Source organism: Canis lupus, chromosome 24 (assembly GCF_011100685.1).
Source record: "Canis lupus familiaris isolate Mischka breed German Shepherd chromosome 24, alternate assembly UU_Cfam_GSD_1.0, whole genome shotgun sequence".
Lineage (NCBI taxonomy): Eukaryota > Metazoa > Chordata > Mammalia > Carnivora > Canidae > Canis > Canis lupus.
This window is the reverse complement of record NC_049245.1, coordinates 29,956,337-30,180,875: the sequence shown is the minus strand read 5'-3', so window position 1 is coordinate 30,180,875 and position 224,539 is coordinate 29,956,337. Positions and strand designations below refer to the sequence as shown.

At 42.5% G+C, this 224,539-nt stretch overlaps 1 protein-coding gene across 6 annotated transcripts; it reads left to right on the top strand.

Annotated features, from left to right (window-relative positions):
* The first annotated feature begins 6,026 nt into the window (after window positions 1–6,026).
* CHD6 (chromodomain helicase DNA binding protein 6) lies at window positions 6,027–209,868 on the top strand. Of its 6 annotated transcripts, none has more exons than XM_038572336.1 (38): window positions 6,037–6,133; window positions 60,670–60,725; window positions 71,442–71,545; window positions 72,637–73,157; window positions 92,128–92,275; window positions 94,072–94,221; window positions 107,338–107,400; window positions 108,260–108,318; window positions 108,975–109,092; window positions 113,743–113,829; window positions 114,021–114,155; window positions 118,121–118,242; window positions 119,442–119,685; window positions 121,089–121,265; window positions 121,879–122,022; window positions 125,398–125,653; window positions 126,448–126,658; window positions 136,013–136,208; window positions 151,508–151,672; window positions 152,977–153,156; window positions 154,149–154,259; window positions 156,216–156,418; window positions 157,091–157,290; window positions 157,994–158,153; window positions 163,301–163,390; window positions 165,727–165,830; window positions 171,041–171,170; window positions 172,959–173,019; window positions 186,353–186,413; window positions 187,123–187,339; window positions 188,687–188,895; window positions 189,954–191,525; window positions 194,752–194,903; window positions 195,289–195,495; window positions 196,763–197,215; window positions 198,810–199,001; window positions 199,979–200,098; window positions 206,495–209,868. In XM_038572336.1, the coding sequence occupies exons 3-38, from the start codon at window positions 71,519–71,521 to the stop codon at window positions 207,389–207,391; spliced, it is 8,142 nt and encodes a 2,713-aa protein (XP_038428264.1). In that variant the 5' UTR covers window positions 6,037–6,133; window positions 60,670–60,725; window positions 71,442–71,518; the 3' UTR covers window positions 207,392–209,868. The 6 variants fall into 6 exon arrangements, with proteins under 6 accessions (XP_038428266.1, XP_038428261.1, XP_038428265.1 ...); XM_038572334.1 differs by lacking the exon at window positions 71,442–71,545 and adding an exon at window positions 14,521–14,571 and having other exon boundaries at window positions 6,072–6,133; XM_038572335.1 differs by lacking the exon at window positions 6,037–6,133 and adding an exon at window positions 14,552–14,571.
* Window positions 209,869–224,539: the final 14,671 nt, after the last annotated feature.

Below are 224,539 nucleotides of genomic sequence, written 5' to 3'. Positions count from 1 at the left end.
ATGTTCTTTTTTTTTTTTTTTTCCTAACTTATGTTCTATGGAATATTATTTCTGTGGGACTTTGTACTAGAGACTGCTAGTTGAGTCTCTCAACTCTTTAGTGAGGGAACTTCATTTTTTAAAAAAGATTTTATTTATTGATGAGATAGAGAGCACACGAGAGAGCAAGTGCATGGGCACAAGCAGCAGGGAAGGGCAGAGAGAGAGGGAGAAGTGGTCTCCCCTTTCGATCCCAGGACTCTGAGGTCATGACCTGAGCCGAAGGCAGACACTTAACAAACTGAACCACCCAGGCACCCCAAGAACCTCAATTTTTAACATGGCACATAGGCAAGCAAAATAAAATCCATATTTTCCAACCTCCTTTGCAGCTCCATTTGGCCATGTGACCAAGTAGTGGCCAATGAGATGTAAGCAGAAATGATGTGTAATATTTCCAGAAAGGTTGTTTCAGGGACATGACTGAGCTCCATTTTTTTCCTTTTGCCTTTCCTTTCTTCCTTCCAAGGAAATGTGGACTGTTGCTCCAGCAGACATCTTGGACCTTGGAAACGAAAGGAAAGATGGCGGAGCAAAAATATTAAAGTTTGGATTCCTGACATACCATAGAACTGCTATGCCATTCTTGAACTGCCTGCTTCTCATATTTCTTTTATGCAGAACAAAAATAAATTTTAATTTTATTATGCCTTTTTTTCTGTTATGTGTAGCCAAATCTAATCCTAATACCAGTTTTATTTATTTATTTGAAGATTATATTTATTCATGAGAGACACAGAGAGAGAGAGAGAGAGAGAGAAAGAGAGGCAGAGACACAGGCAGAGGGAGAAGCAGGCTCCACGCAGGGAGCCCGATGTGAGACTTGATCCTGGGTCTCCAGGATCACGCCCTGGGCTGAAGGCGGCGCTAAACCGCAGAGCCACCCAGGCTGCCCCTAATACCAGTTTTAATAGGCATTTAATGAAAAGAGGGTTTTGTGGTCAAATAATTTTGAAAATCATTAAAGTTTAACAGATTTCATTAATACAAGACCTCTCAGTTTTTAATATGCTAATGAGGAATGGCAACCTTCAAGATGCACCAGAGTATACACAACTTCCCAAACCAACTTGACTCTTTTTTTTTTTTTTAACTTTTTATTGTTAAAAAAATAGGCTCCATCCCCAATATGGGACTCAAACTCACAACCTCCAAATCAAGAATTGCATGCTCTACCAGCCGAGCCAGCCAGGTGCCTCTGAAATCTCTTGATTGGATCATCTCATGGGATGAATGACTGAGGGGCAATGGGAAATGTTGCTTTAAAAGTTTACATTTTTGGGGTAGCCCGGGTGGCTCAGCAGTTTAGGGCCTACCTTCAGCCCAAGGCCCCGGTGGCTCAGTGGTTTAGCGCCTGCCTTCAGCCCCGATGTGAGTCCCACATCGGGCTCCCTGCATGGAGCCTGCTTCTCCCTCTGCCTCTTTCTCTCTCTGTGTCTCTCATGAATAAATAAATAAAATGTTTTTAAAAAATTTACATTTTTGCTTCTTTCCAATGCATCCTTCTTCTAGGCTGATCTTTCTTAAACATAAATTTGATGATATCATATAACTGTTTAAAATCCTTGAACAGCCCGGGTGGCTCAGTGGTCGAGCGATGCCTTCAGCTCAGGGCATGATCCCGGAGTCTCTGGATCAAGTCCCACATTGACCTCCCTGAAGGGAGCCTGCTTCTCCCTCTGCTTGTGTCTCTGCCTCTCTCTTTCTTTCATGAATAAATAAATAAAATCTTAAAATTAAATAAAGTAAAATAAAATCCTTGAACAATTCCTGTAGGACAAAGTTCAAACTCCTTTATGTAATAAATAAGACCTTTTGTAATCTGGCTCTTGCCTTCTCTCTAGCCTCACCCTAGCAATCTCCTTTACACATCATGAACCATTTGCACTGTTGAGACCTGCACATGTTCTACCCATCTCCTGGACTCTGCATATGCTATCCCACTGTGAGTGGAACACTTTCTACCTGCCGCCTTGACTGGTATTCTATCCTTTAAGACCAGGCTGTTGTATTAACTCATTCACATCCATTCGTGCTTTGAGCAATTCCTACTTACATATCAGGCAACACACTGTACTTGGGTTCCAAAGCTAAATAAACATAATCCCTGCCCTAGAGGGACATCAAATCAAATGCAGTTAGACAAATACTGTATTAGTCAGAGTCTGCTAATGGCTGTAACAGACAATCCTCCCATTTCAGTGACTTGGCATTAAGACAGTTCTTTTCTCATTTACAGCACAGTCCAATTCGGGTAAGCACAGGGGTTCTGCTCCATGCAGTCAGGGACCCAGGTTCATTCCATTGCCACTTTTGGGGGCCTCGAAGTCCTCCACTGGGTATTTTGCATCTGGCCAGCAGATGAGAAAGGAGGAGTTTCGAGGCTCACACAAGAGGTTTTGGGGGATGCCTAGAAATGAGATCTGTCACTTCCGTCCAGTTTCCATTATCCAGAACTTAATCACATGGGCCTACCTGATTACAGAGAAATGTGGTTTTGCTATGAACCTCGGATGAATACATAATGGGCTGGTGAAATTAGCCTTTTCTGTAACACAGATATATAACAAGATATATAACAAGAACAGATATATAACAAGAACAATAAAGAAGCTCATGGTCTAATGGAGGAGACGGACAAGTCAACAGAGGCAGGAAGGCAGGAAAGAACATGGTCAGGCAGGATGTAACCTGTGTTTATGGAGTTACTACCAGAAAAGTTCTAGGACTGCTGGAAGTTCCGCTTCAGAGCTCCTAAGAATTGCTCTTCTGGAGCTGTCTGTAAATACCATGTGGTACAGATAGTTGTGCATCATCGCTGTCACCTCTATAACAGACTTTCAGGGCCTCTTAGTGTCAACCATCTCTTGTCCAGTCAGCCACTGTGATGTCCAGCTCTGCATGGGCTCCATTCGACTTCACGAGCTGTATCCTGACAAATCTTTGCCTCATGACCCTGCTGTAAGCCCCCTAGCACTGAGTTTTGGGACACCACAAAGCCCCACCTCTCACTTATGCATGAACTGAAGTGAATCTTTACCCAATGGGAGATGGAACTTCCTTCCTTTTCCTCTCCCATATAGGCTGTCCTAAGCCTCATGTCATGTGGCTTCTCAGAGGATAATCCTTTGAGCTGAAGCTATCAGCCACACATAGTGAGGTCAGATGAGTAACCATCCTGGTATCAGTTCTTCTTACTTCCCTACCTTCCTCCTTTTGCCTCCCATTCTGTCCTGTAGAATCAAGCTCTGTGTCCTAGAGAACTCAGGCCAAGACATCCCAATGAATGCATACTGCTAAAAGCCACTTAGCAATCAGTTTCCCCTCTAGTGCCTATTTGCAGGTCCCTGGATGCTGCAGATGTGGTTCCCCCCACCTTTTAAAAAAAAAAGATTTATTTATTTATTTATTTATTTAAGGAATCTCTACACCCAATGTGGGACTCAAACTCATGGCCCCAAGATCAAGAGTTGCATGCTCTACTGACTGAGCCAGCCAGGTGCCCCACTGCATAAGTGTTTTAAGGGTCAGATTCCACTAACCCTGTTCAGTTCTGCAGACATGACTCTGTGAAGGTCAAGCCCGCTGCCTCTCCTGAGTGTAGCCTCCAGGCCTTTGCTTGTACCTGTACATTTGTTTGTGGATCAGTTGTGTACTCCTATTGATTTCTTGTTTGGTAACATAACATCTGTATCTCTATGTTTGACTTCCTATGTGCTACAGACTTTTCTCAAGTTTAAGAACAGGAATTACTGTCTGATGAGTTTGCCTCCCTCCCGCTCCCACACCTCTCATTAATGTCTCTTTCTTCTGTGCCTTGGCACATGCATGCTGCTCCCTCGGTCTGGAGTTCCATTCCTTACCCAACTTGTTTATGTTATTTCATCTTTTGAGAGCGAAGGACATGATTTTACAAAGGGAGGGCCACTTGACTCCCATGTAGGACTCAACAAGTCTGTCTCTGATATAACTCTGCGCCCAGCCCTTTCCCAGGAACTAAAGGGCACAGACCTGAGCCCCATCAGCACTCTTGAGAGTTTTACATCCTTGATCCTGGGTTGGACTGAAGGGGTTGTGGCCATCAATTGCCTGGACCTGCCTCAGCCTCTGCAGCAGCTGGTTCAGGAGGGCAAGCATGCTGTCCCTGTGAGGCAGGGGGAACAAGTAGCTCTCTCCATACTCACTCACCAACAGCTTGGCAGGATTGAAGATCCTCAGGATCAATGTGTAAATCTCCATCTTAATCCAAACTAGATTATGAGCTCCCGGACGACAGGGATATTGTCTGCCTTTGTGTTTACAACAATACCTGGAACACAGTTGGTGCTTAATAGTTTTGTTGTTGTTGTTGTTTTTAAGGAAGGAAGAAAGAGAAGGAAGGAAGAACCATGAGGTATCTTGGACAGCCTTGAGTCAAATGAGAGAAAAGTGGACAAGTGAGGTAGACAGGGGGCAGGGGGCTGCTATCTCTGTATTTTCAAACTGGAGAAATCTCTGCAAGAAAGTCAAGAAGTGGTCCTCGGAAAGGAGTCGGGGTCACAGGACAAAAACCACAGGAACACTGGGGCTTCAAAGAAACTAAAAATATCTTCTCTCCCAGGGTACTGTAAGGTTTGGCTACATCATTACAGCTACTCCTGACAAAGTTGAGCCATGTTCATCTTCAATGTATCCAACAAACTGCTCTTGGAATCCCCAGGACTCAGATCATTCCTACTTTGAGGTAAAATGAGCCTCTACAGTCAGAATCCAGCCATTTTAATTTTATTTTTGTAAGTGAGTGCTAGAGAAGCACCCATAATAGGGGGAAGCAGGGAGTGAGGGGGACAGGTTGACTCACCCCCCGGGGAGAAGGCCAGTAACGGGATGGCATAGGTATTGGGCCTGGCAGTTGGATAACACTCCCTCCCTTGCTCCAAACATTTTCTTTATGGCATTTTCACTACTTGCCCCTTGTATTTACTTATTTGTTGTCTGTCTTTCCCCTTAGCATGCCTATTCCACGAAAGCCGGGCCTCTGTCCTATTGACCGGTATCCCCTGTCTTAGATCAATGCCTGGCGTTTAGTGGATTTTTCAAAAATTAGCTGCTAGCGAACGAATTAAAGAATATTAAACAATTAGTTGAATCTCTGCCATATGCTGGGCCCTGTCCTTGAGGATGCTACAGGGATGGTGGGGGAGATAGGCCTGAACATAAACGTACGGTAGCTCAGCACCTGATTTTTGGGAGGTAGACCCAAGGCACCACCGCAGGATCCCCGCGGCTGAAAACTCCCGGGGAGAGGAGGGGGGGGGCTTGGGAAGGATCCTCGGAGTCCCGTCGTGTGCCCGGAGCGCCAGGAAGGCAGGCGGAGCGGCAGCCGATGTGGCTGGAGGCACAGACTGAAGCTCCTCCGGCTCTTCGCGCGGCTCCTCGGCATCCTGGCCCGACCTGCGGAGCCCTTGCCTCTCCTGGCTGCCGTCTGCGGGACCTCGGCCCAAGCGGATGCCCCCCCCCCCCCCCCCCCCCGTCGCGGGACCCCGGGCACATCCTCTCGCGCCCCGGGAGACGCCGGCCCCGGGTCCTCCGGCCCGCTAGCCCGCCACCTGCGAGACCTCCCTCCACCTGCGGGCTGAGCCCCCCGCACGCCCGCGCGCGCCCCGGGTCCCCGCCCCCTGCCTGCGGTCTGCGGCGTGCAGGACCCCGCCCCGCCCCCTCGGCCCGCAGGACCCCGGCCCCGCCCCGCCCCCGTGGCCCCGCCGCTCGGTCCCGGGGGGCGGGGCCGCGCGCCGCGGCGTCTCGGAGGCTGGGGGCGCGAGGCAGGGGGCGGGGCGGCCCCGGCGCCGGCCAATCAGCGCCGCGATCACATCCATGCAAATACGAGCACAATGGAGCGAGCCCATCACTCGCCCCTGCAAGCAAGCTTGAAATGGGCTTCCGCCTGAGCGGCGGCCGGGGTGGCCAATGAGCGTGTGTTTTGGGCTGGCGAAGCCCAATGGCGCGGCAGGGGAGGCGGGCCCGAGCTGGGTTAGGGTGTCCTTGCAGGGTGTCTGAGCTAAACTTCACCAAATAATAGCTGTTTGTATTTTGGCTGCTGCAGGAGCCATTTTAGGTAAGTTCTTCTCTTAACTTTTTATTTTCCTCCCCGGCCTCCGCTGGCCGGCCTCGCCCGCGGGCCCGCGGCCCCGCCCCGCCGGCCCGGGCCGGGGTGCCCCTATGAATGGAGCCGGGATGCGGGGCGGCTGCGGCGGCGCCGAGGCCCGGCCGGGGTCCGAGCGGGGCCGGCGGCGGGCGGCCTGGCGGAGGGCAGGCGGCGGCCTGAGGCCTGGGACGAGCAGCCGGCCTCCGCCGCGCCCCGAGCCCGCTCGCGCTCAGGCCGCGCTCGGGCCGGGAGGCCGTCCTTGGGAGTGCGCCGCTGCGGGCCGCGCGGAGGGGCGGGGGTCCGGGCAGCCCCCGGCCCGGGGCCCGGCGGGCAGGGGCGGGGCGTGCGGAGGGCCTCCCCCTCCCCCTCCCCCTCCCCGCCCCTCCCCGCCCCCGCCCCCCCGGGGCGGGCCGAGGGGGACCCCCGGGGGCGCGGCGGGGGCGACCGCTGCTGCGCCGCCGCCCCCGCGGAGAAGTTGCTCCCTCGGCGTCCTGCGTCTGTTTGCAGGGGTGGAGGGGGTGGGGGGGTGGGCTGGTGCCAGGCCGCTGCTCCGGGCGGGGGCGGGGGCGGGGGCGGGGGCCGGGGCCCCGGCGCGTCCTCGCAGCGCGCTCCCCCTCCGCCCCCTTCTTACGCACTAGCGCGCACTCGCCCCGAGACTCGGAGCCCTACGGGGTGTCCAGCAACCCCGCAGCCAAGTTTTGTGCATTTATTAACATTGCATGCTTGGGCTTTCTTTCTTTCTTTCTTTCTTTTTTTTAATTCTTAAAAAAAAAAAAAAAAAGAAAAAAAAAAAAAAGAAGGAATCCTCTGTCCCCTCTAGGGTATTTATTTCCTTCCCCGTTGAGAAGTAACGGAGTCTTTTACTCCCAAATTTCCGGGGACGTTCTTCTCAGATGTGCAGAGGGGTTGGCAGCTACTCGGTCTTTAAAACGACGCTCTTAGGAAATCCCCCTCGCTCGTGAGATGATTGAAATTTGAGTTTGTTTGCAGCTTCAGTTTTTATTTGATCCAATTAAAAATACATAAGCAAGCACTCATATTTGTGTACATAAAGTCTTCCTAGTTCCAGTTAGGACTGATGTGATGTGGTTGTGTGTGTGTGTGTGTGTGTGTGTGTGTTTCCGGTAGTGTGGGATCTAATAAGGCAATATAATTCAATTTTCGACTTGTAGGCCCGTGTTCTCCAAATTAGGGTTTTATGGACCACTAGTAATCTGGCCAAGGTTTCTAGTGAATCCTTGGCTTCTCCGGGCATCTCTGGAGCTGTCGTATATACCTTATTCCCCAACCCTCCCAAACCTGCTCGTTTCTGGTGTCACAGATCCACGAACAGAGAAGATACACATATTAATATTTTTATGATTTTTAAGAGCGTCTGCAGTAGTGTCTGAGATTCAAGTTACTGTTTCTCAGATGGCCTATCGGAATGCAGTCCTGTTAATCCCCAAGTTTTGACATAATTTGATGAGGATAGGCTTGTGGTACTTTACAAAAGTGCTGGTAGGGACCCCAGTACTGTGTTCCCAAGGGTGATTGTGAGCTGCCTTTCCTACTGGAGGTCTGTAGCCACTGTGCACTATACAGTAGTTTGTGGATCCGCCAAATTGGCAGATAAGATTGGCAACCTCAGGCGAATAGTTTCTGTGAACTTCGTGGCTCTCTGGCGGTACAAAGAAGGTTTGAGGTCTATGTATGAAAAAACGATTAGACATGAATCTTCAAGTAACATGGTTTATGCCAACCAGAACAGGTGGTTTCATATAAGCAATGCGTGACTGTAACCAAAGGCCTGGGAAAATGGGGAGTGGTAAATGATTAATTTTGGACTTCTTTCTGTCCCAGGACAGATCTCTTAGATGAATTGAGATGGATTATTTAGACTTTTATCTTCATTCACCGACTACTACTAAGAACTAACCTTTACATTTTTCCCCCCCTTTTTGCTAACTTTGGGATCTCCTTTATAGTAACCAGACTAGGATACTGTTCTTTTGCTGTAGTCTGGCCATGGGCGAAATAATTCTAGATGTGTTGTGAAATTAATTATGTCTCTTAGTGATATTACAGTCTGCCTGGAGTCACATCTTTTACACTGCAGTTATTTCTTTGCTTTTTACATTTAGCTTTTCTGTTGTTACAGCATGCAGTCATTCAGTGTGATGTCTTTTGCCACAACTTTTAATATTCCCTATCATTAAAATTATTTTATAATTTATTGATATAGTTAGAAGTTCCCTGAACTCATCACTATATTCGTGCCAACCACACAAGAAGTTGAAAGACCAGTTTGGAGTGAAATGGGAGAGCCACAAGTAACACTGTATTTCTGGAAGATCCTTTGGCAGTTAGTTTCTTATATTTATTGGTTTACTTTTCTTATAACTGTTTCAAAATACCAAAGAAGATCTCAAGCAGAATCATACCTCTATAGAAACCAGATATCATTGGTGATTTTTGCCATTATGTTACAGAAAACTTACCAGAAACAAGAGACCTTGGGCCACTGTGTCTTAGAGATCTCTTTGATTTATAGAAGTTTGAAACAAGTCTTTTGGTTTTCTTGGAAGCACGGCTTTGCCCCAAGTAGAGGTTGTGGTTATGTCTTCCTGTGTTAAACCGTGAGGAAAAAGGGCTCCATACTCTCAGGCTTGATTCTCACTGTAAGGGGCCTATGTTTTTCCATTTTCACGGAAAGACTTTTTTGTCTTGGTAGTGGCCAAAAGGAGTCAAACATATTCTGAATCCTTCTGAACAGGTTTGGGGATTCAAGGATTCTCTTGCAAAAATATTGTGACAATGACTGTATCTAAATCAGCTGAGGAGACTGTGTTCTTACTCTAGTCCATCCCCTTTGTCCCCCACCCAGTACAGCAAGGTTAGAAGTAGTTTTATTTTTAATAAAGATTTGGTGGTTCACTTTATACTTCCATTATTCCTACAAAGCTTTAGTTTAATTCAGGTGAAAAGCTGCAGTGAATTCCATGGGACTGCCTGCATTCTCCTGTTCCAGGTTATTATATTGAAAACTCTTTGAAATACATAAAATAATAGCTAGGGCTTAGATATCTGTTTCCTAGAGAACAGGTCTGGTTTTTTTTTTTTCCTTCAGTAGAATGTGACATGCTTGTGAGATAAGCAAAAAGAACTAGCACTGAATGAATACCTGGTGTGTGTCCAGCACTCAGCTGGGCCCTGGGGCTGCAGGGATGAAAAAAAAGTATCCCATTTTCATGGTCATTCTTATGAGATTGGATCGAAGCTCAGAGAGGTGAAGTAGTTTATTTAAGGACATCAAGCTAGTAAAAGTTGGAGTCAGAATTTGAACCTAGATCATCTGGATTTAAAGGACATATATTCTTTCACCAACAACCTTCCAAAGATTTCTTTAAAAAAACTGGAGTATGCAGTCATGTTTTAGTGGTATGGGGCTAAGTTAACTAACATAAGTTGTTCTACACATTTGTCTATTTTTACTTCTTCATTTCCAGAATTTGTCACTGAAGAGGCAAATTAGAATACAGTAAGGGCACCCCTAACCCCCCTTGTCTCCACAGTGTAGGAGAGGTCCTTGTTAGGGCACTTAAGAGTTCAGCCTAGCCTGGTACTAATAAACATGAAATGCAGAGGGAGAATGCAGTCACTTTTTCCTTGCCAAAATGTTCTTTTCTTTAGTTCATTTTGTGGAGGCGTTGATACCCTCTTGAGAAATTCTGTTACTTCCATAAAAGTCCTGAAGGTAGTAAAATGGAGTTATTTTAAAATATCCATCCCTGTTCCCATTTCTGAACTAAATTATTTGCATAAAATCCAGAGAAAAATGTTTTCTTTTTGCTTGTAGTACCTATATGCTTTGATTTTTAGAGTTTGTAATAGTGATTCTTTACGTCCTCCTACGCTTATTCTTTTTGTCTGTTTGCCATCATTGAGACCTTTAGAATCTTTGATAATGTATATGACATTAATAGTTCCTATTTTGAGAAATCATTTTTTAAGTTGATGAACCTTTTTCCTTTATAGTCATCATGGAGGACTTAAAATTTTTTAGCAGGGGAGAAAACCTGATATTTCAATAGATTTCTTTTTTTTTTTTCAATAGATTTCTATGATGCTTTTATCCACTAGCTGTTTCAGAAGAAGTTAGGTACTAAGACAGTATTTGAAAATTTCAGAAAGACTAGGAAGCAGAATTTTAAGATAACTTTAGGACATGAAATGTAAGTTGGGTTTGAATTTTCTAAGTAAGTAAAGGGAAAGTTTTATTTTTCTCCTTTATTAATTAAAGATTGTTATAGGGAGTATTCATTAATCTAATTTTATGGATCAAATATATTATTTTATCAGTAAATTTTAAATATATATATATATTTTAATTTTAAATATATTTTGAAATTTCTTGTACATTATGTGACCAAGGTATTTTGTTTTTGGAATATCTATACTTTTTTTTTTTTTAAGAGTTATTTATTTAAGAGAGAGCAAGGGAGCGCCTATATACGCATGGGGGGGCTTGAGGCCTGAGAGGGAGAGAATCACAAGTAGGCGTCCTGCTGAGCAAGGAGCCCAAGCATCTCCATCTCAGGACCCTGAAATCATACCCTGAGCTGGAATCAAAAGTTGGTCACTCAACCAACTGAGCCACCCAGGCACCCCTGGAATCTAAATACTTTTTAGTTGTAAGATTGTTTGCATATAAAAGGTCAGGCTTCAAGTTAAAAGGAGTTCTAACTACTGTGGTAACCTTAGCCTTACTTTAGTTTCTACCTGTTCAGGTTGAGGCTTTTTATCCTGAGATTCATGGACCCTTATGGAGCTGTTCTGTGAACTCCCCAAAATAGTATATGAAATTTTTGTGTGAAGTTTTATGGGAAGTGACTCCATTCTTTTATGCTTCTCAAAGGGATCTGTGACTCCCATCCTCCTTTCCTCTACCCCTCATGTCTTCCCATCCTCCCTTCTCCCCCACCATCTCTTCCCACCCACATGCAAAAGCAGTATTAAAGATTATTGATGGGCATCCCGGGGTGGCTCAGTGGTTTAGTGCCACCTCCAGCCCAGGGCATGATCCTGGAGACCTGGGATCAAGTCCCGCATCGGGCTCCCTGCATGGAGCCTGCTTCTCCCTCTGCCTGTGTCTCTGTCTCTCTCTCTCTGTCTCTCATGAATAAATAAATAAAATCTTAAAAAAAAAAAAAAGATTATTGATTTAGGTCATTTCAAAAAGTTGTATGAGCAAAGTCTTTTCCTGGAGACAGATTTGTTGGGCCTTTTTTTTTTTTTTTTTTTTTAATTTTATTTATTTATGATAGTCACACAGAGAGAGAGAGAGAGGCAGAGACACAGGCAGAGGGAGAAGCAGGCTCCGTGCATTGGGAGCCCGACGTGGGATTCGATCCCGGGTCTCCAGGATCGCGCCCTGGGCCAAAGGCAGGCGCTAAACCGCTGCGCCACCCAGGGATCCCTGTTGGGCCTTTTTTGTGCTTTAGGAGGTGATGTAGTCTCAGTCTGGACCAGTTAGCCTGGGCTTGGTGAAGTACTCCAGGCAGCATCCAGACAAGGGTTATGCCCAGAATTCTCCCCTGCCTTATTTTTATGCTTGGGAAACTGTTCCACACCCTTGCTCCTATAGCCTGATAAAAGAGCAGCTTCTGCAGATGGGACTGGAGGGGTGGCCATGGCTAAAGCTCCTGACATTTTCTTGCTTTGAATACCACTTACTCATTCTGTTGCTGCTTCATTCAGTATGTTTAGGAGGAAAAGGTTTTTCCCTAACATTATAAAAGAAACATTTAAAAAAAACCCTTCATTTTTATATTCCCTAGACTTTGTATATACCTTGAAACTCTTTTGTTAATGTCAATTTCAAATGGAATTTTTCTTAATGTCTGGTTGAGCGTGTGAGCTTGTTTTTACAGATAATATGCCTATATGTAGAGTTATATTAAACCAGTTGTTACCATAGGAAAAAGGATCAAAAGTTAAAATTCTCAAAGCCTTATTTTATCATTTGCTTAAGTAAAAGTCAAGCAAATTAGTAAAACAGAATTCTAGAGTGACAAAATTCTAAAAGTAGTCTCTAGGAAGTGGCCAAACTTGAGAGATCCTGGAAAGTTCATTTGTTGGGCCAGACCAGAAGATGAATAGAAGAAAAATCCATTTCTTTGGTTTGATATGTAAATGGAGGAAAACACTATAAGCTTGAGGCAGTTTGGTTAAGGGCATTGACGTCCCATGAAGGGATTCTGTTTGGTTTGTTCCTTCCCCTAAGTGTACATGAGCAAAGAAGCGTGCTTGGACTGTTTACTTTGGGTTCAAGGAAACCATCAGTATTCTAAGAAATTCTTTGAAAGATTATGTCCGGTAAGCTAGTACATATAAAGCATAGGTTTTATTTACTGAAAGAAATTTTGTATAATTTAACACAAAGACTTTATTAATGTTCATTTGTATATTTTGGCCTAACAGCTCTTGTAAAGTTAGCAGTCTAAATTCAACTGTAGATTAGCTTGAAGAAGTCAAGGCACCATCCTTGTTGACCATGTGGCGGAATCAGAGATAACTGTAAAAATGTGAAATAAGCCCTTTTAGGTCAGGGTTGCTCATAGTATGCAGATCTGTGCAGGTCTACAGATTGTTTGTTACCTGTCTGTGGTGAGATAAGTACAGAACTTGAAGAATGTAGATGTATTTACAGTACTTTTTAGAAAATTGATTTGTCTGTTGAGTAATAATAAAAAATGTAAGTTTATGTATAGTCTTTGTTTTTAAAAAAGTTTTTTCCTGGGCAATTCATTTTTCTGGTATTTTATAGAAGTATTATTCCATGATGGATTGGGAGAAAACAAAAACTAGTGGGGTATTTTGTTTTGTTTTGTATTTAAGTAATCTCTACACCCAATGTGGGGCTCAGACCTACAATCCCAAGATCAAGAGTTGCACGCTTGGGGCACCTGAGTGGCTCAGTTGATTAAGCATCTACCTTCCGCCTGGGTCTGTGTTCCAGTCATGGTCCTGGAGTCCTGGGATTGAAACATCCCCCACCCCCATCCCCCGGATTGGGTGCTTCTCCCTCTCCCCCAACTTGTGTTCTCTTGCTCGTTCACTCACTCTCAAATAAATAAATAAATAAACAAAAGAAACAAATAAATAAAACATTTAAAAAAAAGAGTCACACTCTGTTGACTGAACCAGTCAGGCATCCTCAAAAAGTAGTTCTTAACCATAGGCAGCACTACATAAGGTGATATGTAAAATCACCATTATCTTGCAGCTTGTTTAAAATGCACATTTTGAGGCCTCATTCCAGACCGACTGAAATAAATTACCTGGGATGGGGACCCAGTATTCTTTGTTTTAGCAAGCTATACTGATAAATTTTGTGCACATTTAAATTTAAGAAACATTGTTCTAGATTAACATTGTCCAATAGAAGTCTGTGCTATGATGAAAAATGCCTTATCTATGTGCAGTACCTACTAGTCACACATGTGGCTTTTGAACCCTTCAAAGGTGGCTAGTATGACCGAGGAACAGAATTTTAAATTTTATTTAATATTAGTTAATTTAAATTTAAATAGTCACATAGTGGTATTGGCATTTGACACCACAGGTCTAGATCCTCTAGAGTCCCCCTTTCGGGGAGGTGGGGGGAGTGGAGTTTTTCCCCCTTCATTTAGAAAATACAGGATAGGACAAGACTATCCTATAGTTTTAAATGAGATGGAGCAAATCATAGAATAAAAGTTGGCAAGTTGGCACTTATTTGCCCATTTATATTTACCTATTTTTATCTAAAAGTTGATATTAAGAAAATAGTAGGGTCAGGAAACAAATTTATATCTATGTCACAAAAGGTTTTGCAAACAGCAAGGTAGCTGTTTTAGTGAGGCCTTGTGACCCTTCATGGCTGTGACTAACTGCCTGATGTCTTGCAGTATGACTTCTGAAGCTTTTGTCTTTCCTATAAAGATTTAAGCTTTTAAGTGCAATACTGTAGCTTTCCAGTTTTCAGTAGAGAGCACTAGTTGTTGGGAGTTCTCATTACTTTAGACTGGGTAATGGAGATTTTTCCTATGTAAATTATTATTGGTTTATCACCTTACTTAGAGGATGGTTTTTCATTTTATAAAGGTAATCTTTGTTTTTAATAATATTCAGCAAGGTTCCCTTGAAAAATTGAGCCTTATCTTCTGTCCTCTTCCAATATATTTAAAAACTGATTTGTTAAAAGGATTTCTTTTACTCATTAAGGATTGTATATGCTTCCCTGCCTCCATCCCCATCTACTTGTACTTCATATTTAAATTCCTAAAAATCAAAGATGGCCTTGGCTCTACTATATTGATCAATATCCTTTGCAGGATTGAAGATTATTCTGTGATTGACAAGTAGAAGGAAACATGGCTATAAAAGTAAGTGACGATGCACATGTAGAATCATAGCCTTTTAAAATGTTGTCCAGACATGGTGAGTCTTTTCTAATTGTACCATAGTTTTATTAAATATATTTGCCAGGTTTTAGGTTTCCAGGTAGGAGATTGTTAGTCATATAGGCAGTGACTCTTGAAGCATGAGAGACAGTAGAGGTGTCCCATGTTGTTTATACAGTTAGAATGGGTAGCTTCCTTAAAGATCATGGATAGGACTGCAGGAATAGGAAAATTAATATAGCAGTGTTGGTTGGCTTTGTTTATGGCATGAATTAGTGTATTGTCTTCCATTGGTGTTCATTAGAGACCAGCACTGTTTCCCATTTTGTTGTAGGGACAGTCTTATATTCTCAGAGAGAGTGAGGATGTACTGGTAGCTTGTCTGGCAGGGACTTCTGTTTAGCTGAAAATGATACAAGTATCACTGATGGAGAGAGGAGCTATTTTGTAACATGTTGCTTTGCAGCTCTTTTTTTTTTTTTTTTTAATCTGTCCAAGGAGTTTCAAGTTCTTGATCTCTAGGTATGTATTTGGATTACTGCTTTGGAGTCTTTTTATGTATTTATTTTTTTTAGGAGAGAGAGAGTATATGGGTGGGGGCAGGGGAGAAGGGGCAGAGGGAGAGGGTGAAAGAGAATCTCAAGATCTCAAGCAGGCTCCATGCCCAGTGCAAAGCTGGACACAGGCTCAGCTCACGACCCTGAGATCATGACATCATGACGTCGGTTGAAATTAAGAGTTGGACGCTTAACCGACTGAGCCACCCAGGCACCCCTGATTTGGAGTCTTAAGGAATTGAAAAGCCTAGTCTGTTGGTACTGAGATCTGATAGTTGACAGATCCCAAGTTTAACAATGTTTGTTGGTTCCTTGCTTCAAGTTTGTTCCCATCTTTGTCACTGGTTCCCAGAGCTGGGACTGGAATGTTGTAAGAAATGTTACTAAAAGACTGATTTCATAAGCCATGGCCAAATACCAGTCTCCTTATTTACACATAATAGTCCTACTCTGTCCATCCTTATCTGCTCTAATGCAGCATTTCATGCCAGCAGGGCTCTCCCTAGGTACTGACTTTCCCTATGTTCAGTCTTGAACTAAGCTTTGTTGTTACCATTATAGCTGTGGCTGTGGCAGTTATTTCTAGTTTAAGCGTTATCAGGGCTTACATAATTCAGCATCTCAACTAGATTCTTCTCAACCAAAGCCTCTTTCTGGCTTTTTAGGATTGAAGAAGAGTAGTGTTGGAAGGGACTTTGTAGGCCACCTAGTCCAATTTCATCATCTTATGGATGATAGAATGGATTTATACTCATGTAAATATTTTGTGAGACCATAGAGCTGATCTATGGCCAAGGTAGGCTTAGAATTCAGATCTCATTTTACTAACTAGATCTCTTTCCCTGATTGATGGTTAAGGTCCTGAAAACCCCTGTGGGAGAATTCCCTTAAGAACTTACAGGGATAGGGGATCCCTGGGTGGCTCGGCGGTTTAGCGCCTGCCTTTGGCCTACGGTGCGATCCTGGAGTCCAGGGATCGAGTCCCATGTAGGGCTCCCGGCATGGAGCCTGCTTCTCTCTGCCTCTCTCTCTCTATGTCTATCATGAATAAATAAATAAATCTTAAAAAAAAAAAAAACTTACAGGGATAATATGGGGAAGTTATGTTCTGAGATTAGAAATGAATCTCTGAAAGGCTGAATAATTTTTTTAATGTTTTCAAAGTAAAGATATCAGTGGAATTTTACATGTTTTAAATGAATAAAGATGTGTGGTACTATTTTGGAAACTCTTGTTTACTATATCTTGTTTACTAGAAACATTTTGGCATATCCCTCCCTTTTATATCTTTTTTTTTTAAATAATAAATTTATTTTTTATTGGTGTTCAGTTTGCCAACATACAGAATAACACCCAGGGCTCATCCGGTCAATTGCCCACCTCAGTGCCCGCCACCCCCTTTTATATCTTTGTAAAAGGCCTGTGGTACTATTTTGGTAACTCTTGCTTACTGTTTTTTAGGTTGGAGGTGGGCAGTAAAGCAGTTTACTGAGCGATACAGTATAAAGTTCCCAAAGAGGGAGGAGACCCGAGAGGGTTGTCTTCTTCTTTACTATTTTTTTGCTTCCTAGAAACTTTTTGGCATATTTCTCCATTATATATTGTGAAATTCGTTGTAAATTTACCTTTGGGTTATTGCAAATAACATGGATGATTTTTTTTTTTTCCCCAGATCTCCATACTTGTTCAGCTTTTTAACTTAGGGTTATTAGAATAGGTTTTTCCCAGACCCCTCAGTTGTGATAATAATAGCAGCTGCCAATAATTGAGCACTTACTATGCTCCAGGTGAGGTGTTAGGCTCTTTCATAGTGTGGTAGTTGTTAGGGCTGCACACTGATACTCTATTTTTCTTTTCTTCTGGGTTCGTGGTAGGATAGCACTTACCCCTCACCTTGAAATTGTGCATGGCTGTGTGACTTGCTTTGAATATTGAAATCTGAGTGCAAGTGATGTGAGGCACTTCTAGGCAAACACTCCTTTTTTTTCTGAAGGGGATCTGAAGTGGTTGTGTAGTGTAAGCAGTAAGTCTATGCTTTAAACCACTGAGTTTTTGTGTGTGTGTGTGTGTGTGTGTGTCTGTTTTAAGATTTTATTTATTTATTTGAGACAGAGAGAAAGAGAAAGCAGGAGTAGGCAGGAGGGGCAGAGGGAGAAGCAGGCTGCTTGCTGAGCAGAGCTTGATCCCACAACCCTGGGGTCATAACCTGAGCCACCTAGGCACCCCACCACTGAGTTATTTTATTTTATTTTTTTAACCACTGAGTTTTTTAAATGGAGTTTTAACTGTAGCATAAACCAACCCATCCTCTTGAATATAAATATACATGGATTCTTATCATTGACCCTTTTTTTTTTTTTAAGATTTTATTTATTTATTCATGAGAGATACACAGAGAAAGAGGCAGAGACACAGGCAGAGGGAGAAGCAGGCTCCATGCAAGGAGCCTGATGTGGGACTTGATCCTGGGACCCCGGGATCACACCCTGAGTTAAAGCAGACGCTCAACCACTGAGCCACCCAGGTGTCCTTCTAATCATTGATCCTTACGGCTAAGTGCTAATATTAGCCCATTTTGCAGTTGAGGAAATGGAGACAAAGGAATTAAATTTACTTATCTAACAGAACTGGCAGCCCAGGCACTTTGAGCCCTATATTCTTTTCTTCTTTTTTAAAGATTTACTTACTTGTTTGAGAAAGGGAAGGAGAGCATATGAACAGGCCAGGGAGAGAGGGAGAGAGAGAGAATCATCTAGCAGACTCCCCTGTAAGCATGATGCCCAACGTGGGGCATAATCCAGAACCCTGAGATCATAACCTGAACTGAAATCATGAGTCAAATGCTTAACCACCTGAGCCACCCACGCGCCCCAAGCACTACATTCTTTTTTTTTTTTTAATTTTATTTATTCATTCATGACAGACACAGAGAGAGAGAGAGAGAGAGAGAGAGAGAGAGGCAGAGACACAGGCAGAGGGAGAAGCAGGCTCCATGAGAGAGAGAGAGAGAGAGAGAGAGGCAGAGACACAGGCAGAGGGAGAAGCAGGCTCCATGCAGGGAACCTGACGTGGGGACTCAATCCCAGGTCTCCTGGATCACACCCTGGGCTGAAGGCGGCGCTAAACCGCTGGGCCATGGGGGCTGCCCAGCACTACATTCTTAAGCATTACTTAAGTTTGCTGCTACCGTGTATGCTGTACCAACTCAGTACCCATAACATCATGCCAGAGCTTATGTTTACTTCTTTGTTCCATGCCTTCTTACTGATGCCCCTGAAGTTCCATTCCAGGTCCAAGGGTCTCTCACCAGCATTTCTCTTTCCCAGTGTTGTACTGCAGAAACCTCCATTCCTTTCTGTTGTCTGTTACTTACTTTTACTACCTTCTGGAATTCCATCTTTCCTGTGAGGGTGATAGTTCCTTGCATTAGATATCCTTGCATCTCTAAAATTTTCAGAGTAAATTTCTCAGAAGGCCACAGTTGGCTTTATGAGTAGGCTGCCCAGCAATCACTGAGGCTTTGCAGTGTAGTTAAGTGCATGGATTCTGCAGCCAGACCACCTGTTTGAGTCCCAGCTCTGCCACTTACCGGCCATGTGAACCTCTCTCTTCCTCAGTCTCCTTGTGTGTACAGTGTACAGTATTATAATAATAATACCTATCTCATATAGTTCTTTTGGAGATTGAGTTAATTTATGTAAAGCCTTGGAACAATGCCTGGCACAATTGTAAGCATGATATAAGTGTTGGGTATTATGATTTTGAAGAATCAGGCATCACAGGCCAAGATGAGTGAAGATAACTCATTACTGAACTTAATCTTTCTGATGGTAAGATATTAAAGGTTTAATACCACAATTTAAATTTTCCTCTTGTTTAACAGGGATTGCTGAGCAACTCTACAAGGCACTAAGCTGGGGGGGTGGGGGGTGACCTAGAATTTGCCCTCAAAGAATTTATAGTATAAAGGGGGGAGATAAGATATACATAAATACCGGTATACAAATAATTGTGTTGTTGCCAGGTAGCCCATAAAAAGTGTCCTTTGGGAATTTAGAAAAGGGGGAAGTGGGAATCAGAGAAGACTCTGAGTTGGGGCACTTACTAGGGTTGGAAAAGGCGTCAGGATTTGGATGTGGAGACTGGGTGTGGTAGGGAGGAAACTGCCAGGTGAAAGGAAGCATTAGATCAGAGGCCCATAATAAACATGTTCATTCATCCATTCAGCAAAAATATAGTGAACATTTATTTTTAAAATTTTATTTATTTATTCATGAGAAACACAGAGGGAGAGAGGCAGAGACATAGGCAGAGGGAGAAGCAGGTTTGCTGTGAGGAGCCTGATGGTGGGACTTGATCCCAGGACCCTGAGATCATGACCTGAGCCAAAGGCAGATGCTCAACCACTGAGTCACCCAGGTGCCCCTATAGTGAACATTTGCTATGCGCTAGGCATTAATGTCAGCCCTAGGGATGCAGCAATAAACAAAACAGTTCCTGCTCTTATGGAGCTTGCATTGTAGTATTTGAATATACGGAACCATAATGTATCAAGTGGTGATAAGGACTAAGAAGAGTTGTAAGGAGACAGAATAGATTTATATAGAACAGTAGATTCATTTCTAATGTCTTTCTTAAGGTATCTTTTAAGGAAACCCAAAGCCAAGCTAAATGGCTTTTTTGTGTGTACCGGGCCATATTTGTGCTATTTTCCATGCTCACAGTTCTCTGCTCTTCTTTCTTGGCTGTCTAGACATTTTCCTTCCTTTGAGACTTGAGTTCAAGTCCCAGTGTCTTGTCTTCATGGGTCTATCCCCCTCTGTATCTGCCAGAAGCACTCTTTTCTGGAGTCAGTTTTGGCCTATGGAACTAATTTGGCGTTTCCTATTGAATTACGTTTGTCTTTTCTCATATTTTTTGTCATTTATTCCACAAGTATGTGATGCCCATTTATTTAGTAAACAATTTATTGGACTTTCATTTTGTTTCAGCCATGACGAGGCACTGGGAACTTGAAGATAAATGTACATGGTCTGTGCCCTTGAGGAATGCACAGTCTGTTGGGAGGGAGAGAAATGTAAACTGCTACTACAAACATCATGATAAATGTCAAATTAGGGCTGTGTCCAAAGTTTTGTTGGAATGCAAGAAGAGGGAGCCAGGGGAGTTAAGAGTTTTGAAAGGAAGAAACTTTTACATTGGCTCTTGAAAGTTGATTTGTATTTTAATAGAGACTGGGATGGGTGTCTGTGAGTTTGGAGAACCTTTTATGCATGGGATGAATCCTGTGGGGGGGGGGGGCGCAGAAGGAAATGGTAAGTTCATTGAAGCTGGAGAGTAGTGCAGAGTTGTGGATTTGGGATGGGTGGTAGGCCTGGAGGGATAGATTGGAGACGTTGAATGGCTTTGAAAATGATGTAAGGAGTTGAGATTTGTGTGGGCAGTGAGGAATCATCAGAGGTTTTATGGCCAGAGAATAGATTGTATTTGGTACTTGGGCAGCCAGAGGTTGGTTTAGATCAGTGCTGCTTAAATTTTCCTGCGTATGAGAATTACCTGGAGAGCTGTAGAAAAACCAGTGCCTAGGTCACACAGTAAAATCCTTTTCTGGAGAAGGGATCCAGATAATGGGTTTTTGATAACTTCCCAGGTGATTCCAGTGTACCCCCCAAGTTTGAGAACCTGTGGTTTGAGAGGCCTGATGACAGGTCAGTAAATGAGGCTGTTGCAGTGGCCTGGCTAGGAGAGAAGTCTTTGAATTGAGGCATTGCGAACATGGAGACTAGGGAGGACTGAGCTAACCATTGTTATTTTCCTTCACTTTTCTCTGTATTTGTTTTCAACAAAATTGTGACCCCCAGGGGTGCAAGGTCTAGTCTTTGTAGTTTGAATTCCTCAGAGATATGTACATAGTAGGTTCTCAATAAATATTTGCCTTGATTAAAGTTCATTTTCTTTTGTTCAGCTACTCAGAGTTGAGTACTTAAGGGCATTTTTATTTCATTTGCTTATTTCCTTTTTGATATTAAATAGAAATTCCTTTAGGGATGTGACTGGATGGAAATGAAACTTTTTCGTCTGTTTTACTTCCTCAGAATTCCAATTCAAGATTTTGGAAGTTAAAATTCACTAATTAAAACAATAAATATGCATATGAATTTGGCTTATCCATATGATCTTTCCTTTTTAGTGCAAATGAGCAAGTTTGCTTTTAACTCTTGGCATTTGTGTAAAACCCATCAGTGGTGATATACCGTTTAAAGTAAAGAATCCTGAGAAAGTATCTAGAATCTTAAAAGTACTTTTTAGAAAGTTTTATTTATTTAGGTAGTCTCTACATCCATCATGGGTCTTGAACGCACAACCCTGAGATCAAGAGTTGCACGCTCCACCAAGCCAGCCAGGTGCCCTGAGATTCTTAAAGTATTGTTAAGGTTTATGTTCCACAACATGTGGATAGTGAACCTTAACACTAGATTCTGTTAATGTATGTAACTCAGGAAATTTTCCATGTGGTATAGAGTCTGACTTGCCTTGTATACTTGAAATATATTTGTCTCTGAATGGGGATAGTATTTAAAAAATGCTGTGAATCATTTTTTAAAAAGATTTTATTTATTCATTCATAGAGACACAGAGAGAGAGAGAGGCAGAGACACAGGCAGAGGGAGAAACAGGCTCCATGCAGGGAGCCCGATGTGGGACTCGATCCCAGGTCTCCAGGATCACGCCCTGGGCTGCAGGCAGCGCCAAACCGCTGCGCCACTGGGGCTGCCCTCTGTGAATCATTTTTATATCAACTCTCCATTCTCTATTCTAAGAGAAGCGAATTGGAACACACAGAAATTAAAAAACTTTTTTATACTTGATGCCATTTATACCTCCCCTCTGTCATTTGGCATCTTGAAAAACATCAAACCTACAGAAAGTTGTAGCAATGATATCATTAAACACCCATCCTCCTTTACCTAGATTCACCAGTTACTGTTTTGCCAATTTTTTGATTACTTGCTAGCTTGTGCTTGTGCTCCGTCTTTGTAGCCTGATCCTTTGAGAGTTACTTGCAGACAGACATTATAACAGTTCACCCTAAATATTTTGCATCTTAATCCTGGGAGAAAGGGTGCACATAATTATAATATAATTACATCATTCAGGACACTTGACATAAACCTGATATATAGTCCATTATCTAAATATTAAGATTCACGTATTCTCTAGCTTTTTAATTTTTCCTGCTCTTGAATTCAGTTAAGGACCATGCACTGTATTAATAAGTTGTCATGCGTCCTTACATTGCAGTATCAACTGGTGTGACCCAGTAGTCTCAGGATTTCAGGAACGGAAATGAAAACCTCTGTAAGGGTCATGCAGCCCAGCTTCCCATCCTTCTTCCCTGCTTGCCTCCTCCACGCTCTCCCTGGCTGGCTGGGAGTGACCGCCCGAGACTCATGGCAGAGTTCTGAAGTGGGACCTCATACCTGGTGCAGAACTGCTTGTGCACATCTTTCTTTTTTTTTGTGCACATCTATCTGAGGCTAGGAGAGGTTTTATCCTGGACAGGGTAATTTTTTGTTTTAGGGTTAAAGCCATTCCAAGTTGCCCAGGTGCTTCACTAAGAAAATGTAGTTTAAAAAAGAAAGGGAAAATGTGATAGTGTAAATGAGACTTTGAGAAAAGATTTTCATAGGTGACTCAACATCATCTGAAACATAAGTTATCTTTCTACTGTTTCTTGAGGACCACTCCTCATGACCTTGTCTTTATATAGTTCATGGGGCGGGCTTTCTTTTCTTTCTTTCTTTGTTTCTTTTCTTTCTTTGTTTCTTTCTTTTCTTCTTTCATTTATTTATTCATGAGAGACAGAGAGAGGCAGAGACATAGGCAGAGGGAGAAGCAGGCTCCCTGCAAGGAGCCTGATGCGGGACTCCATCCCGGAATCCTGGGATCATGCTCTGAGCCAAAGGCAGATGCTCAGCCACTGAGCCACCCATGCGTCCCTCTTTTTTTTTTTTTTTTTTTTTTTTTTAAGCTATTAGAACCTCCCTGCCCCCCTTTAAATATTGCAATGGTTGTGTGTTTTTGTCTTTTCACTCCTCCCTAGGCAGACTTCATTCCTTTTGCTTCAACTCTTCATGATCCTAAGATCTGTTTCCATTCTCGTCCTCTTTGCTTCAAACTCTCATTTCCAGCCTTGGCTTTTAGCAGCTTCAGCTGCATGTCCCACCTCAAAACTGAACTCAGTATCTTTTTGGGTAAACCTGAGCACGAATTTGAATATTGGTGGGGAGATGAGAATGAGATGGTTTTTGGCTAGGGAATTAGGAACTTTAGGCTTGTGCCCCTTATTAGCCCTTCTCCCCCTACTGCACTCTACCATCCCCAATCCCTCAAGGGAAACAGGTGAGCCAAAGGCAGGCCTTGCTAACACTGCCATTTCTGGCTCAGTGTGGAGTCTTGGGAATTAGGCTTCATAAAATGAATTCATTTAATCCATTGTTTTTCAGGTTTTTTTTTCCATTATCACTCCCCTAAGAAGGCCTTTTAGACAATTTCTTTTTTAACATTAAAGCCCTCCTACCCATGAAATTTTAATACCACAAGTATATAGTGTATCCTGTGTATATACTATATTTATGTTTGTATCACACATGAACAATTAAGAGATTATAACCTTCAAGAACCACTTTTTGTCCCCTTGGAGTGAGATTGCTCCATTGAAAATACATGTTTTAACCTAGACTGGAGGCAGTCTAATGTCTAGAAACAAAGCAGGCCAAAGAGTCTGCCGTTGTCCACAGAGAATTTGCCTTAGGGTCACATCTCACTGCTGAAACTAGAGTTTCCTGATCTTGTTGTGACCACAACTCACAGTAATAACAACACAGTATATTAATTCAAAGGTTTTAATACTCAGTATATATTCTTACTACTTGTGATGCACTGTATCTACTGTATTCTTTTAAAAATAGTTCCATTAAGATAATTACATACCATAAAGTTACGTTTTTATTCTGTAAAAAAATTTTTTTAAAGATTTATTTATTTATTTTAGAGAGGGGGAGAGTGCAAGTAGGGGAGCGAGGAGGAGAAGAGGGAGAGGGACAAGCAGAATCTGAGTTGAGTGCAGAGCCCAACGCAGGGCTTGAGCTCATGACCTGAGATCATGACCTGAGCTGAAATCAAGAGTCAGATGCTTGGGGCAGCCCGGGTGGCTCAGCAGTTTAGTGCCACCTTCAGCCCGGGGCATGATCCTGGAGACCTGGGATCAAGTCCCACACCGGGCTCCCTGCATGGAGCCTGCTTCTCCCTCTGCCTGTGTCTCTGCCTCTCTATCTCTTTGTGTCTCTCATGAATAAATAAATAAAATCTTAAAAAAAAAAAAAAAAGTCAGATGCTTAACTGACATAGCCACCCCGGTGTTCCTGTTTTGTAAAATTTTTAATTTAAAAAGAAATGCTAGTTGTGATCCACTGACTCGAAGAAGCATGACAGCCAGCAGGAAGAGTAATGCCAAGGCGTAGCTTGTCTAGAGACTACCATATGTCCACCAGAGAGGTGAGAAGAAAGGCAGACAGAGTCCTAACCACTGTGCTTATTGTAGACATTGGACTTTGTTTCAGTAAATGCCCTTGAACTGACCAGACTGGCAGTTTTACTCCTTGGTATTGGATGAAGACTGGGAAGCATATGGCAGAGGAGGGCTGTAGTGAGTTTTTTAAGCCCACAGGTAAAAATGCTCTGGTGGCAACCATGGCTTGCCTCCTAAGCAGGTGAAATGGGCAACTTTATTCTTTGGTTTGTGGTGCTAGCACTGCCCTGCCCCCCTTAAAGGAAGGAAGAGAGGCCCAATGGGGGAGAGAGGATGAGGGGGAGAAAGTTGATCTAACATTAGGTAGTAGAGCCTGAAATTCTTGAAACCCTCATTATTTAGTGGGTTTATCCATAAGAATATTTGACAGAGTGACTATAAGGATCTGTGTATTTGATTAATTTGTTGTCATTAATCTGTGAAAAGAGTATAGAGCACCGAGGAAATGAAATAGGAAGCTATCAGTTTTTATTAGAATGGAAGAGGAGAGGGTGTAAAGAATGACATGTAGCTTTGCTCTGTTGGGGGGTATTTATGGTCAGAGGGAAACCCTGCGTATAGATACGCAGTATCAGCTGTGCAAACATGGAAGCAAGTGCTAGAAAGGCCAAGAAAGCAGGTTTTGCCTGTCTAATTTTGGCCCCAGTGCCAAGCAAGGCAGGAATATGGTGGGACCAAATAAAGCCGAGGCATTACATCCCAGAGAGTAGAATAATTAGAGCAAACTCTTATTGAGTGCTTATATGCTAGATACTAAGCATTTTATATTTATTCTCTCATTTAATCCTTTAAAACAGGGACACTTGGGTGGCTCAGCAGTGGAGCGTCTGCCTTTGGCTCAGGGTGTGATCCTGGGATGGGGATCAAGTCCCAAATTGGGCTCCCTGCTGGGAGCCTGCTTCTCCCTCTGCCTATGTCTCTGCCTCTGTCTCTCTCTCTCTGTGTCTCTCATGAATAAATAAATACAATCTTTAAAAAAAAATCTTTTAAAAACAGTGTGAAGTTATAGGTAACCAACCTATTACTTTCCTCATTTTACCGATGAGGAAACTGAGGCACAGGGAGGTAAAGAAACTAGTTCAGGGTCACATGGTTACTTGTTCTTACATGTAATAGAAATGCTCAGGGCACTGGAGACCCTGCCTTGAAGTGAGTGAACCCACCACTTCTGGGGCCGTGACTGCTGTGCCATACCTCTTTTCAGGAGCATAGCCTACCTGGTGGATCTCATGATCTTTACTTAAGTCATTTTGTCTCCAGGTTGCCACCCTGAAGTTCACTCTTAGAGGCTGGTGACCACAATACTAAAAATAACATTGTCCTAGACAATATTTATAGTTTTTTCACTCCCTCTGGGTACAGACTGTGCCTTATCTGGGAAATACCACTTATTTTAGGGCTTGTCCAGTGGTAGTCATATTTCAGGTCAGTTCAGCAGACATTTACATGCTTCTTAAGGGCGCTGCCATGCAGTCAGTGCTGGGGGTGATCATGGTATAGTAGGGAAAGACAAAAACCAATATTTGAATTGCAGTGAAACTAAGGAGAACAGACAAAGGAACATTGAGGAGGGTAAGGAGGTTAGGAAGAACTACCCAGAGGAGTTAACATCTAAGTTGAGTTTTGAAGGATAAAGAGGAGTTTGCTCGGTAGGTAGACAATTGTAGAATAATTAAGTGAAAATTGCTGGAGAGATGGACAGAAGCTCCCTTCTGATATTATTGCCAGTGTGTCTAGATTCTTAATGCAGTAGAAAGAACTTTGTAAAATTCCCTTTTTTCCCCTAATGTCTTGAAATGTCTTTGGGATCCTAGGCGTTAGCAGTAGTGCAGTCAGTATATCTAGGGATTATGCTTTGGGCCTTTTAAAAGAGGGAAAGCTGCTATCCCATGTAGCACCTGCAGGCATGCTGCAACTTTGGACAGAAGCAAGTGTCCTTGTATGAAGGGATGATGATGTTTCCAATACCCTAGCTCTAACCAAAGCTTTTTTGTTTTGTTTTGTTTTTAAGATTTTTGATTTATTTATTCACGAGAGACACACAGAGAGAGGCAGAGACATAGGCAGAGGGAGAAGCAGGCTCTCAATTCCTGGACCCCATGATCAGGCCCTAGCTAAAGGCAGATGCTCAACCGCTAAGCTACCCAGGCGTCCCTCTAACTAAGACTGATTGCAATTGCTTGGTGAGCTTTTTCTTCTCTTTCTCTTTTAAAGAGTTATTTATTTTAGAGAGAGAGAGAGAGAGAGAGAGAGCACGTTTGTGCACTTGTGTGCACGGGTAGGGAGGGGCAGAGGGAGAGGGTGGGAGAAACTCAAGCCAGTTCCTTGCTGTGTGCAAAACCCAACGCTGCAGGGCTCTATCCCAGGATGAAGAGATCACAGCCTGAGCCAAAACTGAGAGAGGGATGCTTAACTGACTGCACCACCCAGGCGTCCCAAGACTTTTCTTCTCTTATGTGAAAATTGTTGATTAATTGTTGTTATTCAGAAGGTATTTAGTTATTCAGTCACAAATGTTTCTTGTGAGCACTGAGTTTTTGAGGTGGAGGGTAGATAAGGACAATACATAGAATTTGAGTGTTTGAAGTATAACATGTATTCAGTAATGTGTACAGATCTCAAATGTACTGCCTGATGGATTTTTTACATGTGAATATACCTGTGTAATTATAACATTCAGATCAAGATAGAGAACATTCCTAGCGCCCCAGAAGTTTCTCTCAGGTCACTTTTCTGATAATACTCATATCCACCCCTTCATCCCTCCCCAGCATTATTGTGATATATTTTGCCAAAGATTAGTTTTACCTCTTCTTCAACTTTAAGTGGAATCATAGAAGATGTCCTGTTTTGTATCTGGCTTCTTTCACTCAACCTTATGATTGTGAGATTCACCCACCTTATCGGGGACCATTGATTATTTACTGGTCACCCTGCCAGGAAGAGGCCTGGAGTAATCACATGTGATTGCTGGCATTCATTTATTCAGTGGACATTTCCAAGTGCTACATAGCAGGTGCTTTGCAAGGGCTTGGTGAGCAAAGATAAGTAAGTGCTTGCCACCAAGGGACTTTCAGTCTAGTGAAGGGGATGGGCACTTACATACATAATTATGAGAGTGAGGAATTGATCACCTATTGGGGGTGAAAATGGTTTTTGAAAGACTTTATAGAGAAGATGAAATTTCATCTGATAAAGAATTACTTGAAGTTTTCCAGGCAGTCAAAAGGTGATAGCACAGGTATGGATGTATGAAGCAGCATGGTGTCTTCAGAGTCCTTTGATTCTAGATTGATCCAGAGGTTAAAGAATGCCAAAAATACCACTTTGGGAAGAAATTTTTAGGAAACCTTTGGTGTATAACCTCCATCTTAGGCTGGGACCATGGGAGATGACCACTCTAGGGAATGGTTGTAATTGTGTTGTCATGGAGAAAGCAGGGAATGGAAGTGAAATTTGGTGATTGCTGTAGCTAAGGAGAAACTTCCGGCACTGCTTTACTGTTGATGTTAAGGAAGACTTTTATAAGGGTAGGTGAAACTGGGACGCCTGGCTGGCTCAGCGGTTGAGCATCTGCCTTTGGCTCAGGGTGTGATCCCAGGATCTGGGATCCAGGATTGAGCCCCGCATTGGGCTCCTTGCATGGAGCCTGCTTCTCCCTCTGCCTAGGTTCTGCTTCTCTCTCTTTATGCGTCTCTCATGAATAAATAAATTTTAAAAATCTTTTTTAAAAAAAGGATAGGTGAAACTACAAAGATGCTTATTATTAATGTGGTATTTTTTCAATAATTGAGATGACTAGAAATGTCTCAAAGCCATCAAAAATTCCCTGAGGTAGGTGGGGCACCTGGGTGGTTCAGTTGGTTAAGCATCCAATCCTTGGTTCTGGGTCAGGTCATGATCTCATGGGTTCTCACTGAGATTAAGGCCAGAGATAGAGGCTGGAGATCGAGGCCTCTGTGCTCTGTGCTCTAGGGGGAGTCTGCTTGAAGAAGCCCTCCCTCTGCTCCTCTTCCTCACCCTCAAGTGCTCTGCTTTAATAAATAAATATTTAAAAAAAAATTACCTGAGGGTGGATTTAGATGCAATGTCTCCTCCCTCAATCACAGGGTTTTATAGAAAAATGTGTTCCATTTGTGTTCCCTGTAGTATTGGTTTGCTGGGGCTACCCTAACAAAATCCTGCAGACTGAGTGGCTTTCACAGAAATTAATTTTCTCATGATTTTTAAGGCTAGCAGTCCAAGATTAAGGTGGTTGGTTTGGTTTCTTCTGAAGGCCCTCCATGGCTTGTAGTCCTCCTTCTTACCATGTCCCCATGTGGGTTTTTCTCTGTGCTGTGTCCTAATTTTGTCTTAAAAAGGACACCAGCCATATTGGATTAGAGCCCACTCCAGGGACTGCATTATAACTTAATTACTACTTTAAAGGCCCTATCTTCAAATATAGTCACATTCTGAGGTAATGGGAGTTAGTTAGGGCTTCAGCCTATGAATTTGGTGTGTGGAGGGAGTTACACAATTCAGTTCATAATACCAATGTTTCAGAACTGGCCATAATATTGTTGGGCTGTGCAAGGGTTATCACTTGAGAAAAGTAGGATAAGGGGAGGGTGCACAGGACAGCGCCAAGAAAAGCAGGTTGTAGACCGGTCTGGTGTAACCCCTGGGAGGGCTAGACTTGCTCTTCAATGGCTATCTCTTGAGTTCATAGTGGCTCATCTGCACACACAGACCCGTGAGCCTTGGTTACTATGTCTACCACCATTAAGACTGTGGTATTTTATCAATTAATAAAGAGTGAAAATGGAGACTGGAAAGAAAAGAACATAAACTGTGAAGGCCAGGTGGATATCATAAGGAAGATAGTTTTGTGACTTTTACAACTTTTTTTTTTTTAATTTTTTTTATTTTTATTTATGATAGTCACAGAGAGAGAGAGAGAGGCAGAGACACAGGCAGAGGGAGAAGCAGGCTCCATGCACCGGGAGCCCGACGTGGGATTCGATCCCAGGTCTCCAGGATCGCGCCCTGGGCCAAAGGCAGGCACCAAACCGCTGCGCCACCCAGGGATCCCTACAACTCTTTTTTAATTTAGATTTTACACATTTATTTGAGAGAGAAGGTGCATGCAAGTATGAGTGGGGGCGGAGGGGGGGCAGAGGGAGAGGTAATAGCAGACTCCCTACTGAGCACAGAGCTGGTCCTGGGTGTCTATCCAGGACCCTGTGACCATAACCTGAGCTAAAGGCAGACACTTAACTCACTGAACCACCCAAGCACCCTATAACTTTCATAACTCTTAATAACCTGTTCATGTACCCTGTGCAGAACAAATCCTATCCCTCTGATCTGCCATCTAACCCTTTTCTTTGATTGGGCTGGCGTTAAACAGCCTTGGCATTCTCCTTATCAAAACATTTGAATACCAAAGAGCTGTTTCTAAATCAGATCACCTCACTCTTCCTCCTCCTTGGGAACAGGAAATTGTTGTCTGTAGAAGGATTTTGAATTTTCTCTTGTGTTGGCCACTGAGAGGCTGGTGGGTGGGGATTTTTTGTTTTGTTACTGAAGCCTCTTAAAAGTGCTTTTATTTTATTTATTTTTTTTAAAAGGTTTTTTTTTTCTTTTTTTTTTTTTTTTAATTTTTATTTATTTACTTATGATAGTCAGAGAGAGAGAGAGAGGCAGAGACACAGGCAGAGGGAGAAGCAGGCTCCATGCATCGGGAGCCTGATATGGGATTCGATCCCGGGTCTCCAGGATCACGCCCTGGGCCAAAGGCAGGCGCCAAACCGCTGCGCCACCCAGGGATCCCTTAAAAGTGCTTTTAGAGAGTCACACCTTAAATTTGTTTGTTTGGAGGCAGAACTCTTATTAGAACTGCTTTTGTTGTTAATCTGCATTGAAATTCTCTGGTGGCAGATGAGGCTTTTTTTCTTTTCTTTTCTTTTTTTTTTTTTTGCAGATGAGGCTTGTTATATGTACCTGATAACTGAAAGTTTTTGATTTTCAAGGTAATAGTGTTTATTATAATGAGATTATAATGGTCTATGTCCTAGAGTTGCTGTTTAAAGACCTTTTTCCAGAATTAGATCTTTAAAGTTTCTAGGCTGTTTTTTTTTTTTTTTAAGATTTTATTTATTTATTCATGAGAGAGAGAGAGAGAGAGAGAGAGAGAGAGGCAGAGACATAAGCAGAGGGAGAGGCAGGCTCCCTATGAGGAGCCTGATATGGGACTTGATCCTAGGACCCTGGTATCACAACCTGAGCCAAAGGCAGATACTCAACCATTGAACCGCCTAGGTGTCCCAAAGTTTTTAGGCTATTAAGAGAACTCATGCAGAGTTGAATGAGATGTGTTCGCTTACACCCACTCCTATTAGACCTAGCCTAATGTGAGGCAGAGATCTTGGAAGTCATGGCATGCCCCAGGTGTTTTGATGCTGCATCCCTGTTAGTACCAGTGAGGTTCCATTGTCTTTTTGCTATCCCTTAGTGGTGGGCTGGTGGACCATGAATCCCAAGTTGCCAGGATAGTCTGTGTCAGAAGTAAGCTTTTAAAAATCTTTGAACAACAGTCAAAGATAGTGTGCATTGTGGTTCTAATTTCTGTTTATATTAATAGGACATTTGTGTTGTCTTTGACTTGCTTGGCTGTTTACTGAGGAATGAAGTTCTTTTAACAGATATTATGGAGTCATTGTTAAATCCCTTAGCAAGGAGTAAGTTCATTGTTTGAAATGGGTCATAGTTCCAGAGTGTACCCAGCATTTTACTTACTTTTTTAAGAAACTAGACTGTTTTTCTCAAAACTTTCTTTAGGCCAGTAAACTATATATCTTATACTCCTAGCAAGTTTAATGTTTTAAGTTTCCAGATTTTTGTATCTTGTTTTCATTCTCTTTTCTACAATTTCATTTCACTCTAATCTTAGATTTGACTCTGTCCATTCTTTTTTCTTTTTGTGGTTTGTGACATTTTTCTTTTTTACAAACTGTGTTGATAATACTATTCTAGAAAAGTGTTTTTTAACCATAAAGTTGCTGACAGCACTCAGAAGCTTAGGTCATAGAAAATCTGGGATCACTGGACAGGTAGCAGACTAATTTGAAATTCTATGTACCTTGGTAGAGTGTTGTACATGTTTAATTGGCATCTTCCATCTGTGGAAATCCTTGAGCAGTTGCTGCCATTTTTTTTAGAAATGTTTTGATTTTCTTAAGAGGTCTTTTTTTTTACCCCTTTTTAGTTGGAAATACTTCAACAAAACAATACAGATGTTTTCCAACTTCCTAAAGGAGAGATAGAATCCATAGGTTGCATTGCATTGGGGATTGGGAGCTCCCAGTGTAGCCTGTCAGTACTCCTAGAGAATTTTTTTGGTCCTTTTGTTTTAGTAAGGTCCTTTTAATCACAGGGAACAGAAATGTAGGCCATTAGGATAGTAAAGTGTGGAATAGTGTAGTAGATTGAGTCATTTGCTCTACTTATTCACCCTTCTGTAGTACTATTTTACTTTTATACCCTTGCCATAACTTCATAGATGGAATTATATCCCTATCCCTTGATTTTAGTTTTGGCTGTATGGCTTGCTTTCACCCAATGGTATATTAGTAGACATGAGAGCACAGGTTTGCAGCATGCTTGTGTTGATAGGCTTGCCCTCTCATGCCTTTGCCATTACCAAGAGAAGAACCCTGAATAGCTGTAGCCTCTTCTTCTTCTTATTTTTTTTTAAATTATTATTATAGATTTATTTATTCATTCATTCAGAGAGAGTGAAGAGAGAGGCAGAGACACAGGCGGAGGGAGAAGCAGGCTCCATGCAGGGAGCCCGATGTGGGACTCGATCCCAGGTCTCCAGGATCACATCCCAGGCTGCAGGCGGCGCTAAACCGCTGCGCCACCGGGGCTGCCCAGCTGTAGCCTCTTCAGCGTAGACCTCAAAGTGAGACAGTAGAGCAGGGCCACCCAACAGACCTGTACTTTATTTTATTTATTTTATTTTAAATATTTAATTTATTTATTCATAGAGACAGAGAGAGAGAGAGGCAGAGACACAGGCAGAGGGAGAAGCAAGCTCCATGCAGGGAGCCTGATGTGGGACTCGATCCAGGGTCTCCAGGATCACGCTCTGGGCTGCAGGCGGCGCTAAACCGCTGCATCACCGGGGCTGCCCCAGACCTATAATTTAAAGCAGAGTCAACCCAGCTCAGATGCCCAAGGTAAAGTTAAATGCTTATTGTTATATGCTACCAAGATTTTGTGGTCTGTTGTTATGCAGCATTATTTTGGCAATAGATGACTAATATAGACATCCTGCTGATTCAGAACAACTCCTAGGCCTTTAGTGACCATTTCTCTTGGATGGTCTCTCCTAGTACTTTACCATTTATAGGATTCCTGGTGAATCTGCCCCACCCTTCTCTTCCACCCATTGGTTTCTTCATTCTACCTTATTCTCCTTTACTGTATAGTTTCTGTTTTCTTGTATCTTATGTTCTCTCTTAATTTTTCTGTGACCAAGGTCCTTTATGGCTCTTCCAGGGTCTCAGTCTCATGATGTCTCAGCTTCTACTCTAATTGCTTAATACCTTATTTTTCAAGAACATTCCATTTTATATTTGAGGGAAAATTAATTTTGCCTTTTAGGGTTTTCCCTCCCACCCCAGACATGTCATGACCTCAGTTGTTGGTTTCTTTAGGAATTGGCTGCCCTTGGGATAAGGGTCTGCCTCTGCACCAATTAGATGTGTCTGCGGGTTTGTTGGGAGTAGGAATGTGTCTGAAATATGTGAGTGCCTGGTACTTGCCTTACTAATAGAGGCTGTGAATGTATAGAAGACTTAGTGATAAGATAAATCTTACACAGTGTTATATGTATGTCATCTGGGGATTTTAGTGAGTGTGAAAGCTTGTCAGTTTCTGGGCTTATCAGTTCACCGGAGGGGAAGCTTTTAACTTCGCTCTTGAAGGCTTTTAATTTTCTGGGGCTGCATTCCATTTTTTGGTTTCTTAGTTCTAAGATATCAACCTTACAGCCTGAATCCTCAGAATGAATCCTTTTCAAGGGAAAAATGTGAGAAAAGAGATCATCTACTGGAAGAAAAGCTGACTCATGCAAACCCTTCCAGAGTTGAGAAGCAAATAAGTCCACTTATTTTGAAGTTCTGAATTTGCTGGCTCTTGAAGCTTTCTTAGAGATTCTTTTTACATTGATAGTTATGTCAAGTGCAAATAAAGACAATTTTATTTCTTTCTGTTTAATCTGTATATCCTCTTTTTCTTGTCTTATTGCACTGGCTAGGACACTGGTATGATGTTGAATAGATGTGATGAGATTAGACATCCTTACTTTGTTCCTGAGTTTAGGGAAAATTATACAGTTCCATTAACTGTTTTTCATCAATGCCTTTTGTGGGTTTGAGGAAGTTCCCTAGTTTGCTGAGAGTTTTTATCATAAATGGATGTCAGATACTTTTTGTGTATCTATTGAGATGATCCTGTATGTTTTTATCTTTAGTCTGTTGATACCGTGAATTACATTAATTGATTTTTGAATGTTGAATCCCTTTGGTCATACCCAGGGTAAATCCCACTTGGTCTTGATTTTTTTTTTTGTTTTTTTTTTTTTTTAATTTTATTTATTTATGATAGTCACAGAGAGAGAGAGAGAGAGAGAGACGCAGAGGGAGAAGCAGGCTCCATGCACCGGGAGCCCGATGTGGGATTCGATCCCGGATCTCCAGGATCGCACCCTGGGCCAAAGGCAGGCGCCAAACCGCTGCGCCACCCAGGGATCCCTTTTGTTTTTTTTTTAAAGATTTTATTTATTTATTCATGAGGGACACAGACAGAGAGAGAGAGGCAGAGACACAGGCAGAGGGAGAAGCAGGCTCCATGCAGGGAGCCTGATGTGGGACTCGATCCCAGGTCTCCAGGATCACGCCCTGGGTTGAAGGTGGCACTAAACCACTGAGCCACCCGGGCCACCCCTGGTCTTGATGTTTTATCTCTTTCATCTATTTGCTGTATTCAGTTTGTTCTAGTATTTTGTTAAGGATTTTAGTGCCTATTTTGATCTTTGTGTTTGCCTGTGGTTTCTTGTATTACTAAATTTGGTGTCAGGAAAATGAGATAGCCTGGGTTCCCTTCTCATGTGTTTCCTGGAAGAATGTATGTAAAATTGGTATAATTTCTTCTTAAATTTTTTTTTTTTTTTTTTTCTCTTCTTAAATATTTGATAAAGTTCACCATTGAAGTTGTCTGGGCCTGGAGTTTTCTTTGTTGGAAGGTTTTTTTGTTTTTATTTTGTTTTAAGATTTTATTTTATTTTTCACACACACACAGAGAGAGAGAGAGAGAGAGAGAGAGAGAGAGAACTAGCAGGGTGGAGGGACAGAGGGAGAAGGAAAGGCAGATTCCGCCCCCCCCCCCCCCCCCCCCCAGCAGGGAACCCAATGTAAGGCTCAATCTCAGGGTCTGAGATCATGACCTGAGCCCAAGGCAGATGCTTAACTGACTGAGCCACCCAGGTGCCCCTGTTGGAAGATTTTAACTATAAATTCAACATCTTTAATAGATGAAAGGCTGCTTAGGTTCTCTTTTTCTTATTAAGTGAGTTTTGCTAGTTTTTGTCTTTTGCGGTACTTACCTGATTCATCTAAGTTATGCAAATATACATGCATAAAGTTAATATTATTATCCTTTGTTTTCTTTTTTCTTTTTTCTTTTTTTCTCTTTTCTTTTCTTTTTTTCTTCTTTTTTTCTTTTCTATTACAGAGAGAGAGAGGCAGAGAGGGAGGAAGAGAAAATCTGAAGCAGGCTCCTTGCCCAGCACAGAGCCTGGACACTGGGCTTGATCTTACAATCCTGAGATCATGACCTGAGCTGAAATCAAGAGTTAGACTTAACCAACTGAGCCCTTAGTCATCCCAAAAATTACTATCCTTTTAATGTGTGTAGGCTTCCTAGAGATGTCTCCTTTTTGAGGCTTGATATTGGTAATTTGTGTCTTTTTTCTTTTCTCTTGATTATTCTGGTTAGAGTTCATCAATTTAAAACATCTGGCTTTTGGTTTTATTAATTTCTCTCTTTTTTCCTTTTTTTTTTTTGGTTCTCCATTTCATTGATTTTTATTTTCTATTATTTCTTTCCTTTTACTTGCTTTGGGTTTACTTTGGTCTCCCTTTTTTGTTTCTTAAAGTAGAAGCTTAATTTATCAGAGGGCTTTTTCTTCTTTTATAATATTTTTTTAATGCTATAAATGTACCTCTAGGCACTGCTTCAGCTGCATTCCATGAATTTTCATATCTTATGTTTTGATGTTAATTCATTTCAAAATATTTTCTAATTTCCCTTGTTAGTTCCTTTTTGACCCGGGGTGGTCTACAAATGTGTTTTATTTCCAAATATTTGTGGGCTCTCCAGGTATCTTCTTGTTAATGATTTCAAATTTAATTACTTTATGGTCAGAGAATATACTTCGCTGTAATTTCACTTTTAAAGTTGTTGAGATTTGTTCTGTGGCCAAGAATATATACTGTATTGGTGAATATCCTGTGTGCCCTTGAAAAGAATGTATATTCTGCTCTTACAGGGTGGAGTGTTCTGTAAATGTTAATTAGGTCAAGTTGGTTGATAGCATTATCTGTATCTTCTGTATGCTTACAAGTTTTTTGTCTACTCGTTTTATGGATTACTAAAAGAGGGGTGTTAATTTTCCAACTATAATACATATAATTGTATGTTATATATTTATTCATTATATGTTATATATATTTCCTTTGAGTTCTCAGTTTTTGCTTCATGTGTTTTGAAGTTCTTTTGTCAGAGGCATACAAATTAAGGATTGTTATGTTTTCTTGATGAATTAACCCCTTTGCCATTATGTGAATGGCTTTCTTTGTCTCTTTTAATATCCCTTCTGAAGTCTCCTTGATATTAATGCAGTATCTCTGGCTTTCTTTTGATTAATACTTGCACGAAATGTCTTTTTCCATCATTTTACTTTTAACCTATCTAGTCTTTCTTTTTTTTTTTTTTTTAAGATTTTATTTATTTATTAATGAGAGACACACACAGAGAGAGGCAGAGACACAAGCAGAGACACAGGCAGAGGGAGAAGCAGGCTATGCAGGGAGCCTGATGTGGGACTAGATCCGGGGTCCGGGATCATGCCCTGGACTGAAGGCGGCGCTAAACTGCTGAGCCACCCCGGCTGCCCTAACCTATCTAGTCTTTAAAGTGGGTTCTGGGGTACCTGTGTGACTCATTTGGTTAAGCATCCAACTCTTGATTTTGGCTCAGGTCATGATCTCAAGGTTGTAAGACTGAGCCCCATGTGGCCTCTGAACTCAGCAGGGAGTCTTCTTGAGATTCTTTCTCTCACTCTGCCCCTCCCGGAACTCTCTTTCTCTCTCTCTCTCTTTCAACTTCATAAATAAATAAATCTTTTTAAAAAGTGAGTTTCTTATGGAAAGCATATAACTGGGTCTTCTGTTAATCTGTGCCTTTTAATTGGGGCGTTTAAAACATTTACATTTAACATCATTATTAATATGTTTAGAATTAAATCTGTCATCTTGCTAGTTGATTTTTGTCTCATTTGACCTGTTCCCTCTTTCTTATTTTTATTCCTCCTTTCAGAGTGAGGGTTTTTAAAATTTCATTTTATCTTTACTATTGGTGTATTAGTTATACCTCTTTTAAAAAAATTAATGGTAACCTTAGGGTTTACAATATTCATCATGGTCTGCCTTCACATAAAATGCTAATTCACATTTCACTTATGGCATAGGATCCTCACAACACAGTATACTTGTAGTTTTCTCCTTCCATCCAGTGTAATATTGTTATACATTTTACTTTTACATATTTTATAAATCCACAATACGCTGTTCGTGTTTTTCCTTTGACATTTATCTTTTAGAATGATTAAAAATATGGAAAAGTGGCTTTAAAAAATAACTATTTATTTTATTTTTTTAAAAGATTTATTTATTTAATGGGGGAGGGTGGAGAGAGAGGGAGAGAATATTAAGCAAACTCCCTCCCGAGCACAGAGCTGATGTGGGGCTCCATCCCAAGACCCTGAGATCATGACCTGTGCCAAAACCAAGAGTCAGACGCTCAACCAACTGAGCCACCCAGGTGTCCCTGGAAAAGGGCCTTTTGTATTGACTTCCCTTTTTATCATTTCTGGAACCGTTAACTTTGTTTTGTATTTCCTCATTTTTGCTTGGTATCATATGCCTTCTACTTGAAGAACTTCCTTCACCATGTCTCATAGGGCAAGTGTGTAGACATTGGATTACCTCAGCTTTTGTTTGTCAGAAAAGCCTTTTTTTTTTTCTTTTTCTTTTTTCTTTTTTCTTTTTTTTTTTGCCTTCATTTTTGAAAGATACTTTTGCTGACTATAGAATCCTGGATCATGAAGGCCTCTCCCTGTTTAATACTTACAAGATTTCACTTTAGGAGCACCTGGCTAGCTCAGTCAGAAGAGCTTGCAACTCCTGATCTTGGGGTTATGAGTTTGAGCCTTACATTGGATGTAGAGATTACTAAAAAAAAATAAATAAACTTAAAAATACAGTTTAAAGGTTTCACACCATTATCTTCTGGTTGTATACATTCTGATGAGTGGTCTGCTGAAAATGTAATTTTCTTCCTCAGAAGGTAATGTCTTTTTCTTCTGGTTGTATTTAAGATTTTCACTTTGACTTTTAGCAGTTTAACTATAAAGCATCCTGCTGTGTGTTTTTTGTTATATTTACTTAGTTTATGTTTGTTTAGTAGGGTTCTCTAAGCTGCTTAGATCAGTGGTTTGATGACATTAATTTTGGAAAGTTCTTAGCCATTTTTTCTTCAGATGTCATTTCTGCCTTATTCTTTTCCTCCCTTTTCTGGGACTCCAGTTACATGTATGTGATATCATTTGATTATACCTCAAAGCTTTTCAGTGTTCTTTCTGTTGTGCACATACCCTCTATACACTTCTTTTTTTCTGTATTTCAGTTTGAGTGATTTCTAGTGATTTATTTCTGAGTTCATTGATTCCTTCCTTGATTATGTTGTTAGGGTAAGCTGAACAAAGGAATTTTTCATCTCTAGTAACAAAAATAGCATTTCTTTTTGACTGTTCTGTACACAAGCTTTCTACTCAAATTTATTGTTCATATTATCTACTAAATTCTTTTCTTTTAAAAGATTTTATTTATTTCTTTGACAGAGAGAGAGCACTAGAACAAGTATAAGCAGGGGGAACAGCAGAGAGAGAGGGAGAAGCAGACTCTCCATTGACCAGGGAGCCCAATGTGGGGCTCGATCCCAGAACCCCAGGATCATGACCTGAGCTGAAGGCAGATGCCCAACTGACTGAGCCACCAGGCGCTCCTGTAGAACTTTTTCTTTAACTTATTAATCATTGTTTTTTTAAATTCCCTTAGTTACAGCATTTGGGTCATCTCTGGTTCTCTTGATTGCTTTGTCTCCTCCTTCCTTCCCTCCTTGCTTTTTGTGTATCTTGTAATTTTTGATCAACTGCTGGACATTAGTGCAGAACAGTTAAGAGACCGAGGTGGACATTAAATGTTGTTGAGACTGCTGTTACATTAGGGGTGAGTTTTGGGGGAGAGAAGCTGAACATTTGTGTATATATAATATTCAGGACCTGTTATAGAACTAGGAACTAGGAACCTAATTTTATTTTTTCAGTTACTTTAGAATTTCACATTTGTATATCTTGTTCCTTTTATAGCATCCATAGGAGTTACTTTGTCTAGACTTACCCTTGTAATTGCTTTCTCCTTTATTTTGGCTCACACTGTATTTGAAATTCTTCTTACTTCTGTTGTCTTCTATACCAAATGACATTTGTTAGCAAGTTTGTCTTTTCTCACTAGACTGTAAGTTCTTAAAAGTAGGTAGAATGTCTTATATTCGGATCTCTATCATCTTTTAACAACATTTTAGATGCAAGTCTTTGTTGTTGTTGTTGTTGTTTGTTTTTTTGTTTTTTTGGTTATTGAGGGGTGCCTGGGTGGCCCAGCCCGTTAAGTGTCTGTCTCTTGGTTTCAGCTGAGGTCATAATCTCAGGATAATGAGATTGAGCCCTACATTGGGCTCCAAGCTCAAAATGGATTCTGTTTGAGATAGATCTTTTCCCTCTCCCTCTTCGCTCATCTACTCACATGCATACACACACTCTCTCTCTCAAATAAAATAAATAAAATCTAAGAAAAATGAAAATAATGCAATAAATGCTAGTTGCTGCTTTCCAATTTAATTATTATTAACAATGCATGTTAGATAGGCAAATCTAATCTAAGTTTTTAGAAGCTAAGTTCTTTCAGTAGGAGGACTTTTAATATTGTAAAACCATCTGTCTCAGCATGAATAAATATAACCACTTCTATATTAATTAAGGAGATAACCTTTGGTATGAGTGTTTACAGTAGAAAGGGAGTAGAACTAGAGTAGTTTCTACCATACTAGCAATATACTGTCGTACCTTCTCTCTTATCCTAGGGACAATGTGCATACCTTCTCTCTTACTCCTAGGGGAATAAAAGCAATGCAGAAATAGATTTCCCAGATCAGCCTTCCCTGGGACCAAAGGTACTTTATCTTATAGCACATTTTCAATTTTATATAAAAACTGTATTCATCTTTAGGTATTATTTATTGTTTGTTTTTACAGTGTCTTCTTTTTTACCATTGTTGATCAAATGGTGTTCAAATATATAAAGCCCAGAGGGAATCACAGAAAGGTGATGATAGCTTCTTGAGAGTTATTAAAAATATTTGGCAGACAGCTATTGGGAAAATATTAAGGCTGGTATGGTACCGTATTCTGGATTCACAATTTTTCTTACCTCACAAGAAGGGATACAAAGCACAGTTGTGGATCAAAGAGGATTATTCTTTGGGTACCCTTGGTGCCTATATCACTGAGCACCCCCCCCCCTTTTTTTAAAGATTTTATTTATTTATTCATAGACAGAGAGAGAGGCAGAGACACAGGCAGAGGGAGAAGCAGGCATCATACAGAGAGCCCGACGCGGGACTCGATCCAGGGTCTCCAGGATCACGCCCTGGGCTGCAGGTGGCGCTAAACCGCTGCGCCACCGGGGCTGCCACTGAGCCCCCCCCCCCTTTTTTTTATGATAGTCACTCAGAGAGAGAGAGAGAGAGAGAGAGAGGCAGAGACACAGGCAGAGGGAGAAGCAGGCTCCATGCACCGGGAGCCTGACGTGGGATTCGATCCCGGGTCTCCAGGATCGAGCCCTGGGCCAAAGGCAGGCGCCAAACTGCTGCGCCACCCAGGGATCCCTGAGCCCCTTTATTAGGTTAGTAGTTACATTTGGACAGTATCCTCTTCTTCTTCTTCTTTTTTTTTTTTTTTTAAGATTTTATTTATTTATTCGTGATAGACCTAGAGGGAGAGAGAGAGGCAGAGATATAGGCAGAGGGAGAAGCAGGCTCCATGCTGGGAGCCTAATACAGGACTCAATCCCGGGACTCCAGGATCGCGCCCTGGGCCAAAGGCAGGTGCTGAACCGCTGAGCCACCCAGGGATCCCCTAGTATCCTCTTCTAGTGAATGCAGTATCTTACTATATGTAAGACAAGGATAATTATTCATGTATTTTTAAGTTTTGGAAACAGGTGATTAATTTGGCCCACAGATCTGGTATAATTAGGTAATATTTTAACTACTCTGATAGCAAATATATAGTGATGTTAGCATAGCACAAACAATATTAGAAGGAATGGGAGTGGGGAGGGGATTGGAAAAAATGGGGTTGAAATAACTTTTTTAATCACAATGAGTTTTTTTATTGTACCAAATATTCTTGAATTTGGAAAACAATATTTATTTATATGAATGTTGGAGAAACTGAAACGTATAAAGAGAATAACTGCCAACAAATACCCCATTAAAAAATACTGACCCTGAACAGTGCCAAGAATTAGGGGCCCTGACCCCTGAGGAATTAAAAATCCATATCTAGCTTTTGACTTCCAAAGACTTAACCAGTAATAACCTACAGTTGACTGGAAGCCTTACTAGTAACAATTAACAGGTTTTGTATGTTACATGTGTTACATACTGTAGTCTTACAATGAAGTGAGAGAAAAAAATGTTACTAAAAAAATACTAAAGAAAATACATTTACAGTACTGTGCTGTATTGAGAAAGATACGTGTGTGTGTGTGTGTGTGTGTGTGTGTGTTGTTCAAAGGTCAACTATATGTATGTTTTGGTAGTCAGTTTCCTTGGACAACTTTTCTCAGAGTGAAGAGGCTGAAGAGTTCAGTTTGATATCAAGACATCTTGACACCTTGGCAATGAAGCATTGCCTAATGGAAAGCACACCTCCATGGGAATGTTGTAGAATTTCTGCTGACAAAAGAAGTCTACCCAAAGTACCTCACATATTGTCTTTAGAGGCCACTTCTGTCAGCTTTTTTTGGTGTTTGTTTTACATACAGGCTTTCTGCAAGTTTTCATGCCTCATGGATGGATGGTGGCCAAAGTTGGATTTGGTTATGAATTCCTGTTCTTTCTTTCCCTTAACCTTTAAAAAATGTTTTATTATGGAAAATTTCAAATGTGCACAAAAGTAGAGAGAATAATACAATTTTTTTTACAACATTCTCATATGATTCTTATACTGTGTCCCTTCTCACTTTCTTTTTGACCTGTTTTAAAGAATATCCCAGACAACCTGTTATTTCATTTATAATTATTTTAGTGTTTATATCTATTGGTTATGGATTTTACAGAAAAGCACATTATTGTACCCCACAAATTCCTTAAAATCTAATTCCTTAGTATCATCTAAAATTTTTTTTTTTAATTTGTATTTATTTATGATAGTCACAGAGAAAGAGAGAGGCGCAGAGACACAGGCAGAGGGAGAAGCAGGCTCCATGCACCAGGAGCCCGATGTGGGATTCGATCCCGGGTCTCCAGGATCGCGCCCTGGGCCAAAGGCAGGCGCCAAACCACTGCGCCACCCAGGGATCCCTCCTTAGTATCATCTAATACTGCATCTCTTCTCTTGATTTTTCTCAAAAATGTCTCTTTACAGTTAACTCTTTGAATCAGGTCTACATAAAGTCCACCTAATGCATTTCATTTATATAGTTCTTTAATCTTTTTAAATCTATAATATACTTTTTTGGGGGGCCTTAGGCCATTTATTTATCAAAGAAACTAGGTTGTTCCCCTCTCCCACATTATGGATTTTGCTGATTGTGTCCTTGTGTTGTATAACATGTTATTTTTACCTGTAAACAGGTAGTTAGATTTGGAGGCTTAACTATTTTTATACTCATTTGTATTTTTTTCTAATTTCTTTTTAATTTTTTAAATTTATGATAGTCACAGAGAGAGAGAGAGAGAGAGAGGCAGAGACATAGGCAGAGGGAGAAGCAGGCTCCATGCACCGGGAGCCTGATGTGGGATTCGATCCCGGGTCTCCAGGATCGCACCCTGGGCCAAAGGCAGGCACTAAACCACTGCGCCACCCAGGGATCCCTCATTTGTACTTTTTATTATCCATACATGATGTATTAAACTTCCTTTCACATTAGAAGAAGACCATAATGTTTGATTGTCTTACTTTGTATACTGAGATTAATTGGTAGGCTCCTGTTGACCTAACTCTTTGTTTGTCAAGTATATTTTCCCATTTGACAAACAAAATCCTTGGGGTGACATTGTGACAACCTGCAGATCTCTAGGTCTCTTTACCTTCCAGCTGAGGGTCATGATTTAACTTTTATTGGTGATTATGGCCTGAGTCATTTATTTCACTACTGTTAACATTTTAAGAAGACTTGAGAAACTTGTAGAAAAGAAAAGGAGAATTTTTTATTAAGAACTTTAAAAAAATCTGCAAGCAAACTTTGAGGTGTCTGGAAAATTAATTTCTGCAAGGTATTTTTTTTCTCTGATTATGGCTAGTAAAGGACATGTTGTGTAGAAAAGAATGTTTAAAAGTTGCGTGTTTAGCTAAATTTACGCCCCTATATTTGTTTTTGAATAAGTTGTCCTTAAAAAGTTTTATGGGAACAGATTTTGAGTTAGACTCCTGCTTTTGGATTATTATGCATTTGTGAAATATTTTTATCTACATTGGGTTTGCTCCAAGAATAATAAAATTCTAAGATTACGTTGGGGATTATGGGTCATGATTCCATATGGGTCACTTGAATCCATGTAGGTAATTTCTTCTTACTGTTGTGGTTACATATTATTTTTGGTAAACCTACCTAGAAGACTGTTCTTTAATATCCGTAGAAATAGTTGACATTATAAAGTACTTCCTGTGTGCCAGACACTGTACTTTGTAATTTACATGTACTGATTTATGTAATCGTCACATGATTATCATCCCTGTTTTTCATATGAGGAAACTGAGGCAGAGAGATTAAGTGGTTTGCCCTGGTCATACAACTAATGAATGACAAGGGCCAGGATTTGGACCTAGACTGTTTGATTGTAGAATTTATCCTCTGCTATAGCAGAAGGACAGAGTGGATTAGGTAGTTTCTCTATCACTAGAAAAATACCTCAAGTGTACTGTCCTTTACTAGTCCTGGAGGATAATTATTTGTATTCCTATGTAAATAATCTACATATATGTGTATTTAGTTTGTGTGTGTGTATATATATAAAGAGACACATTAAATGAGAACAAATATGTAGTTTTCCCTTTAGGAAGAAGGTCTTTCTGACTCTAAGACCTTTTTTGAATCTCTTACCTTTATTTATTTGTTTAAAGATCTCAATATTAATTTGACAGAGAGAGCATGCACAAGCAGAGGGAGAGGGAGAAGCAGGCTGCCAGCTGAACAGAGAGCCCGACAAGGGGCTCCATCCCAGGACTGTGGGATCATGACCTGGGCCAAAGGCAGACGCTTAACTGACTGAGCCACCCAGGAACCCTTGAATGTCTTAACTTTAGATGGAGATGGAAACAGCCCCCTGACTCCAGTATTATCATCTAGGGTAGAGGGACTTATAAGGTCAGAATAAATGGCAAGGTCACAAGGGAAACCTAGCAGACAGCTTTAGGTCACAGTCAGATTCACACAGGATACTACTCTGGCCTTTGGACCCTTTTTGCCTCAAAGTACTAGTTGCTTGCTCTCTAATCATCCATCCAGATCTTACTACACATTTCAGGTTATTTTTGGAGCAGAAACCCATATAGCTAGTGTTCAGTACCATAGAAACAATTTTTTAAATTCTCCAAATCAAAATAAAGAGCTGTCTTAAGTCTCTATTAAAGAATCAATAGTCAGGAGGCACCATGTAGACTGTATTGTCCCAAGTTTATCTTTGCTCTTTGCTAAGTGATTTTTTTCTTAAATTAAGGTAATATGTATCATATTTTAACACATTTCAATAATTCTCTTCACCTCTTTTGCTGCCCGTCATTCTGTTTTTAATTTAACAAGTGAATGCTATTTCAGATGGGAACAATGAATAATTTGACCAGTTGTGTTTTTTTTTTTTTACAAGAAAATCTCTACTTTTCTTTATGTTTTTACCTTTGAATTGTGTTTTGTATTAGTCTAGTAAGAGGTTACTCTAGATAAGAAAATGTCTAGGTCCTCAAGAATCTGAATGTTGTAAAAATCTGATGGTTTGAACAGTTGGTTTTATCATTGATAGGAATGTGTTACACAGAACTAATGGGAAAGCTTCCTCAGGTCGGGAGCCAAAAGAGATGGATTATCTAATGTCCTTTTAGTCTGTGTTTGAAGCTCCAAGCAGTTTTGTACCAGTGGTAAAATTTAATAGGAAAGACCTCAGGGATTGATTCTCGAGGTATAAGAGAGAGGACCGACTTAAAGACAACATGTTTCTTAATTTTACTTATCTATTGCAGATTCAAATGTTGACACTGTATATAATTTTGGATATCATAATTTTGGTAATCATTGCATCACTAATTTTTCCCAAATTTAGAGAATTTCTTCAAGTACTTAGCATGTTTTTGTAAGGATGTTCATGCCTTCTAACAGAAACATTTGCTGAATCATCTTCTTGACTTTAATGTAGCCCTTCCTTTTTAGTAAGTTTTTCTTGGGGAAAGTAAAAAAGAATTTATTAACAGCTTTCTTATTCCCTAAAGAGTGGAAAACTCAGTAAAATAGAGAACATAGTAATATTTTTGCAGGATTCATTTTCCATAGTTTTTTTTTTTTCCCTTGGTATGTAGTTCTTCTATGTACAGAGGTCATAGAAGTATAGGCTTGTAGAGCATAGGATCCTTACAAAACGAATTTGAAAATCTCAGGTCAAACAATTTGAAGAAACAGTTCTTCACTTTCATTGATGACCGTCTGGCATATCTTCTCTTGTTGGTTCCTGAGTTAGGTGGCCACCCCATTGGGGATACGATAAACCATAAATGAGAGGGAGACATTTGAGAAATGGTTGAATTTGGTGTAATGGAATTTCAAGATGAATATTATGTTTGGCATAAAGAATCGTCCTTGCATGGCCTTCTGGCTGATTGGGTCAGTTCCAATATGGTGCTAAACTATAGGAAGTTAGCCTCTAATGTCTGGCCTGTATAAGTGGACCTTTGCCTTGGCACTAGATCATTGAATAGGTTAGTCAGAGGCAGAGCAGTAGAGTTGGTTTCCCTTGATATGTAGGATATGACCAGCAGCAACTGCATACATGAAGAAAGCTTGAGGTTTCTTTCCACAGTTATTAATGTTTGTATACAGGTATTTTTTTACTGACCATTTTGTAAACTCTTTTTCTTGGTTCTCATAATTTTTAAGTTGTTTTTTGGGCTTCCAAGAGAAACAGTCACATCATCAACTAATAATTCTATGTCTTTCTGTTAAATGTATGCATCTTATAGTTTTCCCCCATATTCTTTATAATGTCCAGAGTGGCTCTTGATGGATGGCATCTTTGTCTTCCTGACTTCTTAATACTACTACTGCCTTGGATGTTTCACCATAAGATTTGACTTTTTCAGATGGATATTTATAAGGGATAATAACTACTTCAATCAGATAAAGTATCTGAGTTCCACTTTCGACTTGCAAATTAAAGGAAGTACAGAACATAGAAAACTCAGGAGATAGCAGAAAATATATGGGCTATTAATATTAAATATCTGGGAATATATGGGGTATTAATATTAAATATCTGGGAATATTAAATATCCTAAGGAAGAAAAAAAAAAAACGATAGGATGATTTTATTATCCTCAAGTATAGGTAGGACCTGTGCTGGCACATTAAAGCTTCCAGATCATCTTTGAGAATGAAAAGATAGTGATGCCCTGGCCATGTAACTGGGTCAGAACACACCACCAGATGTCTCTGTATACTTTTACTGGCAACCACGATCACATGTAGGAGCAAGAACAAACAAAAGCACTGTACTCTTCAACCTGAAAAGACAGGACTCCCTGCCTCCTGAGATGTTCCTCCAGTGCCCTCTACTGACCAAGCTTAACATCATGCTCTGTCAAGGAGAAATGAATGCTTCAAGAGCTCTGTTACCACAGAGCAGGTACTGAAGGGTGAATTTGGAGTTGAGAGGCAATACATTGATAATTAGCACCAAAGCCAGACACAATTACTATATAATTCCATTTATATAAGATAGAGAAACATGAAAACTATAGAAACATGAAAACTGTTAGAAGTCAATCTAATGGTTAATCTTGGAGAAAAGTAGTAGTGACCAGAAAAGAGTATGGATAGGCCTTTCGTAGTACTAATAATGTTCTTTTTCTGACATGAATGCTAGTTATGTAGGTGTGTTCAGTTTGTGCAGAGTAGAATTTTTTTTTTAGTACATATTCTACTTCCACGGAAGTTAAAATGTGATTTAGTTTTATTCCAAAAGTAAAAGCTTAAAAATAAGATCCAGTCTAGAATAGGGGAAATACAAAGTAATCCTGGGTCTCTCCCCTTTTCTTATTTTTAAAAACTGGTTTGAGGGTTGGGTATCTTTTAAGGTTGTGTGTGTGTGCGTGTGTGTGTGAGTGTGTGCTTTTCAAGATTTTATTTATTTATTCATGAAAGAGAGAAAGAGGCAGAGACAGAGGCAGAGGGAGAAGTAGGCTCTCCACAGAGAGCCTGATATGGGACTCTATCCCGGGATCCAGGCTTAGGCCCTGAGCCAAGGGCAGATGCTCAACCACCGAGCCACCCAGGCGTCCCTCTTTTAAGGTTTCATTTATTTATCTGACAGAGAGCACGAGTAAGGGAGGGGCAGAGGGAGGAGCAGACGACCCTCTGAGCAGAACCTGATGGGGGTCTGGATCCCAGGACCCTAGGATCATGACGTGAGCCCAAGGAATACACTTAACCAGACGAGCCACCCAGGTGTCCCAAGGGTTGTACATCTTAAAGTTGAAAAACAGGTGCCTATTTCATTCAGCAAAAATATTCATTACCAGACTACCTTTCTTTTCATTTGAGATCAAATTGTTAATAACTGAGGCCACCTGTAGAGCAGCTTTCACTTCCTTTTGTTGCCATTCTTACCAAATCTTTGAACAGCAGCTTCTTAGTTTTTTTTATGGCATTTCAGATACAGTGTAAAGTAAAATACCTACTGTTTTCTATAAGCATTTTCTTTGCTTTTATCTTCCTCATGACATGCCCTTCCTCTTGTAGCCACTGACAAATCAGCAGATCCCTTTTTTCCTGGCTGAGAGATTTGGAAGCCCACCGTGGTTACTTCCATGTAGGAGTTAATGATAATGGGAACCATAGATGGTTGGTTCAGGAATTGGTGGTTATAGGACAGACTCAGTGTGTGGCTTTTAAAAGCTCTAAAAGAAGCAGTGTAGTACAATAGTTTGTTCAGGAGTAATAACTGAGTGTAGAATGGGAGGAAGCCATCAAATTGGGAATCAAACCCAGATCCAGGAGGCAGATATGGAATCTTTTTTTTTAAGATTTTTATTTATTTCTTTATTCATAGAGATGCAGAGAGAGAGAGAGAGAGAGAGAGAGAGAGGCAGAGACACAGGCAGAGGGAGAAGCAGGCTCCATGCAGAGAGCCCGATGCGGGACTCGATCCCGGGTCTCCAGGATCATGCCCTGGGATGCAGGCGGTGCTAAACCGCTGCGCCACCGCCACCGGGGCTGCCCTGGAATCTAGATAGGAATCACATTCCCAGAAAGCAAAGGTTGCTGAGAAACTCTGGCAATTCACTGTGGATAGAATTCAGGGTGAATTTTAAAGTGGAGCCAGCTGTTTATAAAAGCCCAGTTGTTTTGAAATCAAATTAAAGTGAATAATAGTAATAGAATTGGAATTACCACCTTTTCTGTATAGAGTTTGATATCTCCACATTGATAGGATAGGAGGTTGTTTTTAAGCTTTGAGTGGCTGGTAGTACTCTTATCTAGTGAGGGTTTGGCTAGGGTAAGAGTCACCACAGACATGTAACACAAAAGGCTAAGAACCTAGGATAATTCTCTTGCAAAAATTGTTTCCTTGTATTTTTTAACCTTGAGTTATTTGAGGGTTAAGGGAATAAAATAGTAAGAATAGTGAAACTAGCCAGTGGGCCTTTCATTTGTAAATTTAGTACATGTACTTATCCAGCCTATATATAGGTATTTACTGTATCATAGGCCCTGTCCTAGACATTTAGGACTCAAAGATGAATCTAATGCAGTCCCTGGGTCCTATGGAAGGTTATTATTTTGTATTCCTTTCTTTGAGGGCTGTCTTTATTATACTGTCTGTGACATACAGCTTTGTCACCAACTCCTTTAGGATTCTATAGAGCCTTTAAGATCTGATACTTGAATTTCATATCCAGGCAAATGAGTATCCTGACTTTTATTTTACTTCATTGTATTACTAGTCTGGTCTTACACTATGTCACTAATAAAGCGCTTCATTTGCAAATTTAGCATCTTAAGGAAAGGGTAGCCATGATTGAAGGTATGAATCTCATTGTGCACATATACTCCAGAGTGGTGGTTTGGAAATTTTCTCACCTCCACACTGGTCATCTGTATGGAGAACAGTTTGAAATCACATCACTACAGCTAGTTCTTAGTGCTGATGATGGAAGAGAGCATTGGAATGGGTAATACAAAAATAATGTAATATATGCACAAGATTATGGGTATTAAGCTTATATTTCAAAACGGTTGTCTTTTGATCTGGGAATTGATACTGTTTGCCAAGTAAACTAACAGGCTCTTCTCTGTGGTTTTCTTGCTCATTCTGTCATGATTCTGACATCTCAGACCAGTCCTCCTAAAATAGTCCTGTTGAGTTTTACTTACAGGTAAGTAATTACTTAGGTGTTAGTTGTTAGAAGTCAGTAGTTTTAATAGTTTGTTGGTTTGCTAATGTGACTACATCTAAACCAATTTGTAGTTAGGTGAACCACACATAATGTAGATGGTTTTAACAGAGTTTAGTCAGTTTGCTTAAATTTGCCTAAGGTGGCTTCTTGACTGTTCTGCTTATTGTTCACAGTTTCTGCCCTCAGTGACATACTGCCAGATTCAGAGAACCAGGGCATTTTATTTTATTTTATTTTATTAATTATTTTATGAAAGATTTTATTTATTTGTGAGAGACAGAGAGGGGCAGAGGCATAGGCAGAGGGAGAAGCTGGGAGCTTGATGCAGGATATCCCAGGATGCCAGATCACAACCTGAGCCTGAGCTGAAAGCAGATGCTCAACCACTGAGCCCCCCAGGCTGATAAAATGTCCTGAACCAGGGCATTTTATTGGCAAGAGAGCCCTGTTGCCAGCCACCTTCCTCGTCATTCGGCCAGTGTTGTCTGTGCTTGCTTTTGTAATAACTTTTTACATATGTGTTAATAATATAGCATCCTGCTTTCCATAACAGCTCCACCCACCCACCCCCCTGCCCTGCCCCCACTGCAGACTGGTTCTGCATTTATCACAGCACTCTTCTCTTGAGAATTTGAGGAAGGGGGAATTGAGGATGGGAGAAGACTGGAGAACTGTTTCTTTCATCTTTTAAAATCCTTCTCGATTTCTATTAAATTCTTAGACCTTAAGGGAAGGGCAGGAAGTGCCAGAGTTGAACAGCTTTTAGGGGCTGAAGTTGCTGTGGACTCCATCGGGTGCAGCCTCCTCCTTGTTGTACAGCCAACGATTTCATGTAGGATGTGCAAGTTAGGTGTCAGAATTTTTACCTTAAAACTGGAATGTAAGGAAATTTGTGTCAGATTCAGAATCCATTACTTGTCTTTACACAACAGAAAAAAGGTCTTTGGAAACATTTTGGCACTTTATTTTACTTGAATACAGCAGAGTGGTAGAAGTAGGGGGAAAGCCCATCTTTTTAGTGTTAGGAATTCGAAAAATGTAGGTGATTGGATGTTTACAGATATGTTTGCACTTGCGCTGGCTCTTTTGTTCCTGTAAAATAAAGTGTTGAGCCTGGATGATCATAAAAATGTGATTTTCCTTTATTAATTATCCCAAAGTAAAAACTCTGCTGAGGACTGTTTGTATTACAGTCTGTTTGCATTAATTCTGTTAACCTGTTTACTTTGTTTCCCCCACTGTCTTGGATAGCTGTCAGATAGACTTTATTCCTTCCTATAAATTACTCCAAAACAATTTTGTGTAACAATTCAGAATTCAGATGGAAGACATTATGAAAGTAGATAAAGAATTCCTTGCAGTTATATATCCCTGAAGATTTTATCTGTTTATCATGAATTACTTCATGAAATATTTTGTTCCCTTGTATGTGGGTCCATCCATCTTCTCTAAAAATGTGTTTAACAGGTCTTCTTGAAAGATAGTTTTATCAAGCTGTTTTAATTGCTTCCTCTTCAACTCGTGGATGGATCAAAACTGTCCTCTGCTGCAGTCTGCTTCCCCCCCCGCCCCCACACACGGGCTTTCCTTTTTTTCCTTTTCTAGACTGTTGTACTTTATCTATAGAATATCCGTCTAACCTCTGCCCACTCTCTGAGTACCCCAAATAGAACATCTCCAACTCCCGACCTCTCACTTGTGCTGTTTTCCTTTGCCTTTCATTTGCTCAAGGCAGCTCCATGTAGTGCTGAGAGCTGAATTGGAACCCAGGAAATCCAATTCTCGTGCTTTGGAATAATTGTGAGCCTTTGGGCAATCAGACTCCTTTGACCCTTAGTTTCCTTATCCTAAAAAAAAAGGATTGCGTTGCCTGAGCTTTAAGTTCCCTCCCTGTTCCTTCAAACTTAGCCTATCCAAAATAAAACTCATCCATCTCCTCTCCCGAAAGGTGTTTTTTTGTCCCTGTTCTGCAAATGAAGAAACTGAGACCCAGGGAGATTGAATAAATTGCACACATCATACAATCTTTGTGTTCAGAACTTTAGATATCTTCATTCCTATCCATGGGTATTACTGTTCCCCACAAAAAGGCATTAAAGTGTAACAAGTCAAGGTCTTATGTTGCTTGTGGAGGCCTCTTGAGAGTGAACATGGAGTATTATTTGTTAAGCCCTTTGTCCTCCCCCATAAGATTATAGATTGAATTTTCAGGGCTCTGAACTTTGAGCTCTATTGTTAGAAGATTTGTTTCTTCAATCTTGAGTTCACTGATTTGATCGTTCCTGAGCTGGGTCAGTTGACATGATGGCATGTGGTCTAATGATAAACAAAAAAGTACAGCCAGGTTTTACTTTGCGGTGTGATATTTAATATAGTTCTGGTTGTACCTGGCTTTCTTCTACTACTTACTGCCCTTAATAGTGATTCTTATCAAGCAAGTTGATTTTTATCATCAGATTAGGAATTAAAATGTTTTTTTCTGATTGAAAAGAGCATTTTGAGATAAGTCAGTGATTCATAGAAAAACACAGGTTTTAAAATGAGGTACTTATTGGAATGCCTGGGTGGCTCAGTCAGGTAAGTGTCCTACACTTGGTTTTGGCTCAGGTCGTGCTTGTGGAATCGAGCCCTACATCAGGCTACATGGTCAGGGTGGAGTTTGCTGGAGATCCTCCCTCCCTTCCCTCCACCCCCTCCCCCAATGTGTGCACAGGTGCACTCTCTCTAAAAGAAATAAAATCTTTGAAAAAAAAAAATGAGGTATTTACTATCTGTACGGAAAAAAATTACACAAATTTTTCTTAGCACAATATACTTCATGGTTTCACTGTGAATTAGATATTGATTTAATAAATAATGATGATAATAAGCATATTGGGAAGCTAATACTTCCATCTTCTATAACAGGATATTATCTGTTTTTGTAAATAAAGTTTTTTAGAACACAGCCAGACCCATTCATTTGCATATTGTCTGTGGCTATTTTCATGCTACAATTGAATTGTTGCAACAGAGATCATATGGCCTGTAGAGCCTAAAATATTTATTATCTGTCCATTATAAAAATATTTACCACCTCCTATTACAGGAAGAAGCCAATAGAATAGACCTGAGCCAAAACCAAGAGTGGAACACTTAACCCACTGAGCCACCCAGGCACCTGTAGACTGTTGAATTCTTGAGCTAAGTACTTGGATTACTTGGCAAAAGAATGAATGAAGAATACTGAGAAATTTGATTGGACTCAGAGAACAGAATAAACAGAAAAGGAAAAAAGACAGAGCCCACTAGTTACGATGAAGAAAACAGGAGCTCAAAGCATTTTCTGAGCTTTCCCATTTATTCACTCACTCATCTTGTAGGTAATCATTCAGAAGCCCAAGTATCAATCTTGATAGGACAGAACGGAGTTCCTTCCCAGAGGATACGTAACCACTTAACAGCTGATGGCATGCGCAGACAGGGAAAATGGGAAGAGATGATATCATGGTGATACAGCTACTATAATTTACTGCTTTTCACAAGATGTTTTCAGTGTTTAGGGAAGTTAGGTTAGACAGCCCCAAGAACATGACACCAGAATAGAGTTTTGAAGGATGAGACCGGAGAGGAAGGACAGTGGAAGGATTTTCCAGATGGAGATGGAGACATAGCTTGAACAAAGATCTGTCGAACAGTGCTGGTTTCAGAACCCGCAAGTGCTCAGGATAGCTGGATGAATGCGGGAAGGTGATATCAGAGCAAGAGATGACCAGGGGCCAGATTGCTTATGCAGGGCCCTGTATTGTGAGGAATTTGTATTTCTTTCTGAAGACACTACAGAGATACAATTTCATTTTCTTTACACTTTAGGAAGACATACTCTTGGTACAATGAGGGATGAGATGAGGGTAGGAGGCATGAAGAATAAAGGCACTTGGGAGGCTATTTCAAGTTTAAAAAAAAAAAGACCAGAAAGAGTAGGAATAAATTAAAGTGGACTGGAGAAGAGCCAGGGGATTCAGGAATTTTGAAGGAGTTGAGGATGACTGAATTCTTGGCTGGGTGGCAGATAGTGGGACATTAGCCTCTGATGGGGGGACATTGGAGCAAGTATCTATGTGTGTAAAGGTGGTATGGAATTTGATTTTGAAAGAATTGTGGATTTTTGGTGCAATCTGTGGAACACCTAATTGGAACTGGCCAAAATATGGTTGGCTGTGTCCACTTGGAGGTCTAGAGGAGGGCTTGGATTTGGGAATGTACAGTGGTCATGGTGTAGAGAGATGAAGTTTGGCAACTGAGTAGAGAACTCAGCAAGTCCTGGGGGTAGTAACAGTGTACAAACCCTGGGGACACTGACATTTAATAGGCCTTATAATAGGAGATGCCAGGGAGGGCACTGAGCTTTGGAAGCCTGCAATCAGAGGAAAATCAGCAGAGGATGCCCTCCAAGATGCCAGTGGGATGAGAATTAAGAGGAGGAAAAGGTCCATGATTTAAAATGCTGCAAGGAAAATAGAATAGAGTCTAAAAATACCTAGGGAATCATTGTTAAGAGCAGTTAGGAAGTAACATGGGAAGAGAAAATATAGGTGTGGCAGGGATTTGTTAGTATAGTTACTATTCTAGGATCAAGTTTAACTTGTTTCTTTGTTGAGCAGAGAACATAGAGAGAGGTTTAGTAATAAGGAGTGGAAATGATTCTTCCATTCAGCACATGTTTACTGTTATAAGCCAGGTCCGTTCCATACTCAGAGTACAGCATGAACAAAAGAAGGCTCACGTTTGTGTACATGTGTGCACGTGTTGCACAGGTAATAAATGTATAATCAACGTGTAATATCAGGTAGTAATAAGTGCCAGAAAGAAAACTAAAGTAGGAGCATAGAGAATGGGGACAGGCTGGGGGCAGAGGTATGTTTTCTGTGGAGTGGTTAGGAAGGACATCACTGACGAGGTGACATTTGAGGAGAGAGACCTGAGTGAAATGAGGAAGGGCTAAACTGCACAGTAATCCAGAGTCTGAGCTCAGATTGAGAAGTGGGAGAGGAGAGAGGATGGATCCCAAGTATTGATGGAAGGGTTAATTGTCTTCAAGAGAGAGCCACCTTCCTCCGACGCTGGAGGGAAGCGTGGGATAAGCAACACCAGTGGCTGCCATGTAGCTAACGTTTCCCATGTGACACACACTGGAGATTCTCATCCCTTTTAATTCTCCTGAAACCCTGTGAGATAAGCATTGTCACCATTTTGCAGGAAGAGGTTTTACCTGGCTAATCATTATTAGAGCCTGGATTTACACTGCTTTTTGGCACTTCACACTTTTGCTGTCATCGTCCTGTAGATTGCCACAAGCCTAGTGACAGACAGATAAAAATTTGTGCGGTTTGTGGAGGGTGCCAGAGTGGGGAAGTGAGAAATTGAGGGCTGCCTTACCTGCTGTGGACCCTCTCTGTGGTCCAGAATGTTTGTCAGGAGTCTTGGTAAGGGGTGCTTGGTGGGGGATGTAAGGAAGGTGGCACTACCCAAGCCCCGCCTGCCTTTGTCATTAACTCTTCCCCAAGTGAGTTGTTACTCCCTGTGTTCAGTTCCTTGCTCTTCTAAAATCCCCACTGAGCAGTAGCATGGGATTGCCTTATTTGCACCTGCGGTTGTCAAAGTGGTTCTTAAGAACCAGTCTCAGGGGGATGGATCCCTGGGTGGTGCAGCGGTTTGGCGCCTGCCTTTGGCCCAGGGCGCGATCCTGGAGACCCGGGATCGAATCTCCACATCGGGCTCCCGGTGCATGGAGCCTGCTTCTCCCTCTGCCTGTGTCTCTGCCTCTCTCTCTCTCTCTCTCTCTCTCTCTCTCTGTATGACTATCATAAATTAAAAAAAAAAAAAAAAAAAAGAACCAGTCTCAGGGCTGAGGGTGGGCGCAATTAGGTTATAAAAATACATATTCACTGTGGAAACTCTGAGGTGTACCTGATTGTTAAAGTTGCTTCCCATGTCCTGTTTGCCCCAAAGGGCCTGAGAGTTCAAGGGCTGGAGCCTGTTAAGAGCAAAGGTCCTGTTCTTCCTGCCATCAGATGTGTCTTCTGCTGTCCTTGTGAATGTGCCCTTGTTTGTGTTTGTGAAAACACATGCTCTTGAAATAAAATAGACCCCTGGGACTGAGCAGGGATTGTTTAGAAGGCAGAATTCTCAAAGCATAGTAAATATAAATAATTTCTGAATGAATGGTAGAATAGTGTGTACCTGATGTTTTATTTTTATGTTTTAAGTGTCCAAAACAGAGCACAGGGGAACTGGAAATGGCACAGGCACCGTTGCAGAATTTTTGAACTGGAGAGAGAGATAGTAATAAAAAAAAGTAACTTTCAAAATGTTACATTGGGGGATCCCTGGGTGGCTCAGTGGTTTAGCGCCTGCCTTTGGCCCAGGGCGTGATCCTGGAGTCCTGGGATCAAGTCCCGCGTGGGGCTCCCTGCATGGAGCCTGCTTCTCCCTCTGCTGTGTCTCTGCCTCTCTCTCTCTCTCTCTTCTCTCTCTCTCTCTCTGTGTATGTCTCTCATGAATAAATAAATAAAATCTTAAAAAAAAATGTTACATTGAAACCTGGCACCCATTTTTCTTAATAGAAGCATTGTCAGGTGGGTGAGTGAGTGTAAGAAGGAATAGTAATTTTTATATTGTTTGCTTTTTACATTATTAGCAGCTTGTCTCCTGAAGGTAATTTTTTTCCCCTGAAGGTAATTAAATGCTACATTCATACATAAGCACTGAAATGCAGTGAGGAGAGCAGGCATCCTGTCAGTTTTCATTTAATTCATAAATCATACATATTATTTTTCCCCCTGTTGACAAATTTCCTGGTTTGCCCACACAGTTAGGTATTGCAGAATATGTCTGTATTATCTTTCTAATTAAGTTGTGGGACTCTGAAGTTACTTTGTTCTTTATTGAGCCCAAAGGATCTAATCACAACTTTAAAAAAAATTTTTATTCTTTCTTTCTTTATTTACTTACTTACTTATTCATGAGAGACAGAGAGAGAGGCAGAGACACACAGGCAGAGGGAGAAGCAGGCTCCATGCAGGGAGCCCAATGTGGGACTTGATCCCAGGACCCCAGGATCATGCCCTGAGCCCAAGGCAGGTGCACAACCACTGAGCCACCTAGGTGTCCCTAATCACAACTTTTGAGTGATGGCAGCACTGCAACAGAAGTACATGCTTTGGGTTATATTTGTTCATCCATTCCTGCTATGTAAAATTCAGCTTTGCAAAAAGATTGCATAGTTTTAGTTTTATATATATATACATATATATATATATATATATATATATATTTTAAGATTTTATTTATTTATTCATGAGAGACACAGAGAGATTGAGAGGCAGAGACAGAGGCAGAGGGAGAAGCAGGCTCCATGCAGTGAGCCCGATGTGGGACTTGATCCCGAGTCTCCAGGATCACACCCTGGGCTGAAGGCGGCACTAAACCGCTGAGCCACCCAGGCTGCCCTAGTTTTATATTTTTTAAACAAGTACCATAAAAGAGAGGTAAAAAAGTAGAGGTAACTTGAGAGAGTGCTTTGTAAATTATTAGATACTATTTGGAGAAATAAAAGTAGATAAATGCTTATTGAACGCCTACTGCTGTTGTTGATGACATCTGCCATTTTGTAGGGTGCTGGTGCGTGGTGATCCACAGAGTGCTGTAAGTGATTTCACAGTAATAATGTGAGGTTTGTCAAAGCTCACATCTAGTGAACTAGAGCAGTTATTCTTAGAGTAACATCATTCCCACTCAGATCTCACACACACGTTCTCTCTTTCAGAGGATGGGGTGGGGTTACCTATGCAGCATGAATATCAGTAAAGGTACTGGCAATAGTATCTTGCCTGTGAACAAATTGGTGGTGGGGAGATTTGGTTTAGAGTCAGTCACCACCTCTTTTTCTTCAAGCTTTCTTTTTGCTGGGTAATCAAAATCAAGCCACATTTGGGTGAGCCCACCTCTTCCCCAGTCTTTCCAGCTTGTGTTTCTCTTCCTTCTCTGATGTGTGCAGGTCCTGTGATGACACAGGCCCTAGGGCTGGTAGGCCTGTGACCCTTGTGGCCACCTCCATTTCCTGGGCTTTACTGGGATGTTCACACTTCCCACCTCTTCCTTGAGCTTCCTCCATGCCCAGCTCTATTTCCTGTTGGCTTATTTCTTGGGATGTATTCCTTAAAGTAGAATTGGCAGATAAAAGGACTCAACAGTTTATAGATCTAGTGGCACCTTGCCTGAATACTCTTCAGAAAGGTTGAAACAATTAGGGAAGTGCTATTAGCAATGGTAAGTTGGACCTGTTTTTCCCACATTCCTGGCAGTGCTGTGGCCCTGCAAATTTATTTGCATGCTAGTTTGTTGTACTTAATCAGAAGTTGTGCTTTGATGGCTCTGCTGCATTATACTTATTCTTTAGATATTAAAAGGTAATTTGTATTGACATTGGTAGGATTTTCTGTATTTTTTTAAATGATTGATTTTCCTTTTGTTGAGCAGAATTTTGAGTACATGTGTCTAATCAATAATTAGACACATGTACTTTTTTATTACCTGGAATTTATTTTTCCACCTTTTTCTTCATTTCAAAATTTGTAGCCATTTGTGATGGCTGAGAATCTTTGTTTTCTAGGGTCTGATCATTTGAAGTTGACAGATAAAGGAGATAAATTTGTACTAACATTACCTAGAACTGACTCCACTAGGATGAAGGTTAGGGATAAAATTCTCTTAACTGCCCTGATTCAGAGCACTTATTACTACTGTGGAATTCACGGGTTTCTTTCTTTTTTTTTTTATTTTATTTTATTTTATTTTATTTTATTTTATTTTATTTTATTTTATTTTATTTTATTTTATTTTATTTTATTTTATTTTATTTTATTTTATTTTTTTTACGGGTTTCTTTTGAAGTGAATCCTTGTTGTATCAAATGCTGATCCTCGCAGCAGTTCTTAGAATCATCATTTACTAATTTGACTTACCCTTCTCTTGATTTGGCCAATTCTTCTGTACCTTCCTTTGTTTCCCGGTGAGTCTGACCGCTTTGCAGTGTGTTAGCTCTTTGGATGCTATGCTGTTTGTAAGTAAAGTGCTGATAGCATTTTATGGTTCTTCTTACAGAAAACCCCTCAGACTCTGGGAGAAAAACACCAAGTGGACAGATATTAAACCGATAAATTATAATTGTGGCCCCAAGAATCACAAATCCTTCCTTTTTCTCAGTTGCATCAAACTCATCATGAACTAACTTAAAGAACAATCTGTCACATTTTAATCTTCAAGTTCTGCTTACTGCCTGCACATCACATTCATTTGGATATAAGAAATAATTCTGAACATAAGGATAACAATGTGCTCCTGGAATGGTTTCCTGAGGGAGCGATGTTCTGTAGCTTTGTGGGCTGTCCAGGAAATCAAAAGTGCACAGTAAACATGAGACCTGGAAGCTGAAATTCTGGGATCCCTCCCTGGTTCATACATGAGAGCTGTAGACCTCAGATAGTACTACTAGTTAGTAATTCAGGCAGCCCCAAATTCCAGATTCCTTAGGCTAGGGTTTTTTCTGGTTCCTAGGATGCCTCAAAGTGTTTCTGAGCCTCCAGTGCTGGGCTCTAACTGCTGTGCTACTCAAAAGTCATTTATGAGAAAAAGTTCAGTGTCGTCATGAGCATTATGGTTAGGTGGAGATGGGGCTTAAATATGGGTACAGTAAAATCAGTCACTTAAAACTCATACTAAATACTGGAATGGAGCTTATTTTGTCAAGTAACATATGCACATAGTTTAAAACACCAAATAATAAAAGGAGGCATGTGATGAAATGCAAGAATGACCTGTCCTGTCTCCTACAAGATTCCCTCTCTGGCCTTCAGGAAAACTACTTCTAACTCCCTTTTTTAATTGTATATATTCCTATTTCTCGATTTATCAGTTGTGACATGATTTATTGATTTCCTTCCAGGAGAAATGAGGACTTTGTTTGTTTTTGCCCCCTCTCTTTCTTTTCTTTTTTATTTCTTAAGATTTTATTTATTTATTCATGAGAGACACAGAGAGAGAGAGAGAGGCAGTGACACAGGCAGAAGGAGAAGCAGGCTCCATGCAGGGAGCCTGATGCGAGACTCGATCCCCGATATGGGACTCGATCCTCTTCTCCAGGATCAGGCCCTGGGCTGAAGGCAGCGCTAAACCGCCGAGCCACCTGGACTGCCCTGCCCTCTCTCTTTCAACTCCCCTCAGTATAGTCACATCGTTATTTAAGATTCTTCTTTTAGTTTCCTTTGTAATTTAATATGCCAGCATCTTTTATAACTTATTTTATCTACAAAGATAGTATCTTTTTGATTCTACCCAGCTGAAGCAATAAATTAGGGTTAGGTAAGATTAGGTAGGGTTAGGACCATGCTCTGGGGGTGGGGGGCGTTGACCCATTACACAGGTTATTGTGTTCTATGTTCTGTAGAAGCAGCCTCTACTCTGTGTTTGCCTCATGTGTCACAGTTAATCCTGAGACCACCTTAAATGTTTTATTTTGAATTTTACTATAATTTTTGCCTTTTCTTTATGTTTTACAGAGATAAGTATCTTCCTTCAATAGATGATAATGAAAATACAAAAGAAAGAGAAGCAGGTAAGTGATCACATATCTTTTTTTTTTTTAATATTTTTTAAGATTTATTTATTTATGATAGACATAGAGAGAGAGAAAGAGAGAGAGGCAGAGACACAGGAGGAGGGAGAAGCAGGCTCCATGCCGGGAGCCCGACGTGGGACTCGATCTGGGACTCCAGGATCACGCCCTGGGCCAAAGGCAGGTGCTAAACCACTGAGCCACCCAGGGATCCCCATATCTTTTAAGTGAATGCATCCAGCGTACACTGCCTGGTGCTTCTTTATTAGGAGCAGTTACTGGCAGTTAGGACTTACCTCTTAGCCTCTGGGGGTTAGCCTGCTGGTGCTTTTTCCCATTCTCCACATGGTCACTGAGTGCTCTTGTGCTCAGGTCCGCTCCATATAGAAATAAGTATAATGAAAACTGTAAGTCAAAATGTTATTCAAAATTAGATATGTGGAAGAGAAATTTTTCTTCCCTTGGAACAGCTTTCCAAGTTTTTATAGAGATATGGTCAATTCTTTATAGTTTATGCATTTATTATTTTGGATGTTAGGTTAATCTAAAAGCATTCTCATTCAGAAAATTCATACTCCTTATGATCTGTGGAAGTTCCTCCTAGACAAAATAGTGAACTAATTAGAAGGATGCGAACATCAACTATTGGGCATTTGGTTTCTTGAAGGGGAGGAGAATTGATAAAAACATTTGACCTGTGTGACCCATCCTGCCAAAATCTTTTCCTTAGTTGGTCCTTCTGTGTACCCGGTGGTTCCATATTCAAAGGAACCCAGAGACCCCACCCAGTATGGCTCAAGGACGAGAGAATGGGGACTTGCCTCTGTCTCTTCAAAACAGGCTATCTCTGATGGGCTGGTTTTCCTTTTATAGAATTGAGTGACAGTCTGGTAACTGGGAAGGTCTGAACCCCTGCCTTTCCCTGAGTGAGACTCTGTGCAATGAGGTTGGGTAGAATCAGCCACTTTGCTCTCTGCTTCTAGGAAGCACTGACTAGTCAGAAACAGGGTGACCTAGGGATATGGTTACAAGGATTATTCTCTGTTCTGTCCCAGTGGATATGTCCTTGTGAAACCAAACCAAAACAAATTGAGGAAATAATTGACTTATCTGCTGCCAATTCTTAACAGGAAGAGCGATGACTACTCTCCACACACTGATTTCTCTTCCTATCCTGACTCTCTAGTGTCATCAGCTGGTAGACAAACACTACAGAGAATGCAATTCTATCTGCCAGGAATTTATCCTATGGAGATACTCAGACAAGTGTTATCTGGATGAACAAAGGTTTCACTGCAGCTTTCTTTATAGCAGCAAAAATGGAAAGGAACCTACATGTCCATCAAAAAGGGGACTTTTTAAATCATGGCACATCTACCTGTTAGAATATTAAAATCTCTGTTAAAAAGAACACATTAGGGCAGCCCTGGTGGCACAGTGGTTTAGCGCCACCTGCAGCCCAGGGTGTGATCCTGGAGACCCAGGATCGAGTCCCGCGTCTGGCTCCCTGCATGGAGCCTGCTTCTCCCTCTGCCTGTGTCTCTGCCTCTCTCTCTCTCTGTCTCTATGAATAAATAAATAAATAAAATCTTAAAAAAAACCACACACATTAGGGCACCTGGGTGGCTCAGGCGAAGCATCTGCCTTTGGCTCAGGTCATGATCTCAGAGTCCTGGAATCCAGCCCTGCATAGGGCTCCCAGCTCAATGGGGAGCCTGCTTCTTCTTCTTCCTCTGCCTTTGCCCCTCCCCCCTGCTCATGCTCGCTCTCTCTCTCTCTAAAATAAAATAAATCTTAAAAAAAAAAAATTAAAAAGAGAACACATTACTGAAGAAAACCCCAAGCCTTCAAAACTATCATTTACAAAACATGGGCAGATCTATATTTCTTAAAACATTCTGCATATTTAATGTTCTAAACATTCTTTAAGATAAGCTTTTATTTCAGTAAAAATACTCCTTTTTTAAAAAAAGTAATCTCTGCATCCAGCATGGGGCTTGACCTCACTACCCCTAGTTCAAGAGTCACATGCTCCTCCAACTGAGCCAGCCAGGCACCTCTTTCACTAAGAAGCTCTTTACCCAAATTACACCAACATAAATTCATGTTTCTTTCTCTTGAGATTTTACTGGTTCATATTACCAGTCTGTCGGCCAGCTGTTGTATAGTCTTCATTAGCTGAGTTTTGTTCAGATAGTAATACTGATGAATAGGGTGGGGTTTCTACTTAGAAGTTAGTATTAGCTATGGTAGAGGAGTAAGTTAATTAAGTGGAGTCACTTTCAGAAGGAATTGATCCTGCTTCTCTTCTAGGTACAGTTGATAGACCATAATGATGACTGAACTGCCTGGCATGGAAATAGAAACTTAGGTTCATGCCAAAGGAATCCATAGGTACCAGGATTGATCATATATATAGTGTTTATTGCCTGACAGAGACTTTGGTAGAATAGGATTGGAATGACCACTTCCCCATCTAACTTTGGACAAGTTCAGCCTGTTTTTCTATCACTTGAATGGGAGTAATCGTGCATGCCTCACAAGGTGTTGGATTAAATGGGGTAGCTCATCAAATGCTTGGCATTCAGTGTGTCAGTGGCAAGGAAATCATCCAGTAGAATAAGAAAATTAACCATCAGACTTTGTCCTTTTCCTTACTGTGTTTCTAAAAGGTGTTAGAAGTAACAGCAAATAAAATGTCTGCTCTTTAAAAACTCTCATTCCTGTGAATTCATTTTTCTCTTCTCTGGAGGAAAATGATATGTAAAATACATTCCAATCTTAAAAAATCCACATTTCCTTGTCCAAAGTTTTATCAAGGTAAATTAAACTGAGATGAAAGATTCTACAAGTTAATCAGAACTTTGTAATAAATAATCATACTTCTTATTAACCAGAAAGGGCATAACAGGAGTAGTGTACCAAGGACAAAGGGTTTAGAGATTGACTTTGTATTGCCTAAAGAAGTGATGCAAGAAAAATAGACTTTAATAAAACTTTAAAAAATAAGTCACTTGGGTGCTATAGTCTTTTATCTATATTAAAGAATAAACTTCTGCTAAGAAATATATATACATCTTAATCCCTCAGAACACTAAGCAATGTTAGGTAGAAAAACATTTTGCCAGAGGAATAAAATGTGAACTCCAGTCACTGAAAACCATTGTAGCACTACTGATGTATCGAACAGCTAGAACTGTTCCTTTGTAAGGGGACGAAATCTGGTGTTAGTGGTAACAAACCCATAGTAAGTAAATACTGGTTTTTATTCATCCCAATTCCTTGCATGGTACTGAGAGAAATGGAAAATGTAGTTAATATTATTTGATATATTTTATGGGTAAGAGGTTTTTGGTACATATATCCGCTGTAGAGGATAGTTTATGAGCACAAGTACAATAGGAATAGGTAATACTATGAGTAGGATTAAAATTTGGAGCTTGACCAGAAGGTTAACCGAGACTTGCAGTAATCAGGAGAGAACCTGCTCTCCAAACTCCACGACCAAAAATCAGATCAGTAGAGCCCCTCTTTCTAAGACTTCTAGAAAATGAAAAGGTGGGGCAGGAAGAGTTTTCTTCAGATAAACGCTGGGAATCTCAAAGACCTTCGTATTGTTAGACCAGGTTTCCTTCTCTAGAGTGAATATGGATATAATTTATTTACTAAACAAATATTTGTTGAGTTTTTCCAGCAGTTATTCATCAAGAAATATTTGAGGGTCTGCTTTAGGCCAGCTACAAAATTGACTAAAAGTTAGGTTTTTTTTCTTAAGAAAGTTTAGTCTGGTTACAAACAGGCAGTTGCAGTAGGGGAATGGCATATACCTCAAAAGAGCCAGGCTTCTCTGCATTGCAGGTCGAAGAGTGACGCTCTGGAACTGGGGAGTATGGAGGTTTGGGGCATGTCAGTCCCACCAAAGACTCTCAGAGTGTTTTAAAAAGATGTTGTCTTCTGAGTAGAGCCAAGTTTTAGTCAAGTTGTTTCAGAGGACCCAGGAGTAAAGTTTGGGAGGGCAGAGAGTAATATGTGGGTGGGTTTGGAAAGGTGAAGCATATGATAGTAAAGGAGAGTGGAAAGCCCTGGAGTGTGGAGTGCTACATTTTGGGTGGTGACCAAAATAAACTAACATAAGAAGCATGGTGGATTGGGATGCCCAGGTGACCTGAGCCAGGCGATTTTGGCTCAGGTCATTGGTCTCTGGGTTAGGGGATCAAGCCCTGCATTGGGCTCTGCACTCAGCAGGGAGTCTGCTTGAGATTCGTTCTTTGCCTCTGCCTCTCCCCTCACTTGTACTTTCCCTCTAAATAAATAAATAAAATCATAATGAAAAAAAAAGTGGCATGATGCATTTAGCTGGGCACCACATTCCCAAAAGAAGTGGTCTCAGCTGTGCTCTATTGGGGATAGGTGAGAACTCCCATCCCTAGGATGGCATGTACCACCAGTATAGACCACCAAATAATGACCCACAACTCAGAATAGTGAAAGAGAGAATAGCAAAATTGATCATATGGATGAATAAATAATTCGTATCTTAGACTTTTCAGCATCACACTGCAGAAGATCTTAAGATAAGGGCTAATGCCAGTCAGATCTTCCATTTGGCAGTCACTGGAGGGCCTTTTCAACATACCTGAAGATGGAGTGTTAGTAAATTGCTTAATACAACCAAGATTTTAAACACCCTCATCCTGGATTCATGTTTCAAAAGGACTTAAAGTGGACCTTACCCAAATTCTCCCTCCTCCAAAGAAAAAGAAATCTGAGCATTGAATGCTTTTCTCCATCTTTTGACATACATTGACAGATATTCTATTGTTGTCCTAAGTCATTCTGTGTTCTGAAATATACTTGAGAAGGCAGAGCACGGTGACCAGGATAGTAAAAGAACACTGACTCATTTCATACGAAGTATGATGGATGAAACTAGGATTATGTAGCCTAAATAAGGGAACCTTTAAAAGCATCCTGTGGAGGAAAAGATGAAATGTATCTGTTGCTGGACCTGTGGATGCGAATGGTCACATGGGACGCATTATTAGAAGGCAGGCAAGGTACTTACTAAGTATTGTTTTCTCTCTTTCCTTCTTACTCTTTTCTGTCTGCATTTAAATTTCATAATCTACCTGCCCCCAGTTTTTGTTACTGCCTGGAATTAACAAGATTTAGATTGACTTTGCAGATTTGGAGAAGCTAAAATCTTTGAGACTCTTGAAATATCATAAGAAAAAGTGTCATCCCCCCTCTCCTCGCCCCCCAGGTTTTAAACGCAAAAATACAGTAATAGAGATGGGGACTGGAATGACAGATTCTAGGACTTGGCAAGAGGGAGTGTGAAGTTTGCACATCTGTGCACCACCCTTCAGTCCTTAACTTACCACCTCCCCAGCAGTATTTGATGCCTGTCTTGGAGTGTAGTACTCTTTATCTTCTGGCTTCTGTGATATCACACATTCTGACTTTTTCCCCACGACATCACTGACCTGATTGCTCCTTTTCACCCTCTCTGTAGGTTCTTCCTCTGGGGACCCTTAAATATCAGTGCGTGTCAGGGTTTGGTCCTGTTCTTCTCTCTTTGTCCATTCTTCCTGGACAGCCTGATTCATTCTTGTAGAAATGTCTTTTGGAAAGTATATCTGAGAGCCTCTTGGACACCTCCTCTTGCAGTAGCCTTAGATGCCTGAAACTGACCTCTCCTCCTCCTGGTGCTAACCAGCTGTGGCTATGTGAGGAGCCACATCTGGGTCAGAATGCCTGCTCTGTCACCCAGAGCACAGGACTCCTGGGTAAAGAGGGATTGAATATTCTAAGTGGAAGAGAACACACACACATACACACTCATACACGCACACACACACACACACACACACACACACACACACATAGTTGGTCATTGTTTCTCAGTCTTGCTCACCCAGCATAGCCTGCTTGCCAAATGACTGGGCCCAGTACAATGGCAGTAATAAAGGCAAAGAAATGTGGGTTTTTGCCTTTAGTATATCCCATGGTCAGATAACCGTAGAAATATTCTTTCAGAAGGAAGTGAAGGTGAAAGAATAAGACAATCCTGATTTTAATTGGAAACTAACTTTTGCCACCTGAAGATGTCTGCAAACTGACTCATAGTAGTGGTTCTTATTTTCTATTTTATCATTTGGACTTCAAAAAAATCTCAAATTTAGATAAACTTTTCTGTTCATTTTTATGTTGAGCTAATTTCTTGATACTGTCTAAACATAAAACTTTTTTTTTTAAGATTTTATTTAAGAGAAAGCGTGAGAGAGAGAGAGAGCACGAGCATGGGGGAGGAAGAGTGAGGGAGAAGCAGACTCCCCGCTGAGCAGGGAGCTCGACCAGGGGACATGATCCTAGGACCCTGGGATCACAACCTGAGACCTGAGCTGAAAGCAGACACTTAACCGACTGAGCTGTGCAGGTGCCCAACATAGAACATTTTCATCTTCCTGCTGGAGAAGATGGAAGATTCTGAGGCAGATAGCCGCAGAAGCTGGCTGAACCTTGCCGAGATACACAGAAGTACTTCTGGATGGAGGGCATGCAGGGGGCCTTTCCAACTTGAGTGCAAAGAGCACTCTCTTTGCCCAGCACTCGGTCCCATGTGATTGTGGTGCTGGTGCCTCTCATATTCTGCCTTTGAATCCTGAATCATGATAATTTGGAGGAGTATGAATTGTCTGCCAAAACAGCTTTTCCTGTTCATTATTAAAGCCTTTAAAATTTTTCTATTACATATATGTGAAAATATTTTAATTACAAATATTACAAAAGTAATATCCTGGTTATTGAAAATGTAGGTGTCTATTTAGAAAAATTAAACATCCAAATTTCCATAGCCTCAAATGATTACTGTTAACGTTTTGCCGATATTTTTCCATTCTTTATACACAGGAATTTGTTGTCATTTGTATTTACATGTACAATTTTGTAGACTTTTTCTGTTTTTCAAATTGAAAATACTAATTTCATTCAATAACTGTATGATTGAGTTTTACCATAAGCCATAAAGATATTGGGGAGTACTTCAGTCACTGCCTTGTGAAGCTTACATTCTTGTGAGAGACGGATGAAAACAAGTAACTTTCAGAAAGTTATAAAGAAAGAATGGATGTTATCCACAGTCCTATTACTCACACATAATGATGGTTAATATCTATGTATCCTAAATTTATTTTTAAAAGTTAGTGTTGAGAAATAGCATTTTGGGGGCATCTGAGTCGGCTCAGTGGTTGAGCATCTGCCTTTGGCTAGGTCATGATCTCGGGGTCCTGGGATTGAGTCCTGCATCAGGCTCTCCAAAGGGAGCCTGCTTCTCCCTCTGCCTGTGTCTCTGCCTCTCTTTCTGTCTCTGGTGAATAAATAAATAAACTCTTAAAAAAATAGCATTTTTAAAAAACAAAAATGGGATTAGATCATAGATTTCCCCCCCTACTTCCCACATAGTATGGATTTTTTAAATGTCAACTAAAACTTTGTAATTAATAATGTGTAATATAATAAAATAATATAACAGTGGCTGCATAATACTGTTCCATATAATGGATGTGCTGTTAATTTATACATTATTCTTTATAAAGATTGACAAATAAGTGATTTATAGTTTTTCCTCCCTTTTAAAAATTCTGTATGTTACTCAGCTTTTGGAGAACCTAAATATTTCCTTAATTTCTGTTATAAAAGAAATCATTCAGTTTATTATTATTTATTTTATTTTTTTAATCATTCAGTTTAAAAGCATACCCATAATTAAAATATTGGTATTGTTGCTATACTTCCCTGAAGAAGGCTTTTTAATAGTTGATGGAGCTGTCAGCAATGTCTGAGAGGACCATTTTTGCCCTATCCTTATATTGGATTTTTAAAAATTGAGATATAATTCACATCCCTTAAATTCTATTACACGTTTAAATTGTGCAATTCAGTGATTTTTAGTACAGTCACAATATTGTATAAAGATCACCACTATTTGATTTCAGAACATTTTCATCACCCCCAAAAGAAACCATATGCCCATTAGCAGACACTCCTCATTTCCTCTTCCCTCAGGGCCTGGCATCCACTAATTTACTTCTTGTCTCTATGGATATGCCTATTCTGGGCATTTCATATAAATGGAATTATACAATAAGTAGTCTTTTGTACCTGGCTTCTTTCACTTAGCATAATGTCTTTAAGGTCTATACATGTTGTACCATGGGTGATCTTATTTAGAGTCTATTTTGACTTTCAAGTACTTGAGTGATTCTTGGGAGGATAACCCAGATTTGTCCTTGGACCTGTGTTTGGGAACCATTGACATAGGCCATAATCTCTCAATTAGTTATTAAATCCTTTACAAATGACCCAGATCCAGTTATCTGGATTCATAACTTTAAGTGTCTTTTCCAGGAATATTGTAGGTTGCTAATTTTGAGTCAAAGAAGTGGGTTTTATTCCTAACTGCAGTTTATGAGCTGGCATTTTTGGATGTCTTTTTTATCAGTTGGCCTCTCCATTTCATCCTCTGTTCTAGGTTCTCTGTATTTAGTAAATTGTCAGTGTAATGTAAAATATTGTTGGTGCTGTGGTCCATCATTGCCAATCTGTTCCCTTTAGGGCCATTTTCAAAGTGGTGATTTACTGTCCTTCTTGGTAGAATCTGAAAACAGTTTATTGAGGCTCTTTGCTGCTTCTTTACTGACCTTGAGACACATGTAAGAAATATTTTTTGTCATAGTTTTTAATCCTCAACAGATATCTTTTCAAGACCCCAAAAAGGTGCCTTAAAAATAAAAGTATTTCTGGTAGATTATTGGCTTTGGAGATTTAATGTTTTTTAATTACTAATATCTGCCTCTTAGGATATTTCTTCCTTTTTAGCATTGACTAATTGTGCAGCATTTCTTGGGGTTCCCTTCTTCCTGTAGGATGTCCCCGCTCTGCAACTCCCTAGGAATATAACCTTTTTTTTTTTTAATTTTTTTTTAAGATTTTATTTATTTGACAGCACAAGTAGGCAGAGTGGCAAGTAGAGGCAAAGGGAGAAGGAGAAGCAGGCTCCCCGCTGAGCAGGGAGCCCAATGCGGGACTTGATCCCAGGACCCTGGGATCATGACCTCAACCAAAGGCAGACCTTAGCAGACTGAGCCCCCAGGTGCCCCGAAATATAACCTTTTGACTAACTTATTTCATCTCTTTGACCTGACTATCTTATCTGTAAAATGAGGGGTAGAGCAGATGACTATTTGTGATTCCTCAGAGTGGAATTGCTGAGATGTCAGGTAGTTACATGTTTACGTTTATAAAGAACTATGTGATCTTCTCCCAAAGTGGTTATATAGGCCAAGTCCATTTAACGTTTCTAACCAAGTCCAGTCATACTGGTCTGGTGGCCTAGCAATCGTTATGGTTTCCTGGGATGTATGTCATAAAGTGCTCAGTGAAGTGAGCACTAGCTTTTGGCCAGAAGGTCCAGATCCAGGTTCCGCCATTCACTGAATGTATGTCTGTGGGTACATCACCTAACATCAGTAATCTTCTATTTCTTCATATACAAAATACATGTCTTTACACTAATATTTCAGCATTCTTGTAAAGATTAGAGATATCATGAAGCATGCTTTGCATAATTCCAAGTATATCTATGTGATATATATCCAATAAGTGTTAGGTGTTGCTGTTGTTACTGTGTAATGATTGAATATTGAGTTTCCACCACCTACATCCATCTACCTTAACTTTGGAGGGCCCTAGCTTTCAAAAGATAGACCTTGAAATGAGGTATGAGTTGAAAAGTGGGTCCCACTTTGTCTACAGTGAGCTGCCTTGGTGGAATTAGGTTTTGAATATGTTGTCTTTAAAATTCTCTTTAATAAACTAACTTGTATTTGTTGTTTTTTTAGTGTGTCCACCCTTGCATGCTAAGCAAAAACTTGTTTCCTGAGGGTCAAGTGTCTCTGGCACAGAATTGAGTAATATCCCAGGGATGGCTGTATGCTCTCAGGTTCCAAGCTTCAACTGGGTACCTATTACTGCAGTCTCAGATTTCTTGTTGCCTGTTTTTTCTTTTTTACTTCTTTTTTTTCTTTTTATTGTGGTAAAAAGTATAACACAAAATTTGCCATCTTGACCGATGTCTTGTATTTTAAATTCCTTTTAAGTTTGCTTAGTATCTCTTTTTCCTAAACCATCCCAAGTACTAAATCAGCAGTGAGATAGTCAAGCTGAATTGTCTTGTCTTTTTTTTTTTCTTTTTTTTTTAAAGTAGGGAGTGCTGCCAGAATGACCAATTCTTTCTGAACTTAGGCTTGTTTATGACACTGGACTTTATTTATGATAAAGATCCAAAAAAATCCTTTTTTTCTTTCATCTTTTTCTCCTGGGATTCTCAGTGTTATGTTTGGGAGTATTAGACTAGGGAAGGGATCTGGAAAACACAGAAGGGGAAACATGCAGCTGAATTTTGCACTCCATCACTCCAGGGTGGGCCACGAAGTCTGAGCACAGATGGGTTACTCGAACTCTGGAAGGAAGCCATACCACCTAGGCAAGGGCCTGTGCCTTCTACCCCACACCAGGCCTCTTGTTAGGGGAGCAAACTAGTCACACATGGAGCTGTTCTAAGCCATCATGCAAAGATGATTTTGACCGGCTTCCTGGAAAGCCTGCTTGTCCCTCCCATGCTCTCTTTAAATTATTTCTTTGTTCCCAACCCAGGAGAGTGTGCTGTTGCCTGAAACCGGCACCCATGTTATCGGATTATTGCCAACCTTAGCTTGGTTATGAAATGACAGATGTACTCTGTGATACCAGACCCGAAGGTATGAGATGTGACTTCTGTTTCCAAAGGGATATTTCCTGAAAGTGGTCACCTTGGGAAGTTGCACCTTTATTTAATGGTGCTCAGAACAGCTTCAGAATTTCCTTTTTAGGGATGTCTGGGTGGCTCAGTGGTTGAATGTCTGCCTTTGGCTCAGGTACTGATCCAGGAGTCCTGGGATCAAGTCCTGCATTGGGTTCCCTGCACGGAGCCTGCTTCTCCCTCTGCCTATGTCTCTGCCTTTCTGTGCCTCTCATGAATAAATAAATAAAATCTTTTAAAAAAAAATTTCCTTTTTAGGAAGATGCCTTCAGCTTCTGTGACACATTCTTTCTAATGGCATCTATTACAATGAAACTTTGTCCTACATGGGTGGTTTTTATGGGTTTTTTTGTTTTGTTTTGTTTGTTTTTGGTTTTGGTTTTGTTTTGTTTGCAAGTGGCCAAAGGTTATTTGGTGTGCTGAGTCTAGGGGCTAAGGTGATCGATCTTATGAAGGAACTCTACTTGTAGTTAAAAATAAAAGATGTAGTTTTGAATGATACGGGTTTTCCTATTGAACATCAAACCTGCTGAATGTTGATGCATCTTGAAGATAGGTAAGAGCAAGAAATTAGGGAAATCAGCACCAACTGAGTTCACCCCCCTGCATCCTTGTCATCCAGTGATACCAGCTTCATTTATAAGCACGTGTAAACAGAACTTGTGTGTACTCACACGAGTAGTGCTGTTCTGGGTCAGAACAGTGTGCCTAGGATCTAAAGGTATTTGGTGGGACATTGTTGTTGCTGGTTCTAGATGTGGGATCCTAAGGTGTTTCAGATTTGGGCAGGTAACATGGAAATCCTTAAGGATGTTTTCGTTCGTTTGTTTGTTTTACATATGAATTTTTTATATGCTAACAGCGGCTTAGTGCGTCTCCACAAGGGCAAAGGCAAACACAAACTGTCTCCCCAAGACTCTAGCACATGAGAAACTTACCCATGGTAGGAATACAGTAAATGTTGAACAGATCCATGCATTTGAACTTCCTAATGCTCTCTAGAATTAAGCACACAGCAGGAAGTAATATGCTTGTCTCTCTCTTTTACAGTTGTCAAATTTAAAAGTTCTGAATCACTCCCCAATGTCTGATGCCTCTGTCAATTTTGACTACAAATCCCCCTCCCCCTTCGAGCACAGCACTGATCAGGAGGAGAAAATTGAAGATGTTGCCAGTCACTGTCTGTCTCAGAAGGACCTGTATGCTGCTGAAGAGGAAGCTGAGACTCTTTTCCCTAGGAAGATGACATCCCATAATGGGATGGAGGACAGTGGAGGGGGAGGCACTGGGGTGAAGAAGAAAAGGAAGAAAAAGGATCCGGGAGAGCAAGATGGTGCAGCAAAGGGAAGCAAGGACAGGGAGCCCAAGCCAAAGAGGAAGCGAGAACCTAGAGAGCCAAAGGAACCCCGGAAGGCCAAGGAGCCCAAGAGGGCCAAGGAGCCCAAGGAGCCCAAGCAGAAGGATGGAGCCAAGAAAGCACGGAAGCCCCGGGAGGCCTCGGGCACCAAGGAGGCCAAAGAGAAGAGGAGCGGTGCTGACACTGCAGCCAGGACAAAGTCCAAGAAGGCCAGGTGCGTCCGTTTCCTCCCTCTGTGACCACTTGGCCCTGCCTACACTGAATGGGTTGCTTTTGGCCTTACTCCAGCCCCTGGACATAACTCCACTACTTTCATCCAAAATGAACCACTTTTTTACCTCTTAATGAGAGAAAGATAACTTTAATACTGGCGCTGCCATTTCTTGCCATTCCTTTTGGATTAAGGAGAATTAAGATATGTTTGTACACACAAGGTGTAAGGGAAGGGATGTTAGAGGTGTGGCACAGGGAAGGCAGTGGTTTTGGGGATAGCAGCTATCAGGACGGTGCCTGGTCCTGGGAACCTGTGTGCAGGCTGTCTAGGAGAGCCATGGGTATGCCAGATAGAAGGGGACTGCCTAGCTATCGTCGGCCGTGAGCTCTCTAGTGCGGGACGGCTCCTCATCTGTTTCTCTCATTCAGCATCTAACACGGTGCCTGACACATCAACAGGTGCTCAGGAAGTGATGAGTAAATGAGACCAGCAGAGACTACAGTAGAAAGCCCCAAGGGAATGAGCACAGATTCACTGCAGAGTGGGTGACATTAAGGGTCTTAACTAGAGATTCTATCAGGATCCAAATGTAGTCTTCACTCAGGAAACTCATTATTTGTCATTGGAAAATACTGGAATTGTATTGAAATGGAATTGTATTGAAATGGAATGTTTTTCTTTTTGTCTCTTTCTAAATTCTTTGTGCAGAACATTAGATTTAAACTTTCTGAAAAAAATGCAGAACAAAAAATATATAACCTCTATATAGTTAAAAGGAACTTAAGGAATTTAAGTTTCTAAAATCTAAGTGCAGGGGCAGAAGATAGAAAGGAGCACCCATGAAAACACAGAGATTGTTGTGAATGCGGACATAAAGTATAAGACCATCAGACCTGTATAGGGTCAGGTATGGAGGAAGTAAATTTTAAAGAGAAGAAAGCATTTTGGATGGTTTATGCTATGACTCAGAATTTACTATATAGTTCAGTTCATTTTCAAAAGGATTTTGTTGGGACCGGGTGGATAATTTCATAATCCAAGTTAAAACTGCCTTATAATACTCATTCCCTTCTGCCTGGCAAGGGATTTCGTCTTTTGTCTATCATAGAGGCTTGGAGTCGGGGGTGATCCTAGGAATGTAGTTTACAGATAGTAGACTTAAAGTACCTTCTAGAAGGTCAAGAGAGGTAGGTAAAAATCAGGATTCTCACTAAAAAGAAACTTAGAAGCTCTGTTTCTCAGTGAACCTAATGAGTATACTCAGATCTCTGATGTGTGTGTGACATAGCAGAGTGAGTCTCTGTCTTTTGCTATAACTTTCATCTCCAAGTTACTTTGGAAAAGCTGAAGTGGTTCTTTAGGGTGATAACACATGTGAGGGAGATGTGAACTAGTGCGGTGACTTTCAGAAAACAAAGAAGAATTCCTGAGGATAGTGTTTTAGAATTAGGGTAATTGGAGGAGATTTTCACAGATCTACTAAGGATTTTGGTTTGTTTGTAGAAGGCATTAGAAAGCCATAGGTACCTGAGCTCACTAGCACTGGTCTCTGGTGCTTATCTGCTTACAACAATTCATGTTTACTTTGTGTGAGGTATGAAACAAGGAGATGAGTGTACAGACATTGCCATAAATTCCATTTGGGGGCCACAAGGAGGCATTCCACAAAAATACTTTAGGTGTCCATATATATATACAGCAATACTAAGGGAACTTGCCTGTGATCTAAATAGGCTGTATACAAGATAAGTGAGCTGGAGAAGTGCTTCGTAGTGTTTTCAAGGGCTGCTAACTTCTGGCAGCAGAAGACACCCTTTGAGAGGATCCTGGCAGATGGGGCAATGGGGGCAAGTTATGTGAGACTTTCTCTCTTGATTTGGGGCCTATGCAAAATTGACTTGTAACGTGATAGAATTCTGTGTAGCTTGGTAGGATATTGCACTGGTGGCCTTTCATTTCTTGTCCTTTATATATTTATCAAATTGCTTTTGATTCTTTTAATTAAAGATCCCACTAGTCAACAGAAGCAGTTTTAGTTATAAAAGGACATTAATTGAAAAAAAATGTTGGCAATTCAGTCTGTGTTTTGTGCTCCCTGATATTATTCTCTTACAGATTGGCTCAAGTACATGTTTTGATTTGAGCAGTTATTGATTAGACCCGGACATTTGGTGGTTGCGGGTCATTCACTGAATACTTGGATTATCATGGGAGCTCCACAGTTGATTTAAGAGCTTCCAGTCTTTTCCATCTTTTGTCCATCTTGCCAGCTTCCACTGGCTAATCTTTCTGAAGCACTATTATTATCTTGTTTCTGCTTGTAGTTGGAAAAGGTAGTGAATCAAATGCCTTCATTTTCTCTCTTCCTTCCAGATCAGTTTGGAAATAGTCAACAGAGATTGGAGATGCAGTGATCAGCTTTATTATTATAAACTGGATTGAAGACCCTCCACCAGCTTGTGGCTGGAATTGGGCTGCTTGTTACTCCCTCAGTTGAGTTTATCCCTCAGAACTGCAGGCACTGTAGCCTAGAGAACACACTTTTTTCTCTTTATGGCATTTATGGGTGGAGTATGTTCTGTTCCTTTTTCCAGCCTCTCTATTCTGCTAGGTCTCTGATCATAGAAGGAGGAGTTTGAAGAAGGGCTGAAAATCTGGCGCCAATATTATTCTCTCCTTGGGAGTAAAACGTGGGGACCGGGAAATGAGATTTCCTCTAACAATCTGTACCTGATTTGAAACTTCTGACTGTTCCTCCTGCTTTCAAGACAAAATCCAGACTCCTTTCTCTGATATTTAAACCCTTTGGGGTCTGACCCCTCCCCCACTTCCGTCTCTGACAATAGACCTCACCAGCTAGCCTGATCTCACTGGCTCTTAAAGACACTCAACTTGTTTCTCCTGGATTGCTTTTGCTGTTCTTCCCAACATGATTCCCTGTCCTTCTTCTAGTATCCCAAGTCCTTTCCATTTCCAGGTCTGAGTACAAGTCCCAGTTCTCCCTAGAGCTTCCCCAGACCAGTATGCTGGCATATCCCCTCTTCCATAGAACTTGGAGCCTTGCTCTGCATAGTAAATCAGAGACTTTTTTCCCTGGGAGACCTGAAGGAGAGCTAGTCTGACCTGTTGTACTGCAACTAGGATAAAGGAGACCCACTGAGAAGTGACTTGTGTACAGGGTTGTGTCGTAAACTCAGACCTCCTGATCCCCAGTGCTCATCCCATCAAGTGCCGCCCTCAGTGCCCATCACCCAGTCACCCCCACCCCCCGCCCACCTCCCTTTCCACCACCCCTTGTTCATTTCCCAGAGTTAGGAGTCTCTCATGTTGTCTCCTTCACTGATATTTCCCACTCATTTTCTCTCCTTTTCCCTTTAATCCCTTTCACTATTTTTTATATTCCCCGAATGAATGAGACCATATAATGTTTGTCCTTCTCTGATTGACTTACTTCACTCAGCATAATACCCCCCAGTTCTATCCAAATCGAAGCAAATGGTGGGTATTCATCGTTTCTAATGGCTGAGTAATATTCCATTGTATACATACACCACAGCTCCTTTATCTATTCGTCTTTCAGTGGAAACCGAGGCTCCTTCCACAGGTTTGGCTGTTGTGGACATTGCTGCTATAAACATTGGGGTGCAGGTGTTCTGACATTTCACTGCATCTGTATCTTTGGGGTAAACCAGCAGTGCAATTGCTGGGTTGTAGGGCAGTTCTGTTTTTAACTCTTTGAGGAACCTCCACACAGTTTTCCAGAGTGGCTGCACCAGTTCACATTCCCACCAACAGTGCAAGAGGGTTCCCCTTTCTCCATATCCTCTCCAACATTTGTTGTTTCCTGCCTTGTTAATTTTCCCCATTCTCACTGGTGTGAGGTGGTATCTCATTGTGGTTTTGATTTGTATTTCCGTGATGCCAAGTGATGTGGAGCATTTTCTCATGTGCTTGTTGGCCATGTCGTCTTTGGTGAAATTTCTGTTCAGGTCTTTTGCCTATTTCATGATTGGATTGTTTGTTTCTTTGCTGTTGAGTTTAATAAGTTTTTTATAGATCTTGGATACTAGTTCTTTATCTGATAGGTCATTTGCAAATATCTTCTCCCATTCTGTAGGTTGTCTTTTAGTTTTGTTGACTGTTTCTTTTGCTGTGCAGAAGCTTTTTATTTGATTAAGTCCCAGTAGTTCATTTTTGTTTTTGTTTCCCTTGCCTTCATAGATGAATCTTGCAAGAAGTTGCTGTGACCAAGTTCAAAAAGGATGTTGCCTGTGTTCTCTAGGATTTTTTTTTTTTAATTTTTATTTATTTATGATAGAGAGAGAGAGAGAGAGGCAGAGACATAGGCAGAAGGAGAAGCAGGCTCCATGCACCGGGAGCCCGACATGGGATTCGATCCCGGCTCTCCAGGATCGCGCCCTGGGCCAAAGGCAGGCGCCAAACCGCTGCGCCACCCAGGGATCCCTCTCTAGGATTTTGATGGATAGAACTCTACTCCAGTAACTCCCATTGTTTGGGTTTTTTTTTTTTTTCCATTGTTAAATAATAGGTGGTGTCTCAATTTTAACTAAAGAAATGAACATTTTAAAAATAACTTGTCTAAAGCACAAAGCCATTGGGAAGCACTGTTAGGATTTGGCTCCAGGCTTCCACTTTTTTCTCCAACAGCTTTGCACATGTTTATGCCTCACTAGGGAATGTCGGGAATGTAAAGTGGTGGGGAGATTCCAGTGTCAGAGAAATTGTTTGCTTATTTGTAGGAAATGACCCTTCTGTAGAGTTTCAGTTTGCACACTCCATGGTGTTTTCTAATCCTTGAACGATTGTTAAGATGACTCCAGCTTTTCCCTGCACTGTTTCTCTTGCACTTGGAGTAGCAACCAGATAACTGAACATGTTTCCTCTTCTAAACAGGTGACAGAGCCTAACAGATTATCCTTTTCAAGGATGATATCAATAGTGATGAATATTCATTTACTGCAGAGGGGATAAAAGTCCAAAATGCTTTGAAAAGTATGAGAAGCTTTTTTTTTTTTTTTTTAACTACTATCTCTTCCTTTCCCTTCAAATGATCTCAAGAGTGTGAGCTTAATTCACTTCTTTACTGTATAAAACTTAAGCAAGAAAGCTCTCCCAGGAAGCCAAGGTAGGCTGTCATTTCCCTGACACTGGAATGTAAATTTCATTTAGTATAGATTAATTACTATTATAGTTTTTTTTTAAAGATTTTATTTATTTATTCATGAGAGACACAGAGAGAGAGAGAGAGAGGCAGAGTCCCAGGCAGAGGGAGAAGCAGGCTCCATGCAGGGAGCATGACGTGGGACTCGATCCCAGGTCTCCAGGATTAGGCTCGGGATTGAAGGTGGCGCTAAGCTGCTGAGCCACAGGGGCTGCCCAACTTTTATGGTTTTTAAATCACAGTACCTCTTCCCAAAGAGGAAGGGGCCACTGGCATAAGAAGACGTGTAGACAAAGGTACACATGCACGTGTGTATCCAAACATATACATAGACCTATCCATATGTAGACACACAGCGCCTGTATAGCTGCAGCAAGGCAATAGGAAAGGTAGGCAGTTGCCAAGTCAGATCCTGGGGGATCAACATTATATAATGTGTTCGGGCTTTGGGAAAATGCTTTGGTATTAGAAAAGCACCTTGGCATTTCCTTAGGGAGGCCAAAGAAATTTCTTACTGAGGAACTTTAGAAGATGTAATGGATTCTGTCCTCAGCAACAGTTTTGGGATCAGATGCTTCTGTGTTGCCTTTGAATTTCATATTTCTCTTTCTTGAAATAGCCTTCAGTAAAAGTTAGCTTCATGGCATTAAAGCACAGCTTGGTGAGCAGGAAAGACAACCCATTCTAGTATACGTGAGGTCGTCTGGTGTTCTTAACTCTGCATCTAGGGAGGAGTACCTAAGGAGTAAGTAGGTTGATAGCCCTTTAGGCTATACTATCTTAAATTGAGAGCTGAGCATTTTGATTGAGCTGGAAGTTGTTTTTGTAAGCCGGGGTCTTGAGTGTTGGAGTTCATTTTGTTGAAGGCAGAGCATAGGCTTTGGAATTTCCACACATGTCAGAATAGTTTATATTCTCTTTCTTAAAAGTCAAGAAACTGATCAGTGAGCTGGCTTAAGTGGAGGAACATCTACTTGGATCTGTGATGCTCAGACTTTCCTGTGCCTAAGGAATCACCTGCCTGGACAGCTTGTTAGAAAAGTAGATTACCAGACTACATCCCTAGAGAGGACGATTTATTTATTTATTTATTTATTTATTTATTTATTTATTTATTCATTCATTCATTCATTCATTCATTCATACCTACATACATACATACATACATACATACATACCTAGGAATCTACAATTCAAAAGCCTGCCAGATAGTTAGTGCATACTTGGTTCTTAGGCCATCCTTTGAGAAATAAATGAAAGATCATTGGAATAGTAGAGCATATTTACGTTTTTGTGTTTAACATCTGCTGGTAATGGGAAATCAAAAGAGATGAATGATGTGATGAGCCCTATGAAGTAATGAGAAATAGATGTATTGGTTTCTGCCCTGGTTCCTGGCACAGAGCTCCTGAAACTCTTGTACATTCCTGAGTGATAGGAATACCAATCTCATTTCTTATTCTAGTATTTGGTCTTTGACCTGTTCCTGACATGGGACTCCTGAAACCACTATAATGTTCTCATTGATAAGAATACCAGCAGCATCACTTGTTCTAATATTTGTCTCTGATCCTGTTTCTGACACACGACACCTAAGCCCTTGCAAACTCCTAGGTGATGAGAATGCTAGAAGCATCTTTTGTTCAGTGAGGTGACTCTGGGTGGGCTCCTGGATGGCGACTGGTCACAAGAAAGACCAAGCATGATTAGAAGCTTGAAGTTTTGAGCCCCACTCCTCATTATCCAGAGAGGGGGAAGGGGCTGGAAATGGGATTGATAATTGATCATGCCTATGTAAGGAAGCCTCCATAAAATCCCAATAGTAGGAGGTTTGGAGAACCTTCAGGTGAGTAAATACTCCCATGTGCTGGAGGGTGGTACACCTCAACTCTACAGGGGCAGAAGTCCCTATGCAAAGGATCCTCCCACACTTCACTCTGTGTATCTCTTTATCTGGCTGTACATCTTTTGTCATATCCTTTAACAAACTGGTAAATATGTTTCCCTGAATTCTGTGAGCTGCTGAAGCTAATTAATGGAATTAATTGGGGGTGGGGGGTGGGGGTGGAGGTCGTCATTGGAACCTCCAGTGTTGGTCAGAAGAACAGGTGAATCTGGGCTTGTGAATGGCATCTGAAGAGAGCAGGTGGGGGTGATGACGTGGCACTGAGTCCCCAACCTGTGGGATCTGATGCTATTTCCAGGTAGACAGGGTCAGAATAGAGTTGAATTCTCCAACACCCTGCTGGTACCTGAGAAGTGCTTGTTGAATGAGTTGGTTTTGTTTTGTTTTGTTTTCCAAACATACCCTAAGTTTTGGGCCTCAGCTTTTATCTGCATTTGTTTTGGCTTGTCAACCTAGAATAGGATATTTTTTCTCCCAAATCCAGGATGCTTAGTAACATCCTGGAAGAAAGGTTTTCTCTTTTCTGGTTTTCTTCTTTGACGGTTGCTTCCGGAAAGTTAAGCCCAGACCTTCCCATTATATAAACCTTAGAACTGTGAGTTGGCTGATACCATGATGCAGGGAGCACAGTAAAATTCAGTCGGTCCAGCTCTGTCTGGATTGCTTGAAGGTCAATCACTTGTCTTTGTTGAGAGTGCAGATCTTTGCGGAGCCTCCAGATGAGGAGCTAAGACAGGAATGTGTGTTGACCATATTCTGTCGGGGAACTTGTTTTTTATATTCTGACCACTTATTAGAAGAAAGAAGACACATGTGAAGACATATGAGTTCTGAGTAGAGACCTGTGCTTGGGACCCACTGGGCTTTCTGTGTTATAGGGAGGAAATGTGAATGACAATGGCAGAGACCCACCACTGAAACTTTGGACTAAGTCTCCATTCCTATCTCTCAAGGAGCACCTGGAGTGCTTATTACTCTGTAATCCCCAGGGCTTTTTAAGTTAAGATTGGGTACATAGTCGGCTTTTACCGAATCTGAAAGGAAACAGTTACTGAATAACAATGTGATGAATACCTGCTTCTTTATTTCTTCAGTATATTTTTAGTGTCTCCTCTGTGCCTTGCTTTATTTATGAGTATTTTTGGTGGGAGTGGGATAGTAGAGGAAGGAAAGTGTCATAGAAGTATCATCTGGATCGCAGAGGAATTTTACGAGTTAGACAAACAGTCTTGCAAGTGTTCAAAAACAAGTGAAAGAACCTAGTATAACTATATACAGAATAGCTGAAAGGATTTGGCGGATTAAGAGTGTTTCAGTTGTGGTCCAGGGAGTCCCTTGGAAGTGGTGAGTATTGAGCCAGGTATTAAAGGAATTAGTAGATAAGAAAAGACTTGGAGCAAAAGGACCAAAAGACATTTAAATAAATGTTGGGGTAGGAGGTGGCTTCCAGGTTTTTTTTTTCCCCCTGCATTTACTTTTATTTGCATTTGTTTTTTGCTGAAATTATTCCCAGGCCATAAGTTTTTGATATCTGGGATATCTTTTTCTTCTGGGCAACCTCCTTTTCTGGTTTAGGAGCAGTCTGCTCTTTTTCAGTAAGGTCATCTCAGTGTCCAGGGAGAGAGCTCATGTATGAGTTAATCTGACCATGAACTGTGTAATCTGCATCTTGGGGGCATTATTCACCTGGATGTGCTCAATGGCCAGAAAATCTACATCTAAACCCTTAAGTCAGCATTATTCTCAGTATTTTTAAGCAGGTACAGTAAAAATTCACTCTTTTTGGCCACTGATCCTGTGTGCAGCCCCACTCTTTGGTCTGGGCACACCTACCAACTCTGCCCTTGTAGCACTAGAATGATAAACATTGATTTCAGACAGCAACATCCTTCAGATACTGGCAGCTTTTCAGATGTGCATAACCTTGATGGCCTGGGCAGTTTCATGTGGATTCTTAAAGTGAACATGAAAGTGTGAACCTATTGATTTGCATCAGTTTGTAGGGTTTTCTGGGTCTGGTGAATAGTTAACCACTTTTAGAGATCACTGTAGGCTGCTTATGGGAAGAGGAGGAGTGGTGGCTCCTAGGAGAATTCATTTGGAGGGGCAGGGTCAGGGGGATGGTCTGCTTCTAGTTTTAAGATGGTCGCTGAGCATATTTTTATTTTTACTTCCTAACCAAATAATAATGAAATGACAGGAAGGACAGAGGGGAATAAATCTTTAAAGATGAGATGTTGTGAATTTCTGGGCTAGGAAAGCCAGTGTTTCATTTTGGTGTATAAATGCTGTGAGGGAATCCCATCCCAGCTCAGAGTACATGCAGGAGCTCTTTGTAGCAGAGATAGAAATACTTCTTCACAATGGACTTGGCCGCCCTGGAGAAGGGATGGGAGGCAGGCCAGAAATGTAGGTGATTGATGAAGGGACTGTCTATAGAATGAGTGTCATATGACTTGTCAGCTTCAGCTAAAATCAGGTAATTACTCTAAAGATACTGAGCAGTTTGCCCTGAGTGTTAGTCTGGGGCTTCCATCAATGGGAAGGGGACTTAGAGCTAGTTGCTTTACCTTTCCCTGTCAGTACCCTAAAAGGGGGCAAGAGGGTCAGCTACTTATGTGTAGAGTTCTAGGCCAGGCCTCTCATTCAAGGGTGAGGCTTGGTCTCACCATCCATCTGTATTATCGACCTCATTCATCTATTTAAATTTTCAAAAAAATATTTTATTTATTTATTTATTTGACACAGAGAGAGACAGCACAAGTACAGGGAGTGGCAAAGGGAGAGGGAGAAGCAGGCTCTGCAGGGAGCCTGAATTGGGGCTTGATCTCAGGACCCTGAGACCTGAACTGAAGGCAGACACTTAACTGACTGAGCCACCCAGGCGCCCTTCCGTCCCATTCATTTTAAACAGGAGCAATCCACCAAAGATCATTAAGACTGTAGAGGCAAATTTTAAACAGCAAAGGAGGAAAAAGGAATGAGTAGAACAATTGTCTTCAGAAGAAAGACCAGGGAAAAAACTTGTAAAGGTGTTAAGTTTGCATCCTCAGATTCAAGATGATATTTTGTCTGCAAAACAAGGATGAATTATGAAACGGGAGCAGTCAGAAAATGAGAATTACTGAAAATTTAAACTAAAATAATTCAACAAAAATATTGAGTAGAGGGAAGAGAAGGGGAGATATGTAATATCCGAATTAATCGACTTTCATATCAGGATGTCACCAATTGTTGCTTGATGTTGATAAATAAAGAACTAGAGGCATACTGGAATTAGGGTGCTATCATTCAAATGCACTTCTCTCTGGAAAGTGGGGTTTGGTGTGAGTAGGGGTGGGTTGTCAGTTGAACACCTACAATTTTTGAAATTTTATTTCTATTTGCTTTTATAACTTTTAGTAAGATTACTTATTAAAACTGTACTTTTTCATCTTCTAAATATGTAATGTTTTTGTTTCAGTTTTTACTAGGATAATGTCACAAACTAATATAATCTTTTTTTAAATTTTATTTATTTGATTGAAAGAGAGAGTGAGAGCGCAAGAGCACAGCAGGGGGAGGAATAGGCAGGGGGAGAGGGAGAAGCAGGCTCCCTGCTGAGTGGGGAGCCTAATGTGGGGCTAGATTGCAGGACCCTGGGATCACGACCTGAGCAAAAGGCAGACACTTAACCACTGAACCATCCAGGTGCCCCTAATCTATGTCTTTGATGGTGCTGATGATACAGTTAAAGAGACTGAGGACAGGGTAGATTTGCTTCTGATTTTCGTCTACAGATGACTACATCCATACCAAAACAATTAGTTCTATGTATGTTTTTCTTTTTCATTTAGCCAGGATTTTTGTCATCTCTGCTTACCTCAATTCTCTGTGTATAGACTGAACCAACATGGGCATTAAGTAAAAGTTGAATTAAGAGTGCAGAGGAGCTCTTTGGGTGCCATATCCATTTTTTTAGTATTGTACTTCTGGCAAGAAGATCAGGGCCATGGCAAAGCCCAGACTGGAAACTTCTCCAAAGGGTTGTTCCTGGAGTAGACATAGTTCCGGGCTTTTCTCCTCAGCCACGTGCACGTCTGTGGAGGTGGTAACTGGCATTACATGTGCTGTTTTCAGTTCTGAATTTGGGAATTACGGTAACTCACTGTGCCAATAACTGATTTTTCCTGTTGAATTTGATGAGTATTTTATAAGGTTTAATTTAAAAATGGGATGATGCTGTTACTTTGAAATAATGGGATTTGATAGATAAAAAAAATTTTATTATCCGGAGTCTTTGGGGGCAGAGTAATAAACGACTTCTAGTAGAACAGTGTTGTGACACACACCCAGATCTTTCTCTTCTTACTCAGATCCAGCACTCAGTTTCTAACTCTCAGTTCTACCAAAGAAACGTGGATTTTGGGGACTGGAGATGAAGCTGGGAGGAAAGTTTGAGAGAGTCCTGTCTATCTATTGCTTTCATGAATTTTCTATATGTAGCTACTGTAATGTAATTTCCTACTCGGAAGACCCCTAAATTCCTTATTTTCCTAATACAAACTGCACAAAGTAAAGATGTAGAAAAGCTTCTTGGCTGGTGAAGGTGTATAGAGGACAGCAGGAAAGCTCTGGGATGAGGCCTGCTAATCAGCTGTTAGTTCCCTGAGCCAGTCGTCTTCAATGCTTCTGTTTATATACTGCAAGTGTCTTGTGTGTCATAAATACATAATAGATGCTTTCTCTAAATTTAGTAGATAACATGTTTTATTGTAAAATCAAGTTTGACTTTTGTTACTAAAAATAAGTGCTTTGAGCCTCCAAAATCTTGTCTACCATTTTTCTTTCTGTCCTTGCACGTTAGTTTGTTTCAACTCTGAAAGCTAGAAAAGAAGATTATAAAAATGAAATGGCTTTGATCCAGCCCCAAGTGCCACTAAATCGTGAGAGCATTAGGTCTTTGTATTATACAGAATTCCCTTGGTTATAAGTGACATAAACCCAACTTGAATTAAGTAAAAAAAAATAATAGTAACAAAGGGTTCACTGGCTTAAGGAATCAGAACCAGGAAGTGTAGTTGAGGATTCCGCCAGTGTTCTTTATCTCCATCCCTCCCCCTGCATCTTTCTGGGAGTCAGCTTCATCTTTTGCAACTGCTTTTCTTCCTAAGGCTAAACATTGGCTGTCTGCAGCTGTGGGCTCACAGCTTAACAACCTTTTGTAGGAGGAAAAAGATTCACTTTCCTACCCAATCCCCCCCCTCCAATTTTTTTTTTTTTAAGGAAAGACTCCCAAGTTGGCCTGGCTAGGTTATGTGTCCACCCCTGGATCAATCACTGTGGTACAAGGAATAGGATCCATAGCCCAGCCTGACCTTCTGCCCACTTGTGTAGTCTGGAAGGTCCATATTGGCTATCAGCAAAAAGATGCTGAACAAACACAGTATCCAGCTCGGTCATGGAATAGTTATGTATCAAAGCAAACACTATATTTGTTTTTTCTTGAGCCATTTGAGAATAAGGTGCATATATCATGACTTTTTATCCCTAAATAATCCCGTGTCTCTTCCTAAGAGTAAGGCCATTTTCTTATAACCATTGTCTAGTTAACTGCTTTTGTTCACTTGCAACTAATAAGCAGTCTGTGGGGAGACACTTTAAGATCATGCAAAAATCTTGCTCATTTTCAAGTTGTTCTCCCTAGATTTAACATTCCTTGATGGTACTGGACTATACTATGTTTCTTATAGTGGTTACAAAATGATTTTCCAACTCCACATTTCCTCTGCATTTACCATTTGGGTTCTGTAGTAAGCAAGAGCTCTCCCTTCTCCCTTATTTATTCATCATTTATCTATCTCTCCGTGATTGGTATGGATTCCTATTGTTCTCAGCGTCTATAATTCATTACTGGCCTTAGTTGCTTTGGTGCTCAGATGGTCCCAGTTTTGACCAACAAGAAAGAGCTCCTCAAGTTGACTCCTGTGTCTTTTTGCCATTCTGCCTTCAGTTTTTTGGAGCACTCCCTTACTTTCTGACATAGTAAGAATGTTTCAGACTCATCTTCTATCTTCCCTACCTTAACCTTAGAATCAGTCATTTCTCTAAGGAACTTTGGTATTAGAAACCAAGATCTGAGTGCTGGGTCTGCACATTGCTAATCAGGCATCTTTACTTTTTGGCTCTTTGAGTTGTCAGAGCAAGGGAAAACACACATAGAAATGCATATATATATATATATATATATACACACACACACGTGTATATGCACATATGCACATAATACATATATGCCCACACATATAATATATTCATAATACACTTATATGCATGTGTTCATATATATACTTATTTTAGAAAACCTGAGTCTATGCTGGTGCTTCTGATGTAGGTCCACTATTATCATCTCCTGTTATCTTTTTTTATTTTTTTTTATCTTTTCATATTTACATCTTCCTCCTCCCTCAGTGAGAATCCCGGCTCCTCACATCAACACATTTACTCATTTGCTTAATCTGTATCACATCTAAAATGGTTTCAAAATTACTTCACCTATATGCCTACCAAAAAGTTTAGGATTTTTTCACTGCTCCTAAGGCTGAAAGTATATAAGCTAATATAGTTGACCCTTAAACAACATAGGTTTGAATTGCATGGGTCTACTTATATGCAGATTTTTCCCAGTAAATATAATACAGTACTGTAAATTTCTTTAAAATTTTATTAGTAACATTTTCTATAGCTCACTTTGTTGTAAGAGTACAGTATATAATACATATAACATAGAGAATATGTGTTAATTGCAGTAAAGCTTCTGGTCAGCAGTAGGCTACTAGTAGAAGCAGTAGGCTTCTAGTAAAAACTAGTTTTTAAGGAGTCAAATATTACACAAGGATTTTTCAATGTATGGGGAGTCGGTACTCCTAACCCCTGTATTGCTAAGGGGTCAACTATTGTGTTCATAAATTAATGAGATTTTCCTCCTCCATTCAATGTGGAGGAAGGGAGAGGACACTTGGATTAATTTGTTTAAGCTTGTTTTCATCTTTAATTTTTTATTTTTTAATATGTAGAACTTAAACATGCTTCCAAAAGTTAAATCTTTATCAAAAGGTACTTTCAGAGAAGTATTATGCATTTTTTGTATCCCTTCCAATCCATTCCCTCCACCTATCCCTTATGGATAACCATTGTTTTTTAGTTTATCCTTCCTTTGATTCTTTTTATTTGTTTAAATAATTTAATTAATTTATTTTTTAGAGGGAGAGAGGAAGAATTTTTTTTTCTTTATTTTAAGATTTATTTATTTGAGAGGGAGAGAGCTTGTGAACATGGTAGGGAGGGACAGAGGGAGAGCCTTAAGCAGACTCTCTGTTGAGTGTGGAGCCTGGCAAGGTGCTTGGTCCCAGGACCCAGAGATCATTACTTGACCTGAAATCAAGGGTCAGCTGCTTAACTGACAGAACCATCCAGGCGCCCTAGGAGAGAGAGAATCTTAAGCAGGCTCCACTCCCGACTCCGGGCTCCATCTCACAACCCTGAGATCATGACCTGAGCTGAAATTGAGTCAGACACTTAACCAACCAGGCCACCCAGGTGCCCTTCTTTTAAAAATACAAATAGGTATATTCATGTTTTCTTATTTTCCCTTTATTCTTCCACAGAACATAGCATGATACACCCTTTTGCACTTAGCTTTTCATACTTGGTAGTGTATCTTAGAAATCATCCCACATCAGTGTGAAGGTTCTTAATTGTTTTTATAGCTGTATAGTACTCCCCTGTAGGTATCTGAATTTGTTCACTTTGTTTCATCATGTAGATAGTTTTTCTTAATTTGCAATTACCAAATGATGCTGCAGTGACTAACCTTACTTGTATATATTTTCATATTGTTGGAGGTGTATCTTTAGAGTATATTCCTATAAATGGAATTGCTAGATCAAGGGGTGTATACATACATAGTTTTGTTACATGTTATTTGACTACTGTTTTTTGTGGGTTTTTTTTTTTTTTTGAGATTTTATTTTTTTATTCATGAGAGACACAGAGAGAGGCAGAGACATAGGCAGAGGGAGAAGCAGGCTCCCTGCAGGGATCCTGATTCAGGACTAGATCCCAGGACCCAGGGATGATGACCTGAACCAATGGCAGGTGTTGAACCACTGAGCCACCCAAGTGTCCCTTGACCACTATTTTTGAAGAACCTGGGGCTTCACAGAGCAAAAAAGCATCCATGGACCAAATCCATCTATAGAAAGAGCAGTTTGGAGGTTGTCTTCATTTGATAAAACTCTCAATCATAAAGTTTACAAAAGTTATTCCAAAGAAGGAGAAAACACATCTCACCTAATCTTCCTAGAGAATGAATTTGGTGATATTTTCTTGTGTCCTATCTGAAAATCCCATTTATAAGCTTACAAAGAATCTTTTCTTCCTGATATTTGTCTTTATCAGAGGAACTCTAAGAAGAATTTTTGGACCTCAAACTTGATTCTGTTGCCAAAGATAACCTACAGAAAATCACTTTGAAAATTTCCCAGCTAGAGTATCTTCTTACTTACCCACATAGGCAAGCAGATTTTACCAGTCATTTTCCTATTTTACCAACATATATTTGAGAAGATGTTCCCTCTGCTCCACACTGGCCCCAGCTTCTGGCCAGGAAAATCTTGTAGTGTTCTAGGCTTTACTTTGAAAGTGCCTCAGTGACTCTCCCTTATACTCATTGCTTAATGTGATTCTGAAAAATGGAAGACAAAGAATATATATATACACACATACACACACACACATATATACATATATACACACACATGTATATATTATATATTATGTCTTGTAGTAAAGATTCATATATAGAGGAGGTTCTGGTTCTTTAATTATGACGAACTTGGTTCAGGTTTGACTTGGAGTGTGAGTTGAGTAGTTCTGAGTGTATATATATAAATATACATATAATGAAGATTAAACATATGGACAAAGTTTTCTAATATAGTGAAGTTATATTTAGTAGATGGATAAATTAATTTCAGTTGTTGGGAGAAAGGATTTCAGATTTCATAGAAGATTAAATGGAGCCCTGAGCATGTGATTATTATGGTGATTCTTAGTATATTAGTCAGCTATCTTTAAATTTGTGTCCAAAAAATTAAGCACAAACCTTCTTCTGTTAAGAGATCCTATTTAAAAAAACCGTCAACAGCTATAGATTTGTAGATTTATTTTTCTGTATTTGGGTCATTGGAATATTTGATTGTTAATTCTTTTGGTCATTATTTTGAGATTCAAATAACATTAAAGGAGATTTGAAGTTTTTACATTCATTAAAAGGGAGACTGAGGTTAAAAAAAATAGGAGAGAACATGATATGGTGTTAAAAGCAACAGACTGTGAGTCAGATGAGCTGAGTGTGGGCCTCTGCTCCTGTTCTGCTGCTGACTTTGAGACCTTTGCTGCTTTTAAAACTACTTCTTCATCTGGAATATGAGTTTCATCTGTCTGCCCTGAATCCCTGGTGGGATTCTGGTTGTTAACAGTGAAATGATACATAGAACATGCAAGTGCTTTATAGAATATAAATTGCTATACGGTTTTCTTAGTGAGGAGCTGTAAAATATGAGATAAATATTCCTACAAAAATTTAGCATCTTTATAAACTGTTTCACCGTGTCTCCTGTCCTCAACTGATAAGTAGAACCTTTGCTTTTTCCTCTGTATTTGAGAATACAAGTCCCTTATTAAAATTATAGTCCTCTAAAATGGCAAGATCCCTTGAATCTCATTTCCTCAGGTTGGACCAAAATAATTTTCATAAAGAACTTCCTTGATAGGTAGGCAAGCCAGTCTTCAGCCCAAAGAATCAAGGATATGCTGTTTGTGTTGACCTGATTGAAGGTCCATGAGTAGTGAAGTGTGTTCAAGAGAGAGGCAGGCCAGTTTCAGCAGTTAGCGCTGGTTGGTATTCCTAACAAAAGTTCATCATGCTGGGTCTCCCTTCTCTAAATAAGGTCATCTGTTTTCCTCTCTTTCTGTACACCTTCCGATAACTCACCTGTTAGAAAATGCTAGTAATTTTGGCTCTTTGCTCATCTTCCATATTCTGTCCCTTGTTCAGACTTACTGGTTGCATATCTGCTGGATTTTTTTTTAAGATTTTATTTATTCATTCATGAAAGACACAGAGAGAGAGAGAGAGAGAGAGAGGCAGAGACATAGGCAGAGGGAAAAGCACGCTCCATGCAGGAAGCCCAACATGGGACTCAATCCCAGGACTCCAGTATCACGTCCTGAGCCAAAGGCATATGTTCAACTGCTGAGCCACCTGGGCGTCCCTATCTGCTGGAGGTTTTTTTTGTTTTGTTTGTTTTGTTTTGTTTTGTTTTTCTGCTGGAGTTTTAAATGATTTTCACCTTTGAGTTTTCATTGATTGTATTTAGCCTGGGTCTTCGTTCCCTCCCATCTGGGCTTGCCATCTGGCCTTTGTCACACAGAATGAAGTCAAAACTGTATGGCTTGGTGTATACCAATTTCTTTGTGGCTCCATTACTTAGTGCTTCTGTCCACTTACCTTGTCATCCAACCATGCAGACTATCCTTTAATAAATGTGCACTTAATGTACTTCCATTCCCCAAGAATGCCAGGGTGGTTGAGCTTGCCTTGGGTTCAGATCCTTTCTTCACCATTTACTAGCCATATTACCCTGAAAATCTAACTGACCCTCACTGTGCCTCCTAATAAAATGAGGATAGTAATCCTATCTGCCTTATAAGATTGATGTGAAGACTAAATGAGGTAATCCATGTGAGAGACTTGGAGAGCTAAGCCTGTATGTAGTATGTGTTATATAACTAGTAGCTATAATGATTATTACTACTACTGTTATAATTACTATTCCATGTACATCCCTGCTTAGTTGTATTTTCCCAAATCTCCCCAGTGGTGAGTGATCTTGATGCATCCATCTATTCAGTAAGTATTTATTGGATATCTACTACGTATAAGGCATAAAATTACTTACTGTGAGGAATGCAAACTTTAATCAAGTACATAGTATCCTCTAGGAACTTAGAATCTAGTAGGAGAGATCAGAGAAGTGTAAAGTACTCATCCACTCGAAAATGTTTATGGAACAGCTACATAGGATCCAGGCACTGTGGTTCCAAGACTGACATTATAATTAGTGCCTAACTTTGGCGAAAGATCAGAGTTTGAGTACCATAAGCAAAGCACAGCTGAGGTGCTTTGGGAACATAGAAAAGAGACTTTATCAGCTAGGAGAGTCAAGAAAAGCTTCTTAGAGATGTTGCCATCTTAGCAGATGGATAGCCTTTGCCTATCTTCACCTGTCTCAGGAGGCATTAGACTACTACCCTGGCTATGGCTCTAGGTGGCCTGTAAGGTTTTCATAACTATAACCTTGTCAAGGGCAGGGACAGTATTGTTTTCATTTTTGAGTTCCTAGTACTTACTCCAAGTCTTATATAGAATATTTTCAGTAGAGGATGGTGACAGATTATGGAGATGTCTCTTCTCATGTAACTTAAAAGGGAGATTGAAATTTATTGATTCTTAATATCTAGCAATTAAACTTACTAGACAGGACATTTATGTAAACCAAAGTAAGGTTTTTGGAGATGTTAATATTATTTTATTTCTTACCACATTAATCATAGCCATAGTAGCCATGATAGGAACGTAAAAAAGTGAATTCTGCATCAAGCCATGTAGATATTTCTTCCCATATTTCTGTGTAGTTCTGGGAAGAGTCTTGTAGATTCCCCATTAAAGCCTACCCTAGGACAAGAATTCCAGGATGTGCTATCATAACTTTGATCATGTGAGAACTCTTAGTTTTTAAAACTGCCCAAGAGTTTTAATTCTGAATTTCTCCTTGTAGCAAGGAGCAAGGACCAACCCCAGTGGAGAGAAAGAAGAAAGGAAAGAGGAAAAGTGAAACCACAGTGGAGAGTTTAGAGCTGGATCAGGGCCTGCCGAACTCATCCCTGCGGAGTCCTGAGGAGTCCACTGAGTCTGCAGACAGCCAGGTACAGCTGTGACCGGGAGCCCTGCTGGAAGTTATGGCTGACACGGGTCCTGTTGCCTTGCCCTTCTCTCTCCATCTCTAGCCCACACTCCTTATGTACAGCCCTGGGCTGGCCTTTCACTGTTGGGTGGGTGAGCACCAAAGATCACAGGCTTTTTCCCCTAGCATCCTAATCCTTACACTAATGATCTCCCAAGGTTTTTTAGTGGTGTTTGCTTCCTTCTTGGGAAATAGCATGATATTAGGCTGCAGAAAGAATGAATATGGAAAATGGAATTGTGGGGCACTCTGGGTAAGGCTTGGGGGGCCTGACTTGCCATGTAGGTAATGCTTTTAGGGCTCAGAGTGCTGAGCCAGTTTGCATAAGGACATTTTCATAATCCCAGATGCTGGAAAAGTCAGGGATGTATGTATTCATTTTGCCAAAATAGCTAAGGAAGTATGGCCAAATATGGAAACAAGGAGTTTCTCACCTGAGTGAGATTTCTAGAACTATTCCTAAGTGAGCCCATGACATTGGTAGGGATTTTTTCCTAAGTTGAGGCAACCTGTCTTGGATAGGAGTTCTGATATTTGAAAGTGTTATTTCCTCTGATAGTCACAACAGTTTCTCTGGGCTATGCTGCTGCAAAGGGATCATGTAAAATCATCTAACTGCTGTACTTTCACGTATCCTCTGAACCCTCAGAGATTCCTAGGAAGGGTGTTATTGTAGGAAGGTGTTAACTTCTAATGTCACAGTGGTAATAAGCAGTAGTGTCTAGGTGTCAGAGCAGAGACACCCCCCTCACTGCCTTTGAACTCAGGCTAGTGACTGTCAGGTGTCCTGATGGGCAGAGCAGGAGGTATGTCCGACTGATGGGAGTTAGCTGGGGTTTGAGTGTTTCCAGGATGATGATCTATACATGGGGTTGGGGAGCAGGTTTTCATATGTGATCCCTCATGTAAAATTAAATGTCATAGAGGTGACCTAGGGAAGAAATGGTGGGAACACAGAGGTCCAGAACGTATGTTTTTTAAAAATAAGTGAGGTAGTGTTTGGCTTTTGTTTTTGCTTCTTAAGGTTGAAGTATTGGAGAAAGAACCAGCTGGTGAATGGTTCCCAGAAGTGTTTCTGCTGCTTGGATATGATGTATACATGGGATGAACCATGTGCTTTCCTGTTTGAGGAAAGCCACTGGGCTGGTTTGTTGTAGAATGTTGTCTTTCTAAAAGGTCACAAGTTACTTAATTATAGATGAGTCCTCAGATGGTGACTCATGAATCTTGTTTTGTCACACTTAAAGATGTCTCCTTGCATTTCAAGGAGTGGTATGAGATTCTCAAAGTAAGTCCTATAAAACTAGTATGACTTAGTATTTTAAGAATATATGGTAAGTATGGTGAATTTGACCAAAACCAAAACAATTGTCATATTACCCCAAAATCAGAGCTTCCATCTGGAAGAGATCTGAAAGATACTGGAGTTTATTTCCTATCCCTGTTGTACTAGAATAGAAGCTGATTCCAGAAGGGAGAAAAAAAGTCACTGTCATTGATGAACAAAACATCTCACTGGATTCTGAGACTATACCTTCTTCTCAGGGCATCTTGGCAATTTGGATCTCCTCCCTCAGCTAGATTTCATTTTGAGTGAATTTAATTCTTAAAAGAGTTGTGTTTTAGGAAGATTTCTTTTGTAAAATAGGAAAGGCCTCCCGTCCATGTTAATGAGTGTAGATGAGTATATTCTTTCTCATGCAAGCTTTTGCATTTGACTCACACAGCATCTCTCTGATGGGTGTGTTTGCCCTGCAGAAACGACGCTCTGGACGGCAGGTGAAGCGCAGAAAATACAACGAGGATCTGGACTTCAAAGTGGTGGACGATGATGGGGAAACAATCGCTGTTCTTGGAGCTGGCCGAACATCTGCCCTCTCGGCATCTACGCTGGCTTGGCAGGCAGAGGTACAGTCTTTGGATTAGGGTGCCGGCCTAAGTCATTTTGGCCTGCTTGACACACCTGTTCTGTGGCTCTTTGCTGAAGCTGAATTAGGTCATTATAGCCGCTGCTTATAATCTTCATTTGGCTTCCTCTTCCACTTAGGATGAAGTTCATCTCCTGCCATGCCCAGCAGGATTCTCCCATGGCATCACATTTGTTTGGCATAGCAGCGACCCTCTCCCTGCTCCCTGGCCTTGAGTTAGCAGATCTCTCCCACCTCTTGGCCTTCACCCATATTGTCCCTTTCCTTGTTATGCTCTTCTCCACATGCATTACATGGCTTGGTTCTCCATCTTTTAAGCTAAGATGATTTCTCCCCAGAGGTCTTTCCTGACTTTTTTGTTTAAAGTAGATCCCTGCTTCCTGATCCTAGTGATTCTGAATTTCACTCCTTATTTGTTTCCTTCATAGCATTGTAATACAACTAATAATTGTGCTCTGATTTCTGATTTCATTTTCTTTGTCTCTCTCATTAGAATATAGAAGTCTGATACATACTAAATAGCCATTCAGTGAATGAAATCACATGCAGTAGTAATTACAGTTGGAACTTGGCATCAATAAATGTGTATTAACAGTCCTTGCAAGACCAGGTCCTAGGATACAAGGATAAGTGTCAAGGCATGGTTCCTGGCTCTAAGGAGAGGAGGTATATGGCTGTGTAACACTGTGATTAGTGTAGCCTTAGAAGAATGTGCTAGAGGGGTGCCTGGCTGGCTCAGTCTCAGTAGATCATGTGACTTGACCTTGAGGTTGTGGTTTAAGCACCACGTTGGGTGTAGGGATTAGTTAAAAATAAAATCTTATAAAGGAAGGGGGCCTTCTCAGTGACTCAGTCGGTTAAGTGTCTTACTCTTGATTTTGTCTTAGGTTATGATCTTAGGGTTGTGAGATGGAGCCCTTTGTTGGGATCCACACTGGGTGTGGGGCCTGCTTAAGATTCCCTCTCTCCTTCTCTGTCTACCCCTCTCCCACTGCTCATGTGCTCTTTTTCTCTCTGGAAAAAAAAAAAAAAAAAAAAGAAGAATGTGCTAGATACAGTGGCTACACAGAAGGGGGAGTGGATAGGAAGAGAGGAGGTCAGGATTTTAGGAGAGGCATTTCCAACATGAACTAGGCATGATAGACAGACAAGCTCAGCTGGGTATTGGGGGTGATCTGAAGAGTGGTGGGAGATGAGCCCCTGAGTGGTAGGAAGAGTCACATTTTGCAATCCCTAGATATTAAAGTATTTGGTCTTTATAGTAAAGATCAAATAATGGGGGTGGTGTGGGGGCACCGAGTGAGGGTTTAAGCAGAGAAGCAAGATGGCCCTCTTTGTGCTTTAGGGATTTCCATTGGCAGCAGTTTCAAGGGGAAAGAGGGACCTGATATCCAGATGCTAGAAGGAAGAGAGGTAAATGTTGAAAAGGTCTGTGCCAAGGAGCTGACAGAGAAGACATTAGAAGGAAAAGAAGATAGAGGCTGTGCATATAGGAGGAGCATCATTGGCAGCAGCACATTCTGGGACACAGCCTGGCTGTTGTTACGGAGTCACTGTCGCTGACTTGGCAGAGTTCACGCTCTGCGTGCACAGCAGAGCACAAATACCTGTCCTTCCTCCCGGGTGCTAGGACAGCTTACTGCAGTGAGAATACTTTATCTGTTTAAACCACCTTGCCTCCAGCTTAAAGCATCCTCACATAATTTCGCATATCCTTTCATCCTGAGTTTGCATGGAAAGTAGCTAGGAGCAGGGGTCATGGTCAAGGAACGTCACGGAAGCATCCTGGTCCTGGGATAACCTGGCAGCAGCTGACCAGTGACTAGCATGTAAGAGTTGGTTTCAGGTCTCTCTGCCAGGAGTTATCCAGGCAATGAACACAACACTTCAGGTCTCTCTGCCAGGAGTTATCCAGGCAATGAACACAACATTTAATAGGAATAGTGATTTGATGTTCTGTCAATGCAGTACTCTTCAAGCAGAGAGTCAAGGGTAGTCCTTGCAAGACTGCTATGAGGCGATAGGATTCTATTATTCCAGAGCGGTTGTCCCTTCCTTGGAGAGGTTATGGTGGGTTTGATAGTTAAAACACTACGGGGGAATTTATTTTCTCCTAGTAGCTATTTAGCCCACCATTAACTATATTTCAGCTGCTGTTATGACTTCTTCCGTGGTACCTGAAGGGCAGTGTTAGCTCATCTGATAGAAATAATTCAGGAAATTCTACATATCTTAACAAGGCTCTTTTTATTCTCTTCAGGGAACAACAAAAAGAGAGCTAATCTGTGGTAAAACATAAGATAGAATCTGAATTTGCATTAATTATGCCTTAAAAGTTGTTACTAAGGCCAAAAGAAGCCTGATATGGGGTTTGGCAAGCTTGGCGATCTGGCTATCTGGCCCCTGCGCCCCAGGCGGGGGCCTAGCTGGCAGGACAGCTAGGACAGCCTGCAGGGGGCCGAGCAGGTTTCAAAGGCAGTGCTTAGCAGAGCCCTACTAGCTGCTGCTGCACGGTTGCACTTGCATCTGGTTTACATTTGGGACTTCCTGGTGAGGTTTGAACAAAGATTTCCCAGGCTGATGCAGAGTTTGAAAGCCATGAATCTCATCTAGGATTCTAGACAATCCTCAGCGCCCCGTGGCACAGAAAATCAGTTGAGGAAGTTAAGGCTTTTTCTTGTGTCCTTCTCTCGAGGCCCTTCGGCTGGGTGTCTGCCTGCTTGCTGGCTTCGGCTCAGGGCAGAGAAGGGTGTGGAGTCAACACCAAAAAGGCCTGCTGCTCCCCCTTGCGTTTCTGTGCACTGTCTTATTAGCATGCTGTGTCTGATGCTGTGGCTCCTGGCCCCTGGCCCAGCCCCAGAGTGCAGCCTCAGCATTAGTTACCTAGTGGAGAGTTGCTAAAAACATCTCTACACATGATTTACTGTAGCCCAGGACTGGCAGGGTAGCACCACCCTGCTTTGGAGTATAGAGGACAGTCTCCTGATTGGGATATGGGATTCTGGGACAGGAAGTAGGTGTCCATCCTGACTGTGATTCTGCTTTCTTATTCTTTGTCAAATGGATGTTGGTGCCTGGAACAGAGACAAACTTTTGTAGTAGTTGTAAATTTCCAGTATATAGATTTTTACAAGGCTGTCTCAGTTCCTGCCTCCTGTGGTTTGTGCAGTTTGTATGATTTTGCCTTTTAAAACAGAGGACTTTAATTTTAATTAAATTCCCTGTGCCCTCCTGTGCCTCATTCTGTGTCTCTGCAGTCAGCACCTTCTGTTTCGTCTGGCTTTGTGCTATGCCCGGCAGGCTGAGCCAGGTTGTTTCCTTCCCCAGGAATCCCCTTAGTTCCCCTGAGCTATGGGTGGACTGCTCTGCACTCTAGGGTGATTGCTTCTTAACTCCTATATTAAGTCAAAATTCCTGCCTGATTTTTTTTTCCTAAGTAGTCTCCATGCCCAGCATGGAGCCCAACATGGGATTTGAACTCATGACCCTGAGATTAAGACCTGAGCTGAGATCATAGTTGGATGCCTAACTGACCAGGTGCCTCTCACCTCGCCTGATTTTTTAAAAAATGTGGCTGCAGACTACCTATTTACCCTCATTTATTTCTCTTCCTCATTCAATGTAATGCTTTTGTTCTACCAAGACTGTTTACTTAGTATTCTTAGTATACTTAGTACAGTATATGCATCCTGTTTTCCTGTGGACTCATTCTTTAATCCTTGGGTTCACTTCAGCTTTCCTTCCTTCTTGTCTTCTTATAAACCACCATTCCTTAGGTCCCCACTAAAACCTCACCTTTCTGTGAAATCCAAGTTGTTCTTGCTTTCTGCATGCTTGTGGACTTAGAATTACTGTCTTACCAATTAGAATTAACCCTGAGACATTTCTAAGAAAAATGTTTTATGTTGCTTTCCCTGCATGAACATAAGCCCCGAAGACTGACCATCTTGTTTGATGCTACTTTTGTGCCCTCCATGGCACTAAGTCAATATTTGATTAGTTGAAAAGTGATTTGCTTCCTGCTAGAGCCTCTCCTTTTTGCCCACCTAAATAGAAATAAATCAGGTGGTTGGTTGAGGTTGGGGGCAACTTGGGTTGAAAATTTTTGAAATGTTCCCTAAGAAAAAAAAGTTTAAATTATATGAATCTCTGACATGAAAGAGAATGAATTAAAATGGCCTTCTTTGAAGGATAATTTGAGAAAATTCCAAGTAGCTGAGAACAGATGGTTGTTATGGAAGTGTGTTTGGCAAGCAGATTTAGTTTATATCTGTGTGTATCTGTATACACTGAGTGTTTATACACACACGATCGTGCTTATGCACAATCTCTGTTTAGTAAAGTCCTGATTTTCTAGTTTCCTTCCTACTTTGATGTGTATTTTGGACATGCTATTTCCTTTTCCTTTTATTAGATAGGGTAAAACCTGCTCTCAGTATTTTCATGATAACCACTGATTTTTTTTTTTAAGGAGTTAGTGTTCATCCTCCTTTCTTTAACCAGTACGAAAAGATAACTTGAAATTTTATTTCAAATTCCTTAATTTTTACTTGGGAATCTTCTACGGTGAAGAATGTTTGAAGCCCCCCATCCTTTTATTACTTAAAGTTCTGTCCTTTCTTGTTCATGTGTTAACTTTTCCTTGGATTTGGCTGGTCCTAATTAAAAACTCCGAATAGCCTTCTGAATCCTACCACTACAAACCATCTTTTTCTATTCTTCATGGTAAATGAATAAGAATGTTTGAAATAATTTGATAGTGAGGAAGAGATAATTGTTCCTTTTAGCATGTTTGTACATGTATGAATGCTCCCTGGCTAGTCTGGATTGTACATGCTTGGGAGTGAGTGGGTACGAAAGGTAGTCAGCAATTATGAAAGTTTGATGCTGGTTAACAGAGATCTAACTTGGTGCCCTATCTTCTGTGTTCCCATAACACTTGCTTTATGCTATTATAATAATGTATTGCAAAATCTTGTAACAATGCTTATTGAGCATTGTTAAGTCAAAAATGCTTATTGAGTATCTACTACATGCCAAGGACTATTTCATGCTGGAGATAATCTCAGGGAACAAAAGAGACAAAAATCCCCACTCTCACAGAGGGAGCCACAACAAATGGAGAGGAAGCCTGCAAAACCATGCAAGTGCTCTCTCCCTCACATTTGCTGCATTTTGAATCTCGTAGGATAGGAGGCCAAAGAGTGAAGCTCAGAGCTTCCAAAAGGTGGAAATAACTAGGGAGAGGCTGGGAATAAACCAAAAAATAATAAAATTTGTGCAGTTTTTCATAGTAGTAAGTGCTATGAACAAAAATCAGAAGAGGAGTAATATGGAATTGATGAAATGAGGGTTGCACTTATAAATAGAGGTGTCTGTTTTGGCCTCACAAAGGTAACATTTGAGCAATTGAAGAAAGTAAAGGAGCAAGGGAGTCATGAGCGAGAGAAAGATCTTTGATTTCACTCTGAGTTAATAGAGAAGCCTTTTAAGCAGTTTAAGCCAAAAGAGGGACATAATAAAAAGGGCCATTCTGAAAGTTGTATTACAATTAGACTAGTTGAGCAGGAGTGGAAGCAGGGAGACTAGTTAGCAGGCTTTTGGGAATTATCTGGGTGAGAAATGAAGATGGTTTTAGACCAAGGTAGAAGAGGTGGTGAGAAACTGATGGATTCTGGACATATTTTGAAAATAGAGCCTACATGATTTCTTGGCTAATCAGACGTGGTATGTGGAAAGAAAAGGAGTCAAGGATTACTCCAAGATTTTTGGTTTGAACACCAAGAAGGATAGAGTTCCCTGTCACTCAGTTGGAGAAAACTGCAGGATAAGAGGAGTTTACTTGTAGGCATTAAGTATAAAATAGTTCTGAGGTAATCAAGTGAGGATGGCAAGTCACAAGTAGATCTATGAGTCTGTGAATTAAGAGGAGGTTCTGAGCTGGATACATAAACTTGGCTGGTGTTACCATGTAGCCCATATTTAAAGCCATGAGACTGGACAAAATCACCAGGAAAATGAGTATAGCTAGAAAAGAGTAACAAGTAGGCCCTAGGAAGCTCCAGAAATTAGAGTTGATGGTGGAGGATTCCTACTTCATGGAAGATACATTAGGTCATAGCAGCGTAACACTCACTGCAACTAAAAAAAAGATATATTGCAAAGAATATTTTAAAAGACATCTGATATCTGGGGAAGCAACAAGAATTAGATGAACTAAAATTCCAGACAGCATAGAGCTATTCCTAGATGAGCCGACAATTCCAGAGACTGTTTCTTCTCTGGAAATATTCCTCAGTTCTGGGCATGGGTTGACGATCAGGCTTGGCACAAACACACTATTCTGGGTTGAAGAGAAACCATCTGACCCTGCTGGTAGTAGATTATAGGGCTGTTGAAATGATTGGAAACTAGAGGAATTCCCCAAAGCAAGGGGCTTTCCCTGGGAGACTTGTTGAATTCTGAGGTAGTCCAAGAAGTTAGTAGCTCACCCAGAAGAAGGCAGATTAAAATCTCACAGTCTCGTGGCACCTTGAGGGAAAATCTCACTAAAGGGATGGGCCTACTGTAGAAAGTGTAGAAAAGTGGATTCTCCCTTAAGAGAGATTTTTAACATGCTTCGTATTGGAGACTTCAGGGATCAAGAGTAAAAAGACCTACCAGACTCCATTGGTCACCTTGGACATTCATGGTCAAGAAACAGGGTAAAACAAGAGATGGACTAAATTTTAATGGTAACCCAGGCCTGACCCAATTCAGTCTCATGTTTGTCTAAGAGAAAATAGGAAGTAGTTGTGGAAAATATTGTTTGGAGCTGCTATGGTTCCTTTATTCACAAGTTCTACCCTAAGTAAAAAACTACCAGACATTTTAAAAGACTGGAAAAAATGGGACTAATAAGGCAAGAGAACACACACATATATATATATAATACAAGCAGACCTTAGACGATCCAGATATTGGAGTTAGCAGAAAAGAACTTTAGAAAATAACTATGGTTGAGGCTCCAGGGTGGCTCAGTCAGTTCAGTGTCTGCTTTCGGCTCAGGTTATGATCATGTGGTCCCAAGATTGAGTCCCGTGTTGGGCTCCCTGCTCAGTGGGGAGTCTGCTTCTCCTTCTCCCTCGTCCTCTGCCCTTCTCCCTGTTTGTGCTGTCTCTCGTTCTCTCAAATAAATAAATTTTTGGGCAGCCTCGTGGTGCAGCGGTTTAGCGCCGCCTGCAGCCTGAGGTGTGATCCTGGAGACCCAGGATTGAGTCCCACGTCGGGCTCCCTGCATGGAGCCTGCTTCTCCCTCTGCCTGTGTCTCTGCCTCTCTCTCTCTCTCTCTCTCTCTCTCTCTGTGTGTGTCTATGAATAAATAAATAAAATCTTTAAAAAAATAAAAAATAATAAAAATACATTTTAAAAAAAATCTCTAAAAATATAACTATGTTATGTGAAAGAAAATAAAAGAAGATGGGCAAAAAAAAGGTTTAAGGTGAAGAATTTGATTAGAGAAATGAATCTGTAAAGAGAATCAGATCAACTGTCTAGAACTGAAAATTCCAGTTGTAAAAATTAGAACACAGCGGATGACCTTAAAAAGCAGATTAGATACATCAGAAGATAATATTTGTGAGTTTGAAAACAATCAATAGAAAATTTCTAACCTGAAGCCTAGAGAGAAAAAAGAATGCAAAGAACAGAGCATTAGAAACAATTGGGGTGCAGTGGAAAGGTGTAATTGGTTAGTGGTATATCTGATTAGAGTCATAGGCATGGGGGAGAGCTGGGGGTAGAGGAGTGCTTGAGGATAAAATTAGTGGCCAGGAAACCCTTCCCCCCCATAAAATGATGGGGGATATCAACCAATGGATTCAACATCAGTTAGCTCCCATACTGGAAAAATACAAAAATGAAAACCGTACGCAGGCATATCTGAAACTATAGAAAACCAGACTGAAAAACCAGTAGATAAAAACAGTACCAATACTGTATTAAATGGTATGATATTGAGTACTTTACCCTTGACTTTTTGAAATAAAAAAAATTCCACTATTATCATTATATTCAGAAATGCACTGGAGGTCCTGGCTACTGCAGTAAGGAACATGAAATAAAAAGTTTAAAGATCGGAAAGAAAGAAGTAAGATTCATTATTTGTAGATGACATGATTGTGTATAGAAAATTCAACAGGGCAGCCCGGGAGGCTCAGCAGTTTAGCGCTGCCTTTAGCCCAGGGCGTGATCCTAGAGACCTGGGATCGAGTCCCACATCCAGGCTTCCTGCAAGGAGCCTGCTTCTCCCTCTGCCTGTGTCTCTGTTTCTCTCTCTCTCTCATGAATAAATAAATAAAATCTTAAAAAAAAATTCAACAGAATTGGGGACACCTGGGTAGCTCAGTGGTTGAGCATCAACCTTCAGCTCAGGTTGTGATCCCGGGGTCCTGGGATAGAGTCCCATATTGGGCTCCCCACTGGGAGCCTGCTTCTTCCTTTGCCTGTGTCTCTGCCTCACTCTCTGTGTTTCTCATGAATAAATAAATAAAATCTTAAAAAAGAGAAAGAAATTTCAACAGAATTGACCATTAGAATCAAGAAAATGGAGATTTAGCTAAATTGTTGGATACAAAAACAATATACAAAACCATCTGTTTTATTTCTATAAACTAGCAACATGAAATCAGGAAAGGAAAACTAAATTGCCATTTGTAACATCATCAAAAATATTAGATATCCTGGAATAACTCAAAAGATACACAGACTCTCTCTATAGAAAGACATTGCTGAAAGAAATTAAAGGAGGCCTAAATAAATGGAACCTTATATGATATACATATATTGAATACGGTTGAGATGTCTGTAATTCAGTCCCAGTCAAAATCTAAGCAGGGTGTTTTTTGATAGAAATTGATAATAGAGGGGCAGCCCCGGTGGCGCAGCTGTTTGACACCGCCTGCAGCCTGGGGTGTGATCCTGGAGACCCGGGATTGAGTCCCACATCGGGCTCCTTGCATGGAGACTGCTTCTCCCTCTGCCTGTGTCTCTGCCTCTCTCTCTGTCTATGAATAAATAAATAAAATCTTAAAAAAAAATTGATAATAGAAACACCAAAGACCTGGAATAACCAAGGGAATCTTTAAAAAGAACTAAGTTGTAATGCGGACTTGTAGTCAAGCTATAATAATGAAGACATAGCATTGTCCTAAGAACAAGTAGATCAGTGGAACAAAATAGAGGTGTACTGCTCAGTAGAGCTCCTACTAGCCATCTGTGGCTTATTAAGCACTTGAAATATGGCTAGTCTGAATTCAGATGTGTCTTAAGTGTGAAGTACACATTGGATTTTAAAGACTTAGTATGAAGAAAGAATATAAAGTATTTCATTAATAATTTTACATTGGTTATATGTTGAAATGATAAAGTTTTAGATATATCAGCTTAAGTATATTTATTAAAATTAATCTCATCTGTTTGTTTTTACTTTCTTAATGTGGCTACAAGAAAATTTTAAATTATGTGGCTTAATGAATGACTTTGGGGAGGGTGGAAGATTCTTTAAACAGGACATAAGAATACGTAAGAGAAAAGATTGATTAAGTGGATTTATGTAGAACTTCTGTTCATCAAAAGACACATTTACAGAATTGAAAGGCAGACCATAGATTGGTAAATAATATTTGTATTCTCTATAACTGGCAGAACTCTTATTCAGAAATGTGTCAAGAACTCTTGCAAATTAAAAAAAAAAAAACAAAGGATAATTCTTAAAATAGGAAAATGACTTGAGTAGGAGCTTCATAGAGAAGTTAAGCACATTGCCAAGAGGCATAAAAAAGGTACTTGACATCCTTAGTTATCAGGGAGATAGGAGTTAGAGAGATAATACTACAATATCCACAAGAGTAGCTATCAAGTCAGCTGGAACTCCTCCTATATACATTGCTGGTGGGTGTAAAAATTGTTACAATTACTTTGGAAAAAATTTTGACAATATTCTTTAAAACTAAACATATAACCTACCTCATGACCTAGTAATTTCACTTTTATGTATATATCTAAGATAAATGAGTGTATTTGTCGACCAAAAGGCATACAATTTATATGAACATTGGAAGCAACCTGAATATTCCTCAGCAGTAGAATGGATAGATAAATAAATGGTAGTGTGTTTATACAACAAAATAGTATGCTACAGAAGAATGAACCATATACTATATAATTCCATTTACATGAAGTTTAGTAATAGGCAGAACTAATCAGTGGTAGTAGAAGTCTGAATAGTGGTTACTTTCAATGGGGGCACGAGTCTTCTTGAACGATGGAAATGTTATGTAACTTGATCTAGGTGGTATTTATACAAGTGTATATGTAAAAATCCATCAGTTGTACATAGAAGATCTCTACATATAAATGCCTACCTTAATAACTTTTAAAGTGTTTTGTTAACATATATGGCAGTTCCTTGCTGATGAAGACTCTAGCACATCTATTTCTATAAGACTAGTGAATAAACATAAAAGATATTCAATAAAGAAATGTGGAAGAAATTTAGGAAGGAAGTGAAGTAGGAAGTTAGGAAGTTAGTTCATTAATCTACTTTCTCTTAACCTAGCAATGTTCCTTTGCTCACGACACACTTGCCATAGAGCTCCGTTGGCTCCAAGATTGGGAGCTTGAGAAAGTACACCTAGCTCTAGCCATTTGCTGTTAAACGGTATTAGATAGGTCCGAGTATCTGGAGAAGAGGAAGGCTTTTTAATTAAATGACATAGATTAAGAATAACAACTGTTTCCAATATCTGACCCCGGTGAGTTTGATGCTTTATTTCGTCATGTGTCTCCTCTCTTTCCCTCTTGCTGTGTTTAGCATTCAGCAAATATTTCTTGTCACCAGGCCTTTTCAAGGCATTAGCTACTGGGCCTTTTCAAGGCATTAGCATCAGACCTCTCTCAGGCATCCTACTTCTCCCTCTGCCTATGTCTCTACCTCTCTCTGTGTGTCTCTCATAAATAAATAAGATCTTAAAAAAAAAAAAAAAAGAATCAACAGAACAGGGGCAGCTGGGTGGCTCAGTTGGCTAAGTATCTGACTCTTGATTTTGGCTCAGGTCATGATTTCAAGGTCATGAGATTGAGCCCTGTGTTGGGCTCCTCACTGAGCTAGAGCCTGTTTGGGATTCTCTCTCTCTCTCTCTCTCTCCCCTTCTGCTCCTCTCCCCACTCCCATCCTCCCACTGTCATCCCCTCCTTGTGTACGTTTGCATGTACATGCTCACGCTCTCAAAAAAAAAAAAAAAAAAAGTCAAAATAAATACTTGAGCAGAAAAACAAAAGCTTAGCTTGTCTTCCCATCCCTTCTTCCTACTAGGCACAGTTCACTTGTCTTCTTGTTGAGCAGTGGGAAAAGACTCTTGTCACTTTGGATTAACTTTGGCATGGCACCTAGCACACTGCCATGTGTCTAGGGGAATGTAATAAATATTTGTAACCTTTGGGAGCATCTGTCAATGCCTGCTGATCTCCATACTTCTTTTTTACCATCTGCCTTCCTCATCTTTTTTTTTTTTTTTTTCCTTTCCTCTATTATTTCTTTGGGGGAAAGCTTTATTTAAGATCTTAGGTGGGGGGCGGGGGGGGAATACCTGGGTGGCTTAGCAGTTTGGCACCTTCCTTCAGCCCAGGGCATGATTCTGGAGTCCCTGGGTCGAGTCCCACATCGGGCTTTGTGCATGGAGCCTACTTCTCCATCTGCCTGTGTCTCTGCCCACCCCGCCCTCCCCGTCTCATGAATAAATAAATAAAATCTTTAAAAAAAAAAATCTTAGAGGGGGATCCCTGGGTGGCTCAGCGGTTTAGCGCCTGCCTTGGCCCAGGGTGTGATCCTGGAGTCCTGGGGATGGTTCCTGCATCAGACTCCCTGCATGGAGCCTGCTTCTCCCTCTGCCTGTGTATCTGCCTCCTCTCTCTCTCTCTCTCTCTCTCTCTCTCTCTCTCTCTTTCTCTCTTTCCCTCTCTCTCTCATGAATAAATAAATAAAATCTTTTTTTTTTTTTAAAAAAGATCTTAGAAAATATGTTTTCTATAATGGTATGGCTCTGAGACAGTTGAGCCCTAGAGTGGGTAGGACTGAAGACAGTGATATGTAGCCTAAGCCATCCTTTTGGAAAGTTCTGATCAGGATCCCAAGTTATTTTGGGGGGCTATCATGATGAGTGTTCTTCTCATCTACTGTTCTACTAGATCTGACAAGGTCATGTAGTGCGTACGAAACCTCTGAAATAGAACAGCTCAAATAAAGTCCTAAAAAGAATGTCAAACACAAGAGTGCTCTGACTCAGCACACCCTTTTTAAGTTTGTCATTATTTAATCAAATACTCTGTAGAAAGAGATTTCATGCAGCTCAGGAGCCTAGAAAAATTGATGTATATCTGGAGTAGAAAGGAAGAAATTAATTTGTTTTCAGTTAGGATTTATAGTCAAAGGATGATCAGTGAAACAACCATTTCCAGGCACAGAGGGGAAAGATGGTATCATTTAGTAGAGAATAATTATACCTTGCATTTGCACAGTGCTTACTGTTCCAAAAATATTTTCACATACCATTTTATCCTCCCAGTAACCCAGTGAGATAAGTATTTTTTTAACTACTATTTTAATAGATACGGAAACTAAGAGGTGTTAATTGCCTTATCCAAAGTCAGTAGCTGGTAGGTGTTAGAATTAGGACTCTCTAATTCCAAGGGCCCCAGACTCCTTAATGTTACACCTTTCTGAAGATTTTATGCAGCAGCATGTAGGCAGGTTTGGCAGGAAAGGGAAGTCCTAGGACCAATTTTAGTGATACTAAAGACAGATCTGAAATTAAGAATATGAAAAGCGGAGTTAACTTCTCTGTTCATGTGAAAGCAGGGGGAAAGTGTTAGCGTTGTGCCCAGAGGTTAGAATGTTTGTGGTCTTTTGATTACTCTGTAGACTGATAGGAGGAAGGCCTCAGCACTCACAGGTATACTTCTGGACAAGGTAGTACCTGCTGTAGTATTTCTTACAGAATTATTTCTTGGTCTCTGGGGTGCCAATAATTTTCTGTCTTTTTCACTTTTCTGTCTCTAGGAGCCTCCAGAAGATGATGCAAACATCATTGAGAAGATCCTGGCATCTAAGACCGTCCAGGAGGTTGGTGGCTTATGTATCATTTTTCCTATCACCAGCACAGGTTTTGCCCTCTGTGAAGAGATATTTGGCTAGAGAACCTGGAACGGACTGGCTGGAGTGAGAGCTAGGCAAGAACATTGGCAAGGCAACGCTTATTTTTACCCTCCTGGAAGATTTTAGGTCATAAAATTCTTAAGTATTTGAGAGTAGAGCCCCAAATAGTGTTTTTCCTCCATAGTGATCCTAGCAAAAGTTATTTGCCCCCTTAGCTGCTGTAGCCCGGGTGAGATTTTCAGGGGGCCAAAAAGAAGACATGGAAAGAGTCCTACTGAAAACCTTTGGGGAAATTTTTCTTTAGACATGTCAGGGCCATTGTAGGGATACTTTAGAGAACCTGCCAGGGGTGAAGGATATGTGTGCCCTGGTGAAAACACAATTTTATCTTCAAGTATTTATGATAGCAAACTTCCTTGCTTTGAGAGGGAACACCGCCGATGTTTCAGGATGGGGGGGGGGCATGACAAAGACCCATGTTTTTACTTTCACAGCCGGCTCTGATCCTGACACCTGCTCAGAGCCCTGAGGCTGGTTTGCTGATAAGCTGATTACTGTCCTAGCCTGGACCCTGCAAGGACACCAGGAGGATCAGTTTCTTTCTTTCTTTCTTTCTTTTTTTTTTTTTTTAACCTTCTAGCTGGCTGTGGATTCGTCATTTGGGAAAGCCGCTCAATAGCTGTCAGGAAAAGAACTGGGAAAGCGAAAACATCCTCTAGAATTTTGTACTAAAACCAGGCAGGGATGTTGATTTACCTGTTTTCTTGTGCTGCCTAAGGGTGATCTGAGGGGACGTGGGCTGTTAACTGCTTGCTCTTGGTTACAGGTTCACCCAGGAGAGCCCCCATTTGACTTGGAGCTATTCTACGTTAAGTATAGAAATTTGTACGTCTTTTTTATGTATTATTTGTATTTGCATTTTATATGAATGAAATTTCCTTTCCCTCATCACATCATCTTCTGTACTTTCCAAGAATGGCCCCTGAGACCTGACCCATAGATGTTAATTGACTCAAGTTCACATTAGGCAGTAGTGCTCACCTTTGGCTGCACAGTCACTGGGGAAGCCCTTGCTCCCCTCAGGACCAGCTGACTTAGAACCCTGAGAGGAGGTCCCAAGGACCAGCTGACTTAGAACCCTGAGAGGAGGTCCCAAGGATCAGTGCTTTCTAAAAACGCCCTATACCATTCTTATTGCACCCAGGGTAGAAACCACTGTCCTATAGGTTGCACTCTCTCTCTTTTTCTTTCTTTCTCTGCAATGTGCCCACTTTCACTAATGTGTATTGATGATAATAGCCCTCCCTCTGCTGTGAGGCAGTTCCTGTAGAAGATGCAAAGGGACCAGTTGTTTGGAGTGGCTGCATTGTTTTGTTGTCTATTTTTGCCCTTACCACAAGGCCTTTCTCAGCCCAATCTCTAGCAGTTTCACAATAAACCACTACTTCTGGATTAGATGGTCACTTTGTTTACTGAAACACTTTAAAGCTCAGTGATTTGATAGTTTGCACTTGTCTCATAATTTATGTGTCTTTGGATAGTTCCTACTTACATTGTAAATGGGCCACAATGGAAGAGCTGGAAAAGGATCCTCGCATCGCCCAGAAGATCAAGCGATTTAGGAATAAGCAAGCCCAGATGAAGCACATTTTTACTGAGGTGAAGCACTGTTTACCAACTAACTTGACCACTGCTTTTCTTACAGTACTAAATGCTGAGTAAAGTCGAAGTCCTGTTCAGATTCGTGGCTCAAGTCACATTGCTAAATGTGTACTGATTTGCAGCAAAACCAGTCCAGATTTAAGTCAAAGGGAAAAAATTATCCACCAAGTTAGAGGGATTGAACCTTACAAACTGACAACTCATAAGAATGTGCATCTTGATCAGAATATCTATAAATAGCTAGGGCAAGAGAAATGTGCCCCAAACTTTTATTCCTTCCCCCCTTCCTGCCCCCCTGCAGTCCTTAAAACAGAAATCCAAAAAGATGTAAACTTTGAGTGTAAAAAATAAAAACAAAACTAAAATATTAGAGAGTAAATAAATAAGTAAATTTATATAAACTTGGTTATTTCTAAGTATGGTACCTACAGTGAGAGGAAAGATTGATGGGTTTGGATGTTAAATCTATAGTATCTATATATTAGAAAATACTACTAAACAAATCTTAAAGTAAATAATTAGGAAATATGTGCATTACATACATACATGTATCTCCTAAATATATGTATGTATGTATATGTGTGTATGTGTGTGTGTATGTGTATGTGTGTCTTCTCCAGTATGGGAACCTTCCTGTTAATACACACACACACACACACGACAAATAATTTTAATGATAAATGCTTATTAACCATATAAAAATGTGGTCAATTTCAGTAGTAATCAAAAAAACTGAATTAAAATAGTAATTTTCTAGTTTTTATTTACCAAATATTTGAAGGTTTTAAAAATAAGTAATCCTCACTGCTGGTAAGGGTGTAGGAAGAGACAGTCTTGTATCTAGTGGGTGGGAACATAACCTAGAATCACCTGTCAGTAGAGCAGTATGGCAGCAGATGTGAAATATCTCAAAATTTTCACATCCTTTGTCCCAGCAATTCTAATTCTGTTATGTATTCTAAGGAAACTGTTGAGTTTTTGTGCAGACTTAGCTATGATATCCAGTCATTTATATTGGTGAAAAATTGCAAACAAACACAGATAATAGACATTTGTTAAATTCTGTGTATGTACCATAGAACAGAATACTGTTCTACTCTAGTAAAAACGATATGGAAGGACAGTTGTTAATGACATAGAAGGTTTAGTGCCATAGACTATTGTTAGTTGAAAATGTCAGGCTCTTAGAAGTGTGAGGGGCATTTCCATTTTGGGGAGTGGAGGAGAAAACAGGTACCATATAATATAATGCATAGAAAATATCTTGACTCTACATGAAAACGCTGATGTCATTTTCTCTGGTTAATTATGGTGACTTGTTTTTTCTTTTCTATACAGTATGTAGTTTTAAATCTTACACAGATACCTTTGAAGAAAAGAAGCCATAAAAATTATTCTTAAAATGTAGTTGCAAGCACTAGTCCTCAAGAGTACAGTCAGGAGCCCCAAATTACAGTACATGGCTACAGTACTTGACCAACTCATTCTTTGTGATGTGCTCCTTTTCCTCAAGTGACAAAAAGTTATTTCAGGATAATGTCAGTAAGCATTCTTCTCATTCCAGGGTGGGGTCTTTCGTCTGTAGCCTTAGCATTTGACCCCATCCCTTCCCAGGACTGTTTTAAAGAATGTGAACACGGTTTCTCATGGCATTGTTCTTGTCATAGGGAACTGGGGAAAGAAGAAGACAAGTAGGGGATCCCTGGGTGGCGCAGCTGTTTGGCGCCTGCCTTTGGCCCAGGGCGCAATCCTGGAGACCCGGGATCGAATCCCACATCGGGCTCTCGGTGCATGGAGCCTGCTTCTCCCTCTCCCTGTGTCTCTGCCCCTCTCTCTCTCTCTCTCTCTCTCTCTCTCTCATAAATAAAAAAAAAAAAAAAAAAAAAGAAGAAGAAGAAGAAGAAGACAAGTAGAATTGGAAAACCGTTTTGAGGCACCACTGGATACTCTTTCTCTGTTCTTAGAATATTTTATTTGTACCTCTATTTTAGCAAGTATGTGCAGTGTAGTAACTTGTTTACATGTCTCTTCCATTTTAAGCTCTATGAGACAGACGGGGACATGTCCTCCTTGTATTTCTATCCCTGGTACCAGGCTCAGGGTCAGTGCTACGTAGTTATTTGGCTGCCCCCTGGTGAGGGAGGGAGTTTGCCTTAAGCTCTTCTCCTGCTCCAGACCCTCCAGTGCCTCACATTTTCTTGAAATAAAGTCCACAGTCCCTAATATAGCCTACAAAGCCCCATGTGCCTGTTTTCTGCTTTATTCCCAAGGGAGTGATTTTTACTGGGTTGGGAATAGAGAGCTGAAACTATGTTAAAATATATAGAAAAAAAATGTACCAGGAGCCCATAACTCTTGTGGGAAGGAAAGGCTTTTGAAAAGATTGGAGAACATCCTGAGATGGAGGAGGAGGAAGGGTAGAGAGTAGTTCCTATAATACTGTCTTCAGTCTTGACCTGTTCAACATTTTTATTAATGACTTGGATAAATAATATACTTATGAGATCAATGATAACTTAGTTTTGGATAGAGTGGCTTCATATCGATTATTTCCAGCTGCTTTATGAGGTAGCCAAGGGCACCTGTGAAATAGAGTCAAGCTCAAGAGACAGAGGCTTCCCGCACTCTGCAGGGGTAGACGTGTTCTGACTCCACCCAGACTCCTGAAAACCAAACCCGATCTTGGGAGATTAGATGACAAAATCAAAGTTCAGGTTTACTGCACAGGGTAGGATGAATGAAATATAATGGCAGTAAATATATATATAATATCACATGTATTTTTAAAAATCTTCAAAGTAGAGAAAATGACTAGCAGTTCTAGGGAGGAAAGGTAGTGCCCGTTAAATGACAGGTTTCCTGGTGGTCAGCAGGAGGGTGTGCAGCTGCTTAAGAAGTCACAATAGGGATGCCTGGGTGGCTCAGCAGTTGAGCATCTGCCTTTGACTCGGAACATGATCCCGGCGTGTGGGATCGAGTCCCAGTCGGGCTCCAGCAGAGAGCCTGCTTCTCCCTCTGCCTGTGTCTCTGCCCTTCTCCCTGTCTGTCATGAATAAATAAGTAAAATCTTAAAAAAAAAAAAAAAAAAAAAAGTCACAGTAATCTTAGAACATTCCTGACTGTTCTGTTCACTTGAGTATCAGGGTTCAGGGTAGACCTGAAAGCAGCTGCAGGACGACTGTAACACCAGTAAAGGAAGCACAGCTGAGTGGCTGTCAGCAGATGTGGAAACTAGGCTGCATAGTGCTAGGATCCGGGGCTCTGGAGCCAACTTACCAGGCTGCAGGTTCTGCTCACGCTATTGCCCCCCCCCCACACACACACACTAAATTAGGTCACCTTGGGCCACTTGCATAAGCTCCTTCAGACCCAGTATCCTCAATGTAAAGCCTAGTAGCATCAGCCTCACAGAACACCTGTGAGGATTAAATGACTGGGTTTACAGGAGTGCTTAGCACAGTGCCTGGCCCATGGCCACTGTTCATAAGTGCTAGCGCTCTGCATAGTGAAGGGACCTGGAAACTTGGACTCCTAAGAACAGCTGAACGCCTTGAGTAGTTTCACCCAGATCAGATGGAGTTTTTTAAAGAGGCAGGATAGCAGAAGAATGAACTTAGTTACTGCTGCTATGGGGGAAGCAGGAACACCAGTGATCCCCAGCTATAGGAAAGAAACTAGATTATATTTAATAGTAATAAAGATCATGATGCTACCACTGAGTAGACAGAGGTAAAACTGTCTTGGCAGTGCCAGATCTTAGAGGCAGTAAATTCCCAAATAGAGAATAATGGAATCTGAGGGAGGGTTGCCAGGGATGTTATAAAAAGTATTCTTGTGTTGAAGATGAAACTAGATAGCCCCCAAAGTGCCTTCCAGCCACAGAGACAATAAGAACATTCTGGTAGTCCAGGAGGAGGGCATCTGGGTAAGAAAGACCTGGGTAAGCATTCCAGTTCATACAGCTCTGTGGGCTTTGGTCACATTACTTATTTAACTTCTCTGAGTCAGTTTCCTCATCTGTAAAGTAGTTATGGCAACTAGTTCATAAAGTAGTTTTGAGACTTAAAGCACTTAGCTAGCATTACTCCAGACATAGGTTAAATATTTCCAAGGAATACTTACTGTTTCGTAAGTACATTTTTTGGGGAAGCATAATGTACATGAAGGTAAATTCTAAGAGTGCAGGTCAGTGAATTTTTACAAAATAAACACACCTGTGTAGCTGCCACTTAGATCAGGAGATAGAACATTATTGGACCCCCAAAAACTCCCCTCATGCCTCATTCCAGTGTTTGCTACTATTTTTGCTATAAAGAAGAAAAAGCAACTTATTCTCAGTTTCCAAGGGTTATCTTTGGGATGAGAAGCAGTAAGAAAAAGGGAATCCTTGGCTGATTTTTGTGCAGTACTATAAAGACCATTAGGAGAGTGACTCTGGCCATGGTGTAACCTATAAATTCAGTCACAGAGAGCAGGATTTGGGGACAGTGAAGAAAGTCTGTGCTGTGACTTTTATTCTCAAGCTACCCCTTCCATTCTGTGTTTCTTGATATGCCCAGAGTGGGAAGTCACTTACAGATGAAACCTAGGATGTTGGTTTTGAGGGAAGAGGGATGCTTTCTCATTCTTCTCCTTTGTTTGTACTAGCCTGATGAAGACTTGTTCAACCCAGACTACGTAGAAGTTGATCGCGTCCTGGAGGTGGCCCACACCAAAGATGCAGAAACAGGAGAGGTGGGTGTTCCATCATTTTGACTCGCCTATGGAGCCTTCCCTTCTTACTACATATTTTGCTTGTTTTGTTAACATGTGGTCTATTTTAATGGCATTGATCTGTGATAGGGTGGGTTTTTCAGAGGTTGGCCAGAGTATGATCAACCCCTTTAATCTAGTTGAACATAAATTCCTCTCCTATCTCTCACCAGGAAGTGACGCATTACTTGGTGAAGTGGTGCTCTCTGCCTTATGAAGAAAGCACATGGGAGCTGGAGGAAGATGTAGATCCTGCAAAAGTTAAAGAATTCGAGTCTCTTCAAGTTCTCCCTGAAATTAAGCATGTGGTAATGTATCCATATCCCAGTTTGGCACATGTTGTAACATGTAACTTTATGAACTAGCAGTCCTGGATGTCTGTGGGGCTGTGCTCAGAAGTGCTATTTGGGGGTGTCTTAACCTTTGGGTACTCTCCATTGAACTTGCAGTTTGGGTGTTTTTCTACCCAAATCATATTTTGCTAGCACTCTGTCACCATTAGGTCCTGTTTTGATGTGTGTGACACTTATGAACCTTAAATACAAGCTTAGATTTCTTGGTATGTGGTGCTGTGTGGAGTCTATAATTTAGAACATGTAAGAAATACCTGACTTGGGAAAGAAGCTCAATAAATTCTTAGGGTCTTTCTTGTTTCCTATTACCTCTTGTTCCATCAGTGATCTTTTTTCTTTGTTTTTATCCTTTGCTTTTCTCAATTGGAATGTTCTTAAGGGGAAGAACTATCTTTTATCTATAGATACCTGGGCTTCACAGAGGGAACATAAGTTTTCAAAATACACTTATTTAATCAGTTTGTTTTTCTGATTCTGAATTAATCCCACCCAGCTGCATAAATGTCGCAGGGAACCCTACAAGTAGTTGTATATGGAATGTCAATAATTAAAAGGATATAGACTACAAAAAAAAAATAATAAAATAAAAGGATGTAGACTTAGGATAGAGCCTGATTAAGATGTGACTCGGGAAGAGAATCAGAGTTGTTGAATATGGCTGTAGACTGGAATGGTAAGTTTCTATTTTTAAAAAGTCACCACTTTTATATGAAAAACCCTTATCCAACTCCTTATCATTACTTATCGTTGTTATTATGTCCCAGGAAAGTAGGCTTAGGATATAAGAGCTTGACATTGAACTTAGATCTCTGTCAGAGTCCACTCAAAAGCGGTGTTTAGTTTTTGTTTTTTGGCATATGAAATGTCTGGAGGAATCTTGAGGTGCAGAACTGTGATTAGAAATCTATATAGTTTTTAATGGTTTTTTGTCCACTTGACTGATTAATAAATTTCTCTTTCAGTCCTCTCCTACAACTATTGTCTGTTGTTAATTCATCATTGTTCAACATCTTGCCATTGGCTGACTCTTGAGTGACATATAATAAGAGAGTGCACACCCAGCCCCCAGGAGCTCACAGATTAATGGAAGAGGCATGTGCGTGCATGGACATACATGGCACCAGACTGATGGGGACATGTGGCACAATGCAGGAACAAACCAGTGTGGGGCAGAGAGAGGAGGGCATTTCCATTCTGAAGCTAATTGTATGTTATCTCAAAGTAATCAGGATTCTCTCTCTGAGGATAGAATCTCTCTGAGGATTCTATTCTCAGGCTGAGGATACTCTCTCAGCCTGAATCCCACTTATTTCCTCAGACTGACTACATGCATTTGGCAAGAATATGAATTCTCAAGTGTTTTCAGGCAGTTTTACTTTTCCTTTACTATTTTGCTATTGCGATGCTGCTGTTTTCATCTCTCAGTGAACCATGGTATTATTTCACACTTGTCTCTTTGTTTCTCAGTTATTTGTTCTCTCATTTAAAATGCACATTTTGAAATTTTATCTCAAAACTTCTAACTTAGAATGGTAGCTGATCATATAACTAAAGCTATCTTTTTAAGGACCAGCTCCAAACAGGAGTTTACCTGAATAATTTTTTTTTAAGGTATCTTACTCGGGCTTTGAAGTTGACACAAATAGGACATCCTATACTTGAAAACTTTTTGATAAAAATTGGTTACGTATAGGTAAAATATGGAATTTTTAGAAAACAAGAGGTGACATTGTCCATGACGATTGTGCAAAGTTGGAGCAGTCTTTCAATAGGCAGGACCCACCGTGGAGACTCAGAGTCCCTTCTCCTCCTTTGAGTTAGCTAAGTAGCCACTGAAGGTTGTGGGGCCCTGGTGTCAGTGGTTTCCTGTAGTCTGTACCCCTTAGGAGACAACCAGCTGATTTCAGGTCTTGTGCTCAGATGGCTGAAATTTCTGGCCAGTAGGTGATGTTAAACTAAACCCTTTAGCCCTGGGGAAAGGGAAACCCAGGGGAGAGACTGGATAGGAGAGTGATGCCTCTGCTTTTGGAGTGCCACCAAGGCAGCAAAGTAAAAATCTGCAGTGAAATTCCATCCTCTGGTACTTACAGTGCTGAGAGTGAGTCACTTAAATCACTGGAGGAACATTCCAGAAAGTCTCCCCACAGTATCTAGTGCAGTAGGGGAGCATGCCCGATTAAAGGGGTACATAGACTTTAGGGGAACCACACTGGTTCCTGTGAGTTAAGAAGAACATAATTTCTTTAAGGGAACAGAACAAGAGGGGTTTTATAGGAATACCTTGCTTAAAAGATTTTCTTTAAAATCATTGTTTTCTTACATAAAAAAAATTATTTTCTCCCTTATTTTAAAAGCACCTGTATCTCTACCTTAGTAATAATACACTAGTATTACTAATACACTAATACACTTAGTATAATACACTAGTATTACATTTCAGCTGGGTCCTATTTTAAAGGGCTTAGCCTAACTGTGGCTGTAGTAATTTTATAGAAAGCTGTGATGTGTATTTTTCTGAAAGGTCATGGACAGATTGCACTTACCTCCAAATATCAATGATGTAATTGGGGATATATTGTTAATTTCACGTGCAAATTGCTTAATTTTAGTTAATAAGGAATTCTAGTTATAAACGGTATTGTACTCCAGAGCAGAATTACCAAAGACTAAAACTGTTTAGAAAAGTTACAGTCTCAAAATTCTCATTTGTAATTATAGCTATAGCTAGGAATTTTTAAGACTATAAACTGTTAATTTGGGGGCTCAGTTTGTCTATAAACAAAATAACCAAGTCTATGTCCAAATAATATAAAATCTAAATAATTAAAATTTTTGGATGGGAAGTCTCCACACCTAAAGATTTAAGCTTTCTTCTGATTGGGGCACCAGCGTTGCTTGGTCGGTTAAGTGTCTACCTTTGGCTCAGGTCAGGATCCCAGGGTCTTGGGATCGAGCCCCACATTGGGCTCCTTGTTCCATGGGGAGCCTGTTTCTCCCTCTGCCTGCTGTGCTCTCTCTCTGTGTCAAATAAATGAAGAAAATCTTTAAAAGAAATTTTCCCCTGGTTAATTGAAATTTCAATGAGATTTTTAAGAGAACTTGACAAATTGATTCTAAAGTTATACAGAATAGTGAATAAGATAGAATAGCTGAGACATTTTTTGAAAAATAACTCCCTAATCAGATAAAAGGCTTTAATAATTTAAAAATTGGGTTTTATTGCAGTACTAGACAGTACAATGGAACAAAACGAAGAATCTAGATGGAGCTCTGTGGATATATTGAAATTTAGTATGTGATGAATATGGCATTTCATATAAATAAAGATGATTATATTTAGAAATCAGTATTTCATATGGAAAAATAAAGTAATAAGACTGCTATTATGTTTATGGGATGTTTAAGGAATTTGCATTTTTGATTTTATAGGCTTTTTGCCTTATACTGACTCTAGGAACTAATCAGTGAAATATTTGACCTACCATACTTTCCTGAACTGATGCCATACGCACAAAGAAAATACGAAGAGAAATTATGTATAGAAACCAAAAACACCTGACTACTTTTGGTTTGTAGGGAGATGGAAGTGTAAGTGAGAGTGACATCTAGGAGTCTGGGTAAAACAGTATAATACTAAACAAGACTGTAGGTGAATCTGTTTCTTTTCTTCATTAATTACTTGCAAATTTTATAGGGATGTTCTAAGTTTAATCTGGTGAAATCTAGAAAAGATAGGGGCTTGCCTTATATCGGGGGTGGGGGGTATGTGTGTGTACACACCTAAAGCAGCTAGAAGCTAGCTTTAGGACAGTGCTTTGAGACTTGCCACCTTCCCATTATTATCCTGTGTCCCTATTCATGTTATCCATCCTCAAACATCATTCTCTGTGTATTTTATTCTCTTGCCTTCCTCCTACTAGGAGCGGCCTGCTTCAGATTCCTGGCAGAAACTGGAGAAGTCGCGAGAGTATAAGAACAGTAACCAGCTCCGGGAGTACCAGCTGGAGGGGATGAACTGGCTTCTTTTTAACTGGTATAACAGGTGAGGAACCAGAACCAGTGCTATCTTCACGGACTTATCCTCCCAGGTGTTTGTACCTGGGGGTAGATTGTCGCCTTTGCCTGTTTAGAGCAGCAGTAGCTAGCAAGGTGGTAAGAGAGTGCAACCTGGCCGTGTGTTTAGGGTAGTAATCTTTGTATATGTATATGAGGCATGCCAAGACTCCACATTCCAACCACAAGGAATGGTTTTAGACATTGTTGACTTTGTGCTGCTTTTTTCTTTGCCATTCTTGCCAAAAGGTTAGGCCCAACCTAGAGGAAGCAAAATCCAAAAGATCATTATCTCTGAGTCTTTAGAAAAAAATTGGGTCTAAAAGGAAATGGATCTGGATTATAGCCCCAACTCTGCTACTTGTTTGTGAGCCCTAGATATTATAGACTTGAGCTGTACCACTCAGTTTTGGACTCTTCCATGTTTCAGTTCCCATCACAATCTACATGAAACAGATGAACTTTGAAATTTTTGTAATGTTCTACTGTGTACCCTAGTATGGATTCTAAAGATAGCATACCGTAGTGGAGAACACACAAGATGGGACCCTTGTAACCTGTGTCCTAGAAGCCTGTGCCACTTATTCACACAGCCCCTTGGAGCACTGCTCACCTGAGTTTTCCAGTGCATTCTGTTCAGTGAGGAGTGAGATTGAGGGGGGCCACACCCTCCGAGTGTCAGCTCTGTGCAGTTTGGAGTTCTGGGCCACTAAAGAGACCAACATTTTTACTCTATAAGAAATTTATTTCTTAGAGAAATAAATTGTGAGTTAAAAGTTTATCCTCTGACACAAAAAATGGACAAGGAAAATCACAATGACTTCTCTTTTTATTTTTGCATTGACTTCCATGAAGTTTGTCAGATAAAGAAATTGGCTTAGTTTTAAAGCAAATTTTTTTCCTCATTGTATCTATTACTTTAATTTTTAGTATTTTCAGTTTATATTCTATGGACCTCTTTCCTATATTTTCTCCCAAGTTGCCCTAATTCCTTTTTGGAAGTAGGTAGGGTATAAAGCATAAGACTAAAAATGTGCCTCAGTTGCATCTGTGGAAAATGCTGAGAAGGCCCTTCACTGATGACCTTTCAAGTCCAGGTGTGCTTCTAAAGTATCTTTTTAGTTATACCCAACCTCTACCTCTTTCCTATATTGATGATGAATTATCTGTATTTCTTAATCTCTGCAGAAAAAATTGTATTTTGGCTGATGAGATGGGCCTCGGGAAAACCATCCAGTCTATCACATTCCTCTCAGAGATATTCCTCCGGGGAATCCACGGCCCATTCCTCATCATCGCCCCACTCTCTACCATCACAAACTGGGAGCGGGAGTTCAGGACATGGACAGAGATGAATGCCATTGTGTACCATGGCAGCCAGATCAGCAGGCAGATGATCCAGCAGTATGAGATGGTATACAGAGATGCACAGGTGAGTCTTACACAGGTCTCAGACCTGGTGCCAGCTTGATGTCATCATTTCAAACAGCCTTCCTGTCACTTGTCTTCAGGAGTTTTAATGCCCTGAACCTTGAGTTACTGTTGACTGACTTTGTAGAGTCTTACGTTTATTGAGGCAGACTTCTTGCTCCCCCTTGGCAGTTTAGTTTGTGATAAGCATAGGATTTGTAGGGCATGCTTTCCACTCTCTAAAAAATTCCAGAGGCTCTTTTTAGGATACTGAAAGCTTGGCTTCATAGTTGGCTTATGAAGTTGCTTCTACATGCAGAAGATTTTTTATCTGACTTGTTATATGCTCAGTGAAAAAAAGCGAGTGGAAGAATTAGTATACAGAGGATGGATTCCTAGCCAGGGAGTTTTGGAGGAGATGTTAACACATTTAACAGGGAAGGATAAAGAGAAGACAGGATTCAAATTGTTAAAAGCACACTAATTGGGGGACATGGGGGGGGGTGGTTTGTTACTTATAGTCACTTTACTGAGTCTGCTGGTTTGTCCGGGCCACTGGTTTTTATTATCAAGCAAGGTGAAAATTAAATGAATCTAATCAGAGGAAAGTCAGTGTTCTCCCCCACGGATTTCATTAACAGCAAAAGGAGACACTTAGAAGAAATTTAAGACATGCTCTAACATGGTATGCGGCTCTGCTCTTTAAATGTTTTGGTAACACTAAGATAGGTAAAAGACAAAGATGTGTCCTGCCCAGTGCCTCTTATCCCAGGCCAGTCAGGAACATTACATTGAAACCTGGGCTGGAACCCCAGTTACAAGGTAAAATTAACTATATCTGAATAGGAGCAAGGGAGATCTCCTTGGGTATTCAGGCTCTGCGTTGTTGAGACCAGCCCTGGCTGGGTGTGTGTGAATCAATACCATGGCAATTTTTTTTTTTAAGATTTTATTTATTTATTCATGAGAGACGGAGAGAGAGACAGAGAGGCAGAGGGAGAAGCAGGCTCCATGCAGGGAGCCCGACGCGGGACTCGATCCCGGGTCTCCAGGATCAGGCCCTGGGCTGAAGGCAGCGCTAAACCGCCGAGCCACCAGGGCTGCCCCTTACCATGGCAATTAATAAATAATAAATAAAAAGCTTCCTTGCAGTGTCTTCCATATTTACTCACAAGTCTGGCCATTGTGAGAGCCCGTGTCTCTTACTTGTGTTTCATCGATGCAATGAGGTCTCTCTCTCGTCTAAATAGCTGGTTCATCCTTATATATTCTCTTTCCGCAAACAAGGAAGTACAGTGCTTACTGGCTTCTCTTACCTAGGCTCTAGCATTTTACAGTCCTGCGTCCTCTGCTTCTATTGGGAGCACATTAGCTGAATTCTGTAGTCATGACATAAAGCTTCACCTTCCATTGTGTCACCCTCAGGGAAACCCCCTTTCAGGAGTCTTCAAGTTCCATGTTGTCATCACAACGTTTGAGATGATCCTGGCAGACTGCCCGGAGCTGAAAAAGATTCACTGGAGCTGTGTGATCATTGATGAAGCCCACAGATTGAAGAACAGGAACTGCAAACTTCTGGAGGGTCTAAAGCTCATGGCCCTGGTGAGAGCTAGCAAGCTCATTACATTAACACAGGTTCCATCTATTCAGTATGGAAGCATTCTGTAGCCATTCTGCATTGTAGCTAACTTGTGCAGAGTCTGTTTATTCTTTTTTTTTTTTTTTTTTTTTTTTTTTTTGCCTTCTATACCTGTGATAGTGTAGGAATCAGAAGGGTTTTTTTGTTACAAACTGGGTCAACAATTGGACCTTTGCCACAAATAGATTCCCAAGAGGACCCAGGGTAGCCTTAAATAGCATGAAATTTGTGACCTGGATATGTAAGGTGTTTCGGCTTGTTTCTAAGACCTTGAATGATCCGGTACCAAGGATGATAGCCTTGGCCCAATGCCCAGTATGTAGAGGGTAGTAATAATGAATGAATGTTGCTTTTACTAACGTGAAATTGCTGCTGGAATCAATGATGTAAAAGGAATGTTTATCTTTTTATTGACTATACCGACCATGAAATGGTGACATCCTATCTTTTCATTAAAACAAAACCTAATTGCCCCAAAGTGAGTACAGAATGCCCTGGCTTGATCCCTCCCACCCCCCAAAGCATACTGTTTTGGTGGCTCAAATATTGCTCATTTTGTACTGTTAATTTGTGCAGGAACACAAAGTGCTGCTCACTGGGACACCCTTGCAGAACTCTGTGGAAGAGCTCTTCAGCTTGCTGAATTTTCTGGAGCCATCACAGTTTCCTTCAGAGACTGCTTTCTTGGAGGAATTTGGAGATTTGAAAACAGAGGAACAGGTAAATAAGGGCCTGAAGGATTGACGATAATGTGGTGATTACCTTCACCATCAAGGAGAGAACAAGCCATTGTAGGGATAGGCATTAGCAAGACCTCACATCTCTGCTAAAAAGAGCGTTACCTCCTTTATTTAATTTGTTTTTTATGTTGGGGAGGGTAAACTGATCATTAGAAGTTCTTACTACTCTGGAGGATAAATGAATCAACATCCAAAATACCCTGTATTAGCATATCAGGCCTCTTGCCTTCATTGATCTCACATGTGAGTTCAGTGATTTTGTTTCACCCTGAACTCCGGAGCGTGGTGCCTTCTTCTGCTTTCCTCATCCTTCATCTTTCCTCCTACATCCTGCAACATGTTCCCAAGCTCATCTTCCTGAGTATAACAAACTACACAGGTAGTGAGGAAAAGAAGGCAGTCATATACTAGAAGAGTTGGTAAGTCCAATTTTGTCCAAATCAACCAGATTGGTTTTCAGAGATCTAGTCCTGAATCCATCTTATTGGACTAAAAGCTAAATCAGAACAGCCAACATTAATAAGTATCTATTATATGCGATGGGTAGAAATCCTGACTAGAAATTATGGAAGTAAGCCAGACAAGTTGAAATGCTATAAGAGGAACAAGTAATAGAACTGGAGATTTTAGAAGAGAAAAGGTCACTTCTGGGAATTGGGAAAGCCTTTGTGGACAGAGAGCAATTTGGAATGGGACTTTGAAAGGTGGGTATATTTTCTGTTGTGGAGAGAGAAAAGATGGTGACTGGTTTGCACAGGAGAAAAAAAACACCTGGCATAATCAGCCATGGAATTTATTCGGTTGTAGGGAATCATCTGGTTGAGCTGGAAACTGTGTCGATGAATTGTGGAGCATGAGGCCAGAGAGGGTGAGGGTTATATCATGGGAAGGTCTTGAAAGATGGCTTGAAGTATTTGAGAGGTATTAGGGAAGCAATGCAAAGATTTAATTGCAGGGATGACATAATTAGTTATGCTAAATTAACCTAGCAATGGTGTGAGAGTGGGTTGGGGCAGAGAATTGGGGAACTGAGAAGGTTTGGGAATTTCACTAACAGATGTCAGGAGTACATTCTGTGGTTCCAGTCTGTTTCTACTTCTGTGGCAAGTCAGACTTTGAGGGCAGTGAATAATCCAGCTTCATTCTACTTCTCTACGTTTGCAGTATCTGTTGATCTTTCAAAAGCCAGCTCCCAACCCTCTCTCCATTTTTGGACCATTAGCAATGTGTCCTCTTCTCCCGTTGCACTTATTTTGTGGTATGCATTTTTTCTTCTTCCTAGACAATGACCTCCTTGAGGACAAGGCCCACCTCTTCTCCAGGTTGTGTTTGTTGTATTGACCAGCACAGTGTCTGGCATATAGTATACTCTAAATGATTCAAGGTATGAACCAAGTGAAGGGCAAAGCTGAACCCAGCATGTGGCAGATTGACATTTGTCCATATCTTTAATAATTATCTACGTGTGTCTTTCCCTTTGGGATCTTATATAGTAATTCCTAATCCACTTGGGGGATAGATTCCTAAGTACCGTGGTCGATAAAATCAAGGTCCCAGAAATGGGTTAGATTTAAGGTTGCGGTTAGTTAGGAGAAAACTTTAAAAAGGGCATCAAATGTCTATATTTTAAATCACAGAAAAAAAAAGTTCCAAAATGTATCAGCTTCCAAATGAAGCATGTTCATCATTGTTTAAAATCTGTTCTGTTGACTCTGCTAAATCACTGTCTGTAAGTCATTTTGTATTTTTTTTCAGGAGCATTGATTCTGCACACAACTTTTTTATGCAGAATGTACCCCTTTTAATACATTTTTTTAAAAAAGATTTATTTGAGAGACAAAGATAGCGAGAAAAAGCACAAGCAAAGGGGAGGGACAGAAGGATAGGGAGAGCAGGCTCCCGGCTGAGCAGGGAGTCTGACATGGGGCTCAGTCCCAGGACCTCAAGATCATGACCTGAGCCAAAGGCAGACACTTAACCATCTAAGCCACCCGGATGTACCCTAAAACATTTTTGAACAGCCCTTTATAACTTAAAACTCAGTCTTTTGCACTTGCCCTTCCTTATTTTATTTGTCCACCAGGATTAATCTTACAGGTCTCATGTTTTAGCTCAGGGTTAAGTCAGGCGCCTTGGTTTTTGAATCCCTTGTCTGTCATTGTCTTCTTGGGAGAGGAAGCAAGTCACCTTGCCAGTGCAGTCAGGTGAATAGAGATGTGCTGTCCAGGTCTGAGCTGTTAGGAGAACAGACAAATCATAGCAAAGACTACTACTGTCAGTTCAAAGTGCCCCTGAGATGACAGCTCATGTGATGGCATGAGAGACCTCATCTTACAGCATCAATTCCCTACATGCTGCTACACCAACATGTTTGCTGCTGTTACTTAGAAGCTGTAGGAGGGGTCTGCTTCCAGAGTGCTTCTACTTCTTCTTTTTTTATTTTTTAAACCTAAAATATGATTGACCTGTAAATTTAGTGTCAGGTGTGCATGATAATAATTCGATACATGTACATATTATGAAATGATCACCGTAATAAGTCTAGTTAACATTTGTCACATATGTAGCCACCGTTTTTTCTCTAGTAATGAGAACTTTTAAGATCTCGTCTCCTAGCTGCTTTCAGTTACACAGTATTATTAACTGTAGTCATTGTGGTCTAAATTACATTCCTGGGACTTATTTTGTAACGGAAAGTTACTACCCCCTTTGAGCCCCCTTCACACATTTTGTCCACCCCTCAACTGCCTCTACTTTTTACTTTGTTCTCTCAGCATTAAGTGTAATGTGTCACTTGTCCCTCCTATAGCTAAAGTTGTCCTCAGGTTATGGCTGCACAGTGTGGGCGGGATTGAGAGGCGTTTGTTTTCTCCATCCTAGAGAGTAGGTACTGTCTTTTATATCTTTCTCCCTTTATCTCTTGTAAGGTTGCCACCTAGGTTCTCAGTGACTGTTTGGGAATTAAAACCAGGCGCCCCCCACCCTTTTTTTAAAGATTTATTTATTTATTTATTCATGAGAGACACACAGAGAGAGGTAGAGACATAGGCAGAAGCAAGCTCCATGTGGAGAGCCTGATGTGGGACTTGATCCCAGGACCCCGGGTCACACCCTGAGCCGAAGGCAGATGCTCAACCACTGAGCCCCCAGGTGTCCCAAAACTGGATCCCTTTTTTTCTTGAGGTCCAATTATAAACTCCCCATGTTTAGGGATCAGTCATGATCTTTCATTGCATCTACTACCACCATACTATGATTAGATGCCCAGGAGAGTGTGGTAAAAGTTGGAATACCTCAGTAATCAACCATTAAAATCTGATATGGGCAGGTGAACAGGTCTCATTTCCCTGGACAGGTGAAGAAACTGCAATCTATCCTAAAACCCATGATGCTTCGGCGGCTGAAAGATGATGTGGAAAAGAACCTTGCTCCCAAGCAAGAGACGATCATTGAAGTAGAGCTGACCAATATCCAGAAAAAGTACTACCGTGCCATCCTGGAGAAGAACTTTTCCTTCCTGACCAAGGGTGCAAATCAGCACAACATGCCCAATCTCATCAACACCATGATGGAGCTGAGAAAGTGCTGTAACCATCCCTACTTGATCAATGGTGAGTCGGGGAAGCAGGGAGCAGCTCAGGACTGCCAGTGGGCCTCTGCCAGAAGCTAATGATAACCAGCAGTCCTATGTTTTGAGTTCCATTAAATGCTAGGATATATGTATGCTTTTCTATGATGTATGGGGCTCAGAGTGGTTGGTGGATCTGGGTAAGCCATCTGGTAGTGAGTGCACAAAGCTAATTTCTCTACCAACTCTCTGCCATCAGAGGATGGACAGCACTCATCAATCTGCTATCCTGTATTTACTTGCAGTCCAGCACATACTGTGCACTTTGGGACAGGGAATTGTATTACTTAGCTGAATAAATGATCGTGATGCAATCAAATTAAAACTCTGCAGATAAATTAACAGTTAATTATACTAACTAGAGAACACATCAGAAGCTTTTTTTTTAACAATAAAACTTTCTGATAAAATTCTACATCAAATTGTAGCTTGAATTTGCTTACAGCTAGTTTTTATGATATCAATAGGTTTGTCCTTTTGTCACCTTTCTGTAGAGGTTTCTTTACTTGTATGATTCAGCTTGGTATCTCCAGTTCTTTCTCTACTTGGTAAGGTTTCCCAGGAAAGCAAAAGCACCTGTGTTCTCTGCAAAATGGCCCTGGTGCCACTGCAGAACCCTCTGCCGAAGGCACAAAGTATGCACACAGAGCATCGCCTCACTGGACTGTTGGTCTGGATCTAGAAATTCATTTCATTTCTTATAGGATCTGTAGAGCAAAAAGCAGTTTTTACCCTCAGAGTTTGTTCAAGGAATAGTTTTGTTCCATTCCTTTTCAGGGGCAGAGGAGAAAATTCTGGAAGATTTCCGAAAAACTCACAGCCCTGATGCCCCTGACTTTCAGCTGCAGGCCATGATTCAAGCAGCAGGGAAGCTGGTGCTGATTGATAAACTGCTCCCTAAGCTGATTGCAGGTGGTCACAAAGTACTCATCTTCTCCCAGATGGTGCGATGTCTCGATATCCTAGAAGATTATCTCATCCAGAGAAGGTGAGAACTTCTTTCAAAGCTGTGCATCAGATGCTGCAGGCAGTTCCTTTTTTTGGGTACCTTTTGATTCATTTAAAAATGATGTTTTAACAACAACAAAGCATTCAAACATGGAGAAAAGTAATCTCTTCCTAAAGATTGAAATTCAGAGTTAAATCCTGTGACCAAGTAGGCCCAATTTTAACTGCCTAAAGGGAATTTCACGGCCTCTGATATGGAGCCCTTGTTTTACTTAAAAGGTTAAGAAAATAATGCATTTACTTTTTTTTTTCTCCCTTAATAATGATGAGAGAAATACTACCTGGAAAGCATCACTGTATCAAGTTGCTAAAAGAGTGTAAGTTGACAGCTCACAAAAAAATTGGGTGTACTTTATGTCCTTTCTCAGCAAACCCTCTAAGGTTTTATGATACACTAGCTGTGGCATTCCAATCTATTTTCTTGTTCATACTCCTATAATTCCTTGAGCCTAAGTTCCATCACTCACACAGGTAAACAGTCTGTGGTGTTATGTTATATGGGTTGTTTTGATTCTGTGTGGACACTACATTTGTCACTTTATATAGTGGACTTTACGTTCCCAGTCACTGGGATACATCAATGATCCAATGATGATAAATGGATTTTTAAGAATTTGTACAATGATAAAAGACTTTTCAAGGTCATAGAAACTATTAGTTTAGGCATTGCTAAGTTTAAAGGAAAGCTTTGGTTTCATAAAGTAATCACAGCAAATCACAGTTGTCTTAAATATTCTGATCTTGAAAATCCTGTTAGGTGTTATAACATGTAATTGATAGAAGAAGTGTTAACAGAACTGACACATTCAGCAGTGGGATACGCTGACATTTAATGTGACATAAATCGTTCTCCAGAATCAAATTAGACCATAAAAGAATTCCTCAGAGTCCTACAGTGGAGGTCTTTAGGTAGAGAATTCTTGAGATGTGTATTATTTTTTTCTTTGGGAAGGTATGAGTAAATCAAAACTAACGCAATTTCATATTTTATAAATTTACTATAGATTAGGAACCCATTGCCAAAAACTTGTTTCTTATAAATATATTATCTAACTCTTCAAAATATATACAACTACTGACTCGCAGTTTGTTTTTTAAAATAACCTCCCCTGCAAAATGGGTAACAGTGTAATAAACAGACTTTTACCAAATACAGATGTCTCATAGCTCCCTTTTATGCTCTTTGTCCTTATCATCTATTGCTCATTTTGTTTTCAAATTATTTAAGTATTAAATTTCCTTTGAAAAGTCAGATATATATGACCTTACCACTGGCTCCAAGCTCCCACTCATACACAAGATGGAATATCTTTTCTATTTTGTGCACACAAACATTTAGTTTTGTCATCCATTTGTTAATATTCTACATTCTATTTTGTAGTTCACCTTTTTATTTAATATATCATGAGTTTTTTAAAAATTCATTTTCTGCAGTCTGATTTTGATGACACCATATGTTCCCAGTTTTTCAGGATTTTAAGGAACCCTGTAGCTGTCCCTTTAGGGTCATTGTGAATGTTTCCAGTTATTTCCCTAGGCTAAGTTCTGATGTACACTTTTAAAAGCACTTGATACATATTTCCAAAATACCTCTGGAAAGATATTGTTAGCTTTATGCCTTTCAACAATGTACGAGAATGCTTTCTCTCCCCTTGCTTTTTTCCCCCATACCCCACTTAATCTTAGCTAATTCAGTGAGCCAAAATTATGGTCTCTTAAGTTGTATTTCTGAATAATAATGAGAGTAAATATTTTTCCATATATATTAGCTATTTGCAGTTTTGCGTGTGTGAACTGCTTATTCGTGTTCTTCCATTTTCTGTTGCTCTTTGCCTTTTTATTATAAGAATTACTTGTTTACTTAAGAATATAGCATACTATTCCCTAGTATTGTTTTTTACTTTTTGTTTATGGGTATGATTTTTTTGTTTGTTTATCTTACTTTTAGAAGTTTCAAGTTTTCTAGTAGTCAAAACTCGCATTTTAAAACAGCTTTAAATAAACTTAAATGCTTATTTGTGCTTAAATTTAAGGTTAAATGCTTAAACTAATAGGCTTAAAAAGGCTTCCCCTATCTCTCAACCACACACTCAAATAAATATTCTTAAGTATTTTCTTTACGTTTTTTTGGTGTGATTTCTTCACCCCAGCTGCATCAAACAGGATTCTTCTGGCCTTAATATCATCATTAATTTTCTCTTTTTAATTTAGTTTTTATTCCAGCAAAGTTATACATGTACATATTTTAAAGAGCCAAATTATTTTGTTAGACTTTCAAAAAAGTACCTTTCCCAATAGCACCCTTCCCACCCAGCCCCAGAAACTATTACTGTAAACTCTTTATACTGTTTCTTTTGGTATTTATAGCTATACCTAAATAATGTTAGTACTTGTAATTTCTTGATAATTTTTAGTTTGGGGTATTACCTTTTCCCACTATGGAAGATAAGCATTTGTTTTCTCTCATTGCCCCTCCTCCCCACATGACTCCTGCAAACGCTAAGTGACAGCCCAGCCATCTAGTATGCTGCTTACAATTTTTTTCTTGCACAATTTTTTTTCCCCCTGAAACTAAAAATTATTTTTTTATTTGATTGCCTGTCATTGTTTCCCTATGAAAACTTTGGTTCCAAAATTCACCTCGATTGTGTAAGTCTCCTCTTGTGTTCAAGCGTGTCCACTCCATCTGCTCAGAGCCACCTCTGGTAGGACCACCCATGGTGACCCTCTCCGGCCTGGTGCTCTTCCCTCCTGCTAACATACCACCACCTGTGCTCTCCTGCCTTCCCACTGACAAGTTTCTTTCCTTCCCTCTTGAATGAAATCTCCTCCTTGGTGGATCCCATGTATGGCCTCAGGGAACTTCTGAGGGAGGATGGATGATAAGTGAATGTTGATACTCCCTGGAATATCTTCAGTTGACTCTTCCTTGAGTAACACTTTGGCTGGGTTTGGGATTCTAGGTTAGAAGTAATTTCCCCACAGAATTTTGAGGGTTTGGTCCACTGTCTTCTAGCTTCCATTGTTGCTTCTTAGAAGTCCAAAGCCCTTGTGCTTCCTGGTCTGTGTATGTGACATGTTTTTTTCTATTCAGAAGCTTTGACTTTTCCTCTTTGTCCCAGTGCTCTGGAATCATACACTGAACTGTCCTTTGTATGGGATCCGTTGAACTGGCTACTGATCAGGTCTTTCTCAATCTGAGATCTGTGTTCCTTCAGTTCTGGGGAATTTGTATTTTATCTTCCACTTTTTTCTCTTTGTGGACTCCTGTTATTTATATGTCAGACCTTCTAGACCGGTCACTTGATTTTCTTTCCACTCTGTCTTACTATCTTTTACTACACCTTTGGTGGGATTCTTTCTTCTACTCTGTCCTCCCACCCCTAGGTTTTCATTTTTTCATTATGTAATTGTATTTTCAATTTCCTAGAATATTTTGTTCTCTAAAATACCAATTTTCATAGCATTCAACTGGTTGTTTCAGAGGTGCATTGCCTGCCTTTTTGAGATGAATCATCATAGAGGGATTTTGTTTTATTCTTTAATCTTCCTACAGTGTCTGTTTTCTCCAAGTCAGATTTTTTTTTTTCTTTTTGTTTGTTTGTCTCCTTTTCATGTTAGAACTCTAGGTTGGCCTTTTTTTTTTTTTTTTTTTCCTTCTCCTTTCAGCACTTTTAAATGTTATTCCACTGTGTCCTGGCCCACGGTTTCTGATAAGAAGGTCTGTGGTCATTTAGGTTCCTGTTCCCTTGTATGTAATGTGGTGTTTTACCAAGATTGTCTTTTGATTTTTAACAGTTTGTGATGTGTGGCATTCATCCTGTGTGGATTTCATTGAGCTTCTTAAATTTGTAAATGTTTATCTTTCATCCAACTTTGAAGTGCTTGGCCAGTTCTCCTTCAGTTTCTTTTTTTTCCTTTTGCCATTCTTTTGTTTCTTTGTGAGACTGCAATCACCTGTATGTTTGACCTTCTCGTATTGTTCCACAGTCCATAGGCTCTATTCTTTTATTTGTTTCAGTCTGTTTTTTCTTCTTTTATCTGTCTTCTGATTCTTTTCTCTGTCAGTTTCCGTTGTGCTAATTACTACACCCATCCAGTGCTTTCTTTTAGAGATTGTACTTTAGTTGTAAGCTTTCCATGTGATTCTTAACTTTTGTGTTCCTTTGCTGTGATTTCCTATCTTTACTATATACATTCTTTCCCTGAGCATAATTGTAATAGCTGCTTTAATTATAACATGTTAGACTTGACACCTTAATAATGGGTCATGTTTCTCCTTTTTCTTCACACAAGTTTGTTGCATAATTTTGGTGTTTCCCCCTGAACATTGCGAATACTTTGTTGTGGAGATGCAAGATTCTGCTCTGGTACTGTGAAGATGGCGAGTTTGATCTGGAGGCAGTTCACTAGGGGAGACCCAGAATGTACATCCTGTCAGTGTCTCTGGTTGGCAGCAGCTGCAGTCTCAGCTGAGCTGCCTTAAGCCTCCTCAAGTATGTGTAAGTTGGAGAGATCAGCCAGTCTAGCTAGTGTTTGGTAGTCTGTAGCCAGAATTTGGGGTTCACTGTCTGTGTCTCTACTTTCAGTAGATCCCTTCTCACCCTCTGGCAGTACTCATTGCCCTAGATTCCTTCCTCTGGTGCCTCTGGTCCAAAAGATAGTGGCTTTTTATCAAGTTTGTAGCTGCCTTGCTCCTCTGCCACCATAATGGTGGCTTTGCCTTTGGCCAAAACTACAAATTTCTGTTTCTCTCCAGAATCTGCCTCCTTTCCTCAACTTTCCAGTTGTCCTCTGATTGGTTTTCCTGTTTACTTGTGGGTTTTTGTTTTGTTTGTTTTGTTTTTTTTTTTGTATATTGTCCATTTTATGGTTGTTACTTGCTGGAGGGTTGATGTGTTAGGACCTTCCCACTCCATTCCAGAAGCAGAGACTCTGTGCTTCAGATCATAGGCTCTCCTATATGTGAACACTGTCCATTCAGCAGGAACGTCCCAATGTCTATATTTCAAGGTGTCTTTCTTCTCTCTTCTGCCTATAAGATGGGAACTTGATTGTACTGGGAGCCAATTGTGGTGAAGGGATGGAGAGAACTAGGGAATTCTCAGTCTCTAGCTCTTCCCTTTTATCAGTATAGTACCTCTAACTGTGGGGTAGAGCGAGTTACAGGTCTTCTGTTTACCCTCTGGCTGGAGTGGGTGATCTATAGGCTGATACTTTCACAAATATTCAGCTGTTCCTCTGTTTTAGACTCTTTGCTTCCCCATTTTCAGGATTACCTGGTGCCACCAGTGCCCGATCCCTTTGGATATTCTGCAATATTGAATTAAGTTCTTTCTTTTCTTTTTTCTTTTCTTTTCTTTTCTTTTCTTTTCTTTTCTTTTCTTTTCTTTTCTTTTCTTTTCTTTTCTTTTCTTTCTTCTTTCTTTCTTTCTTTCTTTCTTTCTTTCTTTCTTTCTTTCTTTCTTTCTTTCTTTCCTTCCTTTCTTCCTTTCTTCCTTTCTTCCTTTCTTTTTCTTTCTTTCTTTTGTAGGCTCCATGCCCTGCGTGTGGAGCCCAACATAAGGCTTAAACTCAAGACCCTGATATCAAGACCTGAGCTGAGATCAACAGTTGGACGATTAACTGACTGAGCCACCCAAACACTCCTGAATTCAGTTATTTCTCACTTGAGAATCTTTAACTGAATTTCTTTGATTTTTTTTTTTTAACATTTCAAATCTTTAGTCTTTCTGTAATTTTGGTAAATGGTGGAGATCTAATTTACTTCCAAATGTGTCTAATTTTTTATCATTATAGTACATCTTTTCCTCCAGTCATATAAAATATTGTCCATAAAATATACTGAGATACTATCTATGCAGGGTGTGTGTCTTACCTTTGTATTCTTTGTATTTCTACTCCTTTACTCAGGTATTATTGTAGGTAAATTTCAGAGTTACTCTTTTTTCATCTATCCCCAACTACAGGGATCCCTGGGTGGCGCAGCGGTTTGGCGCCTGCCTTTGGCCCAAGGCGCGATCCTGGAGACCCCGGATCGAATCCCACGTCGGGCTCCCGGTGCATGGAGCCTGCTTCTCCCTCTGCCTATGTCTCTGCCTTTCTCTCTCTCTCTCTCTCTGTGTGTGACTATCATAAAATAAATAAAAATTAAAAAAAAAATTTAGTTATCCCCAACTACAGAAAAAAAATATATGTGTATGTGTATACACACATACGCATATTTGTATTTCTACATCTATCCATTTGCTGGGATTTGGTTGGCTTTTACACATTTAGTAGAACAGGATTGATATCTTTTCAGTACTAAAGAACCTGATACTCTGCACATATTCAGGTCTTTTATATACACTGTTGTTTTCAATAAATATTTATGAGGTACCTGCCTTGTGTTAGAACCTCTGTAGGTGTTAGGGCATGGTGAACAAACCAACATGGCACCTAGAGTCATGTTGCCAAGTCCTGCATGTTTCTTACTTTGAGCCTAATCTGTATTCTATATGTGTATAACTATTGTGAATGGGATTTTCTTTTTTTCATTCCTTGTTTTCCAGCTAGTTATTGCTGAGAGATGAGAAAGTTTTTCATTTCCCTTCAGGCCTTCTGAGGTCAGCATTTCCTGTTGTGCCAAAAATGCATCACCGCCCCCTCCTCCCCAAAACAAAGCACACAGGTTTTCCAGACTGCCACCTGCTTCTTGTTGAAATTTGACAGTGACTGAGAATTACAGTTTGATGAGCCGCATAAACTCCCAGGGACTTTGTTCAAAATACAGTTGACGCAGAGGGTTAATTGCTACACTGATGTGTGTTATGGAAAATTTTTTGATGTCTGATTTCTTCATTCAGACTTACTAGCCCTCAAGATCTTCTTTGTTCTCGAGCCTCGATGCCTCTCCAGCTGTCAGTTTGGTTTTGTTCCCGTTTAATTTCATGCCATATTCTCATACTGGGGTAAGGGCATAGCCAAGGGATCTGGCTCAGAAGGGAGTGGGTGAGGAACAGTTTAAGAGAAGTCACATAATGGGATAGATTTTTAGCTTTGTGTTCTTTGAGAGCACTCCCTCAAAACTGAATGAATAATAGAAATGAGAATTAATGTTCCAATCATCCTGCATAATTTCTAAAGCTGTTGTTATGTCATAGCTTGCAGAACACTATAATTGTATGGGAATTTTTCCCCTGGGTGGTGGTTGAGTTATAGCATTGCTATTTATTGGTTTCTCCTTGTCCTTAAAGCTGTGCTTAATTCCCTGCCTCCCTCAATCCATGGGCATCTAGCTCCTCTCTGATAGCTGGGGAATCCTTGGTACCTTCAGCATTAATCGTCCTCATGCGATGGAGGGGGTGACAACTCCTGTTTAATTGGATCTCAACCTTGTCTTCTGACTCCAAATCCTGTGCTTCTTCCATTGCATCAACCATATGCCCAGAATTCTGAGTACTGGTATCAAAACCATGTCAGTACCTATAGTTTCTTCTGCCAATTTCCACTAGAGTTATCAGGTCTAATTTACCAGTGTTTCTTATTTTATCCTTTAATTTTCTCTTTTAAGTTTTTCAGGCAGTCTTTCCATCCTCCTGCATTGAAATGTAGGATACATTATGAAGGCCATATAGCAAACTGGTTAAGAATGTGGACTTTGAGTTAAAAGGATCTCAGTTCAGCTCACTCACCTGCTCAATGACTGAGGGGAATTTCATTGTTTTTGTTTTTGAAGTTTCCTCAGATATACAGAGGGGATGATAATAAAACCAGCCCTTAGGATTGTCATGAGACGTAAATGGGATGGTACATATCAAGTTATTATTCCTGTGACTATTAAAAATAGTAATGACCATTATACCTAACTGCCTTATGGTTTTGTAGAATCCAGACATACAACCCTTTGCTTTTATCTTAGACACAAGCTCTTCCTACTCTACCTTTATTAAGTCACCACCTCCTGTTTTATTTGCTACCATAGTACCACATATTATACTGACGTCCATTACATTAAAAAAGAAGAAAAAGGGGAAATCTACACCTGTAATTCCAGGTGTTGATGCACTGTGGCTTTGTGGAAGGAAGACGTATTTTCAGACTTGGTTCTTTGCTTCATATGTGTCCCTTAGAGGCCTGTGTTGGTCTGGTTTCTCTATATGGATTTTCCTTTTCCTCAAGGAAGTTAGGATTATGTTGCTCGCTCTGTTTTCTAGAGCCATCCCCACACAGAGTCGTCTACCCTAGAGTGTCTATCCTTATTCTCTTACTGGTTATTCATCTGATGTTTTAGAAATCTGATTTCCCAAACTGTGGGCTACCGATAAGGTTTTTGTTAGGATTCATGTTCTTTAGGTGCAGGGTGACTTAGTCCTTTTGTTATTTTCCTTTTCGTTCTGCTTTACCAGCCAGTTTCTGCTTGTTGTTCAGGATTGGGCCTTGGGTAACATCCCCTTGTGAATTTATTCATCATCAGGGTACGTAAGAAAAGAGTAAGGTATCAGCAGCTGTCCATATTGCTACTTTATTGATTCTGTATTAATCACATGATTCCATCACGAAGATGCCTTCTGTGTATTTAAATTGGATGGACAGATAGTAACACACTCCCATAGCAGTTTCAGTTTTGTTCTCCTTCCTTTTATCCTCTTCCCCATTATGCTTTCCGCCCCTGTTTCCACACAGGTGTTTGCCTTCTTAATGATAGCCAGCTGTACTTCCTTATTTTCTCTCCCTCTAAGAAGTCCTCAGTTGTCATCCCCTGCCCCCAACACAGCTCATATCCTTCTTGTGGATATGTGTGGAAGTGTGCTGCCCAGGAGAACTGACGGGCTGAAGATGACCAGCCCAGACGCACAAGGACTGCCTGTTGGTACAGTCTGCTTACCATTCTCAAGTTACCCCAAAGCAGCTACACACTGATTTGAACTTTGATTCCTTATTAAGAGCACTACATAAAGTAGACAGTTGAGGCTTTTATGTGTTTTTCCTGGTCTTCTTAGTAGATTCAGTGCAAATAAAAACTGGGAAATACTGGAGAATAAGTTGTTCAGGCTGTGGGGGTTGTTATTTTATGTTTACAGTTCTTCTAGACCTTAGTTTGTGGCTGATATTTTTGTTTTGGTTTGGTTTTTGTTTGCCTGTTTTGGGGGGGTACGTTTTGCAGCGCAGTCTCTGGCGTCTGCCCTGCTGCCTATGTGGGCGGGAGGGATTCCTTGCAGACTACTCTCATTTGGTCTACATTTAGAAGTGAGGGATTTAAGGCCGTGGGTCAACAGCTTCCTGCGTTGTTTGCTGTTCTTCATTGAAGTATGATTAACACCTGGGCTTTCGTTCATTTGGGTCCCCTCAGATACACCTATGAGCGAATTGATGGGCGAGTACGGGGAAACCTGCGCCAGGCAGCCATCGACCGGTTCTGTAAGCCAGACTCAGACCGCTTTGTCTTTCTTCTGTGCACCAGAGCGGGAGGCCTGGGCATCAATCTCACAGCCGCCGATACCTGCATCATATTTGATTCAGACTGGAACCCACAAAATGACTTGCAGGTAACCACTAGGATGATTGCTGTTTGCCTTAGCTGCCCCTGCATCTAAGAACATCATGATGGGGCCCGGCTTGCTGTAGAGTGTCTGCTGTGTTCATGCTGTCGTATCAGCTGGACAGCAGGCTTAGGGCCTTGGGCAGGGGTGAACGGAATAAAAAGTCAATGTCGACCTTTCCCACTAATCAGGAGTGGTTCTTTCTTTTTGCTTTAAACCGAATGGTTTTTCCCAGTGGTGGCCTCCAAATATAGAACTACTGTTTATTTTTATTATCTGACATAAAGAAAAATATTAAGCTTAACTAGTTCTCTAGTTTTTGATAATATAGAGTGATTCAGGCATTTTCACTGGTTGGTTTCTTAGATGGTCATATGTCCTGTACAGTAAAGGAGACAGGTAACCCAGAATTCCATTGTGTGGCCAGGTCATAGGCACTCCCTAGTTCATTTGCTGTCAACTTAGTACTGCATATTAGAGTTTATATGTGCTCAATTGAGTGAATTTGCAGACATTTTTTTTAGTTTTAACTAAAAAATTAAATAATTGGTGGCTTTAAAAGATTATCATAAAGATTAGAGTTAATATAGTTTTAAAAAATAAGCATAAATAAACAGGAAAATGACAGAGCTAACAGTTCATTGGGTCAGAGTCCTTCATCTGCCCTGTTTGAAAGTAAAAAAAATGACATTCTGGCCACATTGGACAGTGTGTCAGCCAGAAAAGATCTGACGTGTCAAGAATCCCATTTCTAGATTTACATCCATTTTCACAAATGATAAACTTCACCCTAATCATATATTGTATCATGGGATATTTGTTAATACTAGGATTGTGAGTATGCAGTGGGGAAGGTGGTAGTGGCTCAAAACCTTTTTCATGATACAGATGATTGATAAAAGAAGTTTAGAGGCTTCTGTGTCACAAAATTGAAGGATATCCCCTCAAGGGACACTGTAAGGGATACCAGAAAAGGAGCTCAGCTGGGGGGCTTTTGGGCTGCTGCCTGATCTACTGCTTCACACATTCTGCTTTGCCTTTTTCATTTAATGAGTTTCCAAATAAGATTTTGTTTGAAGAAAACAGTCTACTAGTTGGAAAAATGGCACTCTAAATTATTAAATTGGTGACAATTGACTAAAGTTCAGGGGAAAAAATCATTTGTAAAACAAACTGTGTGGCACTGTGTTCAGTGTACAGCTTCAGAGAAAACCAGTGGACACGACTAGTTCCCCATCAGGCCTTTCTACTGGTGAAGGGATATTTGGATCAAAGGTGAGTTGCTACATATAATGAATAACCACTTTTTAAAAGAATAATGTACTTGATACTGACATAAAAATAAGCAAAAACTAATATTTGATTAGGTAACTAGCGAGAACCTAATTAGGATAGTGATATAGATCAGGTGGTGGGAAGTTATTGCCTATTGGTTGTCTGGCTTGAAGTAGTTTTATTGGAATACAGTCATACCCATTGTATACATATTACCTCTAGTGCTGCCATGTTACAGTGGCATAGTTGAGTATCACAACAGAGACCATATTTACTATTATAATAGAAGTTTGCTGACTCTGATACAGATGAACCCTTAAGTCCTTGCCACCTGTAAAGTTCTCTGCTCCTTTGCAGTGCTCACCTGACTGAGCCTTGTTACCTGGGAGAATGATGGTATGAGAAGCTGAAATTGGGTGGGTAATTTGAGGGCATGATAGCTAGGCATGTCTGGGGGGAATTTCCAGGGTGAGGGGATTGGAAGCATGGGGCTGGCATTTGGAGGCAGGTCATGGTCAAGGCAAGGATTTGGGGATGCCATGCTTCATCTAGGTGAAATCCTGGACATTACCAATTGCAAATAGGTGCCAATGCCAAGAGCTGGAACTAGCAAGAATGAGAGTGGTGGAGCCTGGTAGGGAAGATGAAGTCATCTGAGGTGATCGATTTGTATGCCTAGCAGCCAGAGGGGGTGGGTGGGGCTGTCCAGAATTGGGGTCTCAGGAGAAGGGAGAGGCTTTGGAAAAGCTGTTTTTAATATCTACTGCTGGGGAGCTGGCAAGAGATGAATAAAAGGAATAGCAGCAAAGTCAGATGGAAATTGGATCACGTGAGGCTTTTAGTCTGCTGGGTCAATTTCTGAACTTAATCTAATGCTCAGTCTCAGTGGAGAAACAGACCACCAGCACTCCGGGCCATCCAGGGTGGGACCTTGAACCAAGAATGTGGCAGAAGGTAAATGAGTGAGGGTGTCAGTGGTGACAGCAGCCCCAGGTGCAAGTTAGAGTTAGAATTCCTCAACTCTTGGGCTCCCAGACTGGCCACCGAATCTTCTGGTCTGGTCCTACTGCTGTCTGCTCTATTGTTGTTGTTGTTGTAAAAGTTTTGTACTTAGAGGGAACTGTCCTATATTTTTAAAATATTGGCCAGACTGGGTAGAAATTAAAGAATTGGGAAGAGTGATGTTAGGGCAAGGAAGCCTGATCAGTGCAGTCTTTGTGGGGAGTGGGATCGGTTGTGAAGAAGACATGAGTGAAAGGGAAGTCTAGTTCTGAGTTGCCCACAGAGATGGAGCAAGGTTGTGTACTTAGTTGGTGTAGGGAGGAGCCCAGGGGCTGGAGGCTTCCTGCAGAATGGTACACACTCAATATACATGCTCTCTCTTCCACATGCCCTTGTACTATGTGCCATAAATATGATGTAGGGGACAGAGTCTGGGTACTGGAACCTTGAGACCTTCATGTTGTTCCCAAGACTACTGCTAAGTTCCGCTGTGAACATCAGTGCAATGCATTCCTAAGCCTAACAGTAGGAAACAATGAGACTGTCTGTTCCCTGGTACTATCCTTGCTAGTTACATCATGTTGACCTACACATATTCATTCACACAAGGGTACATAATCTCATATTTTTTGTAAAATGAATGAAAGCTTTCAGTCATCTCTAGTTCTTTATGGTTATGGAAGAACCACAATTCCTGCTCTGATAGATGATTGTATTTCTTTTGGAAGATGGCCTTGGCACAGAACATTTATCTGTGTGTGGATTGAAATGTGTCCTGCCTGATACAAATGTCAGGGCCACAGAAAAGAGAATCTCATAAACAGGGCCTTATGCCTTACCCTACTGGGATTTCATCCTGGCTTCAGAGGTCTGAGTTCAGATGATAGAACATGTGAGTATTCACTCTGGTCTCGTAAAATGTGGAAAGATCTGGTGCAGTCCATGGTTATCCCCAGGCAAACTAGCATGGGAAAGCAGTGCCAATGCTGGGACACTGTTTCTTGACTGATCGAAGGAAGACCCTCTCAGAGCCTTGAAAGGGAAGCCTACCTGACTAGAAGAGGCCTGAGGCCCTGAGGCAGGTCGTGGACAAACCAGCTTCTGTAGCTGGAGAACATAGCTCCTTTCTCTGAGAAGTCAGCTAAAAGTCAAGGAGCACTGTTACCTTTTCTGGTGCTTTTTCATTATTATTATTAAACACTCATTCATCTTTTTCTTCTGATCACATTGGTGGGGTTTTCTGTGCTTTAGGGGTAAAATTAGGCTTAGGAATTGCTAGAGATGTTTTTTTTAAATCTAGGTCTTCATGAAACAAATGACATCAAGTGTCATATGCTGTTTCCTCTGGTCTTACTAGAGCCTGAGGAGTTCAGTACATTCTATCTTCCCACAGGCCTAGATCTTAACCAATTAAGGAATAGACACAGAAGTACTATGGCGGATCAAAAGGTGAGCTTTCAGGGTGCCTGGGTAGCTCAGTCAGTTAAACATCTAACTCTTGATTTCAGCTCAGGTCCTGATCTCAGTGTGGTAAGATTGAGCCCTGCATCAGGCTCTGTGCTCAGTACAGAGTCTGCTTGAGATTCTCTCTTTCTCTCTCTCATAATAAATAAAATCTGAGGGGGGAAAAGAAGATGAGCTTTAGTAAATTGTATAGGTGGATTAGATGATATAGCTTGACCTGTAGCCAGAATGAGGCTCCCTCAGACTCCTGTCCTTGCATACCCTCATCCCAAGGCGAACCTTCCCGCAGAGAACTGCTGGCAGGCATAGAGTTGAGGAGAGAAAAAAGCAGCGCTGAAGAATTGCACCTGTGTCAGAGGTGAACCAACTCGAGGTCCCTTTAACAGGCAGATCTTCCCTAGAGGTATCAGGTGAATGCACATCCTCTCTCAAACCTTGAACATGTCTGTTTAGATTCAGTGCATATAAGGAAATCGAGTGTGAATTCCCATGTTCTCACCTTCACTCAGGAGGCACAGCCGGGATCCAGTCCTGGCACATCAGGGTTCCTGGAGCACTGAGGTGAAGAAACGGCAAAGGGTACTCAGAGTAGCCTGAGAATGAAAACAAGCAGTGAAAAGCGGGTTTCTTTCCTTCTGGTTTACAGGAAGTCAGCAGTGCTGCTAGCTCTGAGGGCAGAGGTGGGCCTGAGGAAGTAGCAGGGTACCACAGGTCTCACAGAGTCCACCAGCACCTGGCTTTCTCATTGCCCTGTGACACCTCAGATGCTCCTCCGGGAACTTTTTGCTCTTTCAGACCAGATTTCCTGAGGGTTGGATAGGCCTTGGGGTAACCGTGGTGGAGCTGCATGGGTACTTGTCGCTCTTGTTGATAAGGTCCCTAAAGGGAAGGTTCAGAAAGCATGAGAGCAGGGCTGCTGGCAGTGGGCATCGCCACAAGGGAATGCCACAACTGCCTGTCCACAGCATTTGGGAAGGGAGAGGGAATCCAGCCTGAGGAACAAGAGTCCCTTCCATGGTCCTGCTCTAGGGGCCTGATGCACTATTACAAAAGAGAGAGTTTCTGGTCCCCTTGGCCTCTTCCTCCACTGCCACACATTGCTGGCACCAACTCTGTTAGCAGTATGTAGGCCTGGAACTCAAAGGGCTAAATTCTACTGGCTTTACTTTTCTTTGCTGGAAGAAAGTTGAGAGTTTGTGAACGTTCTGTTACGTGGTCCATTCTTTCAGTATTTGCTGAATACTGGGATGTGCCAGGCACTGTTCAAAGGGTTGGAGACACAGCAGTGAGCAAGACTAGTGGTTAGTGCTCTTCGTCAAAGTTTCATTTTAGTGGGGTGACAAGGGAAACTGAATGAGGTACAGACTGCATCCTTGTTACAGAGAAGTAAAACAGACTCAGAGGATGAGAATGGTGTCAGTTTGCCCTGTCCTAGAGAGTGATCTAGGAAGGCTTCTTAAGAAGATGACATCTGGAGCAGAGACCTAGGTGAGGGGCAGGATCTCAAATCTGTGATCAGAAGGAAGAATGTTTCAGACCAAGGGAACAGAAGGTGGGAATGAGCACAGGTGGTGCTCCTGAGACAGGTGGAATAAGGCACTTACTGTACAGCAGCGGCCACAAATAAAGTGAGCCAAGTTTTTGAGTATGCTCCTGTGTCTCCTTCCAGTTGCTGCTCTCTTTCACTCCCCACCTCTTTTTTGGCTCCCCCAAAGGACCCTTTCCCCATGCTGCCAACTTTTCTCTCCTTCCTATATTCAGCTGGCTCTTGACTGACTTACTGAAACATTGATTGAGCCCCACACAGCAGGCCAGGCCCTGGGGAAACAACAGCGCTCAGGACTTTGGTTTGGGTGACTAACTGAGCTACACAGTAGACATGGAATGGGCAGGTGTCTGCTATTTCCCAAAAATGTTTACATTTTAAGAGGGGATGATACCTTTTCCAAAGGAATAAATCTGGAGCCAGAAACTTCCTATTCCAAAGCAGGCCTGCAAAGGAAATAGTTAAGGGAGGGCAGTGTCCAGTACGCCCTGATTCCTCCTGCAGGAAGAGCCCCTAAGTCCTCTTTTGCGTGAGTAGTTGGCCTTGTGAAAGCAGACTTTTTAGAGTGCCAGAAGAGATGTAAAATTGCTGTGCCTGAAATCAAATACTTGGGCAAAGAAATAGGCTAGGAAGCTATGCCAGTGCGTTAGGTGTGGTTGGGCTCAGCTGTGACTATAGGCATTTGTTTTTGCTTATCACTGAGGACCAAGTAGCATTGTAAAGTATTAAAGAAAATGTACTTTTTAAATACAGGTAATGGGGACACCTGGGTGCCTCAGTAGTTAAGCTTCTGCCTTCAGCTCAGGGTGTGATCCCGGAATTCCAGGATTGAGTCCCGCAATGGGCTCCCTACGAGGAGCCTGCTTCTCCCGCTGCCTAGGTCTCTGTGTCTCTAATGAATAAATAAAATCTTTAAAAATAAATAAAATCTAGGTAATGATTCAAAAAAGTAGATATAGGTCAAGAAAGAAGTTAACATTATGCTTGGTTCTTTGTACCAACTATTTAATTTTTATGTAATTGTAAAGATGTGGTACAAGATTGTGCCAAATTCTAGATCTGAAACTGACACGAGGGCTGGTATCAATTGGAAATCTGTCACTGTTCAATTCAGCTACTCCCCAGGACTTCTTCCCATTGTAGTCATTGGGATCTGCGCCTGGTTGTTTGTTTGTTTTTAATTTTCTGAACGTCACTACTTGTTTCTTGTAGGCCTATCTTTGTTCACCTCAAATGTATTAAAGTAAGCAACAAACTGAGCCTGCATATCATGCAGGAGAGCATGTGAGCTCTGGAATTTTCCCATGGTGCTCCCTGCCCCCTCCTCATGGCCTACTCTGGAGGTTCTGTATTTGTGCCTTTGCTGAGGATTTCATTTGGACATTTGGACTTCATCTCAGTCACTGCCCTAGTTCTGAGTGTTTCTCTGTTTACCACGTTGTTTTGTGTGAGTTCTCATTAGGGAAATAAGGACTGTCATTGAGATTTAACTGTAACAGGATGAGTATCTTACATGTGACAGGACTTCATCCTGTTGTCTTTCAGGTAAACCATCTTGGGAGAGCATGTAGCTATCTTCTGGTGTCATTTAGCTGCTTGTGACCATGCCCCATGCCCTGCCGCCACCCCACCCCCACCACCCCCATCCTGAGACAGGTTGGTTTTTCTCCATTAACAAGAATCCTGGAGACAGGTAGTCCAAGGTCAGGTGGCTTTATAGTGTCCTCTGAGTCCCGGATTCCTTCTCTCTTTCTGTTCCACCATCCTCAGGGAATATGGTTTACATCCTCTTTGTTCCAAGATGGATACTTCGTACCTTAGGCAGGAAAGATAAGGAAGGAAGGTATGATGCATTTTTCAGGAGAGCAGAACTTTTCCAGATATCCCAATAGACTTCTGCATCTCCTCAATCAGGCTGTATTCCCTTGTCATCCCTGGGAGGCTAGAGGTGGTTGCAGGTGGACACATTGCTGCCCTCTACAAGTATCCGGGTTCTGGGATTGAGGAATAAGGGAAATATGGATACCAGGAAGGTAATTAGCGGTGTCTGCAGTTCTCCTGTATTGAACTTTTGCTCAATACATTTCTAAATTCCCTCCTCTTATAATTTACCTTCAACATCAGATGAGCCAGAGAAAGAAAATCAGTGTCAGTACTTGTGGCCACATATTATTCATGCTATGCAGGTTTCATAAACCATATTAGTTACCTTGATCACTTCCTTTGTTTGCTGATTATCCATCAAATCTTCTTCCTCAATAGATCTGCCACTAAAGATACCAAAAATAGATGTGGCAACTAACTGTAATAGCCAAAGGCCCAACAACTGAGTTGTCTAGCAATAGAAGACTGACTAAGCCATGGTATTTTCAACTTGATAAAAGAATGAGGAATGTCTCTATATACTGCTATGGAATCATCTCTTGAGTATATTGTTGGGTGGGGGGAAAAAGATAAGGTGGAAAAAGTATGCATAGTATGCTAGCATTCATCTAAAAAAGCTGTGTGGGTCTTGCTTCTTCCTGCCCTGCCCCCCAAATGAAAGATAAAACAAACAAACAAAAAAAAACACTTTATTTTTAAATTGTTACCTGTAGGGGGAGCGAGGGAACAGGATGGAAGTGACAGAGATAGAAGCTACTTTTTTCAAACATGCCTTTTTGTATATTTGACTTTGGAACCGCCCTAAGTATTTTATAACATTATAAAACAAAATTAATCTTTAAAAACTTTTTATTCTCCGAGGTGCCTGGGTGGCTTAGTCAGCTAAGCATTCTGACTCTTCACTTGATCTTAGCCAAAAGGCCAACAAGCAATAAGCATTCTGACTCTTGATCTCAGCTCAGGTCTTTGATCTCACAGTCGTGAGTTCAGACCCTGCATTGGGCTCCACACAGGCATGGACCCTACTTAAAATAAAAAAAGAAAGAAAGAAAGAAAAGAAGAAGAAGAATGTTAAAAAGCTTTTTATTCTAAAATAATTTTAAACTTTAGGGCAACTCCGGTGGCCCAGTGGTTTAGGGCCGCCTTCAGCCCGGGGTGTGATCCTGGAGATCCGGGTGTGATCCTCGAGTCCCATGTCAGATTCCCTGCGTGGAGCCTGCTTCTCCCTCTCTCTCTCTGTCATGAATAAATAAATAAAATCTTTTATAAAAAATTTAAACTTTAAAAAAGTTGCAGAATAGTGCAGATTTCTAGGACTCTTCACCCAGTTTTCCTTAATGTTAACATTTCATATAACCGTAGTCTAATTGAAACCAAGACATTAACATTGACACAATCTATAGACCATATTCATATTCCTCCAATTTCCTGCAAATGTTCTCTTTCTGATCAGGGATCCAATGCATGTTCTCAGATTTCCTTTACAAGTCCTGATTCCTTGCCTCCTTCAATTTGCAGCAGCACCTGTCTTTCCTTGACTTTCATGACCTTGACACTTTTGAAGGATACTGACCAGCTAATCTCTCAGTTTGTGTCTGCCTGAGGTTTTCTCATGATCAGATTTGAGGTTACGAATTTTTGGCAAGAATATCCTAGAAGTGATGTTATGTCTTCCTCACTGCATCGTTTTGGGGGTACATGGTGTTAATACATCTTCTTGTGATGTTAACCCTTGATTACTTGGTCGAGGTGGTGTCTGCCAGGTTTCTTCACTGTAAAGGAACTATTTTTATCTTAAACTTAATCAGTATCTTGGGAAGAGATATCTTAGGACTCTATAAATACCCTGTTTCTCACCATACTTTCACCTGTTAATTTTAGTATCAATTAGTAGTTCTTGCCTTCAACAATTACTACCATGGGGTTTGGTTCCTCATAACTTTCTTTTTCAGTCATTTCTTCCACACTTATTAATTGGAATTCTACTGTAAAGAATAGCTGTCCTTTATCCCCATTTGTTTTTTATGCCAGTATAGACTCATTTTATTTTTGGGCTATAGTCTCTTACTCTCATTATTTATTTTGTTGTTCATACTTGGTCATTAGGAGATCCCTCAGGTTGTCTCCTGTGTCCTTTTGACATGCTCCCATCAGGTTATTTATTTGCTTATTTATATTTTCTTGGTTGAATAAATTTTTTAATTTAATTCAATTAATATATAATGTATTAGTTTTAGAGGTAGAAGTCAATGATTCATCAGTCTTATATGTTACCCAGTGCTCCTTACATCACATGCCCTCCTTAATGTCCATCACTTCCTTACTTTCTGGTACCACAAGATGTTCGGGTTCATGTTGCATTTTTCCTGCCACAGCCATAGAACTGACAGTTCCTCCAAGGATCCCTGGTTCCTTTTATTTTTTTAATTTTTTTTTTTATTTTTTAAAGATTTTATGTATTTATTTCAGAGAGAGAGTATGAGCCAGGTGGGGGGAGCAGGACAGAGGGAGAGGGAGAAGCAAACTCCCCAAAGAGCAGGGAGCCCAAAGTGTTGCCAACCCCAGGACTCTAGGATCATGACTTAAACTGACTGAGCCACCCATAAGCCCTGCTGGTTCCTTTTATTCAAGAATGCCATTTAGTTAAGTGTCCAACCCGGGCCATGATCTCAGGGTCCTGGGATCAAGCCCTTGACTAAGGGCATGGGTGATTCCCTCTCAGCGGAGTCTGCTTGTCTCCCTTTTCCTTTATCCCTCCCCCTGCTCACTCTCTCTGTCTCTCTATCTCTCTCAAATAAATAAATCTTTAAAAAAAAAAGAATGGCACTTAGCCACCAAGATCTGGCTACTAGGAGTGCCCAATGCTTCTAGAGTATTATTGCTTCTAGACTCTCTAAGCAGACAGAACTAGGAAACATATGTATGCATGTATATTGACACAAGCACTCAAACCACACATCTGTACTTTCCCATACTGTCCACCCACAGTGAGTTCCTGATTCCAATCCAACAACATAGGATTCACTCCGGCCTTCCCCTCTTCCTTCTTTTTAACTCCTTTCTCTGGCTGTGAGAAGTTTTATGATAACACAGTATATTTACTCGTATGTTCAATCCTAGTATGTACATAAAGTAGTTGCAGAATTCCTGACCCATATTCTGTGAAACAAATTTACCAGCATATAATATTGAACTGTAGTAGTGGGTTGGTTTTTTGTTTGTCATTAGTCTTTCGGTATATAATCAAAATACCATTGTCAAAAGTTACTTGGTTTGGTTTTCTTCTTTCTTAACTCCCTTCATTGTGATTAAGTTAATGTGGGGCCAGGGGTCATTGGTAGTCAATCCCTAAAATGCAGAAGCAAAATAAAACCATTAAATATAGCCATATATCAAGTGGATAGTGTAACCCCAAGAGAGAAATTATTTCAAATGTTTGTATTTAATATTTTTGACATTTTCATTTTGATATAATTTTAGTTTGCAATTTCAGTATAGCCTTTATCCAGATTCACCAACTTTTATTTTATTTTATTTTTTTAATTTTATTTGACACACAGAGCACAAGCAGGGGGGAACGGCAGAGGAGGAGGGAGGCTCCCCACTGAGCAGGGAGCCTGATTTGGGGCTCAATCCCAGGACCCGATGATCATGATCATGACCTGAGCCAAAGGCACATGCTTAACCAACTGTCACCCAGGCTCCCCAAGATTCACCAACTCTTTACATTTTGCCCCCATTTACTTTATCATTTTACCTTCTAGCTCCCCTACCTCTCTGAGTATATACATAGACTTAAACACATGTGTGCACACACCATTTTTTGTCTGAACCATTCAGAATAAGTTGCCCCCAGCACTTCAGTGTGTAGTTCCTCAGTGCAAGGACATTCTCTTCTATAACCACAGTTTAGTTCTCAGAATCAGGAGATAAGAAAACGGCCTTCAATCCACAGTCTGTATTCAGATTTAGCTTTTATTTCAGTGTCCTTTTATGGCCACTCTACCCCTGGTCTGAGATCCATCCAGTTCAGGAGCACCCATCACCTTACTGACCATATCTCTTTAGTCTTCCTAGAGTTGGAAGAGTTCCTCTTTCTTTTTCTTTTATAACCTTATGTTTTTAAGGACTGCGGGCCAGTTCTTATACAGATTATCCCTCAATTTGTGTTTGTATTTCCTCAGGATTGGATTCAGGCTTAGTAATACCACTGAAGTGATATGTCCTTCTCAGTATATCACATCAGAAGGAACGTAATATCTGTGTGATAATATGTGCTTGGATATCTTCGTTAAGGGGTATCTGCCAGATGTCTTCACTATAAAGTTGCTGCTTTCCCTTTAAAATTAATAAGCAGTTTTGGAAAGATACTTTGAGACCGTGTAAATAAATATCCTATTCCTCATCAAAGTTTCACCCACTGGTTTTAGTTTCCATTGATTAATTTACCTGAATCAGTCAGCACTGTGATGGTTGGCAAGGGGTGATTTTCTAAGCTTTGTTACTCAAACTCTGTTAGTCACACTCTACTATAAGAAAGAGTGTTCCTTTTTCTCCCATTTATTTATGTCATTATGTACTCATGAGTTCTTTTTTTGCGTTCAGTGGGTTATATTCTACTACTGTATTTATTTTGCTATTTGTAGCATCCTGGACATAGCCAGTGGTAAACCTCTGCAAGTTGGAAGTGTTATTTGGGTATGTCTCCATATTTCTTTGTGCTCTTCCTTACATTCTGACACAATAATATGTTTGGTGCTCACCCTGTACTTTTTCTGCCTTCAGGCCTGGGATTAACTATTTCTCTACCATGTCTTGGTTTTATCTTAGTGGAAAATATATTTAGAAACTAAGATCTGAGAGTGAGTTACAGCCTTTGCTACTGCGATGCCATTGCTTCTATATGCCTGTTCAGTGGACATACCTAGAATACATACATGCAGAGAATATAGATGCACATAGATGCATAATATGCATTCATATGTGTATATGGACACATGTAGTAAACAAAAATACACATATATCTGTATCTATTTCTATACCTGTATATATGTGTATGTTTATATACACATAAGCACATAACCTAACCATGAGTTCATACTGGAACCTGCAAATCCATTCTAATACCATACAGTTATTCTAGTTTTTTTTCTTTATATATTTGTAACTTACTTCTTCAACAGTGAAATCCCTAACTCCTGTTTTCCTCAGTATATTTACCCATTTCTTCAGTTCTATATTACATAGAAAGTAATTTCAGAATTCCTAAGCTTACCACTGGGAAAGAAAAAGAAACCTACCTGCTGCTGTGTATTTAAAACAGTATGATTTGAGTGTACATACTTAGTGGAATATAAACCCTGAGAGGAGGAAAACAAAAATCTTGCAGTTTTTAGTAATTATGTTCTGGAAAAGATTATAATGATTACAGTTTTTCTCAGGCTATTACATAAATTGGGGGATAAATCAAATGAATAATGATATTGGTGTGGTTGAGAATTCAGCTTTTCGACATGCTTAGAAAGATACAGATGTGTGGTTGGTAAAGTTAAAATGCTGTACTTTTAAGTTTGAATTACAAATAATAGTATGATCTCATGATGTATTTTGTCCAGTATATGCTTTGTCCTTTATATGTACGTGGTTGAATATACCGTACACACACACACTTCTAAGTAGACCTAGAAACAATGACCTACCTAATAGCAACGAGCACCCCTAAAGCATCCATACTCCTACTGAAAGAAAAAGGACTCCCAGGAAATAAAATGACTGCATCCAGGTCAGGGCAGGAAATAGACAGTAGGAACGTGGAACATATCATACCAGGATGCAAACATAAAGACAGACATATCTGTATCTCTTTTCTTTCTGTGTATGTATATGTGTACTCAGACCCCCTGTAACCATGAGTTCATACAGATATTTCCAAATCCATTTGAACACCAGAGTTTATTCTCATCTTGTTCCTTTCTGAATTTGACTGGATCATGTCAAAAGAATTCAGGAGCCAACGTGAAATTTCCCAAAGGAAAAAGAACAACAGCAGTGGGATAAAACATAGCACATACATTTAAATGCATAACCTCATTGTGTTCTTTAAAAAGTAAAAAGAAAACTCTTCATTGGTCACTTGGAGGATGTTATTTTGGAAACTGGTTAAATAAAGAGAAAGAAAGGGCCCCTGGGTGGCTTAGTCAGTTATGCATCCTGCTCATGATTTCAGCTTAGGTCTTGATCTCATGGCTCATAGGAAGGATTGAGCCCCATGCTGGGCTCTGCACTCAGTAGGAGTCTGGTTAGATATTCTCTCCCTCTGCCCCTTTCTCTGCTTGTGTACTCTCTCACTCTGTCTCTAAAATAAATAAATAAACATTTATTTTTTTTTAAGATTTTATTTATTAAAAAAATATTTTATTTATTTATTCGTGAGACACACACAAGAAAGAGAGGCAGAGACATTAGCAGAGGCAGAGGGAGAGAAGCAGGATCCATGCAAGAAGCCCAATGTGGGACTCGATCCTGGGTCTCCAGGATCACGCCCTGAGCTAAAGGCAGATGCTTAACCACTGAGCCACCCAGGCATCCCATAAATAAACATTTTAAAGATAAAAAAAAAAAAAGAAAGAATCAAGCATTTAGCTTGTGTTTTCTACAGGAATTGAGCATCAGAGTAACCAAAAAATTGGTGAGGAATTGTAACCTCTAATGAAATAGTGGATCTAGCAAATGATTATCACTCTGAAGAAAGATAACCAGACATCATGTGCCTCCTGATGGAAATTCAAAAACCACCAAGAAACACACTTGCCAAAAATCAAATCTTAACCTGATCAAGTCTCAAGATACAGCTCCCAGTTTAGAGGAAATACAGGGAACAGAGGAACTTGTTCAATGACATAGCCAGAATGCTGATGGCAGTGTGGATTATGAGAAACTAGAGGACAGAAACCTGGTCTCTCCAACAAAAAAAGTTGCATTGAGTGGCATTTAGGTGGCTCCATCGGTTGAGCTCTGACTCTTGATTTCAACTCAGGTCGTGATCTCAGGGTCATGAGATCAAGTCCTCCCTCGGGCTCTGCACTCAGAGTTTTCTTTTCCTTCTCTCTCCCTACCCTCTCTTTCATGCGCTTATACACACTCTGTCAAATAAATAAAAATACTTTTTTAAAAGGTTGTATTTGAAAAAGGGAGAAGTCAAAAGCAAGGAGTATCTGTAGATTGAAAGAGAATTGAGACAGATCAACCCGCTACAACATATGGGCCCTATTTACATCTATCTATCTATCTATCTATCTATCTATCTATCTATCTATCTATCTATTTTAGTCAGAGAGAGAGAGAGGCAGAGACACAGGCAGAGGGAGAAGCAGGCTCCATGCACCAGGAGCCCGACGTGGGATTCGATCCTGGGTCTCCAGGATCGCGCCCTGGGCCAAAGGCAGGCACTAAACCGCTGCGCCACCCAGGGATCCCCCTATTTATATCCTAATCCAAAGAAGCAAACTTAATATGCCTATGAGATAAGTAGGGAAATTGGGACACTGGCAAGATGGTTTATACTAAGTGTTCATATTTTGAAGTGTGGCAGTGGCAACGACAAGAGTCCTTGTCTTTTGAATTATATATTGAAATACATGAAGATGAAACTATAGGATGCCTAGGATTTGCCTCATAAGTCTTAGAGGATGGGGGCATAGTAGAGATGAGAAAGGATTGTGCATAAGAGGTCATTCTCCTTTTCTCTACTTTTGTCTATGCGTGAAAACTTCTTTCTAGTAAAATGAAAAAGTGAAAAAACTGGTGTTGCCAGCTCTGAGGGATTTGCCCAGAGAGCAGGACAGCATCCGAGGAATGAGTGGCAACACTCAGACCATAAGCTGGGGAGGGTAGGAAGCTGTGTCCTTCTTATCACTTTATCCCAGCATATGGTAGTCACTCAATAAATAATGGTATGAAGAAGTGAGTGAGTTTGAAGGGGCAGATCTGGGTGAATTTTGTTCCAAAAGTGATCCCATGACTTATTAACTGTGAGAGCTGGCCACTTACACCACATGGTATTTGAACACTTCCCTGTTTCTTGAGCTGCTGCCATTGTATCTGGTGACATGATGTATACGACCTTCCTTTCTAGGCTCAGGCCCGATGTCATCGGATAGGCCAGAGTAAGGCCGTGAAGGTATATCGTCTTATTACTCGGAACTCCTATGAGCGGGAAATGTTTGACAAAGCCAGCCTAAAGCTGGGTCTGGACAAGGCTGTTCTTCAGGACATAAACCGAAAGGGCAGCACCAATGGAGTGAGTATGACAGTGCCTGCCCGGGGTCCTCAAGGAGCACTCATCACACAGCCTGGGCCCCTCTAGAGTCTTCCTTCCTACAGCTGCTTTAAGATTCACTTTCACTAAATTGAGTCAGGTTGTATGTCTTTTTTTCTGAGTCCTTCCCCACAGCAGAGGATAATTCAGGGTCAGGTGTCTGCATTTTACAGATGCATAAAGGGAATCTAGGCACAGTTATGGGGTAGAATTGCCCAGCGTGCAATAATGTTTCAGTAAGCTGAGTTTTTAACCATGCTTATTAGAAGTCAGTAGATCTTAACACTTAACACTCTAAACATCTATTGTCACCATGACTTATCTCATACTCCATACTTTGAGCTTCCCGAGGTATAATGGAACCTATTTTATCTGTATCACCCATGGCCCCTAACAGTCCTTGGCATATTAAAGATGTTCAGTGCATGATGGTCAGTAAAAAAAAAAATGAATAATTAACAGCTTGCAGTATGGTAGTTAATAAAAAGTCTTTTTCCCCCTCCACAGGGATGAAAAATTGCAGCTAAGATTCCTAAACCATATTAAATTATAGGCCAACAAACCAGAGTATCTCCTTAATCTCTGGACTCAGGGCATCAAAGGTTGGGAATTAAAACCTTCTAAATGAGTTGTCTTCAGTCCAGATGTTCTATATCCTCTTAGCTATGCATATGTTGCTAAGTATAATACTTCAAGTTACCAGTGCTGGGAGTCATGGAATTCCCTTTTGTGATGGATAGAAAGAGAACCAGATTCTTAATTAGAACCAGGAAAGAGTGTTTTGAACTCCTATTTCCTGTTTTCAACAAGCAGTTGAGAAGATCTCACTTGGCACAGGATCCTTTCTTTAGTTGAGAAATGACATCATTTCCAATACTCATGTATTTATTTAATAACGAATAAATCATCATTCTTTAGCTCATTTAGTACATCTGGAGGTTTTTAAAAAGATACAGACTCAAACTAAAACATTAAATGGTGCATAGTTTCAATGGTTTGTGACATTCAATAGTAACCAACGTCCTGAGGAATGTTGAGGCCATCAGGTCTTGTGCTGACTTTTATTCCAGAGCTCCGTATAGAGGATTACCTGCCGGCCCTCTCCATAGTTTTTTTGAGCATCTTTATCTGGGCTTTAATTTTCTAAAACTTGTGGCCCATATCTTTATTCTTCTGACATGTGCAGTTAGTGGAGGAAGCGTACACTGAATCATGAGGGCAGGTTTGAGGCTCTTTTTCTCCTGTGCATTTTCCACTTTGTGAGTAGCCTTTGGTGACCTGTCCAGGTACAACAACTCTCAAAGATGGAGGTAGAAGACTTGCTCCGGAAAGGTGCTTATGGAGCCTTAATGGATGAGGAAGATGAAGGCTCCAAGTTCTGTGAAGAAGACATAGACCAGATTCTCCAGAGAAGAACTCACACCATTACCATCCAGTCCGAAGGGAAAGGGTCTACTTTTGCCAAGGTATGGCACTTTTTCTCCAGAGTCTGTGTTGGAGTGGGAGCAGAAAGAAAACTATTCTTTGATCTTCGTTGGCCAAGCTTTGTTTTCTCTGAATGCACACTGTTGAGATTGTCTGTACATTTTTTTGTGTGTGAGACTAAAAATGCAGGTTCTTAGGGGGATTCTGAGTAATGAACCAGAAGCTGTATAGAAAAGAAACATCACTCCTGTCATTTGATAGCTGATCTTCAGCAGACAAGACAGACACTTTAGTTTATACTTTGCGCCATTCACTGTTCACAAAGACTGCTCTGACACTTTTGAATGGTCATCTGGATTTCCTTGTAGAGCACTACTGTCCAGATCCTGAAATTCCAATGAGCATTCCATTCCTCAAACTGAAGCAAGTGTTTTTGCTCATATCATGAGAAAAGACATGTTAGTCTAGATTCCCAGCTGCTAGTCTAGATGCCTCTTTCCTCTACCCTTCAGCTTACTGGATTTCAAATTCCAGCTCACTCTCCAGTGTTTCTGACCACAGGCTCTGGATGCACTGTGGCCTGTTTGATTGACTCACATAGGACTTCTTCAGTAGGACATCCTGTGCTTTGTGGGTGCTACCCAACTTAGTGCCTTTCCTATAGTATACATGTGTGAAGATGGTGAACTGAAAGAAAAATCCCATCTAGGAAAATTGGAAGAAGCAACCCTTTTGTAGGGAACTAGACATCAAGTGACACATTGCCACTGGAAAGCAGAGGCTTTCCTTCTGCTTCCAGTTTTCAGTTCCAAAAAATGATCTATACATTGAAATTGTAATTTCCTTACCCAAGCTTTCGAAAAGAACAGTCTTGAGATTTTCACATTCACTTGGGAGGCTCTGTTAGGGGTTTCAGTTTCAAATGCAGTTGGAGGACATACTTGAGATTCTGATATATTTGAAATAAGTCAGGTGGTATTATCAGTTTGTACTGTGTTCAAGTGTACTTTATTGACTTTCATCATCTCCACAGGCTAGCTTTGTGGCTTCAGGAAACAGGACAGATATTTCCTTAGATGACCCAAACTTTTGGCAGAAATGGGCTAAAATAGCTGAACTGGACACTGAAGCAAAGAATGAAAAGGTATAGTACTGAGAATGTTGTGTTCCATGGCAATTTCTCTGTGTCTCATAGGATCATAAATTACTGCACAGCTCAAGTCATTATTCACTCCAGAGCTTTAGTCCTAAAATGAGCTGCTATATGTAACATACTTAAAGTATGCCTGACATATAGAGCTCAATAAATGTTCATGGTTACAATTTCAAAATGACCTAATGGGACAAGCAGTCTGCTAGACACCTGGGAAATTTGACAAAGGCATTTAGAACTGGAACTGGCCACACACAGGTCAAGTTCAGCCCTCTGACCCAAGCCACCGTCCCATCCTTGCCATGTGACTATTTTGCATCTGCTTCAACACTTCTATGAAAGAGACTTTGCCTGTGACAGATACTCCAGAGGAACAAAGAAGGGTTTGTTGGCCTCTCCTCCATTCTTTAAGTATCTCGAGTTTTCCTACTACTTCTTTCTTTTTTTTTTAATCTTTATTTTTATTTATTAATGATAGTCACACACAGAGAGAGAGAGAGAGGCAGAGACACAGGCAGAGGGAGAAGCAGGCTCCATGCACCGGGAGCCCGACGTGGGATTCGATCCCGGGTCTCCAGGACCGCGCCCTGGGCCAAAGGCAGGCGCTAAACCGCTGTGCCACCCAGGGATCCCCGAGTTTTCCTACTTCTGAACATGAGAAAGAGAATAGCCCTGGAAGGCATCCAGAGTCTGACATCAGTTCACCTATGACTATGCCTCTGATCAAGGCAGTTGCCCCACTGAGATAAGTGAGCAGGACATGTGACAAAAGGAGGTGACGTTTTCCCCTCAACAGGGTTGGCAATAATTGTGAATACACCTGCCTAGCCTACAAGGAGACACCCCTTCTGTGTTCATCTTGTCTCCCCTTTCCTCCATCTCTGGCCCTGTCACTTCACTCCAGGATGCACACACGTCACTTTCTACTTGTCCTCTCTGGTGGCTGTCGAACTTCCTTGGACCCACAAGCCCAGGAGACAGTCCCTGCTCGTATCTAGCTGATTCAGTAACCAGCACCCAGCCTTAACTCTTCTGTGGGATCACCAGAACACTCAGTCCAACCTCTTTCTTAAGTATGTAGTCTGAAGTCCCTTGAGTAACCTGTTAAGTAACTCCTGTTTTACAAGGTCACAGTCAAGAAGTTACTGTGTGTGTGGGATAGTGGGCAAGAGTGGAGAGAAAAAGCTCTTGTTCTAGAGATATTTATAAACCAGGGGCGTGCAAGGTGGGGAGCAAGGTAGCAGGGTACGCCACAGCGTATCTGGGCTATACAGACAAGTATTTAGGAGCTTAACTGAGCTTTGGGAAGAAATATGGGGGAAGGAAGGAAGGATAAAGAACAGGAGGTAGTGGGGATTGGGAAAGAGGCAATGGTTTTGGCACAGCTGCTGCCAGAATGAGCTGAGGATCCTGGGCTGGGGATTTTGTCTTCAATGAAAGACAAAAGGTTAGGAGTTAGTGCCCATGGAAAGCAGAGAGTGAAATAGCAAGAAATGTGTGTGTCTTCAGAAAGTGACTGAACAGATGGATGTGTCCAACTCCTTCTGCCTCTAGAGCACAGGCTGCCTCTGCATGCCGGGCAGAACAGCTGGAGAGTATCACTCCAGCCTTTCTTGGCAAGAGCAGACCACTACTCTGGGCACTGGGAGGTCTTACTTGCCATACCTGCTCTGCTAGCAGAACTGCAGAAAGAGCAGATGGTGGTGGACAGCAGTGGGGGCTTTGGGGAACATGCCATTTCTAGTGAGTCTCCAAGAATCCCCTCTGCTTGTCATAGACATGGCAGGTGTACTGGGAAGAGCCTTTCCTGCTGGAGGATGAGGCCACGTGTGGCTCTCTGCTGGATGTGTCCTCAGGACCCAGGACCAGCCACAAGATGAGCATGTTTATTGTGATGGGGGTAGAGCAAAGGGAGACTCTCTCTTCACCCGATGTTTCTGTTTCTAGGAGAGCTTAGTGATTGACCGGCCTCGAGTGAGGAAGCAGACCAAACACTACAATTCCTTTGAGGAGGATGAGCTCATGGAGTTCTCAGAGCTAGATAGTGACTCGGATGAAAGGCCCACGAGATCTAGACGCCTCAATGACAAAACCAGGCGCTACCTCCGAGCTGAGTGCTTCCGGGTGGAGAAGAACCTGCTCATCTTTGGGTGGGTATTGATTTTGCCTGTGTGTTGTTTTCCAGTCCCTAAGATTCATCCAGTTTGTCTCTCCAGTCACCTCTAAGAATTCCAGGCTGATGGAGGATCTGTTAGAGTAGGAGAGAACTGTGCTTTTTGCCCATGGCCCCCCTCAGTCATTGTACGCTCTGCTGCCATATTGTAGACGTGCCATGATTTTCTCATGTGCTTGTCACAGCAAATCTCTGTTACTAATTTGCTGCCTGGTACTGATTTCCTGCTTTCCCCCCTCCAAGGACGTATAAGGAGTCCGCACAACAGATGTTAGAGTGAGGGCATGATTCGTGCAGGGCTCTGGTTCTGGTAGAAGTAGAAGGTTTAGCTTCTGGGAGCTCACTATTGCTTTTGATTATTGCAGCTGGACTCTCTTAATTCCAAATCTATTCCCTGCTCCAAATAGTTTCATCCCTCCCTTGTTAACATTTGAGTGACTATATGAAGCTCTTGATGTCCAGGTCACCTTAATGACTTGTGGTGTGCTACTGCATGTGGTCCTTGAAGGCCTTTCAGGGCACAGCCCTTGAAGTGATTAGTAGACCCAACAGATGACGAGAAGCACTGTTGGCTCCTGTTTGTCCCGCAGTGTTGAGGGCATGCATGGCCCTTCCTCCCTCCAACGCCCTTCTGTATTTCTACTCTCAGCTGGGGCCGGTGGAAGGACATCCTGACTCATGGGCGATTCAAGTGGCATCTGAATGAGAAGGACATGGAGATGATTTGCCGGGCCCTGCTGGTATACTGTGTCAAGCATTACAAGGGGGACGAGAAGATCAAGAGTTTCATTTGGGAATTGATCACACCTACCAAAGATGGGCAGGCCCAGACCCTCCAGAACCACTCAGGTGAGCAGTGACAGGGCCATGCCTGAGAAGTGGGAGCCCCCGTGTGCTCCCATCCCTCTCCCTTGTTGCCCCAGGTTGCTGTGCTTTGGGAGATTCCTCTTTCTCAGGTATATCTGAAAATGACAGCTGCGGGAGAGGAAGAGGATTCCTTCAGTTCTCCCTCAGACTCATCCAGTATTACTTAAAATGTTTTGTGGAAGTACCATCGGGCCCTCCTGAGGTTTCCCATGTGCGAGGCCTGTTCGCTGACCTGAGCATCACAGGGCTTCCTCCTCTGAGCTGGGGTCACACCATGTGCTCTGTGGTGTTTCTCTTACATTTCACCATTCTGTCCCAGTCCTGTCTGTGCCTTTTCTTGTGCTGTGCTTCTCCTTCCCTGTGCTCGGCCATCGCTCACCTTCACATTTCAGATCTAGTGTGCCTTTTTTCCTGGCCAGATTGAAAGTTCCCTGGGGGGCACAGGTGATATTCTTGATCCACATGGGTAAATTCTCACTGCCTGACTGAGCAGTCCTAGAGTTTACTGAGCTGGGGGCCAGGCATATCTCCCCACTACTAGCACTGCTTGGTGGGCCGAGGAGTGGGGTCTGTCATCCAGGGCTACCACACACAGCCCAGCTGCCTCTCTGCAACCCCAGCCCAGCTCTGTTCTGTCCCCTGTGTTTAAGCTGCCCAGGCTCATCTACCTGCCTTTCTGTTTCAGGGTTGTCAGCTCCAGTCCCCAGAGGGAGGAAGGGAAAGAAGACCAAGAACCAGCTGCTGCTCCCAGAGTTAAAGAATGCAGATTGGCTGGCCACCTGCAACCCCGAGGTGGTCTTACATGATGATGGCTATAAGAAACACCTCAAACAGCACTGCAACAAGTGAGTGTGTCCCTCCCCAACCCTGGTGGCAGCTCCACATGGACTGTCTGGACTCCTGGGATCCCCATGGGGCTATGGGAGACCACTCAATGCTCCTATACCACCACGCAAAGTCTGGAAAAGCAGAATGTGTGGTCTAAGCTGGGTCAGGATCCCTTCACATAAAGCTTGTCTTACTCCTTTAGCAACATCTCCTCTCCCCCAGAACCTGGATTCTCTACTAATACAGCCTGTACCCCTGAGGGTTTTTCTGACCCAACTCTCTAAATCCAGGCAGAACACTGGTGATTTCATTATTCTCTCTCCTTCTGCCCCTGAGGTCACACTAGGGAGAGCAGGAGACAGACCTTAGTGGCCACTGCTCTTGGCCTCCCCCCTCTCCCATGCCAAGTTGCTGCTGCTGCTTCTCATTGGCTGTTGCTGCTCAGGGCCTCCAATTGTTTGACACACATGCATTTGAGATGTATCCATTATATCTCTAGGCCCTGGGCTAACACCAGGCACGGGGAGGAGTGCAAAGGAAACAGTGACAAAAGATGAAACTGCTCTTGTGCAGTTTAGTTTGGGGAGGTGGGGCACCCAACCACCAAGCAGTGACAAGCTGCACCTGGATACTTGCATCACCTGGTATAGGGGATCCTTTAGAACTTAGAGGGCCCTCGGAGACCCCCTAATCCAGCTTCGCAGGCCTTGTGAGGGTGATCTCCCTGACGCTCCCACCCAGCAGTGAGCAGGCCTGTGCTGCCACAGCTCTGGTTATAACCATAGGATTTAAGCGATAAATAAGAGCTTATTAACTTCTAAATTAGTATGTTTTGATAAGGTTTTCTTTCTTCCCTGTGTCATCAACCTAATGGTCCTGTGGTTGCGGTTGGGTTATGTTCTTTGTCTTTTATGAATGAAGCCTGATCCTTTCCCTTTGTCTCTCTAAACCTTTGGACGGAGGCCTCATGCCCACACTATAATAAAAACTGCACAGAGGTACAGCCTCTTTGGGACAGTAGTTCTCAAGTTGAGAATATAAGGGCACATGGTTGATGGTAGACCTGCCTGCGGCAAGACTCGGTAGCATGCTCCATGTGACTGACTTTGAGTCACCATGGAGGGGACACACAGAGGGGGCAGCCTTGGTAAGAGGACTTGTAGGAGACCTTGCACGGCAAGCTAACTGAGGATTCTCTTGTACATTAAGCATCCATCTTTCTTGAACAAGTGACATGTAGTAAAAAATGATGTTTGGGGAGAAAAACAATCTGGCAACAGCAAGATGGAGTGGGCCAACCTAAGGCTGAATGACCATCTTGGAGAGTTCTGTCATAATTTAAGTATTGATCATGAGGACCTAGCGGAGAGTGCTAACCATAGAATTGGGGAGAAAGGTCAGCTGTGAAAGATGTGACAAAGGAATAATGAATACATAACATGTGATAAGGAATACATAAGCAGCTAACTCCAGGATTGTGAGCTTCACTGGCTGGGAAGCTAACAGTGCTTGGTCCAGGACAGAGTTAGAATCCTTACATCTACTGAACGAGGAAGAGCAAAACGAAGGACTCGGGTTTTGCCCTGCTAACTTAGAGCAGTAGCATTTGGCTGTTCATTCACAACTGCATACATGGGTGTGGAGACCTGAAAATAGGCTGAGCTGGAGAGGTTGGTATAGAAGTTCCCCTGACACCTACACAGATGATCACAGATAATGACCAGAACCGTTTTTTGACCTTTGAGGAATATCTTAACATTTCTGACCACCACCTCCAAGACTTTCCTGAGAGCATGCCTGACCCTGGGAATTGAAGAATGCAGTAGGTGTACCTGGCTGGCTCTGTTGGCGGAATGTGCCACCTTGATCTCGGGGTTGTGAGTTTGAGCCCCACGTTGGGTGTAAATTGCTTAAAAAACAGAATACAGTAAAGTGTTTCTCTGAGTTTAGAGAAGCTATTGTTTATTATCCTGATCTAATAGAAACTACTGTCCTCTTGGGCAGCCCCAATGGCCCAGAGGTTTAGCGCCTCCTTCGGCCCAGGGTATGATCCTAGAGACCCAGGATCAAGTCCCACATCGAGCTCCCTGCATGGAGCCTGCTTCTCCCTCTGCCTGTGTCTCTGCCTCTCTCTTCTCTGTTTCTGTCATGAATAAATAAATAAAATCTTTAAAAAGAAGAAAGAAGAAAGAAAGAAAGAAAGAAAGAAAGAAAGAAAGAAAGAAAGAAAGAAAGAAAGAAAGAAAGAAAGAAAGAAAGAAGGAAAGAAAGAAGAAGAAAGAAGGAAGAAAGAAGAAAGAAGGAAGGAAAGAAGGAAAGAAAAAGAAAGAAAAAAAAAGAAAAGAAACTACTGTCCTCTTTAGTTCTGGCTCAGCAAGAGCCAGAGACTCTAAGCCAGCAGAGACTCTGCAGCTCTTCCCACTCAGTATGGAAGTTCTGTGGGCAGTACCCTGACAGAGAATCTTGAGCCTTCCTACTGATGGGAGCTTACCATTTCTCAGCAAGGCTCATTTAATTACCAGATGATTCTAATTAATTATCCTTCTGTATATTGAATCTAAAATCTGCTTCCTTGAAACCTCAACCCATTGATCTTGGGTCCTGGTTTTGCCCTGAGGCACACTGAAGAACAGGCAGACTTTTCAGCAAAACTGGACTGTGAGCTTTTAGAATTGTAGGCTCTGTGAGCAATTGTACTGCCACTTCAATATCAGGTATGGGTTAAGACAGGCTGTGAGATCGGGACTGCCTGGATTTAAATCCTGGCCCTCTTACTATGAGCAGGTGCATTACTTGACCTCTTTATGTCTTTCTTTCATATAGAAAGTAAAGATGATATTAGTCCCATCTCTTAACACTGCTATTTGGATTAAGGGAGCTAACACATGCTGCCAGTAGTAAGCACTCAAAGTGTTGTTTGGTAGTGGTAGTAGTATTATTTAGGGACAGGAAATTGTCAAAAGAACTTTAAAAAATTAAAAAACAACTGCCTCAGAATCAAGCAATGAGTCAGGAGAGTGGTCATCCATTTGGGAGTGGGAGTAGTGACTAGAAGAGGACCCAAGGAGCCTTCTGCTGACATGTTCTGCTTCCTTATCTGGGTCCTGGGTTCACAGATGTACTCAGTGTGTGGAAATTCATCAGGCTGTATGTATATCTAAAGTACACTTTCTGGGGATCCCTGGGTGGCTCAGCGGTTTAGCACCTGCCTTCAGCCCAGAGCATGATCCTGGAGACCCGGGACCGAGTCCCGCGTGGGGCTCCCTGCATGGAGCCTCCTTCTCCCTCTGCCTGTGTCTCTGCCTCTCTCTCTCTCTGTCTCTCGTGAATAAATAAATAAAATCTTAAAATAAATAAAGTACACTTTCTGAAGTATAGTTCATATCAACAAAATGTGGGGTTTTAGGGTTTTTTTCCAAGAAAGCAATCAAGGAAAGAGCAATAATGCCACCCAAATATTAATGGGTTTTGTTTGACTAAAGTAAGGGTATTACATACCTGCTCCATTTCTCCTTCCCTTTGAGTTTAGATGTCAACTGGGATTATCCTCTCATTCAGGGTGGGTTGCCCATCTGTCCCCTGAATTGACTGGCTTCTCATTTGGAGAAAAGTAAATACTATTCACTTTAAATTCTATTCCCTTCTGTTGTAGATATTACCAAATACCAACATATCTCTGTTTAGAGAAATAGAGACAGCTCTTTCATTTTCAGAAAAGCCTTCCTGCAGTTGGGCTAGATCTAAGCAGGTAGGAATACCATACCTAAGACCTCCTCATTCCAGTTCCTACTAAGGAGGTCAGCAGCTATTGTCAGCAAGATAGAAGGATTAGTGGCTTTTATAAATTCTTAGAGTTCTTATTGTCTGAGCTTTAAAAAAAAATAAATCTCAAAATTATTTGAGTTGATTGACAGCTGAGGTAAGAAATGGCATACCGGAAAAATAAGCATGTTCTTTCCATTCTTAAAATTCTAATTTTGTGTGTTGCCACCTACTACTTGAGCCCACGGTGGCACTTTATGTATTTTTTAAAAATTATCAAAAATAACCTTTCCTCCCACCTCTGATTCCCATTTCCCCCTCCAGAGGCAGCCACTGCTAACCTGGTTCTTCCAGGGATATTCTGGGCATGGACCAGCTTAGGTGAATGTATAGCCTCCCTAAAATAACATACATTTTATATACTGTTTGTGCTCTGTGCTCTATTTCTCTCTTTTTAAAATAACTTATATGGAGATCAGTTCCTGTTTATGTAAATGGACCTTTATTTTTAATAGCTGGCCTTTACTCTTGCCTAGTTTTTAACAAGTTACAAGTCCTTCTCTGTATATGAGGCTAATCGAATATGAAGCATCTCCTTGGATAACTTCTCTATGCCTACCCTTACCTTCACCCTGTTTCTGAGTGCATTTAGCCTTCCTCACCCTCACTCACGCCCCACCCCCACCCCCACCCCCGGTCATCTTCTGTACTGTAATTCCTTCCTGGTTGGCCTCTTTTCACAATTAAGATGCTATAGGCTTTTCAGGAACAGGGCTAAATGGCTTAATTATGTGCCTCACAGTACCCAGCACGGTTGCCCAACAAATACTTGCTTAATTGCCTTGTCTCAAACAGTTTGGTGCCTGTCCTTGGACCTTGAGTGTGCTCTCTGCAGAATCCAGGGAACTGAGCACCTCAGGAGAGAAGATGTGATTATGCTTGGGCAGTATTGCCATGAAAAAGACTTGTAAATATACATTTTAACTACATGCAAGTGAAACTAAAAACAGCACCATTGAACATGACCTACTCTTCAGTAAATTAGTAAACTGGTAACCAGCTTCTTGGAGGGCAGCACTGCCTGAGAGCTCATTGTTGAGGGGTGGGGTACTGACTACTCTTACAGACCAGAACAGATAAGTGTTTCTGCTGCTGTCCAGTGCTTACAGGGTGACCTAACAGATGACTAGTGAGATACATTTTTCTGTGTAAAATGGGGATAATCACAGTAGCATCTGTTATTAGTACCTTGGGTTTTGTTTTTCTAGTGCTTTCAGATATTATTTCACATCACTAATGACATAGGAATTCCCAGAATTTCCTTGTGTCCACTTGGGGGTGACAGCCTATAGGCAGCTCATGGGTTCTGACACATTTGCATTAATGTGTTTACCTTTCACAGGGTACTTTTGCGAGTCCGGATGCTCTACTACCTAAAAGCTGAAATACTGGGAGAGGCAGCTGAGAAAGCATTTGAAGGAACCCCTGCCAGGTAAACCAAGTCATCCATAGCTCTCAGTGCTAATGAGCTGCCATAAGGTACTTGTTCGTGGAGATGGACAAAGCTGCCTGTGCTTTGAGAGGCCTATGTTTGCACCCAGCCTAGGGTCAATTACCTACATGGTGGAACAGGCAGGTCTCTATCATGTAAAATAAAGGAGAAATCTTTCTCCACAGCACAGTTTTCGGTGAGGTTTTGAGTTAGTTTGCTTTTCTTAATGGTTTTGTAATATTGGTTGGAATAGTCATTTCTCTGCCTTAACTAGTCATTCTGGGATGAGTATTCACACTCTGAGTCATTGTGGGTTGAATAGTCATACTTTGATACGTTTGGTCCAACAGGTATGCACTAGGCATTTTGCTCAAAATCCCACTCTTGGCCGTAGTGCTCTTCCACATTTGAGCAGTTCTCTGTATTTGTTAATCATACTGATAATACCTGATACCCTGTTTGATTGTTTGCACCTTAGTTTTGTAAACTAGTGTTTCCAAAACTATAGAATCCTATGGGAATCTCCCAAGATTTCAGCGAATGAGGCCACCATGCTCCCACCTACCACTTGATGAAGCCAGACAGCCTCCTTCACCTTCCCCAGACGCGCTGTTTGCTCTGGCCCTTTTTGATGCCCATCATTCCCAGAGAAAACCAGAAGGAGTGATATTTCATCTTTGCTTTGGGATTACCTGTGGCCAAGGTTTCTTCTTCCTTTTTTTTTCCCGTTAAGCAGTCCTAATGGCTTTAGTGGTCATGAAGGCACTGGAAAAGAGAGAATATACTTTCTGTAGTTACTATAGTCATTTTTAATAGGTATTGGGAGCTTGAGTGCTCTGGTAAAAAGATTCAGTTCATGAGTCATAGAAATGCAGCAGAATTCAACATGATCATTTCTGTCAGGTGTTACCTGGCAGAAATAATCTACCTCAGCTTCCTCATCCCACTATCAGATGCTTTCTTAGACCATGTAGATGGAAGGAGACCATGTAGATGGAAGGAGCTAGGTATAGCACAGAGAGTCCATTACCCACCCCCTTTCCTCCTTTCCTCTGCTCTCCTCAATCCTGGCTGTTATGGGTCCTTACTTTGCCATGAGGAATGAATAACAGTTCATCCCAGAAAAGTCACTTGGCTCATGGCACCACTCTGGCAGAGCAGTGGGCCCTACAACAAGAGCCAGATCGAGCACTGCCTAGAAAGGTAGGGCCATGGACCACCATGGCCCTGAGGAGGAACAGTTAGCTGTGTGTCACAAGAAGAGCTTGATGGAAGAAGAAATTTGAGATGCTATAGAGGAGCCATCTCAGAAAGCGGGTAGGTGGGAGAGAGGAACCATCAGGTGAATTTTTCTCCCCCAGACCCAAAGCCTTAAAGAGTAAGGACTATGCTCAGGCAAATGAAGACCGGGAGCTAAGGGTCCATGTGAGCTTTCAGAACATGGACAGAATTCATTCAGTGAGGGGCTAATGGCACAGGCCTACTCGGCCTGTATGTCTGCTCCCTAGGGCAAATTATGTTCATCCCTTTGGCCAGGAGCAGGGTAATTGGTGTTCTGTTTGGTTTGTTTTTTAAGATTATTTATTTATCTATTCATGAGAGACACAGAGAAAGAGGCAGAGATACAGGCAGAGAGAGAAGCAGGCTCCCCACAGGTAGCCCCATGTGGGACTTGATCCCAGGATCACACCATGAGCCAAAGGCAGATGTTCAACCACTGAGCCACCCAGGTGCTCCTGGTGATCAGTTTTGACCCAGCAGACCACTCACTGCCAGACGGTGCCACCTAATATGGGACCTATCCTCTGAAAGACTGTCTTCATATCCTGGAATGTACCAATGCTGACTGCCTTATTCTCAAACAGTGCTTGAGATCTCTCTACATGTTGAACCAAGATGATTCGGGCACTTTTCAGCATTTGATTGTGTATGAATTTGACAATATGAAGATTGTTCTACCTGCAGTTGACCAATATATTGATGACGTTTGCTGTGGTTCTCAACTGGAGATGGCTATCTACATTATATATGTGGATCCCAAGGCCCCAACCCTAGACTGACTGATGTGTTCTCCAAGAGGTGCTTCAGGATTCTGTGTCAGTCAGTCTAAGTTGAAGCCTGGAAATCAAGTACATATGTGGAAATAGCTCACTGGGTGGGCGTGATGGAAAGTCCTGGTGAAGAAACCTTGGCCCGCCACCTTCTGAATCCTTGTAACTTCAGCCTCTTAGCACACAACCAGGAATGTTGCTGAATACCAGGGGTCAGCCAGTAGCTCTTGCATTGTTTTCTGTCTACGTTGAAGGAACTCTGAGTCCATGCCCTTCCTTCCACAGGGAACTAGAAGTGCCTCTGCCTGACATTGACTACGTGGAGATCCCAGTGGATTGGTGGGACGCTGAGGCTGATAAATCCCTTCTGATAGGCGTGTTCAAACATGGTGTGTATTTCAGTGAGTGCTCTCCCTTTCCTGAGAAACTCTATAGCCTGCTGCACATCTTTGGTAGGAAGTAGAGCCTCACCTCTGTCCTCTCAGATAAATGTGTGAGTCATGAAAATATGGTGAATGTTAATATCAGGACCTTTACAAGGGCTGTTGTGGTTCACTGTCAGTCCTTGGACTGCCTCACTCTCCTTCACTTTAGAACCCCAGCATCTGGCCTAGTGCCTGGCACATAATAGGCACACAGCATTTCTTGAGTGAAGGAATGAATAAATGGGAAAATGTTAGGTTTTAGCATTTCATATGTATGTAGAATTCTAACATCATTTCAGGTTATCTACACATTCCTAGTGTGTATCATTTTGCCCCATTGGTATAAAAATTTAAGAATACAAGATGGTGTTCTTTTTTTAAAATGTGGTAACCAAGAGTCCAGAGGACTGAGAGAGGTTTTGAGCTTGGAGAAACTGAAATAAATGTCCCCTTTCTTCACTTCCACCACTGTCTAAGTACTTGCCCTTGCCCTCAGCCAGCAGTCAAGGTGAATGATGGAAGCACCACATGATAGTCGCCGCATTGTGCCTGGTAGATACCTTTCCTATTAAGGTATCCTTTCCGGTTAGTTAACTGAAATCTTACATTGGAGAGCAGGATTTAAAGTGGAGAGAGCTGGTCATATCTGGCTTTTACTTGTCAGCTCTGCCACTTACTAAATGTAAGACCTTGAACAATAAATTTCTCTGACCAGTTTCCTCATCTGTACCATAGGGATAGTATCGAAACAGCTTACCTGGAGGGTTGTTTGAAGATTCAATGAGACCATGTATGTAGACTGCCTAGGGCATGGCTCAGCAGTAGATAGAAGCGTAGGAGATGTTTAGTGCTCTTCTGCTATTATTTGCTTTCTCGCTTTGGAAAGTTAACTTTCTCAGACATCCCTAATCAGTAGAATTCCCAAATCAGTAGAATTCAACATTTGGAGGCCAACCAATCACATTTACTTAACAACTATGCCTATGTATATTTTAATGAGGAATCCCCTCAAACTTGGAAGGGCTACCGAGAGCCCTTTGTCAGACCACTTGGGTTAGGATGAGTAGTGCTGTCCTTGAGAGCTACCTGTGATGATGGAAGGGTGTCCTGTCTCTGCACTGTCCACTGTGGAGTCCAATGGCCACATGTGACTATTGAACACTTGTGATATGGCTGGTACAACTGAGCAACTATATTTTTAATTTTATATAATTTTTAATTAATTGAAATTTAAATAACCACATGTGGTACCTCTTTTGGACAGTGCAGGGCTGGAACTCAGCTCTGAAGTGGGAAGAAGAAACATGTGACCTCTCTTTTAAGCACAAGCAACCACAGTTCACCCAAAGCTTGGTTTCATTTAATTTGGGAAAGAACCTAAAGACAAATTGCCAGAGACAGCCAGATTCAGAGCATCTGAACATGTGTGCAAGAAAATCCATTGATCCTGTGTCTCATTTCAGTGGTAGTTTTACACTGACCACATCATTGGTGGAGAGAACGTGATGTGGAAAAGGGACAAGATGAGAAGTCCCAGCAATAGGGCAGATAGAATCTACATGCTTCTGCTCCGTCCCTCCTCTGACTCAGCACAAAAGCCTGAGTGGGTTAGGACAATAATGTGAAACTACCTAGCTGCACATGAAACAGATAAAGGAAAATCCCCAAATGAAGAGGTCACTTAAAGCCAGAGCTGAAAGCTCACTGGTGGGACAGCAAACCAGAGGGATAGACTGGGTTTTTAATGACTGCACAGAAAAAGGAAACAAGCCCCTCCAAGAAAGGAGGGCAAGAAAAGGCTCTTTGACTAGCCCAGGGAAGCAGAGATAGAAGAACATACTCCTGAGAAATAGATGGAGACATGGAAGAGAAGAAGAAGTGGAAGATAGAATGCAGTTGCCACGGAAGGAGTAAAGCAGGGTATGCCAGGCAAGTGCTAACCACAGCCAAAAACCAAACATCTTAAGACCTGGTATGGTGAAATCAATATCTTACAAAAGGTCTCTAAGGAAAGAAGGATGGTTTGGGATAAAGAGGGTCTTCACACAACGATGATAGGTATAATTCATGAGGAAGATGTGGCTAACAGTCTAGCCTCACAGTACGTTAGAGGACAGGACTCTCAGGGAGTTCAAGACCTTTTCTCTCCAGGGAAAAGCAAGTTATTACCGGCACCATATCTACTTGCTTTTTCATCCTTGATCAAAGTTTAGGTAGTGGGATTAATCAATTGATCTCTCTTCGTTTTATATTAGGAATGTTCAAGGGTCAACCAGATGTGTCTGAGGTCACTTCCATATCTAAAACTCTTCTGCTCTATGAAGCAGTTTAGGAGGGTATAAGTTAATGATTCCTGAGTGTTTCCTGAGCACACCGTGAGGTCTTTAATCCCATGAGATACCCCCAGATTGCTAGTTGAGGTGAACTCAGTACTAGTCATATTCAGGGCTGAGGGCATGTGCATGATGCCTGAAGTGGCTGATTATAGCATACGATGACTTTAAACATACTGTAAAGATGGGACAACCCGGCCTCTGTACCCAGTGCTAGGGGACTGGATCTAAACCACACATGTACACATGACTTACCCTTGCACAAAACCAGCCATGTTTAGTTGGATGGTAACATTGGATCTACCCAGACTGCATTGGATAAATGCCTGTAGTTGGCTTCATGGGCTCATCCTCCTTGGGGTCTTCCAGAATCCAAAACATCCTCCCCCGGACTAGATGCTGCCCATCAGACATTCCATGAGCATAAGCTTAGACCTATCCTCATCTAGGTAACACACCTGACCGCCCCTATATAACTTAGCCCCACAACAGATCTTGCCAGGTGACGGCTCCCAGATACCTAGCAGCTGGTAGAGATGTGACATTTTCAGGAAGCGAAGCTATCTGGTATTCAATTTCCAGGAATTTGTGTCAGGAAGCCCTCTGCCTCACATCCATCCCATGGAGGCCTAAGTATGAGCTGTGACACTGCCACCATTTTCTTTGTTAAGAAACACAGCCATCTGTTGTCTGAAATTTTAGGGCTCCTTCAGTCTAACCCAGATATAGCCTGCTACAGCCCTACTTAGATCAGAAGGATATACCCGTGGTTCCACCTCTCAGCTGACCTCTGTGCAAGAATTACCTGTACCTATGGTTATTTATAGCAGGAGGGGCTCTGTAGCAAACCTGTTCTGAATGAGGTTCTCAATGGCTCTCAGTTGCATTGACTGACTACGGCCCTCTAGGGCAGCCTAGATTTCTGTAATTTTCATTAAGATAAGAGTTTAGTATTTTTGTTTATATTCTTAGAAAGGAGCTTTTAGACCAAAGAGGTAAGCAGCCCACACCCTTCAAAGGCTGTCATCTACTATGTATTTATTGGCATTGCTCTTAGAGCACTGACAACTCTATAGGGCAGTTGGTGGGGTTTCCTAGGGGACTGAATCAGTCACTCTTCCTTGCTTCCAGCTTCATAGCTCACTGAGAAATAGGAATGCAGAATCTGTCTAGACTCTGGATCCACACAAGATAAGAGAAAGTCTGCGGAGTAGAAGCAAAGCCAGGTAGTAGGCTGCTGAATTCGCCTGGCCTGCTTTATGCCCTTGTCAAACACAGAGCACCTGAAGGCAGGACACTCTCCCAGGAGTAAAAGGCTGGTGGAGAAGGCTTTCAACTTCTCACCTATCAGATGAAGCACCCCTCTTTTCATGGGGAGCAGCAGTTAGAGATAGTGGCAGGAATTTCCTCAAGGCATCAGGAGAGTTGAGAACATTTCCGTTTTGCCATAAGTTGTGGTAGAATTCGGGAAGAGGGTGTAGATCTTTCTATAACGATTATTGAAAGAGAATCTGGGCAAAACTGACTTATCTTTTGTCAAGCATGTATGGTGTTGGGCCCCACACTAGCTACTGAATGTGTAATGATGAGATAAAACAGACCCAGATTCTTTTCCTAAGGAGCCCACAATCTCATGAGACAGACTGAACAGTAATCAAATAATCACCCTAAGAAATAGTGAATAAAGAAGAGCATAAGGCATCGCAGTTTCTCCTGCCATGTGCCTCATGCGGACAGCACCTGTCATTGAGATGACAGAAGAGTCATTTTGGATTAAAAGATAAAGTACCTGCAGCTCCTCAGAGAGAGAGAGAGAGAGAGAGAGAATACCAGGTGCTGCCTACAGAGTGGAGAATAGAACTGCATCCACAGCGATGTGGAGCAAAACGCCACACAGAAGTGAAATACCCAGCAAAGTAACATCCAGTCTGTTCTTCACACCCGTGGTGGTTCTCGTTTTAGGTGCAGCATTTCCATCACTTGTGATGGGCTCTCTGTACATACTGGAAATGGACTTCGTTTCCTGGGAGCAACATGGAAAGGGTTTTGACGATCTTGAAAGCGCTTCCCCCAAGATAGTTTGCTCTAACAATAAGATTTGGATCTTTTCTGTGACCAAATACTAGCTCATTATCAGGTTATATTAGACTCAATAAAATAATAACAGATTCTCATGCCTGGCATTATCAAAGTAAAAGTGATGTTATTTCATTGTTTTGGCTCCCTTTCAGGGGTCTTTTCTGAGTCAAATATGTTCATTCTCTGTTTGACTTTGGGGATGTGGTAGGGGTAATTCCAAAGCCCTGGCCAGTGGATTTGGATTTCACACCAAATGGGTGAATATGGAGGCAGTAGATTGTTTTTAATCTGATTAACAACCACAGTAGATCTCCTTGTATTTTATCCCCTGCATCCATCACTTAGTTCAGTTTCTGTTTCTAAGACATGGGATAAAATTGGACTATCAGAAACAAGGCCCATTCAGAAGGTAACAAGGTGTCCAGAAGTGGAGGATGAAGAAAAGTTGCAAAACCAACTTGCCTGATTCCCTTTGCTATCCAAAAGAAGTAAACAAGTGAGCATTGCATCTGTACCTTGTGTCTCTTCATGGACACAGAATATTTACGTAAGCTTTTATTTTTGGTCAAACAGTACTCAGAGGCATATACTTTAGCTCAAGGATCTTCCTCTGATAGGAATTCTTAGAGGATTCAATTATTCTTAAATAGTGTTCTTGTTTTATTTTTCACTTAATAAGGGAAACAAAACGATTGTACAGTGTCTGGGATAGATTTTGTGAATTCTAACATGACTTCTAACATTTCTTATTACCCCTATCAGGGTATGAGAGGTACAATGCCATGCGAGCTGACCCAGCACTTTGCTTCCTGGAGAAAGTCGGGATGCCAGATGAGAAGTCCCTTTCTGCAGAACAAGGTGTTACGGATGGGACCTCAGACATTCCTGAAAGGTGAGCCATCTGTGATATGACATGTTATGCCATGAATCTGACCCCCTCCATGTATATCCAGCATTCTCACTGTCTCTTCCTCAAACCTAGCATCTTCCCTAAATCTTGCCATGCTGGAACTACTTTCTAAAATTACTGCATTGGTTATATCCTATTCTGCCTCAGGCCTTTTCTTTGACTTCTAAACCAAATACCAAATACCAGTTTTGTTCTTTTGAACCAAATACCAGTTTTGTTCTTCATGGGTTCCTCAAACTGCCCACCATCCTACTCTACTCGTCCCTTGTCTGGTTAGAGGATTCTTGAAGAATTCAGACCCTTCATACCTGGCAGAAAGCTAAGAGGCACTGCAAGAACAGGCTTCCTGACCTTGAAATGCCTCAGATGAAATTCTGGCATTATTTAAGAATGTGTTGTCCATGAGTAAGGTGAATTAGGAGCCACTGCTCGATGGCTGTGGCATTTAGGCCTTATTTATGGATTGTGTGCAAAAATATGGAGGTATCTCCTTTGGCTGAATTTTACTTACTGTTGGCACAACCCCCAAATCTGTAAATTTATTGGAAAGCTAAATAAACAACTAGAAACTGTGGTGCTCTAAAAATATATATATACATTATAATCATATATATTTACATATATAAATAAATATTAAATGTTATATTAATATTATGTATATCTTATATGATAATATATATATAAGGAATACATAATGTGTATCTCTTAGCTTGTATTTGGTAAGCTTTGAACTGATCTTCCCCCTAAAGTAGCAGATACTGCTCTCCATTGCCTAGGGCTGTGGTCAGGCCTAACCAGGAGCTCCTAACTACCAGGAGCTTCTGACTACTTGCTAAGGCCAAGAAAAGAGTGAGATACATTTTCCATCTGTCTTTAAGCCGTGATAAACACTTGAGCTACTATAAAGTTCTCTGCTCCAAAGAGAAATTTCCTCCGGGCAGATAATAAAGACTCACTTGGAGAAATGTTAGCAGAAGCCCAAGTGCATGGTGATGCTACTGGTAGATGTAGGGGAAAACACTACGTGGGTAAGGTACCTGAATATAGATGAAGTTTACATTTATGTGGGGCATCTGTTCTTCCTATAGTTAAGCAGTGAGAGATAGTTAAGGTAGGAGAGATTCTACTGCCTCCAGGACCTGAGCTGCAATGATAAGAATATTTGAGACAGGAGCACTTCAAAGTCAGTTTGAGGACAAATCATGAAAAAGATAGGCATCAGCAATAGTTAAGCCCACAGAAAGTGTTAGGCAGCTAAGCTTGAGGTAGGTGTCTGCAGGGAAAGGGTAAAATCCCCTCCCTTACTGGCAATAGCAGCTCTGCTTTCTCCTGAGGAAGGGACTGCCACCAAATGAAGCATTCTGCCTAAAGCTTCACTCCACTCTTGGGGGAAGGGGTTGGGAATGCTTCAGGACTGGCTGGGTTTGCAAAGGCCTCAGTCTCTGGAGTCTGTTCTTTTATCAAAGGCCCATGTTCAGGTAACTCTCAATGGGCAGTAATGACCTTGCCCATGACAGTATCACTGTCAGACAGCTGTCCTCTGAACTTATCTGAGTAGATCATGTGTCTCTTGCTGAAGTCTTGATTGAGTGGAGGTCCTTGCCTGTAGAAGTTATAACACTGGTAGAAACCAAGATTTTGGGGCCTGTGGGAAAAAGGATCCTAATTTTCCTTCTGGTTAGTGCTTGGGAGGGTGCTTCTTGCAAGCATTCTGGTTGCAAAATAGTTCCTAGGTGATGTGTGGTAACTTTTTATTTTGCTTTTATTTAGAGGCAATATGGATAAAGAAGACAACACCGAAGACAAGTTAGATGGCCTGCAGAAGCAAATGGTAAGTCACATGTGCTGTGTCGAGAAAAATCCCCCTCTTGGCAGTCAAGCTTGAGCTTGATTGCGATGCTGCAGTTGCATTGCATTTTCCCCAGCGTTTTATTATAAAATTGTCAACATACAGACTGCATTGCACTTTTATTCTAGTCAAAATTTTGATTTTGGTATAATTGCAGATTTTAGATGCAATTGTAAGATAAAACAGAGTGATCCCCTGTGCCTTTTATCCTATTTCCTCCCATGGGAACATTTTGCAAAATGATAGTACAGTATCACAACCAAGATACTAACATTGTTAGAGTCAAGATACAGGATGTTTCTGTGACCACAGAGATTCATCATGTTGCCCTTTATAGCCACATCCACTTTCCCCCTTCACCTCCTTTTTTTTTTTTTAAGATTTTTTATTTATTTATTTATAAGAATACACAGAGAGGGGAGAGAGAGAGAGAGACAGGCAGGCAGAGACACAGGCAGAGAGAGAAGCAGGCTCCATGCAGGGAGTCCAACATGGGACTCGATCCTAGGTCTCCAGGATCACGCCCTGGGCTGAGGCGGCACTAAACTGCTGAGCCACCCGGGCTGCCCTTCACCTCCTTTTTAATCGGAGGCAACCACTAACCTATTCTCCACTTTTATAATTTGTTATTTTGATTATCTCTTAAGATTATGTAGTAATAATTTAAGAATATATATTATTAAATGGAATCATAACAACAAGGGGCCCTTAGGGATTAGCATTTGTCACTCAGCATAATTCCCTATAGAGTGTTTCAGTCTGTTTTCTGTAACAGTAATGCCCTCCTTTTCATTGCCGCGTAGCAGTCCTTGGTGTGGATGTCCAAGTTTGACCGTTCCATCCATGTGCAGGATATGTGCATTGTCTCCAGTTTTCGACTATTACAAATACCTCTGTAAACACTTGTGTACAGATTTTGCGTGACCACACATTCCCATTTCTGTGAGATAAATGTCCCTGAGTACAACTGCTGGGTCATACAGTTGCTACATGTTTTACTTTTTTTGAAAAACTGCCAAGCTATTTCCACTGTGGCTATACCCCGTCATCATTCCCACCAGCTGCATAGGAGTGATCCACTTTCTCCTCATCTTTTGTTAGCTCCTGGTTATGATCTTAATCGAGCCATTCTGATATGTATTTAGTGATACCTAGTTGTGGTTTTATGTTACACTTTCCTAATAGCTAATGATGTTTAAACATCTTTTTATGGGTTTAATTGCCATCTGTAAGCCTCTCCAGTGAAGCGTTTCCTCATGTCTTTTACCCATTTTCTAATTGCATTGTTTCTTTGTTTTCCTGTTGCTATTTGAAAGTTCTTTAAATATTCCAGATACCAGACTTTTGTCAGATATGTGGTTGGCAAGTATATTCTTCCACCTATAGTTTATCTTTTTATCCTATTAACATTATCTTTCACAGAACAACTGTTTTTAATTTTGTAAAAGTTCAAGTACTAATTTTTCTTTTTATGGGTCATGCTTTTGGTTTTAAGTGTAAGAACTCTGCCTATCTGTGGATATCAACAGTTTTCTTCTGTGTTTTCTACTAAAAGTTTTTTAGTTTAACATGTAAGTCTGTGGTCCATTTTGTTAGTTTTCATGTAAATGGAGAGAATTAGATTAAGGTTCTTTTTTTAACCTGTTGCTGTCCAATTGCTCTAGAACCATTTGTTTTAAAAAGTTCTCTTTTCTACATTGAATTACTTTTGCACCCTTGTCAAAATATCAATTGAGCGTATTTGTGTAGATCTATTTATGGGTTCTTTACTCTGTTCCTTTTTTCTGTTTGTCTACTCCTCTGCCAGTAGCATGTAATATCAATTAATGTAGCTATATCACAAATCTTAAAGTTGGGTAGACTGATTCCTCCCACTTTTTCAAAAATGTTTTAGCTTTTGTTCCTCTGCCTTTCCATATAAATTTTAGAATACTTTTATCTATATCTACAACAGTTCTTGCTGGGATCTTCTAGGAATTGCATTAAATCCATATATCATTTTGAGGAGAATTGACCTTTACTATATTGAACCTTACTACATATCTCTCTATTTATTTCGATTTTGATATCTGATTTCTTTCATCACTATTTTATAGTTTTTCAGCACACAGTTTTTTGTTTTTTTTTTAAGATTTTATTTATTTATTCATAAGACTGGCAGAAACACAAGCAGAGGGAGAAGCAGGCTCCCCATGGGGAGCCTGATGCAGAACTTGATCCCAGGACCCTGGGATCACAACCTGAGCCAAAGGCAGATGCTCAACCACTGAGCCACCCAGGTGTCCCCAGCACATAATTTCTGTACATGTTTGTAGATTCATATCTAAGTATTTCATTTTCTTTGGTGTGATTGTAAATGGGGTTCTATTTCTGCTTTATCTTATATCCTGCAAACTTGCTCAGTGCAATTTCAATTTAAGGTATTTTGAGATTTTCTATATCAACAACCCTGTCATCTGCAAAGATGGGTAGTGTTATATCTTCTTTTCTAATCTGTATGCCTTGTATTTCTCTTTCTTGCCATATTGCACTGTCTAAAACTTCCAGGACTGTGTTGAATGAATGCTGAGAGCAGACATTCTTGCCTTGTTCCTGATCTTAGGAGGAAGACATTCAGTCTTTCATCATTAAATATAATGTTAGGTCTGAGTTTTTTGTAGGTGTTTATCGAAGATGCAACATTCCCCTGTATCCCTGTTTTCTGAGAATTTTTATCATGAATTGATGTTGAATTTTGTCAAATGCATTTTTTGCATCAATTGTTATGATCATGTGGTATTTCTTATTTAGCCTATTAATATGGTAGATTACATTGATTTTCAAATATTGAATCAGCTTTGCATCCCTGGATAAACTGGGATAAAATCCACTCAGTCATGATGTATAATTCTTATTGAATTCTATTTGTTAATATTGTGTTAAGGATTTTTATATCTATATTCATGAGGGATATTGGTCTATCTATAGTTGCCTTTCAGTACTGTCTTTGTCTGCTTTTGATATTAGGGTAATGTTAGCTATATAAATAAATTGGATATTCCATCCAACTATTTTCTGATAGAGATTGTCTAGAAGTGGTATTAATTTTTTTAATGTTTAGTAGAATTCTCCAGTGAAACCAGCCTGGAGATTCCTTTTTGAGATAGTTTTTAAATTATGAAACCAATTCTCGATTTTATATTGAGTAAATTGTGATAAGTTTGTGTTTTTCAAGGAATTTGGTCTATTTCATCTCAGTTGTCAGATTTGTGTGTTGAGTTGTTCCATTGTATCGTCTTATCCTCTTGATGATCACAGAATTGTAGTGCCGTTCCTGTTTCCTTCTGGTGCTGGTCATTTGTATCTTCTCTCTCTCTCTCTCTCTCTCTCTCTCTCTCTCTCTCTTTTTTAATCTGTCTTACTAGAGATTTGTCTACTTTATCTTCTTGAATAATCACCTCTTTGTTTCAATTCATCATCTTCTCTTTTAAATTTCATTGATTTAGGGGCGCTTGAATGGCTCAGTCAGTTGAGCATTTGCCTTCAGCTTGGGGTCCTCGAAGCAAGTCCCACGTTGGGCTTCCTGCTCGAGGAACCTGCTTTTCCCTCTTCCTCTACCTCTTCCCCCTGCTCATGCTATCTTGCTCTGTCTCGCAAATAAATAAAATCTTAAAAATTAATAAATTTCATGGATTTCTACACTTTATTATTCCCTCCCTTCTGCTTGCCCTGGTTTTATTTTCCTTTTCTTTTTCTAGATTTTTGGAGTGGAGCTTAAGTTACCATTTTGAGACTTTCCTGCTTGTTTAGTAGATACATTCAGTGCTGTAAATTTCCCTCTCATCAGTACTTTAGCTACGTCCCACAAATTTTGCTATGTTGTATTATCATTTTCATTCAATTTAATGTATTCTTTAAAAATGTCTCTTAAGACTTCCTCTTTAATCCATGGATCATTAGACATGTATTATTTCGTTTCCAAGTATTTGGAGATTTTTCTATTATCTTTCTGTTTTGTCTTTCTAGTTTGATTCTGTTGTGTTCAGAGAACAAACTATTATTTCAGTTGTTTTAAATTTGTTATGGTTTGCTTTGTGGCCTAGGACGTGGTCTGTCTTGATGTATGCTCCATGGGCACTTGAAAAGCAGTGTGTATTGTGCTGTTGTTGGGTACAATTAGGTTGACATAATCGCATAAATGATCATGTTGGTTCATAATGTTGAGTTCTTCTGTATCCTTGCTTATTTTCTGTCTGGTTGTTTCATTAGTTGTTGAGAGAGGAGTATTAAAGTCTCCAATAGGGATCCCTGTGTGGCGCAGCGGTTTGGCGCCTGCCTTTGGCCCAGGGCGCGATCCTGGAGACCCGGGATCGAATCCCACGTCGGGCTCCCGGTGCATGGAGCCTGCTTCTCCCTCTGCCTGTGTCTCTGCCTCTCTCTCTCTCTCTCTCTCTCTGTGTGTGTGTGTGTGTGACTATCATAAAAAAAATAAAATAAAATAAAAAAATAAAGTCTCCAATAAAATTATCAATTGGTCTGTTTCTCCTTTCATTTGTATCAGTTTTTGCTTCACATATATATTTTGCAGCTCTGTTGTTTGGTGCATACACATTTAGGTATGTTCTTAGGTAGATTGACTCTGCTATCGTTATGTAATGTCCATCTTTACCTCTGATGGTTTGCTCTGTTCTGAAGCACACTTTATCTCACATTAATATAGCTACTTCTGATTTCCTTCTGTTAATGTTTGCATCTTAGAACTTTTTTTATTCTTTTACTCTCAGCCTTCTTTTATTGTTATACTTGAAGTAAGTTTTATAAAGACAGCATAAAGTTGGGTCACAGTTTTTAATGCATTATGCCAATCTCTGGTATTGAGTTGGTGCATTCAGCCCTTAATATTTAATGTAATTATTCAGACAGTAGGCTTAAGTCTGATATGTTATTATTTTCCCGATTTTTTTTTATTATCTGTTTTCTTTTTCCTGTATTTTCTCTGGGTTACTTGAACATTTTTATGATTCCTTTTTTCTTTATCTCTTATCTGTATTGTTTTTTAACAGCTTTTTTAGTGGTTCTTCTAGATATTTTATTATATATACATAAAGTATCACAGCACACTGGTATGATCATTCACCAGTTCAAGTGGAGTATAGAAACCTTACTACTAGTTTTATCTTTTTACCCTCACCTCATTTTTAATATAATGGTCTTAAATATTTCTTCCACATACATTTAGAACCATATCAGACGGGATGCCTGGGTGGCTTAGCAGTTGAGCACCTGCCTTTGGCCCAGGGCATGATCCTGGAGACCAGGATTGGGAACCACATCAGGCTCCCTGCATGGAGCCTGCTTCTCTCTGCCTATGTCTCTGCCTCTCTCTCTCTCTCTCTCTCTCATGAATAAATAAATAAAATCTTTAAAAAAAAAAACCATATCAGACAATGTTCAACTTTTGCTGCATGTATCAGTATAATTTAGAAAAGTAAAGAGGAGAAGGAGAGTCTCTGGTATTTACTTGTATTTTTGTTTACTGGATTCTTTCTTCTTTATGGTGTTCCAAGGTTTCTTCTTTATGTTTAGAGAAATTCCTTTAGCCGTTCTTTTAGAGTGGCTCCAATTGACATTTCTCTTAGCTTTTCTTTGTCTGAGAATGTCTTAATATCCCCTTCATTCCTGAAGGGTATATTCACTGGATACAGGATTCTGGGTTGACAGTTCTTTTCTTTCTGCTCTTGAAAGAATTGTGCCACTTTCTCCATGCTTTCTGATGAGAGATTTGCTGTCATTCAAGTTGTTTTTCCCCTGTAGGTAAGGAATCCTTTCTCTCTTGCTGCTTTCAAGATTTTTTTTCTGGGATCCCTGGGTGGCGCAGTGGTTTGGCGCCTGCCTTTGGCCCAGGGCGCGATCCTGGAGACCCGGGATCGAATCCCACGTGGGGCTCCCGGTGCATGGAGCCTGCTTCTCCCTCTGCCTGTGTCTCTGCCTCTCTCTCTCTCTGAGACTATCATAAATAAATAAAATTTAAAAAAAATTAAAAAAAAAAAAAAGATTTTTTTTCTTTGTCTTTATGTTTCAGAAACTTAACCATGGTTTTTTTGTGTGTGGATTTCTTTTACTTCATCCTGTTTGGAATTTTCTCAGATTCTTGAATCTGTAGATTTAAGTCTTTTGCCAAAGTTTGGAGAGTTTTCAGCTATTATTTCTTCAAACCCTTTCTTTCCCCCTTCCTCTGAGCCTGATGATAAGAACATTAGAACTTTTGTTACAGTCCCACAGGTCTCTGATACTCTATTTTTTTTTAATGTTTTTCTCTGTTGTTTACATTGGGTACTTTCTATTTTTCTGTCTTCAAGTTCTCGGATTTTTTCTTTTTCTCCTGCATTCTGCTGTTAAGACTGTCCATTGAGATTGAGTTGGTTTTTGTCTTTTTTTTTTTTTTAAGATTTTATTCATTTATTCATGAGAGACAAGGAGAGAGAGAGAGGCAGAGCCATAGGCAGAGGGAGAAGCAGGCTCCACACAGGGAGACGGATGCGGGACTTGATTCCAGAGTCCTGGGAGACCAAAGGCAGATGCTTAGCCACTGAGCCACCCAGGTGTCACTGTCTTGTTTTGTTTTTTAAGGTTGTTTTTGGTTATTATAGTTTTCAAATCTAAAATTTCTTTTTGGTTCTTCTTTGGATCTTTGTTTCTTTGCTGAGATTTTGTTTTTTCATTTGTGGCGAGCATGTTCAAAGTTGCTCATTGATGAGCGACTTTAAATCCTTATTTCAAATTCCAAGATTTCTGTCATTCAGTGGTAAGCATTTATTGTCTTTTCATTCAGTTTGATATCTTCCTGTTTCTTAGTATGATAAGTGGTGGGGGTTTTTTTGTTTTTTGTTTTTACTGAAATCTGGACATTTTGGTATTTTATTGTAAGACTCAGGATCTTAGTTAAAAGTTCTGTTTTTGCTGACTACCTCTGATGCCTCTCTTGCAGGGGAGTGGGTAGGGGCTGGGTATTACCTTGTTGCTACCAGGTAGGAGTAGAAGTTCACATTTCCATCAGCCCCCAATGATACTTGAGAGGAATGTTTCTCATTATCGCTGAACAGGAGTGGAAATTCAGCTCCCCCATGGTGTTTGCTGACACCGTGGGTGGGGATGGGGGGAACTCATTACTTCTTCTTAGGGATGAAAGTCCCAGCTCTCTACTTGCCTTATTGATACTACCCAGCAGGGGCATGGGGTGCCCTGTTATAGCCTGGTGAAGGTAGAGGTCTAGATTCTCCACTTGGCCTTTGCTGGCATGGATTTGTTGAGCTAGTTTTTTGTGTTGTTGGCTGGAGTATAGTGGTTATTGTCATAACATTTTGTGTACTCCTAACCTGCTTTCTTCCTGGTCCTTTGCTAAAGAGAGCAGGCTTTTGTTGGGGTTGTTTGTTTGTTTTGTCTGCACCCTTTGGCATTTCTATAGCCAGCTTCTTTTTCTCCAAATCTAGGATATATGGGGTCAAAAAGAAAACCCGTGGAACTCACCACTGTGTCATTCCTTAGGTCCCAAAGTCCCTAGTTGGTTTGCCTTCTCTTCACCTTTCAGAGTCTTCTTTTGTCTGTTTCACATACAAAGTCCAGAGGTTTTAACTGTGCTTAGAGTAAGAAATAGGGAAATGTGCATCATCCCAGAAGCAGAAGTCTGCATTGCATGTTATGAATGAGTTTCTGGGGCTTTACATAAGCAGACTGAAACCTTACCAGGGCCCCAGCACCATTTGACCACACATGTTCTCTGGCTTTGAGTTATGGAGCAAATGAATCTGGTAGAATTCATGGATTCTAAATCCCAGAGGTTACTGTACAGTTTTCCCCAACTGAGTTCATCGCCAGGATCTCTCATCCTCTCGTCATCATCACCCAAAAGTTTATCAATTCTTTTCTTTTGGTTCTAATTGAGAGAATGTGTGGTATTTACTTTGGCTTCTATCAGCTCTGATTCCTCTAACAGTAACAATGACATCACTTCCCCTAAAGTAAGAAATAATTATTGTTCAAAGATATGTTTCCGTATCTCCCCATGGTTTGAGAAGCATTGGATTGAAGCAAGTCAGTGTGAAACTTCTGACCCTGACCTAAAGGAAGTTGGGTTCTGATGTCGACAGTTGAAATCCAGGTTCTGCCATTCAGGTCCCTAAGCTTATCCTGTTACTCCTTTTGTCTGAAATTTGGGATATGTTTTTCCTTAGACGGAACTCAAGTACCAGAGAAATGAGAGTAATACCTTATACTTAACAGAACTTTACTCTTTCCACAGCACCTTTTCCATTTGTTTCCATTGATCCTCACCTCGACTGAGTACAGTAAGCACTTCCAGTGTCATTGCTCTCATTGGAGGGCTGGAGACACAGGCTCGGGGACTTTAAAGGGCTTTGTCAAATTCTCACAGCTACCAGAGGATAGAGTTCAGGCTAGATATTTTCTAGACATTCTGGTATTATGTTCTCTAATGAAGTATTATTTTCATAGTCAAGGAAGTAGAAAGTATTTCAGCTGCACATACATGTCACTTCTATGGAAAGGCAGCCACATACCAACTACAGGCCAGCCCGACTCTGAAAGCTGTTCACAGTCAGGTTTATACACTTAACTGATCCGTCTTTGATCTCAAGAGATCTGGGCACCGAAGGGGTTGTAGCAGAATCGTAAAATAACTCATTTTTTTACAGTAGGGTTAAATACCTCCGGAACTACATTTTATTCATTTCTGAAATTAATGCCTCTATTATTTATTTTGATTTTGAAATCCCAAAAACCTGGGCTATAGAATATAATCAAAAGCAGATGGAATGGGAATGGGGAGTGGCTTCTCCCAGATTTTGAGGTAGACAAATTATAAATAGATTAAGCTTGACTTCTAATTCATGTGCTAAAATAACAAATGTAGAGAAATAGCCAACATTTGAACCCAGTCTGCTTCCCTCCCATCCCATACCTCCTACCCCAACCCCAGAGATACTGGTTGGGTATTTGCTTCTTCCAGTTCTATTCTCAGGCAGATCAGCAGGCAGGGTTAAAGATGCCCAAAGAGCCTGTTTCATCTGTAACTAGGCAAATTCCCCTGAATTAAACAGACTTGGGCACAGACAGGGGAATGGTTAGTAGATTGGCACAATCCCAGTATTGCAGAGAGTACTAACACGTGTCTGAGTGGTCTCTGAATGTCCTATCCCCTCTGCAGCCTTGCCGTCAGAGGTCATTCCAGGTAGGTTTAGGTAATTCTGGGAGTCCGTGGGAAGAAGAAGAAAAACGTGCTGGGTTCCAAGGAAACTTCCTTACACTGTTCCAGAAATCTAGCTCCCAGTGAGTTTCCTAGATTCTGTTTAGTTTTCTTCTGGTGCAAAGAACAAAACTGTTCTTTCTCTCCTCTCTGATAGGATTTTAAATTCTTGAGGCCAGCTTGCTACCTTCATGTCTTTAAGTGTCTTTTCAGGTGAAGTACCCCTAGTTCCTCTGCCTTTCTCTATATTGCATCATCTCCATATCCTCACTGTTCTGCTGCTGCCTTTCAGAGCTCACAATAGTTGTCCTCCTAAGATGTGTGGGTCAGAGAATCAGAATGTCAGAGTTAGATGGGACACTTGAGATGATCTAGTCTACTCCTCCCCCCCCCCCCCGTTCTAATACCAGTAGAACTTTGGTAAACAGTTACAGATTTTGCATTGCAGTTGGAGGCAATGAATATGCAGAGACTTTCTAAAACAGTCTAAAAGTTCACTTGTGTTGGAAATAGTCTGAAGCCTTGAATTGTAAACAAAATCTCTCTGTATCAAACCTGATATGATATAGAGAGAGTAAAAGCTCTTTTAACTGAAACAGTGGTACTAGTGGCCCACCTTTTACAAGTACCATCACATCTTCTAAATTATTTTATTTTATTTATTCATTCATGAGAGACACATAGAGAGAGGGAGGCAGAGATACAGGCAGAGAGAGAAGCAGGCTCCATGCAGGGAGCCTGATGTGGGACTTGATCCCGGGTCTCCAGGATCAGGCCCTGGGCTAAAGACGGCGCTAAACCGCTGAGCCACCTGGGCTGCCCCCCATCACATCTTCTAATCAGCAAGTCATCCTTGCTCTGCAGCCATGCCTGCTACAGGTGCTCTCTGAAACAGAAGGTCTGTAAATGGAGGGTGAAGTCAAAACCAGAGTGAACTTGGAAAAACTCTTGTGAAAAACTTAATACCTAAAATGGTCTAAATCTCATCATAAGAAAAATTCAGTTAAGAAGTGAACGGTTATTCTATTCTTACAAGTTCAGAGTTTGAGGGTTTTCTAAACTCAAATAGTAATAATATTTGAGTGTAAAGTACTTCTAAGCTAACAAAGCATATTTCCTCTTCAGTTAGGCATTATTCTTATCCTATTCTAGAGAGAAGGAAGCTGAAATAGTCTATTAGCTTCAAAAAAAGTCCTACTGGCTAGAGGACACAAGAGCAATGTCTCCCCTACTCAGTCTTTTTTTACGCCCTGTGATCTTTCCATAATAAAATCCTTGAGTTTTACATTAATGACAGTTGATGTGGGCAGCCTGGGTGGCTCAATGGTTTAGCGCCGCCTTCAGCCCAGGGCGTGATCCTGGAGACCTGGGATTGGGTCCCACATCAGGCTCCCTGCATGGAGCCTACATCTCCCTCTGCCTCTCTCTCTCTCTCTCTCTCTCTCTCTCTGTCTCTCTTGAATAAATAAATAAAATCTTAAAAAAAAAAAAAAAAAAAAAGAACCACGGACCATCAGACTGCAAACCACATGCATGCTCCAGATGGAGAAATTGCTCCCGTGTGCTCCCATGTAACCAATCCGTTTCCTTTGTGGTGGTGTTGTTCTTGTTGTGTTTTCAGTTTCCTTTGTTTTGAGGTTCTTGTGGTCAGCACTTTCTGAGACCCTTCATGCTGAAATGACAAATTCACACCTCCTCTAAGATGCATATTTCTTTCCAATCAGTTCATAACCTGGAAGACCAAACAATGAAATAGTAAACATTAAGCTGCATACCTCAGATGCAGGGTTTTCCTTGTGCTTCCTGTGTCCCCAGCCTGCCACTACAGCTGCATGTAACACGCTCACTTTACGTTGATTATTAACTAAGGTTATGACATCTTTTTCACTTGGGCTATGAATGAGCCAGGTCTTCTCCATTCTGTCATTTCAAGAGAGAGGAAGTGCTTCCAAGAGAGAGCAGGCAGAGAAAGACACTTGCCGATACCAGGATCTCACCTTACTCAAGGGGCTGCCTGAGGCTATTCCTGTTACAAACTGCAGCAACAGAAACTGTTAGACTGTTAGAGGGACTGGAAGGGAAACCTTCATGTCCTGTGTCTGCCTCACACCCAGCTGAGAACTGCTGTGGGGATCTGGGGTGCCACCCATCAATGTAATAAGGAGCGGGGTGGCTCTGGCGCCTCAATGCTCCATTTGGTAAACTGTAGAACATTTCTCAGTCTGAAAGTGTCTATAATTATACATTTCAGCATTCGAAGGATCTTTGTAGATACTGTAAGGATACTCAAAAATGTCAGTGGCAGGAAAGGATGTAGGGCACGGTTGGTAGTTTTTTGCTTACTTTTTAAACTACCTAAATAGTGGGAGAAGATGAGGTGGCATAGTTAAGTGCCATTCTAAAATGGTACAATAGATCACACTGAGGATGCTAGCTCCTCGACTTAGATGGCAGGAAACCGTTTGGGCTGAGGGAAAGGGATTGAACCCGGTATTCCCCAATTCTAAATATGTTTCACTTTCCAAAACAAAACTTCGATCCAGACTCTTGTTTGGCCCTTTTTAGGATGTTTGAAGTGTTTGAAAGTATAAGAGCTGTCATCAGCCCCCTACTGTGTCTGAAACCCAGCTCTGCCACTTGATAGCTGAAAGACCTTGGATAAGTTACAGAACCTTTCTAGGGCTTGTTTTCTACATCTGTAAACTTAGGAGTATTATAGTTTCTACCTCGTGAGGTGATTCTGAGAGCTAAGTGAGATAAGCCACGTAAAAGATTTCACAGAGTTCTCTATTATCACTATTTTGTAAGAAAGAAAACGTGCCCCTGCTCCTCTCTGCCCTTTCACGGTTTTCTCTTTCAGCCCTTTCCACGGTATTAGGGGCCTAAGAGAATGGTTAGAATTTTGACTATTGCCAATCATAGGTGTCTCTCCATTCCTACTGAACCAAGATTCCTGGTCTCTGGGCTGTGTGCACTCTTCTAGGAGACATCATATGTTATTTGTAAAGGCCCAGATAGTGAATATCTTGGGCCTGGGGCCACACACAGCCTGTAGCATGTTCTTTTCACTCTCCTGTTTCCCCGTTTTCTTCTTCCCTTTCCTCCTCTTTTTCTTCTCCCCTACAAAGGTGTGAAAAACTGTTCTTAGCTTGAGAGCCACATAAAAACAGCCTGCAGAACACAGATTATTGATCCTTAGTCTCATCTGACTCTCCCTAATATGGCCAAAGTCTTTTTTTTTTTTTTTAATGGCCAAAGTCTTGAGTCCTGGGATTATTCTCTTCTGTCATTCAAAAGATGCTAATCAAAAGGACAGTAAGTTTTCATGTTAAAAATGGAGTCCAGTCAAAAATAGCACACTCTTCTCCCACCCCTAAACTCTCCCACGCACCTTATATATAAAGAGCTTTCAGAGTTCCCTTCCTGAGACCAAGAAAGGGTTTGTAAAGGAATCCACTAGAGCCAGTTTGACTAACGCTCCAACTTGGATAAGCTCTGTGCCTGTGAAATTACTCCAGATTCACTTGGAGCCTCAGTTGTGATTTTAATTTTAAATTCCTGGGGGTTTTGCACCATCAGGTCTCATGTCTGGAGCAGTCACGTTTTAGGACAAGAGCATCTGTTGCTGTGAAGCAAGCTAACCGTAATGAATATGAACATGATACTTTTTCACAGAAAAAAAAAAAAAAACCCAAAACCTAAAATGCAGGCACAACCTTTGTGAAATGACAGTATTAAATTGCAAGAGATGATGGTAAGGCAAATATTTAAATTCACAGCTAAAATAGTGCTTGTAAAATATAATTGCCTGGGAGAGCATGCCAGCTCATCGTTCTTTCAGCTAATTCTCTGCAGACAGAATCATTCCATACAGTTTTAGTTAAAAATGCTTATTTTAAATAAACTGCTTTCTGGTTCTTTTAAAACTGCACAAGTAAGATTTTTATTGACTGGATGATTTAGGTCTTCAAGGTGTTCATGGTTCAGGAGAGAGCTCCTGCTGTATGGTGGCTGTCTGAGCTGACTTGTCCTGGGCTGCAGCTTTGCTGATGGCATGACTTCATTTGTCCCTAGGAGAGCTCCAGTGATGGAGGTGATGGCATTTTTGGCGAAAAGAAAGATGACAGCCGGGCAGGTGAGACTGTGTCCTTCTGAAGGCAAAGAAAAGTAAGGTCCCTCCTTGTAGTTATCCTGGAGCTTACATGTAATAGAAATGTGCTTTTTTAAGGAGGCTCTTTTAAAAAGCCAAGTTGACCTTCATCAAACTCTCCTGGAGTCACACACCAAGCTTTACTGTGGCTCTGGCAAGCTTCTGCCACCTGTTGTTGAAATTCAGAAGTGAGACCAGTGATACCTGAGGTCAGGATGGAGTCAGAGAGAGAAAAAAGGAGTTGTTTCATTGATTTATTATTTATGTAATTATTTGGGGGGATGAAACGTTAGGGAGGGTTGGTTTGATGTGGCTTGTTTTTTTGCTTGCTTTTTCTGAATTCAAATTTAATAAAGTCCTTGGCATTTGGAAGACCCAGCTACACAAAAGCCCATAGTTCTATCTGGAGAAGGCCATGGGGGGTCTGCTTGTTCCCATGCCTTAGCACAAGGTCCTCAGATTGGTTCTGCCCCCAGGGACAGATGCATTTTTTTTGTGAGAGATGACAGAGCCATCTATAACCTAAAGATGTTTCTAAAGCAGAATTTCAGCCCTTCCAGCTATGCCTAGCTCCTGAACTGAATGACTGGGTCCTTGAGTCAGCTGTGTTTTTATTTAAAAAAAAAAAAAAAAAAAAAGCCACCTTTGTTTTGGTTCTGTTTGTAAATACTAATATCCTCACTGATGTTTGAAGCCCAGGATGGCTCCGACCCAGACAAATCACCCTGGCCAGTTTCATCTGCTCTCACGGCTCGTCTCAGGCGTCTGGTCACCGTGTACCAGCGCTGTAACCGCAAGGAACTCTGCCGACCAGAAATCCTAGGACCAGGTAACCAAGGATACTGGGTCCAAGAAGAGATGTTCAGGAGAACCTCAGAAATGGATCTCATCAACAAGGAAGCTCAAAAGAGGTAAAAGTCCGTGGCCATAGGGCATACAGAGCTGCGAGTGAGTAAAGGTTGACAAGAGAGTGCTGAAGATAGACCAAATGTACTTAATGTTCTCGTTGTGAAGTTAGGGGGTCTCCAGAATTAATTCAGTCCAGCCTCCAGTGATGGTGTTGTCATGCTGCCTGAGAAGTTGATGATGAGATCTAGGAAACCCTTTTGTTCACAATTCCCAGACTTCTGTGATTTTCCAACTTGAATCCTCTTCCTTAGGTTGGACCCCAATCCCTGGAAATGTTTAAAATTAGCATATGTCAGACCATGTTTTTTTTTTGTTTTTTGTTTTTTTTTTTTAAGATTTTATTTATTTATTCATGAGACAGAGAGAGGGGCAGAGACATAGGCAGAGGGAGAAGCAGGCTCCCTACAGAGAGCCGGATGTGGGACTCCATCCCAGGACTCTGGGATCACAACCTGAGCCAAAGGCAGACAACCAACCACTGAACCACAGGTGCCCCTAGACCATGTTTTTTAGTACCAAAGTGAATAGTGTGCATCGAAGCTGCCATATTACAGCAACTAGTTCTTATCAAGCCTTTGAGAGCACCAAGTACTATAAAATGCCAGCCCAAAAGGAGAGGATAAATTATCAGGAGTAACCTGCCCATCTGAGAGTTATCCTAAAAATGGCGACAGAAGGACCACACAAGCTAGGAACAATGCCACCAGAAAGAAACAAAGCTGTAGTTCTTTGAGACTTCTATCTATCCTTCTGATGCAACATCCAGTGAATTAAAAGAATGCCAAATAGAAAAAATAGCAAATCCACTTCTGTGTATACCTTCTGGCTTCATGAAATTTGGTAATTCAGAGAAAATATGTCTCCCATCTTTCACAGCTCCGAAGAAAAGAACCTAAACCCTTCTTCTCTGCTTCTCACTCCTTCACTGAGCCTCTCACCCTACTCCTGACCTGGACTCCCTCTGGGGATGTAGAGTACAGTGCCCCAGAACCCCTCACATAAGCATATATAGTATCTTAAAATCTTCATCTCCCACAAGTAGAAATAGACTTTTAAGTAATCTCTAAAATTAATGAATTAAGAGATAGGAAGTCTGCACATGTGACTTAGGTAAATACTGGAAGAACAAGTTGAGAGATTTGAAAGTGGAGGTAGGATGAAAGGCTGTTTTTGTTATAAGCCTCTCAGCCCAATTTAACTTAAATAAAAATAATAAGATAGTCACACCAGGCCTACCTGCTTTCTTGACTCCATGGACTCTCCTAGTAGGCACTCAGTAAGGAGTTGTTGGCTTTTTTTTTTTTTTAAAGGGACAAGAGCTCACTCTCCCTTTCTGATTAAATCCCAAGGTGGACTAGAAGAGAGCAAGCAGACTTCTACAGAGCAGTGTCCTCCTTCGGGGTTGTTTATGATCAAGAAAAGAAAACTTTTGACTGGACACAGTTCCGCATCATTTCCCGTTTAGACAAGAAATCGGATGAGAGCCTGGAGCACTACTTTTATAGTTTTGTGGCCATGTGCCGGAATGTCTGTCGTCTGCCCACATGGAAGGATGGCGGTGAGAAAGCTCTCTGTCCATATGTCTCTGATGAGACTGGGAAAGGGCATGTTTATTTTCAAGGTACAGAACCACTTCAGGTAATCTTGATTATAAGAGTGGAGTCTACCTGAAGAATTCAGGTAAAGACAAGTGGGTTTTCACAAATTCATGACCTGTTACTTGGGTCCACCCTCACAGAATGAAATCTCTCTCCCACAATGATGCGATGTCAACAAAAACTGAAATTCAGATTAACACATCACAGGAGTATTGGGAGGCTACTGTTAATTAGAGATTTATTCCGTGGCAAACTTTGCTCCCTCCGTAGATTATATCTTAGTAACTTTAACTTTTCCCATGTATTGACTTCTAGCTATAAAAAGTAAGTGGTTGTAACAATCCCTGATCCAATAGAGACCCCTTCTGAGAAATTGTGTCCTGGTTGGGATGGAGCATCTTCCTTCTTGCCCCTCTCCTGCCTCACACTTAAAGATAAACTTGATCTGGCCCATCTGACTGTATTGTAGGAAAGCTAAAAGAAACTTGGGAGTCCACCCAGTGTGAGTCCTGGGCTGATAGCAGCCTGCCCCCATGTGATAGGGTTAGGGTGTTTTCATTAAAATTTGGGATCTGGATAGATTGCAAAGAGCTGGACCTCACAGTCCTACTGATAAGACCTGGCCTCAAATCCTAGTTCTGTACCTTGAGCAAGTCAGCATATCTGACATATTACTTCCTCATCCTTTAAATGAGAATAATGATGGTACAGCCTGGCGTTGCCATAAGAACTCAATGACATGTGCACAGTACCTTAGGTAGAGGCCAGAGTACATGCTTACTGAACGGAAGCTTATCTTCCTTCCAGAACTGAAGTTTTCATGCTCCTCTTTCACTGGATCTGTCCTTGTTTCATAGAACCTTCTATTCTGGTAGCTTTCCATTGTGTCAGGGGCACACACACCCATGTGCTGGGGAGCCAGGGAGTTAAGCTGCTAGACCCAGAGATGCATGGGCCCAGGTGGGTGGCAAGTGTCCTGGGGCTACCTTTGGTGATAGTCTCTGCCTTGCCTCTCCAGGTCCCCCAGATCCAAGCATCTACGTGGAACCCATCACTGAGGAACGGGCTGCGAGAACCCTTTACCGTATCGAGCTGCTGCGAAAGGTCCGAGAGCAGGTGCTGAGGTGCCCCCAGCTGCACGAGCGCCTCCAGCTCTGCAGGCCCAGCCTTTACCTCCCTGTCTGGTGGGAGTGTGGGAAGCATGACCGGGACCTGCTCGTTGGCACTGCCAAACATGGGCTAAACCGCACCGACTATTATGTCATGACTGACCCCCAGCTGTCCTTCCTGGACGCTTACAGAAACTACGCCCAGCATAAGAGAACGGACGCCCAAGCACCAGAAAGTCTCTGTTGCCTTTACCAGACCAACTCCAAACTGTATGAATCTCTCACATACTCTCAGATGAACAGGACTTCAGAGCCCCTTGAAAATGAGCCTGAGAATCTAGTGAAAATAGAAGGGAGAGATGATCATCCTCCTCCACCTGGGGGCAATTTATCTGATATGTCTTGTGAAAACTTTCTTTCTAAAGTTCAAGATGTCATTTCCATCACCCACGACGAAAGTCTGCTGCCCGAGTCCTTGGAAAGCATGATGTATGGTAAGAAGGCTCTTAGCCAGGAGCCAGGCTCTTTCCAGGAAAGCCCCTCTACTATAGAACCCAGAAAGGATGCGCTGGCCAGCTCAGCAAGTGAAGAGGGGAAGTGCCAGCCTGGTGGCCACGAGGCAGAGATACCCACAGGCCCCTCTTTTATGGATAGCTTAGAAGCAGGAGTAGCTCAGATGAACATCAAAAATGGAAAGCATCTGTTGCTCTCTCTTTCAAGGGAAGGGGAGCTCTGCAGTGAGACAGGGCAGAGGCCTGAAAGCATTGGGCAACTAGAAGCCAAATGCTTAGCTTCCCCTTCCTTGGATCAAGGAAATGAAAGTGGGTTTGTAGATATGTACAATCTTAGTGTCTGTGACTCCAGAAGAAGCCTGTCCTCAGATCAGCAATTAATTGATTTATTAGAAGACAAAAGTTTAGAAAGCAAATTGGCTTTGAGTCAGACCCACAGCGATGAGGAGGAAGAGGAGGAAAATGAGGAGGAGAATGTAGGCGTGGCCACAGGCCTGAGGGAAAGGCCGGAGGTTTTGCATCTGGCTGAGCCCACTGCAGATACCCTAAGGGAAAAGAGCCGAAGTTTCCATGTGGAGGAAGCCAAGAGAGGAGGCCTGGAAGCCATGAATCAGAATCCTGGACCACAGGGGGCTTTTCCTCAAGCGGCCTGTCAGTGTCACTGCAAGCACGCAGACCAGTGGACACGAGGCCTCGAGAACGAGGGGTTTGAAGTGGAGAAACCCAAGGGTTATCACCCAGACATGTACAAAAGTAAAACCAACAGTGTCACAGTGGAGGGCGAGCCCACTGCTACTCCAGCAGAACCCCCTCAGGGGAAACATGAGCTGTTAAAAGAGCCTTGGAAGGACAGTGCAGAAGGCAAAAAAGGTTTCCATGTGTATTCAGAAGCCAGTGAGCTCAAGTCTGAAGACATGGATTTTGAGAGTAAAGATGATTTTGACAGAGATGGGAACGGCCATGCTCAAGGTAAGCTCTGTGGGGTCTATGGGATATTGGATGAGCGAGCTCTCACGTAGTAGGAAGGGGAGAGCACAGAGGGAGTGTCAGGAGATGCGTGGCTTCTGAGTTGCACCTGCCCTCGGTCCCTGTGGTTTAAGACCAAAGGTCACAGGCCTTGTCTGAAAGTGAGACAGAGTAGCTTAACTCTGATATCGTTCTAGAACATTGAGGATGATTGTAAACAATCATGGCAAAGTGCCTCATCAACCCTGTGATTTGGGCTGGGCTTGTGTGCTTCTTTCTATGTGGTAGATGCTAGCCATGGCATTGAGGGGGAAGTAACTTCTTCCACTAGGTGAGGTGCTTCAAACTAAAGTAGAAAAGCTTAGGAACGTCAAGAGTCTGCATTTTTCTATAAGGACAGTTAACTTTTCAGGAACTCCACAAAAGTACAAATAAATGTGATCTTTATTAAGGTGAGCAAACACAGTGCTGTTGTTAGTCATGTCATTGTCAGAAGCTTGTGATTCAATGTTGGTACATTTGGTTTAGAATCAGAAATAAAAATAAAATAACAAGTAACTAAAAAAAATAAAATAAAATTACAAGTAACTCAACAAAAATACAAATAAATACAAATCTTTTTAAATAGGGAAGTCTTAGATAAGGCTTCAAGTTAGGAGGACTTTTTAAATGTTAAGAGTCTAAATGTAAATGACTCTTAGGTATTTCTATCCCTTTGATTAGAGATTCTGAGCAACAAGAGTTAGTTTTTAACTTTTTTACTGTTAGTTTTTGCTTCAGACCCAAGAGGGCATATTAGAGTGAACAAAAATAATTCCATTTATCCTTGTTATTGTCAAAAAACCCCAAAAGACAAAATCCCTGTTCGTGTCTGACTTGATGTTGGGTATGGTCCTCAGAGATTTAGACAGACACAGCCTCCTCCTTCTGGGACAGTGACTTTTATATCAAAGAGGGAAAGAGGGAGGGGAGCTCAGCTAAGCTCCCTTGTATGATCTAGCTTCCCCTTTTTTTTGTATGCTCCCTCACCTTTGGTTTTAGTCACTGTGATTAGTGACTCCCTTGAGACAGGTACCTAACTCAAGTTAAAATTTACACACTAGCTAGGATGACAGGCTGAAAATAGTTTAATCAGCTTATGGCCCCAGCTGACCCAGGGGAGCCAGTCTCTGACCTTGTCCATCCTCAGCCTATGCCACAAAGGATCGCTGCTAATGTGTTAGATTATAAAACTTATATTGTTTCTTTGAACCTTGTTGTGGGGGAAATCACCAAATAGTCCTTGAAAACCAGGCAGTGAAATGAGTACAGAGTGTAGAAGAGTATGGTTTGTTTACTTATTTTTTATTCATGAGAGACACAAGCAGAGACAGAGGGAGAACCAAGCTCCCTGTGGGGAACCTGATGTGGGACTCCATCGGAGGACCCTGGAATCACACCCTGAGCTGAAGGCAGATGCTCAACTGTTGAGCCACCCAGGCGTCCCAGAAGAGTGTGGTTTAGAGAAGTGTCTACCCACTAAACCCCCTCTGTTGCAATGTCGGCTTAATGAGCTTTGGTGGGCGGCACACACACTCATGAGTGGGCCCCCTTGCCCCAGTGCTTTACAAAATGCTTTTGCAGACCTCAGAAGGGGTCCTCCACACACAGGAGATGTGGGACAGGTGGGGCAGAGAGGGTCAGTCTACTGTAAAGGAGCAGTAATTGGTATGGTTGTTGGGGCCAACCCCCACATCTCCTGGCTCTTTTTCCAGGGTTTTCTCTCACACATCATTACTTTTTCTTTTTTTTTTTTTTTTTTTTTTTTTTCATTACTTTTTCTTAAAACTTAAATCCAACCTCTCTGCTTGAAACAGAGGGACGCCTGGGTAGCTCAGTGATCGAGTGTCTGCCTTCAGCTCGGGGCATGATCCTAGGATCCGGAATTGAGTCTCACATTGGGCTCCTTGTGGGGAGCCTGCTTCTCCCTCTGCCTGTGTCTCTGCCTCTGTGTGCCTCTCATGAATAAGTAAATAAAATCTTTAAAAAAAAATTTTTGTTTTTAATTTAAAAAATAAAAACCTTTCAGTGATGTTCCCCATCAGGTCTAGAGTAAAATTCGCATTTTCTATCGTGACCTACAGGATTCAACATTATGCAAATGATTATAACCCTCTATCCTCATCTTTGCACTTTCCCCCTGGATGTGTCTCTTAATTCCTCAGCATCCTCCTCCTCTTCTTGGGTGTGCTCTCCTTTGAGAAACTCTCTCTAACCAACCTTCCTTTCTGCTTTCTCTTATTTCCTATCCTAGCAACTTGTTTCTTTTTATAACACTTGCCACTGTTTATAGTTTATTCGTTTATTATAACTGTTTTCCTGACTCTCTTTCCCTCCATGAAACCATATAAGAATCTGAGGGTCAGGGCCACATCTGTCTCAAATATCCTTGAATCTGCTGGCCTAAAGAAGTCTTATTTCTGGTGAAGGGTCCCTGTGGCTCTCTAGACTGATGCATAGGTCACCAGTGAAATCTATACATTTCAGAGGACCTACATTCCATATCATTTCACAAGAAAAGAGGCTCCCAACTTTACCTGCACTGGACATTTCACTACCTTGTGTTCATTCCCTATCATTCCCTCCCTTACTGGTAAATGGGTCTTTAAAAATCCATTTCACATTGATAATAAACTTCACCACTGAAACTTAAAAGAATGAGTTGCATTTCCATATCTTTCCATCAGTGAAGTAATTTAAATGTTCTAGGTTCTTTTGCATCATTTTTGACATGAAACAGGTCTATTTTACCTTTGTTGTAAGCTTTGGGACTTTTCATCCTTAATCACTAATGTCAGCAATTTAATGTGTTACATTTCAAAGACTGCTTTCAAATGTATAAAAGTATTATAATGCTCAGTTTCCTCTTGGCTTGTACGCCACATGTACAAGCCTCTTGCTGCTCATGTTGCTCTCATTCTTGGGTACACAGGACAATCTCTTTTGTTTTTGTTAGGTTGTGGATGCAAAGTTATCAGGTGACTTGCATGGATAGCCTTAGAGAAAGGATCTGCATTTATGGCTTAACTGTTGGGGTTCTTCTGGAAATAGAAAGCATGGTAATTAATGTTCAATTTCAAATAAGCACAGAATGGGCTAAGTTTTTGAAAAGACAGATCAGCTGTCCTAATCTTGGAGATCATTACTGTCTCCCAAGTACTGGATTAATTTTTTAAACCCTTCTTTGCAGATTACCCAGGGAAATACTCTGAAGAGGAGAGCAAAAGCTCAACATCAGGCATTGCAGGAGATCTTGGGGATGACCTGCAGGAGGCTCGGGCTCCCACCATTGCTCAGCTGCTCCAGGAGAAGACCCTCTTTTCCTTCTCTGAGTGGCCAAAGGTAACCCCCCTCCGCCCCCTCCCAGTATGCATTCTCTACCCAAAACATTCTCAGCTTGTAGAGTATTTGTGAAAGTGAACTCCGAAAAATGTGTAGTGTCTTGAAAAGGTATTAGTAATGTCATATTTGAACATTAAAGAAATACACATTCAACTAATTAGACCATAAGATAAAACTGCCTTCGTATTTAAAACACTATGGCTTTAATGTTCATTGTCCAGACCATAGAACTTATTTTAAGACTTGTAAAGTGAGTACATTTGAGTGTGCTTTTTTCTAATCAACTCCTTCTGGTTAGAAAAATGTGACACGTGATCCCTAGGGACTTTGTGAATTTGGGTAGCTTGTTGCTTACTCCTCAGAGCTTTTGGTCTTTTTTTTATAGGATCGCGTGATAATCAACCGCCTGGATAATATCTGCCACGTGGTGTTAAAGGGGAAATGGCCTTCCAGCCAGCAATATGAGCCTTCAGGCACCCTGCCCACCCCGGTGTTAACGGGCAGTGCTGGTTCTCGGAGCAGCCTCTCAGAGCCAGAAGCATCAGAACACAGCTTCAGCAGTAGTGCAGCATTGGTGGCCCAGATCCAGAAGGTGAGGCCATAAGCATAATGTCGACTATGAACAAACAATGAAGGACACTTTGTACTTCTCAGTTGAGTCATTCATTCAGCAAATACTTAATGGATAGATTTGTGTTTTTTTCTTTTCCTCTTTCTCTTTCTTTGGCTTTTTTTTTTTTTTTTCCCTGTAAGTTCACTGGTATTAATTGAAGAATTTAGATTTTATCCTCTAGGAAGCAGGGAGCTACTAAAATTTTGGAGCAGGGAAGTGCATGATGAAAGCAGGGTTTTACAGCTTGACTGAAGGGTTATGTAGGTTCTTGGGGGAGAGGATGGTCAGGAAGAAAGAGGGCCAGGGTCTGGGAGGCCAAGTGGGAATCTGATGAAGAGATGAGGTCCTGGACCAATTTAGTGGTAGAGTAGGTAAAAAGGGGGCGGATGTAGGTAGGCATGACTTGATGACTAATAAACATATTAGGAGAGGGAGGCATGAATGGATCAGTATGTTCCACACTGGAAAGACGATAAGAATGATGGCAGCTGATAGAAATAAGGGAAATCAGAGAATGGTTTTTATAAACTCAGACTTACAGCTCCAGCTTAATTTGAGGTACATTGTTAGCACACTGGCCCTCACTCTTCAAGTGCACATTGGAACCTGCTGGGGACCTTGAAAAGCTGTTGATTCTGATTTAATTGGTCCAGGCTGTGGACTGAGTGTTGGAATTTTTTTTTAACTTTCCAGTGAATTCTGATATACATCTGAGGTTGAGATTCCCTGGATTATGGTCTTGAACATCAGGGGTAGTTCATGGACTAGCAGCTATAGCAGCACCTAGAAACCTGTTAGGCGTGCAGAATCTTGGGCCCACTGAAGTAGAATTGCTGTCTTAACAAGCTATCCAGGTGAGGGGCCCTTGGCTGGCTCAGTTGGTTAAGTGTCTGACTTTAACTCAGGTCTTGATCCCAGGATACTCGGATTAAGCCCCATGTTGGGCTTTGTGCTCGGGGGGATCTGCTTCTCCCTTTCCCTCTGCCTTGCCTGTCACTTGTGCTTTCTAGCTCTCTCTTTTTCAAATAAATAAGTAAAATCTTTAAAAAAAAACAAAAAACAAAAAAAAAAACAAGCTGTCCAAGTAATCTGGTGCTAAGGTTTCAGAAGGTTTGAATGGAAAGAACTTCTAAGAGGTTGATTAGGAATCCTACTAGACCTGAGGAAATCAGGCCTGGAGAAAGAGCTGCCATTCAGCCACAGAAGTGGCATTCATACCTCTCTTATCACATGTCTGTGTTTGCAGGAGAGCTTCCTGGCTCCAGTATTCACAAAGGATGAACAAAAGCACAGACGTCCCTATGAGTTTGAGGTGGAGAGGGATGCAAAGGCCCGGAGCCTAGAACAGTTCTCTGCCACTCACGGGCACCCCCCCATCGTCCTCAACGGCTGGCATGGGGAATCTGCAATAGATCTCTCCTGCACGTCAGAGGGGTCTCCAGGAGCCACGTCTCCTTTCCCAGTGAGCGCCAGCACCCCTAAGATTGGGGCTATTGGTTCACTTCAAGGAGCACTCGGCATGGACTTGTCAGGAATTCTACAAGCTGGCCTGATCCATCCAGTGACAGGACAGATCGTCAATGGAAGCCTCAGAAGAGATGACGCTGCCACAAGGAGACGGAGAGGGAGACGGAAACATGTCGAAGGAGGGATGGACCTCATCTTTTTAAAGGAGCAGACACTTCAGGCTGGAATCTTGGTGGGTATATGAGGCCATTAAATGAAAACATTGACCTTTCTACACTGAGCAACAAAACACTTCCTCAGACACAGGATGTTTGATTTGTAGATCTTTTATCCCTATTTCAAATGTCCCTACTTAGTTTCTCTTATTATCAGTTGCTCCATTTTTTTCTAGAAACACATTTAATCCATTATAGACCCTTCACCTGTGCACAGCTTGAAGAAATGAGCCAGGGGTCTTGCCATTTCAAATACAAATGGCCCAGATCCCCGACCCGGGTTTCAAAGAGCTGCTGGTGCTTGAGTAAAGCAGGTTTGAGTTTGTGGCAGTGGCACTCCAGGTTAGTGGGCTTTCCAGGCACTTGGGTTCAGGAGAGGGAACAGGCATCAGGTTCCTAAACTGCTTGACCTACTGGGTGACACGGGACGTACCACCATGCCTCCTTGTGCTCCTAGTGAAGTGGGCCTGTAGCATCTCCCACAGAGGGCTGCTTCGAGGGTTCATTAGGATCACAGCAAGATGCCCTAAACCCAGAGGAGACCATTGTAAGCAGCAGATAAAGTTAGAAGCTGTATGCCTGGCCAGGAGAGAGATCCCCTTAGACTTTACTTAATGTGTCAAAGACAACTGACTTACCTTTGTGTTTTGGTTTTTCCTGTTTATTGAACTTCAAGCTCCAAAATAGGAATCATATTTCATATTTTCTTATCTTAAAAGGAATAATAAGAACCAGTATTCATTGAGTGCTTACTGTGTGCCAGGCTGTGTTCAGGCGTTAGTATGACTGTCCTGTTTGAGCATCACAACTCTGAAAAGGTGTTGTTATTACTCCCATTTTATAGATGAGGAAACTGAGGCTTACAAGCATTGAATAATTTGCCCAAGATTATCCAATAAAGTGACAGGTCAGGGAACCAAGCCAAGGGCTTTGTTCACTAGCACCTAAGAGCTTTATTATTAAGCTCTATTATTTGGTCTGTTTTAAAGTTTGATCTTCCTCTTACACTTTCTGTATAATTTGGGAGGCTGAAGTGGCAGCCCAGTCCTGCAAACTTTTAAGGCAGTTGTCTCAGTTTTTAGAGTGCAAACCCATAGTTTCTCTGTAGTGATCATAGACCATTTTTTAAAACTAATATGCAAACATTTATTTAGCGCCACATTGGACTTTGTAGACCCCATTATAAACATTGGGAGTACAGACATGAGTAAGACAGGCATTCCTCCTACAGAGGGTGCCACCGGGGAGTAAATTGCAGTGTGGCATTTCTTGGTATTGGAAAATCTGTGAAGGGTGCTGAGGGTATTGGGGACCAGGAAGTGGAGCACCCTGGGACCGTCAACGACAGCGACAAAGGAGGCAACACTGAACCTGAGCAGACAGGATGGAATGAAAGGATACCAAGTAGACAAGGGGAGAGGAACCTCAGGTAGAAGCAACACACTCAGGAGCCCTCAGTAGTGCGGAGGATTCTTACTCCACACCCCAGCACAGTAATACCAGGTGGAAACAGATGGAAAGATACAAAGCACACCTTAGGTGTTTTCCTTTCAGAACCTGGTTTTCATTCTGTCACACTTACTGGCACATACTTGTCTCTCCTTCATCCAGGAAGTCCATGAAGATCCAGGGCAGGCCCCCCCAAGCGCCTCCCACCCTGAAGGGCCGGTGCCTGCTGCTCCAGCCCCCGAGCCAACCCCAGCAGCCAGCAGCCAGGCCGAGAAAGCCATTCCCAGCAAGAGTCTGCTTGACTGGCTAAGGCAGCAGGCTGACTACTCCTTAGAGGTTCCTGGCTTTGGAGCAGTAAGTGTTGTGGGTGCCACCTGACGCTGTCATTTCCTTCCCGCTGACTTGGTGCTGTGTTTGATAAGGAGCATGCTTAGGGAGACCAGGAAGTTAGAGAGATCTGTATCAGCTGAGAACATCATTTTAAAGTTTTGGTTTTTATTTTTAAGTTTAAATTTTGATTAAGTGTTCTAGTAATAGAAATCACAGCCCATGTCAGAATACTATGCCAAGTCATTGTACAAAATCTGATGAGAACAGAACTTGCCTAAGCTTAGCCACCACCACCCCCAAATTACCACACAAGATCCTAAGTGCACAGAGAAATCTTTAGGTTGCATAAACACTGCCTCTTCAGGAACATCTTTCTGCGTATTCTTTCCAAGTTAATATATTACCACTTTGTACTTAGATTGAGTTACAAATTTGCGATTCTTACTTCAAGTTCTCTTACTGCCTTTGCCTGCAAATCTTCAGATTAGAAATCTGCAGGAGAGGGCTCCTGAGCATTGATGTCTCTTCTTGGTTTTTCTTTTCTCTTGTGGTCGCCTACCTCACCACCGTCTTTGTCTTGGGTACATCCAACTAATAAGATGTGGAGGTAGAGAGCTTACAAGAAAGGGAGGGGAATGCATTCACAGATGCACATTCTCCAAAGACAAAGCCCACCAGGTAGGTAGCAGTGGAGAGAGAATCTAGGTGAATGATTAGGAGAATGTTAGGGAGTCAGCAGTACACTGCAAGACCGGTGAGCCAGCTCACATCTGAGCCAAGAGGCCCATTCAGCCCGTTCTCCAGCTTGCCGCAGGAACTCTATTGTTTGAAAAAAAAAGCCTAGATGAGGCCGTGCTAGCTCTTTCCTTCAACCTACCCTGGTGGGTTCCTGTACAGAGGGGCATTAACGAGAGAAGAGCAAAATCAGCTGAAAACACCACCATCATCAGAAGACTCTGTGACAGAATGTTTTGTAATGTTGGTTTCCATTTGCCTCCTAGAATTTTTCAGACAAACCAAAGCAGAGGAGGCCACGCTGTAAGGAACCTGGAAAATTAGATGTCAACTCTCTGAGTGGGGAAGAGAGGGTTCCTGCTGTCCCCAAGGAGCCAGGACTAAGGGTAAGGAAGAGGGACGTGTCACCATGAAGCCCAGCCGTGCAGATTTGGGGAAAGCTCCAGCTGGGAGGTGGGGGGCCAGGCAATGGCTTCCCAGAGGACAAGAGGCTAGCAAGGGAAGTTGACAAGTAGTGATGAGTGGTCCTGTGGCCTCTGGAGCAGCAGTAGGACTTCCCGTGGTCATTTGTCTTTAACCTTTACCACCAGAACTTTTGGTTTAAATTTGTACTTAAACCATTTCCAAAACTTGACCTCCACCCACCCTCCTCCCACTCCCTCCTCCCACGTCCTATTATACTGTATAGAGTTCAGGGAAATATACCTTAACCCCTGTCAGGAGTCTGTTTCTAGTGTTAACAAATGTCATTATTGGAAATTTCCATTTAAGACATTTCCTCCTAGTCCATCCTCACTGGCAATGAGAAACAGCTGACTCTAAGCACTGTCTTTTCCTCGTATAGAACCCTGAGCCTGGAAGAGACTTCAAAAGACATCTGTGAAATGGTTGTAGTCCAACGCATCTGAGTTAATTATAGTTCACAGAGGACAGATTTGGAATAGCAAAGTCATAACCTCTAGGGGGCAGTAATAACATTTCAACCCGAAATTGTATCAAGCTTGGGCAAATTATACATCAGTGTGCTTTAACCTCCTAAAAGTACGTCCTCCCCAAACAGGGAGCCTCTAAGGAGCCTTGTGGACGTGTACTCTTTTCGAGTTGTCTCCCCCAAACGCACGGGCTTTCCTGAATGCCTTCTCTTCATGGCTCTGCCAGCTTCAGCTTTCCTTGGGAATGAATTCCCTTCTTAGTGGGATCGCCTGGATGTGATTTCTCCTTTCAGCTCCAGAGGACCACCCACCCTAGTCATTTCCTCCTTTTGCAGAAGAAAGTTGTTACTTAATGTTTTCAAGGAGTCTGTGACTAATGTTGTCACCTGGTGGATTGTTCTAGCAGCCCTACAGACAAAGCTGCTCTCCCTCATCCCCATCCCCCACTGCAGCCGCTCCAGGACTGGGGCCCGGCCCTGTCCCAAGGTTGGCTGCTTGTTAGAAAGCTTATCACACTGGAAAAGCTGCCCTTTTGCCCCTCTCTTGCTTTATCGTCACAGAGAATCTCTACCACCCCTTTTCTTAGACCTGCTTGGGCTGTGCAGGCTGATGCAGCGGTAGTTCTTAGCCAACTGTCTTTCTCCCCCCTCGTGCCGCCTCCCCACATTCTCCTCGTGTTTCCACACACAGCGTCACGTGAAAGGCTTCCAGGAGAGACTCTGGTCCTTGCTTTGTTGTAGTCTCTGAGCTCTTGTTGTAGAGACATGTCAGAAAAACCACATGGTTTCCTCCTTGGCTTTCTCATTTCTTGCTACATGTCTAACAATTTCCCTCATGTTCTCTGGAAATTAATGTTCACTCTCCTACAGACACTGATCCCTTGCCAGAAAACCCATTTCTAAGCTGTTCTTGCAAGCCAGCCTTTTTTTTTTTTTTTTTTTTTACCAGAGATGCACTTTCCCTCCTTTGTTAAATAAACATAGTCCCTGCTTTGGAGGCCCTTCTCTTCCTTCAGTAAGGCTAGATGAGGAAGCACTTGTCCACCTGGTTCTCAGGGTCACCGGCCTCCTCAGTGGGAAAGAGCCAGCATGGCCCAGACCACGACACCCTGCTTGACTCCAGGAGGGCCCGTTTCCCCGCAGCCCCCTCCTCCCACAGCTTCTGGGGCAGGAGCCCTCCCAGGTATGCTGCACTCTTTCTTTCCCATGGAGAACTCCCCCCACACACACACACCCACGTCTGGAAGCAGATTCAGATCAAGAAACTTCTTCCCTCCCTCAGCCCCTTCTGCTCTTGTGCTGTGGCTCAGCTGGGCAAGCTCCACAGGCTGCAGTAGGGCTGTGAGATTCATTCAGCTTTCAGGATGTCCAGTGCATAGTGGTCGCTTGCAAGATGTGTGTGGGCACATGCACATGTAGATGTGTTATGTTTGCTTTATAGATATGCATGTGGGTTTCTTTTTGTTTGTTTCCTATTGAGCCACTGGCCAGTAACTTGCAGAGATGACCTGTCACCCCTAAATACTTCAGTGTGTGTCTCCTAAGAATATTTTCCTACATAACTATTATCATTATCAGACATATGAATATTAATAATAATTAATCCACATTCAGAATTCCCCAGTTGGTCCAAAAATGTCTTTCAGAGGTAGTTTTTGGGTTTTTTTGTGTATTTAGAATTTTAACTTCATTTCCACATACACCTCCTTCTTTGGTTGGTAGGTCTCTCTTCACTCAGTGAATGTTTCTTGGCTAAATCTCCTAGGCTTCCTGGGAAGAGTAAGGAAGTTTTGGTCACCACCACCTTCTCCACTTCTACCCAGGAGTTCAAGTTGAGAACTGGAATCCATAGACTTTGGAATAAATGCTACCATGTATTAATGAAGATGTTCTTGAGTTGGGCTGCCCATGTAATCATCTGGAAAAGCACATTTGCCTCCAGTGTTGCTTAACATCTAACTCTCCTGTTCCTTGCTCTCCTTGCCCTCTCCCCAGGCTTCCCCTAGAAGAGGAAGCAGGTTTGCTCTCAGGGTATAATTACCAGGAGGGAGAGCTGCCAAAGCCCAACTTGGCCGCTGTGTGTGGTCGCAGAGTTGCTGGGAGGGGCACCTGGCTGGGGTGGGCAGCTGCTGGGCGGCTAGAGGGACTCTCGCTCCCACAGGAAGTGGTGAGAGCCGACTTCCTCCGTCAGCACCCCTCTTGCGATGCTGTGGGTGAAGAGCTGTTCTCTTCACCCCTGGGATCTTTCTACTGCTGCACTTCAAATCTGAAGGGGAGAAGGCAGCCAGCCTTCTGTCTGCCTCCTTGGCAGGTTCCCAGTTCTGAGAGGGCTTGGTACTCTCTACATCAGAAGCTCACAATAATAAGGATGAGGAGGGGAAGCTTCTGGACATTCTAATACCTGAGGAGCATGTCGGAAGATTCCTGTGGGACACAGGCTGGTCTTAATGGTCTTAATCCCTAGGTGCGCTGATAAACTCAAAGTATGTAAACGAACATCTGATGTATAACAGATTGTTTGAAAAGAAGATGGGCGCATTATTCGTCAAGCTCTGGGTTTGCTTTCCAACAGAAAGACTTCTAAGATTGAACACACCCTCCCTACTGGAGAGTTATGAGGGAACTTTGTGGGTATCAAGGAAAAAGCATGCCCCGGCACCTTTCCCTGGCTCTTGGCTATGAGTGGGTTACAGGGAAGAGGTCTTGGAAAAGCCCTGTGGTCCAGGGGTGGCTCCCCTGGCCGGGGCCTTCAGCTGAGGTGGTGTCCATCAGCAGTCTTTTAGTCTGGCCCCAGTCTATCAAGCTCTCTCTCTTCAGAAATAGGAACCAGGCAGTACTTGCTCCCCAAGTGGTCATCCCCAGAGCCAGAGGGAACAGCTGCCCCGAGAGGAGTGGGCAGTGGTCATGGGGGCATAAGAGACGGCGTGGTGTAGTGGTCCCGACTGGGAGCCATGGGCTGCTCTTCCCTGACCATCTGTGCCCAGGGGCAGATCCCTGCCTCTGACTCTGTGAGGAACACGAACAAGGGAGGGTACAAAGCATGACAGTATCATGTTTCCCTTAATTCTGCTCTTCTAAACCAGGGCTTTTTGAGAAGAATTTTCTTAGAGTTGACTGTCATAAAGCTTTTTGTCCATGATCTGGTTTTTCTTGAATATTTTTTCGGACGTTGAAGGACAGATGTAGGACTTCAAAAATGACATAATTTCTGGGTACTCGGGAACATTCAAATACACATTTTTCCCGTGTCTACAAATCTATAAATTCTTTGTAAAATGGCTGTGATAACTGTACTCGATGCCGCAGGGCCAGTGGGATGGCTGACTGAGATACTGCAGATGGAGTCCTTAGCGTCTGCCTAACACAGGGTAAAAGCACATGGAGTGGTACTGTCATTCCTGCTGCTCCCCTTGTTCCCACCGCCCCTTCTGTGATGGCCACCCGTTGCCAGGTTTCCACACTGCCACTCCCGTGGGCCCCGTGCCTCCGTTCCCAGCTGCCTCTTGTGTGGGAGTCCACCACATAACACGTGTGTGCTCACTGAGAACCTGAACCTCTGTTACCAGCTAACCCTGTCCCTACAGCTGCCCCTTCAAAGAGAGATCTGTTGGGTTTTCTAAGGATTTGACTTCTTTAATTAGTTAGGGAGAAGAAAGGCAGTGAATGTAATGGGATGCCAGAGCTCCTGGATTAAAGTCCAAAGTGGGTGTCCTTAGAAAGGTTGTGAGGAGCCGTCTCACCTGTTCTCAGGCCTGGCTGCCAATCTCGGCCCTTAGGTACCCGTGGACTCTGACTTCTTTTCCTGTCTTTAGCACTCTGGCCCTAATAAAAGTTTCTTTGGCCCTTCTGGTGTCTCTTGATGTGACCTGCACCTGCCTTCTTGTTCCATCAAGGACCGCAGCTGGGTCCCTGCATCTGAGCCTCAAAGCAGACCGGTGGAGTCTCAGCTGTGTCTTGCCAGATCCCCGCTCCCCACTCCAGTCTTGCAGAAAGAGAAGGCATTTATACAGACGGCTGAGAATCCTGAAAAGGCAGCAGAGGCGGCTGTAGAGAAGTGTGGGCTCCTCCAGCATCAGCGCCGCCCAGGAGCCTCACCGTTGGGCCCTGCCACGTCCTGTCTCTGCATAGGGGCCCATCCCAGTTTCCACGTTCCAGTCCCGATGGTGACCTGCTTGCCCAGTGCAAACCCAAGGTTACAGATCTCTCGTGGCCATTCTGAACATCTTAAGCCTCACCACTGCTGTGATCAAAGAGAAGGCAGTAGAATAATACCAGCTCCATAACAGAACCACGAGAAGTGGCTCAGAAAGGAGAAAGGGCTTCCAGAGACCCACAGGGAAGGGCATTTTCTTTATGCTTCCCTGTACAAAGACCGAAAGGGCACAACAGCAGTTATTATAATGCGCCCCTGATGCTGTGGATATGCACCACCTTGATGAGCCAAATGGCAGCTCAAGAGGAGTGACGGCAGCAGAAAGGAAAGGAGGCAGCTCCCCGGGCCATGGAGGGCTTTCAGGCACGGGGTACTGAGAGAAATCGCTCCCTTTCTCTGGGCAGAACATTTCTCTTGACGCAGAGATTATTCATGCCATTTTTTTTTTTTTTTGGTCTTTGTTTGCTTTTTAAAGATTTTATTTACTAATGCATGAGAGACACAGAGGGAGAAGCAGGCTCCATGCAGGGAGCCCCATGTGGGACTCAATCCCGGAACCCCGGGATCACGCCCTGAGCCAAAGGCAGGCGCTCAACCACTGAGCCACCCAGGCGTCCTAATTCATGCCATTTTGGAAACAAATTCAGAGTTAGATACATTGTAAATGCAACGGTTTTTCTCCTTGCAACCAATCAGTAAGCTCTGGCAGAGCAGGTTCTCCAGCAGGTTCTGGTGGGTCCTCATTCCCCCGCAGAGCCCAGAGCCACAGTCCCAGAGGAAGGAGGGCTACAGGAAGCCCGCTGGTAGGCACCCTGAGTGTGCGCAGTGAGCCGCCTGCGGGGACCGGGTGCCGGGTGAGCCGTGTGCCAGCGGAGCTGTATGTCCCAGGCTCCCAGGCTTAGCCACAGCTCAGGCCCCGTGGTGCTCAGCCCCAGAGGTCACAGAGCACGATGCAGCTCTGTGATCAGAGGAAAGCTAGATTGTCTCTCTTGAGGGAAACCAGAACGCCACTTATTGTGATGCTTCTCCACAACAACGTTCAAGAATGTCTTCGTCTTCTCAGTGAACACGTAGGCACCCTGTGTGGTGTCTGAGTGGTTGTCCTCCAGGAGCTTAGGACCCAGAGGGAGTGGGGTGTGCACAGTTACTGGCATCCCTTCAGCGAGCACTCCTTCCTGTGGGCCAGGTAATATCTTGCACACTTCATTTTTGGTAACTGCCAGATGAGTGTCATGGTCCTTTCTCACCAGAACTCTGAGAAGCTAGTTACAGACTTCAGACCAACATTCAGGTACATCTGCTGCAAAACTCTGTCTCCCCTACGTTTCTTTGTGGCTTCCATTGAAAAACTTCTTGTGTCACAAAGAAGATGAATGCTCGGATTGGTCAAGTGGTTTCAGCCACAAATCTCAACTAAGACCTGGGTGTCCTTAGATGGGCTCCAGCCCCCAGCGCTCTGGCTTTTCTAGAACTCCTGCTGCTTTTGTGTGGTGGTGGCTGGCTCTCGGCCTCTGAGAGAGCAACTTCAGGCACAGTTATAGGCAAGAGGCAGCAAGGCAGGTAGGCAGGGAGCTCCCACTCAGGTCCTTCATGCAACAGGGACAGGATAGGCCAGTGCAGAACCTTGGTCTTCACCCCCAGCCCGTCACCTGCCATCCAGTAACCTTCAGCATCTTGTGTTTCTTTGTCCTTTTTCAGGGGTTTCTCCCAGAAAACAAGTTCAATCACACCCTGGCTGAGCCTGTTCTTCGAGATGGGGGCCCCCGCCGGAGGGGGAGGCGGCCTCGGAGCGAGCTCCTGAAGGCTCCTGCCATCGTGGCAGACTCTCCCTCGGGGATGGGGCCGCTGTTCATGAACGGGCTGATTGCTGGGATGGACCTGGTAGGACTCCAGAACATGAGAAATATGCCAGGCATCCCCCTCACGGGTCTGGTGGGGTTCCCGGCTGGCTTTGCTGCGATGCCCACGGGCGAAGAGGTCAAAAGCACGTTGAGCATGCTGCCCATGATGCTGCCGGGGATGGCCGCGGTGCCCCAGATGTTCGGTGTCGGTGGACTCCTCAACGCACCCATGGCAGCTGCCTGCACTTCCACCGCTCCAGCGCCTCTACCAAGCACAACAAAAAGTGGTACACCTGCGACCGAAAAGACTGTAGAAGACAAGCCAAGTAGCCATGACGTAAAAACGGACACGTTAGCTGAAGACAAGCCTGGTCCTGGTCCATTTTCTGATCAGTCCGAACCTGCAATAACTACCAGTAGTCCTGTGGCTTTTAACCCATTTCTCATCCCAGGAGTGTCTCCTGGACTCATTTACCCATCCATGTTTCTCTCCCCTGGCATGGGCATGGCTCTGCCGGCAATGCAGCAGGCCAGACACTCTGAAGTAATAGGTCTGGAGAGCCAGAAAAGGAAGAAGAAGAAAACAAAAGGGGACAGCCTGAACCCCAATCCAGAGCCTGCTCCCGGGTCCGAAAAGGAGCCAGGCAGCGATCAGAACTGCCCTGAATCCAGGGCACCCGTGCCCCCCGATAGAGAACATGCGGCACAGGCCAGGGAAGGGGGCCTCAAAGACTCTAACAGTGACACCAATTAGAACTTTTTCATTTAAGAAATGATTGTGACTTGTAAGTTTCTTATCCCATAAAGGTTTGTTACTTCCTCACTTCACCTTCATAAGAACCTGTGTTTCCATAAGTAATATTACCTACCTAATTTTCTGAGAACTGTGGTCACAGATGTGAATAGTCGCAGGGTCTTGCCACTTCATTAGCTGAGTTCGACCTAGTGTAGGAGGCACAGGATTCTCATTCTGTTCCCCAGTTGTTCATTCCGGCAGCCGTAGCTGATACAGTACTTGGCGACACGCTCCCCCGCCCCCCCTTCTCCAAGTTTCCCACCTATTCCAGGAGGGATGATGGCAAGTGAAGGCTGTCTAGGGATTTATCATCCAAGGGCCGAAGAACAGAGACCACGAGGGCTCTTTTTTCCATGAGCTGTGTTGAATGGGAAGCATGTAATGGGGAAACCAAAAAAGCACAGAAAAAGGAAGTGCTGGTGCATATTTTTTAGTTAAAATATTTCCCTATTTTATCATGATCACTAAATGAGTAGTGTAGGCAGAAGTATATAACTAATGGTTGAAAATGCGTATATTCATTTCTTTATAAAACAAACACCTTACTGGTAGTAACAGGACGTCCCCCTTCATGGTGTTTCAGACACGAGCAGCAAAAAGAAATACTGATGAGGCATTGTCTTAGACATACATATGCTCTCTCCCCCGAGTTCAGAGATCACTCTCGGTAGGAAAAAGCTTTACACACCCGGAGTTCTTGCCGGTGACGGGGGCGGGCAGGCAAGGGGCTCTCCACCCCACCCCCGCGGGGCTGCACGCTGCCCACAAGCGCACAGCTGGCATCAGCTCACCCCATTCTCAAGAATTGCTGCAGCCACTACCAGGGCCCTAATAGGTTTTTACCTTGCGCTTCCCTTCACCAAGAATAAGGCTCTTTCTGGAGCCTGTGAGAAGAGTCACTCAACACTTTTACACTTTGCTAGGTCCCTTCGTCAGATTATTTGAGGTTGTCCGAACATGTGTGTGCCACCTTTTATAAAACGACTGTGAACGTTTGTTTCTTCTATCCATTTTTTTTTTTTTTCCTATTTGGTTTCCATTTTGCAGCTGGACCCAGATTCCAAATCAAGGTAGCCAAGACTGTTGCAAATTAACATCATTTTCCCTTCCTCAATCGGGAAGCACCTGCCTTCTTTCCCTCCCCACTTGTGTACCATCCCTCCTGAGGGTCTTATTCTTTATCGACAGTTCACACTCTGGGACTTGAAATAAGCTCATGGTCCAGGACTCTGGGGGCACAGGGCTGTGCACGACCGTTGGAAATGTTGGAAGTGTTACTAGAACCAGTTTCACTTTGTGTTGTCACAATTTACTGTATTTTTTACTTTTTCTGTTACAGTTTTGCTAATTTATCAGAAGGTCCAAAAGTTTGACATAACTATTTCAGTTTGCATTATTTATTTATGATGCTTTTGTCATTGTCTTTTATACATTTGGAATTATAAATTATGTAAATGTTAAAATGAGCATCTCAAAGAAGTCTGTTAAATTGTGATTGGAGAAAAAAATCAGTCATGTATTTTCAAGTGGAGTCCCATCGTTATGAATCAGAGATAAAAATCAGAAATTCTATAACGGATCATATAAGTATGAAGAAAGAATCCAGTGATTGAGCAAATCCTATTTAATGACATCTTTGTAGCATAGATGGTCTATAATGCTGACAACAGATTTCTTAGAAATGCTGCTCTCTATTTAACTAACATTTTGTTCAGTTTTGCCTCCAGTGGAAGCAGAAAGGGTTTTTTCAGCTGTTAAATCCTAAAAATCAATATAATTTATTTATGTAAAAAAAAAATCACTCAATCGATATATTTTTGAACCTTTTAAGTACTAATTTTCTTTTTATCAAGTAGAAAAAAAAAATGTATTTGCCCTAAATCCTTAAAATACAAATGCTATAAAAATTCATGTATCTTGAAAGCCTTACTGCAAATGAGTATTATAGACATCCAGCAGAGCCTGGGTTTCCCTTTGTTGTTGTCCGTTGTTGTTGTTTTGTATGGAAAAGCTGCTCTCCCCAGGTTCCACTTAGAAGCTCCAGTAGGTCACAGGGTTCAATATGGATTTGATTTAAAAACCCACCAGCATGCTAAATCCCTTGTTATATCTTACCAAACCTGTATGTTAACTCTCTGGGTGTTTAGGCTTATATTTGACTGCTATTGTGTCCCTGTTTGCAAAATGAAAATGACACTCTGTGGATTATTTGCTCTGTAAGGCATAAGTGCTTCTTATGATTATTTTGACGTTTCCAAGAGCAAAAGCCAAATTTAAACTCTTCAGCAAACTTGAGCCTTTTCATCTAAACTCCATGTCACTCACAGCCATAACTTTCCTTGGTCATTCTTCACCCCGTGTCTTACATAATAAATTGTCTGTGGTCTTGATCCTGGATTTAAAAAAAAAAAAAAAAAACAATTTTAAAAGTCAAATTCAGTGGCACTTGGATGTCTCTTGCTGCCTGGACCTTGTATGAATCTGTCATATGCACACAGCAGTCCACGATCTTTCTAAGGTGCCCAGTTTGTTCTGGACACACTGCTGGGGGCTTGTTAAATGTTCACTCATGGGGATTGATTTGCCGGATCTCTTGACCTATCAGAACACCTGATTAAGACACCTGCCACAGAAGGGAGTGCAGCAGAGTACCTGCTTCCTGGCCTTGGGACCTGAATGCCCACAGCTGATGCCTCAACTGCACCACTGTCTTAAGCCCCTTTCTAGAAGCCCCACCTCAAAGCACACACCTGGGATTTCGGGGGGAACCTCTGTGGGATTGGAACAGGCCAGAAAACAGAATTGCCTCAGTAGCTGGAGTTCTTAAGGCTTGGTAAGAGTTTGGTGGTCCTTAGCTTTGGGAAGCTTGGCTTCCGGGGCCCCAGAAGGACCGTGTGTGCCGTTACCAACGAGGCTGGCAGGAGAGCACTGAAGCCTCGGTGAGCCTGAGAGCAAGAGACCCATCAGTTTGCCTCTGCCGGGTCCCTACTAGGTGCTTCTCACCAGCAGATGGTGTCTGATTGGCCGGGAGGATGGCAGAGGCGTTGTCGCTAAGACCTCCGAGTCCTCCGTTGCAGTTTTTCAACGAAGGACCTACGACAGCCTTCATAGACACCCCGGTCCAGATGTGGGGCGCCCTCATTCCGGGCAGAGTAATGATTTACGCAGAGTAAGTAGTAAAGAGTCTTGGCTTCAGTCTTGACCTCAGAGCCTGCCCCCGTGGATTCTACTACCCCCGGGAGGGCAGAGGAGTGCAATTGGCTCAGTACGTTGGGCTAGTGTTGCGGTGTCTTGTGTGTGTTTGCCATAAGTGACCTCATGTGTCTGCAGTGTCTTGGTTGCTGGGTAGAGGGATGCTGGCGTCCAGGCTGCCTCGGGAAAGCCAACAGAAGGCCGCGGAGCTATCTCATCAATCAGAGAACAGAGCTGGGGTTGGACCCCTCGGCCCCACCGGCCTGAGGTTGGGACAGGCCAGCTTTTGTGACGCCACAAAGGTCCCCCTCCACCTCAGAGACCAGCTCTGCCTGAGTGACCCTTGGAAAGAACGGGCCCCGGGGAGAACGGATCAGCTGTGCCACACCCTCCGGAGAACCTTATGCTTGGTTCATTTACAGAGAATTCCTTAAAATGGTTTCCTGCAAGGACTGCTCTTCATCCGCCTGGTGTGGAACCACCGAAGGGTCTCTCTCGGGTCAGCGGTGGGTTCCCCGAGCCCAGTGACGAGCGCCTTGGTGCCAGACCGTGGCTGCTCCGGACGCTGCCTCGCCGCCCGGTGGCCCGCGCCGGGGCCCTCCTAATCCGGCCTGGGCAGGTGTGTAGGGGCGAGCGGAGTGCAGCCACCAGGACGGTGCCCCGGGACCGAAGCGTCCTGTTGGCTCCGGCTGGGCCGTTGGAGGGGCACAGGGAGGGGCAGAGGGAAGAGATGGCTTCTGGGCGGACAGAGGCCGCATCCCTTCCTTCTCCAAGCCTGTTTCCTCATCTATAGAACAGAAAGAACTAATTCTAACTCGCACCTAAAGGCTTGTTGATGAGGCGGATGGAAATGACCAAGGTCGAGGGTCATGTGTCTTGACTGCTTTGGAGTAGCTGGTGAGGGGAGGAGCACCAGTCCGCGGGGGAGGGGGACGGCAAATCAGGGGTCAGGAAGGTCTTGCTCCAGGCCCCAGGATCAGCCTCCTTCAGTAGAGAGTTGCCAGATGGAGGGGGAGAAAGACGCAGTTAATTCTTGTTTCAGATACACTGATTTTCTTGGTAGAGGTATATCCCATGTAGTATTTGGTACATACTTACTAAAAACCTGTATCTGGAATTTGAATTTAACTAGGCATTCTGTATTTCCTCTGATGATGTACCATCCCCGAGGGAATAGCGCACATTTGCTAGGCACTTCCTCGAGGTGGGGCTTCCTCCAAGTGCTTTATGGTCATATTCTCAATCCCCTCAATAACTTAAAAATCCCCAATTTACAGATGAGAGCACTGAGGCCCAGAGAGGTGAAACAACTTGTCCAGTCACCCAACCAGTTAACAGCAGAGCTGGGATTTGGGAACCCAGGAAGACCAATTCCAGAGCCATTAGCTGAGCAGGGGGATCAGGATGGGGCACATAGTCTGAGGCCCGGAGCAAGCTGCACCTCTAAAGCAGCTTTGAGTAATAGGGTGAAAGGAATCATGAGGGGAAGGGGCTATCCTGGAGCCGGCTGCCCTGAGCAGGTTACCCCAGGGAAAGGGGTCTCCTTCCCATCCTGTATGAGCCTACAGGTGTTCATGGTCTCCTTGGTGCTCAGACTCACCAGCCCAGGCGAAAGGGGACACATAAGCAGCACCCAGTCTTAGAAAAAAATTGCAGAAGGTATATAACTTCTTAGCTGGAAGGGCCAGAGAGGAGTTGCCCAGGACTGAGAGGAGGGCAGCTCGCCAGTGACGGGGAACCGGCTCCCCTGACAGCAGCCCATCTCTAAAGGCTGGAGCCTGATGTCTGCTACAGAGTTTGAGTAAGCAGCACCAGGAATCCCAACTAGGAGAGCTTTGACCCAGCTTTGTGGTCTGCAGTCTGCTCCCCCCTCACCCCAGGATGTTCATGGGTTGCCCATGGCTACTGTACTGGGTGCAGCAGGGGCCACCTGGCCCACCAGGCCCCGGCCGTGACCCTCCACCCAGGTCGGTTCCAGCACTGTCTCCTGGGTGCACATAGTGCTCTGCCTCCTGTGCTTGGCCTCCACATGCAGGACCTCATCCCAAAGCATGTACCCTACATGAGGACAAGGCTCAGCTGGGCTGCCACCTGCCTTCACCTCGAATTTAGAGGTGGGTCTGATGACAGAACCACAGACCCAACAGTATCCCAGTGTGGAGTCCGCAGAGCACAGCCCTCGTCTGTTTTTGCATAGCCCCCGATCCAAGAGTGGACTTCACGTTTTTCAGTGATGGAAAAATCAAAAGATGAAAACTATTTCATGACCTGTGAAAATCATACCAAATTCAGATTTCAGAGACCATGAATTAAGTTTCTTGGAGCACAGCCACACCGTTATGTACTCTCCGTGGCTCCTTGTGCCGCACCACAGCAGAGTTGAGGGTTGTCACAGAAGCACATGGCCTGCAAAGCCAGAAATGTTTACTGTCTGGCCCTTCACAGAAATAGTTTAAGACCCCTGTCCTAGGACATCAATTTTATTCATAGATTTGGGGCAGAGACTAAGTCACTTAAAATATCATTATGTTTATTTGAGCATGGTTTTGCACAAATGTGACTCATACAATAGTTTATAAGAGAGACATCTACTTTTAAGATAAAACAGACTTCAAAGTACCACTTGAACTGTGGGCATGCCTCCTGAGGGGCCGCCTCCAAACTCCCAGCGCGTACTTTCTCTTTGGAGGAAGAGTGGGAGCTGCCCTGCCTCACCCTCTGGAGTGCCAGAGGACGGATTTGAAGCGAGGCAGTTTTTAGAGAGAGGACCCAGGAAGGCCAGGAGGGGCAGAGACAGGAGAACACACAGTGAGAAGCATGACATGGATTTAAGGACCAGGAGGCAACACCACCCGTGCCTTGGGAAGGGGCCGTCAGCCAGTGGCCTCAGCCAGTGACTGTGAGCTATCTACCTGCAGAGGGGCCAGAAGGGAGGCCTCCCCCAAAGACAGGCCTGGAGGATGAGCCCACATTGGTCACATTCCCACCTGGAGCCAGACAACAGGAAGGCCAGACTTGGGAGCGCCGAGTGCAAGGCAGCAGTGGTCGGGAGCCCTCAGTGGGTCCCCTGGCCCAGGCTGACTGGCACCCACATCTTGGAGGCAGAGTTCAGGGGAACACACGAGAGAGTAGCTGGGGCAAGTCTGTAGGGCCGAGTGAGTTTCCATCTCTCCCCCCTCACACCTGTGACTGAGAGGACCCCACCCGCGGCCAGCTCAGCCTTCATTTGATTGACAGCTGGTGGGCCCCTGAACACTGCCCGGGGACTCCCAGCCTCTTCTGCTGTGCACCAAGCTAGGCCATGCTCGGGGGAGACCACTCAGACACCATTCTGCTGTTGGGGACCTCGAGTCTGGTTGGGAGGACAGCTCTGACCCAAGGAACCACTCCATCTGCTAGACCTTGCAGTCTGCCCACATCCGGTGGGATCATGCATGGGGAGCCAGAAGGAGCTGGGATGGAACAGCCGTCGCTGTGTCCCAGCAGCCGTGGGTGGTGGCAGAGGTGTGGGAGACAAGAGGGAGGAAGTGCTGACATTGTCAGGAAGCGAAGGTGGCCGATCCAGCTAACTCCAGCCTAGTGCATTTGACATCAACTCTAGTTGGGCACGATCGTTGAAAGGAAAAATGTGCCAAGGGCTCATCAAGAAATCAAGCCACACTCCCCTCCATCCCCTCTGTGTGAAGAGCAGCTTGGTGTGTTTTTCACAGTGACAGGCACGGAGCGCCTGGGTGGCTCAGTGGCTGAGCATCTGCCTTCAGCTCAGGTCATGACCTGGGGGGCCTGGGATCGAGTCCCACTCAGTGGAGAGTCTAGTCTGCTTCTCCCTCTCCCTCTGCCTGCTGTTCCCCTGCTTGTGCGCGCTCTTTCTCTCTCTCTCCTTTGTCAAATAAATAACATCAAAACAAAACAAAACAAAATTTTTAAAAACCCACAGGGACAGGCCAAATGCAGAGCTGTGGGCATTTCTGTCCCTCCCCGAACGGCCATAGCCAAAGAGAACTAAGGAGCAGTCTGTGTCCATCTGAGGAGGCGTTAGTGGCTCGTGGGCCCATTTGTCAACCCCCGGCAGTGTTTGTAGACTCCCACACCTCCCGGGCGGGGCAGATGACATACGGAAGGGACGCGGGCCAGATATAAGGCAATAGGAAGTGGTGGGGATCGTGGAATCTAGGAGCCTCTTGCCTTGACTAAAAGGGACAGCTGTGACCAGCGACGACCAGATGATGCCCTGTGTGGGAAGGTGGGCTCTGTGTTCCCCGATACCCTGACTGGTTGTTTTTTTTGTTTTTGTTTTTTTGTTTTTGTTTTCTTTTAAAAAAAACAGAAGATGGAAATTCAACTATCTAAAAAGCCCTGATTTTTAAATGTATGCAGCACGTTCAATTTTCAAAACACAAGAGCCACCGAGCAGGCGGGTATCTGTCTGCAGGTGGGACCCAGTGCCCAGAGCCTGGGTTTGGCGCCTGAGCAGTTGCAGGGCCACGGGCACTGGCAGGCTCCCAGGACGACCGGCGGGTGGCCCGCCAGGATACAGAATCGGGATGCATTCTAGGGAGGTGACTGCCCGGTCTCCCACGGGGGTGTCCAGCTGGCTCTCAGAAGCAGGACACCAGGAGAGGCTCAGGAGTCCAGGTCACTGCAGTGCTGGTGGCGAGGTGCCCCCAGAGCGGGGAGCTCTGCACCTGGGGGAGGGCCAGGAGATGCTGCAGTCCCAGGTCGGGGAGACACGGGGCACCTGCCAACAGCTGACAGAAGGCCCAACCGGAGCAGCCTCGCAAAACCTCCTTAATCATTAGGCCCCTTGACTCTGGTCCTCCTGGGTGTAGGGTCTGTTGTGCCACCCCCTCAGGATGACGCTTGGTCCTCACCATGTCTATCCCCAGTGTATCTGCATTCATCGAGAATCTGCAGGGACCTCCAAAGAGTGGGTGACGGCACCTAGGGCCACCCTGCAGGTGTGAGTGGAGTGAGGCAAGGGGTGAGGGTGGTCCAGGTTGAGTAAGGCGGGCAGTGACTCAGGACTGCTGAGGTGTTAAGCCTCTTTCCTGGCTCTGACCAAGAGGAGGCCAGACCAGGAAAACTCCAGACACCGTTCCCACCCACTGCCCTCACCCCCATTCCCACTCCAGCTCTGATCCAGGCTTTTCCATTCACAGATCCCAAACTTTCCAGGCCAGCGAAGAGCCAGAGGGGCTGCCAAGCCTGGGTGTATGCTTTAGGGAGAGGAGGGGGGGACACACGTGCAGGCCTGTCAGGTGGATCACAGCGGCCTGAGCAAGGCCCCAACCCCGGCCCCTGGGACTCCCAGGTTGGAGGACCCTCCTACTCTGGCTCAGCCCTTTGTCCAAGTTCCCTGTCAGGAAGCAGGATATATGTATATAAGGAAGAGGGCCTCAACTCTGCAGCCCTGGTACTGGTGTGCTCCTGAGAGAGACAAGGGCAGACGGACAGTGGCCCCTGCTGACCAAGCCCCTGCGGCCACCACCTTCCCTTCCCCAGACAAGTTGGAGAGGAGAGGATTAGCATCCCATGGAGGAAGGGGATGGAGAGGCGGCCCCTCCCGTGGCATTCTCAGTGCACAGCCCAGGACCCCGAAACAAGCCCCGGCCGGGCACGGGGCCGTGTTCTGCCGCCTGGAGCCCACGGGCCCAGCCTCTGCAGCGGGACGAGGAGACACAAAACCTCCACCCAAAGCGCTTCTTTCTCAGCAGAGGGGACCAGGGATGCCCTGTGTTCTCGAACCCCTGACCTCGTCATTGGCAGTTTTCAGCTATCCCCGTATCCTGGGGACCCCTCGCCCTGGGCGCGGAAGCCGGTCAGCCAGGCCGCGCTCGGCTCTCAGAGACCGGATGCGGCGACAGGGAGCGACAAGCAAGCGCCAGGCTCTCCAGTTGGCACAGCGGACAGGCCGGGGCACGTGGTGAGAGCCAAGCTGCCGGGACTGCCCGCCCCCTCTTCTGGAGGGAGATTCGGGAGGTAAGAGGAGGGCGGCCGCCGGGGGTGAGGGGCAGGGGAGCGGCTGAACGAGGGGAGCAGCCTCCTGCAGCCGAATCCACGGCCGGGGCTCTCCTGGGGGGCCCAGGCCTTGCCCGTGGCTGCCACCCGTGCCCCGAACCTCACTCAGGACCAGATCATACCCCATCTGATGACCCTCCCCTCCCCCCAACACCCTAGGGCCCCCAGCACCCCTGTGCCACCAGAGGGTGGTGCCCCCAAACCAGTGTGAGGGGAGCAGGGCAGACGCCAGCTGGGTACCACGGCAGCGCTGTGCAAACACCGACTTCTGCCCTGGGTCTGTGGCTCCGCGGGCCAGGAGCGGGGGCAGCAGGGCCTCGGAGCCTCCGCCTAAGGCTGCGAGAGATGGCAGCTCGCACCCCCCCACCCCACCGAGGGTGGCCAGACCCCGGGTTCCCGCAGAAGGCCCAGCGGCCATGCCCCAGGGATGCCTGGCACGGGCGGGCACTCAGCTCCCTGAATGGCCCGGGGCTCCGCTCTGGGCCCTACGGCCCCTGTGCTCAGGCCCTCCCGGCCCTGCCAGCCTGGGAATGAGACCCTGAGCCGCTGTGTCCCTTCCTTAATAGTGGGGTGTCCTCGGGCCAAGCTCAGCCTCAGGACCTAGGTCCCCTCTCTAGCTGCAGCTCAGCTGACTGTTGCTCCCGTTTCGTCTTGGGGGTAGGAGCGGGGGTCCTGAGCCCCCTCAGGAGGTCCCCACCTTCCTGTTGGGCTATTCCCCACAAGCCTTCTTATAAAGACTCGGCTGGGAGCCAGGGAACTTTTGGAAAGTGTATGGGCCAAGCCAAGCTGCGCAAACCTGTCTTCCTCCCAGAGCTGAAAGGGGCCAGGTTGTTCCCAGACAAATGCAGAGGCGGGGGCGGAGGGGAGGGGAGGAGGAAGGGGGCTATTTTAGGAGGCCTTGCACACCGCAGAGCAGCAGCCAGGGGCGGGGCAGGATGAGGAGGCACAGCCAGAAGCAGCAGCGGTGGGGGGAGCCCGGTACCAGGTGTCATGTAGACTCACACACAAGATGTGCACACGCCCCGAGCACAGACTCAGTTACGCAGGTGCATAAGGCTGGAAGCACATGCCGACGTATGCCGTGTGTACAGAAATGTGCCAGGTGTGTATGCGTAGGCAGCCCCACATGGAGCTGCGTGCTCGAACATGTGCACACGTACAGGCCACCCCGAGCATCAGCGGGGGACACACAGCGGAAGCTGTACACGAGGGGCGCATATGCACAAACACCAAGCCAGGGCCAGGGGGGCCGAGACGGGGCGCGCCACCCTAACAACCCTCGGACCCGGCACACCCGCACACCCGCGGCCGCGCGCACACCCGGCGAGGGAATCACTCACTTCATAGGAACTTTTGGATTCGGGGCAGCGCGCAATCAGGACCTCGTGCCGGGAAAGAAAGCGCCTTTGTCTGCCGGCCCGGGGCTGTGGGAGCAGCTGCAGCCTCCTCCAGGACGGGGGCCAGGCGGGTTCCTGGCTTCTGGGTAGGAAGGTCAGGCGGGGCCGGGGCTGGGGGAGGAGGCCCTGCCCGAACCCCAGGACCCTGGCTTCTGCTGGTGCACAGAGCGCAGAAGGCCAGTCTCTCCGGGCCCCGCTCTGGCCCCGGCCCCGGAGTGCCCCGTGGCTCTAACCCTGGCCCCGGTGCTACCCTGACCCAGACGGAGGCCGGCTCTGGCCCCCCGGCTCAGGGCCTGCCCCATGCCAGCGGCCTCATTTTTTTTTAGCAGACTGAGAAAAGGTCAGGCTCTGGAATTAGAAAGATGTGACATTGAATCCCGGCTCTGTCACTAGCTAGCTGGGTGACCTTGAGAACACACCTGACCTTTCTGAGCCCCCCTGTGTCCACTCGAGCCCCGGAGACAGTGCTCGAAGCCCGGATGGAGGCACAGCCCGTCACTGAGCCCGCAGCGGCTCCTCTCCGCGAGGACGCTCTCCGGGCCCGGTCAGGCTGGTAGCGTGTCCCGCTGTCTCCTGCTGCTCTGGCCACTGGGACGAGCGTGGGGCCCAACCCGACCCACTTGCCACCTCTGCAAGCCCCCTCCTCCCTTTGGTCCCTTGCCTCCCTGGGGGTCCTGGCCCTGGAGGCCGCGGCCGCCCTCTCCCCACCCGGGCCCTCCCTGCGCCAGGCCCAGCCCACTCTTAGCTCCCTTGGAGCCATGTCTTCTGGCCAAACTACCAGTGAGAACAGTCCCCATTTTCTAGCTCAAGAGGATTCAGTCTGGGGAGACTCTCCAGAGGCGACCGTCTCCAGTCACTCAGTGGACACATTTACTGAAGGCCTGCTGGGCATTAGACACTATTCCGGCTGCTGGAAGTTCAGCAGGGAACAAGTAGACCAAACCTTGTGCCTGTGTGGGCTCATGTCCCCGTGGCCACACTGCACACTATTGGGGGCAGGGGGCGCGTCTTTCACATTCTTAGAGGTTTCCCCACATCAGCATCCTGCGAACACGGGCATCACTTCCTTCGTGGTGTCACCACAAAGCCTGTGAATGTCACTCTCATAGCTCTTCCTCTCCCCTTGGGCATCTCTCAAGGGCAGGACATACCTGGGACAGGGCCTGGCACAGCGAGGCCATGACTGCCAAACTCGGTAGTGGCTTTCAGAAGTTCAAATGCGTTCGGCTACCTCTGCACTGCCCCTCAGCGGGTCTCTTTCTTTTGCTCTTGCTATATCCTGGCACCTTTCTTTTCATGTATTTCTCATAATTGCATGACAGCCAAATAACTCATATCCTTATGGTTAATAAAATTACCATTTTAGGAAATAATCTGATTGACCCCAAAGGTCAACCAAGCCAGCGTGGGGAGTATCAGTTCAAGTGCTCTGCTCTGTCACTCATGCTACCACCATTTGTGCATCTAATATTGGTTGCACACCTGCTCCCTGCTAGGCCTGGAGCCGTGGCGGGTGGTCGGGCAGCGCATCTCCAGAGAGATCCAGAGGAAGAGTCCAGCAGGGGACCAGGACAGGTAAGCAGAAAAGTGTGGTTCGGTGGATAAAAGGCCAGGCAGGCCCTGCGGGAGCCTGAAGGGAGTTCCTTGGGATGCAGGTAGCTCAAAGATGGTTTTGTGCAACAAGGGACATTTGAGCTGAGCTTTCAAAGAGCAGTGGAATTTTTTTTTTTTTTTTTTTTTTTTTTTTTTTTGCTGGTGCAGATGAGAGAGGGTGAGCCAGGCAGAGGGATCAGCATTTATAAAAGTCATGGGAATGGGAAGTGTCTGATGTGTGTGAAAGAATGGGAAATGTTAGATGTGCTGGGGCGGGGTGTGTGTCAGGCTGGGCTGGAGAAGCTGGCAGCAGATGGGACTGTGGGTGCCAGGGAGACTGGGGAACCCCTGCCACATGGAGGGCACCCAGCCCTGGCCCTGGAGCTGCCCCACTGAGCTATTCGCTCCCATTCTGAACCCTCTGGCTCAGCCCCGCCCGCCCCACCTGCAGCCTGCCCTAGGAAACTCGGCTTTCACTGTGGTCACATTCCCCTCTATTCTTGGCTTAGAAGAGAAAAATTATGGGCAGGAATTTTTGTAAGATCTTTTTATATATTGAAATTCTTGATTCTTTGTTACAGCTATCTTGACTTTCTCTCTCTCTCTCTCTTTTTCTCTCTCTTTTTGAAGTTTGACCTTAATTTTACTTTGTTTTTGTGGAAAGGAGACATATATTTTTGTCGTCCAATTCTATCCATCTGTTCATTTGATGCTTTCTTAGAAAATTACTGCTTATTGTAAAATCATATAGGCATTAGGATTCTTTATGGTTTAACTCCTAACATGTAAATCTTTAAGCCGTCTTAGGTTTATTTTGGTGTAAGGCAGGAATCTTATTTTTTCCAAATTGTTAGCAGTTGTCCATGGTGTCTGCACCAGTTTATTTTGTTCAAACTTCATTCCTCATCTTTTTAACTTTTAAAGTCATACCTGCAACCTAAACAAAATAAGAAAAGAGAGAGAGAGAGAGTGAGAAAGAGAAAAGAAGGAACAGGAGAAGTAATCCAATTGTCATAGAAATATATGACTCAGAAGGTGAAAGCCTTCCCCTGGGCCCACCTCTCTGAGATAACGACCACCAGCAGCTTGTTATATAACCATTTATTGTTAGGGTTATAACATTTATTAGGTTTCCCTTAAATACAGAGATATACAAAAGGAAAAAAAAACTAAAAGGAATCAAGATCTCTAGAGAACTGACATCAAAATATATTGACACTAAAAAAAAAAAAAAGTACTACAGATCTAGGTTGGAAAAGTCAACAGTCCTGGAAGAGACAACATGAAAACCCAGCCCTCCTCCCTCTCGGCGCACTGCTCCCCGAAGGGAGCCAGCCAACACTTGCCACTGCCTTCGATCTGAAAGCATTTCTGCACCACATTCCACATTGGCGCCCGTAGATGGGCCTGTTTCTGGACTTTGCCTTCTCTCTCTGCTGTGCTGTGCTGGTACCAGGCACCGGTCCTGGGGCTAGCACTGTGTGCAGTATTAGAGTTCGACCCCTCCCTTCCCGTCCTTCATTGGCAGAGATACCATGATGGTGTTCCTTGGGGCTGCCATGACCAAGCATCACAGATTGGGGTGGGGGAGGTTGTCTATCAACATGAGAAATAGGGGCAGCTCCCGTGGCGCAGCGGTTTAGCGCCGCCTGCAGCCCAGGGCGGGATCTGGAGACCCTGGATCGAGTCCCCCCACGTCGGGCTCTCTGCACGGAGCCTGCTTCTCCCTCTGCCTGTGTCTCTGCCTCTCTGTCTCTCTCTGCATCTCTATGAATAAATAAATAAAATCTTAAAAAAAAAAAACATGAGAAATATGTTTCTCTCGGTTCTGGAGGTGGGAAGTGTGAGATCAGGGTGCCACCAGCACGGTTGGGTGCTGGGCAGGACCCTCTTTGGGGTGGCAGATTGCCTGCTGCCCGCTGTGTCCTCAGGGACAGAAGATGGGTGAGAGTGCTCTCTGGTCCCTTCCACGAGGGCTCTAGTGCCGTGAGTGCAGGCCCTGCCCTCTGCTCCGATCACCTCACTTCCTAATACCATCCCCTTGGGGGTGAGGATTCCAACATATGAATTTGGGAGGACCAAACATTCAGTCCATAGCAATTATTATTCTATACTTATTTTCCATTTCAACTTTATATTGTAACCAACCCCCCCTGCCACACACACACAGTTTGACTGGAGTTTCATTGGACTCACATTATTTTTATGGATTTATTTAGGGATGATTATCTTTTTTTTATTTTTTTTTAATTTTTATTTATTTATGATAGTCACACAGAGAGAGAGAGAGAGGCAGAGACATAGGCAGAGGGAGAAGCAGGCTCCATGCACCGGGAGCCCGACGTGGGATTCGATCCCGGGTCTCCGGGATCACGCCCTGGGCCAAAGGCAGGTGCCAAACCGCTGCGCCATCCAGGGATCCCTGATTATCTTTTTTTTATCTTCTTTTTTTTAAGATTTTGTTTATTTATTTGAGAGAGAGAATGAGCGAGTGTGAGAGAGAGAGCATGCGCTTGGGGAGCAGGGGCAGCTGGGGGAGAGGGAGAAGCAGACTTCCCGCTGAGCAGGGAGCCCGACATGGGGCTCGATCCCAGGACCCCGGGCTCAGGACCTGAGCCGAAGGACCGAGCTCCCCAGGCGCCCCGGGGGATTGTCTTCTCCATGGTAGTGAGTTTTTCTCTTGTGGGTAAAGGCGTTATGTGTGTCTACTTCGGGGTTCTGTGATCTTTCTGGTCCAGGATCTTAGACATCCCTCCTCGGGGCACCTAAACCTGAATCCATCTCATGTTCTAGTTGCACCCACGGGGGCACAAGACGGGGGGAAGGCTTGGGGGTCTGAGTCGCCGTCCTCTGGCACCCATGGGCCCTCGGGTCCAAGAGGGATTGGCGTGCCCAGCGAGGCTGCAGAGAGCCCACCCCACAGCTCTGGGTGCCCCGGGGCGGACGGAAGCAGAGCTGCGGGGCGGGAGAAGCCACAGGGGGAGGCGGAGAGGGCTCCACCGTGGGTACCTTCCCAGGTCCCCGGGGTGGGCTGGGGGGTGTCGCAGATGCTGGCCAGGGGGTTCCCGGCTTGGGGGGGAGGGGGCAGTGCTGGGTCACAGGGGCCCACTCCTTCCACTGTGACCACGGGGAGAAGGCCCAAGGCTTCCCGGTGTCTCCTCTGTGCCCTCCGCTCCCCTCCCCCGGTGACCCTTCGGCGGGGATGGAGGCCCGGGGACCTAAGCAGGTCAGCCAGCAGCTCCGGTGCAGCTCCGGTGCCAAGGCCCCCACCCCTCCGGCTGCGTTCCTGCGACTGTCCCCTGGGCCGCTGCTCAGAGGCAGCCGGAGCGCCCGTCCAGCCCCTGGTCAGGGGCAGCTGCCAGGCAGGTGAACGGCCCAGCGGGCGGCGGGGAGGCCCTGCCAGCTCCTCTCCCGGCCTGGATCTGCACGTACCGGGCCTCTCCCCCCGCCCCCGGCGGCTCTCGGCTTGGCTCGCCGTGTCCTCAGGGGGCCAATGGGCTTCTTGATTCCAGGCTGCACATCTGGAAGTTGACGCTATTAAAACAAACCCCATTATATAACAAATGGACATCTGGAACCCGTTAGCACGGAGTTTTTAGAAAAAGAAATTGTTTGGGATGTGCGCTCTCCTAAGAATGTGGCAAGGCGCCCTCTCGCTGGCTGTCCAGGAACCCAGAGACCAGGCCACCTCTCCGGAGCCCAGTTCTCGAGGTAACTCAGGCCGGGCCAGGGGCAGAGGCAGGGACAGACTCCCTCTACCAGACAGGCGACTTCATCGTCCCCTGAGGGCCACGTGCTTAGCAGGCCCTTTCCAATTTCATTCAAATATTTATTCAGCACTTGCAAGCCTACTGTGTGCTGGCAAGTCCTGATCATTCATATGCCCACCCCCAGCACCCATCATGGCTTAATGACTCTATCGGGGGACCCCTGGGTGGCTCAGTGGTTTAGCGCCTGCCTTTGGCCCAGGGCACGATCCTGGAGTCTCGGGATCGAGTCCCACGTCAGGCTCCCGGTGCATGGAGCCTGCTTCTCCCTCTGCCTGTGTCTCTGCCTGCCTCTCTCTCTCTCTCTCTCTCTCTCTCTCTTCTCTCTCTCTCTCTACGTCTGTCATAAATAAATAAAATAAATAAATCTTTAAAAAAAAAAAAAGAAAACAGATCATGGTCTGTCCTAGATTCTAAACGACAGAGCTCGAACAGCTCTGCACCTCAGTTTCCTCTCACTTCTTAGTCCCTGGAACGCCCTAGGAAATTCCGACCTCTCTTTGAATTATCTTCCCACCCTTCCCCGCCCCCAGACACAGGCATATGGAGGCTAAAAACACTGGAGGTCACTGTCCCACCGATGACTTTGGCGTGGGGTCATGGTGGTTCTCTCTATGGCAGACCTTGATCTAGCACTGAAGCGGCTGTAGGAGAAATGTCTGGCTAATATTTTGAAATGGAAATTTTATTTATTTATTTAGATATTATTTATTTACTCGTGAGAGACACACAGAGAGAGGCAGAGACATAGGCAGAGGGAGAAGCAGGCTCCCTGCAGAAGGGACCCTAGGATCATGCCCTGAGCTGAAGGCAGATTCCCAACCACTGAGCCACCCAGGTGCCTCTAGAAATTTTTTAAAAATATATACATTTCCTCCCCAACATTTTAGGATGAAAAATTTCAAGCATACGGAAAAGTTGAAAGAATTGTACAGTAAGCATCCATATAAATCCACCACCTAGATACTGCAGTTGTCAACATGCTGCTCTATCTATCCATCTATTCACCCATCAATTAGTTAAAAAGCAATTTGCAGACATCACTATATTTTGCCCCTAAACACTGCAAATCCTTAGTTAGAGTTAGATATTTGTTTCTGATTTTTTTTCAGGTGAAATTGACATACAATGAAATGTGT

What these genes read in the sequence shown, in the direction of transcription:
- CHD6 (XM_038572333.1), top strand. Translation starts at nt 60,693, where the DNA reads ATGATAATGAAAATACAAAAGAAAGAGAAGCAG. An exon ending in CTGAGTCTGCAGACAGCCAG is followed by an intron (nt 92,276 to 94,071) that starts GTACAGCTGTGA and finishes TTTGCCCTGCAG; the next exon opens with AAACGACGCTCTGGACGGCA. An exon ending in GATAGGCGTGTTCAAACATG is followed by an intron (nt 165,831 to 171,040) that starts GTGTGTATTTCA and finishes TACCCCTATCAG; the next exon opens with GGTATGAGAGGTACAATGCC.